This window comes from Phalacrocorax aristotelis, chromosome 2 (assembly GCF_949628215.1).
Source record: "Phalacrocorax aristotelis chromosome 2, bGulAri2.1, whole genome shotgun sequence".
NCBI lineage: Eukaryota > Metazoa > Chordata > Aves > Suliformes > Phalacrocoracidae > Phalacrocorax > Phalacrocorax aristotelis.
This window is the reverse complement of record NC_134277.1, coordinates 55,852,947-56,133,276: the sequence shown is the minus strand read 5'-3', so window position 1 is coordinate 56,133,276 and position 280,330 is coordinate 55,852,947. Positions and strand designations below refer to the sequence as shown.

The following is a 280,330-nucleotide window of genomic DNA, read 5'->3' as shown; positions in this document are numbered from 1 at the left end:
TTTTATTATACAACTGCAACATTGGAAAAAAGTAAACAAAAACCCACAAACACAGCTCCTCCTCGCACTCCCCCAAAACTGAAGTGTGCGGCAGCCTTTTGCTGCTGATCACCCTGGGGTGCTCAGGCTGCCCAGGAGCACCACACGCCATCTCAGCACGTGCAGGAGCACAGCCTGCCGGCGCCATCGCCAGTGATGCCTGTGCTCGGTAGCCAGCAGATAAACAAAGAAGCAACACCCACTATCAAAGTGTCAAATATCTATAACCTCTAACACAACATAAAGATTACAGCAAACAAAATAGAAGTCTAAGAGGCAAAGAGCTGTAGGAACGGAGGAGAGAAGTGATTGTGAGCAGAGAGCAGGTGAGAATGCCTTTGCTGACACTGCGAATGGTGCAGAAACGCAGGGCTGACATGTTGTGACTACGAGTTACCAGTAAGAAATGCTTTTTACAAAAACCAGGCTCCTTCCTCTTATGGTACTTTAGAAAACATTATCAGGTTTGCAATCAGCCTAAAAGCAAAGCGTGACTTGTAGGTCAGATCGGAAAACTTGGCAGCATTAAGAACAAGTCTCCCCTGCAAATATTCTGGGGCAATTTGCTGAAATATTTCAGGTGCTCGTTAGGCGTTTGTTTCCAGCATACATGGCAATTATTCCACCTAGCTGAAGATTTCATAAGGTAAAATCTTTTGGATTCTGACACACCAACAAAAGACCAACAACTAAACTACAGACGCAAAGCTGGAGCTTGGTAAAAATGATTCCTGAAATGCAGACTGTTTTCATGCAATATTAGCAGAGGACTTCTTAATTGCTATCTTTATGGGTATTTTTACCCTCTGAACTGCAGCCACTACATGACAACAGGATATACCCTGCATGAGCCAGTTACATTGTGCCTCAGAAGGCATGGGCCTAATTCTGCTTTCCTGATATATCCCGTTTCAAAGTCAGTAATGTCCTGTACTCCACCATTTGGATTTCCCTGCTGGCAAAACTCCCTGCAGCTGATTCGGATGACCACCTCCCTGTGCTGACCGGTCTCCTCTGCTCCCAGGGAAGCTTCCCAGTACTTGGAGTAACTTTCCTAAGTGTTCCCCTGTGCACACACGGGGAGAGACACCCAACGCCCTGAACCAAGAGAGAGTTTGCACAGCGAGGGGGGGCTGCTGCACGCTCGCAGGTTTCTGACAATGAAGAGGTTAAAGTTCTGCAAGTGTTTTCTAGAGTGAGGAGTATTGTCAGCAAAAATAAAAAAAAATTATGTTAGAAGCAGATGGAGCGAATAATTTCCCAACCTTTGCTACATAAGCACAGAGTCTAAAGGCTTCGGGCGACTTTTACCCTGGACTCTGTTTTTGTCAGATCAATGACAAGTCACGTTAACAGCGGTGTTTAATTCTATCAATATGTGACCAATTGTGTTAGATTGTTTGGCCATTGATTTCACTTAGTGCTACAGTTGAGCTCTGAAAGGAACTGCTTTCCCCTGCATTACCACACATGGTGACAAATGCCCAGCGCTGACTTTCAGTCCGGCATGCACAGAAGCTCTACTTTAAAAAAAAGCCAGACTGCTTACATGCTGGGGGAATACAGCATGATAGTCATATCTGTGTTATTCTTTATTTATTTTCCGAATCACCAGGCCATCCCATGCAATTCTATTTAGGTTTGAAAGCGGACGTTCACAGAAACAGCTGAGTAGACAGTAAGACAGGCAACAATCTGGCCACATGAAAATGATAAGGCAGACCTTGGAAGCCGCAAGGTGGAGGAAAACAAAACTGAAAAGGCTAATTCCTTTCATATTTACCATGAATGGGCTGCAACCTGAAGTGCCCACCTCAGTTTCTAGCACCACTTGCTAAGGCAAACTCACCTTGTGCATGGGAGTTTTGACCAACAATGACTTAACGGTGGTGGCCTGTAGTGTATCATATTTGCCATGGAAACCCCTACTCCAAATTCCTAATAAGGATTTATATGGGGCTTGTACGTCTGCCACAATACATAAAGCTCTCAGCCTGAGGCTTAAAGAAGAAATTCAGGGTTTGGCTACCTTTTATCCTGTACAATGAAGTAGTTTTTTATAAAATACTTAGTTTTGAGTTTATTTGCCAAAAAACAGCAAAACCACTGAAAATCTTGTAAATACCATATTTTTAAGAAATACTCTTCCTCCTGGAATTCTCTGAAACTGCAAAGATTTTAAATGTCACAAAAAAGCCCAGAAATCCTTAGGATCTCACTAGCAACAGGGTAAATCACTACACATAAGTGATAAGGCAAATTTTAAGTTAAGCTACTTTTGATAAACCCCTACTCTTTAAAGGAAATTACAGAATAGAAAGATAATATTCCACATGATTAGGGTTTAGGCTTCTTAAAGGGATATTGCACCTTTCAGGAAAAATTATGTTGCCCCCAGGTATACCAGGCTTATAATTTCATAGCAACCTACCAGCATATCTGTAAGAGAGAGCCATGTTACAGAAAGCCTGGATCTTCATAGGACCTTAGTGACGTCTAATTTTTAAATAATTCCATTGCATCTCTCTCCTGAGTCGTCTTAGTGAATAATAAAACTGTCTTGATCTCTTAAAGCATAATGCATACATCTTTATTTAATTGTCTTCTGATAGTTTTTATTTTTCTTGTAGAGATGAAATAACTTAAACAGCTCTTGTAGATTCCATGTGCCCATTCAGCATCTCCGGAGGTACTCCTGGGGCACAAATGATGGGATGTGCCAAGGCCCTGTGGAGACCTCACAGGGCTTTGCAAAGGGAGTTCAGCCAGGTAGCATCTCGGGCTGGGGATCGCTTCCCCCTGTCTAGGTGTGCAGCTGCTACATAACTCCACTGCTAACAATGTCTTGATAGTGTTCTACGTGCCACCAGCTTGGGGCATGCTGGCAAGTGCAAGTACATGATATGCAAATCCATTAACTGTTCTCCCAATTTACAGCTTTGCAGTTTTATGGCACATCAGGGTTGGCACCAAGGCTGTCAAACCAGATGTTCCCAAAAATTAGGCTGGAAGTTTTGAGGAGATAACCAATCATGCAGTTTCTATGGAAATACTAAGTAAGCAATTCTTTTCTTTTTCACATCATTCAGACACTGTTTTCTGGTATTTCTCTCCAGAAATAGAAATATATTTTAATATTCCTTACGAGATTGTTCTGTGAATCTAAGGAATGTTGCTACACAGCAAAAACCAAACCGAAGCAAAACCCAGATAAGATTTGCAATGACGGGACTTTTATTTAACGTCAATTCTTGCCTCTTGCTCTGCCCAAAACTATGCTTCAGAAGATTTCCATGGCATTAACAGGCCACCTTGAGGAAGAAGTATTTGGCTGGATAATAGTAACATTGCACCAGAAAAACAAACACGACAAATTCTCTAGAGCCCTCATCCACACCCTTTATGTGGCCTCAATCAATACCTGACTTTCTGAGTCAGAAAGACATTATAGAAATCAACTAAGATGATGAAATTGAATGAATTTTACCTGTCTTCTTAGAGGAAGGAGGCTTGTTCATTCTCCCTTGATGAATTATCAAGCAAGGATCTGTCAAAGAGCCATGTTGGATGAAGCTAAGTATAAGGCGTCACAGCAATGCTTTGGTGGGACCTGTTATTTGAACAGTCTTGTCTTTTGGCAAATAAGTTATTTTGGTTTACTTTTTACAGGATCCTTACAAGCACATTATAAAACTTTCTTTGATTCACTTATGATAAGATTATTCTTTAAATTATTTAGCTATAAAATATTTACCAATAAAAAAGAACAAAAGAGGAAAATAAGTGTGTACCACTAGCTAATTTAAAACCAAGGAACAAACTGAAAATATTTTTTCCAATACACCCCCACTGCCAAGAAACCCTGCTGAAAGCTACAAATAACTATTTGGTGCAATCCTTCTCCAAATAAGATACATGCCAAACACTCTAAAAGCTGAAGTTGAAGAACGAGTGGATTTATAAACCACAGAAGTCTCATAGGAAGGCCTTCCACTTATCTCAGAAGTCCAGGATCAACTCCAAAGTAAAGGCATGCATTTGAGACAAAGTGCAGCCACCTTAATTGGAAAAAAAATATACAAATACATACATTCCCAAAAGGACTAAACTCTGCTCTCTCATTGACTTGCATGCCATTATTAAAGGTGGGGAAAACAGCTCTTCAACCTGACCTGCATCCAGCTCCACTGAGCTGGCAGGGAAAATCTCCATTGATTTCAACTCTGTCTAACAAGCTTCCGATCTAACAGCGTTTGTTTCTAAATCTAAAAGGGAGGAAAAGTGCACTTATTCACATCCGTTGCACCACTGCCATGAGACAGATATAGCAGAGAGTTTAATTCGAGTGTACTTCCCATCCTCTCCCTCCTCCTGAGCCGTGCTCTGTTTAAGGAGGCTGGAGGACAGCACCCACAGGCCACTCTTAATTAAGATGGTCAGGGGGTGTGCGCATATTAAAACAGCACAGTCAGTGGGCTGTTGTGTGCAGCTTCCTAAAGCCTTTAGCCCTTGTGCGCCTTTACAGCACTCAGCTTATCAATTTACTTGCAAATGGCTCCCTGAAGTATTAACCCAGGTTAATTATTCGTCAAATATGATTATGCAGTGGTAATGTAAAAAATCGGAAATGCGGGATGGAATTTTTCACTCCAGCGGTTTGGCAATTGTGGCAGCTGGTGGAGAAGCTGGAGTAATTACCAGCCCATTCCAGCTGGTGGATCAGCACTCTGGTTCAGGGCGGGTGGGGGGAAGAAAAAGCAATAAAGAACCAGAGGAGCGGGAATATGAGCCGTGCCAATCGACGTGGGGAAAATTTCACAGCTGCTGGTGGTGATAAATGAGAGACGGTGGCCCTACTTCTAATCAATACATGTAAATGCTACTCATTACAGCTTTTATACACACTTCTCAATTAGCCTTTCCTCCCACTGGTAACAAGGAATGTCATGCTTTCTGGACTGTGAAAGTGGTTCGGCAGTAAGTTCACCTGCATCGGTGAGACGCAGGAACAACGCTCACAGCTCAGCCTGGCAGCAGGTGGTAGCAGTGGAAGTCTAAATTCCTCCTGTAATGTGAACTAAATGAAATCCCAAGTGTTGTCATTTAATTAAATGTTTTTTTAAATACCATTTCCTCTTTCTTACAGCTAGAATAACCCAGTTCCAGACACACTCCTTTGTCTCCCCCAAGTCCTTCAAATGGGGAGGGGGCAACCAGATAAGCATTTAGACCTGTAAGACCATCTAAGTTGCCCTGTGAAAAACAAACACATAAAAAGAGACTAAATATTAGTCCTGCACCCTAATAAAGAAAGTATCTTTTTGCAGAGTTAAAAGTTTCCCTGTTTCATTTCCTCCTTGTCAAAAAGGTTATTTGCCCCCATTCCGCACCCCCCCAGCTATTTGAAAGGAGAAAGCAAGTGGGATGACCCCATGGAACAGCACCTCCTTTATTCGCAGAGGGAAAAATCATCACCACCCACTGTTTTCTGGGAGTTCAACCCAGCAGAGGTGCAGGCATTGCGGTGGCTCACCACAGCCATTCCCCTGCAGTTCCTGGTGCCAGGCTAAGTAGCTCCCCAGAGCTCACCTTGCATCTGTAGTGGCTGTCCCTTGACATGGACCAGCAGAGAACTGAACTTGAAATGGAAATACACCATTATGTCCCATCCAGGATACGCCTTTCATCACAAGACTTACACTTTTTGCAGAGCCACAAAGTCTGCTTGCTTCTTTATTAATCCTAAAAGCTATAGCCCCGGTAACAGAAAAGGAATCAACACATCTGCTAATTTTTCACAGGATCCTCAGTCTAGTGCCCACATGTAGCCTTGACAGTCACCTTGCTTCACTGAGACTTACAGTATTTGATGCTTTTCTGAAGGTCCTGTTGTGGGAGTCAAGTGGATTCAGAAGATGAGTTTTCTCTCTTCCTCCTCCCTCCCCTCACCAAAAAAAAACATCTCAGCTTTGCATAGTTTTAGAGAATAGAACTGTGAATACAAGAACCAGAGGGCCTGAAAACTCAAGAAGCAATAAATTACTATTAAAAAAGCCCCCAAGCCTATGATTTTTATATTAATGATTTAGGAGTTGGTGTTCCCGAAGTTATTCTACTGTTAAGACATCCTGCTCATGTGAACCCATACAGGGTCCTTATTTTCCTTAAGGGTACACAGCCACTATATATTTCTGAAAACATGGCCACACATGTTCTCCTTCAACTTAAAGAGTAAAATACCCCAATTTCACTACCTAAGGCCTGATTCATCTATCATCATCAACTGGATTCTTCATGCACATCCAAGAGCAGCATCTGACCCTGCAATTTAACTCACACATGTAACCTTTCCACTTGAAAAACTACCATTGCACTTTGGGGGAACAATGTGCAAAAAAGGCCACAGGACAGGATTGTCAATAGGTCCTTAGTACTTAGCTAATTTTTTCACCTTACAGAGAAGTCAGAGGTGAAAATAAAATTTTCTAAGCACCATTAAGTATTGTTAATTCGTAATTTTAATTAATTTTGAGACATCTGCTTTGTAGACGTCTTCTGAGTATCACAGACAACATAACATGCTGTTTAGAGCTCCAGTACTCAGGCTGCTTATGCATTCAGCCAGAGACGTAAGACGAGTGGCTGGGTGCTTTCTTGCTTTACTTAGAGCACAACATATTGTAGAAACACCAAGCAGTTGTGTAAAACTGAATTTTTCCAACATAACAGAGAAAGAGTATGATTTGAGGTATATCACCAGGCAGAGTGCTTGTCTCCTGCTACTAGAGATGTGCCTGATTGAACCGGCATGTGATGGTTTAGGAGTATGTGATACTAACTGTATTTAAAAGTCTGTCTGCTTACAGATGTAATTCCAACTTCTTCAATCATAACTCACTTAACTGGCTTATTTAAAATTATTTTACATTTTTGTTCTTTGCTGATAGACAAATATGGCCAAATAAGGATGAATAATCACCACACAAAGGGTTAATTTGGCCCCTGCACTAGTTTAGCACAGAGACTTTTCAAAGCTGTGCTAGAAGTGGGACATGCACAATCCCACACGCAGACAAGCCCTGAGGCAGCAGCTCCCTCACAAGAGGTTAGAGCCCACAATAAGGACGCTTCTCAAAGCAGGGAGTCCTGCCAAGCCCTCGGTGTCAGGTTTTTATCCAGAGAAGATGTTGGCTACTCCAGAGCTCCATAAATCAGTTGCCTCAGCTAATGCTGAGCCACTCTCCTACTCGTCTTATTGCTGTTCTCAGAGGATCTTTATGTTTAGTACAATCATTTTTGTAAGCCCAAAATGTTAATTCTTTGTGGCAAAACTTAATCCAAGTCTAGGTACTTGCACTAGCAGCTCAACACCTTTAGGAACACAAGATTTTACTAAGATACAGCCCCTCAAAGTGTTTGGATTAATGAGGATCCACTCTACGTTCTGTCCATCGGAGGCAACAATATTTACTTACTACTTTTGTACCTTAACATATTTCTGATACACACATTTGGCATAATATGTTTTAAAAACTCACTGTTACTGATACTTTAGTTTATATATAGCTAAATCCCGTCTTTTCCGTGTGCATCACGTGAACATATTAATAATTATACATAATCTTGTTTCACTAAGCATATTATCATGGACATATATCTAATTTTGTTTCAGAAATGGAGCTGTGCTTCCATTATTTATGGAATATGTATGTGTGTATTCTTTTTACATGTTAACGTGTTTCATACTGATAGAAAAATGCGTGAGGAACAAGAGGTGTCAAAGGAACACTGCAGATGGAAACAACAGGTTATGAGCTGTAGCAAGGTGTTTTACATAATGTTTTACATCTATTTTAAATGTAGTTTTACTTGTAAAAATACATTGTTGATATTGACAATATATCTGCTCTTTTTATTGGACACTAAAATCTACACTTGCCATCCTGAATAGGTGACTCCCCACACTTCAGTGCTTCTGCAGTGATCCCATTCTGTACCGCCCTAAAACCACGAGATGCTGGGTTTGTGTCTCTGCCTGCTACAAGTCTTGTAGGATATTAGAGAGCATCACTACTTCTTGTTGCTACAAGTCACCTTGCTCTATGCTGCTAACTTGTCAATGGCATTGTTTCAACTCATCTACTTTACAGGCCCATGATTTGCACTTTTCTCATCTTCCTCGTTAAAAGGAGAAAAAAAAAATAAAAACATTCATCAGAATGGAAGCTTCCACCTTAAAATAATTGTGCCACATCTTACAGCTTTTCATTAACTCATGCATGTAGACTGCAAACTCTAAATGTAACTGCATCACAGTTTTTGTCGAGACATTACCCATATCTGATGCTATTTATTTCATGCACTTATCTAAACTTCTCACAGCAATGAGACTCCAATCAGTCTCACAAAGAGTCAGAAACAAGACTAGGTAAACTATTTCAATGACAACAACTTGCAATGTTGTTTACTCAGCAAGGCACACTCCAAGCTTCATCTCTCAGGTTTTGCATCTTTCAGAATGAGGACTTTACACTTAAGGATAACCTGTTTCCCATTGGACTTTCCAAACCTCTCATTATGCAACTCTAAATGCCACCTTCAGCAAATGCCCATGGAATATTTTATACTCTCAGTTCTGAGACTGCCTCTTCATTATAATCATTGAAGATGTTCAATACCTTCAGTTTCACTGAGCTGAAGAAGGGTTGATAAAAACCTGTACCATTAAAACCTACTCAGCAATATCCTCTAAGTCTACTGTAACTGTATACTTTTGTTCCAGACTGAGCTTACTCTGATATGCTCAGACCCAAGATGCTGATATGGAAGCACCACAAATATGTTCCCACAAACTCAACATAGGGCAAATTACAATATCACTTCTGATGCGGGACACCCTTCCAGGGTTCATTAATTATGTTAGGATTACGAGACCACAGCTAGACAGTTCTTGCCCCTCTCAAAGGGTTGAAGGATGAGAAACACCAGGATGCCCTGGACCTATTCTACTCTTCTATTCAACACGAATGGTTCTTCTGGAAATGGAAGATCCAGGCTTTACTTTCCTTGCTTTCAGTGGATTTGTTTTTCTAACAAAAATTATTGTAAAAAAATAAATAAAAGTTGATAAAGTTGCTTTCAGGACTGCTTTCAGGACTGCTAACCCAGCCAATACAATTTTCCCTATATACACACTCCTGTATAAATTAAAGCAAGACCTTTCTACTGGTTTTGAAGATACCAGAGCTGGCTACAATTTCCTAGTGCTTACAAAAATACACAAATACAAACCTGACCTAACACAACAGAAGTTATTCTAGTTTTGTTGCCAGTGCCTGACAGACATAACTATGTCCTGTTATTCTGCGTGCCTTAGAGAATGTGAGAACTTTCCCTTAATTTTTCCAATTATTTTCCTGAATTGTTTCCTTTTTCCTCTTCCCCTGTCAACTACCCTGACACTTCCTAAATTTCCTGGAAAGCTTTCTTTGTTATGTGCTCCCTGCCCTTCAATACATTATCACCGGTCTTTCACCAAGCAAATAAATCTTTGAGTTTTCTCAAGTTATTCTGAAGCGTGGACATGAATTGTTCTGCCCCAAGATAAGTTTAAATATACTGTCTGTTTTCCCAAGGTATCTAAGACACTGCATTTATTATGCCTGCAACTGTGTTATAACTTATCCAAAGGCTGATTTCTAGCTTGCACAAACATGGATCACGGGACTATAGCATACGTGAAGACATGGTGCATGCTGGCTCTTGCAAAAGCTGTTAATGAGCTGTACTGAAATGGTAGCTGTCGCTTTGCATTGGATCAGAGCAATCTGTACAATGTAAGGAAATTAAAAGCTCCCAGTGGCAATGGATCCTGTTTCAGTCATTAGCTGCTAGGTAGTGATAGAGACCATTCAGAGGACTAGCCCCCTGTGAGGTTCTTTGGTCCTCAGGGGATTCACTGCTAATGCTGTTTTATGCCCCACTTCTTTGTGATGCAGAGTGAGCACAAATGAATTGCTATTTAATTTATTTATTTAGGCGCAGCTAACATTGCAGGGGAAACAAAACAAACAAAAAAAAACATTGGGGGAAAAAACCCCACAAAACACAATGTGTTAGTCTAACAGTCAAGATGGCCACACAAGCCATTTGGTGAATGCCTACAAAATACCTATGTGTATGTGTGTGAGGTAGATATATTATAATACAATGAATACCAAATATATACTTCCCAGTCCTTTGCTATTTTCCTTTGAAGTAGGTCCACTGAGACTGAATTAGAAAAGCAAAACCTCCATTAAGTCTTACTTCAGTGTAAGACATATGGGAGAAATACCTATCTATCTATATTTTAACAGAGAGTCTGAGAATATTTGCTTCAATCTTTGTGTTTCAAAAGAGAACGAATCAGGCAGAAGGACAGAAGGTTACAGATTAGTCCTGGTCATTGCTCAAAGAGTGTGGGTTATAAATAATAAAGGAGAAAAGGGTGAAGGACACTAAAATATAACTTGGGGCCCACAATGGAATAATCAAAGCAATGAATCTAATTTCAGCTTAAAAATACCAAGCAACTTTGGATTGCATGTCTCTATGCTGCTCTCTTCTGAAATATAGGAACTGATACACTAACACACATTTTTAACAAGTTCCATAAGGAGAACAAACTGAAATGTCTTGCTTTTTAATGCACTGTAGACAACAGGAGTATTTGTGCGTGTGCATGTGTATCTATGTATATGCACATGCTTATATATATTTATAGTTCATATACATTCTTTAAAGGTTCCACTCTATGCAGGAAACAGTAAATTGTCTGATCTAATGTACAATAGATGACAGTCAGTCTGTACACACCTGGGGTGTGTGTGTGCATGTACCTATGCATATATTACATATACACACCTACACATACATGCACAATTTTTCTGTCATTGTTAGAGAACTGGTTTTAAAGGGCAATAGGTGGGGCTAATCCTGCAAACCTGCTGTATGACAGTTACAGATCTGACATACTTGCAAGATGAGGCATATTAGGTGAAATGCTGCAAGGTGCTGAGAGGCAAATATCTTCAATACACAACCCTTCTCCCTTGTGGTGAGAGGGCTCTGCGCTGCTAAAGAAACGGTCGCCCTCTGGCAGGATCAGCTTCGAAAGGGTCTTTTGCAAGATTGGTTTTTAGCCAGATAACTCAGTGACAAAATGAGGCAAGGAAGAAGAGAATCAGTCAGTGAGCACCTTTAAAATTATGAAAGGGTTTGAAAGATAATTTTCTCCAGCCTCTTGGTTCAGAAGCTTCTCGGCCTGACCCTTGTATCTGTTGCTGTAATGGAAAATCCCACTATTCCAGCAGGAGCAGGATCAGGCCATCTGTTTACCCAAAGTATAAGCTTTCGTAAAGAGGACCACTGACTACAGGAGATGAAATTTACAGATGACCCTGGGGCTAAGGCGATTTTCCTCCTTCATATATCTCATGAAAATATGCTTCATGTTTCATGTGGTCAAGCAAAGTGAAGAGCCACATCCTCACTCAGATCACTAGGTCAAAAGTAAAATGAGATTTTAATCAAGCATGTAAAAACAGAGAAGTACCAATATTAAGTTTATCTGGGCCTTAGGGGTGCCATCTCATAATCCTGAAGTGATCAACAGAGGGATTTTAATGTCCTAACACAAAAAAGCAAACTGAGGCAGTGGAGATGGGATCATGCAGCACAGCCCTGGCTCCAAAAAGGGCCTGCAGTGGGACTGGGACTCCTTGGTTCCACATGCAGGTCAAGTGAGAAGGCATCAGGGATCCTCTGGGCAGACTAGTCACTACCACATGGGTAAGATGATTTTTTCTAGGGGATTTTGAAATCATTTATTCCTCAGAACAGTTTCTGAATTGTAGGAAGAAGTAATTTTCTTCAGTTGCTATTGGCTGGCCTCTTCTGTACCTGATTTCTCTGTTTTTATCTCCCCCAACCTATCCCTCACTAAACTTGCTCCCTAGACAGTGCTTCATGCCAGAGAAGCCACAGAATCACAGACGAGCAATGGCAGAAGTCCTGCTCAGTTTCTGTACACCTGAGATGAATCACACTGGTGGATGCAAGCTAGACTCCTCCAGTAATTTAGCTGTCAGCAACTAACAAGGCTGAGTGTGAAAAAGGTGATATCTCAATAATGATAGAAGAGCCAAATTTGGGCAGATTCTAAAGGAGGCATTGAGAGGACATCACCCTGCCACATTTTGTTCCAGTATATGAGAGATGAACCACAAATAAATTAACTATACTGGGCAATACATATTTCCCTGCTGTTAGTTCAGGAAGTTGCTGAATCATCATTGTTGCAGGCAAAAGCTACCCTCAGGCAACCATCTGACACAGAAAATTTTAGTTTGAAGTTTAAAAACTTAAGGCTGGAGCTTAATAAAGTCATAAATTTCTGAAAACTTGCTCTTATAGTGGAAAATATTAGGCAAGCTTTGCTACATGAGTTTCTTCCAGTTCCTATGACATAAAAAAGTTTCAGAACAACTCATAGCTAAATTTGCTACTCAGATCAAACATGTGTAGCTGTACACTCATTACTACAACAAGAGTGAGTCTTGTACCCTTGCTGCAAGTTCTAATTGCATGCCATAGTAGTTAACAGAAGGCTAATCTCCTACATGCACGCACACACACACAATTTAAAACAAAGTCTGGAAGAGAAAATTGCCTGATTTCTGTCTTTGACAAATGTGAAATTGTACAAATGTCAGTACGTGTAACTGTAAATAAAATAGAGAAGAAAAAAGCTCAAAATAAAGGTCAGTGAAAGCTGAAATTCTCCCTCCTAGACATAATACAGCATATAAAGTTATTACCAGGCCTTCCAGGCCTTGTGCAACTTTGCCCCTTTCTACATCTCATCTCTGGTTCCTCATGACCTCTGCTTTGCCAGTTCAACTTACCTTTCCACTATCTAAGGTGTTTATATAGACCCCATTAGTGCAGTACTGGAAAAAAAATCTCACAATCTTTTAACATTTTTATCACTGGGAAACAGGGACAAGCTATTATCCCTACTTTATACACAGGGAACCTAGGTAAAGCAAGGATGAAGCACATTTTTTAGACTCCTGAATTAAGCTAAAGTGCTTGGAAACTCTTAGGAGAAAGTCCATATAGACACATCAAACTGCCTTAATTTATGTCCTTTCACTTCCTTCTTTTATTTGATCCTCTGCAACTATTTTGAGGGTCCCCCATTCCATAGTCATTTTCAAAAGTGTCTGCCACAGACAGTGCCTAAAACTCAGTGAAAATCAATGGAAGTTAACTTGTTAAAATCTCATGGACCAGATTTTTAAAGCTGTTTGAATACCTAGCTCTCATACTTGAATATTCTGGACCTGTCACTCCAGAAAAAAGAGCTGAGATCTTGCCATGCCTATAAGGGCAATGTTTTAATACCTGTGAAATTCGGGCTGTGCCCACCAGTGTTCGTGTGGGTACAAAGAGTACAAATAGTGTGAAGAAATTGCAACTTGAACCCTGGATTCTTGACTCCTTCAGGAAGACCTTCTTTGAGGCACCATCTTTTCTCTCTGTTACCTGTCACAAATTAATTCTTTCACCAAAGCGACTGCCCAAATATGGGAGTTCACTCATTCATTCCTCTGCCAAAGCCCCTCTTTATATTAACTTCTGGCTAGCCAACTGCTACTGACTCTCTCTGAACTTTGAGTTCAAGAGAAACAATGTAATTTTACACACTAAAAATCAGAGGATGCATGCTAAAATTAGCCTATATCTTGTGTATATAAAGAGCTTCCCATTCAACCTTAGACACAGCTTCCTCCCTGGTTGAGCCTGCCTGTTCCAAGCTCTGTAGCAGGTGTCTGAACTCTGCTATACTCCCAAGGAAGGGCCAGAAATCTTCAGGCAGTTCAGCTCAATTTTAAAAATAGCTGAATGAAATATTAATATAAATGATAAATCTTTTTTCCCCCTCTTCACTTAATTAATTTTAAGCTTCCTCTAAATTTTTAGCAGTGTACTACTGAATTTTTTCCTCTCACATGGATCAGTGCCACAAGTTTTGACAGAGCAACACTGATGTTTTAACTGCACGGCACAAAACATGGGGAACACATTTGGTGAGCAAGAAGGTGGTGATAGAAAACCAAAAATACACTTGCTGCTTCTGTTGAAAGAACCGGTAAGAGAAAAAAAAAAAAAGAGAAGTAATTTCCAGTATCATCATCAAGATTCAAAGATTCATCTCAAAGTAAGCCAATTCCACATCCTCTAGCTGAGGCTAAGCAGATTCACAGACCTCAGGTAGATGTCAGTGCATTCCTTCACACTCTCTTCAGATTAGAGGTTAAGATGTTTCACTTTTTAGTATTTTATAGAAGCTCAGACCTGGTATTCACTATGAGAAAAACACTACTAGAAGGCCAAATCCTCCTAAAGACATGGTAGTTTTACTAGCAAGTGTTAATAGGCAACAACCCCGCCTAAGCTCTTCCTAAGTGCTTACCATAGTATTTTAAAAAGTAAAACCACAGAATTTTACCATGTAGCATTTCCACTAGTTTCTTAACATAGGGAAGAGAAAATACTTTTCTTTCTAATGACAGAGCAAGGAAATGTGATAAGCAAAGGTCGCCTCCCTGTTTATTCTGTCAAGTAAAATCCTCTTCCACTTTCAACTAAATACCATGCTTTTCAGTCCCTGTCCTGAACTACTTTCTAAAATCACGAGCTACTGAGCCCAGTGAGAGCTGCAGATGCAAATCATGCAAAACAAGTGTGCAGCCTACATGACAATTTATAACAATTGTACTGTGCGGTAAAAAAAAATAATTAAGTGTCTGTAAAATATGACTGATGCATTTTCCTAATAAATGCTAAATTAAGATTTCACTTTATGCTTCCACGGCTTGCAAATTTCAAGGTAAACTGTTCTGTACACAAATCATGAATTAATGAAAACTGGGACTAAATGAGGAGGCAAGAGCAAAAGGGATATAGAAATGGTTCCCTTTAAGATGAATGCTCCTAGAACACTGGCTCAAAACAATAATCAAAGTGCCTTCCTGTTAGGCCTGTTATGGATATCTACTTCCCCAAACAGGTTTTAAATGAAATATTTCCGTTAATCTACTCTCTACGAAAGTCCACATGACCCCCAACTTGTGGGGATATTATGTCTGAAACACAGCTTATTAGGCAATATAGCCTCCTACTTGGTTTATTTTTTTGAAAAAGAAACATGAAATACCAGTGCAGTACGTTGTGTGTAAAGAGGCTTTATTAGAATAATCTCTCCCTAAAGATGCTTTAAGACTAACCCATCCACTGACCCATGAAGGGTAAATGCTAAATTCTTACAGTCAAATATTCATTGTAACACTTTGGAAAAGATGGATGAGCTGTGGCTCCTCTACAAATTACTATGAGATGGATAAGTAGGTACTCTCATCTGGAAGGTGATCACCATCACTAGAAGCATCACCTCCCAGCTGTTAAAGATGACTGAATTCTGACAAAGGAGGTTTGTTTACACAGCCATAAACCTGCTATAGTATCTCACTCTCTCCCTCTCACTGTACGTATTTATAACACCGCTCTCATGAGAAGGTAAATTTCAGATGTTGCAAAGGCAGCTAGAGTAGACTTTTATTAAACCATCTGGTTTTTTATAAAGGAACATAAGCTAATAATTAATTTACAAACTGCCAAACCTTTACTCTTAAATCAGGAAAGACTTTATTAAAACAGTAACCATGCATGCTTTGCAGCATGAAGCTTCCCGAAGACCTGTTGAAGGCTAAACACAGTGAGTTCCCTTAAGCTGAGCCAGTGACAACAGTTCTGTAGCATATGGTGCCAGGGCTTGGCCCCAGCAGCACGTGACTGAATCCCTGTAAGTATCAGGGAAGACCACTGGGAATTTTGTTCTCAGGCTCCAGCCCAGTGACTTGAACTCCAGAAACTGAGAACCCTCAAAACACTGGGAGCTTCATTTGAACTTAAAGGAGCTCAGAGCCTAACCCTTAGTATATTGCAACTTTGCCATAGGGGTCATCAGTGTATAGGGAACAGAACCAACCAGAACAGGGAACCACAGGGTCCGGTTCTACTACATTCATGCTGAGTGGAGACCTGGGAGCCAAAGCCACTACCTCTCAGAGGCACAAGATTTTGGGCAAAACTAAGTGTTAGCCTCTGGCTCCCTCTACTATCTGAGCTCTAGACAGAGGCCAGATGCTACCACTGAAATTTGGCTGGAACCAGGAACCACATATCAGCATGGTCTCCACTACTCTGAAAAAATAAAAATACAAAGAAACCTATCACCTCCCCACCACTGCCACTGCCTTATAAGAAGCTGAGAATAGTGTAGAGCTACTTGATGGTTTTTTACTAAGTTTGTGGGTTACAGCTTATGAGCTGTGCTGGTCTGGCCTGCCACTGCATTCAGCTTTTGAGACTGAGAACTGCGGATGCTCCCTGGACCAATGACAGCACTAGGTACAAAGGATCTTCCTCAGACAAGGGAGAAGTATCCTGCACAATGCACATCTAAACAAAACCTACTCTCAGTCCTGAAGCTGGTCTAAGTCTATCATTTCAGTAGGGTTAGTTCTGTGGAGTGTACGATTCATACAACTTTCCCCCGCTTGCTGCCTTGAATACTAGGTGGCTTTCAGAGGCTAACCACCCCAAATTTCTAACTCCTGTTACCAACAGGCTGTCCCGATGCCATTGACCACATTTGCCTAGTGAGGTATTTTGCATACTGGAAAACCTGAAAACAATTTTGCTTTTGATTTGGAAGGGGGTGTGGGGGGTGTTTTTAAATTTTGTTTTGGGTTTGTTTGCTTGGGTTTTTTTTTAAGGTTTTGAGTCAGATTTAAACCATACAACTACAGTACTTAAGCCTCAGAATTACAAGTTGATACCTTATTAGAACTACAGGCCAAGTTGTGTTTCTACTGCAGTACACAAAAAACTATCAACTACATTAATGATAGAAAATTGCCTTTAAATGATGAGTCCATGTGGTCATAAGCATTAGAACCAGAATGAAAACCATGGCTCTTTGATAAACCCATGACTACTCCTAGTATGTATCTCCAAAGCACCAAGTTCATTAACAGCATAAAGAAATAAGTAACCATAATCTACTGAATCAGAGCAGACAACTCCCAGTCACATCACTTCTCAAGTCCTGCCTGCTCTATGGGACGCTTGCAGGGTCATCGAAAGTGGTTTAGCTCTAGTTTAATTAGGAAGTGCCCCTAATACTAGGGGAATTGTTTGTAAGGTATGATACAGATTATAAGAGTAATTAAATCTGATGTTAATTTAACATACACAAGCAACCCGTGAAAACTTTCTCATAATTTTCTTGGTCTTCAAGGCCTATGTGTCTAACTATATAAAGTAAAATGATACTCAATGACGTTCTGAAGCTTTTTTTTTTTAACAAAGCTTCAAAATTTAGAAATAGAATGTGCTATAAATGGGAGGAGGATCACATTATTAAAATCTAAAATACTGGTATAAGTCCACAGTGACTTGGAATGAGTGCAGTACCAAGTAAATGCAAACAAAATTAAAGAAGAATAAATTAACTGTTTTGAAATTGTAAATATTTGTATTTCGTGGCATAACCTCAGCTAATAAGTTTACGGCTGCACTTTCAACCACAAGTCTGTTTTCCCTATTACCATCTTCTGAGTACCTGGATTTGACCTCCAAGCTGTGTAACACCTTTTTTTTTTTTTTAAACATAGGAAACCTAGAGTAGAGTGCTTTACCCTTACCATCTCATTTTGTTCTCTCGTCCATACGACCCTTGGGTGTACAGGTTATAATAACTCTGTTTCAACTCCTATCACAGTTAGTGCAGCTGTGGGAATCTAACAGTCAACATCTATGATATCAATAACTACTGCATTCTTAATCAGGAGGAACAAGCCAAAAGAGTTAAGTAGTTGAGGAGATTAGAAGACTTAACTGCCTCCATCTTAATAAATAAAGGCAACTTTTCTCTCTCATCACAAAGTCTGAAGAGCCATGTAAACACATCCACAATGAAAACAGCGCACTCGTCTTTAGAACATAAGCATTTGAGTTTGAAGCTGGTTTTTGGGCACATCCTCAGAGATCACATTTAACTTCACCCCTGGAAAATGTAATGATTTCCCTTATTCTTCTGTAAATATTGCATGATAGTTACAGTTTAATAAATTTCACTCATCAGTTTATACCACAGACCTTATTGATTCACAATTGATTAAAATGGGAGGTGTTTCACAAGTAGTAAAAGGGAAACAACTCCTAAAGATATATCACTGCTTTAGTTTACATTTCCCACAGCACAGCTCACCAGGTCTATAATGTATTTTTCACTCTCTAGTGTTTGCTCAAAGACTCTCAAACACAATATAAATTCCTCTGTCAAACCACACAATTATTTTTACTAATCCACTGAGAATGGCAGAAGCTGAAGCGTTTGAACTGAGGCAGCCTGGTACAATAGTCTAACAGTTCATTCAAGCAGGTGCAAGAAGTGTTATGTAAATTTCAGCTAACTTCTTTTCTTATGCATGAGCACCTCACATTAGTATTCCTTAGGCACAAAATTCATTCCTTTGACAGTCACCACTAACTCACCATAGCCAGTTATCACCAGAGTGGTGTCAACCAGTACGTGCTACAAAAGGAACATGTTTCCCTACCTACTTTCGTTAAAAGGACAATAGCCGTAAAAGATGACGCGGGTTTAACGCACTGAAGAAATAATCGGAAGTAGCAGCATGGTGTTCTACAGTCACCACCAGCAGAGTTCCTTGGAGAGCTGGTCCTGTATTTGAAAGCTGTATATTGAAAATTTTCTTCTGAGATAAGCTTGAAGGACCTTCCACAAAACCACCAAAAAATGGGAAAACTCAAAGAGTACAAAGATCATCATTAAATTTTGGGAGTTAAAGCTTTTCCTATCCACAGTTCATTCTTATTTTAATTGAAAATAAGCATTAGAAGGTTTTGCCAGGGTAAAAACCTGTTAATTACAGAAGATAAGAAGTCTTCACTTTACACCTGTAAGACCTGTTTGCTATACAAGGTCCTAACAGTAGGCTCATAAGGCTGAGGAAGGAGGACCTGAGAAGGCATCTTTCCGCACTGCTTGAGGTTGTGGGGGAAAAAAATCATTTTCACACATCAAACTCCATAGAACCAACCAGTATGTAGAAGTTCACAGAACATCATCGCTTAAAACTGGGCCACACAGATTGTGAAAGTAGTATCATCCTCTGGCTGGAATAACCTTCCCGTACACTACTGCTGAGCACTACTGGTCTGAATAGAGCAACAAAACCTGCCCCTCTGGTGTCATACCAGCCTGTACTAGTTACGTTTCATTACAGGGGTCATGTGAAGTTGCTTATTGCACAGTTATAAAGACACTTCAAAATTCAGCTCTAGCTGCTGGTGAGAAAACAGTGGTGCTGGGGCCATGAGTGCACAAACAGACCTTAATGTCCCCAGCCAGCATGACCTGGGGCCTCCCCCTACATGCCTGGCCCATGGGCTGGGGACTCCTGAGCATTCAACCCTTGCTTATGTTGCATTTTAGTTCTACCAGCCTCCAGCCCTGTCTCTGGCCCTGGCCTCCTGGATGAGCCTTGGATCTACAACGTAGGTAGCTTGTTTCCTGAGCCAAACTCTCGTACTTATATTATGGCTTGTCTCTACTCCTGTCTTTGGCCCCATTTCCATTTGTTCCTGTCTGAGCTCCCTGGGTATGCCTTGGACTTGGTTTCAGACCCTATTGGAGCCCCCCATCAGTGGGGGTCACCCTCCACTTCTGGCTCACCTTCTCTTAGGGAACAGCCAGCCTCACTGCTCCCTGACAGGAGGATAGTCACTGAGGACAGTCCTGAGAAAGATCTCTAATCCTCCCAAATCATTCTTACTACCCTCTCTGCAGCAAAAAACTCCAGCAGGAAGCCTAAAACTTGTTTTAGTACTGTATTAACAGCTGTACCCCACTGTTGTACTTTAACCCACCTTCATAGCCATCACACGCTATTACTCCTTTACAGATGTTTCCCTTGACCAACATGGCTCTAAGCATGAGACCATTCACCCCTAGTAGAGGTTCTTCTCATCCAACAGAGGCCCAGCAAGTTGGTGGAGAGAACCTTTCGTTGATATCTGCACTGGACTGACCATCACCAGCAGAGTCACACCATTGTCTGGGCTAACAGACCCACAATGCCCACAGAGTCTAACATTTAGGGTCTAAATTGCCACCTTACTCTCCAAAGACAACAAACAAGTAGCATAACTGTGTTTACTGCACTCGGTACTTCACCAAGCAGCCTCCACTAACCTAGACTCCAATGCAGCTCCTAAAGACCAAGCTACTGTCCCAACCTATGCTTTTTACCTCTTAGTTATAGAAAAATGCAATTGGCACTGCCTGAGGCATACAAGTTAAATCCAAGCTCAGAAATGCATGCTTTAAAAGGGAACATTGAAGATGAACAAGAGAAAATGTCCTCTGTTGAGTGAGATGTAACATAAAAGTGTATTTGTGAACAAATATCAGTGTTTGTTTTTAAGACATTTTGAACAATTTTTAATTATCTAAACCATAGTTTTTGTTTCAGCCATGAATGTAGTGTACTGTATTAAACTTAACAGTAGCAAGAGCAAAGGTTTATTAGCTAGTTTACAAAATCTCACAAAACAGGTCAATAAAGAGTAGGGAATGTCAGCTAAAACTGTGACTTACAGCAATACATGATTATAAAAAATAAATGGGTTTATGGGTTTTATATTGCTGTGCTGCATTTGAGATAAAAACATAATCCCAAAGTAGAAAAATCTTTCCTGCATTGCACCATGGGTAGATCTGTGTTAAGTAGGCATAACACATTCCCGTCCTGCCGAGATAGCATTTTACATGCACTGAGTTTGGGTGTAAGAGACCTTAATGAGGTGAGGCAGAAATTAGCTCTTGTGTAATAGGAATACAGGCCAGATACACACGATCTTTATTAAATTAATATAAATAAACATACCTTCTAGCAATAGGAGCTATTTCTATCCTATATAGGAAGATGAGTGAACAGGAAAGAGAAGTATCACCACACAGGTTTTCACTGGAATCCTCCCTAGTCCCAGTCCTCCCCAAGAAGAGAAAGATCACATCCCAAAGAACAGGATGGTTTTAAAGGCTGTAAATACTTCTTCAGCTGTACAGCCATTGTGCTTTACCAGACACACAGTCTCCATATACGTCAAATCCTTGTGTGGATTTCATTCGGCTACCTTGCACCTCTTGCTCTCTCATCCCAGCATCTGAAAGTGCTGCTTGATGTGCAGATCAGGGCCTGGTAGGATGACCACAACACTTCTCCTGGAGTTATTACTTATTGCCCCTGTCCTAGCCAAGCTTCCCTTAACTCCCCTTGACAGTTCTTCATACCCTTGCAGCAAAACTCCTCTCAATCAACTTACAGGCCATGTGTCCCCATCACAGAGCCTGGACTAGGAGTTTCCATGAACTGGAACTAAGCAAACTGAGAGGAGAGTGTTTAAGTATTTCGTGTTATTGAGTTTGATTTTATTGCTTAAGATCCTAATTAAAAATTTTAAGCAATGCAACATGGTATTACTACAACAAGTTGAGATACTTTGGTGGTGGTTTCTGGTCTCTGCTTTGTCTAAAATGCATTAATGTTATTTCAACTAAAATACATTATAGAAAAATAAAGCATAGTAAACAAACACAGTTCATGTAAACCACCATGCTTCTTGCAGCTAAAATATGCAACACTGGCAGCAGCTAATGTGCATCGCAGAAGTCTCCTCTTTGGACAGTAGCAGGCCAGCAAAGTGACCTACAAAAAATCATTCCTAAATGACTATTGATTGTTTCAGAAGCACTACATTTATAAGCTGTATTTTCCAGCAGGAAGACACATTTATATACGTTCTATCTGAATTCACTGTCATTTGTCACCTCTCATTAAACAAGCAGATTTGGCTCTTATCTGCACTTACATGACAATTCTCTCCAAGAAAAGGCAGTTTGGACTGGAGAGATTGGAGAGTTATTTCAGAACCAATATCACAGCACGTGAGTAAGAAAGGCCACTGCGCATGTTCCCAGTGTTTCAACAGATCTCCCCACACGTTCTATGTATTTTATGATATGCTAAGTAGGTAAACCAAACTGTCTTTCTGGAAGACTGGCAAATACCCAGTCTTTGCTGCTTCTGCCTCTATACTCAGTCCTTTGCAATTAAAGGAATAAACCAGCACAGTACTAAAAACCCCTCCTCCCTACAGCTAACTTGAGAAATGGCTACATTCAAAAATGCCACGAATTCCATTATCCCATTATTTTATACCAGTACCTGAGCTTCACTGCAGGTGAGAGACAGCCAGTCTCTAGGCATTCATACGTCTCCCTCAAGTTGAAGCCAAAAAGACCTTCTAATCAAAAAACAGTTAAAGAAATAGTTGTAACTATTGTAACTATATTAAAGAGGCTTTGCTTTTTCTGACCAATTCTAGCTGCGTTCTCTTAAGCCGTTACTTCCCATAGACGGACTTTTTAAAGTTGTACCCAGTGTCACTTGTTTTTACTGAATTTTAACTGGCTTTGTTGTAACATATTCTGAGCAATTGCAGGGGGTGGGTTGGGTGGGTGCTTTCTGAAGTCTCTCCTGGGCTGGATTACACACTTGAAACTTTTGGAGTCTATCCCATCAAACACATGTAATACGGGCTGGCCACCTCCACAAAAACCACCTTTCCCATCTTCTAGAAACTGTGGTATGTCTTCCCACACACAAAAAGGTATAGCAGAAATGTAATATTGCCAAGTAATTCCAGCGTTCACTGAAATTATTCACAACAACCTTCAAAGCCCGCTATTGTACCTGACTAATATCAGCACATGGCTTTTCCTATGTTCAGAGCTGTTAACCTTCCTCAGTAAAACTAAACAGTTCTGTACCTGTGTTTTTCTGGGATGTATGGCTCAAATTCTGGTGCCACAGCCTGGCTTTTAGGCACCAAAGCAGGCAATGGCAGAGGGATTTGCAAAACTAGTTCCTGTTGCTTGTTTACAGTTTGCCTCTGTGTGTTCTTCCTGCCTGTGAGGGAAGAGCTGGTGAAAATCTTTTCAGGGGAGAGAGTGAGATATACTTATGAACGAACTATGGTAATGATTTAAAAAATGCAAAAATTTTATTTCATAGCCACAGGTTTCATTATTTATTTAGTAGCTAGTTCAATAATTTCAATAATTCTACTAGGCCAGAACAACAGCTCCACTTCAAAAGAAAACCCACAAAAGCATTCACAAAACTGGGTAAGTGTGACTTTTTGTGCATGTGCTTGTCAGGGGCTGATATCTTGTGTTATCCAGTGTTTGTTTAGCTGAATCTTATCAATGATTTAATGAGCTGTTTGTTGGGCAAGTATTTTCTAAGAGGAGATGCCACAGTCAGAGACAGTTTAAAAAGAAAAACAGTTGAATGGTAACACAAAAAGGTTGAATTGTATCTTCAGAAACACATTTATGCATGCTTATTCACTTCCACTTACCCATGAAAACAATGCACAGTCAACTCATGTAAACACTAAACTAGAAGCATACAGAATTACTCAAAGTGTCATTGTGCAAGAGCTTAAATAGGCATTTTACATAAGTGCATGCTCCTCCCAGCCTCTTTGCATATTAGTGCAGGCTTTGGGGGAAAGATGCCTTCGTGTACACTAAAAATACACAACTAATGTAAAATTGGTCACTCCAGCTTTTTCAGGTTGATTTTTAAACTAACAAAACTGCTTGGTTTTTAATATTATGCTTTAGAAACACTATACTCGTGCATACCAACAGCAGTCCTCCTTCTCACAACTGTATATGTGAACTTTCTATCACAGGTAATTCTTGCCAGAACAGCTTAGAGAGTGGTTCAGAAAGCAGCTGGGTGCGCAGCACAGAGCAAATCAATATAATTACTTTAGTAAAAGCTACTACCTATCCCTGCTACTTGTAGGAGGATAGGTAGAAAGATAAAGCACATCCATAATGCCTTAAACATAGCGGCTCCTCTATCTTAATTTATGGGAATTCATTTTCATTTCCTGGATCCTGCTGTGAATGCTTCCAATGGACTGCACAATAGCTACAGTTTAAATACTTTTTAAACAGAGAGCTGTAGCTCAGTGTGGGGACACTTGGTTTGTTTGCTGGCACTGAGCATCTGCATTAGCTTCCCTGCATGTATTCCTACAAATTCCACAGTTTGGGGTCTGAGAGCAGATTTACAGATCTTTAACAGTATTTGTTACTAGCACTTGTTTTCTGCACGTTCATGCTTGAGAAGAGGGCTGTGAGGACTACATCCCCAGGCACCGGGGAAGAAGCCTCCTACAGCGCCAAGGAAGGGACTGAGTAAGGAAGATATGCAAGCAAGCTAGAACAGAATCAAGCACAGCTGAACTTATACTGCAGGCCCTGTAACTTTGCAGTCACTCTTCTCTCCCCTCCCCATGCACTTCAGGATCTGATCTTTAGTGAATAAAAATACTGGGGAGCAACTTCACCAAGACCAGAGTTGATATGAGACCATATGCTTCTACTGAAGGAGATGATAATGAAACAGGCCTGGTAAAAACTTAGCAAGTAGATCTTGCCCTGTTAGAAACCAAATTCTGTTCAGAATACAAGCCTGTTAGAGAGACTGCTTGCACTCTCCAGTGGTACTATGGATCTTGCACAACTACATTCATGCTGCCTTTTGGTCATATTTGCCCTCCAATCTTTGCTGCTCCTTGATGTTTTGACAATGAGCATCCTGCAAAGGAAGCATCTCCCTGTCTCCCCACTCAGTCTCAGAGGATGCTGGTTTTCCAGTGGACAGTGTGGAGCAGAGCAGAAGTGGACGTACAGAGAATGACACTGATGTGGAAACGGCCATAAGTTCTTCTCCAGAATAATTTAGCAGAAATCCAAATTTCTGACTATAGATAGGCCTTATGAATAAAGCAGAAAAGCCTTTTGTGCGAGAGCCAAAAATGCTGTTTATTCTGAACATAACAGTCTGGCAGTTTAAACATCTGCAGCTGTTTAAATGCACACTCACTTCTCCTTATAAGTACCCTAGAAATACTGCACACTACATTGATATATTATATACACAAAGGCATTTACATGTGTAGGAGAGCAAATTCCTTTGAGAAGTCACTCTGCACTGCAGCATAAATACCGTACCACTGAGGTGGAAGTTGTTAGCTTATCTTACCAGTCGGTCAGTCAGCGATTCCATCTGTCTTTTTGACAATTTGTTCACAGCTTCCCAATTCCCTTGCAGTTTCTCGTCCGGTGAAAACCCTTGGAATGCACCATGATTGCAGGTTACCTTTTCTTTGGTGTTGTGCAAAGGCAAGCCATAGAGCAGGGTTTTTTTTTGACGAGGCCAAACGCAAGTTCTTTCACAGTTTCTTCGTATCAGAGCTGATAAATTTCTGATTCAAAATTCAGAGCAGCTCCAGCCGAGTCCCTCAGCAGTGGCTCCTTTTTAAGAGGGGTTAAACAGCCTCACATCCCACTGGTTTCAATGGGAGATGAAGAAGCCTGTCCTGCCCCGTGTTACATGGTCCATGTATGGTTTGTATACTGGAGCCTGTTTCAGGCACAAGTTATCAGATATACTGATAGCACAATCCAGTCTTTTTATTTTTGTTGCTTAAATAAAAGAAGTCAGAAATGAGGAAAACAGTTTTTCTCCATCCCACCTTTCTGTGCCTCTCCCTGTCAGCTCCTCATATCCCTTGTTAGCAAAAAGAGCTGTGTAATGCCAAGAGAAGAGGTGGCAAGATCCAGATGACATGAAAATAATATGTACCACAAAATAAATCCTCAGAAAAGTTTCATTCATGACATCGAATAGAGATGCCAAAAAAAGCTTGCTAAAGCAGCAGTCTTATTTTCTTCCCTGAAAAGCTAGGAGCCTGTACAAGCAAAGTGACTGCACATTTTAAACAGATTCAATATCCTTCTCAGGCCCCCACTTTACTTAGGCAGCTGAAATTGCAAAGAGCTAAATTCTGCCCTCACTTATCTTTGGGAGACCCACACCAAATTCAGTAAGACAGAAGATATGAAAATAAATACAGCTTTTGGCCACACATTTCAGTGAGGATTTTGAGCACAGCATGCCTAGATGGACAGGCAGTTTACTTATTTTCACTTCAGTTCTTGGTCCTCTGCAGCAGTGTTCTGCAGTGTGGGGTGTACACACCCCTTGGGGTGTTGAAGACAATCTGTTGAGGTGCAAGAATAATTTTTTTTTTACCCCAGTAAAATTTAAAGATATATTTTAAAATTGTGTTTATTTCATCTTTATCTCATCCTTTTTTAATATCTATTTTTGTGTACACTTTATGATGTACCTATTACTACAGTAGCACATATATATAATTTATAAATAAATACACACATATTGGGTGTGCATGCTCAAAAGCTTGTTATAATAGGAGTTTACAATTAAAAAAGTTTGGTGACCACTGTTTTATGGGTGTTATTATGGTTTACTCGAGAACACCATCACACCAATTATTTTCCTAGGATTAATAAAATTGCTTTTCAAATGCTGTCTCTAGTAATGAATACTTTCATCATTAACCTAAACCCTATGAAAACAACAAACAGACGTGTCTGCAGACACGTCGCCTTCCTTCCTTTATGAATCTCTAAACCACTGAACAAACGCCCCTCAATGAACTGAAAAAGTTATCAGGAATAGTACATAAAATGTCATATTGGAAGTTTGCAGAATGGAAAGGGGAGGAACAAGACTGAAAATATGTCCTCAGGCAGCACACATTATCACAACTCTCGTTTCCAGAAGAATGTGGTCCACAACAGCTGCCCACACAAAATTGAATGGGATACAAATAGGGCACAAAACACCCATGTACCAAATAAAAAATCTTGTGTGATATAATTTAAATATCATCTCTAGGTTAACCCTACTGGTTAACCTACAGTAACCCTACTGGTGTTGTACTATTTCAGTCTGTACTTAGCTATGCCTACACAAGCTGTTAAAATGATTCCCTTTATATTGGTATTATGTAGAATTCAGCCTCCTAAATCCTTACCCAAACAAAACTTCCGAGGATGAAATTACCAGTGAGTAAAATCCTAACAAGTCCTTGTGGGGTCCCAAATCTCCGGATTTCAACCCTGGAGCTCTTGAACATCCCACTCTCAAAGGGGAAAGGGGAGGTGAATGCGTTTGAAGGTTATATTAGAACAACGTCATTTAGAATAGCTCACTGTTCAAAATATTTGCTAAATAATAGACTGTGTGTTGTTTTAAACAAACTTCCCTTTTTTCTTTAAAAAAATTTTTAATTCTTCACCAGTGTATTACTAAATAAACTGACAAAACATCTCAGAACTAACATAAACGTACAATTTTCATGCCTTCTAATCACACAAATCAGCACAAGATTTTTGTACTTGTGCATGACCTTCTTCAAATTATCCCTCCATTTTGGCTGAATTGGAATGAGCGTGGGCTATTTGATAAAAAACACTAAGTGTGTGAAATGAGGGGCCCTCATCGCTTCTGCCAGACTCCTCTTGACAGAATGATGATAGAAGCACCACATCCCTGGGAGAGTAAATGCAAACTGACAAGAGATGAGCCTTTAGATGTTGAATATAATCTTGAATTGTGCTTGAAGTGTCTTATTATCTTGTCTTTTGATGTCTGAAGGGGTGGCTCATTGTTAGAAAAAGGAAAGCCCTTGCACATCTTTGCCATCTTTAAAAATTGTTTGGCCTTTAACAACTGCTTTTCCAACTAATGTCCATTTCTCCTGACAATAAATATGGCAGGTCGTCAGCAAGTGACAAACAATTTACTTTACATGCCAAGCTTTTATGGTTTTTGAGAGCTCATGTGGAAGCATATTTTAAAAAGCAGTAGGAAATTAGTACCATTACAAATGTTAAGATGGCTCCGTGCGCGTAGTTCACTCTGTGGTTATTCATTACTGCTGCGTTTCTGTTTTAAAGTCTTGTCTTTCCTGGATTCAGACTGCTGTTAAAGTTCTTTATTTATCATTGACTAAAAATACTCAATGAAAAATAAATAGCAAGAAGCAATTTTCTTTTGCTTTAAAAAAAGCACTATTATAGATACAGTACATGGGTAATGCATAAAATCATATTTATTAATCATAAAAAAATCAATATCAGTAGTGGTATGGCACAGTTTACCTGTATTGCAGACCCTCACAATCACATCACTGTTTTTTCGACCTTCAACCAGCTTGACTTTTTTTTTTCCCCCAAACTTAAAAGTTTAATGACGAATCAGATCAATATGATTCCTTAGCAACTAAATCACAGGCACACTAGTTTTTCCTGTCACAGCACCAGTTTTGCGAAAGCAGTCAAGTTCTTTTTTCAGGTCTCCGTCACTCTGAGAATCCATAAGAATTCTCAAATGGATCATAAACTGTTACAGGGTTCAGGTTATTGAATCATTATAAAAACGTATTGATACAGTACAGATGACAAGACATGCAGCTCTTGTGCTAGTCTATTACAACCATCTGAATACCATAAGAAATATCAGATATAAACAAAATAAAACAGTCAGCAGTAAGCTGTCTTTTAGGGAACTCATTCTTTTTTTAAAAACTCTTTTAACCTGGTTTGAAATACAGCAGTTATATGAACCCACAGAAAAGAGAATACAAAACCAGAAGAATGGGTTATTAAAAATAAATAACCAAAAACCTGACCAGAGCCTAGAGATTTTTTTAAAAAATTCATTGCACGAAAGGACCTGATTCTGCTCCTTCTGATAAACAGGAATGTTTTGCTCCTGAGTTTTCAGACAGAGTACAAAACAAAACCCTCCCTCCACCCCTCCATCCCCCTTCCAGTACAGCCCCATTCAGCCCCACTGCTGCTGCCAGGAGGATGCACCGTGTGTTGTAACACACCAAAAGCACACCAGCCTTTACACAGGATGGGGGTCTGCCGCCACATGCCGGTTTAAAATATGTAAAGTGCTATTCAAAATACACCAGCCGTCATTTTACACAAATGAGATAATGGCAATGTGAGAAAGGCTCAGCCCCCAGACTCAATCCCTTTGAGTTCCAGGGTCACAAGCCGGAGTCCCGCAAATCCAAAGTTGCTCATTGACTAGGACATCTCATCTTAGTAAACCTTAGTATCATCTGGTCCCTCTTTTATTCATTGCCTCATAAAAGCAAAGAGATGTGGGGGCTGGGGAAGAGTAAGCAGGACCAGCTGATTGAAAGACTTTTTTTTTTTGTCAGCAACTGTTATGAGAAGGTTTGCTGTGCTGTATCCATGCAGTTAAAAATAAGGAGACTCTGAAAGCAATGCATCAAATCCCAGCAACAGAGCCACACAAGAGTTCCCTCACACTCTTCATACCAGGGAAAAAAAACCACAACAACTCAAATGACTTATGCAGATGCTTTTTTTTTTGCTGGATATTATCATTAAATTTACTGTGCTTATGAGAGTAAAGTATATTCAACTAGTAGAGAAAACTATTCAAAAATATTTTCATTTTCTGCGTTCTTCTAGTTGTAAATTTCATATTTCCTTTGGAGAGATTTGTGACTTGCAGTCCCAAGTATTTATGATTTCAGGCAAGGAAGCATAATAAAGGAGGAGAAATATCAAGCCTGTACATTTACAACCACCTTTGAGCTCGTATATATCTGTCCAATTTCCACCTCCCCATCTTAATCACTGCTGATTTTTCTAGTCATGATTTTGTTTCAGTAATAATTCTCATTTATGGACCTTAATTATTTTTGAATGCCTAGTTATGATAATCCACTCTACCTGTCCCATAAACATCCCCTAAAAACTTCTCCAGCTTTGTGGAAGCTTTACATAGGTTCTGACACTGACACAGTGTCTCTGCCCTGCAGCAGGTCAGATGCCATTCCTGCCACAGCTACTGCCTGTTTCCCCACAGCAAAACAGTGGAGGTGGAGTCACAGAGCCTTTGTAATATGTGCACATACCTGCACAGCGTAATAGAAACTCACAGTAACCCTGGGACTGGTTCAATAATTCATCTTTTGTTAAATACGAAGGCAGCATAATTACAGCGCGGTTGCTCCTTCCTGTCAGCATGTTTGCTTAGCTGATTTTAGCTCCAGAACACGGGAAGCTGTAGAGCAGTGACCATGTTACAGAGATGGAGGCCACGGACCGGCATGCAAGCATTGGTAGGACAAATACCCTGTTGAAATCTATGGTCTTCCTGCGTACATAATGGATGGTCACCTGAGACCTGTCAGAACCTGGCCTCATGTTTATTCAAATCACTGAGCAAACACGACATCGCTACACCATGTGAATAAATCCTAATTGTATGCAAAAGAAAATACAAAAACTGCCCCATATTGTATTTGCTCAAAAGATTAGACTGAATTCAAATTATCTTTCTTCCTTTCCAGTTAATACTGTGCTATCTCAAGAAATACTTACACATATTTAATAGTACAATATATTAAAGTATGCCTTAAGGTATATTTACTGAAAAGCAATTCTGGCTTCTCAATTAAACACAGGTTTTAGATCATCCTCTTCAAGGAACAAACCCCTCCAAACACTAAGTTTCAAACAAAGCACAGAAACCTAAAGCAGACCTCGACAGCACGGAGGCAAAATGCACTGGCGTAGACCTGAGCAACAACTGCCCATGCACAGCTGTATATGCTTCCAGCTGTGCACACACACCAACGAGCAGAAGACTAGAGGGGAACAGCTCCAAACCTGGCCATAAGGATGGAGAAGGGCAGGAAGGAAAGGTGGCACTGTTGCTGTTACTGACCCTCTACTTTACAAGCCTTGGCATTTGTGGTGACAATAACAGGCCAGGCTGTGTGTCCAGTGCAGTCTGGGAAAGGTCTTCCTTTATCTTCTGCTGGAAGGCAGTTGACTGCTAATAATTCTTTATTCAACAACTTAAAAGCAAGATTTTAAAAAACAGGACTGTGTTAGATAGGAGACTGAGCTAGAAAATTAAAATGACTTAATAAAATCTCTAATGGTCATCAAACCATACAACCACCATATGAACTGAAAAGCACAAAGATGTTTTTCAAAGATGATATTAATGTGCTTCTACAAACCCCATGCTAGTTTTCAAAGAAGTAATCTAATAATAGATTGCTTTGGTGAATACTGTTCTCTTAATATAGGAAAATCTTTATTTTTTATTTGTGTAACATTCAATGCTCCAGAGTAACACGGAATCGTTTTAGGACTCTGATTTTTTTTTTTAATTGCATTATAATAATTTACATCATATTACAGTCACATTGGCTGATAAGTTTTTTACATATCTATAAACATATATATACTTTGAAATTTTGTAATCACTTCCAAGTAGCACAATTACTCTGTTTTCTGAAACCTAACATTTTCCGTAAGACAACATCAAACTGTTCACGAATTAAAATGATGGTTTACCTTTCTGAAAAGAAAGGACATCTGATAAGAAAAACAAAACTCCCACTCTCCCATCAACCCTTCTTGTATATTCTAAAATAAAAACAGAAATCCAAACTACTTTAAAGAACAGGCAGTAGTTTAGTGTTAAACAAACGTGAGTGGCAGGGGTGTGGACTGTGTGTTGATTTGATAGATGTAGATATCCCTGGAATATCTAAAGAACAAACCCAATTTCAGCCTCTCTGAAAACAGCAGGTTTTATTTAGCCAGATGGAATGAGGTACTATTCTTCTCTAGATGACCTCTGCTTTCAAAGTAAAAGGGCTTAGTCCTGCTTCCGAGAGCATCAAAGCAGTATCACAACATAAAGCAGGACATGTCACAACACAAATATTCCTTTGTTTCATACCAATATTGATTTTGATTTTTACATGGTGGAAAAAGATAAAAATGAGACTTTACACTAATAAATATCAAACCATTTCCATGACAAAATAATATTCCTGTTGAAACCCACAAATTATGACACATTTAATTTCATTCTGCTTTTGCCCCTGTTCAGCATTTATTTTCTCATTTAGTTGTCATTTGAATGTAACTTCTACCACTGAGCTCATCAGAAATTATATTGCAACTAGCAAAATAATGTTATTTTGGTAGTACTAATGGCAGTACTAGTGGTAGTCATATGAAAAGTCAGAAAATAAGCCATTAATGGAAGAAACATTAATATACTGAGTACGCAATTAAATCAAAGCATAAAAAGCCATAAAGCTGGTCTTCCCATCCTCTGGCCTTCTCTCCCCCAAAAAAGGGACCACAGGTGATGGATGCAACAGAAGAAACAGCTTAGCAATGAAAAAAGAATTAAAACAAAGACGAACCCACAAATGTCAGGACGAACAAAACCTAGGAAGACAACACAACAAGAAAAACCAAGCACTACATAGGATATTAAAGAGAAAAATGATGCACAGGAGAATGGCAACTGTTACTATGAGCTTCCTACAGCTACCTCTGCCTTTGGATATTTTTAAAAAATTTATTAACCTGACAGCAGGAAACTTTATACAGATTGCCCCCTGACAGGGTGCCAGCTTGGTATAAGCACTTGCTATCTCTTTGTTTAGCATAAGGAAATCAAGAGAGGTGTTAAGTGGTGCCATGTGCACATTTGGGCAAATCTAACTTAGCCTCCATCTGCCTCACCTTCACATTTCCATGTAGAGCTTGCTTAATCATGTGAAGTCCAATAGAAACATCAATTTTTCCTTCCTTCTCTTTTCTACGTTTGCTTCCTTTTTAATGTGCAAGTGTCTGATCTATTATTAATCTCAAAACACAAACTGGCAAGGATCTCAATCAAAGAAAGTAACAGTTCTTTCACAAATTACCTGTTTACTGTCTAGTAGCCAGCAAGTCCCCTTTGAAACAGCCAGCCATTTATGTTGCTTTTAAACAAGTTTGTTTGTTGTTATTTTTACAACTTCAAAGAGAGGGAGAAGGAAGATTAACTAATTAAAAACAAACTATTTGTCATTCAGTCATACCAATTACACACTAGGACTTCATTCTTTTTTTTCTTCGGTCTCTAATGTTAGTGATTCTGTACATAAATACAGAAAATCAGACTTCAAGCCTCGTTTGAAAAACCCATGACATACACTTAGCTCAAAAAATTTAGCAGAGAATTAATTAGAAATTCATGAGAACAAACAGAATTGCCTTTAAAAAAACCAGAATTAACTTTCTCCATACTCAAAAAATAGCTTCTGGGTTTTGTTTGCTTTTTAAAAATAGGCTGTCTTTGTCAAAATTCAGGCACAGCAATAAGAGACTGATTTATTGGCATACAAGCAAGGGAATTAATAAGTGGGGCTGCAACATTTGCCCTTCATCAGTCCAATATTGCTTTCATCAAAAGTTAAAGGAGTCAGACTCCGGTCTCCTCAGAGTTGTAATATAAGTGCTCAGTACCACCACTGCCCGAGCTATCTGCAATACCTAAGCACAGCAGGAACACTGAGCTAAGGGTGGCTTTTCTATCTTACCATTGCATCATGCTTTGTGTTTTAATAGTCATAATATCTTTCTTTAGGCTTTAATGGGCATTTACTCCCCATTCCCAAGGGCATAACCCACTGACTTCGGGAAGAACTCCGCCAAGGCATCAGACAATAACATTATTCAGAGTAGTTATTCAAGTCCTTAACTGTTTGCGAACACCTATTTTTAAATGCTTACGTCAAATATATCCTTCAGAAATAACAATCACATATCCAGATCTTTAGCTTCTTTGAAAACTTATTCATTAATTGAGCAAGACACCACTGCATTTTACATAATGGATTTACAAGCCTCTGTAATGACCAGGTTCTGTAAACATGTCGCCCATTAACGTTCCTCATTGACACAGTCTTTGTAATGGAATAGTGCTCCTAATCCACAGATTGCTTGCTTTAATAGAAGTACCACACATTCAAGCACTAGCAGGATCAGTCCTACAGCCCTTACGGATCGCATGGATAACTGATAGTATCTCAGAACAAAGCATCCACAATGGGGAAATTACTGAATAAAATTATGTGAAAAGACAGGAATCTTCATATGCAGATCCAACATATTTCAAATGTTTGCTGCATCTAAAAGAAGGCTCTGATTTTAATATTGAGACCATTTGGGCCATGAACTTCCCTATCAGAACAGAAACATTCACTAGGGCTTTAAAATGCAGCAAGAGCAACAAACACACATTGCTTTCTTTCACTGAAATTACCAAACCTTATCAAAGTGTTCCTGATGGGCAGAGACCTTAGAGGCCTTTAAAATTTGAGGATATAACCAAAACACTGAGAATTGTCCTTAAATGCACTGATGAAAGGAAAGCTCTTAGTCTGAAGGCCTTTTTCCCCCCACAGGCTAGATATGCTGTTAATGACGATAATGTGAGCTTTCTCACAGCAACCTGGCAATGACCTCTGCTCTGACCTGCAGAGACCACTGTCTCAAGAGGTAAAAGACAATTTAGTCCTTTATCCTTTGTAACTGAAATGACTCCAGTGCCATAAATTCTAATCAAGGCAACTCCAGTGTTAAAAAAAAAAAAACCAAACCCAACAAACAAAAAAAAATTGGATAATGTATGTTTCCTTAAAGAGCAATACAAAGGATCTACTAGCAAAACACAATCAGCTAGAAACAACTTCTACCCTGTTCCACTGCAGCATATCCATGTAGGCTTATATAGAAAGACGCATGCAGTTCTGCATCATGGGTAATAATACGGGAAAGGAAAACAAAATCCCACAGTCAGTGCAGGGGTTTCAAAATAAACCCTTGTTTATGCAAATGTGTAGACACTCATTTAACTCACATATCCCCGCTCTGTATTTCAAGCATACACAGCATCGTAAAAAAGCAAAAAACTGGTAGTGAACCAAATGAAACCGCAGTCTTTGGATCCAGCACAGGAAACCTAAGATTTAATTTCACTTGAACGAAACCTTGCCAGAAAAAAAAAAAAGTTAGCAGTCAATTTTTTGCTGTCCTGCAATTATTAAATAGGAAACACTTGTGCTCCACAATTATAGGCTTGGTCTTGCGCTCACTAGATACTTACAGCTTTATTTATTTCAATAAGTTTCATGCGTAGAACTACAGGCTCGCTCTCAAAGAGCAACTTCTTGTAATACAGTAAAATTACCTTAACATGCAAGTGCATTCCTGACTTTCTTTTTACTATCATCTAATTATGTCACAAATTACCTTCAGTTAAGTATGAATTAAGGACTGGATCTAACCCCAGGAAATTGAACCTCAGTCCACAGGGGCTTTTGGTGCTTGGACTAGCCACTTCTTTCCTGGGATTTTTACTGTACAGAGAGTTTTATGCATGACAAATCCCTGGTGTCCACACCAACTTTCAGATCTCAACAGTTATAATATTACACAGCTAAACATGAAGGGTCTTGTTTTCATACTAAGATTTTTTCAGACCAATACTTCTTAATTTATTCTAAACTTGTTTAAAGATATTGCATAAAATGGCAACTAGGATTAATTAATTTAGGATCAAATCCCAGTGAGTTTATTCAAGTGAAGCTACTACTTAGCATTAACAAAAGCTTTCTCTAGTAAGAGCCGTGGAACTTGGCCTGGATTACTATTGTGAAGCATATTGCAGAGTAAGACAAATTGATCTGAAAATGACACTGCCAGGAATGCCAACAGCCAGACTCAGTTTCTCTGTTTCTTAATTACATCACATGATTAAAATAGGACATACTACTTCACAAATATTTTAATGAGTAAATAATATACCACAAGATCTCTTGCAAAGCAAATTTGACTTATATTGCTCAGCAAAACTGGGATTTCTGTAAATGAAGCACTGTAGCTGTGCTAACTTCACGCTTCAAAACTGTACTTCCAAGATAATGTGTTTCAGGATAGAGTCCTTTACCAACATTTTGCACTTCAGAAAGTTCATCATGTTTTTTATTCCCTTCTTGTTTCACATGATATCAGTATCAAAAGTCTTTTGCATGCAGGTATGCAGATTCCAAAAAGTCCACTGAGGTAAGCGTACAAGGTGAGGATTACAGAAGCGATCCCCCAGACTACAGGACAGCATTCTCTTTCAAAAAAAAAAGCAAACCCAAAACCAAAAAAACCCCAGCCACCACCACAATCCCTCTAATCACAGCTGCTCCTCTCATCACTCACAGGTAACAACTGCACCGCAGTGACAAAATGCATCTTCCCAGACACCTGTGCACCCGTTTCAGGTGGAAGCAGTTTCAGATGACCAGAAACTTATCCCAGTTCGTGCTGGTATTTCTGAGACTCCCTTAACTGCAGCATTCATCTGCTTTGTCACTGATAGCAAAGCACCCATAACAGAAACAAAAGTTTACTGCAGATCTTCCTAAGTCAAAAATAAGTATAATTTATTGTAGTCCTGCCCCCTCCTCACCTGCAGCAGGGATTATTGTTGAAGAGGTGCTATTGTTAGGATTAATTGTGCTATCTGCTACCAAAACAAAAAATAAACACCTACTGTTTCTATGGTATGCAGTGAAATACCGAAACAGGGAAGTTTAAGAAAAAGGAGGTGGATTTTAGGAAAAGGTACAGGTGAGCACTGCAGATCCCTGCAAAAATAAACCAATCCATCAAAAGAAGCTAAGCAGAATGTGTCTGGTGAGAAAGAAGAAAGGACTTCACATCTAATCGTTCAACTCTGTTCAGCTATATGAAAATAAGACTCGTAAAATATTGCTAACTTCAACAAGACATTCAAATGCTGGTCATTCATTCCAACTAAATCAGTACATGATTTTCATAAATTTTTCAAAAAATGTGAAAGCAGCAGTGTAGAAAAACTTTATTCTCTATGGATCTGTCTCCTCCCCATGACTTTTTAAAGCACTCCTTCCTCTCCTGCTTAACAGATTTTGGGCAAGTTTTCACACTGCATGTATTAAATGTTATATTGTAAAAATAAAACTATTACCTCTGATCACGTGAAAGCTAGAGGAGAAAATTGTCAATCTCTATGCCATCACACGTCAATAAGTCCACAAATAATAGAATTTCAGAGACTGCAAAGAAAGGCCCAAAGTATGCGTTCCTGACATGCTATTCCTAACATTAAACAAAGAGGAACAGCTATAGAATAATGCTCCATATTTATGTATCAAAGCTTGAAACAAAACTACACTTAATTATTTTAAATGTTTACTACAAATCTATCTTAAGGGATGCATCTGTGACCTAAAGGCTAATCACCTTTACTTTAAATTTGCTCAGTTTGATCCTCAAATATATCAAAATAGCCCTATTGTCCTTTCTCTAATGTTCTCAAAGTTACTAAAATTAACTGACATGGGCTGCTGCTGAAAGATCTGTAGCATCTGTCATAATTGTAACAGAACCTCATTAAACGGTACATAAGTTCATACTGAGGCACTTGAACTATTTCACCTACTTTTGTTTACTTGGGTACATCTTTTTAGCAGTATAAGAATCAGGCTAGCAAGCATCTTAGACTTCATCAATAGAAAGAGCACAATATATTAATTTGTAGCTTTTTCATTAGTGCTTTTAGGGACATAAATTATATTTGCAGTTCAGGAGAGAAGATATTGTTGCACATCATTTCTATATCCCACACGGCAACTCTAATGAAAGTGTCTGTATATATTTCACTATCACTGTAGAGCATCCAAATGACAATGGCTCAAAAAATATCCTGCCTTTTATTACAAGACTTGCCTGATCTAAAACCAGGCAAACAGACATTCGCTACCCTCAAATTAAAAGTCCATTTTTTGTTTTGTATCTGCCTTGCTCTATTTAATAGATGCACCCTAAACATCTGAGCAAATAAAATACATAAACACAGCTGAAGATGTTTATACTATTCTAGACAACTAATAGCCCTCTGAATTTTAGACATTACAATTCTTTCCTGGATGAAATGGACTAAAACAATTATTATATGCTTTTTGAACATTCAAACTGCTAATGGAAATTATGCTTGCCATGGAAACAAAGATTACTAAGAGGGTGCTTAAAAATGGATGTGATATTCAGTAATGGTCAGTACTGTAATCCAGAAATTAAATTTTAGGATTTTTAAATTATTATTATTTTCCCTTATCTGTAGTGAAGTTTAGTAAAACATTTTGTGCTGTGTCTTTTAGTAAGGTGTAAAGAACATTTTAAAAGAAAATTGCATGTATTCTTTTGTTTAAAGAAATCTTGCAGCTCTTACTGTAGCTGGAATACTGAAATCTGAACACTGCTACAGATTTCCTTACAGATTATGAAATCAAAACTTGAATCTTAGAAAATAGGCTCTCACCCTCTCTCCCTTAAAGCTGCATTCCCTTTAAACAAGATCTTTTTCTCTTCAACTTCCACCTATAGGATCATGTAAAATAAGGAAATGTTCTGTTTCTGTTAAGGTTTGTCTCAAGTCACAAATGGAAATAATTAAAAGGAACTCCTTCAGGAGGGCAGTCCCTCTAAACCCAAAATGTCACTATGTACCATACAGTGCTGCTCCAGCTCAGACATCTATCAACATCTATCACTCAAGCAGGCGCCTCAACAACTCTGCTCCCTTTTCTGATTAGAGATCAGAGTTGCTTGAGTTGGCTTACAGGGTGTCATCCGTTTGAATGACAGATGTCTGTGTTGGAGTGTCACTCTTGCTGCTTTTGTTTTGATTGTGAAAGGTTACACTTATCTGGCACAATTTAGACTATTTAAAAATAAATAAAAATTCAAAAGGTGCTTTCTCTTTGCACGGGCTTTAGAAGAAATACTTAATTTCTAATTTAAATTCCAAAAATATTAGCTCCATGTGCAGTACCCCTGAAAGCCTTTGTTTACTCAGTACAGAGTGTTTTCTATAGGAATGTTTCAGCTCCCTTCAGCCACCTTTATCTTTATCATATAAAATGGTAACTTTTCAGTTTAATCCAGCCTTAGAAAAAGCTGGTAGCATGTGAGACACATCAGCACCTAACACAATAAATGTTAATAAACTACTCCAAGAAAATTATTCCCCTCTCTTTTTTTTTTTACATTAGAGACCATGAATCAAAAGAAATCATGAAATGTCTGCAACTTGCATAAAATAAGTTCACTGTTGACAAAAGTTTTCAGGACTGACACTGTCATTCTGGTAACCAGTTGCAAAGGGAGCAGAGGGCTGTACGCCAGCACGCTCCAAGCTACTCCTTCGTACTTACGAGAAAATTGAGCGAACAAAAAAAAAAAAGAGAAGAACGGGGGGAGATTGCTCTTCCGGACAACATGGTAGCACTGAAATGAAATACCTAGACAGACTTACCGAAGAGCTTGCTGGGAGTGTCCTCGCTGTCATTTGATTCCACAGGCGCAAGCAGGGGCTCATTCAGCTCGTTGTCTGAAGTAGCTGCCTTGTCCTCACCTCTCAACTCTGCATTCATTTCACTCCGCAGTGACAGCAAGGGCTTACTGACTTGTCCAGCTATCATTGGATCCTAGGATGGGGGGGAAAAAAAGAGTGAGGGGAAAAAAAAAGTGGCAGCTTTGGTGTGCGTATACTCTCTCTTCCACTCCCTCTCTCTCACACACACACACATACATACACTCTCTCTCTCTCTCTCTCTCTCTCTTATCTCTGGCTGCTCCTGCTGTTATTGCTGGCTGCAGTCAAGTGAAGAGCTATTACAGATCCAATGAGTTTTCCATTACTCCCCACCCTATTAAAGCTCAACTAGCATGTGAGAGATTCAGGATGCTTTGGAGAAAAACTTCTATGAAAGCAACATAACCAACACAGCTTTAATTGTGGGATGTGCTTTTTTTTGTGTGTACATTTTTACACCTCACCCTGTCTTTAACGTAGTAAGAAAAGAAATTCCTGTATGCTCCAGCGCCACGGAAGAGGAGCGCCCTGTGAGCGCTCCATAGTGATTTAAAGAGGCATCCTCAGCTGTACCACATTAACAAAATCAAATACACAGTTTTAGCATTCCAGCATTTCTATGAAAAGACACGGCAACAAATAGCCATTTCATTACATACATACAACACAGATACAGATTTCCTCTAACTGTTCCTGTCTTTGGGATACTATGCTCCAAAAGTCCATAAACACACACAAATACACACTTTTCTTTTGAAAATAAAAAACACAGAAACCATTTTTAAAAGATAAAATTAGGGAAGGTACTTACACAAACAGTTTGCAATTATTCTTGTGTTTGCGACATTATATCCCCCGTAAAACATTACACATATATATAAAAATTAAAATTTTTTCTTGATGATTAGGATCTGTTTTATCTTCTGCTCATTGAGGACATTTGGGGGTCAGGCATTATTTCCAAGCACACTCTATTATTCCGATTGCAAACTAATAGGCATAATATCATGACAGCACGGAAACCAGAGTTAAAAAAAAAAAAAAAACTAAAAAAAAGGAAACGAACAAGTGACCTTGTTGCGCTCTCTGGCAGCTATTTATTGCAAAGTTCATGCCTAAATGGTTCTTATGCAGGGAACAGGTGACCAGCGAGCAAGTAGGTTGGTTAGCATGTTCCCTCTGTCCCGTCCTCACATTGGTCGATGTTTGCCTATGGGTTTTTTAATGTATTCATGTCTGAAAAGTGAATTTGATATGACACATGATAATCTATGAAAATGTTAATCAATACAAATAGTTTAAGCTGTCATCAAATGCACTTCTTTAGTCAATACTCATATTGCTGAAAACAATGTCACTGTCACCAGGGCTTAATTTGCACAGCACTTAAATATTGGACTCTGTGCATCAATGCACTCCTCTTCAAATACTGTAGGTAAACACATTTTCTCCCTATTTAAGGCTGAAGCACTCAGCACGCATTTAGCTGAGCCGAATCCTCCCTTTTGAATACCTTGATAGGTCCACTGGAGGGCAAAATTAATACTTAATTGAATCTCACAGTCATCAAAATAATCAATACTTTTTTATTATTTATTCTTTACAGTCTGTTGACTGTTTCAAACCTCTGAGGGAATGGTGGAAAGGATTCATGGCTTTGAAACACTGTCATTTAACAAGGTAATTTTCAGTGGGGCATTAGGGGTTGTGAAACATATAATAAAACAAAAATGGTGGCTTATAATAGGAAGAAAGAAAAGAATTATATTTCTGCCATCTAACAAAACAGGATAAATAAAAAAGCAAGTGCGAGAGGGAGAGGGAGAAAGGAGGGGGGAGAGGGAGAGAAAGACTGGCTTTTGAAGGGTTTTATCATATCAAGAGCAGAGCTGAGCTTTCATAATGCTGACATTTCTCATCCTGACAATCCTAAACAAGTGGAAAGGATGAGATCGCAGATATCATCTTTCATCACATTCCCCAGCTTAAGAACCAACATGACAGCTTCTCTCCCCTTTACACTGTTAATTACTAAATAAAATACTGCTCTCTGTCAGCATTAGATTATTGCAGATAGCAACCACAAACATTACTCCATTGTTTTGTTTTGCCCCCCCCTTTTTTTTTTTAAAAAAACCAGTGATACCTACCTTGAACTCTTCAGAAAATAAATTAGGCTTGTGTCTACATATTGTAAATATATGAAACATAATCAATTTAATCAATGTGGTCAATCCATGTTATTGTCAGGCAAAATTGCCGGTGATTTATTAACATTTCATTTACTGTATTTATTAGCCAGCAACAATCTGAACATTTCTTAGATGTTTCTGGGAGGAAACAGAAGTTAACAGACCTCTTTTGCAGATGCTGTAAAAAAAAACTCTGGATTGTTTTGCCTCATATTCATACTGCATTATGGACAGTCATTTATGGAGGCAAAAATTTTGTTTGTTTGTTTTCATATAGAAAATAATGTATTTTAGCAGATTTTGCAGCTAAAGGTCACTGTGAACACAAACAGCACTGTTTCAAAATCTGGGCTGCTGCCCTCAGTTCCAGCTGTTCGGAACTTACATCAGCAATGGTTCCATAAGAAATGTGAATTAGGACAAAATTTGACCCTTTTCATCGAAGTATTTTGGGGAGGGAACTAATCCTGTCCACAGCACTACACTGCTAATCTGAGGACTAACAGCAATTTAATGGAGGATGCTGAATCAGTAGGATTCTAGATTAAAGTCTCAACTGCCAAATTTTGAAGTTGAATATATGAAAAATGGGAGGAAGAATAATGTAGGAAATGTGACAGCACTGGGAGGAAAATCTCAGCCCTTAGATGTTAGTGAATTCCCAGCAACTTCAACAGGGTCAGGATTTTACCCGTTATGTACATCAATAATTCGGCCTCATCTGGAGTACTTTGTTCATTTCTGGTTATCCCATCTAAGAAAGATACATCAGAAGGAGATGTGCAGTAAGAATGGTAAAGAGATCGAAAGGATTGGGAACATTTACAGAAAAAAGTGAATAAGAACGAGCATGATCAAAGTATACAAAATAATAAATGACAGGGAGAAAGCGTAGATCAGGAACTATTCACCCTACCTCATCTGAGGAGAAAAGAGGCCTCCACTGAAATGGAAAAGTCATAACTCTAATAATACTAAAAGATACTTTTCCAAACAGTAAGTGGTGAAAACCTGTGGAACTCATTGCTGCAAGATACCACTGAGACCTGCGCCACAGTAAGCATCAACATAGTTCATTGCATGGCTGGGCAGGCTCCTAGCAGTGAATTTAAAACAGCTTTGCAAACACAGAGCCAAGGACTATAAAACCTGAAATAACATAAACTGCTGCCCCTTCCCTCAGACAGTACCAGAACCTGTAGTTAACCCCCAGGGTAGCTCTCTCTGTCAGGTGGTGAATGAATGACAACTTTCTCTATAAGCAGACGGATTAGATACTGTCTAAAATTCTAGTCTACATGAAGACTAAATAAATCACTTAAATGATGGGTTGAGGGAAGGTTTGTTTCCTTCAAAAACATATTTTTAAAAAATGGACATTTTTTACCTTCAGGTTGTCCCCAGGCCTTCAATTGCTTTCTGTACTTAAGAATGTGTCTCTTATGCAGTGGACTATACATGATTAAAAACTATTATTTTTACAAAAAGCCTAATAAATTCTAATTCCAGTGTGCAGCAAGTGGCCTAGTCTGCAAAATCCCTTGGGGACCAGAGGGGTTGTTCCTGTATTTCCCAGTGGCCTCTTTAAAAAAAAGAACCTATGTAGCTATGCCAGTTGCAGGCCCGGCAGTCTGCTCCTCCTCCTCTGCTCACCTACAAAGTCCAGCCCAGAGAGGACCTATGGCACTGGGGAGGATGCATCGAGGCAAGTAATTGCACGCGCATCTTTTGCAGATAGTCCTGTCAGAATCTGTTCTCCTCCCTGCCCAGGATGTCTGTGGGCTTGACACTCACCATTTGATTTTCGGGAAGGTGTTAAAGGACAGGTTACACTTTGCAGTGTAACACAGGATCTTCCATTAACCAACAGCCACACAGAAGTTTTAGCTTTTCCTATACAAAATTGAAAAGTCTAAGAATGCGTAAAAAACAGCAAGATGAACTTTGTAAAAAGGGGTTATATGCTTTTAAGTAAGAAGCAAGGATACATAAAAGGGATATAATGCTTCAGAATTTCAGATGGTATTATAACCATAAGAGGAAAGTTCTAGTTGTGTGAGAACTAAGGAATTATAATCCCCTTATTCAAAATAAACCTGTATATACCACACATGTAGTGACAAATTTTACATGCATCTCTTGCAGATACTCATAGAACTTGTCATCTATTTCTTGTCCAACTAGCACTAGTAGAGATTTTGCTGACAGTTTTGTGCAGCGAGTGGTCCTCCCTGCTGTGTGTCTCCCTTAAGGGTGGCTTATAGCTCCTGTAATTCAGCTGCAATACCTGCTACACCGCTGTTCAGCTCTACCACTCCCTGATGACTTAAACAAGCTGTTGGGCTTAATTTAACAGTAAAAATCATGTGGCTTTGCAAATACAAATTACAGATCTGATTACACACCCTCTTTTAAAAGCCAAAACCTTTATCTTCTTCTTAACTGCAGCACTGTACGAAATACAGGAGGATGTTTATTGCTGTGTTAAAAGTTTTGCCTCTGCACTTTAAGGGTAAAGGTGCAGTTTCTAAGTGAAACTATTTAGTAATCAAAGACAGCTTTTAATGGTTTTTGTGTGAAACATGCCCTAGACAGAAGTCTAAAAATGGGAGAACAAACTACTTTTATCCTTAATGTAGGACTTGGGTGGTAATAGGGCTTTATATAGGCTTCATGCACCGTTTTAGCCACTGGTCTAAATTTTGTACTTTCTGCACCATAAACATTGTCGGTCTGAGTTTAATTACTTTAATTAGGAGAAAAAGTAAGATCCTTTGTCTTGCTTTTTATTTCAACCCTTAGTTTGAAATTACTTTGCACAAACTCTTTGTCTCTTAGATGTACTTTAAATGAATTTTCTGATTTTTTTCAGAATATTAAATAAAACATGCCTCCCTTCTAGGATTCTGATCTTGCAGAGACTTCTGTTTGGGACATACACAGTGGATATATTTGAGCAAACACTCCAATTACACTACCAATAAACATAATATTTATGCTGTTCATACATTATTCTAATGATTACACCAGCTTTTAAAAATTTTTAATCAAGACAGAGCACCACCATAACCTTGGATAAAGCTATTCTAAGATGTAACTTAGCTTATGGTTTTTGAGTGAGGAATACATTAGAAAGACTGTCCTAGGGGGAAAGGATTTGATTTATTTTGTGTCAAGTACCAGTGAAATTTAGGATTATGTTCCTCTTAGGAACTAACTAGTCCTTCTTCCTTCATCTTATTGTTTCTAAAGGTATTCTTTTTTTTTTTTTTCCATAAGTAATGACTTCTCATGGACAACCTTCTTTGATTCTTTCATCTTTAAACATTGTTTTATCAGCTGTCACTAATGTGCTGATATTTCCACCCCAATCTATGCGTAGTCTGTTTTATCCAAACTACCTTGAATCAATGTTTGGTCCTCTGCTAGCCTCTGACCATTGATACCTGCTGGCTTTCACTTCCCCAGAAAAAGTTACAGAGAAAAATCTTCTCATTTTCTTCACCGCCACCTGTACCACCATCCTTAAATGGATGTTTCTATAAGCAAAACAAACAAGACTGCTGATATATAATAATTGATCTCCCTTTGCTACTTTGATCTTGTACTTCTATCTACTGCATTACATATTTATTTATATTACCTTTATATTACTCATATTTAACTTACTAAAATCTTCAGTATTGCCTCTCCTTCCTCTTACAGCAAAAAGCTGATATATCCCCAGCTCTTCTCACTCAATATGAATATTATCACCCGAAACAATCTCTACTTTTCTTCAGCTAGAATGGTATTTATTCTCCTCATGAAAATCTCTCTGTAGCAGAAAAGATAGTTCTTTCTTCTCCCTTTTCTCAATACTAGCATGACTTTGGACATTGTGTTTTTTCCAGTGATACTCATCTTCACAACTAATGCCCAGGTTGCAGTTAAAAAGTAGCATTTTCTAGTTAAAAATAAGGTAGCTAACTAACTAACAAGTGCTTAGTTATACTCATGTTATTAATAAACCTGAACTTTAATTAACAGTTTAATTTGGAAAGTTAGAGAGACTGTCACTGCCCAGGGTGCTTTCTTTCATTTAAATTTTGTTCTCAGGTTAGGCAGTAATGCTAGGATGGTCTCCTTCATTTGTTTACTTGATTTTAAGTCCTCTGGAAATGGAAATGGTTAGTGCAGGTTAGTATAACATAGCCTTTGACAGAAGAAAGAGTTTTTCAGAAACTCATGGAGGTTTTAATTGTAGCTTTAGGAATCTTAAAGTTGAATTAAACTTTTTTGGTAAAACTAAGTTTTAGGTGGCAGTGTCAATTAGTGTGTCTTGAGATTGAGATACTATGTGTTTTCAAATCATACAAAAAAAACCTCACTAAACACATCTTTTCCCCATTACTGAAGTATTTTCCCTAATGAAGATGTTTCACATATTTCTTACACTCATTTATAGATTTAGAGCAAGCTGGAAGGTTCACAGGAGAAGTCCTAGTCAATTTGCTAGTCAGGTTGCTCTGCAACATGCTGACTAGAGGCTGCAGGATAGAAATATACACACAGCAGCTGCACAGTAGTAAATAGCTGATCACCATTTATTTTTATAATCAACTTGGATTTATTGCTCTAAATGTACCCCAGTAGTCATGCTGCATGTTTCAAACAGGAAAGAAAGGCAAAGGATGTTGGTTTCACCACAAAAAAAGTGAGGAATAACCATATCATTGTAGGATATGCACCTGTGGTCCAGAAAAGCCATTTATGGAATTGGCTAGGAAAGAAAGACTCACATGACTTTGTGTTTTTTCCTGACCCACGCGACACTGAGGAATCCCTAATGCTAGTGTGCACACAGCATAGAAGCTTTACTCTAAACATTGTTTTCAGCTCTTAGAGTTGACCTTAATGCTTCTGATCCAATTATTTATCTGATTTAAGAAACATTCTGGTCATCTTGTTGCAAACCATTTCATCTTTAGTTGTAAATTTGGCCTTGGCCAGATTATAATTATTACCCATTTAAATGACATTCTGGTTTACTGGAAAGGAGCTTGTTCATCTGTCGACATGTGGTAGAAGTTTGTATGCATACAGAGCTCAAAAGCCAGAGAAACTACTATTCTGGGAAGATATCACTCATGCAATCTCCATGGAAGATTCATGGTAGATAACAGCGCACAGCCATCAGAAGAAATAACAAGTCTTGAGAGCAGTGAAAGAAAGCAGCATTCTTCTAGTTAAAGATTCTTGCAGCCACACAAAAAACCAACACCATTTTTGAGAAATTAGAAGATCAGGGCCTACAGATCATGACAGGACAAAGGCAGAACAGGAAGGAACATTTTTGACCGGGGCCAACATGGCAGAATAGGCCTTTGAGAGATTTTCCCATGCATTTCATAGAACCATTTAGGTTGGAAAAGACCTTTAAGATCATAGAATCAAGATATTTGCTACTTTTCTGCCATCCGGTCTCCCAAAAGAAGATGATGTAGGAGAGCAATTAAATCTGAAATTAGAAGATGGTTCCTATCAGAAGTAAGACTTTGACAGATTTTCTTCATAGGAGTAGTGGATGATTCCCACTGCTCTGTCAGTTTTATTCTGCAGGGAGCCATGTCAAACATAAGAAACCATCCAAAAAATTATAAGCCTGTAAGAATAACTAGGACTTTCTAAAACGTGTATACTGTGGGGCTAACTTCCTAGAAGACTAGAAAAATTTTCCATTATGAAGAGCAAGACATTGTCTTCCATTAAAAAAGAAAACTATAAAGGTATTCATCGCTTTTACGGGTAAAAAAATTACCATTCTACCCTAATGTAATAAACAAATATTTTAGCTGTCTAAAGGATCTTTGCTATCCAAACAAAAACTTCTCATTCACCCTGAAAATGATTTCACATTGGGTTGTTTTATTCTCCAACACTCACCACCTAAGAGAGACATGATTCTGCTTACCAAATCATTGTACTAACGTCACGAGTGCTCTTTCACAAGCCTGCCAGTTCCATAACTTCTATTTTGAAGGGGCCTTAAGCACAAGATTCCTTTCCAGATAATCTTGCAACATATGTTAAAAGATCCTTCTGGAACCTACAGGCATCCGCTCAACATCATAATCCTTCTGCTCTCCATGAGGAAGAACAGGCCATAAATTGCCTTTGTGGAACTAAAATATGCAATGAAATAGTCCATGGGATACTTGAGTTAGTCTTTCCAAGGTGAAAGACTGCTTATCAGGATTTCCACCACAAAGCATTCAACTGATATTAATTTGGCCTGATCAGAATTTAAATATGGTATTATATACAGTTTCTCTATATTTTAGTTTGTCAGGCTTTGTCTTCCATGCACACACCAGAGATTACTTTGGGGGAAGAAATACCAAAGCGAGAATTAAGTTAAGAATGCTTTCTTTTAGAAATCAGCACATCCAGAACCACACCAAAACCAAACTTAAAATAACTTGAATGTCGATCATGTATGAGAGAGAAACTTGACTAGGCAGCATAGAAGGAACTTACAGCAATTGAAAGAGGCTCTCAGTTAAACAAAAACTTGATTTAACTTGTCAGGATTTGCAAGGTGTAAAACAAAAAAAACATTAACTTGAAATTTTTAAAATCAGACCATGGGTTAAACAGTAACCTAGCTCAGAAGTTAATTAAATTACTTGCATTTGATCTAGGAAAACCCAAATCAAGATCTCTCTCTAGCTGGCCATGGACTTGGCCATATCAGAAGAGTCACTTTCTGTTTTGGGATGGGTATTCCCTGTCTCTCACCAGAAATTCCATCAAAGACACACAAAGTAACACCTTCAAAAGAAAATTTGTTGAAATGGGGACATATCAGTTTTACTGCAATAAGCAGTCTTTTCTAGTGAAAACTTTTTTTTGCTGAAGATTTTTAAACGAGTTCTAATCTAATTCCAGTTTCATCCAACTCTTCATTTGAATGCCACTTTAAAAAAATGGTTACAATCTATAATACAATACACAGTCACAAACTAGACCAGTTTGGAAATTGAGTATATAATTTTTGTGAACCTTTCAAAATCCTTTATAAATAAGGTTTCAAAAACCACAGCAGGCAAGTCAGGATTTCAGCAGAATATCACAACCAAAAATTGCTAAAAAATCTTCATTTCAATATCACATTGTACTTTGTCAGCTTGAAGCATGTGAGAAGGTCTGCCTTGAATTCTTCTTCCTAAACAAGACTGAAGGCTTCCAAAATCTGAATCCAAATTTAGGACAGCTTGGCCTTGATTTTATATATTATGTGATTAACAAGGTAGTCAGCTCTCATGGGTGATCTTCATGGTGCTTGTCTTAATACAGCATACTTGAATTCTAGTGACAAGTATGGGGAATTACTTCTCTCATGGTGTTTCTACTAATACCATACCTTCTGGGGTAGACCCTCAGATTTCCTTTTAACTACTCTATACATAGAATAAAATTGCAATAATGCCTATCTATTAAAGAAACTGAAAGCTTCTCCTGAACTGAGCCTCACAGACTAAAATGTTCTTCTCTTTTTTTCAGACACTAGAAGATGCAATGCCATAAAATGTGCGGCACCCAGGTTAAGATTAAGAATCCGAAATAGTTTTCCTATGGTTCTCATATGTTGAGCTCATCTGACAGCAAAACCTACTGCTATAACTGCTAAACATACTTAATAATGCCACAAGTACTGCAGATCAATAATGTTATGCTTTTTATATTTTCCAGCCTTTCCCATTGATAAATGAGCGCAATTTTTTTTTAATCATTACAGAGGATCTTCAGGGTTACTTTTCTTCATACCAGGTCTTCATCAACACCTGGGTACCACATCTTTCTTTTCACATTGTAGATCACAACATATTAACTTCTAATTAAAAGTATTTCAAACTCAGCCTGCCTTTAACTGTCACACAGCTTCACACTTCTAATGCAACTTGCATAAGGACTTGGTTTTCTTTGAGAACTTGAAGCCCAAAGGGAGCTTCGCCTTTTTGTCAATGGCCTTAAGTGTGCTGGAAGCTGCAGGTATACTTAAAAACTCCCAATGTTTCATTCATTATGCTAGGGTAGGATATGTCACACACCACACACAGTAACAGTATCATGTGTTGGACATATAGGAGGATCACTTCTATTCAGAGAAGTGTAACAGCAGCTTTTCTGTTTAGGGCCTTACAATAGGAAAACAGCATAACATTGATAATTTTAGCAGCAATTACAGTAACTGGATTATCAATAAACAATGAATGAAGCATTTTTCAGATCTGCTAGTATTTTTCCTATACGGACAATTCTATTCTTTATTAGATACTGCTTGGTTTGGGTTGTGTTTTGGCTTGGGGTTTCGGGGGGATTTTAATTTGGTTGGATTTTTTTCAACAAAAACAGTTGCTATGCAATGATTTGCTATTGGCTACCTATTGTTTCTTAAGGAAACTCCTGCTAAACTAACAGTATTTTAAGGCAGAAAACCTGGTCAGAGCGAAAAAAAAAAACAAAACAAAACCAAAAAAGCAACTACAGCACCTTGTTGCTTGCACCTGTTATTTGCAAACTGGCCAGCATCACTGGGCTGCTCAGTCTCACCCTTAGAGTAACTACCACTGCTCTAAGAGCACAGCCACAAGTGCTGTTGATTCCCTTCTGAATCAGAAAAATCTTTCCAAAGGTCCTCCTATTGTTTATCACTTACATGTATAATGTAGGTACATATATGTGTGTGTATCTATTGCATATATAAAAAAGTTTTTAGCAGTCCTGTTTCCTTTCCCAATGAAGCCATTTGGATTGCTGCCACCTACTTCAACAGGGACAAACACATACTCAGTTCTCTGCATGAAAAATCACTGAGATCTATGCAAGGGCCCTGATCCTCTTGTCACTGAAATCAATAACAGAACTTCAATAGGTAACCCAGAATGTAGTTTAGTTGTTTCAAAAAAGAGTAGGTCAACATAAACAATCTTATAATATTATTGGTCTCAAATTACTTTTCAGCCTGCTACAAACTTTATGTTATTTTTGGAAAACAATTAATAAATGTAGTTTTTGAACATAAGAGTTTCTTTTAAATGATTAATATTATTTAGAGACATGGCATAATTTCCAGATTTTTTTTTTGCAATATGTAGGATTACAAAAAATATGCATAACCCATGCACAAGTATGCATACCATTACAAAATCAAAAAATAATTATAAAAAATATTAAAATAGCCATTAATAACTTCAGAGTGATAAAAAAATTCACAAAAATAAAGCAAAAAAATGCAGAATATAAGAGTTTTGGTCACAGTTTCATGTTATTTGTTCATTATAAGTTATTTTCATACATCATTCTAAATGGAAATAAATATTGTGTTTGGCATATATATTTGAAAAAAAGCATCTTTGCTTTTTACTTGTAAGAAAAAGTTAACTCCTATGTCCATATTTATGATTAGTTTTCTGAACCTAGAAGCTATGTGTATTTACAGTTTGTATATGTAAAGGCAAAGAGCCACTGGAGTTTCCTGCAGCAAGCTTGCATATACTAGTAGAGCTGTGAGAGCATACCAGTATTCAAACCACCTTCACCCTCCCGGTTAGTCCTCTTTTAATGAAAAAAAGCCTTTTCTTTGTGGGAGAGGAAGTTTGCCACCAGGTGGTTAGAATAGGAGGCCTGGCACCTTGAAGGCTTAGTTTTGCCACTGAACCTCTATGCATTGCTGGCCAAATCAATCTCTAGTCTGTTTAACCAATTTGGAAAAGAGAGAGCAGGGCAAAGGTGTCTACTTTGACTTTTAAGAATTCCTGTGAAAATGTGCAAAGTAATCTACCCTATCCCCACAGAGTCTCTACTGAAGTCTTTCTTGATCTATGTTTTTCTAGGGTTTAATAATCTCTAACATAAAGTTTCATAAAAACCCACTTTCCTCAAATAATACCTACCAAATTTTAATTATATTTACTGATAGAACATGTTCCACTGTATTTAAGTAGCCTGTTCTTAATTTTATCCCATTAATTCCATTTATTCCTTTTGTTAACCTACTCCTTTGATGATTTACCTGGTTCTGATATCCGTAGATATCAATTTTCTCATGTGTTGAGCAAATAATCAAGCTTTGCATACTTAACCAATTTAATCCTTACATCAGGAAAAATCCATCTCTCCCATTTCTTAATGTGGTGACACTTCTGATCCATTTCACAGAGCTGCTGCAGGTCTTGGTTGTGCCTGGGAAACCCAACACTGGAGTAATTTCAAAGGATGTTCTAGGAGCAAAAGATGCTTTTTCCTTGCTCTCTTGCTACTCACTGGTACAGTGCATGCCCTCCGTCTTCCCAGCCTGAAGACTTCAAGAAGAATTAGCAAAGCAGATCTTCATTACAGAGAAGGAAGACACAAAAGTGAAGCCCTGTAAAACAGGAGTAGAGCAGAGCTCTGCTCTGTTGCTATCAGGACCTACCCTTGTTCCTTTTCCTTTTCTTCCATAGCCTGAGCTGGCACTGTTGTTGCCTCATTAATTCCTTTTCCAGGCGGTTATTAATGTGACATTCCAAACAACTCTCCTTAAAACCTGAGTAGATAGTTCTTAGTCCTTAACCTACTGAGATTTTCTTCCGGCACATTTATTCCTGGTTTATTCCTCTCCCATATGATGGGGAGAAAACAGAAGGAAGGAGAGAAGACTTGTGGATCAGTATTAAGACAGCTTCATAGGGGAAGTGTAAGATGCATGTGCAAGCAAAACAAAATAAGGAATTTCTTCCACTACTTCCCATTGGCAGGCAGATGTTCAGCCAATTCCAGGGCAACAGGGCCTTGGTACGCATAGCAGCTACATGTGAAGACAAAGACCACAACCACAAATGTCCCTGTTTCTTCCTTCTTTCCCCAGCTTTTAATGCTGAATATTACATCATATGGTATGGAATATCCCATTGGTCAGTTGGGGTCACCCATCCTGATTGTGTCCTCTCCCAAGTTCTTGCCCACCTCTAGTACAGACACTGTGCAAGCACTGGTCCATGATAGCCAAAACACTGGTGTGTTATCAGTACGGTTTTTGTCACAAATCCAAAACACAGCACCATGCAGGCTGCTATGAAGAAAATTACCTCCAGCCAGCTAGGCCCAGTACGATTCAGATCTACAAATTAGGAAAATAAGTGGAGCAGCCACATGTTTGTGACATTCCTTGAGCTCTCTTTTTGCTCAGCCAGGCAGCTCTGCTCAGCCTGCAGGCCTGACAGTCCCAGCTCATGCGTTTCCCCTGGAGGCAAACACAGGCTCCTTTCTATCACCTGACTCCAACTTAACACACTAGCCTGTAGAGTGCTGAACAGAAATCTTGGTGTAATGAAAGCATAAGCAAAGACACTTAGGCAAATACCAAAGAAATAAAAATGGCTATCTTCGGGGCGAGTAAAATCAGTGACTTAAACCATCCCTTTTTTTTCTTGTTTGCATTTTAGACCAAATTATTATTCATAGATTTAAATTAACTTTATAATGTACTTTTACTCACATTTACTTCATCCACTTATTTCTTGGGCTATTTAAGTATCTCTCAGCAGTACAGTATCTGAATGCTTAATCGCATCCTTTGATCTCTGCGTTTCCATGCAGGCTAGAATATCCTCAGAATTTGTGGGGATATTAAAATGTTCTCTTTGGCCATAAAATCAAGCTGGTGGGCAATTACTTCAATGTGACACCTTATATAAGCTTACCATCATGCCTCCACTTTACACATTGTAAGTCAATGAAATTATATTGTAGCCATTGACAACACATACAATTTTGCCTGTTTGATATCCCATTACTGCAATAGCAGCCACAATGGTTTTGGAAAAAGCTCTTTTTCCATAAGAACGTGCTACCATTTTTGCGCTCACAAGTAGGGCATATTCATAGGGAGCACAATAACACCACTGAAGTGAATATCACAAAGTATTTGCTTGTTTCCAAAAGAATGTGAAGAAGTACACCCACATGCCTATATACAGAATTATTAGTAAAAGATGATACCAGCTCCAACACAGAATCAAATCAGTCACACAACTGATTCACCTGCGCAGTCAAAATAGTAAAAACATTGAATATTCTCAGACTAGACACTTAACTAGAACATGGGATCAGTTGTGTAGCACCAGCATATGCACACAGATCTTCCTTATAAAGTATGCAAAACTCGAGCAGAAAAGAGAAACTGTAACCTCTACATAAGTAATACTATTTGTACAGTCCTACCAGCAGTTCCCAGACTTAACCTCTTCTGCTCATCCTTCAGCTTCAAATCCTAACACACACAAGCAAATTTCTGTTGGGCTTAAAACTACCTCCTCAGGTGGGAAGCCTAGAAACTCACAAGCCTTGAACTCTGAAGGGAATACACTTCAAGGGGGGAAAAGAAAAAGAAAAAAAGAAAAAGAAAAAAAGAAAAAGAAAAAAAGAAAAAGAAAAAAAGAAAAAGAAAAAAAGAAAAAGAAAAAAAGAAAAAGAAAAAAAGAAAAAGAAAAAAAGAAAAAGAAAAAAAGAAAAAGAAAAAAAGAAAAAGAAAAAAAGAAAAAGAAAAAAGAAAAAGAAAAAAAGAAAAAGAAAAAAAGAAAAAGAAAAAAGAAAAAGAAAAAAAGAAAAAGAAAAAAGAAAAAGAAAAAAAGAAAAAGAAAAAAGAAAAAGAAAAAAAGAAAAAGAAAAAAAGAAAAAGAAAAAGAAAAAAGAAAAAGAAAAAAGAAAAAGAAAAAAGAAAAAGAAAAAAAGAAAAAGAAAAAAGAAAAAGAAAAAGAGAAAAAGAAAAAGAGAAAAAGAAAAAGAGAAAAAGAAAAAGAGAAAAAGAAAAAGAGAAAAAGAAAAAGAAAAAAAGAAAAAGAAAAAAAAAGAAAAAGAAAAAAGAGTAATGCTAGATTTAGGAGTCTACGAGGATTAAGCCCAGAATATCACTTGCATTATACTCTAAGGCCAAGCGTTGCATGCAACAGAAGTTAATAAAATAAGGAGAAAATCTAAATCCACAATGATCAAAAAAAGCTGGACTGCTTTTCAGTTTTCTAGGATCATATATTGAATGCAAAGAAACATTGAATTCTGTTCCATGTATCAGTTAAAGTAAAGCTACTGAAGGGATGTGCTATAACCCACTCAGATTAATCAGCAACTCAGCAGGGATCGGGGTGCATTAACATGAATTGCATGCTTAAGTAGCAATTCCCTGGACTTTATCACATCAAAATCTGCCTTATCTAGTAGTTTAAAGCCTTCATGATCTTAGAAGTCTCACATGGCCACATGCAGAATCCTTTACTCTGAGAACTGTTCCCAACTCTACGTGACTCCCCAGCCTCATTCCAGCACAGCAACAGGAGGAGAAGGACAGATAATCCACCAGTACAAACAGTTGATCAAATTACTGAGCTTGTTTTCTGAAGAAGACTTCTAGCTGCAGACTTCCACTATTTTTTATTCTGTTTTTACAGACATTTGGAATGAAGAAAAGTGAATGAATGTGCACTTATGACGAGAAATTGTTAAGTGAAAATTCTTTAATTTCCACCTCTCTCCCTCACAACTAACACAGGTAAGGTAATAGTTTCAAAAGTACCTAGACACCGAGTTACTATGATATCAAAGTGATTTGGAAGACCACAAACAAGGAATATGCATGACACTGAGAAGTGACAATGCAAATGAACACTTACACTGGGCTTTGAACTCCAGTTTTTAGGGGTCTCATCGAGATACCTCCCCTGTGCAGTTACTCCATCTATAGGATTTCTTTCTCCTCCATGACCTAGTGTCTGTACATATCTTTAAGGGTCTTTAACAAAAAGATGACAACATACTGAAAAGCACTACAGGAAGCCCAACCAGGTATGCTAAATTTATTGTGACAGAGGAACTGAACTGCTCTGATGAAAACAAAGCCATGTTTATGCTGTGGTTAAATTATGGCTTTAAGATATGATAGTCATTTATCTATATATGAAAGGTATAAACTGGTTCTCCAAGCATGTAACCCTGAATACTGGAATCAATGGGACCACTTATATGATCAGATTTTGTGAGGCTGGAGTGCAGCAGTGGGGGTAAATTGCTTAAAGCTAACTACAGAGCTAAGTTGGAGGAAAAGGATGAAAACATTGAAATGCGTATAATGGGCATTATGAGTGGGGAAGAAAAAACCAGAAAAGCAAATGCTTAGCCTACAACCTTGTCCTGAAAAGACAAGTAGAAAAAGCTTTTCTGTTTGTGATATTTGAAGTTCTACTGGATGGAGAAATGCATAACACAGGAGTGCACAATTATGCACTGTTATGGTGTCTTCTAAGATAGATCACCAAAGGTCTTTCACATTGAACTTTCTGCGAGTCAAAGAAATACTTTTTGCACTATTATCCATTGAAAACTTTTAAAACACTGCACTGACAATAAAAGTAAAAATGAGAGAACATATGGTTTGGAATGTATTTTCTCTCCAAAAGTCCTTCCCAAGTTCTCTGGGTTTCCCTCTAAATGCTGTCTCCACAGACTCAGCCTAGGATCTCACTATCAGAGTGGGTTCCCTCCTGCCTTGTATATCATATTAACATCATTAATAAGTTATGACCTTGGTAACACCTATTCTAATCCTATTGCCTTCACTAGGGTTCTGCAAGTGTAATTTAGCACTTAATTTAAGGCAATGAAATGGCAAAGACAGTCTAGAAAGTGGAGCATGGTTTATAACATTGCCGATGACAATGCACAGCAGCGTTCCTTTTAGTCTCCCGGTTGGTCGCAGATAAAATGGTAGTAAAATCTGATTTTGCTTAGCATGCCTGCTCTGCATACATGTTTACACTGATATGATACTTTTAACACGGAACTATAATGTGCATAGATGCTATTTAGAAAACAATCTCACTTTAACTATGAGCATGACGATTATATAATTTCATGGCAAAGTCCTATTTTTGGCTCCCTGTACTGCTTCAAATCCCATTGCTTTGATTTGCAACATTTATTTGCAAGAAAAAAAACCACAAGCCAGATAAATTCCAAAGACCAAAGAGAAAAACTCACACTAAACTTGGGGAAAATTTGTTAGATAATTCCTGTTTGCAGCTCATGGGGGCAAGGGAGGGAAAGTATATGCTCTGAAATTTTTCGCTTATGACTAATGTGCCTCCAGTTTCCTCATAGCTCAAGAAAACATATTACCAACACTGCGTATCTTTATATAATGTGAAAATATTTAAAATGTTACAGATTAAGTCTACTGAAAGAAATAAGCTGTGAGTAAATCACATTATAACTGAGTATAGCTAGTCTGTGTGAGAGAAGTTCCTACTTTCTGAACAATTTTTGGAGACCATTCAGATCAGATAGTGTAATAACACCCAATTTAAAAAAAAAAAGTTTCTCAAAATGCTGAGCAGCTGTAACTGACGATTCAGTTGGAGGAACGGATGCAAAACCTTCAAAACAATGCAGCTCAAAAGGAAGTTTTCTGTAGGTCTCCATCTGTGCATGGAGACTCCAGCCTTGAGGCTTCACTTCCTGTGCCAGATATTAAGAGCCCAAAGTAAAGGCAAACCATACCAGGGGTATGAGTGAAGATTAGACAAATTTACCAGACATGTACTTCCTAAGAGAAAGCTGGAGGAGTTCTGACCTGTTCACAGTGACCGTACTGCCATCCAGAGGTATGCTGCAGCTCAAGAGCAAGCACAGTCATCTTGAATTGGCACAGAGCAAAGACCTCCCTTTGGCCCACATGGCAGACTCCGATTTTCAGGAAGCATACAACTGACGGGGCAGTCTATTTCTGCAAGGGCATGAGGTTTATCTACTGTTTGTGCCATTGCCAAGCATGGATCTGTTGCAGAATAGCCTCCAAGCAGGTTTTTCTACTTTAGTACCGGTAGTCTCATTTTTCAGGACAGTAAAATGCATGCACACAAAGCTTTGTGGGTGCAAAGTATTATTTGTCTAAAAAAACAAACAAACAAAAAAAAGCCCCAACAACAATAGCATGGAATTAAGGGGGATGGCTTTTATAAAAATGTTATTTTTGGACAGTAACCTGAAGAGACATGGTGGCCTTACTGAGTCTAACCAAGAGATCTTGTTGATGGAGAACTCCCTAGGAAGTAGTACTGGCATTCATATATTTCCCTTCCAGGCTTCTGTGGTGAACATTTCAGTTTATAGAGGGAAGGCAAAAGGTGGAGGACAGACTCCCTGCCTTTTTACTTCATTCAACAAGTTGAAGGAACTCAGGGATAAAATGTGAGAGATCATTTAGACCATAGGAGGAGGTAGGAACAAGGCAGGATAAGGAAAGTGAGCTGCTTAACAGTTGGTGACTGTGATCCAAAACCTGACCTGTAAAATACATTCTGTGGTTGCACCTAACACCAGTAAGTGAGGGGTGGCTAAGTAGCTTATCTAAATGAATACAAGCTCATTCTTACCTCTTGACCTAGACGGAGAACAAACTGTCATTGCAATAGCATTTAGGGTCGAAATATGCAGTAAAGTATCTTACAGTTTATTATTAACAATCAAAAAATGCAAAGTTATTTAAGTATTTTCCTACCTTTAACACAGAATTTTGCATGCTTGGAATTATTAAAAATGAAACATTGATTTTAGGTTTAATTTAAAAGGTAAAGTGTAAAAGGTAAAAGGGGAAGAAGGTTTTTCTGATGAAACAAACAGCACAAGTCACAAAAGACATTCCCGTACCATGTGATGCATTAAGTTGTAATCATCTTACTCTGTAGAATGGAGCCTTGAAATAAGATATCTATTTTACTGTCAACAGCTTATAGACTTTTAGCATAAGAGGTGTATCAAATTGCTTGAATAAATATAGCAAAGGGCATTGAAATAATTACTTGGAATCTGAACACGATTACACACGTACACAATTACATCCTTTCCTCAGAAAGAAATCTTTTGTCTCCACGCTATCCGCAGCCAATGCCACTGAAGACTCTGGAGAGATGGGGAAAGAACTCACTCTGGATGAGGACAATCAATCAAAATCTTCTCTGGAACTAGAACTGCTGTTATAACAGATCAATAAATGCCACCTGTTGATCTACAACAGTAGAATCATGAAGGCATCTACTCAAAATGATACGTATATGCGTATTAACCACTGTATGTGTTTATTTAAATATTAATTCTAAACAAACTTTAGAGGTTTGTTTTTATTAATGCATACACGTACATAAGCTGACATTGACCAAGAGCTTCTTACTGCTCTATCAGCCTGAAATTCTGCAAGAGGAAGAAACAGAGAAGTCAAATATTAATGGAAAGTAGGATTTTCCTTGCAATAGCCTCAATAAATATGTCGGTCGCAGGAAAAAAATAGGTCAAAAATAGAAAGCTTATATCTCCGATATCAAAGAAAAGAATGTTTGTGTCAAATCTATTGGAGAAATTGCCATGAATGGTTCATCTGTGTGAAAATATGATCCTTGTAATGCTGCTAAGATCAGCGAGACCTAGGATGATATGTTGAATAAGAGCTGCTTGCAGAAGTTAAAAATGTCCACAGGAAGCTTTAATTTGCATGTCTGTTTTTCCCCGGTATTTTAAAATGGGTAGGAGAGGAAAGTTTAAAAAATTTCTTTTCAGGATGGTTCATTAATTAATTAATATAAAAAGGAACGCATATTAAGTGTGAATATTAAGGTGAAGTCCTTATAAACAACATTCAACGTTATCCCAGTGTGCAAAATTTTTCATTTGAACTCATCTGTTTCCTCAGTTTTGGATCATTTGTACTTCTTTTCCCTGTGGCCCATATGCTTCTGCTGTTGTACACGCAGTTCATCTTCCACCCTTTCCTAAAACGCTCAGAAAGATAAAGTACAATGAAATATACATACCTTTAAACCAAAGAATCAGAAAGCCACCTTTTTATTAGCCTCATATGCAAGGTCCGCTCAGGGAAGTGTGCACTAATTTGGCACCGAATTTTGCAGCAATCCTCGCACAGAAACCCAGGTGCCTCTGCTCTGGATTCTGCAAGCAGATATTTCACCATAAATCTCAAAGAAACATCTTCATGAATGGAGGCTTGGGAGCTTCACCCTGTTGGGGTTGGCTGTAACAACAAGCAGATCTCTCTGGGGAGGCCAAAAGAGGCTGCATAAGCTTAACTCAGAGAAAGTACCTTAAAGGGCAGCAGCCATTGCATCTGCAGCAAAACATATAGTTTAACCCTCAGTGAGTCATCAGCGAGAATCATGTTGGGCCTACTGTCCCCAAAAGACAGACACCTCAATATTGGCTAAATAAAAGTTAGTTGTGCTACAAATTGACCACAACTGAATTTGTATGTGCCATAGTTTATCACCTTCCTATGTTTGCAAAGAGAAGGAAGGAGAAATAATGATAACTTTTCCAGACAAGAATGTTACACGTTGCAGTATTTTATCCCCCCCGCCCCTTTTCTGTACCACCTTCTGAGTTATTTTAGGTTTCACAGAGAATCTGGTTGCTTATTGTGCTATTGTTTGAGTTTTATATAATCTACCTGCAATTGCTTACTCTTTCCATTATCTGCCAGAGACCTGTTTTACAATGGAATGTGGCTACTGCAATGGGCTTTTATTGCCAATATCTTCATATACAAAATTCAACTAATACGTTTCCTTCTATGCTTTATCAAAAAGGCTTAGCTGGAGAATGTTTAACACATCCTAAGAATGCAACACGAAAGACCATTAAGAGAGGATGTTGAGGTGGAGTATGTTTTTCTTTTTTCTTTTTAATGAGAATAATATGAACTGAAGTGTTCTTACTCAGGGCATACATGAAAACACAAATAAATCATTTCAGGTGAGCATAAATTCTGCTTGAATTGTAAATGACCCTGCTAACAGAAATTAGATTGAGGCAGGAGCTTAAGTTCTCTTCTGTACACCTACTCTTCTTTGGGGCATTTTTCAGATTCTGGCAAACAAATTTAGACTTGAGCTGTAGAAAATCTATGATTTCAAATGCTCTTCTCACAAATCTTCAATTACTATGTTTTTAAGATGTGTAAATGAAAAAGACTGTTAAGGCCTTGGCTTGTTTCTTTGTTTTGGGACCATTTTGTTTAGGGAATAATTTGATTTTATTTACTGTCATCAAAAATGCCATTTTTAATAATAGATTGGAAAATACAGGGGGCTGGGTTTGCTGCTTTCCCTCTTCCTCCGTCATAGCCTCTGGTGGACATTTACTTAAACAGTGACATAGGATAAACAGTCCTTCAGACTGAATACTCAAATTTGTGAAATGGAAGCTCAAAAAACACAGGATGCAATCTACCAAAAGAGGATTGCTGGGGAGGGAGGGTGTTAGCTGTTTTCTTTTTACTTTTTAAAAACAACCAATCAGATCATTTAAATCCCAGATTTAAGTGGCTTTCTCATTCACAAAGAACAGTCCAATAGCTGACTTGCTTTGAAATTGAAAACAGTGTCAGGACCTATGTCTGTTAGGGCAGTGTAAATCTGGAACAACTCAATCGACTGCAAAGCAGTTAAAATCATATATACCGGTGATTAGAAATTGGCCTATAACATGCTTTAATTTCTTAACCATTTCACAACAGAGGTAAATCTCCTCCATATCAGTCAATTATTTGCTGTTGCCAGTGTTACAGCTATGTCAGGCTCACTGATCACATCCTTCCTGATTCCTTCCCTCATCCTAGAGAGATAACTGTACACAATAAAGGCAAAACAACAGATCTTTCACCTGCCTGAAAACTTTAAGGAGAAAATTATCAAAGCAATTCTGTCCCAAGTATCCACTTGCTACTCAAGAGAATGAAGCTTCTTAACCAGAGGCACGTAAGAGTTTGTTTTAATCCGTGGAAATGTGAATTGTTTCCAAAGAAATTAAGAAATTGGCTATAATGAGTATAGAGGACTAAGAAATTAATAGTAGAAAGTATATTTTATAGAACAGCTAAATCCCACATGATTTTTAACCAAACGATTCAGTAATTCTCTAACCATATTTTATGTGTTATCTAAACGCCAGGCAATTACAACTCTACAGAAACAGAATAAAAACTCAGTGTAATTAACATTCAAAGTAGCTGCTGTTTTGTCCATTTATTTGCAGCTTGTGCAACTTCATAATAGAGTTTGCCAGACTAACCTGTTTAGATATACACCCCTTGTGCCAGAAGAGTTATTAAAACAAACAATACATCTACAGTGCATCTTTCTCTCAATCTGCTAAAGCTGAGCAAAACCACATTTGAAGCTCCGAGACTCGCACCCAGCAGTGTCCACTTTAAATAGAAAAATCTCATTGATTGCATGAAACTCAGGTCTCATTTTTGTCCATCGATTCCCCTGGTGACCTTCTGCAGCATCAAAGCCCAGAGCGAACCCAATCTGACCCCGACTTTATGTGCATTATTATATTGAGAGACAGGAGCTACTTACAGTCCATGCCATTGTCTCCGTAGATATGTAATAAAGTATTCTAGAACTGCTCCGGCAGAGAACACTTCATGCACTCGGCATTTCCTTTTCTCTGTCTGTCGTGCTCTCTCTCCCCTCCAATCTTAAAATTCTTCTTTGCTGTGCCGAATGCTTTTTTCCCCCCTCCTACAGTGGACAGCTCAAATGAGCAACTTCAGACTTTGACTAATACTCACATAACTCTCAGTAAACAACATCCTTCACACAGATCTATAACTAATAATAATGCTCTTTATTAAGCTCTCCTGTGAAACAATATGTCTAATAAAAGCTGCTCTCCATGCCGTTTTAATTATAATAAATCACCTTCATTATGATGCATACTTCAATATAACATGCCTAATGCTTAGCTACCTAGGATACTACAATAATGAGGACAGAGAGTATACGCATCTTGAAGAAAGTTATTTACACACACTGAAAAATTCTACAGTACCCTACTGCTTTGCAACATGAATTTCAACAACTTTTATCTTACCTTACTGTTCATAACATCACAGCTGAGAAGAAAAAACCCCCCTGAAAAATGCTGTTTACACAAATAACAGGACCCTGAATACATCCACTAGCATGGAAAAATAAGTCCTTGCAGTGCAATCATTTCTCTATAAATGTATAAAAGTATTTTACCACCCTGTGCAACAAATCAGTGATGAGACTATAGGCTGTTGTGTGCCGGTACCTAGGGATTTCATGTCAAAGTCAACTTCCTTGGCAATCCCTAGGGAACTGCGCTGTGCACATTCTCATGAAAGGTGTGAAAATCTGATTTTCTAAAATGGATCAGTAATTCTCTATGAAGGGGAAAAGGATCGATAAATCTTTGCTAAGTAGATTGTAAAGGAAAAATTATTCTTTCAGTGACAGTACATTAGGATCCTCCAAACAATCTCAATAAACTAAAGACATAGCATTTCTCCACCAGCTACTTTTGACTTCTGATATATTTTTGTAATCTCAGATCATTCTGCAATGCACATACATTTATATTTGCTAAGCAATGTTCCATGTTGATGTTGATTTATGAGTATATGCCATTATAATGCTTGGCTGTGAGTAGAAAAGGAAAATTATTAGCTGCTTGTAACCTGATAGATGTGATACGAGGAAATGTCATTACACCCATGCGCACATATATGTTTGTTACTATATCACTCTCTCTGTACCTACACAAATATTCTGTACTCTCTCTCTCTCCCCCCACACACAAATATTTATTACACAGTGCGTATCTATATGATTTTTTTTGTACCTGCACATATATAGCTCCATTTCTGGCACTGAGAGTTAATTATAACATACATAGCGACTGTAACTCTACTAGGTGCCTCACAGACCTGAAAGGTGTTCAGCCAGTTACTGAAGTAGCACATGCCATCTGGCATTTACACTTCCAAATCAGATAGCCATGCTGTACTTAAACGTGATTTTTACACACAAGCAAAGGCCTGAAGACAGCATGATAATACGGCCTACAGCAAGCAGTCCAAATGTATTGCCAAGTCAGAAGTGGGCTACGCACACAAGCAGAGGAATTCATTTGTCCTTTTTACACAATCTCTTTCTCCTGCTGCAGTAAGAGGATCCTGCCAGAAACGTCTGTAGTGTTGTTTCTGCGGCGGTGGTAATATGCACAGTGTGGGCACTTAAACGTCCATTCCAATTCTGAATGCCAGCGCCAGTATGAAACTTAACATGCTGGGTTGCATTTCTATTCCTGGCGCTCCCAGCACAGAAGTATTCTGGGTGGTAATCTTTCAGGGGATGCATACTAAGGAAAAAAGGAAAAAGGAAAAAAGAGCTTTGTCCCTCTCCGTAAGACTGAGAAGCCAGAGAGGAGAGAAGGCAGCCTCTGTTGCCCAGAGAAATCTACAGTCTGGAGACCAGGCTCTCTCCTGCGAGTGGGTTTTGGAACAAACACAGAAAAATCAAGTCTAAGGAAGGCCAGAATAACATGAGACACCAAATATGATGGGAAGGCACAGGCAGGAAATGTTTTGAGTTCGGCACTCTGAAACTGCTTCATGTTTGAGCCCCCCCAGAAGAGATGGAGTTTGAACCCTATGGTGCAGTTCTGAATATTTTAAGACGCAGAACCCTAATGGAGCTAGTGACACCCTGAAAACCAAACTGCACCTGAATAAGTTTCTCTGGCATTTTCCAGATGGTGGAAAGATGGTAGAAGCCATCATTGTTTATACTCAGAAGATCCAATGCCTGTGTACTTCCACAGTTCAAGGAACCTGCTTGCACAATTTCCTTAATCCTTTCAGCTTGTCTTTTGCTGGTTTGTGTGGGTTATTTGTTTGTTTTGTTTTTATAAACACAGCAATACTAGCAAAAGTGCTTGAGAACAGATGCTGCCCTATGTCCTAGTTGAGCAGAGGGTGTCAGAATGTACCTGAACAGTCTGAGCCACTGCACTGTTTCATGCTTGAGGGAGCATGTAGGTAAAATTACCTCTTTTCTTCCCCCTATTATTTCTATCATCCCCATGTCCACCAGAACAAATAAGACTGGAATAAGTGGACTTGGGTGGTCAGGCATTGGAACGGGCTGCCCTGAGAGGTAGTGGAGTCACCATACCTGGAGGTATTCAAAAACTGTACAGATGTGGCACTTCAGGGCACGGTTTAGGAAGCATGGTAGTGTTGGGTTGACTGTTGGACTTGATGATCCTAGAGGTCTTTTCCAACCTTAATAATTCTATGGTTCTATGACTTACAGTGGACAAAAATATATACAAGTAAAAATGTGGCATATCAATCCCTGATAAAGTCAATTCATATCATTGTCATGACGGACAAAAGGATAAAATTAAGTTCTCTTGGACTGACAAATCTCATTTTTACCCAAGGACACCACAGAAGGGGATCCTCAGGACCCTACTGCAGGTTCTCCTCAGACCTGTGTATTTTGAACCCTTTCAGTGGAGATTCTCAAAGCACTTCACACATTTTGGACAATGAAGCTTCACAACACCTCCTCAAGGTATGGCATGGAACATATACATGTGCACACACACACTGGGGTACCACAGGGAGGCAGGATCAACATTTTAAAGCTAGATGCTTCATCTACTCTAGTGTGAAATTTTGACCTAGGTGACTAGGTGAAAACCACACAGGAAACCAATGCCAGGCTAGTCCTTCCCTCTTATCCTGAACACATGGAAACACACTTGAAAGCCACAAAGACATAGCCAGTCAGTTGCAGCCCAGGGCCAGTAACCATCAAAGGGGAGCTTTGGCCCATACAGATACAATAATATACACATGCAATAATATACATGCTCTCATTCATCACAGATACCCCAGACAAATTCTGGATATCTCAGAGAAATATGTAATCGCCTTCTTTTACCGTAATTTTTGGAAAAATGATATCTTCATTGAAACCAAACGATGGAAGCATTCAATCTCCTTGCAGCATCACAAATTGGAAACCAAAAATGGAAAGGGCCTAATACTACTTGTGAAGAAGCACAATGGTGCCTCATCTGTTAAAGAAGAGCACCCTTTGCTAAGGTAGGAGTTCATGATCCACCACACCAGCAGAGCATAACAGCTGTATTTTGGGCTCTATGTCATCCTGACTAAATCCCATTTCCTCTTATATCAGTATGTATCTTGCCCTACGCTTCTGAGGAAAGCCCCCCCTTGAAGTCATAGTTCAGACCCATGTCCAGCGTTCCAGCTGCGACCGACTGACCCAGAGTAGCATGAATCACCTGTTTTAGTCTACAAGCATTTATTCAGGCTGTTCTCTAACCCACACAGCCAGCACCTCTAGGTGTTTGGTATCCTCTGACCTTCACAGTAAGGTTGGGGTTTTCTCTTTTGTTCAGTGACATGATTTTCCTGGAATATTATCTGATAGCAGGTAATATCATTTGCTTAGAAAAACAAATAAACCACTGACTTTCTTTCATTCTTTATTTTTTCTAATATCACAGTTTAGGCAAACAGTGAATATAAGATTAAATACTTCTCCTTTATCTGAAACTTGGTAATAGTCTTCTAGTCTCCTCACAGAGGGAACAACACTTACAGCGCCCTGTCTGCCTACTCAAGATGGGACTGTTGTCACTGGACAACAGGTATTTGGGTCGGGAAAATGAGGAACAATTTTTAGTTAGTTAGTTAGTTACTTAGTTCTTCATCTCCTTTAGTTTTCTCATATGCAGACATGATTCAAATTTTTAATTAACTGTTCAGCCCTGTTTTAACACAACTTTTTACATTTACCCATTTTTGCTTTTGATAGCATGCTCTTTCACAAACCATACAACGGAGGTGGATTCAGAATGCCTGTGTGTGATCCTGGAATAATACGCAGTGGAGGCCAATCCCAACTGTAGGACACTGCCTAGCAGGAAGCGTTTGCATGATTACAGCAGAGACAAATCATGGTTGTCTATACTCTCCCCTTTGAGAACACCTATCCTCATCTGCGCTAAGAAAATCAGATACTAAGTATAGATCTCTGTTTAGAGATACTGACTAAAATGCCTGAACACCAAAGGACACATACACCTTCAGAGATCAATGGTTGTAACTTGCGCAAAGGACCAAATCCCACATTCACAAAATAAAAAATTCCCATTGCTTTCAAAGAGGGGAGACTCCATCCAAGAAATCCAGATGGGCATTCAGCCAAGGATGCCCATGGAGACATTGCGTCTGAGGGCCAGGCTCTTTTGATGTCATCAAATGCCCACAACAAATTACACCAGTGGTGCAATACAATAAAATTAACCTTACACTAGGCAATATTTTTGACTCATTGCCCCAAACAAAATATGTTAAAGAGATTAATTTACTGAATTATATTCTCTGAACCCTATATGAATGTTATATAGGATATTGCATATACATGTGAGAAATTCCAGGATATAATTCTATAATAAACTCTTACAAAGTTTCAGAAAGGAGCTCTTCTATATCACAAGCTAAAAATTGCATTTGTATTCAAAGGCATGTTACACTCATGCTAATACAACTAGACAATGTGTATTTTCAAATTAAATTATGGAGCAACCCCATAGTAAAGGCTGAAACTTACTTCCCCTCTTAATGCCATAAAATTTCACCTGATTTCTCAAAGAAACCCAATTCAAAAAGTTGTACACCATAGCTCATCACAGAGTAGAGCTTCTTCTGAGAAGTTTAAAAAACATACTAAAAAGGAGGTTTTGGATTTTGAAAATGACCTATTCTAACTTGTTTTATCTGCCCTGTAGAACAGTTATCCAGAGGGACCTTGACAGGCTGGAGAAATGGGTTGACAGGGAACTCATGAAATTCAACAAGAAGTGTAAAGACCTGCAGCTGGGGAGTAACAACCCTGTGCACCAGTACATGTTGGTGGCCTATCATCTGGAAAGTAGCTTGGCAGAAAAGGACCTAGGGTTCTGATGGACACCAGGTTGAACATAAGCCAGCAATGGGCCCTTGCAGCAAAGACGAATGGTATCCTGGGCTGCATTAGACAAAGTATTGCCAGCAGGTCAAGGGAGGTGATACTTTGTCACTTTCAACACTGGTGAGGCCATACTTGGAGTGCTGTGTCCAGTTCCGGGCTCCGCAGTACAAGACAGAGATGGGCATACAAGGAAGAATCCAACAAAGGATCACTACGATGGATAAGGGACTAGGCATGTGACATATGAGAAAGGGTTGAGACAGCTGCGACTGTGCTGCCTGGAGAAGAGAAAGCTCAGGGGAATCTCATCACTATATATAAATACCTGAAGGGAGGCTGCAAAGAAGACAGAGCTAGGTTCTTGGTGCCCATGACAGGACCAGAGGCAATGTGCACAAACTGAAACACAGGAGGTTCCCTTTGAACATCTTTTTCACTGTGAGAGTGACCAATCAGTGGCACAGGTTTCCCAGGGAGGTTGCGGAGTCTCCTTCCTTGGAGATACTCAAAAGCCATCTGGACATCATCCTAGGCAACCAGCTCTAGGTGGCCCTACCTGAGCAGGAGCTATGGACTAGGTGACCTCCAGAGGTCCCTTCCAACCTCAACCACTCCGATTCTGTGAATTTTTAGCATTTTCCTTCCCCACTAGACACATGCAAGGGAAGGAAAGAACAGTAAAAAGAATCACCTTTAACTATATGAAGACTAATAAAGAAATTTTCCCTTGTTTTGCTGGGCTTCAGGATTTCCTGTGTCTTATCTAACACAAGAGGGAACTAAAAATGCTGCATGGGGAACAAAAAAGCAAGACAGGTGGGGAAAATAAGCCCCACATAGAGAAGCTGAGTGTGGGAGGGCACAGGAGGAACAAGCAGAGGAGAACAGAGGACCTGGAATGACATCCTGACTTGAAGTGAAATAATTTCAGCTGTGAGCACAGTGAAACAGAGTAAGGAATGGAGTAATGTCATTTCCATATTCTTCCATTATACATTTTTCAAATGGACACCTTGGAATCTGCAGGATGTGTACTTTGAATGGCCTGGTAAGCCTTCTACTCCTTCATTCATAATAAAGAAAAAAAATAAAATTACCAGAGGGGTTGAGTTCAAACATATTTTCGGTGCAATGCTACTGTCACCCTGAAACACAGCAGTAATTTCTGTAAATTTTTAAAGAACAAATTTAGGGTGAAGAGTCTGCGAAGGAGACTTAAGTGTTTCCATCAGTTTCTGGCAATTCTGCACTGGTAACTGTTACTATCACTTGTTTATATCATCCACCTTCTGTAGTCACCCTCAGGTTTGGCTAACTAACCACTAACACACTAACCCAGTAAACATACCAAGAAAATGTACTCATTACTGAAGCCTATGTATGTGTTCAGAACTGTATACCCAGGCCAATTTTAAGTGGATGCTCTTGACCCACCTCTCAGTGGCTTACACAAATGATCTGGTTTAGAAATACAAGAAATTTAAAAATTTAAGAAATAGCATAGCAAGCAGGTCCTGTGGAAAACACCTTTAAAAATCCCTGGGGACTACATATTGCAGAGCAGGCCACACCACTGTAAAGCATGTATGCTATTCATGTTAACTTCAGTAGACTTCTGCATGAATGTGCTTAGGTCTGTTGAGAACTGATTAATGCAGATGGTCATCTAAGACCTGATCCAGGTCACTGACATCAGTAGAAGGTTTACTGTACTTTGTGTGTGGATTTGGGCAGCATTCTTAGGATTTTCACAAGAAGTAACATTCTTATTTTAATTAAAATACTGTCAGAACTTCCACAATACTTCACAATGGGCAAACTCCCTAGCCACATTTGTGGCAAGCATAGATGATGGTAAACAAATGCCATATTCATAAGCATTTGAGACTGGAAGTAACCATCTTTATCTTGTTCAGTCGATCATCAAAATTATCTTCAAACTAGGGAAAAAGTCACCTAGGCCCTTCTTTCCCCACCTCCACTCATTTCTTCCCTAACCTTCTAGCATTATAACCAAACTCTTCCAGAAGTGTTTGCAGTTATGTCATCAGCTCTACCCTCCCAGCTGAAAGGCCACCTAAGACCTCCTTCGTGGGCACAAGCTGTCATTCCCAGGTAACTAAGAAGCATTTAAAGAGCTATGACTGAGGAAGAGCAGGAGGTTGTGCAGAGAAAGTCTTTCTGGAAAGATAAAGAAACAAGCTTTGCAGCTGGCTCTCTAAACAGAAACTTCAGCCCTTCTGAGGCCATCCATGACAATTTGGTAGCCCTATAGAGCCGCAGCTGTAGTTCTAACAAAATAAGCAGGGTGTGTATTTGAAATAGGAAAGGGGCTGGTGGTGAACTATTTTTTTTTGTAACATAACTAACTTTCCTTAGCTACCTAGCATACAACCACTCTGTTAGAACAAGGTACAACTTGAGAACAAGCAGAGAATCAAAGTAGGTAAGAGTATGAAAGATTAGGCATTTTTTGTAAACACTGAAAAGCACCTAAAAGCCATTGGAAATTGCTTCTCTGTTAAGCTTTCTCTCTCCTCCTGTTCTTCCATAGAGTAGCGGCATGAACAAACCAGAAAACAAGACTGTTTATATGTGAAACTGAAACAGCTCAAGTCTGTTTTATTGACCAAGTAAAGCAGGCAGATACAAAAAGGGAACAGTATGGTTTTAAACACTTTTAGAAGGGGAAAAAGTTAAGTGATGCTGTTGCTAGCAGCCATGCAGTTCATGCAAGGAGTGTCTTTAAAAGGCTGGGATGTGTAAGGAGAACGACCTTTGCAGAGCAAAGCAGCATCACAACACGCCTCCAGATTACTTCATGCACAAGGTTGACAAGTCTTTTAAATATTAAGGGCAGTGTTCTACTCTAATTCCACACATGGGACTCCCATTAACGTCAGTGGGTGTTTCACACAAAGCACAAGAATAGAAAACAGCCCTTGGCATCTTTTAGTATTAAAGAAAAAAGATTTCAATAAGTTTACTTAATCCATCAAACTGGCAGACTCTAGCATTAGCTCCTGTGATAGTGCTGTCAATGCTTGGTCAAGCCTAAAAAACCTTCAAGCTTAAGCGAGTCTTGACACAGCAGAGAGGCAGAAGCTCAAGATGGCCAACTGTAGGAAGCAAATAAACTTTTAAAAGCAAAGAGAATAAAGGATTAAAGGATAAAGAAAATTATTTTTCCCGTTTATATCAACTTTTTCCAGAGAAGAAAAATACGTTTCTGAAAAAGAAACCCTGAGCCTGGCAGGCTGCATAGAAAAAGAGAAAAAGAGACAAGTTTGGTGGGTTGGGGGAGTGGGAAGTAGAGTGTAGCTGCTAATCCTTCTAAGGGAGTTTTGCGTTGGCTTTAGCTTACTGGGGGTGTACAAACTTTTTGACCATGCACTAGCTAGCTCCCTTGATAGCCTGGAGTAACTAGAGTTAAAGGTCTCAATAGATACCGTAAGTCCATGGGAAGAGTGGATTTATGCCCAAGAATGTATTTTGCTGTCAGATGCACAAGTTAGAGCTTTATCAAATGGGGTCTGCAAGGGGGGCAACCATAAAGCAACTCTGCCTTCCCCCCATTGCTGTCCTACCCTCACACTCCCAATAGGAACAGTCTCTTGACCTCTGGGTCCCTGTTGCATTTTTCATTTTAAGTTTTTGTTTAGATATCACAGAGGCCCCATGCACTTCTCAGCCTAGGTTTTTCTTGGCTTACTGGCTACCATTTTGTGTGGAGCATCCTTGGCTCTGGGTACTAGCCCTCACGATAACTGCACGTGACCTAGTTACTCTGAAAGATGCTAGAGCCAAATCTGAAATATTAGGTCCTATTCTCTTTGCCATATTTAGTATCCATCTGGTTCAATTATCACTCAGGGCTGCACTGTGGGATTTCTGTAGCAGAGAACCTGATACAAGGTATATGGTCTGGCTGATGATTTAGCTAGACAAGCCTGTTGAAATTGTGTAAAACTTATGGGATACGTGGCATTAGTAGTCTGACCTTGGTACATAAAAGATTTGAGGTAGTTTAAACTGTATTACCATCACGCAAGGGAGACAACTCAAAAAAAGCAATAGGGTAGAGACACAGGTAGTTGTTGGACAGTGTTATGCATGCTTTTTCTCTCCCCCTGGATATATTGATATACTTTATTTATAGCAGTAAAAGCATCTGAGCACAAACACCATTTGAAGACAAAGTTAAAAATATTACAGAATGACGAGCCCTACAGCCAACCGTACTAACAAGTCTGTTCTCCCTTTCTTTCTTTCTTCTAATCCAGTGTATGGCTGACTTATTTGCACCCATCAGTTTAGCACATGAGCAGTAACAAAGCATAGCAGTCATCATGTTCTACTCCCTCCTTGTTCAGTTGCTCCTTGGGATGAACTCCCTCTTACTCACCACTGTCTGTCTTCCCTGTGTAGTTACATCAATCTCTTCTTGGATTGCTATTGAGGAAAAGTAATTGTCCAGAAGTGGAAGTTACATGTAGCTCTGAATGGGGCAGCTTCCCAGTGTTCATTATAATCAATGCAGTCTCTTTCATTGACTTCTGTAAGAGATGGATCAAAGCAAGACCCTTTCTTTAAGGTCCTTCTGAACAAATTTCACCTGAAAATGCCAAGATGCTTCCTGCCAGGAAATCTACAGAGAATTCAGGCGGAACCGTGTTTTCAGTTTCACAACAAACTCAGATTAAATGAATTGCCTTCTCTGGTTTTCCAGTGTCAATTCCAATTATGGCTAATGCTGTGTAAACTCTACACTTAAAAAACTACATCAAGAAAAGTAGGGTGAAGGTCAGCATGCATGTGGGAAGCCCCATGATTTTGGTTTAAATCCCTTTTGGGGTAGCGATTTTCAAACCTACTTTGTTTATAATTCATGGAATGTGGAAAGGTTATACTGGAAGTGGTTTGAAAAAGTCTTTGTAAGAGGAAGAGACAGAAACACAGCAGAATATATACAAGCATTCTAATGAGATGCACAGAAAATAAAGTTACCTTTGTCTCCTCAGTAACCTGCCAAAAAGACTAACACAAGCACACGCTAATTCATGTCCTCTGAATCTGGTGGAGGAACTGAGCACTTCAGCATCAGTGGCCTCTGCTTGAACAGGCCTTATATTTGCAGACACTGTTACAGATTCCCAACCAGTTCCAATACTAAGCGAACCACTGCAACTTCAATATATAAATCCACACTAGCAGAAAATAACTCATTTGGACCACTGAGGACTCACTACTTAGCCCTCCTCCCTTCCCTGCCTTGACAGATATAGTCCCTTTGAATCCAATGGGACAATTCCCATGAGAGCCTATTTTTGGAAAGAAAGTTTTCATCATTGCTCAACAGCCATACTACATCATGGCAGAAGAGTTTGATCTAGCTAAATTCCTGCCAGGCATAAGCTTCTTAAACAACATGGCAGTTTCTCCTTCTCTAGACCCTACCCACTGCTCTGGGGGAAAAAAAATTAAAATCAAGTATCTGAGTAAACCATTGTCTGTGGTATATAAATTAAGTATATACATTCTTTATAAACAGGACTCATAATAGTACACTTAGATTATAACTTGCACTTTTGCAGCATCCCCATGGAGTTAATTTTAAAAATGAATGAATGAAATAATGCCACTAAAACTACAGAATGTCTCACACACACCCCTACATTGGCTTATCTAGTTTTAATGTGTAGGACTTACACAGTTGCAAACTACAGCTGCTTAAATGACAACTATTGTTCACTGAATGATATTTGGTGAAATAAATGCTGAATTATGAAATCCATTAGTGCCACATATACCATACACTACATTTGCAAAGGCTTAGTTCGGGGGGGGAAGGAAATTCCTCTCCCCGGATAAATACAGCTTTTAAAGTTTTTTTTATTATTATTATTTTCTTCCAAGAAAATATCTGGTTTTTTGGAACATCTCTATCTGCTGGTATCCTGAAACTCAATGAAATACCTCAAGGCAAGTATTTGTTTGCTATTTCCTGTTGGAACAGTGCAAGAATGTTCTTTGTGTTATTTGAAGCAAGCAGCAAAGATGGCAACAACACATGGGTGACTTCACTTCCTTGGGGGAAGAGAAATTCCAACATATATTTAATATATATTTATATGCTGTATCATTAAAAAGGTAAACCAAAGAGAACAACAGGCACTGATAAGCACTTGTTATTGAAAAGGGCACATGAAACAAGAGGAGTGTGCACCAAAGTGCAGTGGAGCAGAATCAGAGGTGAGGTCCTACCGATCAGCTCCCACGGAGACCACTGAGCAGCCAGCTCCAAACTAGGACACCAGTCCTGTGGGTTTTTTTGCCCAGTTTAGCTTCCTATAGACTCCAGTGGCTGCAGAACATGCACTAAACAAACCAAACAGCAAGAGAAACTATAGCAAATTCTGTTTCTCTGGTCTTTTCCAAGCAGTTTGGAAACCAATTGTGCTACCACCTGCCATCAAAAAATGTTGTCCTGGGTTGCTGCCACTCCTGGAAACTAAGTATATACTAATTTGGATGAGGATAGCTTCCTTTTGCAATGCTTCATTTGCTCTGTGATCCCAAGCTGAGAGAGAATCAGGCCAATTATATTGAGTGCAAACACATTACAAAGCAGCATCACGTGCTTTAAAGAAAATAAAATATTCTTTGTATATTTATGAATGATCTAGCCTGCCTTTGAACGAAAATCCAAATACAGGGAACAAAAGCAGTTTAAGTAAAGCTATACTCTCATTCACACTCAGTAAAACTGTGATTATCTCTTTTTCCCTTCGTGAAATAAACTACTACTCCTCTAAAGTCAATTTGCAAGAGCCTCAGCTTATAAAAAAAACCACAAAACAAACAAAAACCACAACAAAAAACCCCAAATCAACTCTCCTTCCCATAGATACATTCAAAACAAACCTATCTCGACAAAAGGCCCAGTTTCCCTACTGCTTTGTGCTAGGGTGGAAAAAACCAGTTGCCTGCTACATTAGTGAGAAATAACAACTTCAGAGAGTCAGACACATGCTGAAATGTTTCAGTTGAAATCAAACTCTGAGAAATTTTTTAAATGTTTTCAACACATCAGCATGAAGCATCGACCTAGTTGGAATCACTTAGATCTAAAGCAAATGCACTGATTGTTTTCACAGCATGCTTTTCTTCTTCAAGCTGCAACAGGCAGACTGGCAACTGCTGTTCGGAAAGGTTTTCAGCCCCCTGCCTTGGTCTACTGTAGCCTATGACACGATCAATACCAGGGTTAGAAGGCAGAGGAAGCTAAGGAAAGATTATGAAGATGAGGTGAGTGACAGAATTGCCTTACAGGATTTGTTCTCTCTCTCTCTCTCACCTTGAGTCTTTTCTGCTGCAAACAAAGATGAAGAACCATCCCAATTCTTTCTCAGAAAGGGGGTAGAGATGGTGGGGACACCACGTGGTGTGAGCACAGACAGCACTCAGTGCACTTAGTAACATTCTGCTCAACAGATATGACAAGAAAGATCCTGCCAGCAGATGTCTTTTTCTTTTCAGGGTGGGATGGAGATTCTGCTAAAGAAAGCTTTTCTCTCATTAATCAGTATAATTAGCAGGCACAGTGAGAAAAAGTTCACAGTAAAATAAAACTCGAGCATTCTCCTTTAATCATTTCACCTCAACCCAGCCTGTGCTATCTGCAGGCATCTCTGCTCCAGCCCATCCAATAGGGACCATGGTCTTTCAGAGAACCCCCCTCCCTTTGCACTGGTGCATAATGGGAGAGTACTTCAGACACCAGTGCTGCTTAATGCGCCGCTGCACAGGACACTTTTGCTGCCATGTTATAAAGATCTTAACAGCTTTCAGTTGTTCAGGTACCACATTATTAAAGAATTTTTACAGTAACCCTAACAAGTTTAATACAGTGCAGCTCTTGTTAGAGTCTTCATGATTGAAAATGTGATTTTTAAGCCCCTTACTGAAGATACCATGCTGTTCTGCTACTCTATTCTGCCACCAGTTTATGGAGATAGGTGACTTAGCTTGAACTTACTGCAGTAATGTGAGAAGGGGTGGAAAGAAATAGTTCTTCAAGGGTGAATTAGAGAGAGAAGGCCCAGTTTATGCCACTCTGTTATTTTCAGTTAGGCATACAGAAGAAAAGCATATTTGGACACTAACAGTGTGCAGCAGTCAGAATATTGTTGGGATTCAGTCAATCCACATTTATATTTTAATATGATAAAAGATAGGAAATGGAACAGAGAACAGAAAAACCCAGCTTCCCCCCCCCGCCCCACCCTTTAGTGATATGAATTTTATAGAGTTAAAGTGCTCTACAGCATAAGCAAACAATTTATTGTAGATTATGTAGACCCAAGTTCAGTACACTCCAGCCAGGATAGTGCTCCTTAGACCCATCGCATAGGCTTGCGTATGCACCACTCCTTAGCAATAATGGAATTAACCCCACTGCAGACCTTTTGTTTGTAAACGGTTACAGCATCATTATTTGTGCCGTGCCTACAAGTATGGTCTTTGTGCAATTCTTTATGCCCAAAGAAACAGAAAACTTTCCCAGCTGAGACAGAGGTAAACAGGTTAGCAGACAATAAAGGACAAGCCCTCCAATATGCATCAAGTTGTTTTAGTCTGTCACCTTGAACTTGAGATTAGCAGGAGCTATGAATGTTGGACAGCTTGCTCTCCTAGAGAGCAGTGCAGTGGAAGCAAACAGCAGAATAGGTTGGGGAGGGGGTTTATTCTTTTGTTTGAAACCTTTAGTAAAGTGACAGTAGGAAAGATGGCAATGAGGAGCCCACCAGCATAGGGAGGTGGCATCCCCAGGGTGCACACAGTGCGCACCCTGCTGGCACCAGCTTGGATCCGATAGATCCAAGATCTTGGATCCCAATAGATCTGCTTGACAAAACACAATCAAGTGATCCCCTTCTCCCACCTGACCACCATCCCTTGGTCTGCTCCCACTCTCTGGGGCCCCAACTGCCCCATCCCCCAGGGCCAGCTCAGGGGGTCACCCCAGGGCCCTACCACCAGGTGCTATGTAGGTTGCCAGTTCACAGAATTAGTTTGGGGAAAACACACCCAAAGCTTGCTTTGCTTTTTGCCTTGTATTTAGAAAGGCACATCATTGTCTGTAAGAGAGAGGCCTGTTGTCAAGCTGCCATCCATACTTCAAGAGGTTCTTGACAGGAGACTTAAGACAAAAAAAAAAAAAAAAAAAAAAAGTATTCAGCCCTATGAATTTGAGGACTTTTCTTTTGGAGAAGGAGTTCCCTACAGACAAGTCGCTTGACAGTATTGTTCATGATCAGGCAATATGTTTGGCAATTGTGTCATATTGACATCTGAGGTTTCAATTAATCCCATCTCAGAGTAAGAGAGAGGTTTCACACGTCACAGTATTTCCTCTCTTACATTGCACTGAGTTGCTTGGGGTGGATGGGTCTCCCTTAAACCTATAAAAATGAACACAAAACAAAAGATGATTGCTGTAATGTAACAGATCGGTGATAGACTTGAACATAACATCTTGGCTGGATGGATTTTTTCCTAAGGTTTGAAGATTTTTGGGAACCAATACACAGGGTTCATACTGTAAAAAATACCTAAAAGAAATTTATCTAAGAACACGTAATCACTGTCATTTGACAATTAAACATGCGTGTATGTTCAACTTTATCCTGCTGTGTGCCAGACTCAAAACACATCCCCCACTAAAAGCCATGGAATTTAACTCAGTCTCATGAAAAGGACAACCAAAGTCTACATGTGACTGGGGTCTCCCACTTTCCCCCTCAAAGTGACACATACAGGTAGATAATTAATTCAAAGGCTTTTCTGCACAGAAATTAATTTCAACCTCAAAAACCAAACCCACCAATTTTCAGTTACAGTTCAGCTGCTTCCTACCAGATACAAGCCAGACCCCAACTTTCGCTTGCAGCTACACAATCAGCAACAACATGGCAGAGGATCTACAAGAGCCATGCTTGTTTGTTGAAAACTCTCACTATATGCTGACAAGATAGACAGCAGAGACCTACACCAAAAAGTAGCATCAGTGCTAGCAGCATTGGGAGGGGTTGAATGAAGGGAGGAAGAAGATGGCAAAGCTTCTTGGTCTGCACTGCAGAAATACCACCTGGTCCTGTGGGACCTGGGTCAGAGATGTGCTTCCACATGGGGTCACTCACACAGGCACAACCTTGATGTGTGTCTTACTGTGATGGTGGGGCGACTCTCAGAGCCTCACCTGGAGACACCTTGGGTCTCCTAAGAGCTTCCGTCTCTAACTCCTCTGGCGTAGCACCGGCACCATGTTGGTTCCCTTTGAAACTCACAGCTTCTCTAGAAATTTCATCTGTGGCACTGGACAACCAGAGGAGAGCAAGGAGGCTACCTTTAAGTGATCAGGGCTGCCTACAAGCATATCAGCACTTCCAGGCCTTCTTTCCCCCAGTAAATTTTGCCCAGACAATATCTGGAAATGTAAAGAACAACAATTGGAGAACTTAAATTTTTACTGTGAAGAAATTTAGCAAACTATTGCCTACAAAAAGCTGATTGAGATTGTTTATTTTTACCTTACACATTTCTTTTTTACATTTGGTATTTGTTATTACTATATCATTTTATTATTACTACATCACGACACACCCTAGCAAGCCAAGCATCAGAAAAGTCATCACCTTCAATTTCACACTATAACTGTGCTTAAAAGAACAGTAAAACATGTTACAACAGCCGTTGCTGATAGCTGATAAACACTAACCAACAAGCCTACGCCAGATATCACTATACATATGTACTAAAGAACTTCTTCCTGGGAAGAACTACACAACCAGAACTTAAAACAGACCAGTAATTCTCAATTCATGAGAGCCCAGTTCCAGGCTCTACAAAGGGACATGATTTTTGAACATGGTGCACTTGGCAAGTTCTGAAAATAATAATCAAAAGGAGGTTCAGATAAAGGGCCAAACCAGAGGCCTCCATCCACTAATAATTTCTTCACATTGTCCAGCACTAATCACTGTGAAGTGATTATACATTATTACGAAGTAGTACTTGAGGGGAAAAACCTCTTTATAAGAGTGGAACATTTTTGCAAGATGCTTTTCCCTTCCCAACTACTGTTCAACTCATGTAAAAATTACATGGGTGTCAGTACTTGTTCTGTGAAAAATTCTGATTTCATGGTATTTTTAAAAACTTTTTTGGAGGGAAACATAATTCCTTACATACCAGATGATTCAGAAAAAGAAAATCAAGGTAATACTTCATATGAGAAAAAATATCTTTTGACTATTTAATGTAAATTAACTGCACTATGAAACACATCTCTTCCTCCTCTGATGGAGGACATTTGGGGCATTTCCAACCCTCAACTTTGGTACTTAGGACACTGCTTTTATCAAGTCAAAATTGCAAGCTTTGGAAATTCATTTGCAAAAATGAACCTGCCAGCTCAAAATAGATTTTTAAGCAATTATTTGTTTATAACTGCTATATAATGAAAAGCACAGTTCATGTCGCCTAACTTAAGAGTTACTTATAAGAGTTCAGTAAGACTTTCCAGTGTAGCTCCCAGTCCTTGCCTTCCTTTATAGTACTTAGGGAGAAAGCAGGCTTAAGAGTGACTGGCTCAGACTTTGACATATAATTTTTAAGATGCCTAAGTCAGAGCAGATGAATGCCATATGAGAAATTAAGCACCAGAAGACATACAGACACAGATTTTAAAAGTCTAACCATAATTATAGGTTGGAAGAGGAAATTTACTGACAGACAATTACAAGATTCATAAAACATGCAAGTACATCTGGAAATTTGAAAATTCTTTAAAAGTTTCCCTAAATTATGTAGATGGAGGTGTGCCAGGCAATTCTTCCATTAAAATATATAATTGTATGAAGTGCAACATCCCTCTAGTTGCCAGAAACATGCTGCAGTTTTATGTTAGTCTCCAAATCTAAGAATTTAAAAATAAATTAAGTCTCTCATTTAAGAGATACTTGTAAATATTTAAATTTACGAAATACTTGTAATGATTTAAAATCCTTTCAGATAACATTAACTCTACACTAACTCCTAAAAATTGGGATAAGTGCTAATTTCCATTTGTGCAGCAACAATCCTTTTATCAGATGAAAATTACAAATTTCTGAGGGGAAAGAAAAAAATACCAAAATGTGTTTAAATCTGATCTTGAAAAGAAGTAGCTTTCTCTTCAGAGGAGCTGAATCAACTTATTAAGGGACAATTACACTGTACTTAGGCAAGGACTGTAAGCATCGTGAAGTCTATGTGTCTGTCTGGAGGCTTATATACAACCAGCATCTTATATGAATACATGTCTTCCCATTTACACACTTTGTATAACAGAAACAGAAGTAAATCTCTTGGGTGTTTTGTAGAAATGAATGTACCACTCGTGCATACTCCTATACGACATTTCTGTTTGAGCTGATCAGATGGCATCTGGACAACTCAACATTGATCCCAAAGGTATATTCAAGTTGATAAGGGCAATTACATACCTATATACCAGGCAGCAGGAAGAGAAAACCACTGCATGAAGCCTACTGTGGAGATTCCCACACTGACCTGATTTACCCATTCAGAGGTTAGGCTGTACTCCAGCAAAGGACTGCAGCATACCCTGAACTTTAAGGGCATGAGGAGCATCACTGACTTCAGAAGGGCTTCTCCCATACAAGTAGGGCTCAAAAACATTGCGACTAGAACATTATTGAAGCAGGTCCATCTGAGCCATTTGAAGTTTGCTGCCATAGTAAATTTTAAGTATCACAGGGTCCTAATGTACACATTCCAAGAAAATGTGTGTATGAATACTAAAATATGATGTAAAACATTAAAATGCTCTGTTGATATGTCATAAATGGCATATTTAATTAACAGGGATCTTGTGTTGAATGTTCTTGTTGCTCCTGAAGCAGTGAATGGTTAGAGTAAAACAAGTACTGCCACAAAGCAGAAGGGAGGAAAAAAAAAAATTTAATCCTTGGAGTATGGGGTCCCTTCTTTAGGCCAATGAGAATGAACATACCTTCAGGTTTTGGAGCAGTTATTTTTGAACTTCTGTCATGGTACACTGGGTGTTAGTCAACACATAGCTTTTGGAAGGTAGAAATTTCTCCATAATCACAGTTCATCAAGATCCTTCAGAGCAGATTTTGAATTGTTCTGTCCCCAGCACAGACTTTCTGTACCCGTACCTACCAAAAATTCTCCAGACTATATCAATTAATGGATAAATCCCTGTTAACTTCAGTGAAGCCAGGATTTTCACCCTTTTTCCCCAGATTTTTGTAAACAAGCTTAACAGAGTTTGTAGCTTGGCAATACAGAAGAGTTGGAAAAATGCCCTGTGTTTTATTTATACAAGTAAGTTTCCATTATGGCATTCTTTAGGCAGCAAGGTAGTGTTTTTCTGCTGCTGTTCTCTGCAGTCGGTTCATACTTGTTAAGAGCTTACATGTTACTTTTAGCAAGGTAAAAACAGGAGCTTTGAAACATGGGAGGACTCAGGTAAACCAAATTGTCCCTCATTAGCAAGGTAATTTTCTCAACTGCAGAGGCAGAACCCTGCTAAAATAGTGATTAATTCTTTACCTTGGGACATGTCCAAAGTACATTGAATCTTGCCACAAACTTCAATAGATTTTTGGATTAGGCCCTAATTAGTATTTACACTTGGTCTGACTGTGCTCATGATAAAGGTCTGTTTAGCAATATTGATAACGGCATATTTAGCAACAGTATCAGAATCATGTCCATGCATGCAGCCTATGCTTTCAACAAGGTTCTTATATTAAAAAAGTTAACAGGAGTAAATTTGCATGCCATTTTATATTTTAGCTGTTTCCTTTGGTACAGGAATGGAGTGGCCTATTTTATCAGGTTTTGCTAGGAACCAGTAAATACAAAATGAATGAATGACTATTGTGAACTATGGAAAGAAGGGATATGAAGTGAACCCAGCACACCTGTGCTCCATCTACTGATGCTGTTGCCCAGGCAAAGTGGAGCTGCAATACTGGGAAAGCACCTGAAGGAGGACAATGCCCTAGACTGTAAAGACCACCTGGTAGAAACACAGAAGTAAGGAGGAGAATAGGTGATTCAGAAGCCAAACACTACCCCATGTTTCTAAGCACATATTAACCATCTGTGATCTAGTGTCTGAATGAGAAACATGGTTAAAAAGCAGCCTGTGCAAGCACAGAAGCAGAGCTACTTTTTTTTCCTCCCTTTTGGCCTATCAGAGGGCAATGGAAAAATCCCCCCCCCCCCCCCCCCCCGAGCACTGCTGATATCCTGCCCAAGCTCTACGCTGGAATTGGTGCACTCCTTTAAACCCCACTGGTAACACATTCTCTACTTCCATACCCATACTGCCACATAAAATCACTAGGCTCAACTACATGTTTTTCGATTTCATCTTACAGGTAGCTGAAGGGCTCGGAAGCAGGAGAATGTTGCGTTTGTAAAACACTTTGGAATATATAAGTACACTAAAGAGAGATTCTTTAAGAAAGATGCAGACACACTGACATAACATTATCCAAGAATAAATCCCTTTGATGTAGAAGTCCTCTACAAGTAGAGAACAAAAAAGCAGTCACAGTGAATGCTAATTGTTGTAAGCCCAACATACCTTCTGTGGAGAAGAAAGCTTGTTAGCAGTACTGTAACGCAATGCTTGATGCAGCACAGCAAAGGACAGATTCTCAAAATAATTCAGTTCTTGCCTGACTGTGATTCTATTTAGCCTAACAGGAATTTTGCAAGCAGCAGTATGAGAGTTGAGGTAAAAGAAAGCCTTGGCTTTCTCATCTTTGCTGCTTATATGTCAAAACCTTCATCAGGCTGTTGGGGAAAAGCCCAATATAAAAAAACATGAACCCCATACCTGGTAGAATAATTATTTCTTTGTTCCTCCTTTTAAAAACAGCTTTCAAAGCTCACTATTAATGTTCTACTTTTTCATCCTTTTTGAAGAGACTTCTGCCTATCAAAAAAATTGAGTCTTGAAACTGTTGGGGTTTTGTTTCCTCAGCCTTTAAACAATAATCCATGGGAAATTCAGACACTACCAAAACAAAGAAAAATAGACCAAACACTTTTTCCAAACCCGAACTACATGCTAGAGAACAGGCTACAACTTTATCATGGATCTCTGATCTGTATTTCATAACTCTGATTTAGGAAGCAACCCAGAAAGAAACTATAACATTTTAACAGTGGTTGCCCAAATATTTCCTGACCAATGACCTTTTGCAACAGTTTGCTCACAGAGTGCCTACACTCCATACAGTTAGCTTCCCCCAGTGTAACGCAGATGAATTCAACTATCATATTTTCTCCAGCATTTCCCATGCATCTAGTACAGAGTACCTCACCTGCAAAATTAAAACTCAGCAATGTTGTGATCATGTTTAATCTACTTTTACTGCCTTTCAACTTTGAAGAAAACTGCAAAGAATTCCAATCATTTTGCCATACATTCGAGATCAATGAAAGGGTTCATTGCAACCCGCAAACAGATACACTAAACTGAGTACAACACATCATAAAATAACTTCAGAGTTTCACAAAGCTTGGCCAAAGAAGTTTTCTCCTTAACTTCTCATTGTTATTTGTATTTTACTATGACTGTCTTTAGGCAAGCGGATCCCTGCATCTGCCCAAGTCTATTCCTGTACCATTTTAAGACCTGGGCCTTAGCACAGGGGCAGTTATGACAAGAGGGAAGCTCCTGGCTGAAATTCAGCAGCACCCCTTTCATTGTACTTTCCCAGTTTTTAAAGTTACTCCAACACAAGTATTCTGATCAAAATATAGGGCAAACCCTTAACCTATTATAATTCTTTGCTGGTTATTTCATGTGTACCAGGAGACACTCCGCAATCTAGCAATATCAAGGTTACATAAACAGCACCTTTCACCACAACTACAATGATGCTTAGGTGAGTTATGAATCACTGGGAGCAGCAGGAGCCCAGAACACACTCAAGACATAGCATTCAAACTGAGCCTGCATTTGTGTATCTGTAGATCCCATCAGCTGCATGGCCAGCAGCCTCAGCACCTTTTTGGCTGTGCCTGGCATCACCTTGCTGGCCTGGCACCAGCCACACAGCAGTAGTAGGTGGACAAGGAGTGGAAACCATGCTCTGCCCCTCCTAAAAGCACCTACACACAAAGGGCATTTATTCACATCCTTTGCTCCCTCAGCATGCCTTCTTTCACACCATACAAACTTCCTCCCCAGAAAAAAATTCGGTGTTAAATCCAGGCTCAACATGAGTCAAGATTTTTGGTTTTAAAAGGCCCAGAGACACAGCATGGCTCCTTCTTTATAGAACAGGACCATAGCCCGGAGGCCAGCCTGGTATCCCCAGGGAAATACTAAGCCTTACCTGCCCTGAGCAGCTACACCTGAGGCCTCACCCACCCTGCCCTTGGCCCCATTTAGCCCAGCAAGTGGAACAGCTGTGCTGACCTCCAGCTCCCCACAGCCATGCCATGGGTCTCATGTCCTGGCATGGCTTCTTACCTGCCCACTGTCTTGCATGGTGGCCTGGACTTGACCATCCCTGGCTGCCATCCCAGGCCTGCCCCACTCAGGTGCTGTGAACATAAGCTTGTGGCTGCTGAGGCCCAGCCTTGCTCCCCAAACTGTAGGGGCAGTGGATCCCTCACACCTCCCTGTGCAAAGGTGCTGCTTGATTTCTACCACAGCTGATGCAAATAAATGTCCCTGCATAATTAAGATCCATCCGGTGTCCTCTATATCTTTTGTATCTTCTCTGTAAATTTAAAAGCATTATACATGTGACTAAGCTTATGCATGGCCAGGAAGCTGTAGGGGAAATGCTACAGTTAAAACTCTGGACCTAAAATTTTACAGTGTAAGAATTAAATTAGCTGATGTCACTGGACAGACTGGCAAAACTGGAAGTCATGGAAAAAATAACCTTCACTAGAAAATTTGCTGTATATTTCATGGCTTGTTTGCCATGGTATTGCATGATACTATTGCAATTACACATCTTACATATGCCACCCTTGAGCTATAGAACCAAATTTTGAGTCTCCCTACCGGGCATTTGCTGCCTCTGATGCCAATAGTGGCCATCCCTGGGCACTGGGGCACCGATGGGGGACTACAGCAGAAAGTGATTCAGCAATGCAAATACATGCCCTGGATACCAGTGTGAGCTTGCATATGAAGCCCATTCTTATCAGATCATTTGTGAAGAAAAAAAGATATAATAGTGTATTCTTTTAGTAAAACTTCATCAAATAATAGTTCTTCTCCTCTTTCTCTAGCCTGAGGGAGAGACATTTACCAGATGAAAGCATGAAAGGGGGGCTAAAATACATACTTAATCCTCCTAGCCTTACTCGTGCTCAAGAGAGCTGCAGATGCAGTGAGTTTCCAAGGTGGCATTTACCAAGCAGAAGGTGATCCAAAGCAGAAGGATACTGACCAAAAAACAAAGTGTCTTTTAGGAAAGCAATTTCAAAGGAATCATTAAATCACAGAACAGCTCCGGATGTAAGTCACTTCTAAGGACAGCTTCATAGACTTGTTCTTGGTTTTGTAACCTTTATCTGAAACGTAGGCCCCAGTTTGCCACCAGAAAATTCCTATGCCAATCTACCTTCAGTTAGGCATAAAAATGAAATTTAACAGATTAACATTAATGTTGGTAACAGCTAAAATTTTTGCAAAGTATTGATAAAGAACAGGAGGGTGATGAGATTGAGCCCTGGTTTTACACCTGTCTCCGTTGTTACTGTACCACAACCACAAGCACGCTTTGCCGATGCTTGGTAAGATGGGTCCCTGAACTTGCATCTGAGCAGATACTGAATGGATAAAGGTGAAAAGAAAGGATATAACATGGATGTAATTTTATTATCCTCAGTCTTCCTGTACACCACTGTTTCATACAGCTCTCTGCCACAGCCTAATCCTGGCTACTAGTCCTAATCTGTCAATGTCTGTGAGTCCTTATTACCACTAGTTCAATATATAAAACTGTAACCAACCTATTAAAAAATAACAACTCTGAAATTTTCAGCCTTACCAAAACACCTTTCCTCTAGCTCCTGTGCCCTCCTTCTGCCCTGCATCTCCCCCTTTCTTCTAATCCTGCCTTTTTCACACCCCCATGTTCGCAATTACTCCTTTCCCTTTGCACATCACTCTGCCCCCCATAAGTGGTTTATACTAGCTGCTTTTTCCCAGTTCTCCTTCAGTATGATGGCATGCTCTTACTAAATCATACATTAGGTTATAGTTGCAATTGTAAATAGTGCTGAAGAAAAGCTAAATAAGTTTCAGAAAATTATCCCCTCCCATCAGAGATAAAATTGGTGTAGTATAAAAATTAAAGTGACTTCAGGCTGCTGAAAGTAGCAATTATATCTGTTCAAATGATAATCCAATGTTGCTTCTCTGTAGTAACCTGAAGCTTTTACTTTGCAGTAAAGGAACTGTATTAGACACTTTGAAAAAGCACTTGGCTTTGCAATGCTTCAATTTTTAACATTGTAAATAACTAATTGAGGCTGTGGAGAATTAAGAGCCAAGTATCACCTATTATAGGGGTTTCATGTCCCTACTTTGTACAAAGACCAGTGTCTATGTATATCCAAAAATCTAGATGTCAGTCACTGTTCTAGCAAAACTACTGGAGAAGTTGATAGGTTTTGTCTGTTGGAAATAGTAATGTCAAGATCTCTGGGAAATTTTTCATTCAAAATGAAAATTCAGCTACGTTAGAACTTTTAATCCTAGCATTCATATGAAAAAGAGAGAAAAAAAGTCCATAAGTTTCAGTTTGGCATTTTGTAAGTAGAAGAGTTTGAGTGCTTAATTCAAAGTTACCTTCTCTTTAAAAATACTCTTTTCTTAGTCTTTAAAATTATGCAAATCCACACACACCCCCAAGCATTTAAAATCAAATAACATTTTTCTGGAACTTGGCCCAGAATATATACATACACACACATATATATGTGTGTGTGTGTGTGTATGTGTGTGTATATGTATACATACATACATAAACTTTCTGCAATTTCTAGGAAGCCAAAAAAACATTATATACCAAAAATAACATTCAGAAAGTAGTATAACAAAATATTATCTATATTGTCAAGTACTATCATGGAAGCATAAGTGGAGGTTTGGAAGTATAGGAGTCACACTAGAAGAACCCAATCTGTGTGGCATATCTGGTTGTTTACATAATTAAAGGGTCTATCATTATACATATTTACAAGGAAAACAAATTATGACTGTACAAATACTTCATTTGAATTATGTGGCTTAACAATACAAATAATGTTTTTCATACTTTGTGTGTGTAGCTTCATATTCTTAAAAGGAAAACTGAGATACTTTGCCAGCTGGATTTGCCAGCAGAAATTTCTGAGCAGCAAGGGAACCTGCCTCACAGGTTTTCTGTTTCTGTCTTTATCCCTAGCCAGGTCCAGTTCCCTCTCCACTGCTCCTCTCACCTCAGTTTGCCCACAGACAGGGCAAGTCTTCTTCCCTACTGTTCTTCACAGTTCCCAGCCTCTCTTAGAGCCACTCTTCCCTCAAGTGCCTACTTTTCCTCTCCACCCCTCACCACTCTCTTCTCCTGGCTGACTATTTGTGTACTCATTTCAGTCTATACCTATATGTTCCCTGGCTCTTGCCCTGTCTTCATTTGAAGGTTAGCGGTTGGACTCAATGATCTTAAGAGTCTTTTCCAACCTTAACGATTCTATGATTCTATGATTCTATGAATCACGTTTCTTCCTCCTCCATCTACCCCATAGGGTGGTCACTGACTACATAGAAGAGTGAGGGTCCCCAGTCCTACCTCTGCCATTCCCCAAGATGGGCCAAGTTAGAAGCTAGGCTTTCAAGGGAGGGGCAGAAATAATCTGGTATCCCTAAAAGAGGGAAGAAGATTTGGGCTTACTTGGAGCAAGAAGGATTCTTTTTGCTGCAAGGAAAACTTTCTAACAGTGCGTTAAGGCAGGGATAGTTAAACTCAATGAATAGCACAAGGATACTGTGGAATTGGTGCTGCTGGAGTTTTTCAGGAAGCACTTAGACAAATACCTGTCAGACATGACTCTGATAAGCTGATCCTGTCTATGTGCAGATGACTTTCTGAGGTTCCTTTCACACCTTTATTTTCTGTGAATCTTTAGGGGATGTAGCTGTTTAGAGTTGTCAAGTAAACATGTGCTAACTACATTTCTCAAAGGCTTGGAACATAATCAAACATGGGTGGATTGTCACACGATACCAGAAAAGACATCTCAGGCACAATGCTCCTACTCACAAAATTCAAAGTTTTGCTCTTAAAGGTGGGGTGTCTTTAAAATGGGCAAAACCATCCCACACCTCCCTATTCTGCTTGGGAACTGCTGAAGTATTTTAGCTGAAATTGTCTTAAAGAATATTCAGGAAAAGGTAGCCAGCCAGGTGGAAACACTAACAGCAGCAGCAAAGGTCTTAAGATAGGAAATACTGGGCTACTTCAATTATAGAAGGTTCTACAAGCCCTGCCAATGCTTTTCCCTTGGGCTCTCACAAAATGGGGAAGCAAAGAGAGAAATATCTCACAACCTTCACACAATCCCTTAAGCCTCCTATGTGTCTGTTTAAAAGGGATTATTAAATAAAATGGAGTAGGAAGCTTCTCAAAATCTCAAAGAAAACTCTTTGGTCAACCCCAAAATTGTTATTTTAATATTTTTTCCCATGTCTGACTAAATTTAAAGATGTTTCCCATTAGCATAACTGTCATTCTCTGTTTTGCTGCTTGTCTCTTTGTTTGCTGTTTTTATTCACCCTTTGACTTGGAGTTGAAGAATTCATCTGACAATATAAAGTATAGAAAGAGGGAATTTAAGTGACATTAATTCCTATGAATTTCATTTGTTTTCTTTTTCAGTAATCCAGGTGTACTAACTGAATAATGCTCTGGAAACATAGATCTTTGTCAAATGTCGCAGTGAGCAACATTGCAGCCCATGGGGTTAAAAAAAAAAAAAAGAAAGAAAAAGAGATAACTAGATTAAGCCTTTTGTTTTAAGTATACTCATTTTAAAACCATAATGCACTTGATTGATTGAGGAAGCAGCCTTTATCTCATTTTGGTTGTGTTGTTAGGTACTACTATGGTTTGACTGGTGCTCATTTCCCTCCCTTTCATGTTTTCATTACTGCCAGCAAAGGTATAGATGGTGGCTGGTAAAAAAGGATTTGGCCCTATCACCTTGTCTGTTTTTCAATTCTGAATGGATGTTAATGAACACCTATTTGTAGCTAAATAAGGCTTAGTCCTTCCTCTCTTCCTCCAGTCTGATTTGTGCCTATCCCTTTTTCACTTCCATGTGAAAAAATGGAAATTCCACTCCATCTATTTGGGCCTGATTCCCATATACACTATGGTGGTTTTCTACCATTCTGGAAATATAAAAGAGCTTTGAAGTACACATAAATAAATTACTCTTACACCACTTTACAGCTGGTTTGTACTGCCAGATGGTATAAAGAAGTCTCAGTGTAAAGTAGAATCAGGCTATTATCTCCAGGGGCTAAGCTTCTCAAAAAAAGAAAAAAAACCAAACACAAACATTAAAAAGAAATGAAAAAATAATAGCTATTTTTAATAAGATTTCTCTTTTCAGATGCCAATTTCAGTCTTGGTTTCTCCAGAATTAAGGGAAATTACATAAGAATTTTTACAGTTTGCCTTGCAGGACTGATTGGGGGGGAAAAAAGAGAGATGCTTGTGTGGAGTATAATTAATATCAGTCAGGGCATGGAGCACACTGGGCTCAATTTTCGTGTCCTTCTCTTTTGCTTTCATGCCTTGTTGCTGCTTAAGCTTTGGAGTCACATCACACAGGTCATAATTAATCAAGCATTTTGGACTACACTGGTAAATTTGCTCATGTAAAGTCTTCTGAATCTGATGGAACAAGCTTAAAAGCTGCTGGTGATCTCGTTTACCCAAATTTAACTCTGTTTAGCTCCTCAGAGTTACTAGTGATGCACCTTGGTAAACATCAGATCAAAAACAGACCCCAAGAACACATCCTGGACATACTGTTTTTTACATCTGTTTGAGGTTTAGTGTGGTTTTATTTTCTTAGGAAAATATGAGGCTACTTTGCAGTTTTTTTAATTTAGAGAGAAACTGAAATTCACCTACATATCCTAATAAATGCCTGTTTTATCAGAAATGAATGATATCATGATACTAACGAGGATGAAAAATTTCTTAACACACTGGCCAGATTGAAAGCACAGATCCTTGTGCAGTTCTTAATTCAATAAATGCTGTGGTGCTTCATGGTCAGAAGGAAATACTCCTTTGGCAGCATGTGTTTCTACTGTGTCCTTCATGAAAGAGTCAAAGGGTACTTTACAATCCAATCCAGTGCTGGATATAACCTTTTAAATAAATAAACTGTGGTTTAAGGATTTAGAAAGCACCAGATCAAAGAATGTAATCTTTGAGATCTAATAACTACGGTGATGGGTCTAGCATAAGGACATGAGCAGAATGGAACAAAGGTTTGCTGAATATCCACAGTGCCTCTTGGGTTAAAATTAATTACAGAATCCTACAGAATCCGTACTAGGGATACTAAATCCCTAATTAGGGAGCAACCCTCAATTTCTCCTCCTGCTAAGAATCCAGCTTGAACTTAAAAAATAAAGAGAAGCTAATGTATTCAGGGGAAGAAACTCCAGTCTTCAGCCCCTTTTTTTTTGTTGTTTGACTGTTCAAAACCCAGGTCTTACTTTCCAAACACCTGCCCATGAGTCCATTGCTCACCCCTCCAAGATTTCAGATCAGCCAGCAAGTTTTTGCCTACACCACCACCACCTCCGCCCAACAAAAATACAGTTTCCTACTCTCCAGGATTAACTGAGTGGAGTTGGAGAACCGTCTATTTTTTTTTTCAGCTGTACACATCCATAGCCTGTTGAGGCTAGGTAAGATCCAAGCCTTCAGCGTCACATAGTCTAATGCACAATACAGTGCTCATGTGAGCTTTCCCAATAAGTCTTTGGGGATACTCGTGGATATGCTTAAATGGTTTCACGATAACCCTTCAAATAAGCAACAGCACTCAAAGAAAAACAAAAATGGTAAGTGTGTTCAGAGCCATAGCAAACCCTCACATGCTGTTTTAGAGCACTCCTGTTTCTCTTCTGTCAGGCTTTGAAATTGTGAGCTTTGCTCACCAACTCACACACACAGGTTTTCTTGCCAACTTTGGTGAGAAGCTGGAGCAGGTGGTGAATACTGCATCCAAACTTCTGGAAAAATCTTCTTATCTTTCTTTATTTCCCACCATGGATATTACAACACACAGACCATCACTTCTGCCTACTGTTCAACCAGCATCTTGTCAAATCTGGCTGCGAGATTAAGCTTCCCCAATTCTGAATTCAATATTGAAACCCTAAGGATATAAGAACCAAGCTGGAACATTCTGGTTTTTGGGGTTGTTTTTTTTCCTCTTAATGGACAAAATTGTTTCAGCTCCGAGATCACAGTTTGCCCTGACTATAATGATAAATCATCATGAATGACACTAAGTGAAATGAGTTTGATGTTCTCTGCTTTATTCTTCCACATCAGAAGCCACTTTTGTATTTGCCACAACTTTCAACCTTTCCTCCAAAAGACTGAGAGCTTCTTGTTTGCAGATATTATTTCTGCTTTTTATAATCCATTTGAAGAATGTGAAGCACGTTTTGTACACAGAAAGGGATGGGCACAGTGAAGGAAAGGTAAGACTTACTGCCAGGAATCCTGCAATAGCTGTTTGTTTCTTAGAGCTGCATAATTCTCCTTTATTCCGGATTATTTTATTTCACTTTAAACAGAACAATTTTCACAGGGAACCCTTCAATTTTTCCTTCATTAACAATGTCTGAGCAGGAAAAAAAAAAATCCCGTCTTGTGCTTCAGGGTCTAATCCTGCCTTCAGAGAAGACTGGAAACATTTGGGCCTTGCTGGAACAGAGTCCCACCTAACAAAGTCGGTGGGAAGTCCAGGACTCTGGAAGCATTCAGCACTTAGCAGCATTTGGTTCTAGTGCCAGCAGCTATAGCCTTCACAACATTATCTCAGAACTGCCAGACTTAAGGATTATCAGAGTTATTTGCATCTTTAGCACTTTTTTATTTTTAAATCTGGATTTGGTAACAATCAGGCACAGTTCTCTATTGTTATAAATTAAAAAGAGTAATAAACACAGCCTTTAGTGTGTTATACTGTGAATAAACAGGAGCTGATGCTAGTTTGTCACTGATTGGAGACAACTGGATTTTAAGTCATAAGCTTGAGATAAGGATATAAAATGTTTTAGTCATGAATATTGTTGCTTCAGTCTTAGTTTGCTTCAGTCTTAGTCTATGCTGCAAACTTATTATTTTTAAAAAACTTCTTTTTTTACCCCCCGCCTCAAAAGTTGACATCCAGAAATGGGCTAAAACCTCCAGCTTTTAAAAAAATCAGACTTTGTACTCCGGTAAAACTCCTCCATACTTCATGAAACATGAGCAAAGCTCAAGTAAAAGCCAAGTCAGAGCTTCACAAGTTGACTCAGTAAGTGGAAAAGCAGTTAGAGATTTAAACAGTTTAGTGAAAAGGACAACATTCTGATACAGAATTATCACTTGTAATATGTCTTAACAGTAGCTGTTCTGTAATACTATTAACAAGACTTTCACTAATCTGCTCCTAGAAACCTCATGCTTTGTTATTTTCTATTACTTGAAACTTGTTTCCATAGCAGGGGGTGACTAAAAAAACATTTTTTTCTTTTTGGAATTGCCATTACACAGCTGGATTGTGTCTTCTAAGCACACGTGAGTCTCAGATCCTTGAAAATGCTAGAAACTTGTAAAATAAAAATTACTTGATGAAATCAGTGACTGAAGTAGCATGAAGTTCCTTTCTACCATTTCTTTTCTTTTGCCTAAGGACCTGTTCCTCTTTACAATTCCCTTCCCCATCTGTGTGTTCAGAGCCCCATCCTGGAAAGAGTTACCCATGGGAATAGATCATATTTAGCAAGTAGTTTAGGTAGCACTCACTGGAAATATCATGGGATCAAAAATGGCTCTTGCAAGTAAGATTTTGCAGCCCTGCTATTGGATTTCTTTTACAGTAAGGTGGTACAGGAAAGCCTGTCAAGACAAGACCCAACTGTTTGGACAAGAATGTCTACCAGTGTCCTACCCTGTAAATCCTCATTCACATGAGCAAAGGGCATAGGACAGCTGTGCAACTACACCAGAGAGCAAGATCTGTTTCCGAGGCTTTCATCTCTGAAACACATTTCCTCAACTTTAAGTATATGCACCAGTGTTAATGACATCAATTGCTATTACTCGTGCAAGTAAACAAAAGACCATGCATAAAAGTTTGTTGGACCTAGTCTTGCTATGATATAGTACAACATATACAAATTGTAACACGCTTAGAAAAAACAGGCTTATTAATAACTACAAAATGTATTCTAAACAGCTTAAATGTAATTTATATCAGTCACCATGTAAGGATGGCTTGGAATAAAGATTTTTGGTCCCTTCTCCTCCCCCCCCACCCCCCCATTTTTTTAAAAAAACTTTCTTCCACTACTGCTTTTAAAAATGGTTAGAAATTTAGAACAGTCTCTTGATCATCAAAATTTTCTTTTGATCTAACAGTTAGATAAAGCTCTCCTATGGAGCAGCACTACCAGTCAACAGAGAATCAGCAGCAAATATCAACAACTAATCTTTCTCTTTTGAAGAAATAGTCCTACATATCACAGAGGTTTCAAAGTCAACGATAAAACAAAAACCCTGAAGCTATAGTCCATTTACCTGTAGACCTGATATCCTTGAAAAATAAAAGTGTTCAAGAGCCTTGAGTTACTATCTTTAATCCTAATAGTCAGTTCTAATTATAAAAGAGTTTGCATTGCAATTATTTAGCTAGCATTTAAACCAGGCTTTATTATATTTATTAGCAATGACAGTTACTCAATAGGCAAGTTGGACCAGATCCTGCAAAGTGTTATTTACATGAAGAGTCCCACTGAGTTCAGTATTGTACTGTGCACCTGAAGATTTAGCAGCTGCAGACTTCCTATATGGGCCTAAGTGATTTGCTGACCAACTTTTAAGTGCACATTTAAGTCCTGTTAAGTTTAATGAGAGATAAGCATGCATATATTCGGAACTGACTGATCTGAGGTTCTTCCTGCCATTTCTACAATTTCAGAGTAAGAAGCAGCATTACAAGCAAATGCCACTAAGATGTAGATCACAGGCAAAAAGAGTATTTTGCCATGTCCTCATCTAATGTTGAAAATGCTACATACAATTTGTCTTCGATTGTCCTTTTATTTTCTTCCATTTGAGTTGCAGTTCAGATCAGAGAAGAAAAATAAAAGTCTTGTTACAGCTACAGGTCAGTGTAAGATAAGAGGCTCAGCACAGTCACTTCCATGTACTGTACATACAAAAGTGGCCCAGATTGGTATTTAGTTTATCGGTCTAGAATCTAGGAAACACAGCAGAGGTACTCGAATGTAAATGCATTGCCTAAAGATAAAAATCTACATCAGTGTACGAGTGTAGCTTGCCCAGCAATTTAAAGGTCATCTGACATACTTTATTTTTCTCTTACAATTAGAGTAATAGTGAATATACATAGAGTGTAAATCACAGCTTTTTAAAGATTTGACCTCTTAATTGGCCTGACCCATAGACTAACACATGAGACAGCAGAGTAGCACAGAATGGAAAAGAATAAAGAAATTCAACAAGAAAAAATGACTAAAGATATTTTTAGAGGGCTGATTTCAATTAAAACCTGATTTTGTTGTGAAAACAAGAAAAATCTTTTTTAGGCATGAATGAAAATGATAAAAAACATCTTTTCTGCTGTAAAAAGAAAAGTCAACAGGGAAATGCATTCTTTTGCTGGAATTCAGGCCTAGGACCAAAGAATTTACATATATTAAATTAACGATATCCAAACTCCTCTACAACAAATATTTATACTGTAAAATATTACAGCCACATTCCTGCATCTCCTTACAATAATAATTCTTAAGGACACAGTATACTACAGAGCATATAAAACAGTGGGTTTCTGCAGAGATGGAATGCTTCATTATCAGAGTACCAGCTTGTTCATAAATATTAAAAAATACGTTTTTGAAGTTTTTCAAACATGATTCTTATTGTTTACATTGTCTCTCTACTACTGAAAACAACAGTCTCTGTGTACCTGTCCGTAAGTCCCTCTCACAGTCTCGAACTGCAGAAAACAACTGCTGGTGACTGTAAAGGACAACAATGTCTGTGCTGGACATACACTAAGCAGACAAGGGGACAAGTAGTCTGACCTCACTTATGCAAGTAGTCATGCTTACAGTGATGGGTCTAATTCTTGCTAGAGAGAACAGGATTTGTCTCAAACTGTAGACAAAAGGGCACAACTCCTTGCTATATTATAGAAGTAGGTCTTAAATTTATGTGTAAGATGGTTCTTTTATGTATGTATATATTATAGACGCTTCTGTATATTAGATTAGAGGTGGAAATGGGTATTCCAAGAGAAAGAAACCTTCCCTTTCTACTACAAGAAGAATCACTTAAAGATTGCTCAAGACAAACTAACGTTATAGACCTGATCTTCATTTGGTAAAATTGAAACTCCTAGGTATGTATTGATTTGCATTACAAAACAACACAGACAACAGATCAAACTTCTGAAAAGTGACCCATGAGTTACAGAAATGAATGGCTTCTCTGAAACATCTATCCCTCTGCTCTATTGTTGTTAATCATGAGGAAGAAACCAAAGCAAAATAAAAAAAAAGCAACAAGCTAAAACATGGAACAGGAAGACCCACCTTGGCTGCAGCAACGTATCAGTCTCATAAATTGGGCTTCAGAGCAGAATTCTCTATGGGAAAAGAGTGCATGTTTACCCTTGCATAAATAGCTTTTACTAGATGATGAGATCACATGGAGGATAGAAAATAAACACCGTTAACATGTAGGAATAGAACTCAAACATAGCAATAATAACTGCAAACTCCTGCTTATTTGAAGAAGAATGTTACCTAATTTACTTCCTCTCAGTTTACAGAGATCTAATTTAAGCTGCCCCCCCTCCCCTTCCCGTTTTAGTGTATTTGCAAGAACCAGTGAACACAGAAATGTGCAGCCAGCCCAGGCCCTCAGGCCGGTGGATCAAGATGGCAGGCTGGCCTGGGCTCCCCTGGGGACAGCAGAGCCAGAAGGGTGATTGGACACAGTGACCTGTCTGCATGAGATGAGACAAAAACAGGAGGGCTGTAATGCTGATGAACTAACCTGTCACTCACAAGCTCAGGTCTGGAAAAAAAAAAAAAAAAAAAAGAAAACAAAAAAAAGATGGTGGAAAAAGGAAACAAAAAAAGAAACAAAAAAGAAAAGAGAAAGGTATAGTACAGACTTTAGAAAGCATAAAAGGTAGAGGAAATACAGCATAATTGGAATAATTAGATGATGCATTTAATTACCTGTTCATTTAGATGGGCTCAGGATGTATAAGGAATATGGCATAAAAATCCAGCTAATAGTTTCTATAAGAGCAAAACACATTTGAAGAAATAACTGGTATTATGGTTCAGCGTACAAGGAAGGATGCTACAGACTATTGCTGACAGGGATAGGGGTTTCATTCCAAACACTCCAGTTATGAATCAAAATCACAATGAGCAATGAGCTTCTAGATCTTGACATGCTAGGCAAGGAGGTTGTTCTTCAGAGTACTTGGCTGTTTAATTGCTTGCTTGGGGGAGGAAAAATCCAGAGGGAAGGTATGCAAGCAATTCCACACCTTGGAGCCAGTACTCCCAGGTGCTAGGTAATGGTTAGGGTTGTAGCACTCTGCCGACCATTGCCATCACCAGTGAGAGCCACTGTGGACACTGGTGCTTAGAGACAGATGAAATCAAGAATATGAAGAAAAAAAAAAGGTGTAAAATGCATTTAATGATGAACAAGGACTTGGTGTTGAAAATGCCTTTAAATCAGCATGCTCCTGCTATTACTTTCGTGTCATACGCAGACTAGTGTTTGAACTACAAATAACTGCTAGTGTTTCTGATCTCCATTGGAGCAGAGATATACATGTATAGTTTGGATTTTTAATTAGGCAAGTTCACACTCCATTAGCAGCAAACAAGACTGAATTTAAAGCTACATCTGCAGGATTAGTCAAATCAAAATTTACTTCTCACAGCTGGAGAAAAATACAATTCTGAAATAAAAAGGCCAAATGCTAAACATTTATTAAACGTTTTTGCTTTTGGAGGTTTGAAAGTTAACAAAGACTCTTAAGAACTTTTTCTAAAACAATAGTTTCAGGAAATTAATGTCTCTTCTAAAAATATACACATACTGAATATGCAAAGCATTATTTATCGAAACTAAATATAGACTTATAGTGTGGAAAGATTTTATGGCATAGGGTTTGTCTTTTGATAGTTATTTTCTCTTGTCAGCTAAGTAGTAGAGTCCATAGAGAAAGTCTTTTTCTATTTTCAGCAACATATGGTAATTATACTGATTGCTCTGTGCTTCCCAAGTTTTAGGTAACTCTTTTATTATACAACTGAAAAAGACATCATTTCCATCTGAGAAAAAAAAAGGCATTTTATTCTATCTTCACATCTAGCTAATAACAACAAAACTGGACAATTAATCAAAACAAAAATATACTTGAACATATTGTGGATTTATGAACACATTTGGATGTGCACTTACACATATGATATGTAAATACACACACATACAGATCTAAAAAAGCTGTTTAAAACCCCTAACATATTAAGTTGCACAGTAATAAAATCTCTAAATTCTGACATAAAAAACCCCAAAGAAGTTAGTAATGTAAAACAGTGAAATGTATTATTCTTTGAAGTGCATGCCCTTATTACTGATTTTTAGGAAATGAAATACACTAACATAACATACCTACAATAACATAAACATTTTTGCAGCCATTCACTGAACTTTTTTTAAATTGATGAAATATGTAATGTTACATACAGAAAGAAAAAAACCATGTTCCTACCCTTTCCAGCCTCAAAACCACTTTCCAAGAGCTAGCAGGCTTTAAACATAAAATAGCTAACTTACACTTTCTTACATGCCAAAGCAAAAGTTACATTAAAGAGACATTACAAGCTCTGAGATTTATCAAGATTTCAGGATACATTTTCTGTCAAGTGTACTTGCTCAAACCGTGCCATTTTATCTGCCTTAGAATTATTAAATATATTTCTTTAAAACTGAACAAGTTTACACAAAAAGGTAATTAACCCGCTCTAAAATACATATTTTCACACAATGTAATACTGGCAAACATGCCCCACTTTTTTGGTATAAGTCAGCCTAATAGAAAGCTGTTGATGTTTGGGGGATTTTTAATAAAAAATGTATCTTCTATTTTTAAAATATTTAGAGCAATAAAAGTCTGTGGTAAACATGGTATTACATATTTGACATTTTCCGCCCAGAAATGCATTACTGCGTACGATGGTATTAATAAACCATGTGCTTTGAGGGACTTCTGTGCTTTGCCATAATTTAGTTGAAAACAGTGAGTAGGATGCGTATTTTTCCACCATTGTATCAACGTATAGGAAACACAAATACTATGTCATCACCTCAGCAGCATGCGTTCACTACACTGGAAACATATGCAAAAAAGCACAAACTTTTGAGAGTTCAAAAGATACCCTTTGCCAGAGACTGATTTGCAAGTCAGTGGTTAACGAGAAAGTGTTGAGCACTTAAAATTTTGTTAGAAAAAGAAAAACAGACACCCTCATCCGACTCCGGCTGCATTCATTGGAATACAGCCCTGCCTGTACAACAGGACAAAATAATTTAATTTCTTTCCCCACTTCAGGTTATTATTTGAAGCAAATGAAAAGACAATGATTCTTCTCTCTTCTGGCTAAAGCTAGAAACAGCATGGTTAAAACACACACATAAAAACTACAGACTTATCAGAAATCACAAAACAGAAAGAGAAGGACTCACTGACCCATTTGGAAGACAAAGACGACAAAACGGAAAAGCTCTAAAAATCAGCTTGTGAGGCCTTTGAGAGATATTCTTCTGGCATTTCATCACAGCAGCCCCAGACCAGTTCACTTCCCTGGATACAGGGAGGGAGAACTAAATAGAGCTGTTTATTAAAGCTGTTGTGCTGGATTGCATTAGGAAGCACGAGCAGACCACCTGGACCTTTCAGATTGTGGCAGTGTTTAATTTGCAGGCTGCCCCTCTGCAGCAGCAAAGACTACTACATTTACCAAGCTCAATCACACATTATCTGGGTTAGGAGAAAAAGAAGAAAAAAGAAAAAGGAAAAAAAAATCCACAGCCTGTAGTACAGGAATACAGTCAATATAGAAATAATGAACAGCATTAGAAATAGAAAGCAACTCCCCAGCAAACATAACACTTTCACTCCTCAGTTCTCCTACTTCAGCACATTTAAACAAAATACAACAGTAAATTAGTAAATAGATTGATTTGGCAAAGCTCAGACTAAATTATAAACTGGGATTATTAGAAGAAAAGCATGGTGTTTTAGGTTTAACTAGTGATTCCCTGGCCAGATTATTGTGGTTCTTTCGCCTTTCTCACTTTCAGTACTACACTCACTGGTAGCTGAAGATACAGATAGAAAGATGGTACTGTAAATATGAATTATGTGAATCATATGGTTAGACCCTTGTGGAAAAAAAAAATAAAAGGGGAGTTGAGAAATGGCTGACTCCATACCTGACCAATTACAGCTTGCATGGTCCCTGTGTCCTGCTGAGCTGAAAGATCGCAATCCATCATATGTAGTCTTTGAAAAGGAGAATGGGGGTTTCTGGCATGCATCTGTCAATCAACTTCTGCACTCACAACCATCACCAAAAGCAAGGGAAAAAAAGTCAAGCTGCTCCACCAAATAGGATGAAACAGTCATGTGACCTTCAGCACACTCACACACATACATACTTCCATACAACGTATGAATTTTCTGCAGATATGAAATGACATTGACAAATACCCAATACCAAGTAAATAAAGTGAGACAAACAGCTACTCACCAAAGACAAAACACTTGCTGTAATCTTCAGCCCAAAGATTTAATAAACCTAAAAGGTATTTTAAAGCGAGGTTTTTCTTTCAAGCCTAAACTTTTCAGATAAGGTGATATATATGCAGACAGTGGTCAGACCTTTAACCCCTCGCGTCCTCTCGCAGCCTCTGTTTTTTATTCCCTGGTTTATACTTCTACTTTATGGCTGTTTGAGTTCCTGATTTTTTTTTTTCTTTAAGTTTCTTTTGTGTCAAAGTGAAAAGGGTTGCATTGCCTTCTTTGGGCATGCACAAATTATGAGAATTTGATAGAAGAAAATTTCTGACAAAAAAAAAAGGAGCAGGGGCTGAGAAACCTGTGTCTATACTCATAAGCCACAACGTGTCTCACTGCTTTAGTCTGCCAGAAGTCAAACGTTTCTTTATTGGAAATATATATTTAAGTATTAGTTTATGCAAGCTGTGATGAGCACTCAAAATATAAAATATTCAGACTATGTAAATCCTACTTACGGAATCCTTTCCATTTTGAAGGTTAGCAGAGTTTTGGTTCATTCACTGCTCCACTGAACTGACATAAAATGTTGTTACTTATGAAGGCAAACATTACCATTTTTTCTAATGGAAGCAGTTTGTTTCATATATCTTCCCCTCTGAGTTAAGATTTGCAAGAATTTCCAAGACTATTTTTTCGTCTTGTCAAAATATATCAGCCACTTGTCTCCAAAAACTGAGTGTCGTGAACAACACGCTGCAGCATTGATTGCTGATATGTTATTGGCCAGTGATTGCTGAAGGGTGACATTAATGTAACCCGGTAGCACTTTAACCCTTCGAAGATCAATACAGGCCTCTGGCAATATAGTAGAACAACAGCCCATATAATTTTTGCTGTATTACAGCTTCATATAAATATTAATGTATCTTTCTGCGCTCCTAAAATTGCATTTCTGTTACTAGTGCAAAAAACCTGCTTTTCAAAGACTGTCAGAAGCAAAAATGCAGAAAAAAGAAGTCTAGTCTCTAAGCTTAATATAATGCACCCTTTCTGTTTTACGTAAGTTTCTAGCAATATTTTGAAGTTGTTATCTCATTTTTGAAGGTATTGACAATATTGATCTTAGCATGTGATAGCCAAAGAAATGTCAGAATATCAACAATATCCCAACTGTAGGCACAGCACTTGCCAGTCTAGTATTTCCTACAATCTAATTTTAAGATCCAACATCCAGGAGCATTTGGAATGTGATGGACCGCATGTGCATGCATATGTATATTTGTTTGTGTATATGTATGTGTATATGCACGCATGTATAGGAGAGAGAGAATTTATGTAGTGGGGAGTGAGATGGGCAGGGAATATCAAGTTTACTTTGCATTCTTTGAGTTTTTATAATACATTTTTTTAATTGCTAAGAAAAAAGAAAGGAAGTTTTGGTACATATTTCAAAAATCAGAAACAAGAAAAGAATTCACATGTAGATGCACAGGGACCCAGAAGTGCTCCGAGGCCAACAAGATATTTTAGCTTTAAAAGTTTTTCAAATCCAACATTTTTTGAGAGATATACTAACACTGAAATGCTGCCTCTAGGATGAGGAAGGGGTACTTGAAATGGTGCTTCCAACATCTGCTCTGCATTTCACTTATAAATGTAATTAAAATGCACCATTTGTGCTGAAATCTTATCTGCTCCTTACTCATGAAAGAAAATACACTGAACTAATACCTTGGGCTTCCTTTTGGTCAGCTGAGAATTTGCTGTGGTCTCATCCCTCAGGATCATTCTATGGAAAAACCAGGCCATAATCAACATCCATATCATCGCAAGCAATCCAAAATACAACTGGTAAATGGGGCAGTGAGTAGAGGAGATTGCCTCAGCTGTCTCCATGAAAGCAGACACGCTGAAGGCAAATAATGTCTAAGAATTTGAAAGGAAAGTTAAGGATGTTTATGTTATAGTTTCTCTTCAGGAGGGAGCCTTTTTGCAGTGGATATGCACAAACGCCTTTGAAATTCTCTTAACTTATCTAAGCAGCTAAACTTGACAATTACTACTGCAGGGTTTTTATTAGCAAAGACACTGACCTAGACATACGTTGCAGCACACAAATAAGCACAGTGCTGTATGCACACAAATCTGCTGCACCCTTACACACCAACAAACCAACCAGACGCTCACACACACTCAGGAAGAGTTGCAAGAGCTCCTTCCACCCAAAATGAGATATATGCTACCTCTCTTTTTACTATGATTAACCTACTCTTCCAGGCAATGCCAATCTACTCTGTAAAATGTAAAACAGTGTCTGTGCAGCTAATGCCTCAGCATAAGTCACGGCATCACAGTTAACACAAACAGCTGTAAGAACCTCTTCTGCTACTCCTGGAGCTGCCCTTACCTCTGTGAGCTAAAGACCTTTTCCCTTAGACAAATCTACCTGGTCCTGTAGGGGCTGCAGAGCTGGTCCCTGGGCACCATCCCAGCTTCACTGCTAATCCTTTGGGCCTTCCACCGGCCATGCCCCAAGGGATGTCAGTCCAATTCTTCTTTTTACTTACTGTGAGGAATTGTCTCCGTTCCCCCACCAAACACCTCCTTGCTTTGCTGCTAGAAAGGTGATTTAGCTCTCCCGTCAGCATTCAAAAAGGTGAGGGAGCGAGGTAGCTCCTAATCTGCCACTGGGCAGACTCAGGTGGAGAGGAGGGTGCAAAGGGGAACTCAGTAGGCCAGGTTCACTCTAACACTGCCAACCTGAGGAAAATTGTTGAAGGACAGAATGACAAATATTGCTTCCCAACTAGCTGTGCTGTATCCCTCGCAGAGACCTTCTGGTCTGCTTTGAAAATTTTTATCCATGGCTCTGTCTCAGCATACCCAAGAAGAAAATGATTATGGTCCCACAGGAATATACAGCAGCTATGCCTTCCTATATGCCCCTACAGTACATGGTACAAGGGCCAGGTTTGCACTGTTGTACCTAAAAATTATTGAGAGGGGGGCGACGATCAAGGCTTACACATGGAGGAGGCTCCATTTTTACTTCATCTCTGAGAGCGCAAATTCAAAGTGGTACAAAGCCTGTGTTTTGAGCGGCTCACTGGATCTCTGGCATCCAGGAAAAGTGGTAGTCCCCGGTGACACTGAATACTTTCTCCCTTTCAGTCTCTGCTTTTTTCTCTGATCAGTTATCTGCAGTATACTTCCCCTATTTAACTGAAACAACAAAAAATTAAAGTGGTACTTTTGAATAGAATAATGTGCTTAAATTTACTTCTCAACTACAAAGCTAAGAACTTGTGAAAATAGTGTTACTGTATATAATACTTTCTCTTCTTTCTTCCAGGAGAATATATATTTCATGGGTGAATGGGTGAAAAGAGCAAGATTTAGAATTATAGAGCAATGCAAAACCCAATTACTTCATAGTTAAAATGTGTTATAATACACATTTATTTTTTAATGCTTGTTATTTATGACTGTTTATGGTTCCTTGCCTCAAAAACTACAAGCCTTGTGATCACAGAGCCCGGGGTTTAACTACAATACTTTTACGCCAGTGCTCACATGCCATAGCAGAACTTGCATCAGATTTAGTGAATTGAGCGAGAGATCCTCCTGCTTCTTACAGCATTGGTGCACTAGGGGGACTATTTTTCCTCTTTTCTGGAGTGATGGATGCACAGCACTGTCAGAGCAAGCTGTTGTACCTCACGCTACAGGCCCTTTACCCACCAGTGCTGAACAGGTTAAACACACAAGTCTCAGTCTTGCACTCTTCGAAGATAAACAAGCCTAATTCTAAGCTGTCAATGGCTCTTCCTCCCTCTCTCCCTCTCTCTATCCATCTCTGCCAACCAGACACTATATTGTATTTTGCATCTTGATTTTCATGGAGATGTGTGTGGGTTTTCCGTATGAGCAAAATTCTGCTCTCATCTATGCTAATTCCAAAACTATTGTTTTGTATTAAGAGGCACTAATGGATTACAGTCTCTCTCTATGCAAGTCCATTCTGGTCAATCATTTTCGCTTTTCAAAGGGAATTTTGCTACTAAAAAAAACCCTGCTGCTTCTAATTTCTGCTCCTCCATATTTTATTAATGCATAATTTCTGGGTCCCTTCCACTCCCCCAGAGCTCCACTTTTCACAAACTGTACTACTAGGACATACTCACTCACTTCAAGGACTGCAGTTCCTTCCCTTCATAAGTGCTTGGCTAGGTCATGGAAAAGAAATTTGGTTAAAGATGGTTCTGTGCCTAAATTGCTGGAACAAGGTCTACGCATAATCTACATTTTACTCATTCCTTTGCAGCCAGTGGGATGGCTCCCTTTCCCACAGCACTATCCTGCACTGTCTAAATAAAATTTCTGCAAAAGAACTTTCTTTTTGTTATTTTAGAGAAAAGAGGCTTGCTGTCATGCTTTGTATCTTTGGGAAGGTGGGAAAAAATTTCCCCCCTTTTCTGCTAGATGTAACAGGCTGGTTTGGTTGAAAACTTATTTTTGTGTCTCAGGGAGGACAATTGTTCCATAGGTGTCCCAGATTCCTGATTAAACTAGAATTTATAAAAGATTCCCTAAAAAAGAAAATCTAGGAAAAGCACATTCCTCACATCTTATGGTTTCTTCTGCAGAACCTGGCACAACGGGCTTTTTAAGCCTTTTTTATCCTTATTAGATATAGCATGGACAATAATGGAAATTTACATCGTGTGAAGAACAGACTATATTTGGGTGAACTAGCATCATTCAAGCAAGGCAGCCAAGAAATATGAATGAGCAAAACCATGATCCTTACAGTGAAGGGAATTGTCTTTTTCCAAAATTTTTGCAAAATCTTTGGCAGGATTTAGAACATGGCATTGACACGGACAGCAGAAACATAAAAAAATAAGGCATATTTTTTCTGTTCATTGAATAATAGGAATTTATTAATGAGTCACAGCATTAGCTGTATAACTCTTTAGAGCAGTAATGCTCTTACCACACCAACAGGGAAAAGCAGGTAGTTTCACAGTGTGTGTGATGACGATTAACTTCTTATTCAGTGATATCTTTGCTTTCATTTATTTGAGCTGTAAAGGGCTCATCTTGCATAGGCACTACTGCCATTTCAGCACAACACAATGGAGTGACAGTGTCATCAGAGACAAAAAAAAGAGTAGATATGGATGTGGCAGGAGGGGTGGGTAGTGCCAGTGAAACAACACGTTTCCTACACATTACATATCCCTTAGATCCCCAACTCCTAAGCAGATGCCTCTCTCCCATGAAGAAAAAAAAAAGCCCAAGTAAAATGATGTACCCATATACCTGTCCTTCTTTTGCTCCAAGCACTTTAGATGATGTTTGAATATTTCATGTGTCAAACAAAGGTATGGTATATACAGAGAGGTACTTCTTGGCATTACATTAGGACATCTTGCACTGAGAAATGTTTGATCTTCTGACAGTCAGTTCACATCGTTTGGTTACACACTTTATATCCTGCTGTGTATTGCACAGGATCAGGAGTGAAAACGTGATAGATTTGAGCTACCGGAAGAGCTGCCATGTACTAATTGTTCTTGGGTTTGTTTCGTCTATCATTAAACTGTGTTAATTGCTTATGCACACAGGAAAGTCATTAAGCGATGACAATTACGATAAATGCAGTTAAGAGCAAAACTTATATTTGTCTAAAAGTTTCTTGCTTTTAAGATGTTTATGACTCTTTGCCAGCCTTTAATGCTCAGACAGCTGCTGACGATCAGTTTCTATCTACAGTTTGGCCTTACACAAACAAGAAGCTTACAAAGTGAGGCAGGATAGGTTCACGGAAGGCAATCCACTGATGGGATGCTGAATTCTTTGACACCCCCTGGCTTAGGAAGTGCCTGAGCTGCAAAATGTTGGAGGATGAGGCTAAGCAAGGAGGTTGTCAGGGAGCAGCAAGGGCTGGAAGGCAAGCCAGGAGATGCTGGTTACCCTGGCACAGGCCATGCTGTTACCAACAGATACCATCCTGCAGGCTCTGACCCAGATGGGCAGAGCCAGCAGCTGGTAACCCACTCCATCAACAGCCCCCAACACAACAGGGGGATGAGCCGAGCCAAGCCCAGGGTCCAGCTGGGGGCTGACTATGAGTAGCAAGAGATGCAGTTGGAAACAGGCCTGGAGACAGGGCTGCATTATGGGTCCCAGGTACATCCAGGAGGCAGGGCTAGAGAAAAGCTACAACCTAGACCTAAGGGGTCCATCCAGGAGAGCAGCTCTCTACAGTCAGCTGTCAAGATTTTAAGATTCTTCAAATGAACAGACATAGTCTGGCAGCTTTCTGCACTCATTGCACCAGTTTTGTGAATTCATTACCATGTGTGTGATAGAAGAATGTTTTTTGTAGTTTCTTTTGTTAGTTAAAAAAAAAAGTTCCTTTGTATCTGAATGACATCATCAGTAATTTCATCACACGAACATTCTCAGGTGGTTTCAGGTGGGCATATAAAAAGCAAAACCTTCAGTCCTACTTTGTGGCTATCTTCCAGCCATGCAGGGGCACTTAAAGAGAGGCAGTTGCCTTTTAGTGTCGGATGGCCAGTCACCTCCATACCCATTCCAGCATTACCAGCAACAGCCTTCCTCTTCACTAAATGCCTGCAGAATTCATTTAAAACAAAACATCAGCAACCTTTATTCACACTCCTGGAGAGTAAAGCATATCCTCATAGACAGCAGTGCCACTAACTGCATTGCACTGACCCACCAGTTTTTCATCTCCTGTAGGTTTTTCACCATCTGGGCTGATTTAGCACTTTCTCCCATGCAACTTCCAAAACGGAAGCTCAGTTAATGCCATCTGGGGATATTTTCTTGCCTAGGAGGCAGACATCCATTTTGAAAGCGACTGGACTGACACCACCAGCCTCATGCTCAGAGTCCACGCACACAGCCTGTTCGTTGCCCAGCCGGCCAGTGGAGGGCTCGATCTGCTGGTCATGACTGTGTGGAGCTGGACTCCAGCAGGCTGCTGAGGGGTGAAAGCCCCCTAACACATCTCTCAGGCTCCACCCTTCATGCTTTGCTGCCATCAAATGTATGAAACAGTGAGGTTCATGGTCAGGTCTTTTGAAATCAGATTGCAGAAAAACAGCAAGAAAAGTTCAAGAAATGTAGGTTTCCTTGTCCACATCATATTCTGGATTTCATGGCACCCCTGAAGCAGAAAAAGCTCTATCTCATGGCATAGTCCTACGGCCCCATCCTCCCTACCAGCTGAATCTCTGACGGAAGAGACATCCCCTACATCAATAAACCCTGCGTGAAGGACTGCAGGTAGAAATACGTAACACAACATCAGGTGGAGCACCATGAGTTTCTGCTCCAGTTTGGGAACATCGGAGGAGGCAAGTGTTCCTGGAGGCATGAGCAGATGATCACAGGGTGACTGTGAGCCATGAATGAGATACAGGCAAATGCATTCTTGTGTGTCAGGCAAGGAAGGCAAGCATTGTGCAAAGGCCTGGTGAGAACTCACCTGTACCACTATGGCCTTTCTCACTCCTTGGGTTAAAGAAAGACAAATTCCATGTGGGATGAAGGCAAATAAAGACTAAGCGATTGATTGGAGGCATTGAGGGGCTACAGAAGAAGATGATGAGTGGAAGGAGTAAAACAAAGGCTGAGAGGGCTGCCATCACTTTAAAAAAAGGTATCAAGGATGAATGCTGACGAAGGAAAAGCACTATTGAAGTGGAAGGAAAAATATGGTAAAGAACACAAAACAGTTCAAGACTTCTTTCCAAGAAGCAGACCTCACCAGAAACAGCACAGTAGCAAATATCACTTGATGTCCCTTGGTCCATTGGTAAGGAATGGTGAAGAAATCATGCGTGCTTCCTGTGTCTCTGCAGAGTTCATGCTGAGGGAACCAAACTGCTATCTTTCACCTCTGGCATCACCACAACCAAATGAACGTCTATGGTATAAATGCCCTTATTTACATAGTCTGAATGTACAGATTAATTTACAGGAATGCCTGGCAGCTGTGCCCAGTGCATAGCCATTGAGGGCAGGGACAGCCCCCTGGGCCCCCTGGGCTGCCTCAGGGCCAGCACTCCAAAAGCCTTCCTCTGAAGGATGCTGGGCAGAGGGCTGGTGGGTGGGGCTGTGCATGGAGAGCCCCGTCATCCCCGTGTCACAGGGCCACCACCCGGCAACGCAGCAGTCACAATGCCCCGGGACAGGATAAAAGGGAGCAGCATCCCATGGCTGCTGCCAGTGCTGGCTTGGGGGCAGCCTGAAGACATCTGAGAGGAAGACCTTGAAGAGCTGGTGGAATTACTTGGAGGGGGTTGACGGAGGAATACCAGAGGCTGGACGATGACACTGGAGGTTCTCTGCTGCAAGGCCAGCTCCTGGTGGGGCCATGTTCAAAGCCCATCTGCTGGATGGAAATCCTGCTTCAGCCTTCAGGGAGTAGACGCAAGCCCCTTGGGAGATGAGAAGAACCACCAGCCCCTGGAGGTACCCAAGGCTATCAGGCCTTTTCAGCTGGATAGCAGTGGAAGACCAAGGCAATGCTGTCTTGAGGAGCACTGCAGAGCTTGCTGTCCCCATCTTCTGGGGAGCTGGGGGCAGCAGTGGCAAGGAAAGGGATGCAGAGATGTTGCAAGGGGTCCCAGTGCTTTGGAGCACCCACTGCTATCCCACCAGGCATGGGAAGGATTCTCGCCCCCACAGTCAGTCAGGCCAGGACTATGTGGCCACTCTCGGAATCCCCTGAGATGGCTCCAGGCTGAGGGAGAATAGGGCTTGGGCATCTCCTGGGAGGCATGACCAGCTTGTGGGACAAGGAGACAGGTCTTGCTCACATGCTCAGGGAGTAGCCGATCGCCAGTACTGGGGTCAGGAAGGAATTTTCCCCCAGGGCAGATTGGCACTGGTCCCTGGGGGTTTTTTGCCTTCCTCTGCAGCATGGAGCATGACCGCTTGTCAGGGCTCCCCTGGTCCCTTTTAGCTGGGTCACTGCCTGCTGCTCGTGCACCACGAAGATGGCCTCTCGTGCCCTGCAGCTGGGGGGAGGAAGGCTTTTTTTCCCCCATGGTGGGCTAGCGAGCATCCCTGGGGGTTTTTGCCTTCCTCTGCAGCAATGAGCACGGTCCCTTGCCAGGGCCCCTTTAGGCCTTTTTGGTGAGGTGCCTGCTACTCATGCTCCACGAAGGTGGCCCTCGTGCCCCGCATCCGGGGGGAGGAAGCTTTCTTGAATCCCAGGGGGGCCCCAGGGTGGCCCCTGGGGCTGCTTCTTGTCCTCTGTAGCACTGAGCACAGCCCCTTGTCAGGGCTCCTCTGGGCCCTTTTCGCCCGGTTCTCGCCTGCTGCTCTTGCACCTCCAAGGTGCCCCTTGTGCCCTGGCTCCCTCTGGCTCTCTTGCCCATTGCAAGTTTGGAGCAGAAGCCCTTGGCTCCATTTCCCTGGGGATTCTTGCTTGTGCAAAACAGCCTGTGCTTGGAAGAGCTCCAGGCTTGCTGCACCACCAGGAGCTGCCACTTTCCAGCTCTCCCTGCATCAATACGAGCGCAGGGCAGGCACAAGAGCGCTTTTCTTGCATCACTGGCCAAGAGGAACAGCACAACAGGTTTTGGAACGCAAAAAGTGTGCCTGTCATCACTATGTGCCATACTTTGGAAAATTCCCCTTGATGCCACACACCACCTCTTCTTCGTTGTCTTCTTTTATGTGTGGTCAGTCCTGATCCTCATCCTTCACGTTCTGACTCTCCAGGAAACAGGGACTACCTGGCCTGTGTTCCTGTGCTACTTTCCGCAGCTGTGTGACTTGCCTTTGCCAGACTAAAAGGGATGTTTTTTTTAAAATGAACTGAAGAACACATCAGCCTGCTCCTGGCTACACATGTGCGATGTGTTAATGCTTGTGAGCACTGGCTCTGAAACAGATTCAGAAAAATAGAAATAAAACCCTGTTTCCACTTACAACCTTTGTGTTATGTGTCCTTGAAAGTGTTTTTGGAGCTGAAAAACCCCTGGCATTTTAGGCAAATACAGTCTCATCACTACTCTATTCATGCTGAGTGCAGGGAATAGAATAGAATAGAATAGAATAGAATAGAATAGAATAGAATAGAATAGAATAGAATAGAATAGAATAACTATGTATGTTATCTCTAGAGTTATGGATGACAAGCTCTGACCTAGGGCAGAGGGCTCCATCCGGGAGGGCAGGTCTCTGCAGTGCAGGGGCCAGGCCCATCCAGGAGACAGGGGCAGAGACGGGCACACCTACAGCATGGCTCAGGCAGGGACTGGAGGCCCCAGGCTGAGCTGAGACACGTTCCCTGGGCCCTTGGCAGGAGACGCTGGGGCTGGGGGTCCCAAGGGAGGGCGGTCCCAGCCACTGAGGCTTATGAGCACCCCCAGGGACCTGGCACAAGGACACTTGCACTGCTCATATGCTCTCCTTTAGATGTTTGTGCTTGGCCCCTATGAAGACAAGAGTATGGGGCAGAGGGAACTTCTCTCTGACAGAGTACTGTTGTTCTCAGGTTCTTTTGGTTAGCATGTTTTTTTCACAGGAAACGGCTCAGGTTTTTATGAAAATGAGTACAAGTATAAAAAAAAAATCCACAGAGAAATGAACAGGTATTGCTCACCTCAAAAAGATTTGCAACCATTTGGATCAGGACGTCCTGCTTCAGACTGAGGGCTTGATCTTTGAGCCTTGCTAGTGTCAGAGATGTGGGGTTTTGCCACCCTGTGTGAAACCAGCTAAACTGGATGGACACAGAAGGCTTTCAAAAACTGCACTTACACCTGCTTTTGGCCAATTTGTGCAGATGTTCTAGTCACCTTGAGCCGATCCACAGCTCTCACCCCCATCAGAAGGTACGTGCCTCCTTCCCACAAGGTGACAGAGCCAATGCCTACGATGGGGCACAACTGCCCACTGAATGCCTTCTGCTAGTGCTGGGCTGGGGAGAAATGTCATCAGAGATTTCCTTGACATGTACTACTAGGGGAAGTAGGAGGTAGGAATAAGAATACAGCTGGAAGGGACCTACAATGATCATATGGTCCAACTGCCTGACCACTTCAGGGATGACCAAAAGTTAAACCATGGTATGAATGACATTGTCCAAATGCCTCTTAAACACTGACAGGCTTGGGGCATTGACTGCCTTTCCACAAAGCCTGTTCCAGGGTTTGACCACCCTCTCAAGAAAGAAATGTTTCCTCACGTCAAGTCCAAACCTCCCCTGATGGATGCAGCTCTGAGCCATTCCCACATGTCCTGGCAGTGAGTACCAGGGAGAAGAGATCAGCACCTCCCTCTCCACTTCCCCTCCTCAGGAAGCTGTCGAGAGCAGTGAGGTCACCCCTCAGCCTCCTTCTCTCCAAACTAGACAAGCCCCCATGACCTCAGCTGCTCCTCAGAGGACATGCCTTCCAGCCCTTTCACTGGTTTTGGTGCCCTCCTCTGGACTCATTCAAGGACCTTAACCTCCTTTTTTAAATGGTGGGGGCCAGAACCACACACAACACTCAGGGTAAGGCCACACCAGCTCTAAACACAGCGGGATAATCACCTCTCTCAGCCAGCTGGTTATGCTGTGTTTGATGCACCCCAGGATGCGGTTTGTCCTCTTGGCTGCACACTGCTGGCCCATGTTGAGCCTCCTGCCAGCCAGCACCCCCAGACCCCTTTCTGCAGGGCTGCTCTCCAGCCACTCGTCCCTCAGTTTAGACTTGGGTCTGGCATTACTCCATCCCAGGTGCAGAATCCAGCATTTTGACTTGTTCAATTTCATGCCACTGATGATTGCCCAATGCTCCAATCTATACAGATTCCTTCTGCAAGGCCCCTCGTCCCTCGAGAGAGTCAACAGCACCTCCCAGTTTAGTACCATCAGCAAACTTACTAAGGGTGCATTCAGCTCCTGCATCCAGATCGTTGATAAGTATGTTAAACAGGACTGGCTCTAGAATTGGGTCCTGAGGATCACCACTGGTGACTGGTCACCAGCCAGCTGTAGCCCCATTCACTACAACCCTTTGAGCCCTGCCATTCAGCCAGTTCTTCACACAGGCCATGGTGAATCTGCTCATCCCACAGTTGGACAACTTGTCTGGAAGGATGCTGCGAGGGACAGTATCAAAAGCCTTACTAAAATCCAGAAAAACTACATCCACTGCCTTCCCTTCATCCACTAGGTGGGTGACCTTATTGTAGAAGGATATCAAATCAGTACCTTCCCTTTGTGAATCCATGTTGACTGTACCTGATGATTGCCTTGTCTTTAAATGCCTTTCAATAGCACCCAGTATGATCTTCTCCTTATTTTTTCCAGGAGTTGAGGTTAGACTCACAGGTCTGTAGTCTCCTGGGTCTTCCCTCATGCCCTTCCTGTAAATTGGAACAACATTGACTAGCTTCCAGTCAGTGGGGACCTCCCCAGACTCCCAAGACCTTTGCTACATGATTGAGAGGAGTCCTGCTGTAACACCTGCTAGCTCCTTGAGTAGTCTGTAATTATTCCTATTAGGTCCCATGGACTTGACATTAAGAAACATTTCTTTACCAAGAAGGTGGTCAAACCCTGGAACAGGCTTCCTGGAGAGGCGGTCAATGCCCCAAGCCTGTCAGTGTTTAAGAGGCATTTGGACAATGTCATTCATACCATGGTTTAACTTTTGGTCAGCCCTGAAGTGGTCAGCCCGTTGGACTAGATGATCATTGTAGGTCCCTTCCAGCTGAACTATTCTCTTCTGTTTTGTTCTGTTCTATTCTATTCTGAAGATTCTTACAATTTCAGTGTCCAAAAATGGAAAATCATTGTTCCTGTAGTCATGGTCCTCCAACTCAGAAGAATGGGCAGCACAACAGATATAAGAAATGCTCAATAAAAAACCAGGAGTGAGAAAGAGGGTGAAGAGTGAGAACAGTGTTGGTAGCAACTGAAAAGAATAGAGACATGTGCAGGTTCTGGAAAAGCACATGGGAGGAGACTTGGGAGACAGTAGGGCAATAAAGTATTGTTTCTGCTGTAGAGGTCTCCCATGGAGGACTGACCTGGAACTGTCACAAACCTGAAGAGAGAGGCAGGTGAATGACAGAGCCCCTATGGAGGAGAGCCTTTGGGAGTCTTTGTCCCTAGGAAGCTATTCCTAGTTTCAAATTTCTAAAACTGTTATCTGAAATGACAACTATTTTTAATTGATTATGACATGCTCAAAGCATACTTAATAGGATGTGAATAATCAGGACAGCTGCTTTGGTGACACAAAATGCAGAGAAACCATTTTGATCCTATTTCACAGAATGTGTTTTGTGTCACTTCCACAGCATGATCGCAGCTATCCAGGCGGCTTTCTTGGGATATCTTTGGGTTTAATTACCCTGTCAATTAGAGTTAGAGGTATTAATGTGGCAGTGAAACGATACAGATTGCTCATGGGTTCTGTTCTCTACTTGTTGGCATTCATCAGTCTTGAAAGAGGAGGACTTTACACATTGTCTTGACATGGATGCTAATAAGCCTACAATGAGAGATACACTGTATCAAATAAATAGGTGCCAGCAGCCATGAACAGAACAAGCTGAGATAATGGCACAATGTAGCCCAGTAATGAAGAGGTGGAGACTGTAGGCTCCTGGCTAGCGCAGACCTCTGTTATTTTTCAAGGATGAGTGGATTTAGTCGATGAATGGATAAAAGCGTTTAAGAACAGGGGACTGATGACAAAATGAGCCACACCTGCAGACAGCAGAGCAGGAAAAAAGTGCATTGTATCAACATATGCTCTATGAAGCTACAGAAATAATTTAAAACTAAGTATTAAGTAAATGAAAGTAATTTCCAGCTGAATCCTGAACTAGGGTAAATCAGAGAAGCATTCTTGAAGTATATGAAGTTATGTTGACTTACAAGTCCTGAGAATACAAAGACTAAGTCCCATGTTCATGTGCAAAGCATTTTGGATCAACATTTTTAGTTTTAAATGATCTGGATTAGGTTGCACAGAATGCAATGAGAAGTATTATTAATATTGTATGCCACAGGCTATATCAACTTGTATCAAATGTACAGAGCTTTGTGCAGGCTAGTCCTTGCTTAGTGCTTTCATCATCTTTAGTGAAGTAAATGCCTATGGTGTCTCAGGTGTCTAAACTACATTGGCTTTCAAGGTAAAGTAAAACATGCATGAAGTACATACACTTCTAGATTATTTCTTTGTGTGACTTGTAGAAGTCATATCATGCTGTGATTTTAATGAGTTCTATCTTCACATGTCCTTGCTCCTGGTAGACTTTTATGGCCTTTCTCTGTAAACTTATTCCCTCAAGCAGTTTTATACACAAAATAGAACTATTTATGAGAAATGGGGTTCTAAGATCTCAACGGATATATTTTGGGTGGAGACAAAAAAGTGTAAGTAGTTGATGTTCCTAGCCACATCAATAAAAAAATGAGAGAATCCTAAAATTCAGAGTAGCTCTTGTTCTTTTTGCTTTCAGTTTCTAAACTATGATTTTTCAGATTGGACAAAAAACACACTACTCTCTTATTTTCAGTTTCTTGTACCAATTTTAATGCACAATATTTCAGTTCTTGGACTGAAAACACTGAAAGGAGAATAGTAAGAATTCACACCATGGAATTACCGTTACATAAAATCATTAGGTTTTATAATCATTGTAAAAAATACATTCATTCCCTCTCCAAAAGTTTAGAACCTAAACTACCTCTCAGCAGTCCCTTCAAGAACTGCAATTTTCCTAATGGCCCATAATATCGGTACAAGTTCCCTCACAGATCAAGGGCAGCAGATCAGTTTAAGAGCATAGATTCTCTGAGCTAAGGTTAACAGCCCTCTGTGTTTATTTCAGGAAGACCTTCCTGATTGCTAGAGATGCTTCTCTGGGCCATGGTAAAAACATTATAAGCCTTCAGAGGGATGTCCATTTGGGACAGTTGCAGACACCAACTGAATACATATTAAGCTTGTATTTATTGTGGATGTGACAACTTGAGTCTAAGACTAGATCTTACACCCTCGTAGTTAAAATTGTACAAACTGATTTATCAAAATTCCTTGCAGATTGTTTCTTGGATGTCTTTTCCCCATTCTTCTTCCCCTCCTCACATTAGAAATAATTAGCGTAGTGTCTTGGCTTCCCTAGTTTCTGCTGGAGGACTCTTTGGAGAGCTGGAGAAGAGGCCACAAGCTTCATCCTCCAGGAATCTCTGTAGATGGGATAAAGTGTTCTGCTCTCAGGTTTCACAGAGCCATCTCCTGTGCCACACTCCTGCATAGTGATGCTGCCATCTCACTCATCTACAGGGCTGGTCCCTTAGCAGGACCCCATGCTAAAGACCCAGAGCCTTGCTCTCCACCAACACCTGCCCTCCCTTGACTCCTTCCTGTTCAGCTCATATGGCCCAAGCATCATGAAGCCTGGTAGAACAAAAAAAAAAAAGAGGGATTTACCTTGGTACCTTTCCAGTTCCTGCAGTGGACAACAGAAAAGAATAGTCTCCCTGTTCAGAATAAGACCTGGAAAAATCAAGTCCCACTATTAAAGGTATTGTACACTGCTCTTTTATTGATCTGCTAGGCTATTGTTATTCCCTGTTTCGTGCATTGTAGAAGTAAGAAGCAGCTGGAAAGAGTCTAGAAATTCAGGATCCATTAGGATTAATCACTACCAAGCTCTGTACCATCAGTGTGCTAGCCTTTTGCCTACCACATTTTTCTGAATCTAGCCATACCCAACTAGCAATAATCCATATCATTAGCCTGTTTTGCAATAATCAGTAAGAAAATGCAGAGCCACCAGATGTTGTGATGTGCAACAGGTTGATGGAAGCTGGGAGACTTTGATAGGACTTCTCTGTTTTCCCTCAAAGTCTCTTGCCTCCAGCCAATCTCACCTTGTCAGAGGACAAGAACTTTTCCCTTTGAGACAGCAATTCATGAAGGAGCTGCATAACAGGGTGGAATTAAAGGCCTTGATGCTGTCCACCCCACTTGTTTAAGGGTACAGCTCCTTTTAGCCAGTACAGTTGCTCTCTTTCAACTACTTTCCCAAGGCAATCCACTTAGTGAAGGAAACTGCCTCTCCCTACCTTTACTCATGTAAGCTAAAGGACCTCTCTACTCCTCAAAGCTACTCGTTTCTGGGACTCACAGATCTTCTTTGCTCTCGCATACACAGCAACTCTGCTATGCTTGAAGTTTATTTTTTTACCATAAAGGAAAAGATGCAGGTGGTAGCAAGAAGAAAAGGACTGTGGTTTGTTGCTAGGTCCTCTCCTTTCCTCTTGCTAAAATGGAAAACCTTCTGTTAGCATCATCCCTGCTCTAAGGAGGGGAAGGAGGTAGCCTGGACCAAGGCAAAGGCCACAACTCTGACGGGCAGCACAGAAAAGGGCCTGGATGCCGAAGCAAGTGTAGAGCAGGTCTGTTTAATCTAGCATACATTTTGAATCTAGATACTTCCCTGGTATTGGAATATTGCTCTTGTCTAATATTCTGTCTCTTCCAAAAGCCTCACCCACCCATCTGCACATGCCTTTATTTCTCTTTTACCACAGTTCAATAAGCACCTGCTATCAAGATATCTAAGAAAACAACAGCAACTGAATAATGTTAGCATTTGATGTTATAGAAATAAAATAAAATAAAATATCTGAAGCAGAATAAAGCCACAAGATAAATGTCTTCAGAGCCAGAAAAAAGAATGTCATGGCTTTAACCTGTTTACATGAAAGTATTTTCTCTGGTGGGATAATCAAAGTTTCAAAGATCTTGTCCTATATAATATCAAATCCTATTACTATTCAGCAAGGGAAAAGCTATTCCCTTAAAATCAAGGTCCTCTTTAAGAGCTTCCAGCAGGAAAAAGCTTGTATTGTGTGCACAAGCACACACAGAAGGCATCTCAAAGGGAAATGTTAGCCTCAAATTAATTTCTGTCAGATTTGATTGAAAAACTCACACATATCTGTCCATTGGAGGTTTGTGACCTGACTCTGCCTGACTGGGATTTGGTAATCAAATAGAGACTTCTACAATACATTCATCAGTTTTGCTGTAGTCAAGAAATATAGCTGTAAAAAAGTGCATAACAACAATAAAATTAGAACAAGGAGATTTTTTAAATTACCACAGCGCAGCTTAATTTCTTCATTGACTAAAAGAGTGCCCAGAATTAGAAAAAGGCAAAAACCAAATAAAAATACATTTAAAATGTTATGCTAATATTATTGCACCACATCTGAAACAAGTTGTATTGTTATAGTGCAATGCACCTGAATGGGTTTTTCCTACCAAACCAAGGTCAGATCCTTAATTTATTGTGCACTTCTTGTCACTGGCCACTATTGCAGCTACTCTAAAAATAGGCAAGACCTCGATCCTTTCTCATGTGCCAAGTTCTGAAAAACTGTACCATTAATCCTTCACTGAAATTCTCAAACAACTGCTCAACATGCTCTTATTTTCACTCAATTTCTTACTGCTAGAACTTTAACATCTAGAAGAGATATGGTAAAAAAATAAAATTAAGCCCTTGAGAAGAGGTTCTGTTTTTCACTGACATCTAATAAAAATGAGGTACCCGAATGCAAAGGCAACAGTTACAGATGTGTAACTGCATTGCCACATAGCTGCCATTACAGTGGGTCCAGTCAAACCCCTATCTGTGCTGGAAACCCCACGCAGAACCACAGAAGCATAGTTTTCTGACACAATAAATCCATAGTTCTTCTGACAAAACCATACAGACTCCACAGCTGCTGTCAGCCATTCAAAACACGAATCTTGACTTCATGGTCATTTATATCAGGACTGCACACTATTTTGAAGTTTGGCCTCATTATATCACTTACTTCATTATGAGACACAACTTCTGAGACACAACTTCTGATCCAAATTGCTCACTATTTAAAGAAATGGTGGAAAAAAGGAAAGACATTCACTCAAACTGACAGAGGTAGCGGTGAAAATATCCTATTAGTTGGATCTATTTTCAAAAATTTTATTTAGTTTATAACATACCTCATTTAAACTTTTAAAAATGTATCTTTAAACAATGGAGTTTGGGAAGTAAGGCAAGTGGGGAATAGGAAACAGAGGAGGGAGAATAAAAATGAGACAGAAACTTTGGCAGAATGGAGGGTAAGCAGCAAGAAGGCTTCGGGACACAGCCAACGGAATGATTGAGGGAACAGGAGTTGGAAGAAAAGGGGCAACAGTGGTCATTAGCAATAGAAGGTGAAAGATTGGAGGCTGGGAGGGAATATGGAGTCCAAGTTTCAGACCTAAGATTATAATGATCATATCAGGAGGATTCCCTGGTTTCTTCCAGAGCTTCTGAGTAGAGGGAAATGAGTCTGCTTGGTCTTATGTCTGTGTAGCTCCAGCTTGGCAAGAGGATTTGAGAGGAACAAAAAGGCCTGACTCTTGAAAACTGAATGGTAGTGTGGTGGGTTGACCCTGGCTGGAAGCCAGGTGCCACCAAGGTGCTCTGTCACTCCCCTCCACAACTGGACAGGGGAGAGAAAATATAATGAAAGGCTTGTGGGTCAAGATAAGGGCAGGGAAAGATCACTCACCAATTACCCGCATGGGCAAAACAGACTTCACTTGGGGAAATTAATTTAATTTCTTACCAATCAAAAGCAGAGTAGGATAATGAGAAATAAAAACTGAATCTTAAAACACCTTCCCCCCATCCATCCCTTCTTCCCAGGCTTAATTTTACTCCCAATTTTCTCTACCTCCTCCCCGCATTGGCACAGGGGGATGGCATATGGGGCTTGCAGTCAGTTCATCACATGTTGTCTCTGCCACTCCTCCCTCCTTAGGGGGAGGACTTCTCATACTCTTCCTCTACTCCAGCGCGGGGTCCCTCCCATGGAAGACAGTCCTCCATGAACTTCTCCAGCGTGAGTTCTTCCCATGGGCTACAGTTGTTCATTAATTGCTCCAGTGTGGGCCCTTTCCACAGGGTGCAGTCCTTCAGGAACAGACAGCTCCAGTGTGGGTCCCCCACAGGGCCACAACTCCTGCCAGCAAACCTGCTCCAGTGTGGGCTCCTCTCTCCACAAGTCCAAAGGTCCTGGCAGAAGCCTGCTCCAACACAGGCTTCCCTGGGGTCACAGCCTCATTTGGGCAACCACCTGCTTTGGTGTGGGGTCCTCCCTGGGCTGCAAGTGGATATCTGCTCCACCATTAACCTCCATGGGCTGCAGGGGTCAGCCTGCCTCACCATGGTCTTCACCACAGGCTGCAGGGGAATCTCTGCTCCAGCGCCTGGAGCACCTCCTCTCCCTCCTTCTTCACTGATCTTGGTCAGTGAAGGGCTGTTTCTCTCACATATTCTCACTCCTCTCTCCAGTTGCAGGTTGTTGAGCAGGGCTTTTTTTGCCTTCTTAAACATGTTATCCCAGAGGCACTACCACCGTTGCTGAGGGGCTCAGCCTTGGCCAGTGGTGGGTCCATCTTGGAGCCAGCTGGCACTGGCTCTATCGGACATGGGGGAAGCTTCTAGCAGCTACTTACAGAAGCCACCCTTGTAGCCCCCCTGCTACCAAAACCTTGCCACACAAACCCAATACAGGTAGATATTTGGGACAGGAGTGGAGCTAATTTCCCATATATTTGTTCCTCTGAATAATACTCCAAGCTTTTGGGAACTGATGAAGAGAAAACAGGCTTGTTTACACTCTGGTGGCCATGACTAGTACAACAGAAATATCACCTTCCTGCTATCCCTTCCTCCATAATGTAGATGTCCATAAAAATGGCATGTTAAAAACCAGCAGAATTAGCTGCTTCTTTCCTCTATTTTTATATGATTTTCTCAGTTTAACAAAGGAGGTGAATGAGGGGAAGAGCACCATCATAAGTTCACTTGTACACTGAATGAAAACAGAAAAAATTTGCGAGAACTGAGACAGTAGCACTGCAACCAGACATCCAAGTCTCTAGCTGCTCGGGGCTTGCTGAAAATTTTGTGTTTCATTCCCTATTGTCTCAGTTTATGTGTATTCATTTACACCGAGGCATTGTAGAATGTCACCATTTTGATTTGTTGTAACATTTTCCGCTGTACATTCCTCTTTTATCTTCTTTATCTACCAACCAGATAACAGTGTATTTTTAACAGGCATCTCCATTAGGGTATTGACTAAGTGGCTCCCAAGTCCTCTGTCACCAGTCACTGAAACAACGAGATAGGTAAAGTGGTTATTGATGTTTTCTACCGCCTTGGTAGCTGACACTATTCCCAACTATTTTTGGAGGAGGAGGAAAAGAGGGAGTATAAAAATAACAGAACAGGGTCACTACAGAATCTATCTGTGGTCAACTGCAGCCACTTTCCAGTCCCAAAAAATTACTGTGGTGCACAAATGTAGTTTCCTGGCTATCATACCTTCACAACTCATCACGTTCTTTACAAGGGATTGAAGTTGCAGTGCCTGTGCCTTTGGGATGAATGATTTTTGAGGAATTATGGTGGATACAACTGAGTACCAATAAACATTAATGCTTTCAAGGAGTAAGGTACCTTAAGGACCAATCTACAGAGATAAGAGTTAAAGCAGGAGCTAGGCGAGCCAAGACTAAGAGATAGAACAGGAGAAGGGAAAATCAAAACCATGCATAATGGGGACAACTTGAACACAGAGTGGTTGGTCACTGTTGCTTACACTACAAGAGCTCAAGAAAACAAGTGGCATGGTCAAATAACAGTCCAAACACACAGGGCTACTTTAAAAAGGAGCATGTAATTAAATTATGGAAGTCACTACCACAGGATTTGATGAAGACAAAAGTACAAAATAATGGGTATGGAACACGATGGTCTGGTTGCAAACCCTAAGTTCTTCATTGTAGGAGGTCAGGAGGATCACTTTATATATACCTTATTTTTATACTATTATACTATTTTGATAAACACCTAGGAGCAACCACTGTTGAAAACACCCGTGGTGTGAACTAATGTGCCACTTATGTTCTTCATGAAGGCAAGATGGCCCACAGACAAATGTAATTGCTAAGTCTTTCAATCATTGGCTTTCATTAAAATTCCAGTTCCAGGAGTCTTTGTTGCATTGGAATCTCAGATTTCATCTAAAAACTTAAACTTCTAATACTGGTATGTGTAGAGAAAGCTTGAAAATATGACATCACTGTGCTATATGGCCTGAAAAAATAGGAGAAAATAAACATATTTCAGTAATAATAATCATAATAAAAATAAAAAATAAAAATAAAATAAAATATTTATTATATTTTATTCTTATTATATAATAAAATAAAAAATAAAAATTCAATAAAAAATAATCATATTACTGAAATTTCATTTCAGTAAATTAAGTCAGTCTTACAGTCCTGGCTCGTGATTTTGGAACACTATGGGGACTTGCAGTTTTGGTCATCCTTCAGGCTTATCAGTACAGTAAATATTAGGCAGAACATTTTCAGAAAAAAATATGAAACATATTTCCAGCAACTGGTTAGGTAAAACACTGTGGATTTTCTTTCAGAACTTCAAGTAAATGCTGTCAAATTCACTGAGTGCTCACAACTTCTATGGAAGTCTGCTCTAGGATCCCTTCATGAAGAGCCTTGTGTATAGCCATCCTCAGTTCTACTGTGTATCTTGAATACCAACAATCTTCTAACAGGCCAAGAAACACATAGATATTCACGGTTTGAGCAGAAGCACAGAACTGTTCATTTAGAACTTGTAATGGTCTGGTGGACTCACGGGCAGGCTGAGGGGCAGGGAGAGGAACTCAGCCCTTGTTTCCTGAACAGTATCTGTAACCTGTGTTGACAGCACTGCTAATATTAGTCATCTGAAAGATGGGCTGCTAATGACTGATTTTTAAACACTGTAGCTTTGTAAGTCTACTGGAGTAGAAATGAACTCTGCTTGGGTTCAGAAAAAATGCTGAAGGGAGTAAGCTGGGGATTTTGTTTGTGTAATTTAATGCTTTGGAAGACAAAGAAGAAGACAGCGTTAGCGTCACTTAAGCAACAACAGTCTCCCACCTTCTAACTATTTTACAGGTGATTTTAAATATATCCCAACATTTGATATGGTAGTAAATAAAGAAGGAGACTGCACAGATGATCTTTTCTATAATTTCTGTTCCATTACTGTCCTCAACAAAGGGTTAAAAGAAATTGCAGCTATGCAGCCTGGTTACTGTCCAAGACACCTGAACTGAAAGGTGGTATTTGTGATCACAGTCAATGTTGAACCAGTTAAAAGCTTTGAATCTACTCATCCCAGTTTCTTGGGAAAGATTACACTAATACAAAAGCACACTAGAACAAGGACAGTAAAATAATGTCTCCTGACTTTATATAGCTGCCTTGACTGCAGTATTTAAGCATTAGCACAAAGTCAGCTAAAGTAACAATTCAAACCCCAAAAGCACTACTAAAAATAAAATCACGAAACTCTTAGAGTGCAAACATCAGAAGTTTTGTTTCCTAATTCTTACCAGCATGGGTGAAATATATTCACTTTCAGTTGCATGATTATAACTTTACTGAGTGTAAAATCTATTTTGTTAATTTGTTTGTACAATTTAATTTTGCTTTTCAGTGATTTTTTTTTCATTAAATGTGAGTGAACAAGTTTCTGTGCTTATAAGATAATTATTTTTATCAAGGAAAGAGGTAAATGGCAGAAGAAAAATTTAAATACTGTCTTTCTAAAGGTAGGAGAACTGTCTCATATAATTGCTTCTTATCTTTGTAACAGTTTAACAGCAAAATTCGAATTATTTTAGGTTTTTTCACATTCTAGGATTTGGTTAGAGGTTGCAGAAAAAAACATTATTGGCACTGGACCTGTTCTGCATTTAGTACAGAGTACACCAAAGGAAGAGAGGATTATAAAATGGATGTCTGCAGTCAAATTGCAAATGGTTAGAATTCTATTGCCACTTCAGAAGAAGAATCACAATCTTTTCGGTCCTGTGGACAACACCCATTTTTTAGCTCTAGAAGAGTCTTAGTTTTAATGACCACCCAGGCTACTTCTATAACATAATAGTGAATTTCATTTTGTCACTTCTCATTTTCAGAATCAGAATTTTGTCTTTTATGCTTCTGCTCCTGTATTCATTTAGCACATCCACACTACAGTGTCAACAATGACATCCTCCAATAAAGCTGTGTTCACCCATACAGAGGTTTAAGAACTTCTCTTGTTTCAAACATGGCCTTTAATTCTCACAGCAGTGCAAGTCCAGAGATCCTGTACCTGGCACCAGGCTACTAAAGCTAATATTCCATCATTTTTTCAGATTTTGAGCATATCACCATGTAAGCATCTAAACAGATAGAGCCTAAAGCTAAAATCAGTAGTTCAGCATCTCATGGTAGTTCAGATCTATGTGCCCACTTAGCCACCCAACCCACCAGTGTAATTTCTTCACTCACACGTGGTGGTCTCTTCACTCCTATGTTTCACGAAGCTTGTTGAGTAATCATCAGGGAAAGAATATGGGTCCCCTGCTCTTCTGAAAAGAAGATAAAGCATTTCTCTGGCTTATGGGAACAATACTTTCCCCAAAATCCTTCTGCTTCTTGAGCAGTGCGGTAAGGGCTTATGCTCCTGCAAAGCATGCTTCATTCAACATATGATACTACCGTCTCACCTGCTGACAAAAGCCAGCAGGGCTGGCTTGGTGTAGAGCACAACAGATGGAGCACAGACTGCTGCCTACAGTTGCCAGCACTGTGCTCTGGTTTTGTTGTGACTGAAAGACAAAACAGACTCCTCAGTTTAAAAATCTATCTATAAATTGCTGAGATATATGGGTAAGGAGTTCTGTAGAAATGCCTCTAGATTAATAATGGTGTTATTTTTAATTCAGCTGCCATTAGCCACCATCTGTTTTCATAATTCATCTGCACTGCAATATTACTCTAGTGAGACTCTCTGCTAGTCAGTATTGCTGCAGAGCTGTTCCTTTTCTCCAATCTAAAACATCAAAGGGCCAAAGTACTGTTGAACCAGGAAAGTTATTTAAAATAAATTAACAAATGAAGCATGCATTTTAAAGTGTCTTTCTGTAAACTGTAGCACTTGTAAGCACGAAAGCTTAAACTACATTTTACAATGGTGGAAAAAAGAATGCAATTTAAAAAATTAATTCTCAAAATCTACCTCATCCGATTGCACTGGGAATTTTTGAGTGGGACAAGAGCAGAAGGGAGTCACACAAAGATATAAATTCAATGAATAATTTAATTATTTTCAGGGTTTATTTTACTTAAGTTAAAAACTTAATGAGTTAAAACATTAGTCAGAGTGGAACTGGCTAGGAGTTATTTCTATGGATTTCAATGGACTTTAGATCAGACCCAAATAAAAGACCCATCTTGTTAGTCTTACTTGACTAACAAGTAGAAAAAAGAATACTACACCATGATATAGAAGTAGGGCAGAGATTCTGGTCCTTGATCTGCAAAAGCACAAGCCTTCCCAGACTTTCAAGTCTGGCCTTCTCTGTGCTCAGGTATACACATTTGGATTATGTTACTCTGGAACACAGTCCTCCCTACACTTACCAGACCTTGGCTGGAAGCTGGTGGAGGGATGGGGTCCAAAGTGTCAGAAGCAGCTCAGCGCTCATGTGGGAAGGAGGGAGACTGAATGCTCCCTCCAGGAAGAGGGGGAATTTTCTGCCTTCAGTCCTGAGCGAGGCAAAGAGAATTACCTCTGGAAGCTCTACTAACCTGTGGATTTGTCTACATTTTCTGTATATGTTTAAACCAGAACACAAATACTGAAAGACATTTGGCTATAGCACAAAGTTTTTCTTGAGCTAGTGAGCTCCCCTCTCCTCAACTTCCTATGCATACACAATTTTCTTCTGGGAAAAACAGATAGCTTTTTAGAATAGCTATTCCATAACATCTATTTCAGAAAATATCTGAGTTTAGAAAAGCCATAGGGATGTCTTCCTCTGAGGCCCAACTCTGTGAGGTGCCAATGTCCCTTAACTGCTCAGCATGCCGGAAGGAGGCTCTTCATATGCATCTGCATTGCTCAGTCTCTGTTTAATGTACCACCAAGACACAGAAACAGCCTATAATTCCTGAGAAGCTGAAACAACAGAAGCTTCCTGTGGTCCTGTATTAACGCTTCAGAGGGAAAAGCTGCAGGTGGATGTTCACTCATTGCAGATTCTCATTCTCCAGCATGTGCCTGTATCAGTTATCCTATACATCTCTGTCGGCTGGAGATTTCCTCCTATTGAACTTGACCTTGGAAGGTACTTTGTGCATCGTTTTGCTTGGAAGAAAGGTCTTAGAAGAAAACATAGATGCTAATCTCAGTAAGCTTGTATCTTAGGTATTCATTCACTAGCAGATGTGATTTCGTGATTTAGAAGAAAAGTTTCAAAGAATAATAGTGGTATTTATTATGCATTACTGTGATGAGTTTGATACTAGAAGTAGTAATCTTTACATAAGCAGAAATAAAGCAAGCAGGATGCAGCAGGAAAACAGGAAAAAAAGATAACCATTAGATTATCTGTTAATCATTATGGCTATGGCTATAATGGAACCCCTGCCTACCTGCCTAACATAACCATGTGTTTGCAGCAGATGCAATACAAATGGAAGGGTATGTAGCATATAAGAAAAAAACAGGGCTTGGTAGGGTAGTGCTGGACAGTGCCCTGGGAGCCTTCATTTTCATAATGCTAAGGCCCTTCCATTTGCATTTACTAAGCCATTTTTGTTACAAAATCAGAAACTTACTTTGAGCCATTAACCATGTTGTACAGAATTTGTTTTGTCAGTATTGCTGAGAAGTGAATCAGGTCTGTGACACAAAAGGCATGGTAAGAAGGATTCTCGAATTATCAGTTTTCTGTAAATTTTAGGAGCATGAGGTTGACTATAATATCTGTTGATATCTATATGAAATGTTTTCTCATCCATTTACTTGCCTAGGAGGACCTATTCCACTACAGATTTAATTATATATTTAGAAAACAAGATCTGTCATTACCAGTTTTCCTCTGCTTAATCCAATGATGTGTTCAATAAACCATAAACAAGAACAATACTGTACATTTTGCTAATGAAGCTATTCCGCCCCTGACATTAACATTAGAGCTACTTTCTTCCTCCCTGATGATTTATTCAAGCTCTAAAAAACCGAGTAACCTTAAGGACCTGTAGAGTGAAAAATGAATCAACTGAGTATTTTATTATCTTTTGTTTTGGTGCAACATCAGTTGAAATTGATGGGAATGTTTCTAGTACTTTTAACAGCATTGCGTCATGTTCTTAAATGTAAGAAAGTGCCAAAATCTTATATACAAACAATTCCGAAATGAGAATTCGAAGTAGAGAGGGTTGGCCCCTAGTCTGAACAGCCTCATCTTGTAGAAGAGTTTGGATATAAAGTTGTAATGCCACATTTTTCCCTGCAGTGCCAGCAACTTCCCCCTGTACTTCTGTCAGCTCAGATCTCACACACACACAAAAAAAAGTAGCCTTATATCATTTATGTGTATATTTTAAAGCAAGATTGTCCATTTTGGAAAAGTCCCCAGAGTCATGACATTAAAAAAAAATTAAACAGGAGAAAAAAAAAACCCTCATGTTTACACAGCAGATACACTAGGAAAGGATGCCTAGGATCAAGTCCAGTCTCATGATATCACATACTACTATATCATGTATTCCCACTTATATATTCATCTTTATTCTACTGCAATCAGTTTTCTGGACTTAGCTTGATTAGAATTAAAAGTGGGTCCAGTGTAGTTAAGGACGAGACTAATTTAAAAGTGTTTACGAGTAAGGTGAGTGTTGGGCTTCTACCTACGTTTACATGAGTGATGAAGTTTGTGATATAGGCTCAATTAAAATTGTGCACCAAAACTCATGTGGGGTAGAGACTGTAGCTTGTAAGATGGTCGGTGAAGCTGGGGAAGAGTGCACAGAGAGCTTTGATAACAGGGGAGCAGGATGAGAGACAACACTGAAATTTTCAAGCATACTGCAGTTGAGCCCAATAATCAGGCAATAGTTGTCCAAGTTTCTGCAAATAAGATAGGTGACAGACATAGAAAAGAAAGTGATCATGATTTGCCATTTATTTTAAAATCTTGCTTTCAGCTTGGTAATCAAGTACAAAAGATAGCAAGAGATATTTTATTGTAGAGTTTTTCAATAGCATCAGCAGTTTCAAACACAGTGTTCATCATCCTGTTCTGGCCAGAGCTCAAGAAATAATAAAACATCTAAGGCTCTATTTTGATGTATGGTCTACATCTGGTTAGAGGGTATACATTCAAACCCATTGACTACTATTAGATCTGCAAGGAGTGCTCCAGAAGAAATATCATTGGGCTAACTCCAACAGTTCTCAAACAGTCAAAGTCCGGATGGCATTAAAGTGGAGTTTTTCACTCCTGAGAATTTAAGCTGCTTTGCAATGTCAATTAATGACCTGGCAGGAGAAGAGCAAAGGCTTCTAGAGAATGACTAGCTGGCATAATGGTTTTTAGATGTAAATCACTTCTTATACTCTTTGTGTATTTTCTATTCTAAAAGTGAAGAAAAATTATAAAATTGAAGAGATAAATTATTTTTCATCACAGGGAGTTTAATAAAAATAAATGTAAAAGTTTCCATTAATGACCAGGCTTCTGAAGTGGTCAAGAAAGATACAGAAATGTCCCTATGGTATTAATCCCATTTAACAGATACCCGAGCTGAAGCAGAAAGAAGCTAAGTGGCATATAAAACATGCAGGGAATATGTGGCATAGCAAGAACAGACTGTGTATTTCCTGGATCTTGACTTTAACCAGCATGTGGATATTTCTGCTTTGCCAACAGCTAATTCTTTCCGCTACCAATTATATATATACACACACATACATCCCAAGAACGTGATACGTTACAGAAAAATGTGCTGAAGACAAGTAATGCCCTATCACAGTTAATAACCTTTGAAAGCTTTAATGTGAACAATAGCATTTGTCTGTTCTGCAGATTTTTCATTAAAGTACATAGACCAATCTTGAGGAAAAAAATTAAAAAGAGATTTGAGGAAGTAATAACCCAGAGGTTAAAAAAATATTGATTAGGAAAAATATTTTCTTCATAAAGATAATATTTCTCTTTTAGCAAAAAGAAGCCGCTTAGTCTCCAGAAAAAGAAAATAAAGTATGTTCTGAAGGCACCCATTTCATTTGTTGTGAGCTTTGTTGAATAATGAGCAAAACTGTCATTCGTCTTACAACCTTCTCTCACCTTACCTATCACACTGAAAGATTTAAAATTCTTCTGAAAAGTCTGTGCCACTTCATTTATTATATTGAAAAAAATTAAACACCAACTTTTAGATACTTTTAGCAGGTTTTTTGCAACCTAACTACCTGCCCTTAGGTCCCTAATATCTTCTTAGAAGATACGACCTGGTAAATTTAGTATGGATTACCACAGACTGCATTTACTTCTAATGAGACATAGTTTCTCCTGATCTTTTTCATCTATCTTCAGAGAAGAAAGATAAAAAAAAAAAGCTTGTTTCTGTCAGAGTTCGTTCTTTGGTGTCAGGGAAACATGCTGGGTTTTTTCCTTCTCCATCTTCTAAGTTTTCACCTTGATCCTGTAAAATATTACAAATAATCCAAATGCATAAATTGCACTGCTGTTTTGTAAATTCAAACTGCATAGTCAAATAGTCAAAGATAATGATAATGATTACTTGAGAATATATTTTTCCATCTTCGTGAAATGCGTTGGGTGGTACATTTCCAAATTTCAGGAGACTGGTGGGTGACTTGCAGACTAAGGCAAATGCAAATTACGATAGCTGAATCAAGGGCCTTCTGAGGACTTCAAAGGGCTTTGGATCGAGCCTCAAGTTCTTAGGACTTTTCATCTCTAGATATCAAAATACTTCACAACAATCAGTACATTTCATTACTTCTACTTCATTGATGGGGAAACTGAGGTATAGAACTGTGAAACAATTCTCCCCCTGTCATTTAGTGAGTCTGTGGCATATCACAGGATAGCAGTCAGCTCCCATGAGTTTCCCTTTCTGCTACCTCTATCAAGTTTTCTCACAAAAATTGCCTTAGGAAATAATAGTTAGGGTTGTTACTCCAGTAATTTTGCCCCACCTCTGACTAAACTCTGAAGTAACAGATGCTATGTATCACTTGACAGAGGAGATCTGTATACTACTCCCTCAGGACTAGTGCTAGATGTATTAGTAAACCTTCAAAATCCCAGTGTGCAGTGCCTGCCACCACCAGCTCTCATCATGGCAGTTCACTTGCATCTTTTCCTATAACCCTTTGATCCTCCCCATCTCTTACTAATCCCAGCTACTTCAAGGGATTAGACAGAATTCAAATGAGATCCTGTGTTGATTTAGAAGTCTGTTCTTTCAGACAGAAATTAAAAAGTACGTAGCATGTTATCATCACCATCACAATACAAATAGCTAATTATTGCAGGGAGCCTGATGCTCATGAAATAAATAACAAGATCTTTGAATCCCCCTGTCCTGTTTCTTCTAAATCGTATTATCTGTTTTATACATTGGGGCCTGGACTGTCTGCATGATGTTAAATAGCTAACGGGAAAGCCTGGCACTTTGTCATGGAGGAGCATTCTTAATAGCTGCTGTTTAACACATACCATAGAAAAAAAAAGTTGTGAATGCCCATTGGATGAGCAACAGCAGTTAACTAATAAATACTACTCCCAAGTGATTCACAAACAATGAAGTAACCAAAAAGAGCCATGTTTATTTCTATTCTGTTTTCACGCAGGAGAACAAAATCAATATTTGCTTAATGGAAAAAGGCAATACTTGAGGCAGGCCATCAAGGGCAGAAGGGCTGTCCTGTATCCAAAGCATAAGGCTTTGGATATATATATCCAAATATATATAAGGATTTGGAATCAGGAAATGGAGATTTTCCTTTTAAATTGCTAAAAATGAGTTAGTATTGCTCTTTGTCTCACTTTCCCCACTTGAAAAATGGGAAGTTGCGGCTCCTGGATGCTGCATGAAGCAAACAGATGATAACAGTTTTCAAGCACTATGGATATTTTCTGGCCTGGCAGTGAACACTGTGGAAAAGTGGTGCTGGTGACCTGTCACTATCACTGCTGACAGCAATCCAGGCACAGATAAAACTGAGGCTGCTTCTTAGCACCGTACCTAAAATCTACTTATGCACGCTTAGCATGCAATGGGTAGAGTCCTTTAATATCCGACGTAAGAGCTCATAAAAGTGTTATTACCCGCAAAACAGCTTCTTGGTGGCTAAAGAATGAGAGCAATGGAAAGAATGTATTTCAAATTTTAAAAATGGCTTTTTGGGAGGATGTCATCCTATTATTGCCATGTGGCAGCTGTATTTATCCACATCTATTGTTGAGAGCAATCATCTCACTAATATTTTTATAATATAACCACATGCTGTAGGAAAGCCATGTAGGAATGCTATGTATAAAAGCTGGGTGGGCTTTTTTTTCTATGAAATACTCATATCTTTTGAAATCTTTGGAGGTGAATCACTTCCTTAGTAGGGACCATTGACTTGGGCAGGACTGTTAACATCTCACTAGTTTTGTTTCCATGTCAGAAGTTGGTGGATTGCACAGCATTTTTAAAATCTGCAGCCTTTGGATTATGTAACATCAACAGTCGTACATTTGAATTTGCTGAAATCTGCTGATACATTACCAGAGCTACGTATGTTTCCCACATCAAAATAAAACTTACCAAGAATGTATTTGACTGAAAAGGTATTCCACTCCAAGGTGGAGGGAGGTAAGAGGAGGTACTTGAATAGTCTGTATATTACCTCAGGCACCACTCACAGGCACTACCCTGCACCCCAGGGACCTGGATTTTGACTCTGAACTTGCTTCATAATCAAGGTTTGTCCCAGGGAGAACTGTCAGACTTAAGCTACATGGTCAAGGGTCAAATCCTGAGGGGATGTAAGAGGATGGGAAGAAATGGCAAGGAAAGCATAACTGTGCAAAGAAGTGCGTTGATACACATAGCTAAAGGTGTAATGATAGAAAGAACTAGTTTTAAGCGTTATTTTCTAAGTTAGGTTATGATAAGGGCATCAGAAAACAGAACACATAATGAAGACTGTGCTTTCAGTAAACGCAGAGGTCGTCTCATAGGTACAGGAATTTGTGATTAAAAGGCCCAATGGCAATAAACTAATGGCCTGATCCTCAGTTAGACTGAGGCTTTTTTTTTTTTAATTTGGTTTGCTGTGAGTGTAAAAAGGGTATGAAATGTAAATGATTCTTTGTGTGAATGTCATACACAAATGGAAAGAAAGGGGAGGTAATTGAAACAATCAAGGACTTATTCTGCTGGCCAGATTCCATCCTGCACCTCTGCTCAGTGTAGCATCTTGGTATGGTGGTAACACCAGTTAGAGGGGCTGTACAGGCTTTTGACACATTTAATTAAAAGTTTTGGACTCCACAAAAGTTAATTGGACATCTCTCATGACTGAAATTGCAGGATCTGTACCTAAATTAAGAAGGTTCAGTTATGCTGTAATAACTGGGAATGAAGTCAACATTACATCATCAGAAAATACATGGACATTCTTTTTTTCTGTTGTAACCAGCTAGGTGCCTCTAATTTCATGTGTTTGAACCTATTGATGTGTCAATCCTTGGTTTAACAGGGAATATGGGATATTTGGGTGAAGTCTTAACCCCTTTTTGATGAATAGCAAAACCCTTGTTCAATTTAGTGGAACCAGGATTTTATGTCACATCTGCAAATGGAAGTATCAGTAGCTATCTGCTTGGCAGAAGTCTAATCATGGCTTAATTTATTTTATTGCTTCTCCTCCCTTTCCACGTTTTTAGTTCTTTCCTTCCTTCCATTCTCTGGCTCTCAGTTAAGCAGTATTACGAAATAAATACACAAAGATGGCAAAGTTGAAAATTCACTTCAGAATGTTAGTGTAACATGCTCTATGGGTATAAGAAGAATATTATGCATGGAAAACATACAGTATTCCTGAGGTAGGCACTCTGATAACCTCATCAATCATTTCCTGTACGTTATGTACACTATTTAAGTAAGTGGAAACATAAGTATTTTTCCTTGAGGTTAAGTGTATATCAAGAAGAAGAAGAAGTGTTTTTCACTGTAAATACAAAATAGATTTTCCAATGATCTATTTAACATTGACTCCATTAAAAACCTTCAGTAACAAAGCAGATCACAAGTAGTGAGGGAAAATAATTACCAGAAATAACACTTGTATAGGAAAGGAATAGGAGAGAGCTTTACCAGGCTTTGGTGATTGACTCCTGAGAGTCAAAGGCAAGATACAACACAGCTGTAAAGAAAACAGAACTTTCTTTATCTATATGCCAATATTTTAAGTATTTATTTCTTATATATTAATTATTTGAAGAATAATGGTTGATATTTTCAAAAGCATAAAATGTTGGCCTAAACCTTTTCCTACTGAAATCTATAATAAAACTCCTATCAGCTTCACTGGCAGCCAAGATAAGCAGCTGCTTCTGAAAATATACCTTTATAAGAGCTTTTTCTGGTGTGTGGAGGGAGAGGGTTGTTTTGAAAATATATGTAATCTATAGTTTTTTACCTGGAAATCATACCAAATATGACAAGTTCAAAAAGAATATGACTTTTGTTTCAGGTGGAAAAGACTTCCAAAAGAACTCCAAACCTTTAACAGTGAGAAGACGTGGCATAAACTGACTGATTTACTGTGTCTTCACAAAACAGCAAGTGAGGCAGCGCAAGCCAAATATACAGAAGCTTCATATTCCTGTGACAACTCATCTATCAACCATTTATATAAATATACCATACTACATTTTCTTCCATATTATATCTGATGACATAATAGGTAGTAATCATTGTTTTTGCAAAATTCACCTCTAACAAACCTGAACAAATGTTGCTACTGCTGCCCCTTTTAGTGAACACCTCTTAGCAAACAATGGAAGAACCCTCATCAGGCATGAAATTTAAGATTAAAAGAAGAATGGTTGATGTTCTATTGATTTAGTTCTGTTCTATCCTGAAACTTCCTTTTTCTTTAGATTAAAATACAAGTAGGCCAATTATATCCAAGGTATGTCTGTGTACCACTGTAATATAGAAGAATGTCACTGAGTAAGATTTGTAGAAAAGAAATTTTTGTGATGTGTCAGTTTAGGTAAGCCACTTGGAAAGATGCTTTTCAAATAGGTGGTCATCTTTAAAAGGAAACACACACTGCACAGAATTGTTGGGAAACTTACTACTACATCATCTTCTGGTTACCCATGATCAATACCTGGAAGCAGTTGTGGCAAGTATGAATGAAAGCAACAGTATATTACTGAGATTCATGCAGATTTGTAACAGCCTAAGGAAAATAATAGCAAAATACTTGGGTAATATCACCTGTACATAGTAAGACCACAGGAGCACAAAATTATTCTGTGTGTGGGTCCATATGGCCTGCTTGGCTCACTCTTTATCTCCAGTACCCCATTGCCTCGATCACCAGAACTGTGTGCACGGCTGTTCACATCCAGGCTCCCCTCCGTAGCAAGGAAACTAGTGTCCTCTGTGACAGTTTGCTCCAGGGTCTGCTATCGACTGATAATACCATGACGGACCCCATCAAGTGTGGCTCCTTCCTCTTGAGAGAGTTGTCCAGTGCTACCCCAGAAGGCTTTGTGCCTTTGAATGTTCCTTTGTGTCTCCTTTCTGGACATGAAAAATCTCAGCATAATGCAAGACACCCACCTGACAGACAGAAACACTACCCTCAAATAATTTCAGCTACTTAAATTGGAAACTCACATGAAAGCAATGCCCCAAGCCAGTGTGTACCAATCGCCTTGGGAACCAGGACTCTCTTGCTGGTGCAACCTATGACAAGAATATAGACAGAAGTGTCTCAATAATTCAGTAATGACAGGGACTTCATTACACCACTAATGTACTTGATAAACATGATAACAGATATCATAATGGACCTGATAAACAGTTCTGTTAAAGTCACATTGTAAGGCAGAAGATTTGTAAAAGTTATCTTAACCTAGACTGAAGTTTTAAAAATCGGGATCCTGGATTTTCAATTTCAATTCCCAGAAATGTTAGTAAAACTATAAAATCCTAGAGCCAGGATTTGGGGTACTACCTAAATGTGTATTTTCTTTTAAGAATTGGTCTCACTTAAAAGACAGACAGCAGCTCCCGATACATAGGAAGGAATTCAATTGCTAAAAGCTAACAAAACCTAAACATGAACATGGGGATTAAATTTAAGCTTGTTCTTGAGACTCTTGGACCAAACAGTATCTTAAGACTGGTCTAACCATTATGAGTTTACTTTAAATCAGATCAAATTTCTTTGATTAAAATGCTCATTACTCAAATTACATTTATGTTTGACAATGGAATATGGCTTTTACTAGAAACAAACACTGCTTTAAAAAGGTGAAACTAATGAATAAACAGCTAGGACGAACATATAAACAGGAAGTGGGAACTCTTAAAAGAATAGCAAGGACTCTATGACAAGACAACAAAATACAAAATATCCTTGAGGAAGACATGAAAGCATCTACTATAGGTTTGAATCTATAGACTTGCATTTCTATATTTTGTTTCAAAGAGATAAAAATCAGCGGTGGTAACAGTAAATTAAAACCTAGGAACCATAACAATACATATTCTAGGAAATGGAAAAAAAGAAGTCAATGTTAGAAGAATTCAAGCCAAGGAGTGTCCTAATTCTATTAGGAAGGAGAAGGAATCCTAAAACCAGAAGGACAGCTGGAAATGGTAGAGTTATTCACAATAATAAAATAAATGCAAGAGGAGTGAGTATCTTGCATTAGTTTAACATTAATAGTCATGTCCCACCAGGCACAAAATAAGAAATACGGTAACAGTTTGGAGGTATAACAGAAAACAGTCAAAAAAATTATTTGTAGGATGTAAAACATCATCTGTGAAAGAATCAGTAGCATCTTTCTATCTAACTTAACAAATAACTAAGAAGTGATTGCATGTTAGGCTTTGAGTACTCACACAGGGAATGGAAATCTTTTAATACAGAACCTTCAGAAATTGGTGACACATAACGCCATAGTGGACATAATGGAGTGGTTCAAAGCTGAAGTAAGACAAATTTAAATTTGCCATAGGGATAAGGAAAACCCATTACATACCAAGTCCTGCAATATTAGAACTAAGAGGCGCTTATCAAAACTAGTAGGAGAGCCATAGCAGAGCAGTTTAAAACAGGAAAAAATGAAAGAACTTCTTTAAGTGGCGGGCAAAGTGCTTCTCAGCTTCATTGCTTCAGGAGACTGTGGAAGCAGGCAGCATCAGCAGCTCCAACAGAGGCAAATTCATCAACAGTCGGTTCGTTAACAGATACTAGACGGACCCCTGTTCTGACCTGGTAAGACATTTCTTTTGCATTCTTTATTTTTCTAGCAGTGAGTATAACTGCACTTGAAATGGCTTACCAGAAGTGCAGAGTCCTGTGTAATTGGAAATGTTATGTCAAGTTATGTTTTCTTTTAAAAAAATAGTACAAAGGGGAATTAATTCAGGTAAATCTCATGGCCCATGCTGGGGGAAGAGTTCAGATTAAATCACAGTGCTATTCCCATTTGGCTTCATAATCTACAGATCCATGAAATTTTCTCATAGTATAATAAGTTTTCAATTTCAGACTTGCTCCTATTTTACCAGGTCCTTAATATTTTTAACTATAAGTTTTTTAGGAGGGTCCCGTACAACCTCTCCCCTTATATATAGCCCTTGTTTATCTTTAATAAATAGATAACTGTACTGGCTTTATGTTGTTTATTGTTCTTCACATTTTTTCATCTTCTCTGTGTGCTCTACCTAGCAGAAGAAGGTATCTTTCAATAAAGATTGCCTGAGAGTGAAGATGAAGAAAGGGAGCAGAAGAAACACAGACAGGGGAAATGAGGGTTAGAGGAAGAAAAAGGACTAAGGGAAATGTTATTCCTGAAGGACTTGAAAATAATTCACTATCATTTGGAATAGTCTTTAAATGTCAGGGGATCCAGACCAACTATTTTAAAGAACTTTTAATACTCTTTCTGATATCATTACCACTCTTATTTTATAGAAATAGCTGATAAATTAAATTTAATTTAAATACGCTGCAGTGGTGGGACATAGTGGTAATGTGTACTTCCATTTCTTACCTTGCCTTTTTGGTGATATGGCAAATTACACAGGGGTAATCTTTAGCTCCAATTAAAGAAGGCAGTTACTTGATGCTTATATGATATTACTATGTTTAATAAAAAAATATTTATTTAACCTTGTTAATGACTTTGCTATAAAGATTTGCATATGAGCTTAGCTTTAGGAGCATGGTTTATCGAGCTTCAGGTCATTAAAGTGTATCTATTTATAATTGAATTTTTTTTAATAGTCATTGTTCTGTTACTTATTTCAGGAAGAAATGTAATAAATTTTAGAGGTGGATTAAGAAGAAAAAAGTAAACAACTGCAAAATAATATAATGCTAGCAGGGGAAATAGGATCTTTTTTAAAGTACAAAGTTCCTGAAGAAATTAAAGATTATATTTATGGAAGTTATAGTACAAATATAAAGTATCTTCACAGAAATAATTCTTTGATAGCAAGGGAAAAAAAAAAAAGAAAAGCCTTTGCAAGTCTCCTTCTACAAACAAACAAACAGAAAGAGGAAAGCCTTTGAACTTCTTTGTTCTGACAACAATATTAGCCATGTTTTATCCAGCATAGTGTTTTTAAATGCTATTAACTTACAGACAACAGTGCTTTTTTTTTTTTTTTTAACTGAATAAGTGGTGGCGAGAGTGGTGAGAGATAACGCAGCTGAATATTTTGTTGGATGAATCAGTCCTACTTGAAAGCAACTGAGAGCTCTTGGAGACTGAACTACAATAATCTCTACCATGGATACTTGCTACTTGTTATGTTTCACAGTAGTCAGGGAGAAAGTGTGTTAAAGCAAGAGATAAAAATTCTAGCAGTATTTAGAATCTAAATGCTTATCAAGGTCCAAGTTTCAATGATAATTCTGATTTCTGTGGCAAAAGATAAATCAGAAACTCCTGACAGACTTGAATTTTAGAAAGCTGGATGGGGGTTTCAGCAACCTGTTAGAAGTGTCCTGCAGAATTCCTGTCAACTGGAAGCTCTGCATTGAAGTCCTGACTCCACTAGGAACATCAAAAGCTTCATGGTATGGCTAAAACCTTTATTTAAAAAGACTTATGAAGGGTGCTACTTTTGGTGATTCAAGTTAAAACTAAACGATAAGGTAGAGCCAGCCTATCACTTGAGACAGATCTGAGCCAAAACGCCCTACCTAAACTTCAAAGCATTCATAATCTCACCAGGGATCCCAAATCTCTTGTACTTGTACAACTGACTTAACCCAAACTTCAGATCTACATGCTGGCAGACAACGAGACAGAATAGTTTTTAATGTTGGGACAGAGCATTTACTTCCCTTAGGCGATGCTATATTTTCCACTTATGCTGAACTAGGCTTAAACTTTTTATCTCCAAAGGTTGACTGGGATGTTCTCAGGCCCAAGTGTGTAGGATGCTGAGTGTGTTGCGGGAGGTGCTGAAAGACTTTAAAACCCATTGACGTCATTGCTTCTTGATGGCTTTCAGCACTTTTGGAGGGTGGGAGTGGGAGAGGTGGCAGAATCAGATGCCAACATATTAAATTCTCCTGACACAATAAAACCTGTAATCATGGCAGACTGAATTCATACCTTAAGTCTAAACAAGAAAAAAATTAGTTTTGCATGTTTCTGTCAGAAGTAAGTAGCACACTGTAAGTAAATCACATTCATACCACTTACTCTACATGCAATGAAAACAAGAACAGCTGTTCCTTGACTGCTCTGTTTGTAACAAATGTGCCCTGTTAGCTGTTATAATAGCAAAGTTTACAAGATCTGCCATCCTTTCCCTTACACCCTGTTTTTCTTGGCATTTATAAAGTCAGTTATTAATGTTCATTCCCATTTAAAAAGTGCCACAAAGTGTCTCTGTTGAGGGGAAAAAACCCAACAAACCCAAAACAAAAACCAGCCTTGAAACCCAAAACAGCTACACAGGTAGTCGGGCAAAGTTTCCTTTCACTAGATTACAGAGTCTTCAAGTACCAGATAAGACAGCTTGTACATTAAATATTACAGGAGAAATCCTGGTTGCATTGATAGGAACAATATTTTTCTCACTGATTTGAACACGACTAAGTTTCAATGAGTTGGAATGAGTTCTCTGGGTAAGCAACACAGCTGTCAGCAAACTTCTCTTATAGTCTCTTATCTAAGTTATGAAGTCTTATCTTGAAATCAGTTAAATTTCTTGCCAGCAAGGTTCTTCTGAAGATCACACTTGTCTGACACATGGGAATCTACTTCTCATTTCCGGCCTAAATGCACTTAAAATAGCTGATACCTATTTGATCACATACCTTTTATTCTAATAGCTCTTTTTCCTCTTTAGCTCTTTTTTATTTCCAGACTGAAGAAGCCAAGCCATTTTTTCCCCAGCCATCTCCAATAGAACTGACCTTAAACTCTGTGATCCTTGTAGTGGTCTTTTTTCCCCTTCCAGTTTGAATTAATCTTTTTTGCAACAAAGGTGACTGGAAATCTACCGTCATTTCGAGGCGAGGTGTCAACAATATTTTGTACAATGGCAGCCAAACATCATCTCTGTAGGCATCCCTTGGCTTATACGGTCAGGGTAACATTTACACACTCCTTTGCCATGGTACTGACAGTCTACGGACATATGGTAACAGACCAAGAAAGAAGGTTTTATTATATTATGTCATTTGCAAATGAAATGTATTCGTGATAGTTATATTTATACGTTCTTGTGCTAACACTGTTAACTCTGATAGCTATCTCTCACCTCAGTGTCACCCTCTCAGTGTGATTTTAAAGGAGAGTTGTATCTCCTCTCAGTTAAAATTCTGGCTCTTAGTTTCTAATGGTATGCAACAATATACATTATTATCATATCCAAGATAATACCCTCTGCAACTAACTTACATTGTACGGCCTTATGGTGATCCAGCTCCAGTACAGTATTCTAAGATTTCTCTTTTACTGCCAAAGTTGACCTGCACGTTTTTAAATTCTTGTCTTTGATCCCAAGGGTAGCAACTGTAGCTCCACCTTAGATTTGGAATAGCTCCACTGACAAAACCTGAGTGATAAGAAGTACTGCCTACTACTTTTCAGCTTTAATTATATTTTTAACATATGAAAAAATAATTGGGTTCAAGTAAGATGTTCAGGTCATGTTTTAAAGTTTTAAAAGAGAAAGTGCAGCAGCTCCTAGAATTGTAGAAAGATATGTAGGCTTTCTAAAATCCTTCTACTAACACTAAAGCATGTGTGGGCAATTTCAATATTAACAAATTAAGTAAAACGTACAGAGGAGACAGAGGCTGCTACATGCCTCACCAGAGGATCTAATGGAAACCAGAGATGTTCTCGGCCAAGTGCTGCTCAGATGGGCGCCAGTAAATGGGCCTTGTCCTGGAGAACTAGCAGTCCAGCACACAACATGCCAGTAGGCACAGATATGCTGCAAGCAGTTCTTGGCTTCAACTACACCCAAACCCCCACTCACCGGAGACCATCTCATCTTTCACCGTGGTGGCCGCCTTCAGTCTCATCACAGCTGGGTGTGCAGGGGTCTCCCTGAGGGAATCAAAGGAATTCAGCTTTAAAAAGCGTCTTGCTTGCAGCTAAGGAGGGCAGAAGAAACACCAGACTGGGACACATTGTCGATACTGAGCCCAGCCTTGCCCTTGGTGTAGGTTGTAAGGCAGCAGCAGCACCACACCCACAGCTAAACAAAAACCACCCCAACCCCCCAGATAACCAGGCCCAACCGCAACTATAAAGGGGGAGGGGGGGGGGGGGGGAAGGGGGGTGTGTGGTGGAAGCACGCTCTCCTCTGAAACTACATTTCCCAGGGTGCCTCCGCCGGCTTCCTGCACCTCACGTGACGGCTCGCCGGCCGCGCCATGGCGGAAGCCGAGGAGAAGGTAGACGCGGTGAGGGCACTGCCCCGTCCGAGGGGGCGAGGAGGGCGGCGGCGGCGGGAGCGCCGGGCCGGGGCGGCCCTTGGGAACAGAGGGGCGAAGGGACGGGGTGCGTGCAAGGGGGAAAGAGGGCGTCAGCCGGCCCTGCGGGGCGTGTGTGAGGGCTGGTGGCGGGGCGGGAGCGGCGGCCGGAGCCTCACTACGGAGGAGAGGAGGTGGAGGCGGCGAGGCGAGGCCTCCTTTTCCCCGCTGCGCTGCGCCGACGGGGCTGCCCGTCGGGTTGTGTTTAAAAACCTAGAGAAACGGCCGGAGGTGCGGCGCAAGTGGTGGAGGGCTCCGCTTTTTAGGTAGCACCCGGTGCAGGAACCTGGGGGCTGGGCGGGAGGGGAGGGTTTATACGCGCAGCTGGCACCGCTGTAGAGCTGCGGTGAAAGAGCTGAAGGGTTCGTCTGAAACGGTTGAGAAGCTGTGGTTTACCAAGTGGCGCAGAAGACGTAAGTTCATCTCAACAGGGGAGTTTCTTCCTGAGATAAAACTTGAGGAGTTTGGTGGTTCTCTAAAGTGGGCGTTGTCCTAAATCGCCCCCTGCCTGAACCACTCCTTCCTGAAGAAAAGATAAAAGCACGAAGTGAAGTTCCCAGTCCTTTCACATACTTTCTCAATGTTTCTTTACTGAGCCAAGGCTTTGACTGTGTGATATTTGTCCTGAATGCCTCAAGGTGGGAGAGTCTTAAAATTACCTCAAGGGATTTGGCCTTAATTGGAGGCTGACATCTGGTTTCCACCTTCCCAGCTGTCAGGGGTTTGTTGGAAAAGCTGGCCTCTTTGGGAGAGGCTTCATCCCCTGGTTTGGTGGGCTTTTAACTGTGGCAGCATTTGAAAGGGTTCTTAGGATAAAACCAACTCTGCCATGTCTTCTTCTCTAATGATATAAGAGATTAAAACAACCCGTGTTTTGCCCTCTTTGGACTATGATAGGAAAGCTACCTCGTTTGTTTCTGTTTATCTCCTGTGGGGAGCATGCACACACCTACTGAAAGGGGTGTGTATGTTGTGTGTGTAGGTGGGGGGTGGCAGGTTCTTTGAGACCCCAGTTTCATTGTTTTCCCCTCACAGCAGCTTTAAGTTATGGGCCTATAATGGATAGCACCTCTTGCTTGTAAAGGCAGGATAGGGGAAACCCCTATATCCATCATATTGGAAAGCCAGTTTAAGACTTTATTGAGAAAGTATGTTGGATCTGCTAAGGGAGAGATTATAATGGTGAGAGATTACTTCACATTCCTGTGGCTTCCTCATCCATACTCCCTTTCTCTGTTCTAAGGCTGCTTGAGCAACAGCATTTGCCACCTCGCTGAAGTGTACTACTGATTTTCCCCTAGAGTCTGAGACCTACCAATGACAGCTATTCCTACAGGATTTGGGATTCTGATTGTCTACAAATCCCTGTTGAGGGATTTCCTTTTCACAGTTATGAGGCTATTAAAAAGTAGAAGTGGGGGATAATCTTCTCAGTTCATGCGTTTGGAGTAGGGGGAGAGGAACCTAACAAAATCCTAGGGCAGTCATAACAGCAGTTTGCTCTTCCAGTTTCCCTGCGCAAGTGGGAGAACTCAGGCAAAAAGCTTTTCATAGTAAGTTGCTAGCAAGGTGAGTTGGTAGGTAAGTGTCAATTCTAAGCACCTTTAGCTAAGTTCTTGGCAGGGAACAAATACAGTTTCTGCATATGTTTTCTAAGCCAGGACAGAGTCTGAATTTTTGGCGTGTTGTTTTCTGGAGTAAAACATAAAGGCCATGAAGCATTTGCCTGAATTTGCATGCCATTTATGAAATTTAGTAGCTGCAGTTGCAGTGGCTTGTGAATACGGTTGGGATACCAGGGTATAAGTCCCAAATCAAAACAGATCCTCATCTCTAGCTTTCCAGATATTTGTGTTCTCCTGAATAGCCAAGCAATCAGGACCGTGGGGGGAAAAATGTAACTGGTGTAGGTGCACTGGAAAGACTTGTATGTACCAGCAAAAATATAATTTGCTGTAATTGCTGACTTTGGGAGAACAGATTTTTTTTCTAAACAAATCCTCCTGTTGGTAGAAACTGTGAACTTTATAAAAATGCCAAAATAGTAATGCTAATTCCTTTGATTTTATAAAGGAGTTGAATAGGCAACTCCTGGTATTCAGTAGAGAAAGGCAGGTTTTTTTATTGGGAATCTGGTGACATTTTGCACTGGGATTCCTGTGTTGCTCTAGGCTGACAGTGTCACACCACAAAATTTTAGTTGTGTCCTCATTTCATATTGTTAGTTAGAATTTAAGATGCACAAAGATCATATGTAACAAAGTCATTGTTTCCTGAAAGGTAACTGCATCATGTGAGTAGAGCCTGTGAGACTGACAGACAAACTGTTGTGCTTGCAAAGTCAAACCTGAGCTTGAAAGGATGCTAGGATTTTACTCCTTGTTTGTCTTTCCTTGACTCCCATGTTCCTTCTACTTGCCATTTCCTAACTCATGTCATGGGTATAGATGACACAGATAACCCTTCTATCAGGTGCATGTTGGGTGTAGGTGGGCTTGGCTGTAGTAAGTAAAATGGAGGAAACAGATGGCAGCAATCATGGTAACAACTTGCACTGAGTTTTAAGTAGCAAGCAGAAATACTGCTTTTCTTCTCCCCCATCTGTATCTCTGGTCTGTTGTGATGGTCACTAAAGGTGAGCCTCCACTAATGCAAAGGAGGCATTTGCTTTTTGCTAGAGGTCATAAACAGTGCATTTTATAAACACAGAAAATAAATACATTGACAAACTAAAACTGACATTGGTTGTCAGTGCATTAAATTTTCTTCCCTTTCTATTTCTCTTTAAACAGTTGGTAACTATGTCTCTCTTCTTTTTTTCTTCCTTTTTTTTTTTTCTTCTCTGGTGGAATTCTGTACCTATTTATCTTACTGTCCAGATACTACTTCATAAGATTTGAAGTGCTGCCCTCTCTCTTGCTTGTTCTTTGTTTATATCATATTTTGTTGTTAAAATGCTTACATTCACTGTCAGCATATTAGTTGTAACCGTTTATTGCTATTGATAACGATAAATACGTTAAGTAAATCTTCATTTTGCTGACCTCTTTGAGGAGGCATTGCATCAGCAGATTTTCTCAGTGGACAGGTGAGAGATTAGCAGGAGTTGACTTAAAAAATTTTTTTTGTAGGACAGTAAGAATTATTGTCTTTCCAGAAAGAGATGTTTTAAAGGTACAGTTGCTTCAAAGACAAGACGAAGCCATGTGGCTTGTATTGATATGGGATGCGAAGGACAAAGTAATTAAATGCTGAATTTCTATGGAAAGTGGTTTGGAATTATTTAGGTTTAATATCAGCCTATATTAACAGCTGAATAATTGAACACCAAAGTTAGTTTGTGGATAACTTGAGAATGCTATTCTGCCTTGTAAGTCCAGACATGGGCAGCTGCTTTGCAAAACTTGCTACCGCTTCTGGAAGGAGAGGGAAACTTACACAGGGTCAAATTCACAGATGACCCAGTCACACCCTTTTAGGGTAACTGACGATAGTATCACAGTCAACTGGTGCCACTCAGTGTCAGTGTGGCTATAGATTACAAGTGAACATACAAAATAGGGTGTGAATCGAAAGGATGGACACTGTTAACTTTGAGTCGCTTCCACTTTGTCCTCTGTCTCTTAATAAAGCTTAAAGTACTTTAAAAGGGGAAATACTGCTCAGTTATGTATGTGCTTAGCTAATTATCCCTTTGTTCTTTGTGGCATTTTCAGGAAACTAGGTCTAATGAGGAATCAACAGATGAATCTGAGGTAAGCCTGCTTAAAATGCTTCATACTTGAATCTGTGTCATTGCTAGTTCTTTGTCAGTGTGGAGGGAAAAATACTACCTCATTGGTTGTTTTTAGAAGCTTTGCCTGCAATATGTAGCAAGGAATGTTAAGCTGGGCTTAAATTATTAAAAAAGAGCTGTGATTTGCTGTTAGAAGCTTCTTTTTATATATATATATATAAAAACAGAATCACCCCATTATAGTGAAATGAATTAGGTTGAGACAAATTTGAGTGCATGCACTTCTGTTTTGATCAAATGAAAATTTAATTGTCAGTATTATATATGCAGTAATACTACATTCAGGTAATTACTGTGTTATTTTAGTAACTTCATAGTCTAGATTTAATAATGTTCTGTAGAGTCTCTGGTCGTGAGATGACACCTTGTCATAAATTGTCTCATGTTCTGGAGAGGTCTGTCTACCCTGCTGTAGGTGCTGGAAAAGGATGTCCAATGCTGGGGAGAGAAAGGGAGCTGCAGAGGGTTCAAGAATTTGTCCCTGAACAGTTGTGTACTAACTCCGAACCTGCCACTGTTGAACCATAAGAGATCTAGAAGGAGATACTTGATTTTAGTGTGGTCTAGGATAGCTACAGGAAGGAAGACATAAAAGCAGTTGAGCAGCTTCAGTTGTGGTCACCAGCCAGGACAGGTGATACAAAACAGAGTATTACCGTGACAAAGTGTTTTCACCCGTTATGTATTTAAATGAAAGTGACTCCTAGACTTCCAAAACTTTAATGGACTTGCTGTTAGGAAGATTTTCTGTTCTTTACCTAGGGACAAATCTTCATGCTTGGGATCTGGGTTTAAGCACTAAGGCGGCAGAAATCCTAATTTCCAAGACAGTGGCTACTGCAGAGACTGCCGTGGTGGATTTTGAAAAAAAATCTTTTCGCAGAGAATGGTGGCTTTGTTTCTTGTGGGATAATTTTTCCCTCTGCGTTTTCATGAGTGCCTTTCTGCAGTGGCACCATAGGGCATCCCTGCTGAGAAGCAGGGATTTCTTTGGCCCTTTAATGCTGCTGTGTGGAACAGACGCCTGGACCAGATGTTTTTGCCCAGTGTGCAGTGGTTTAATTCTGGATGTTGCTTTGTGATGTGAAGCACGTGTACACAATGACTGGGTGAGGACTCAGTATTTAGTAGAATAGTAATCCTCTCAAGGGTTGACATTCACAGCATGGTGAACACAAATATTTACCTGCCCAGGCATTTTTTTTTTTAAAGCTTATTGCAAGTGAGAGCTTGTTTTAGTGGCCTCTTTAATGGCCTTTCAACATTTCAGCCCATAGTAAATAAGTATTTACAGCAGAATTAATCATAAATAGGTTGCCAGGTTGTCAGGGTTTTGCTTGGTTTTACGTTAAGTAAAAGTAGGCACCATGCAGCTTTCACAAAATTGAAACTCACAAAATTTCAACAAGACCTTTGTTAAAGTTGATGTCTGTTTTTAATGTTAATTTTACATGCATGGAGAAGTAAAAAAGAAACTTTCATGTTGAGAATGTAGATGTTGGACCTAAAGAACAATCCAGTCATCATTCTAATGCCTATGAAAATGCTTTTCATGAGTTGTCTTTGAATAATATGTCCAGTCTGTAGTGTCTTGACACTGCGGAGGTAGCTGATGAAATGAAACTTTGAAACCACGTTTAGAAATTACTCAAAGGAAGGAGTGAACAATTTTCACAATCTTAGTGTTTACTTGTTAGACTATTTCTAATGATCATTCAGATAGAAACCAAAAGTAGTGGTAGAATGACAAAGTCTAAATTTGTCAGTGCTTGCTTATATTGTTTGAAGTATAGTCAAGAGATAAGACTGAACTGATAGCTTCACACTTAAATCTTGTGATCATAAAATTGTACAGTTTCTTTTGGGTGGCTCATAGTTTGAATACACAGGGATAGATTTTATGGTGGCAGTACTAGAATCTGAGACTTTAATCCTTGAAGCCTGTGTCCCATTTTACCTGTTAAGAAAATACAATATTTATGGTGTGGACTTTGTAGACATCATCATGATAATAAAGATTTTTGCATATACATTTTGTCTTGCATTTAATTTAATTTAAATTCTTCCCATAAAATTGAAAATGACTACTATTGGTTTCAGAGGGCACATGGCACATCCAAGTTACACTATAGGAGGCTTTTCTATTATGGAGGAGGGTAATTTTAAAATTCTTTGTTTTGAGTAAATGATGTCCCTGTCTGAACTGGATGTGTAAACAAAATATGGATATTTTCTTCTGTATTTTTTACACTGCTGTGCCATTGTCTTGGTAAAGAATCAAACGTACAGTGATTCCTTTTTATGGAATAACTCTTTCAGTATCATTCCTTTAGTAGCTCCTAGTCATAAGATGCTAATTCTAACTTGCTACCTGCTTGGTTTGTTTAACAAATGCCAGGATGCTTATTTGCACATACTTGGTGGTAGAGCTTTATAATGAGGCCTCAAATGTGGGAGTCTGCAAAAAAATTGACTGTCTTGAATGTAGGTCAGCTAAGAGCCCTTCATTGTAAGTTTGGTTCCAACTCTTGCTTCCCAGGAAGTTGAGTTCCTAAGGCTGCTTAAGCATTTAATGCTTTTTGAGCGGTTTAAATCAGAATGTGTAAAATTCAGAGGTGTTAATTAGCAGAGGTGATGCATATGTTCAGATGTTAAGCAGACACTTCAGTGTGGAGATAGTGGTAGCCGTGTCAGCACTTGTAGAAATGTAATAGATCTTTCCTGGTAACTACAGTACAACTTACACTTTTATTCCATATCCTTATAATACCCTATATCATATACAAGCTTTTTCTGTTCCTATAGACAGAATGATATATTTTATACCATTTTGTGATGAGGAAGCAGTATATTTAACAGTCTTTCAATTCTCAAGAGAAAAGCCTACTTCGTTTGTGAAGTAATTCAACTGAAGTCTTGAAGCACAATTATTTTAATTTTATATTTTCTGGTTTTGTTTGTTTGGTTTGTTTTTTTTAATTGTGCTTGTGAAGCGTATTTGCTTTACTTCTCCCAACCCTATCTAATCATCAAATATGCTGTGTTTGGAGCTGAGCCTGAGCAGGTTTGTTTGGCTGAAAAGTCCTAGTACAGTGTAGTTTCATTGGCTTATTTAATTTTATTTTACAGCACTTGGAGCTACATGTTTAGACTGCACATTTGATGAGATCTTAAAAATAGACAATAAAGTAATCTGACTTTTGGCTGTTTGTAAACTGTAGAGGAAAAAAGTCTGGATAAATTATGTACAGCCTGAATCTGAATTTCTGTTTTCAAATTAATTGTCTTCCTTGCAATGTGTCTGTTTCTGTAAAATCTTACTTTTCTCAGTTGAGCAGTTTTTTGTCAGGCAGATATTTGTATTTTGACAAAGGATTAGCAAAAGGTGACACTAATAAATGTGTAAGCAAATAGTTAAGCTTTCTTCAGTAGCAGTGCAACATGGTGGCAAGGTGAGATGCGCAATGGTATTTTTCATGCATTTAAGTTGATGCTGCTGCTCAGCTTGTAATTTTGTCTTTGAAAGTTTCGCTTTTAATGAGAGAATCCTGTGATATTGCATAATGGACTGTTGTGGAGTGATTTAAATGTCGTCTTATTGTAACAAAACAAGTGCTCTTCAATTTAAAACAAGGAATAATTAGAGTACAGTAGTGCACACAACAGCATGTATTGTGAAATTTCTGGTCTGCATAAATTAGTAACAGTTATTTCAGGTAACTTGCATGTAGCAAAAGAATGTTTGGAACCATGCCTTGGGATCCCAGGACCTACAGCTTCTATCTAAACCTCAGACTTCATGTACAGGTTAATTATGCTTTGCCTCTTTCTTGCCTGCATCCTTCCCCACCCCTTATAAAATGGAGCAATAGTTTCCTACCTCTGAGAAGTAAAGAGAGGATTTCAAACCCCATTGGGGAGTGTGAGGTACTGATAAAATTTTGATCCTGGTGCATCAAAAACCAGAACCTTCCTACTTGATGAGGGAATCAAAGCTAAGTTATCATCATGGAATTTGGTTAGTTATTTGTTAAAGTTCTCTGCTCCTTTCTAATTTACTGCTGGGACTATGAGCAGATTGCCCTGGTCCAGTATGTATCTTCTTTAAAAGGAGCGCTTTTTCAAGAACAAGTGTCACTGCAATCCTAAAATGAGCACTGTGTCCCATGAAATGATCCTGTGATTATGTAAGGAGTTTCACTGGTTTTTGTTTTTTTTTTTTTAAAGGCGCTGCGCTACAGGGTACGTTTTTTGTTTTGTATTGTTGGCATGTCACAAAGGAAGTCACCAATAAAAAAAAGGTGGGGGGTGCAGATGTTAATTTTCTGCAAGAAAGTTATTGAAAATAATATTTTTTTAAAGTTACATTAATTTATGCATTGCTGGTTTTTTTTAAGTAGGTACTTGTGTGTGTTAGTCATCAGTGTTGCATAGGTTTTCATTATAGCACTTCCATTTTTATATCTCCTGGTCTTAATTTTCTTTGGCCTGTTTTCTGATCTTTGATCATTGGTGCCCTGTGAAAGGGATATGTTTGTTCATTTAGTTTACTCTTTTAGTTATTTAAACACTATATTAATAAAGTCTGTGAGAGTTTGTAGAGAGGAAAGTATTGTAGAAATTCTTGGTTAACCCAGTGCTCAGACATTTTATGGTGGTTTAGAAATATCCCTCACTAATACACTTTTACCACTGAAATTGATAATGGTTTGTCCTTTAAGGTTTTGCGAACGGATCAGAGCAGGAACACAGTTAGGAAACATGTAAGCCTTGAAAAGAGGCAACCAAAAAGCCTTGCTATTTTCTTTCCTTTTCAGTGCACTCCAGATCTTAGTCTTGTAGGTTGGGTCTGGATTAGGTCAAAGCAATTAAATCATTTCAAGTAAATAAAGCACCTGGTAAAAAAGGCTCCTTGTCATACTCTGTTTCCGTCAAAATGTTCTCTTAACGTGGAGTGTGGAGCATTGGGCTGGAAGAGGTGAGCTCTTCTGTGGCTAGCAGTTTTTGAAGAGGCATCGCCGTTACAACAAAAAATGGATGGTTTAAAAGTATTTTTGGCTAGCGTACCTCAGTTCAACTTGCCTTGTTTTTTGTCTCCTATATGACCTTTGGTAAAGTATTTATTTTCATCATGCCTTTTTTTCCTTATTATTTAATAGCTCTACACTAGGTTGCCATTTTTCCAGTTGTTTTAAAAACATGAAATTGGAGAAAAATGCTTCAAAAGCATATTCTGTTTCATATACCTGAGCAATCCGAAGAGAGGTTGCTTCCCCCTCCATGGCTCTAAGTGAAATTGGCCTTTTAAATGGGGAGAGTGGAAGGAAGAGATATATAAATTCCAAATAGAAAGTTCTCCTTATTAATGAGAAAATGTATCACGCAAATAATTTATCAATTTGAGTCAGTAGGATGAGCATAGTAAATTATTTATTGAAGTTTAAATGGAATCTTTTCATACATTAATTTGAAAAACAAGTTTGCAGTGACTAGTAACTAACATTATAATATACATTGTTAAAGGACTGACTTGCAGGAAAAATGGGTTATTGCTATATTCTTCTAATATCTTCTGGTTTTGAGTGAAAATTAGATGCTTCATTTAATGAGCTATTAATATTAACCAGAAATGCCTGTTCTATCTGTGTGTTGTAGAATACATAAAGAGTAAAAATGGTTCTGTGCGTGCTACATAAATTAAATGCAGTTGCAAAGCTAGGGTGTTAACAGAGTATGCAGTCCTGTCTTTTCCAAAATACTAAATGTATTTATCTGGGTGGAATAACACTCTGGGCTGGAAAAAGGAACGTAGGGGGGAAATTAATCTATTTACCATCTAGCTCTTCCACTGTGGTGAGCGGGTGAACTTTAAAAACTACTGTTCCCAAAACTGCACTGTAGGGTTTTCATATGCAGTACATCACGAGGTGGCAACTGGGCTGCTTGAGTAGTGTTCATGGGGGAAACAAATGTTTGCCCAAGTTCCTTACTCAGCAAAAGGAAAATATAAGTAGAAATGTGTAGTTTCATTGAGATTTGAACTGCGCTTGGGTTTTTCAGTGTTGGAATTGGATTTGGACATGGAAGATAAAACAGCCTATCCTGTGCTGCCTCGGTATGGTGTACTTGATGTGGGTGGGCTGATTCTGTGCTTTGAGCACTGAAGTGGATTTGAAAGTTTTCAGGTGTTCTTTGCCATGAACAAAACTACCAGTAAAATAAAACAAATTGATGGGAGTTGAAGTGAAACCAAATTGTACTATATGGACTTTTTACTAATTTTTTATTTTTTAAACATGCCATGCTGATGTGCAGTATGTCATCTGTGTGTTACTTCTGCTTCACAATTTGGCTGGTGCCCAGCTCCTTCAAACCTGTAGGAGTGAATCTTCAGTTGGTGTTCTGCAAATATAGCGTGACATTCTGTATACCACAACAGTTTTGCGAAGAAATAAAATGGTCTCTGCTTTGCCTTTCATCTGTGTGTCGTTTCATACTGTGAATGCAGCCCATTTTGATACATATTCACAGGCAGCCATATCATCTTAATTCCTTGCTCCTGGTGTATATCTGCATTTTCCCAAAGAGGCCAAGGTATTAAATAAATCCCTGTGGAAAATGTATGGGGAGAACAGTGAACTGCTGTGTGAAATTTTACCATCCTAATCCATATTTGCCAATTTTACAGCCAGATACTGAGAAAAGTGTTCATGATTTGCCTTATGAGGAATCATAAAGGAACTGGATGGGAGGTTATTCACTTAAATTCCTTCACTGTGCTAACATTAGTGTATTTTCACCATAGAATTAGGGGAAAATATTTTTAGCAGCATAAGTCACAAATGTGTTTTCATGGTTTAGAAATTTCAGTCTTCATGCCTTTTGTTGTCTTGTGTAGCAATAGTTGCATAATAGAAATTAATTCTTGTACAAGTTGGAAACTTGAATAGGTTTTTAGTATTTATTCCAAATTATTGTAACTTTTGTTCCAAACTGTATGTATTCTTACAAAACCTGTGTTTATGTAGGGTGCAAAATACAGCAGCCTGTGTTCTTTTACACTGTCCTGCAAGTGTTCTACAAAACTTGAGTAAATAATCAGGTCTTTTACAAAGATAATGCTATGTCCTCCATGCCTGCCTCAAGAATTTGCATCTTTGTTGAAGTTACTACCCAGGTTGTCTCTTGAGATCAAGAGTTTTATAATATGGCTCTTTTTTTTATAAGAAATTTTTGGGGGATCCCTGCCCCCCCCCCCCCTTGGCTAAGTAGGCTAATAAACAAGACCATGGGTGTTTCTAGCTTTTATTCACTATTGCTCTACCTGATTTTGAACCAGTGACTTCAAGATTTGCTATTCTCATTCTTAAACCAAATAATTTATTTTTTCTCCTTCATTAAAATTTTCTTGTAGGAACAAACCTTTTAATATGAAAGTAACAAAGGAAAAGAGGTTTATGTTTTTTCAGTAAGTTTTAGTCTTAAGAGGGTCTGGTAAAGTATTTGTTGTTTAAATTCAGGACAGTAAATAAAACAACAGCTTGCAGTAATCTTGTGTTCCAATTTGTGCACTACCTAACAAACTGGCCTTCTGAAGGTTAAAGGGCTTAGTCTGAGTTTTTCTTAGCATCCCTTGTGTGTTAGAGATTTGATTGCATTGAGAGAAATTGAGTCAGGATCCTAATCCTGAAAATAGCGTAGGTAGTCCCTTTACCATTGAGACAGGAACACAAGTCTGGAAACCGTATTCTAGGGATGGAGAAACAATAATGATGAAGCTGCACTTTGCAATAGTTATGTATTCTTCTGCTATAGTTCTGCGTGTTTGCTCTGTGTCACTTGTTTCTTCAGCACAAGTGGGTATATGTGCCGAAACTGCAGAGGACAGACCGCTTTCTTCTGGTTATTTTGGATTTATTTTTTCTTTTAAAAGAAGGCAGGGTAAGACCTAGAAATGGGCAGCAGGGAAGGTGTGATATTTGCATGATTTTAGAACACAGAAATCTTTTTAAAGAGGAAATATGGCCAGATCTGCTTGAAGATCTTCAATACATGGCTTCGAGGTGTTTTCTTTTTAAGGGCTGAATGGGCTTTTAAATTGGACTTTATGTGGTTTTGATTTTACAAAGTAACAATCCTCTACTGTTTTTGCAACATTGAAAACATAAATTTTGGCAAATCTTTGTGAATTTCCAGCTATTTTTATCAGAAGTAATGATTCTTTAAATTATTTTTCGAAACCAGTATTTAGGTTCCACTTCTTGTGAGGAGAAACCTGAGCTGGGCTAGGGGATTTTCTGACTCCCATGTCAGAATGGCAGGCAGTAGATTCTCCTGTGGGTGGTTTCCTTCAAAGATGGCAGCATCAGAGGCAAACACTGAAGAAGTCAGATGATACAATGGAAGAAATTTGAGTAAATAACTACGTCTTTTACAAAGATAGTAATATGCCCTCTTTGCCTGCCTCAATAATTTGCATCTTTTGACAAATTTGTCTTCTAAAACTTTCCAAAGGCAAACCTTCCTTCTCCCACCATCTCTGGTCATCATCTTCAAATAAGGTGAGCTTTCCAAATGGTGCTGAGGAAGAGTAAGACACTGCTGGCATGCATGCCTGAGGCAGCATGTGTTAATAGAAGGTCAGGTTACTCAAAGTTGCTGTAAGGAAACAAAAAGCATGTTTGCTTTTGGGGAGAGGGAAGTGGACAAATGTCCAAAAATATTCCTGGATCTCTTCTTATAGCAAATAAATGGTATACTAATTCTAATTTAATAGGGTTAAAAAGTTTTACCTCTCGTCTTTAAAGTACAAGTGATAATCTGATCCTTGCAATCATAAGACAAGAGTAGGATTTATGAAGACTGAGTGGTTTGTGACTATTAAATGGGAGTATAACAATGAAGAGCGGGAGAAGGCCAGTTTACCCCATCACAGGTATAACCAAGGTGTTATCATACCTAAAACTATCATACTTAGAGTTATGAGCATGATGAGGCATTTAGTAGATAAAGAGTAGGAGTTTTTGTTCATTTTTGTGTTCTCAAAAAAACCAAACTGAAACAAAAGAACTATTCCGTGTAATTATCAGACAATACAGGGACTTTAAAACATGATCTGGGATGGAAGGTGAAGGGATCTCCAAACTATGTTGTGACATTATAACGTTACTTCCTTAAATTCATCAACAGACATTAGCAATTTGTTACATGTGTTGCTCCTGGGTGATGTTTTCACTTGTAGCAGACTTTTGCTTAATTTTTTATTTCACTAGCCATATTCCCATGTATTGCAATACATGTGGGCAGTGTGTTCACTTGCGTATGTGAATCCTGAATTAGTAAAATAAAACATTTTCCTTCCATGCATTTGAAGAACATCTATGCTGTTAAGGCATGGGCAGAGGACATGGAAATACAGGACAGTAGTTGTCTGCATCTCTGAATCATCTTGCCCAGTCTTGATCTCTGCCCCTCTGAGTGTCTGTGAGCTGGCATGGGTGCGTTGCTGGGATGGGAGCTGCGCCTTGCTTTTCCTTAGATCCAAAGTTACTGTATTTGCTGAGCTGTTCATGTTGGTTCTGGTGTCTTGTGAAGAGCTGTTTCATGCCAGGCTATAAGTAGTTGTTAAAAGCTCCGTGTAGGAAAGCTGCTCAGCCATGAGGGTTGCCTGGCTGGAAGTGAGCTTCAAGCTGAGGACGTGGTGGCTTTGAAGAGTAAGAAAATCAGTGTCCTGGCAGGCACACTGGCGGTGATGAAATTAGCATGGGATTCCGGGCTGGAAGGGTTTGGTGAAGTGTTTGAGGGGAGTTAGGGTATCATCTGGAGGTTACCAGGGGACAAAAAGCAGAGTGGGTTTGGAAGTGGGAGGCCAGGGCAAGGTTATATTTCCTCTTGCTTGTGAGGGTTCAGGACTTTGCAGTCTTAAAAGTGGAGTTAAGTTTTATACTGGGAGCCAGCACCCTTAACCTGTTGGCTTAGGATAGTTGTATTGTAGGCAGGATTGGCTGGTGCTTTAAAGTCAGGCCACCCCCTTCAACCTCTGTCTGATGTAGTATTGTGGCAAGCAGAGTCACTTGTTTACTTTTCCATTGGCATCCCAAAATCCAGAGTAGCCCAGTGAGCAGAGCCAGCCCTGCAGAGCTGCAGTATAGAATTTCTGTGCCTGCATCTTGCCTTGCCCTTCAGGCCAGGCTGAAGAAACTGCTCATTGTCCTAGCTGAGCAAGGGTGTCTAAACTGAAGCATTATTTCCAGGTTGGAGAAATTATACAGTGTGTCAGGCCTAGTTAGTGCCTTTAGGTGCAAAAAATATGGGAAGTCTCACTGTTTTAGCATACAAATATTAGAAAAAGTAAATATATTTGGTAAAGCAGGAAGTGAGAAATGATACCCATGGGTATTCCTGGTGTGGTATAGGAATATGGAGACTGGTGTCTGGTCATCTGGATTACCAGGTTATCTGGGCTACATTTAGCCTAAATACGATCTGGGTAGAGAGAACTAGAGATGGCAAATTAATGGAACAGTGAACCTGCTTGTCTGAGGGACTCAGTGTTAGGTAAGTATCTTCTCTGAAGAATTTGGGGTTCATTTATAAATTAGTGTATCAGTATCTCTTGACCCTGAATGAAGCAAGGTAGTCAGGTCCTAACAAAGGTCTGGGATCGGAACTGGAGAGGATAAAGACTGAAAATAATTTCTTTTCTGGGCCCATGTGGTACAATTCCCACATATGGTAATGAGGTGAAGATTAAATAAAAAATTTTAGCTGTATCTTTTGTTGGATCCTCATGGAAATCGTGTGAGAGTTATCCTGAAGTTTATAAGGCGCTTGTTGGGACCCCTTGTCCAAACTGAGGTTTGCATGCCCTCCCTGGTGCAGTCCTGCCCTCCCAGGCAATGTTCATGATAGGAGGGGTTAGTGGATGGCCTGGGGGTCAGGCCATGCTGTAAATCCCCACTGATGATGCATCTTTCATAGGAGTGTGGTTAGAAGGCACCCATTCTGCTCCTCAGCAGGGTACCAGCCCCTCAGATAATTGTCATTGGAGCAATGAGTGGCTTAGGGGATTTGTAGAGGAAAGATCCTTCCCAGTCCACCATCCCACAGGTCCTCAAAAACAGAACTGAGACAACCAGTCCAACCCCCTGATTAAGACATAATTTCCATTAAAATACTAACAGTTGGAGAGGGTTATGCTTTGGATCAAGTCAGGATGTCAAGACCAAAAAGGTAATACATGATCTTGGCAGCTGAGTTCTGCTGGGTATTTTGATGCACTTTCGGTACATGTAGAAGAGAATTAAGTTATTCTTCCTTGAGACTGTGTTCTGGGGCCTGAGGTCTTTTTATGGTGGGTTTGTTTGTTTGTGTGGGTGTTTTTTGTATTTGACATTGAATTTCTGTAATAGGTGTAGCTGCCACCAGCAGAGCACTAAGGAGCATTTCTTCACTTTTGCATGACTGAGGATTTTCAGTGAACCTTTATTTTAACTCAAAAATAAATGGACTTGATTTTTTTGGCTCTACTAGAGATTTTCACATAGTTTGTAAACTAATAATTCTGGAGATTTAACTAATTAGTTTATTTTTTTCTTCTGCATGGTAGTGATGACTTTAAATAAAAATGCTGATTTCTTAGTAGGTTTTTACATGGGTTTCCAAAGATCTGGCCTGTATTAAATGTCATGAAAAGCTATTCTCACAAATTGCTAAGTAGCTTCTCACTTTTTAGCAGGAATGTTGGGTTTGCACTTTGGCAGCAGAGTGGTTTTTTTGGTTGTTTTTTTTGTTTTGTTGTTTTTTTAAATGAAATTTTAGAGTGTGTCCTAAACATTAACTATGCAGGTATGCAGAGGCAGAGCACTTTTTATGGCCTCTAAGCTAGGAGGAAATTGAGCTAATTTAACATTTTTCTTATAATCTCTGAAATGAACTTGAAAGCAAACATGAAAAAAATGAAAATGAGCTGTGGGTTTTGTTTGTTTGCTTTGTCTTTTTTCAAGACATGGCCTTTTAGGAACACCTGTGACACCGGGGCCTTGTTGTGATAGAGTGAGAGTGTAGCTCCTTTGAAATTGCTTGAGTGATGGACCTCACATATCTTTCTATTATCTTTGTATTTGAGTTTAAATGCTTTGCAGGGTCAAAACTTGCAGGCGCAAACAAGGCTGGAATGGTGACCTCTAGTAATTGGAATTCTAGCTGGGACTGGACAGAAGATGTGCAGCAAAGAGGAAAGGCACTTGCCTTATAATGTATGCACCATTTATTTCCATAAAGGCTTTGAAAAACTTCGAGGGCAAATCTTGCAGGAAGGATGACACTTTGCTGTCAGTGCCCGTAACGTAATTAGAGTATCCGCAATCAGTAGAGCATGTAGTTCATGTGACAGACTGTCCTGTGGGCAGATCCTCTGCTGCAGGAGCAAATGTGGGCTAATGGAATAACTCCGGGAGCTGCCCACAGGTTCCTTCTGGAAATTTTCTTTGTGAGGACTGATTGAAGATTTATTTTTTTGTACTTGCGATTCCACCGCATTTCTTCCTGTAGGCAAAGCTGGGAGAGGCGGGGCAGAATATCTGAAGAAGGCTGCGAACCTGCATTCAGAAAGGCAGATGAGCATCCCTCGCTGTGGCACTGGCCTTTTGAGAGTTTATTGCATGTTTGCAGTTTTCCTCGGTTTTGTAAGTCTGCTACAGAAGAGTTGGTAGTGAGTTTCAGACCTACTAGCTGTTAGGTGTGGGAAGAGGTGTTTGTTTTCAATTCTGGAGTTCAGCAGTGACAAATGGAAGAGCTCTTAGTAGGAAGGGATTTGTATTAGTCTTACTGGTTAATTTAGAGTATTTCATTCCATTGGAAATGTGCTTTCAGTGGGAAAAGATTATGGATACCTGTTCTTTAAAGTGTACTTTTAACAATTTGACTGCTACCTTCAGCAGTAAAAGGCAAGTAGAAAACTAGATGGAATATGTGTTTCAAATTAGCATTCTTGTGGTTGAAAAATGGTCTTTATTTTAAAACACCACGAAGGTAGCTTCCTCCTGTCAGCTCTGTGGGTCTCTCTGTCCCTTTCAGAATTTAAGTCAGTCACATGTGGAGCACTTTACATGTTTCATGCAATATATATTTCTTTTCCTCTTAACATATTTGACAAGAATTTCATAATTCAGTGTTGTTCAGCTTGTTTTGCTTTGTTTTTTTTTTAAGCAGAAAATTAGAAGTGTTAAGCGATGGTACAAGAAGCAGTGCTATAAAATTTCTTTTCAAATGTCTTCTAGGATGGTTTAAAGGACTTATCTTTAATTAAAGTGCCATACACTTAGTAAAAATCCATGTTAGTTGAGAAATTGATCCCCCTCCCCTTAAAACAGGAAAGCTGTGCGTTTTCCTGTATGGGGTAAATGTCACTGTTTATATCTTAGCTTTGCTGCAAGTCAGGACTTTTACTATTCCTCTAGGTTGTCATAGAAACACAGCTAACTGTCATCTCAACTCAGACTGCTGATGGTTTTATTTGTAGGTTTTAAGGATTATTAAAATTTAACAAAAATTATTGATTTGCTTTTTATTAACACTGGCTTGTGTTTACTTTAGAAGTTCAGACTGCATAAAAGCTTTTCCTGATGGAAAAATACCTTTAAAATTATTAAACTCTGAATAAGAGACCATTAAATGCATTTAATATGAGGCAGAGTCTGAAGCAATAGAGAAATCTTGCAGTTTTGCAAATCTCCTTTTTCATTTCATTTTGTTTACAGCAAGATCTCCCGCCCCATTTCAATTCACCTTTAAATTGACTTCTACTTAACAGAAAAGATACCTGTCAAGAAAGCACGAAATGTGTACAACATCGTGCCTAATATTGGAAGTTTTAATTTTATTTACTTTTTTTGAAGCCTAGCAGGATGCTTCGGTGCACTGACTTTTGAAAATACGTGTTTTTTGTATATGCGTGTGCAGGAAAAATTACTTAATTTTCACTCATATATGAGACAGGCAAAACTTATTTACAGTAACTTTATCTAATGGCCCATGGATGAATGCTTTTATGCAAACTATTTGAGAGACTAGAATTAACTTTTTCACATTGGTGCACACTTAATGTCCAGACTCCAGCAACATATGGGATCTTACAAAAACTAGATGACTGGAGTTCAGTTTTTACTTTTCTGAAATTTTCAGTGATTACCCATGCATTTCGAGTATAATCTTTGTAAGCAATGTATAAAACGCAGTAATGTATTAATTGCTGGAAAATGGACACGTACTTCCTTATGCCCTCCTTCCATCACATGTATGCTTTTTTTCCTTTGACTTTACTCCTCCCTCTACCCCGTAGTCATTTATTAAGGATCTCTAGGCACAAGGAATTTGGCTGATTTATATACAGCCCTGTAATTTGACATTGTCATTCTGTCTAGTAACAACTTTGTTCAGTGTTAGATTTACTGAATAAAATTGTTTCTTTTGGACATTTTGGACGTTTTGACACCTCACTTCAGACTGCTACGTCATGGACCGCTGACATCCCTATATTAATCTCTTTTGTATGCTGTCATATAACTCTCAAATAACATTTTAAAAGGGCCTCTCTTTGCAGCATATTTATGTAAGCATGGGGCGAAATTTGAATGTTTCCACAGGTCTGTATGGCGCTCATCTGTTTTGTATGAGGGTATGCACATATTACAGTGATGGTAGCATGCATGGGAAATGGACATAACATTTAACTTTAGAGAGACTGGCTTTAGTACTCCAAAGGCAGTTTAAACAAAATATATTTTATTACATGTCTCTTTTCTAAATGTATTTTTTCACATCATCACCTACGAGAAAATGTTGCACAAATACTGTTGTTCTGCCATAGGCTGACATTGTGCATTTTATTTTTCTAGTCTAGGGATTGGAAAGCGGTGGTTGATGGGAAGTAAAGGTGCTCCTTTACTAGAGCACTGCACTGGTATATTCTGGTTGCTTAGGAATGAAAGACATGTTTTATGTGGGAAACACACTCAACGTTGATGTGTTCATTAGAACTAATAGTGAGCATAGGAGACTATTATTGCAGGCATACTGTTTCCCAGTGAGGACCAAGGGATATGTATGGATTTGAGTATGTCTATGCATGTATAGTATTAACTGAGGCTTACTGAAGCTTATGGAATCTCTCTCTGGCATTGTATTTCAGTAGACCATCTGTTACAGGTAGATACCTATTATGAGGGAACTATTTTGGGCCTTGGATTTTCTTTTCCTAAGAGATAAATGTGTTGGGTGTTCTTTTATCAATGAATTTGCTGCTTGTGTTTTTAGCTCAGTCTCCTCTCTCTTGACTCTGAGCCAATAGGCGCATTGTCTTTCTTTGCATCTACGTAGTGGTTGGGTGATAATACCTAACATGCTTGAAAAGGAGAGAAAAGCTTTGGTATTTACCAGAAAAAGTTCCTCACATGCAGATGATATAGGAATATGTTGTGTCTGGATCCTTTTCCCAGACAGCTTTACAACAACATATTTATAGTCTATTTTTTTAAACATAAACCTGTTGGTGCATTTTATACAATTAACTTATTCGTAGTGGATTCTTTTTATTTTTGTTCACAGCATTTTGCCTCTATCCTTCGTACAGAGGTGCAGCATCTTGTAAAGGTCTTGAAGTTTCTTGTAACCTGCATGCTTCAGCTTAGAGTTAATTGTGGCTACATTGGCAGACTTTATTTTATCATTATCTGTTCTTCCATATCCATCCCTTTTTAATTTTTCTTCTAAATTAAAATTACTAACTTTATGTAACGAAGTACAGGTGTACATTTTTTTCTTGCTTTTTAGATATCAACTAAGTGCCTCTTACAGCTGAATTGTTATGCTGCTATACAGTCTTTGTTTGCACCCAGAACTTTGGAGTAAAAAGAGAAATTAATAACAGAAAAGCACAACCCAAGTCCCCTCCAGTGATAAATATGTGAAAGATTGGCTTTTGATTGTAATGGCTGTTTTTAAGAGATAATAACGACCCATCTTCGCTTGTTGCTGTGTGATAGTTTTGGGGTATCTTTTAATTTGTTTTAATTTAAAATAAACTTCTAAATGTTGTGTTTTTTCTTGTTCCCTTTTCCTTACACTCTTAAAAATTTAGGAAGATGAGAGTGAAGAAGAACCTAAGCTGAAGTATGAACGGCTTTCTAATGGAGTGACCGAAATTCTCCAGAAGGATGCAGCCAGCTGCATGACGGTGCATGAAAAGGTATTATGTGACTTTGTGGCAGAGATATAACTTCTTCTTGGTTTTATGTATTTATCTGTGCTTATAATGCATCAATATATTTCTGTGTAGAACTGCTGCCAAATCTAGAGGAGCAGTGCAAGCCAACAACAATATAAACAAAATTCATGGTAAACTTGTGTTGAACAGTGCACACTTTCTCAGTGAGAAAATGAGGTAAGAATTCAAGGTGCAGTGAATTGAACATTGAAGGATGTTTTCATAAGCTACTGGGAAAATGACTACTCAATTTTAATTATGGACAGTATTATGAACTAGAATTAGGATACAGTCCCAATTTTTCTTTATTCAGAAAGGAAATTGGTGTATAGTGTGCTTATTTGTACAGCCTGAATCACTGAAGTCAGACTTGGTCATGCTAGGGGCCATCTTAGCATATATTCAGCTGTGGAAGACAGCCCAGTTTGTTAATACAGTGTAGAAGAAAGTAATTACAATATTTGTTTTTAATTTGGTTGGGGTTTTTTGGGGAGTGTCATACTAACACTTCCCTGTTCCCCTTCCCTGATTCAATATGTTAAAAACAAGGAGAGGGAATGTGCATGCTCTGATACTGGTAAGGTTTGAGACCTACAAAAGTAGAGGGAGAAAATGAGGGACACTGCAAAGCAAAGAAAATTTACAAAGAATCATGCATTTGTTCTTACAAGGAAGAAACTTTATATGTTTCTTTAGTGACTTAAACAATTACTTTCTAATTTTCTGAGTTTTCTCCTCTTTTATAAATACTGAACAATATTTTAAAATATCGAGGAATGCTGAAGAGCATCTGAAAGTATGAGTTAATGATTTGTCAAGTAACTATTAGTATGTAAAACAGAAAAGCGGTTTTCTGAATGTATAATTTTTCACAACCAGTAACAGCTCCTTAACAGTTACTGTTGAGGGTTCTATCTCTATTATTTGGCTATATTTTCAGATTGACTTGTGCTGTGTTTCATTTGCTCAAAGGACTGTTGCCATGGCTCAAGAGGCTCTTAAGATGAAGCCTGTATTTTAACTGTGCAAATGAAAACAATAAGTCTTTTAAAAATGTTTTTTGACAACTTAGAATTACACAGATATTTGGAAAATTGTCAAGCATTTTCTCCTGGTCAGTGGCTTGTTTGTGTTACCTTTTTTCCTGAAGCTCAGGTAAATTTTGAAAGCCAAGAGATGAACAGGATTTTTCTATAAGGATGTGTGCGGATACAGCTTTTAATGTCACAAAGAGTGACAATACAGGAAAGCTGTTTAAGCATCCCAGCACTTTTAGTTTTCCAGCAAACTAGATACACTATTTATGAGAAGGATCAACGTTGTTAGAAGCCAGCTACTGGAGTCTTTTAGGAATAGGTCTCTTAGAACAGAGAGCTTAAAAATGGAGCTGGGCTATAGGTTTTGCAAGGGTGTTTTCTGTTTTCTTCTGGGTTTGGTTTGATATTCTCCCCCGCGCAAGAGCAGGGGAAACTCAGCTAAAGAGTCATCAGTAGCAAAATTATACAGTACTATGTAAACTATGCCTCTGATTAAAGCAGTTTAACTTTGCTGGGAATCCTGAAAATCTGGCTTCTGTATTCAGACTAATTTCCCCCCAGATTTTTTTTTTCTTTTCACTGCTAAAGCATCATATTTTCACCAGGCTTGCTGTCTGCACTGGATGACTAATCGTCATGGCACCTGGTGCATTCAAGCAGGCCTGTGCAGTGGAATAGTCATACCTAGTTATGTCTGCACACCTGATGTTTTATTAACCAGTATTGATTTTTTTACCCGGGGGACTTTTTTCTTCCTGAAAAAAGGCAACCTTGCAGGAGTGAAAGGCATTGCAGGGGATGAATTTCTAATGAACCCCTTCTTTCCCTTTTTTGACTCCTTTTAATGTAGCTTCATATTTTAAGTGCCTGAACTGAAATTTCATTTTAAGCAATTCCATTTTGATAAATCCTTTTAAACCTTGACTTTCTGTAAGGTTATTTTTTAAAGATTGTGCTGCCTGACTGACACGCTTAGCAGTGCCTGTAAATTTGAGCATTTCATTATAGGTTGCAATGAAGCATGCTCACATGCAGTGAAATACAGAGAATTGAGGAACCTAGACTATTTGAGTAATGCTGAAAGGAGGGAGGGAATAAAAGAAACCACTGTCATAAATCAGGTAGTACCGAAGTTCTTCCTTTTCTGTTTAGGTGTTGTTCACATGGCTCAATTAACAGCAGATTGCTCAGAATCAATTCCCTTCTTGTTTGTATCAAAATAAGTTTGCGATAGCAGGCATTTGTGTGGAGATTTCTTTATTTTGCTACTATTTTTTAAAAGAATACTCCTGAGATTTCCAAGGAAAACTGTATTTGCCTTGAGAGTGTTCAAAGTAAGAGTGTTACTGTGTGAAGGAAAACAAACAACAGTGGTTATCTGTGTGCTTTAAATGCATCAGAGACCTTCCATAATTCAGCAGTATTTTACCAGTGGCTTCCTGGTGGCCTTTTGCTATGTTTGAATGTCTTGGTTTTACGTTAACAGTGAAGGGCAACTGAAAGTAAAGCCTAAAGGAAACCATTATGATTGAAACAAAGATGCAGAAAGGATCTAGGAACTATTTCAGGTCTGTGTTGGTCCTTGCTTTCACGCTGCATTTTTAATTTGCTGCCACAGTCGATCAGGCAGTGTGTACGGACTGCAGACACACCATTAGTTGTCAGTGGATGAGGGTCCTCATGACTCATTCTGACAGCTAACTTGCACTATCACAGTCATATGGGCTTGAAGCCCTGTTTTTTTCTTTAGGTGCAGTTAAATTAACGTTTGTTTCTAGAAGTTGGTGGGTTTTTTCCCTGGTGCTGCTAATCATTAATCTGCTAAACATCCCTGAGTTCATTTAGCATTTCTGTAGTTGGTTGCAGTGTCTTTCTGTTTATGTAATCAGCCTGTCTCTTTTACAGTTTTTGGCACTGGGAACACATTATGGCAAAGTTTATTTACTTGATGTCCAGGGGAACATCACACAGAAGTTTGATGTTGTAAGTATGACGTTATTCAGAACACATCTACTGGGATGGAAAAATGCTGCAATGTACTAAGTAATAAATAAGTTAATGCTTTTGCTACACCTGAAATTTTACTAATGCATTTCTTGAACTCCCTCCCCATAACATAACAGGCAGCGTATGTAACTTCTTGCAAAAAGAAGTTACAACTGGATGGTTTTGTGACGAGCACATCTCAGTATACATAGAATAAACATTGTTTTTGAAGACAGAAGAGGAAATAGCCACTTAGAATCATCAATATGTATTATTAATTATGTAACCCAGAGGCTCATGACTTCCATAACACATGGGCCTGCTCATTAGGTGGCTATTGTCAGTCGTTAGTGTGCGCTATCATCTTATCTAGTTGCCACAAGTAATTGAAAATTGATTGATTGCCTTGCTGGTTCAGTTTATCTACTGCAAATATATAGTGCTAATATTTTATGTGAATGTTTTGAAGTGCGACTATTAAGGGATTGTATTGATTGAAGGAGAAGCAGCAGACTTTTTCTGCATTGTGGTTCCTGATATTGGAGGGTGAATGAAATGCTAAAGTTAAAGCTTTGTTCTAGAGTATTAAATGTTCCTTTCAGTTGTGGATATTTGTTGGATAATTTTTGTTTTGATTTTTAATATCTCATTTTCAAATTCCCTGCCTTCCATGGGAGGTGGGAGGAAGAGAACTAGTATTTTTTTTTTTCTCCTGGCATTGTCATAAAATCTAGTAGCCAAGCATTGGTTTTTCATAGCAGTGTCAGCATTTGTCAGAGTATTCATCACAAGATGTTGGCATGTTTGCAAAGAGAATGTATGTTCCAAAGCTGACACAGCTAGCTGCATGGGAGGGGTGAAAGGTTTTGTTTATATTTTTGAAAAATCTAATTATGCAATTGTGCTAGGTTGTGGGGGGCGGGGTGGGTGAGTCACAGCCAAAACCTAGACTCCTAGGCACAACCTTTGGAGGAAATTTTATGTATAGCATTGGTGAGATTGACAGTGACCTTACTGGGTATTAATGAAAGTCAAGCTAATTATGATCTTCTACTTATTTTAACTTTGTATGCTCATCATCCCCATAGAGGAGATGCTGACTGCATTTCAAAAAAGGGAAAGCTTTTGGTGTCTCCCTTACAGTTTTTTTTATTTTACATGGATGCTACTTGCTAAAGATACAGTTTCTTTCTCTCCACAGTAATCCATTTGGGGCAGGCTGGATTAAAGTATACCTGAATTCTTCCATCTCTGCAGTAAAAGACTGACTCAAAGACTCACTCAAATGAAGTGGAGGTTTTCTATTGAGTCACTCATTAAATGTATTACATTTGTATTCACTCCACTCTGTGTCAGGTACTTGGAAGAGTTCATTTGGAGAACTGCCTTTTTTTTTTTTCCTGGGTGCATCACCAACGGCCTTTTCTCCCACGATGGTTCTGAAAGGTGAAATCCTCCGCTTTCTGTAAAGACTTAAGGCACTGCCTAGGTTTAGAGCAAGGAACAAGGGGACCTCTTGTCTACTAAAGTCTATAAAACAAAATCCCGACATCCTCTTTATACCCACCCACCCAAACCTGCTATTCTTTTCATTGCTTTTCCTTAATGAAAATTCCTACCAGTGCCTGCTGGGAGGGTGATTTCTTATGATGAAGTTAAGGTTGGGCTATATAAAGCACTTTCTGCTCTGCAGTGCTTACTTGGTTATCCATTTTCCAAACTTGACCTGCTTCAGGATGAAGATTTTTGTGCCATGTCGTCTTATAGACATGGCAATGATTTCTTTTTAAGATGTTGCTTGACTATGAACTGCTTTTTGAGATGGAGAATAGGAAAAAAAGTGTTTCTTGGGTTCTATTCTTATGTTTCTGTCTCTTTTTGTAACGTACATGTCTCCAGTGCAACAGATAAATTATATCATGGATCAGGTGGAAAGGGTGCTTCTTTTGTTTTATGGATTGAAGAAAAATGATTTTTATCTAGGACCAGTTGTCTTTAAAAGAAAAGTTTTCCAAGGAACTACTAAGTGTTGTAGAACAGAATGGGCTGCCTACATGAGAAACAAAGCAGCTCTGTGACATCCTTGGCTGCTTTAACAGAGAAGTTTTCTGAATGAATGTTGTTGGCTGTTGAACCCATAGACAGTTTGTTCTGCAGTGGCTGCTGTATGTCAGAATATTTTCCTTCTAATCTGAAATTTCAAGATCTTGGACTGCAGACCAGAGACATCGCTATCAAAATACTAGGTGGGGTCTTCCTTCTGTTTTCCCCTACCAGCATCTTTTTACTGTCTCTCATCCTGGGGGATTTGCATTTGAGCATTGCCATGTCATAAATCCCAAATAAAACCTAACGCTTTCTTGAGACGAAAGTGAGTCACTTCCTGAAGTCCTATAGATGCAAAGCATTCCTTGTAAATGTGCTGGGGCAAAGAGTATTTTCTCTAATGGTATTTTCTTGGGTTCTTTGTTGGGTCCAAAATGAGCAAATTACTTCTGAGAAGCATTTCCAGTGGTGGAATGGCAGATACGGCTTTACCTTGAAGTTGTAAATAGGAGAAGTATCAGTTGTTACTACTTTCTGGAAATTAGTAGTGTATAAAAATTGTTCTGAGTAAATAAAATAATCTCTCATTAAAGAGCAAGCAATATTACTACTGAAATCTTGGCACTGTTTGAAGTAAACAGCGTACCTTGGGAGAGACTTTTACATATTTTTCTGTTTGAAAGAATCTTTTCAGCAGATGTTTTCTGTCTTATGAGATGGCAGAAATTAATAGTAACGATAGCAGCATGAAGCCCTTTGTCCAAAAGGAATCAGTTATGTAATTCAAGGAATTGTTCTGCATTTGAATCTTTATCTGTATTTTTCAGGGTGGTTTTTGTTTTGTTTTTTTTTTTAAAGCCATGTTGGGGAATAAATTAATTGCTTTTCTATACATCTAAGTCTGTTAAATGTGTAAATAGAAAAAACAAACCATACACAGGAAACTTTAAAAGTCACTAGATCTGAAATACTATTAGTATGTGAAATAAACCAGAATGGGGCGTGAGGGTTTATTTTAACCTTTTTTAAAGTTTATTTTAGTTGCAAGTTCATATTAAGTCTATGTAGAAAATACCATTACTGTTACTGTAGTCCTCTTGATTTCCATATTTCTTTCCTAATCTTATGTAACTATGTTCAATAATATAAATGGGCTTGGAAATTGAAGAAATAAGAATTTTGTTTTTATAATAAATCATTTACTTACATTGACTTCGTGTGGATTTGAGCCTAATTGTAAAACAGAAATAGACACTGGTCTCAGAGGTTTAGCAGCATAATTACTTTATCATGTCTCCAGCTCCTGTGAACCTTGAGAAAACTCACAGGTACGTTGCATAATCTCAAAAATGGCCAATTTTTGAATGATGGCCTTCCTGTTGAAGACTGAATGCATTTAACATTTTAAATTGCTAAAAACAGATTTCAGAAACATCAAAATGTACAGCCTGGCATCCCTAGAATTTCTGCTATTGTAACATACTTTTTTGTTTGTTGTTTAAAAAAACCTTAAGACTTCAATCTGTAATATCCATAGGAGCAAAACAATGTGTGTATCCCGAATTGCAAATACTGGCCCTAGTGCTGCAAAGACTTGATCATGTGCTCTACTTTGACCTGTAAATATTCACAGAGGCTTCTGTGAAACTAACATAGACAACTGAAAAGTGTTTTTAGAAGAGTCTTGCTCTCATCCTGCTCTTAAAATATCTGATGCTGGATCCTGTGCCGGGTGGATGACTAGTCTTTTCAGGTTTGCAACTCCTCTTGTCAACAGCAGTGGAAATGTGTGCTTTGAAACTTGTGTGTGAGACTTTTTGGTTTGGGGAGAGCTGAGAGACAGGAATTTGGGGGCTTTGGCCTTGGGGGCTTTGGCCTTGGATGGTGCTGGTATCTCAGCAGCCACACTTGTGCTGTTGCATGATCCCCCTTTCCTCCCTGCCTAGCGTGTTTTAGCCCTTGCCAGTGTGGCTGTCTTTGACAATGTCAGCCACCTAAGATTAACTGATATGCATCCTCAAATAACATATGTTTGACAAACTGGTGTTCTCTTGTATTAGGGTTCAGTGCATTGAGTGAGATGAAATGTGTCAAATGCACTGAAAATTATTACTAAAAGGCAACAAGAAGTTGGGGGGAGAAAAGCCTGCTAATGCCACTGACAAAGGATGATGCAGGACTGATTCACAGCATGTTAATTCCAAGTGCCTCTCCATCTTTCTTTTCTTCTTAGACTGTCTACAATTTATTAATACAATTATTGCCTCAACTGACATCTTGTGGATTAAGGACTTGTAGATATTAAGAAAGCTGTACAAACATGTTTAGTTAAGTAACAAATCAGAAACATTTCAAAGGGCAAGAAAACCTGTCCCCATTCTGGTCTTCTAATAAACATCAAGCTTAAAGCAAAAATGGTAAGAACTCTTGGCTCGTGCCAGTGATATTCTGTGAGAAGGGGAAACGTCACCTATTTTTACAAGTAGGGTGGATATAAATGTTTAATGCATAAGAGGTGTTTCAGAGGTGATGCATGAGCCTAGAAAACAATGTAAATAGTGTTTTAAAGCTTCTATTAGTGCATAGAAGTTGAAGTCCTTTTAGTATGCAACATTTGTGAGCTATTCAAGACTGCTGGAATTTCAGAAAGAATTAAACTAAGTAGAGGCCCCTCCTCACAGCATTTCCTTTTACCATGTATTTCTTTCCTGGCCTCGCAATTTTTTTCTAATTGTCTCACATTGCGTAGCATAAAAAACCATAAAGAAACATTTAAATCAGTGGCAGAAATCCGAAATCACTAGGTCATCTGTGCTACCTTGAAAAATTAAAAGGGGAGTTCTTCTGTGGTGGTATTGTTGCCCCTGGGTGTATTAAAGTTAGAGCACTCACCAGCCTCTGGAGCAAGCAACTCACTTGCTCAAAGGTCAGTCAGTGGCCTGTTGGTTTTGTTGATAACTCAGCAGGCTGCAACAATGTCAGAGGTTTCTGTTGACTTGACGTGCTTTTGAAAGGGTTTAATTGCTAACAAGAAAAATATTTCTAATGAAGAAGCAGCTGTTGTTAAGCACTAAATGCTGTTGCTGGAAATGATGCAGAGCCCAGTAACGGCTGAGAGAGATAATGCAGCATCTTTCAATGGGGAAGGTAACTTTTATCATTTGATTGTATAATGAAGAAGTTACTTTGAATGGAACTTTACATGAGAGTTTAAGACTAAGATGATATAAATGTCACTTATTTTGACAGGCTACTTAAAATTCCCTGTTTATTACTTTAACTACATCATTTTAGTTGTCACTGTCAGACTATGAAAGAAGACTTATTTGGGAAATGAAATGAAGCAACGGAATTTAGAGTAAAGATCTGGGTAGCTGTGCGTTAGTATTTGCAGGGTGTCACTGCACCTGTTAAATCTGAAGCTGAAATCCTGTGTTTCGTACAAAACGAACTGGGCTGCTGTAAATGTAGACTCCAAAATCCAAAGTAAAAATTAACATTTTGGTAGGAGTGAGCGTCTATGCAGGGGACAGGTTTCCTTCCCCTCCATGGGACCTCCCATCCAAATGGGTGGTGCAGTCCTATGGCTTAAATGCTGAAAGTTAACCCCTAGCTCTGCCCGATGGAAAAACTGGAGAGAAGTGCCATCATTTGGGATTTTGCTCTAAGACTTGGATGTCTACCCCCTGTTTAATAGCCCTTCTTCCGCTTCTCTCTACCTGTCTTTCCATTTTAACTGCAGATAATTTGGAAATCCAGAGGTTTTTACAGTAGCTGTGGGAGTAACTGAGATGGCCTTTTGAGTCTGGCTTTTTGGATGTTACAAAGGCTTGAAAAGTATGTCTTATGTTGTTTCTTCTGGTACTGTGCTTATTGGGTTGTTTGTGACTGGGAGTGTTTCCAGTGGGAACTGTGGAGCTATGGAAGATGAGGCCCCTTCCTTGGCAGGAATCATGGTGTACCTTTGTGTTTCTGTCACTGGATGAGAAGTGAGGTAGCTTGCCTAGACCAGCAAAAATTGTGGTGTCAGGGCTGTTATTCCATAGGTCTAGAAAAGTTTCTTGTCTGACATGACTGAAACCAAAAAAACCTCTCGTGGATGTTTTGCACATCACCTTTGTATCCACTGTATATAACTTTGCTTTGAAGGGAGCATTGCTTAAATTTTTAGAGAGATCAGATGGGTGTGGAAGGCGTTCATTACTACAAGAAATGTTGCTTGGAGTATGGATGAAATATGGAAGTTTTAAACAATTGTAGTATCGCACATGATTAATTTTTATAAGCTCAAAGCTGAGGAAAGCATGACCATTTTATTCAGTTATTCTTTCAAGCTTGTAGCTTACAGTAACTCTGTAGCTTAGTGCAGAATAACCTAAAAAGTTTAGTTGGGAGTATGGGTTCAGCTACAGAAGGTCTTGTATGGTCCAGTCATTTACTCCTTGAATGCCATTAGCTCATACAAATCAAACACATGCTTGTGCAGTCACAAACAGTAACATGCATGCTGTCAATTACATTAATTTCATTTAAAGTATGAAGCCTTAAGTACTCTGTCAGCTGTTTCTGGGACTCCAGTTGTTTCTTCTTTCTCTTTTGAACTTTCCAGTAGCAGCTCTGTTGTCCATGTACCTTCTTTTGAGAAGAATGTCAGCCCCATCCTTAGACTGCGTGATCTTTCTACAACTTCATTACTCTACAAATGCACATTGTTTTTCCTCATGTGTTTTTTTCAACATAGAAGCATAGGGAGAACTTTCCTTTTTGTTCTCCAATACCAATCACTTTGCTACAGAGTGAGTATCCTGTTGTCTGTCAGTTGAATTTCATGACCAATTCTTAAGGTAATACGTTTAAAGTACCTTAGTAGCCCTCTTTAATGTCACTGATTTTTTTTTTGTAAGAAATTGTTAATGTCACCTCTTAATGATGTAAAGGGCTGTGACTGAATACTGTTTTGTCACAATCATCTAGACATAGTAAATAGTTCAGTTTCTTTTGACTTAGTAGGATCCTATCGTACTCTGTGTTTTCTAAAAAAAAATTGAAATCTGGAAAATTCTAGGGGGTAAAATATCTCATTATGGGAGAATGCTAAACATGAAGGACATTACTACTACAGTATTTAATACAGCATTGTTGGTCAATGAAAGGGCAAAGTTTCCAATGTGTATATATATATATTTTTTTTTTCATCAGACCTTGTAGGAACTCTGAGTCTATTTTTGTGAAAGATCAAGTAGAGGACCTTATTGTAATTCTGCTAAGTGAATTTACATGTGGCATTTTCAAATGTTTTGAATAAAATTATTTGTGACATTGTGCAGAAACATCAAAATCATCAAAACAATTTTTTGCTTTTCTTTTCTTCTCTTCTGACTCTTTCAGCATCCAGGGTTGATAATATTTGCTATTTGAATGCATGCTACATCTTGTGATTATTTAGAAAATTTAAATAGTGTTTGCAACTGTTACGGATTTTTTCTTCTCTAAAAAACTGCCTTATGCACCGTAATTTGACAACCATATTAGGCAACAAAGTTTATTTGCTTTTAAGAAAAAACACAGAAACATAGTTTCTAATGTCAAAAGCATATTAAAAAACCCATCCACAATAATATTTTTTGTCTCTCATTTAAGCAAAAGATTACTTTTCTAGAGTGTAATTGGCTCTCAGAAGAAAGCCTCAAAAGACTCCCAACAAATTTCAAACAACTTTAAAGTAAGGAACATACTTTTCTCTGCCTTCCAGAGGCTTAGTCCCTGACAAGAAAGACTAGGTGTGCTAGGTTGTTCTGTCTTCTACTGTTTGTTGGTATTCGAAGAACCACAGATTCTCACCATCAGGGATGTCCCTGCCCTACTGGGAACTTTCTCGATTGATGAGGTGATGTTGACGGGCACAAGACACATGCTTAGTGACTCACTGCTTCCTTTTTCATAGAATCATAGAATCGTTAAGGTTGGAGAAGACCCTTAGATCATCGAGTCCAACTGCTAACCTATCACTGCCAAGTCCACCACAAAACCATATCCTCAAGCACCACATCTACCCTTCTTTTAAATACCTCCAGGGATGGAGACTCAACCACCTCTCTAGTCAGCCTGTTCCAGTGCCTGACCACTCTTTCAGTAAAGACATTTTTCCTAATATTCAACCTAAACTTCCCCTGGCGCAGCTTGAGGCCATTTCCTCTCGCCGATCGCTTGTTACTAGGGAGAGGAGACTGACCCCCACCTTGCTACAACCTCCTTTCAGGTAGTTCTAGAGAGCAATAATGTCTCCCCTCAGCCTCCACTTCTCCAGACTAAACAACCCCAATTGCCTCAGCTGCTCCTCAGAAGCCTTGTTCTCCAGACCCTTCACTAGCGTTGTTGCCCTTCTCTGGACAAGCTCCAGCACCTCGATGTCCTCCTTGTAGTGAGGGGCCCAAAACAACACAGGATTAGAGGTGCGACCTCACCAGTGCCAAGTACAGGGGCACGATCACTTCCCTGCTCCTGCTGGCGACACTATTCCTGTTACAAGCCAGGATGCTGTTGGCCTTCTTGGCTGCCTGGGCACACTGCCGGCTCATGTTCAGGTGGCTGTCAGCCAACACCCTCAGGTCCTTCTCCTCCAGGCAGCTCTCCAGCCACTCCTCCCCAAGCCTGTAGCATTTCATGGGGTTGTTGTGATCCAAGTGCAGGACCCGGCACTTGGCCTTGTTGAATCTCATACCGTTGGCTCCGATCCATTGATGCAGCCTGTCCAGGTCCCTCTATAGGACCTTCCTGGCCTCCAGCAGATCGACACTTCCACCCAGCTTGGTGTCATCTGCAAACTTACTGAGGGTGCACTCAGTCCCCTCATCCAGATCATCAATGAATCTATTGAATAGGACCGGCCCCAGCACTGAGTCCTGGGGAACACCCAGTCATCTTGGAAGCGTATTGTGCCACATCTGTCACGTACCCTCCCTAAATGCTTTTTGCTGGACCACTGGGCCAAGTTGCTCTGGAGCTTTTATTGGCAGCAGTGAAGCAGCTAGTTTCAGGTAGCGCTGATGAAGTCTTTTCATAAAAGACTGATAACACAGACCTGTGTTTTCTAAACCCTAACAACCTTTAGAAGCATAGGGAGGATTTGGAAAGGTTTGATTCCTAAGAAGCCGGTGTACTGCTGATTCCTAGAGTTGTTTTCCTTTCAAATGGCATACTATACCTGGATGGCATTTTCCTCTGTATGGAAGGCAGGCGCTTGCGTGCACATATACAAAATAATAGCAGTTTGCTTGTCAGAATTATTCAGAGTTCTGGCATTAATAAAATATTATTTACATTAGAAAATGTTTTCTTAGTTAGAAAGTCCAAAGCAACTGAGTTCTGGAGGACAATGTTTTATACAAGTTGACATTAATGATAGAGCTACAGCCCTTTGTTTCCATTAACAATAAAAATGCAGCAGTATTAAAAACACAGAATGATATAACAGGGGCGTAATATGATGAACGAAACACGAAGGCAAACCTAAGTATTTTTTCTGATAGGGGTTAAGATGCTATTGATAATGAACTTTGTAAATCTAATAAAGATTCCTTTCTGAAGGATGAGACTTATTTGTTCTAAAAGACATGACAGTGTGTATAGCAGTTGTTTATTGCACTTATGATAGAATGCTAAATGTGGAAAGTCCAGTTTTGACCAGCCTTGGGTGTTAATACCCTCAGAGTGGCTGCTGATGAAAGTAGCCACGTTCAGGCTGGCCATCCCCACTGTGATGCTGCTGAAGAAACTAGTTTCACTCAGTGTCCTGTGACACCGAGAAATAAACGTATAAGAAATTTCAGAAATCAGTATTTTGGTGTTGGAAGGTTCTGCAACCCTAAACTGGCTGCTAGTTGAAGTCTGTAGTTGCTGCAGGTCTCAGCAGTTTTGAAGACAAAAGCTATGAAATGTGAGCAGTGTAAAGATAGAGGAATGAATTAATCTGCTTTTTGATCTACTTTAAATAAAGCTTGTTATAAGCAATCATGTCTACTCCTCGCTGGTATTGAAATAGAGCCTCTTTGTATGTAAATGCATTGAGGAAGTTGCACAGTATCTATTCATCTTCATGTTTAGCTTTCCTTATCTTACTGTCACAGTGAGGATATGGCATGCAATATGCTGTTTACAGTAAGTTACAGTGCACTTCATGATCCATAGTTTCTACTTGTGTGAGTAGTCTCCTCCCTCTCCCCCCATCTTTTTGATTTACAGGTGTTTTTAGGATCCTGTCAAGAAATAGACACCCAATGTTGATCATTGTTGAGTGCCTCTGATGGATTTGTGAGACTTTCCCAGATGATATAATTGCAAATAAAGGAAGTTTCAGAGTTAGTGTCCGTCCTTGTTTTGGCTGGGGTAGAATTCATTTTCTTTATAGTAGCTAGCATGGGGCTACGTTTTTGGATTTGTATCAACAGCACAGGGATGTTTTAGTTACTGCTGAGCAGTACTTACACAGCATCAAGGCCTTTTCTGCTCCTCACCCCATCCCACTAGCGAGGAGGCTGGGGATGCACAAGAAGCTGGGAGGGGACACAACCAGGACAGCTGACCACAACTGACCAAAGGGATGTTCCATACTATATGATGTCATGCGCAGAGTGTAAAGCTGGGGGAAGGGGAAGGAAGTGGGGGACGTTCAGAATTAAGGTGTTCGTCTTCCCATGTAATGATTATGTGTGAAGGAGCCCTGCTTTCCTGGAGATGGCTGAACACCGGCCTGTCCATGGGAAGTAGTGAATGAATTCATTGTTTTGCTTTGCTTATTTTTATGGCTTTTGCTTTACCCATTAAACTGTCTTTATCTCAACTTACACATTTTCTCACTTTTACTGTTCTGATTCTCTTCCCCCATCCCACTGAGGGGGAGTGAGTGAGCAGCTGTGTGGTTCTTAGTTGCCAGCTGGGGTTAACCCACAACAGTATCCAAAATTGAATACAATGCTTTCAGTAAGCAGGCAATGCATTTATTATTGCATATAGCTCTGACTTATGCCAGTCTACCAGTGTTGATAACTGAATGTTTACATGGAAAGTGGCCCTTCAGCTGTAGTTATTGGTTGAACTTCAGCACTGATCACCTAGTGTAATATTTAACTATGCCAGGAATATGACTAGTTACATCGTTTTCAGCCAGGAAATGGAATTCCTTCCGTTACGATATTCCTGCTTCTGTCTGATTCAGTGAGAGCTCTTTTCACTGATTTCAGTAGCCATTGGATTAGGATCATTGTAGTGGAATGGTTGACAGGCTAAAATAACTGGAAAGAATACTTAGTGCAGTTTTTCATTTCAGGAGCTGATATAAAGAAGAAAACTATGTAGTTGTGGAGAAAATAATGGTTACATAATGGAATGTATGGAGAAGCAGGGATGCTAGGCTCCATGTGGCCATGTCCTCTCTCCTGTAGTAGGTCAGGGAGAGGGATGAACATCATGGCTGTTGTGAAAACCTTCCTGGAAATTATGCTGGCACAACAACGGATGACCCCTGAGAAGAATAGTCAAGAGCCTTTTTGCTTCTTTAAAAGTTGTTTGGTCAAAGCACCAATGAAATAATCTCTCAAAAGAAAACCTGTCCTGACAAGAACTTGGACTGTATGACCTTTCATCAGTCATGGGTCTGAAATGTGGCTTATCAAGAAATGGAGGAAAAAATATCATATTTCCTATTTCAGGGCATAGAATTCTACAAAATCCTGTTAAATACATTAATGATAGTGGTGGTCGTATTCTGTTGGAAACAAGCTGTGAAAGCGCGCCAGTAAGTTTCAACCTCAGAGGTTTAGATATGTTTTTTTGGATTGTTCTTCAAAGCCCAATTTATAATTCAGTAATGTGTGGAAAGTATTCAAAGTAATTCAGTGATGAATTCTCCAAGTTCATTGTGCTTGGGGAGCTGTTCTGAAAAGAAAGCAGTTAGAGAAATTAGGGAGGTGAACCTCCAGATTGCCTGGTATAGTCTTCTCCCATGCTGGGCTGGGTCTTCCGAGGAAGGTGTAGGTAGACATTGCCTGCAGCCCTTCCTCAGCCCCCCGTTTGTACTTCAGCCCTCCTCATGGGTGTGGGATGGGGAATATTGCTTCATATTCTTTCATGACTGTAATACACAGATAGCAACAAAGAACTAGAGCCAGGCTTAAGACACACCGTAGTTGAAGCCCTACAGTTATACAGCGGATGGTGAAGGGGACCTGGGGAGAGGCAAAAACAGGAGTAATTTGTTTACTTTGGTACAGAGCTCCTGGGAGGGTATCTCCTTACACACCAGTGTTTTAATGGAAGAGATATTCTACTTTGAATCCAACAGGATTAGCTAATGGTTAAGCTCTGCTAGGAAACATTGTAGGCTTTCACTATAGATTTGTTTTCAGTAATAGTTCCATCATTCCTAGACAAGCATTCTGATTATCCAGCAAGTACTACAAGTTTAGGGAGATCCCTTGCTGATTTTTTTTTCCTTTGGGTTTTTTTTTTCTTTTTTTTTTCCCTCAGTCCCTGTAGTTGACAAACAAGATTAAGGGATTCACTGATGTGGAAAATATTGAAATCACTCTAGGCTTTTTGGTCTTTCTCACTTTCTCAGATTATATATGAGAGATTCCTTGTCCTCGTATTCCCTTAGTTTTAGACAAGCTCTTGAGATCTTTCTTTTTTGTAGGCAAGGTCTGCTTTCCTGCAGACAAAGTAAAAGTTAATGTTGTTATTGTTCTGTGTCCCAGACCTCGTCACTCGCCTGAGCTTTCCCCTCGCCCTTTTCTTCTAACCAATATAATCTCCCATTTTTCATTTGGAGAATGACAGATTCAGGAGTGTTATAGGAAAAGCACTGGAGCAGGACTTATCACTCATGAGAATTTTGCTGCTAGTATTGTTGAACAAAACCTCTTTGGTGTGGATATTAGTAAATTTTCATTAGATGAAAATTTAAATGTTGTAAATTCAAAGTATGCTGCTTCTACTGCAGGAAGTGGTGAACAGCTTATTCGGTAACTTTGAAAGCTGCCTGTTGAATTTAAACCTTTGCGTTACTACATTATGTTTCTCAGTTGTGTATAAACACATAGGTATGTGTGTACTTTTATTTTATTATAGATAAACCATGATACAGCAACAGAATTTGCTTTTCTGAGTTGCTTTTCCCTCTATTGTATCAGTAAAACTCTACATATATACGAAATATGCGTAAGTCAGTGCAACACTTCAGCATCTGGGGCAAGAAAAGTGCACAAGTTCCATTTCTTCCTTTTAAAGGTAATTCCTCAGTACAGGAGATCTCTGGGCATCAGTGCTCTGAAGTCAAAACAGATGGGACAAACAACATGTAATACGCTTGTGCTTAGCTGTTGCATTTCTTTTTTCTTTTTTCTTTTTCTTTTTTCTTTTCCTTCGTTTTTCTTTTTCTTTTAAAACTCTTTCACTATGTGGTTTATTTGCTGTCACCTCCTATCACTTCCCAAAATGAAAAGGCCCTGAAAAGTAGAACTGCTTTTTTGACAAGTTAAGTAAATTAGGCTTTCTTCTAGGTGGGCTGAGTTTATCATTTCAGATTGGAAAGGCACCCTTGGAGAAAGAATATTTAGTACTTGCCTAGGTTTGGGGTTTGGATTTTTATTTATTTTTTTCAATAGTCTTAAAGGCGTTGCCTGTTTCTCATAATCCATTGGTGTTGATATATATAGAACATCTAATTTACAGATGTAAAAGCTGAAGAGCTGGGGCACTATACAGAGCAAGTTCCTCATCCTACCTAGAGCAAGGCTTGTATTTTTAGAGGATCTTAGCATAGTCATGACAATAACTGAGGCAATTTCTGTTTCCAAATCAGTATTTTGCACTTGGATACCTCTACCATGGTGGAAATAATACAAGCATAAAAGTGGTAGTCCTTATTTCAGTGGGCTGACGTTTTAAGCAGTGGGTTGGTTGGTCATATTGCTGTACATTGGAGTTCTACATTCTTGTTTATGTGAAAGCAATGCAGATGGGAACACATGAATAAATAAAAAATAGGCACTTGTAGGAGATTATTTTTTAAATTCTTTTTATTACAATATAAACTCTGTATACGTACAATTTCCCTTAGTATAGAGAACAGCTACAGAGTGGTTATGTAGATCCAGATTGATATTAATGTAGCAGAAAAGACCACTGAGTGTTTTTCTTCTATGCATATGTATATATAAGTGTATGTATAGATAGATAAATAAAAATGTTTGGGTTAATTTAGGAAAAGTTTCTGAAAATTCTTCATATAGAATTGATGAAAATGCTGCTGAAATGGGTTGTATTAGCAATGGGAACCTCTTGAAATAAAATGAGCTTTGCTGTAAGTATGATTGAACACTGCTTTGCTTTTCACACTCCTAATGTGTGTGTTGCTTGCCTGCTAACCGTGGCTAAAAGGCATGAAGTCACAGGCAACTATTAAAACGTTTAGATTCCTAGCTTGTAAATATTGCATTTCTCACAGAATTGGAGTGAAATCCAGTCTTATGTTTCTTGTTCATCCACTTCATACCCATTGGGATGCAGCATTTGTGAAAGAATCAATTATCCATTTGTTAGTCAGAGAAGCTTTACAAATTATACATTAGCAGATTGATTTCTCAGGTTCACCATTGGGTGACTGATAGTATAAGGTGGGTTGATGATGAGTGTCAGGGGAGAAGGAGTTGCCACAAAGAACACAATTAAAAGAAGCTTTCTGAGTGGCCGTGAATTTACTCCTAACTGAAGAACTGACATAATCCATATTAAGTGTGTTTATTTCAAGCATTTTACATTAGGTAATTGATTATCATGAGGTATATTTTTGGTTTTCCTTTGCTGTAAAATCAGGATTTTGCAAAAGCCTGCATTTAGATCTTTATGTGCAAGGTGCCTGCTAGCTTTTTCTCCCTCTCCCTAAACTTTTCTTTCTTCCATTAAGGTAACATTTTTTTGTTCTGTAGCGTCAGCTTGACATTATTGATTTTGAACAGTCAAACTTACTTATGTTGTCCAGAATTCCAAACATGTCTCCATCAGAAAGAAAACTGCAGCTAATGGAAATTCAGCTGAAGGCGTTTCTTCCTTCTTTGCCAGAACTTCCACACTTTATGAAATTCTGAAGCTGTTCCCAGGTTAATCATTTCAGAGTATTCCCTTCATAACTAACAGGATCCTCCTTTTTGCCAGATTTGAATTATGTTGCTTTAGAAGTACTATGTGTGTTACTATTATTTATACAGTACTGGAAGTACCATTGTGACCACAAAGAAGTTGTATGTTTTTACTTGTTTTGCCTAAAGCTAGGGGCCCTGACTAGGTTAAAAAAAGATTACCCAGTGTAGTGATAATTAAATAATTATTAGTCATTTCCTCAACATGCAGCTGCCTGTGGTTTAATGGCACAGGGTTTAAGATTAGATCATCTCTTAATTGACTAATATTTATGTGGATGATATGTTCCTAATTTTTAGATTGACATTTTGACCTCAGTGTTGTAATTCTTAATTTATTTTTTTTTTTTAAATATGACGCCTGTAAATTTGGGCAGGTTTTTTCCCTATCCATTTAAAATACCTTTAAAATACCTTTAAAACAGTCAACTGACCATACCCCAGAGCATACCTTAGTTCTGACTGTATCAAATGATCACTCCATCAGATTGTGATGAGTGACTACCTGTGTCCTCTCTAACCTTGAGTGATTCTTCATATTTTGATGACCTGTAAAGGTGGGTGTTGCAGGAAGGGCATTTATTCTCTGTACTGTAAAAACCAAAACCTATTTTCTTTTGCCAGGCAAATTAACCTCTTCAGTGGGTTAGCTAGAATAAGGTCTAAAACAGCCACAAGGGAGAGAGAGTTGTAACTCCATGGCTGAGTTGATAACGTTTTTTAAAAAAAAAAGAAAAGCAGTGTGAGGGAGGGTAATGCACAAAATTGTCTGTGCTTCTCTTTTCTGAGTTAAAATACAAAAATTATCCACAGGGTCTTGGCAGGGTATAAATACATCAAAATTTGAAATGGTAACTTAACTTTGCTGACTGGCTTAGCAGTACATTTATAAAAGTAATTTATATGAAAAGATGAATTGAAGCTGATTCTAGAAGAAACAATTTGTTTTAGATAACACATGTACCAATTTTATCTGTGGTCTTTTATTTCTGATTTCCTGGATAGTTTTAGATACAGATCTTAAACAGCTTTTCAGTGGAATGTAGTTCTTGGAAATCTTACTCAGCTCTGAACAGGAAGGTCCTGGCATTAGCTATTCTTGCTGTAACTTTATTTTAAAATGCATTCAATATTCAGCCTTGACTGTTTTTAAGTTCATGGTCTCTCATCACTTTCTGAGCTCCACAGAAAGTTCTGACTGGTAGAGTCAGTGAACAGGCTAGTAGCCAGCAGTGCCAAATCAACATGAGTGCTGAAAAAAAATTAGTCCGTGTTAGAACTTAGCTGGAGGTTTGTGTAAGTGAGCAGGTCTGCTTTTAGTTGAATTTATTTGTCTTCCCTGGTTGTCATCTGTGTATAGTGTAGACAACAGGGAAAAAAAAGAATTGGAGAAAAGTTAAATGCAACTGATAGAGGTGTTGGGCATGCAGAAGGCTTGTAACAAGTTTTCAGTTATATCCAGTGTTACAAAATACTGTATCATGAAATTTCTCCTTAACAAAGAGAAGTATTGTGTGCAATTTTGAATGTGGGAAAACTGCAAATACTGTGGAATCACCTTTTGCCCCAACAACAACATTCTGTGTGCATATAGGGAGAGGTTTAGCCTTGCTAGGCACTGCTTGGTTACCTGAGTGCAATCACACATTTAATCTCCAAAGTATGCCACGTTGCTTTCAAAACGCAGCACAACAGATAAATTCCATCCTCCTCCTCCTTGTCTTCAACTTTTATGTGAAGATAACTTACACAGTCTACCTTGCCTACTTCCCGCACTTCATTTTTTCAGTGTCAAACTTTATCAAAGCCATTTGGCAGCAAAATGGGAACAATGTGGACTATAGGATTGAGCTGTCGACTCTTTTGGTGTGTCCTGTTTTGTTTCTTTTTGTCTTGGGCTTTGTTGCAGTAGAGTGTCTCCAAGAAGGCCCATTACACAGGAGTGCTGCTAGGTCTGCTGTAGCTGTCATGTCAGCCCTGATGGCAGATGTAGGGGCTGATGAGAACATCATGGCCAATTTAACACCGAAACTTAGCATATGATCCTGTGTCAAGGTGGGGCTAATCAAGATGGATTTTTTGCCTTTCCAATTGCAGAGTAATAAAAGAAGAGAACCACCTTTGCGAGAAAGTTGTGGTAATGGTAACTTAGATGCAGCCTAGAAGAAAAAACCATGCCACTTCCATGATTAACTCAGTTGAACTTTCTGTTCTTGTCCTTTCAGAGGGCCAGAGGTGTTTCTCATTGTAGAGGGAATGGTGGAGATGTGCTGGCATTTCTTTTTTTTTTTCCCCTCTCAACAGAGACAAAATATTCTCTTGAACCTTGATGAGCAAAACAGAAGTTTAGAAAGGCATTTTCAAGGTAAGGCAGGAATAAAAGTGCGTGCTAGCATTTTTATGAAACTTCTAGAAAGTGAGACTGAGACTGACAACTGACATTTCTTGCCTTACTCAACATCCTCCAGCCCTGGAATTAGCCAACTGTGTGTGTAGCATCTGAGAATCAGAGCTTTCACAAGGATGTTGACCACACCAGCAGGCTGATGTGCTTGAGCTGTGCTCCTCAGCTGCCACCTACCAAATGTGTCGGGAGGAATGCACCCAGGGAATGTGCACCGTCTGCCTGCACTGCCAGTGATGAGCTTGCTTCTGATTTTGAAACACATCAAGTCAGCATAATTGCTCTGCGGTGAATGAAAATACTGCTGAATCCCATAAGCCAAGGAAAGTTAGTTTGACTTCTTCCTTGGCAGTGCACTTTTTGGCAAACAACGCACAGCGGAAAGACCACTTTGTGATAAGCAGTAATTGCGGTATTTCTGTGTAGCATTTTGCAGTGACACAAAGTGAGACCAAGAGTGGTGTCTCCTGCATGCAAGGAAATGAGGCAGCAAAAGGGCTGCCAGCATCCCTCTCCCAGCTCATCAGACAATTGTTGCAGTGCAGGGCTCAGTTGTTCAACCTTGATTAGAAAAAAGCTTTTAGAAAATGAAATGTGGTTTTGGCATATATTATTTTCAAAGTAGCAGAGGGGAAAACTTCATTTCCCCGAGTTGGAATTTTTTTTGTGCGTGAAAGATTATGGGGAAAAGCTTTCCAAAGGCTGAGAGAAGTCTTCAGTTTATCTCCTGTAGATAGTCCATCTGGACAGTGTTTTTATATAACTTTTTATGATGTACTTTTTATGTAATTCTGACTGCCGCAGCATATATAAGGTCATGTGATATTTTAGTCACAGTTGTGTAACATCTAATGTGACCCCACAACTCCAGCACTGTTCCAGTGAGGCTTTCTTTTCACACAAACATATGATGGATTTCTCTCTTATCATGCTCAGAACCCCAGAAGTGATCTGTTTTGTGGTTCAATCCATTCAAAATTTTATGAGAGTAAGAAAAGTTGTTCTTAAATATGTAACAGAGACTTACTTGGGTGAAGATCCTTCAGTGATGCTTGAGATGATGAGATATTTGTTACAGAGGGTGAAATCAGGGTCATGGTACACGAGAAGGTTCTTGGTACTTGAATATAATTGGATGGGGTTTTGTACGCGAGGGGATAGGCGTTGTGTTACCCAAATGATGTTATAAGTTAATCCTTGGTACTTAAGGTAAGGATAATTGTTTAAGCTAAAGAAAACAGTAACAGATGCCATATAACCCTGTAGATTAGAACCAAAAGTATATCTGGATAGGGAAAGCAAAATTTATTAGATTGGGGCAGTCTTCGCGCTTTTCTCAGTATTTGTCTAAGAATGAGTACACCTATGTTGCACTTCAATACCTTCTAATACTTGCTTCTGGAAACACTATTAGAGGCAAAAATGAAAGCAAGAAGCGATTTGAAGGAAGAAATAATTGCTAGTAATAGCCATCAGACCAAACCAAAAGAATTTTCAGTTGCCTTGATGCCTGTGCGGTCAGCATGTTTTATGCTGAGTTTTGATTGCGGGAGAAGTTCTTAATGAACAGCTGTGGTGCGCAGGCGCAGATGCTTAATGTCTGTAAGCCTGGTGCTTCATGAGAGCTCCAGAGCCCTGAGGCACGTACCTGCAAAAAAATGTCAAATTTCTGGGTTAGGCAAAAGGCTGGAAAGAAGGCTGTCTTTTGACACTCTCACAGAAATACCTATTCTGTGGGGTTTTTTTTATTCATGCACCTAAACATTACAGAACTGTTAACACATAAATCTCAGGAAGCGTGGGGGGTGTTAAAAGTATGTGATTGGTGATTTAATTTTAAAGTCAACTTTAAAAGTATTTTTTCTTTCTTTTCTTATCCTTTCTTTTCTTTCTCTAGAGCCCGGTGAAGATAAATCAGATCAGCCTGGATGAAAGTGGAGAACACATGGGTGTTTGCTCAGAAGATGGCAAGGTACAAGCAGCCCATTTTTATATTTAATGAGGCAGTTGGTAGCCCTCAGTATTACACTTGAGATAATTGTGATATCTGTGGAGTTAATTCCCACATTTAGCACCACCGCTTTGACCATCCATTTTGAGAACTGAACTCACCTTTGAATACTCAAAATTAAAGTCAAATATATTTTGCACGAAAGTGCCGTAGAAAAAGTAATTACAAGAATGTCAATAATGTAACTGATATTAAGCTGATTAACAGCTGTGGCAGGAGGACATGTCACCTTAATCATTACTGCTGTGCCAGTTATACTTCAGCGACTACTCTGCAGTTCCTGCAAGACAGTGGTTTAATGCCTTTCTGCTATAAATCCACAAAATTGGATTTTGTGGGCATGATTTCTGTGGGCTGGTGGTTTTCATTTTCACACACGTTATGAATGTTTCTCTTGAATTATAGAATCTTTTGATAAGCAATCATAGTTTATCAGAAGAATAAAGTGTCTTACAACAGCCACATTAAATAAATGTAAAATCAATATATGTACAGTTTCCTAAAAAACTGGCACCCACTTCCTTGACTGAGGACATACATCATTTGTGCAGTGTATAACTAACAATTATCAGTGCTTCTCTGGAATGTTGAGCTGTGACATTTAGTGGTTTTGGTGATTGATTTTCCACTTATAAGAATGTCTTTTTTGTTTTTAAGTCGATGGCAGTCTTCTCTAATGTTGGTTTGCAATGATGAAATTCTAATGCACAGGGTGTATTTAAGCTTCTTTTTTAATATAATGCTCATATACAAATGCAGTGCATTAAAAATCATTTAAATAATTTCTCAATATCTGTCTGACTTCAGGAGAACATTTCTACAGAGTAGACTTGGGGGAAAGAGGAATGTCCGTGATCCTAGTAGATGTATCCCATTCAGTAGAAGTTCTATCAATTAAAAACAAAATTGGATTTTGCAGTAGGCAAAAAGGGGGAACAGCCCCTTTAGACTGTATGCACTTGGTTTTTTTCCTTCCAAATAGTGGGTTTTTTCCTCAACAGTCAGGCAGCCAGTTTAGGTATCCAAGCCTTTTGTTTCTCAGAGATATCTTGATGTCAGTATCTTGACACAGTAATTGGGATACTAGTGCCTATCAAAGTGGGTTGTAGAATTTTACAGCCTGTGAGAAACACAGCAAGAGTATCCTAATTGTCTAAGCAAGATAAGGAAAGGGTCAGTAATTGTGCAAGGTAATAAAAATGTTGAGCTAGCATTGTTGGTTTGGGTGTTTTGAATGGTGGGAGGAAGCAAGCACTTGCTCTAAGGGCTCCTCAGATGTGACTGCAGATTACTGACTTGAAATATGTATGTTGCAGTAAGACTACAAGCCACGCACATTTTTCATATATGAAATTAATATTAAAAATATGTATTTCATTTCAGAACTATTAAAAAATCCATAATCCCTACTCTGGTGTGTCTGTATTTGAAAAGACTCCAATACTTTAAATGGTGAATCTTTCTTGATTTAGTGAAATAGCTATTGTGGATTCAGTAGGTGACATTACATGCTATACAAGGCAGTCTAAACTATGGTCCCCAAGCCAGGGCTAATTCTGGTAATATTTTTGACACAGGGCTGGAGTATCACAAGTACACTATTTATCATATTTGTGTTCATATAGTCCAGGGACATTGATGCTTCACCATATTCTAGACTGAAAATCTTATCTGGAGATTTGAAATGTCTGGATGTTTTAGAAGCTACATTCCACCTGACCCAGAAAGGTGTGTCTCTGTGAAAGAATCCACCCCTAAAATGAGTGAAAACAATACCTAATGTTGTGCTACTGTATAAGGAAAATGGCAGAAATTCCTGGCCAGGTAATGTAGCACTTCTAGATTCTGAGTCATAACAAAAGTGTAACTTTACACTCCTTATAGCTCTTTCCTTACTACAGTGGGAGTGTTCATATTGTAAGAAGGTAAACACTTGTACAAGAGTTTGCTAAGTCATCATTAACTCAGTTCAAGAAGTAAAAAAAGTTAAATCATTTGTTTAAAAAAGAAAAAAAAGTTAAACAGCTTAGTTTTCTTAAATCAGTTTTAAACAAAAAAGAGGTGTAGTAAAAAGACCTGTGAATTCTGAGCCAGCTGGGTAGATGCAAGTATTTTCTACCAATTAATAAGGGCACGTCCTCTAGACCACTGCAGAAGATTTTTGCAATAGGCAGGGAGTGCATTTTCCCATATCAAAGTGGATCCAATATGAGGGAGATGGAAACCATTTGTCTTCTTGAAGGAAGTCCTTATGATGAGAACCCCCTCCTCTTATCTGTTCTGCTGTCTGATGCATTTTATTTTACTACTTGTTTCTTTGTTTTCCTACTCTCCAACTAGATTTAGACAAGCTACATTGGCTGGGAGGGTAGCATAGCAGCACAGTGCAATTCTCTAACCCTCTTCTTATTGGGCAGCATCCAGACCTAATGTCAAAACTTGGCACCAGTATGTCATCTGTGGCCGACGGGTGCTTTGGGAGCCGCTTGCAGCTTTTCTATACTGCACGTTTAGTTCTTTGAAAATCTTCCTTGCCAATGGTCTCAGCTGCATCTGGTCACCAGTGGCATGGAAAGGAACAGAAATCGAAACCACCACCGCCACCACCACCACTCTAGTTTGGCCACTGGCTGGGGAAAATGGCTGGGTGTTGAAACATTAGGGTATAAGAGGAGAATTTTGATGCTTGAATAAGTAGAAGGGGAAGCAGCAGCCTTGCAGCTTCAGAATTGTGGAATTTTGGGGGGTTAGTTTTTTGCCTACTTGAATGCTGTCTTGAAAAACCTGGATCTGACTCCCAATTTTGCTAAAGCTCTCATATGTCATTATGTAACAGCAATGTAATTTACACCCTTATTGGCTTGTAACGTTTTTTACACGAAGAAATATAAATGATACTGTGCTTACATACTTTAGTGTCATGTTGAATCTCTGTAACAGCATTTATGTTAAGAATGTCTGTGAAGTATTACATTGATCATTTTTCACTAAATGTGGCTTGTAGGTACGATGTGTTTGTTTTCCTGCCTTTTGGCCACTGAAGGTTGGCTGCTTCTTCCATATGTGGAAGTAAAGAAACAGCTACGTCCGGATGCACTGGAGTGGTGGGGTTCTGGATATTTAAAATTGGACAAGACTGGCAAAATGTAGTGGACTTTCATAATGAAATCCTTTTTCCAGCTACCCAAAAACATCATGAGCTGAGCAGGGATAGAAAGCAGAAATAGATAAATCCAATATAGGTTTGTAATATCAAAAGAATCACTTTCTCTCTGAAGAATAAAAGACATTAAGAAGCAATAAACTGTTATACGGTGTCCCTAGAGTAAACACGATAACATGTATTTTATGCTGAGTTGTTTTTTCCTCTTTAGTTAACTGGCTCCATTTTGTTTTCATACTCTTAAAGGAATATCATATTGCCATGTTCAATGCAGTATTATGAAAATGTTGAAGGCACTGTTGCTAATGTTGATTTTGATTAATTAGTTTTAATTTGAGAGGGGTCTTTTGTTATTTTTGAGGATTCTGCTTCTGTGGAATTTGCAGTGTGGTGTTTTAACCACATCTATTCTTTTTCTCCCTCCTTTCTTCTCTCTGTCTTATTTTCTCTTTCCTCTGTTCCTTATTTTGTTTAGTCTGTTGCATTGGATATGCTGTGCCAGCTGCTGAAAACAAAACCCCAGAAAACAAAATCCTCTAGACATCAGCCCGAAGGTTTTCTAGGCTTACAGCCAGGCCCAACTCAAATACAACCCTTTGGTTGGCTTACATAATCACAGCTTTGCGATACATCTCACTGTCTCCAAATATTGATTTTCCAATCCTTTGGAGCAGTAGCTCAGCCCTACACAGTGCATGCAGCAGTATTTTTAAAGCGTGTTGTTAGAGGCAGTATATTCACTAATGAGTAATGGCCAGAGCTGATAATGCTGCTTAGGAGATGTATCCAGGAGACAAGCTTGAAAGGGAGATGAGGTGGTCTGAGACGTTTTTAACTTCACTGAGACTGCTGAACTTTGAGCCACCCTGAGGAAGGCTTAGTTCCTTGCTGATGGCTTAGTTTCTCTTGTAGTTTGCCTGAAGTCTAATTTTTTTGCTCTGTCTTCTTGACTCTCTGCAGGAATTTTGGGGGTTCTTGTTCTCTGAACTGATCTTTTTAGAGCCATTAAGCCTCACTTTTTGTGGCCTATTACTGGTATTTACTGGCTTTGTTCTGCAGATCTTTGTCTAGTGGGTTTTTTGTTTTTTGTTACCATTTTTTTTCCCCCAGAAGAAATCACGATGGGGATGGGGATACAGACAGAGAAGGAAATAAGGTTAAAAAATCTCTTAGATCTTTGAGTCCAACTTGTTGAACATGCAAAGCAGAGTTACCAAAAGGATCACCTTTTTCCAGAAAATTCAGATGAATGACCAAACCTGCCTGAGAACCTTCTAAAGCACATTTGCTGTCAGATACAGTTTTCCACTGATTGCTCCATGGGGTGCTCTTTTCTCTCCATTCTCCCACCAGCAGTGTCCGTCCCTGCTGGGTGATTTTGTTCCAACAGCCTTTGGCAGTGGGGGGAAACCTCTTAAAATCATAATGAAACAGCAAACCAGTTATTATTCTTTGTGGAAATCATAATTAGTAAATCAGTTAACTAATACCTGGCGATAAGTCTTCAACCCAATTTTACTCCTGATTTCTGCAGAAACTGAGTTGTCAACTGTCTCATCTGATAATTGGGGAAGGGAATGTTGCGTGCTGGATGAAGAGACATAAGCCCAAAAAAGGGTTGTACTTAGAAAAAGCTTGAGAAACCCTATTCTATAGTCATAGCATCTAAGTCTAATGATATTTCTTAACACTTGATAAACCTCTGTACCAGTTCTGTAAGTAAAGAGAAGAAAATATTTTAAAATCTGTTAATTCACTTGACAGTAGAAACATACTTTTTGGTTTTGGGTTGTTTTGTTTGGGTTTTCTTTGGTTTGGGGTTTTTTTTAAATTTTTTTAATAACAATGTTGAGCCTTCTTCAGATTAACTGTAATAGGTATTCTGATGGCCTATGGTTACAACATCAGTGCTGACTATTAAATGTACTGAGACATCAACATAGATGAGAAGGGAGGAATCTTCAGAGGAAGACATTTCCAGTGGTCATGGAATGAAACAAAATAGCACTGAATGCACTTGGGAGGAGGAGAGGATGGCAAGAAGCATATGGGACTTGGTTTTCAGGCTGGTTTTGCTTTATTGTCACAAATTTCTTTTTTCTTATGTAAACCCTGTATTGCTTGGAGGGAAAAAAATCCTACAGTTATTTCTCAGAAAGGAAAAGTTTTTAATTTATTTTCCCCTGAATGTTATTATGTTGCTCTTACCTTAGATCAGTATCTGTTAAACAGATTTGATCAGCCTAAAGCAAAAGGAACTTGTAGGTGTTGCAGTGTTTGTAACAAAAAAAAAAAACCCACCCCCAAAAAAACCCCCAAAACTAAAACAAAACCAAAATTTAAAAAAAAATTCAAATAAGTACTTCTGCACTGCTGCAAATATTTAGAGATATGCCATAATAGAAGCCCAATTTGTCTCAATTAACTCTGAATTGTTAAATATGACTTTTTTTCTTCTTTAGGAAAAAAGATGTAACAGTTAACATTCAGATTGATCTTTTAGTTGCTAGTGATTTACATTCACTTTTAGTTGTCAGGTGGTTATTAGGTAAATATTTTTGGGTTTTTTTCTGTACTTCTTTAGGTGCAGGTATTTGGATTATATTCAGCAGAAGAGTTTCATGAAACATTTGACTGTCCTATTAAAGTAAGTGCTTGTTTTAATCTTTAGTAATTGTGTTGTTGTGTCGTCTTTAATAACAGAAAGGTCACATTGAATCTAAATGAGAGAGAGGAATACCACTTCCTTGTAATGTTATTCGAGTCACTAGAAAATAGTTATCTATCTCAATATAAAAGCTTTTGATCTGTTTAGGCAGGAAGAAAGCTGATCTTGGTTTTGTAAGAAGTATTATTGAGTTTTTCAAATACAAAAGGCAAAGTGAAAGAGAAATTGTCCTGTTGCAGCTGTTACCTGTCTCAACATATTTTTTTCCTTGTAGATCTGTGATACAAATTCTGAGGGTTCTGCTAACTGTGAGGTCAATATTTTGCAACCAATTCATATACATTAAACCTACCTCGGGATACAGCAATGGGTGGTGATGCTGATGTACCCTGTCTGAAGGGAAAACTTCAGTTATACTCTGCATGAGAGACCTGGGGCTGCCTGGCTGTTGAAAAAGCACCTCCAGTAGGCATATGGGAAGATCTAGCTTTTTCTAAAAGAAATGTCTTTTGCAGGAGGAGAGGTGGTTTGCAATTTGCTGCTTGGGGTCTTCCATGTTGCAGCTGCTCTTGGGTTGGGGGGAAAGGAATGAGGTCATTAAGTCTTCACAAACATCAGATGCAACTCACTTGCCTCCTAGGGCCCTGCTGCTCTTACGGCTTGATCTTCCACACTTGACACATAATGTGTAAGGCAAAGAGGTTGTTTAAGGTGCATTGATGCTACGTGAGGTTGTCCTGCGATAGGGCTGAGGTGTCTGCCCTCTAGGCAGGTCCCAGACAAGACTTAATTGGGGTAACCCTTGCTCGTGGCAGCCCTGTACTGCACGGTCCTAATTCTGCTGCGTGCTGTGCAAAAGAAGTATTCGTTTGGCGTAACATGGCCCTCAGTGTCAGGCGTGTGACTTGTCACATGCCATGTAATATGGAGAATTTTCTTCTTTTCTAGGAAAAACAAATAGAGATGTCTGAAGCAACTACTTCAGGGGAAGAACTCAGCTGTAACACTTGATACTTGGCAAAGGGTTATCTAGTTTAAAAAGTGATGTGGTGCTCCCTGTAAACTCTTATTTAAGACAAAATAATCTCTTTTTTTTTCTCCACACACTCCATCCCTCCCCCGAGATTGTTGCTGTTCATCCTCATTTTGTAAGATCCCACTTCAAGCAATTTGTAACAGGAGGGAAAAAGGTAAGCAGTCATAGAATAATGAACTTAGGCTATCTTTAAACAGCTTTTAAAAATAGCTCAGGATATGTATGTGTTTTTTAATACCTAGAGTAAAGAATTCTGCTTCTTCCTTCTCTTTATACATTGTATTTCAAAACATTCTTACTTAATTAAGACTAATTTCAGGGGGAGGGGAAGTGCACTTTTTATGTTAAAACCACATTGCAACAAGTTGAGCTTCAGAGTAGAAATACTTCTGTCTACATAGTCTGAAAAAACATTATTTGCATTTCCTAGGCCAGATTGTCTCCATTCATTTTAATTTGTTGAAGTGGGAGTAGAAGTTAGACCTGAATACTGATCTTTCACAATGCACGTTGGTCTTGATATTTGGGATTTTTCTTTTGCTTTACCTGTGGGTGATTTTTTTTTGTGTGTGGTTTTTAAAAGTAATTCAGAGGAGTTCTTGGTAGAGTAGAGCTCCGACTTTTTAAAATACTTGTATCTGTGTAGTTAAAGTGTTCTACTTGGGGCAGTTGTTACTTTAAATGTGCATTAAGTGTCTTATTGGTGCAGTGCGCAATTCTGACTTCCAGATTACAGCTGCTTCCAGGTCCTACAAGTATCTTGTATAATATTGCATATTTTCAGTCAAAATACGAAATGTTTTATTTGGAACATTTTCTTGAATTCATGGACTTTTCCTGTTGCCTTCTCTTACAAATTAAAGAAGAATAGTCCTCACTTATAGATGCATCAAACTGAATGCCATGGCTTTCCGTTGCTGGCATGTAATAAATATAGACTTAAAGTGCTGAATATAACTTAATTTTCATTAACAGTTCAATATGTTTCGAAGCATAGCTGTGTTTTATTTTGCTTTTTAAGTGGCGTGTATGCTTGACAGCTTTTGCTGGCTGGTCAGAGTTGGTGTTGTCCTTAAAATAATGCACAGTCAGTGTATGTCTGTCAGCCACCAGTTTGTGAAGATTTTTAGTGCTGATAAAAGGGGTATGGAAAGAGGGAAGCAGGGAATTAATAGAACAGGGCTCCGTCAGGTGGTAAAAGAGCTTGCATTCACCTGATGCCGAACAGAAAAAAACATCAGGGAGTTAACACATTCTCTTTGGTTATCTTTGATTACTTGACAGCTTGTTTTATATTCTGTCCTCTGGGGAATGGTATATTCATTCTTAATGCATTCATTTTTTGCTGAGGAACTTTACTCTTCAGGAAAACTTTAATTGACATCTTAACATAAGGTATTTAGCATTGAAATAAATGTCCCTTGACACCTGTAATTTGATTTTATTGGTACATAAACCCAACAAATAAAACCTCTTAACCTTGTGGTAGAAACCCTTCCCCTTTTCTCCTTTCCCCCAAAAGGAGCATATGTGCTTGTATAAAGGCAACAACAGAATGCTTTGTGAAAATTCAGAAAGTTAAATTCCACCTACTTATTTATCAAAGACTTTTTTCATCTTTTTCTGAAAAGAAAAAGGCCTTGAAAAACATCCCTGCTTTTTATTTACACCTCACCTTGAGTGTAAAGCCAAAGAGCTCTCTGGGGGCACCAGTCAATGGGAAGTTGGTCCACAAGAGTGAGGAGAAGCAGGCTGAAGCATACCATCTCAGGCTGCGGACCTCGCATCTCTCTCCCTGTGCTCTCAAGCTGCGCCAGGGGAAGTTTAGGTTGAATATTAGGAAAAATGTCTTTACTGAAAGAGTGGTCAGGCACTGGAACATGCTGACCAGGGAGGTGGTTGAGTCTCCATCCCTGGAGGTATTTAAAAGAAGGGTAGATGTGGTGCTTGAGGATATGGTTTTGTGGTGGACTTGGCAGTGATAGGTTAGCAGTTAGACTCAATGATCTTAAGGGTCTTTTCCAACCTTAATGATTCTATGATTTTATAATTCTGTAAGTGTGTAGCGTGAAGTGTGTGAACTCTTTGTCCAAAGGGTTGTGGGCTCTATCTTTGTTTTCTGTTGTTCTGGGAGATGGTGACATAATGTCTATTAGCGTTTTAAATGTTGGTGGTTTTTTTTATATTGTCTGCTAAGATAATCTGAGCAGATAAAGGACCCAGAAAGAAATTTGGTCACTTCCTCAAACCCTTCTAGTTGCATTACGAACATTGTTGTCTCAGAATATGAGAAGGATGCTCTTGATTTCCTACTTGAATTTCATGCTGATTTTGATTTACAGTGAAACAAAACGAAGAAGCCAAACCACACATGCACACAACAGGCAAGAACTTGCCCCCCGAACTTAACACTCTGTTTTGTCTCATCTCAAAAAAACACTTTAAGATCTGCTTAAATTTATTCATTTTATAGCCAAGCATCTGTCTCAGTAAGATCCTTAAAGAATGGGGTGGGGGAGACTGTAACTTTGAATTACCACCTCATTTTTTGAGAAATATACAGTTCTTCATAACAATACAAAGTGTATTAAAAATACACTTTTCAGTTCAAAGACCCAGTGCAGAGCATTCATGCAGACGTTCAAGGTGAGCAACAATGTCTGTAAAGAAAAAAAAATGTAGAGAGAGGGGAAAAAAGCGAAGTGACATGCTTCAGGGATGCACGGTGCAGGTCCTCAGTTCCCAACACAGGTGGATGTTTAGAACTCAGGTAAATTGTGTGATGCTGAGATTTGCCATGTCTTAGAAGCTCAGCCTGACCTAAAGCTGACTTAAGAGCAGTGCTCCCTGGGGTAACTGTTTAAGTCATTGCAGACTGTTGAAGCTTAACTCTACCATGCATATGTTTATACAGTTGCTTAACTAGGCATGTACTAGAGTCTTTTTAAGAGTGTTTTTTCTCTAAATTGTATTAGGAACTAATTAGCCAATTTAAATTGTTGGCATACTAAACAACTTTCATTAAGCTTGGGATAATATCATTGCCTTCTGTTTTGGGCTGGAAAAGTTTTTTTCACCCCTTTTTTTTTTAAATGAATGAATGTTATCTTTGCCTAGAAACAAGGCAGGTACTGTGGAAACGTTGACACGATCACAGTGAGAAGCAATAGGTACCATACTAAATAAAGGTGCTTCACTGCTCCCCTCCTCCTTATCTCTGCAATTAACTACAGCACCATTGTGATGACTTGGCAGATGATGGTAACCCTGAAATAATAATACTGTATATTGTAAATAATAGGGCATTCCTGTCTAGAGGAGACAGTAGAGCTTCAAAGCAAGAGAAAAGACAAATACTATGCTATTGAAGGCCATAACCTTCTACCTTTTAAAAAAGGGTCTGATCTTAAAAAATAACAGGGTAAAAGCCAACTAAATGAGGGTGGTAAAGCTGAAAACAAGGTGTTCTTTATTTAACTGTTAGAGTGCTGATCTTTCCCAACACATCAGCTAAATGAACGTTATTGCAAAGTTTGAGTATACATTATATCCAGAGGGTTAAAGAGGCAGAACTAACAGAGAAGACTGAAGGATATTTCAGTTCCAAAGTCAAAGTATGAGCTACTGCATCTTATGTAAAGATAACTTAGGAGAGCAGAACAACGTGAGGTTTGTTTCTTGGCAGAGGCATTGATGAGACTTCCTATTTCATGTTTCGACTAACATCAGTAACCAGACACAAAGGTTTTTATAGTAAAAATCCTAGGAGAGTGAATCCTCTGGAGTGATTGAGTCACTCTGCTGTATATGTAGTAATTAAGGTTTTTTTGGGGGTTCTCTACCCAGCATGGTAGTGGGGACCCAGAACAATTAAGCGAATGAATTCTGAAGCCAATATGGAGTAGGATATTCAGTATCTTAAAGGATTGGGCTCTGCATTTGCCTAGGACATGCATTTTATATAGTAAGTGTTGATTTGAGTATCCAGTCTGAAACATTTTAAGGGCTAGGGAACCAAGATAAAGCTGAAAATTTACCCTGTGACTGTCAGCAGTCATATCTTTATCTGTGTCTATATCTACATAGTGTATTTATTATATATATATGGAGGAAATAGATATAAAAATGCATTTTTAATGGGGTCTGTATTTAATTTGCTTGAGAAAATACACTATAAAAACTGGTTTTCAAATGTAGATGTGTCTGAACATGTTCGTCCCATTTATTCTCCCAGAATTAGCAGCTGAGCATATCAATGCCCATGCTTAAACATTAGACTCTCTTTTCTTTGTCTGTTATAAAAGCAGAGAGAACTTAGTGTTACCTGGGGCAATTTTCTCATTATTAAAAAAAAAAATCTAAAATAAAATTTCAATGTTAGAATCCTGGGCTGGACCCATGGTGTATCCTGCCTGAGATGTGAAACAAGATGATCTAAATTCCTTTCCGCTCCAGGTGGAGCAACATCATATACAGAGAAAGGATAGCAATTGTGAACAATGCACAAGCCGGAAGAGAAATAGCATTCTTGGGTATCTGCAACTGCTGTTATGGGTAGTGGGATTTGTATGTTAAAATCAAGTCTGCCAGGGAATGCCTCAGATTTTTTTTTTAATTGTCTGCTTTTTAGTGTCAGCAGATGCACTTTGCTTTCTGAGTAAGTAGATGACCTTTACCTCTGAACCCTATGATATGTACTTCATAATAACTGGTTGGACTACTTTGACAAATTATTAAATTGTCAGGATGCTGTTTGCAGCACAGTCCATTTTTAGAAAGCAGATAGTCAGCTGTTTGGCATTACGTTGGGTAGAAGAGTACCAGACAAGAAAGGCAGATTGCTTTGTAAGCTCTAAAATGTCAGTCAGTAAATACTCAAAGGTCCGGTTTAAGTGAAGAAAGAGTAAATACTATGGCAATTTCTGTCCATGCATTGGATAATTTACCATAAGTAGGAAACAAACTGTAGGAGCAAGCAAGCACAATAATAATGCATGTCTGCCATTTGCTTGCTGCGATGTATAATGCTTGGATGTATCCCATATTATTGAGCAGAAGAGACTTTGATATGTAGTGATGTGCTGTTTGCTTAATAAGCAGATTATTTAGCTTACATTTCTTCTTTATTATTATTTGGATGTGTATCGCAAAAACCAAAACATTCTCCTTGTGCTGTAACAAACAAATGTGGTTTGTGTAAGGAGAGGGTGGATTGCAGTCCTGTGTGCGTGTAATCTCTAATTGTGTGTTTTGCAAATGTCTGCATGGAAAACTTTTATAATTGCCTGAGGTGGCAAGCAAAGAGGATCTAAACATATGACGTGTGAGAGGTTGTGTCTCTTCCTGCAAGGCTGCAGGACTTGCTTTCCAACGTGTTAATTCTATAGCTCTTTGTGAATAGGTGACAGCTGGAATCTAGCAGTTGAGTTGTTAAAAGTAGAGCCTAATAAAGGTCCAATGGCATTTGTTTGTATTGAACATCTCAAAATCTCTAACTTCTCTGTCCATGAACGACAGCAGCAGCTCCTGTTTCGTATCTCACTGTTGCCATCACTTACCTCCCAATGCTGCTGTTGTCTGCCACTGCCTCCTTGCTTGATTTCCCTTGACTGCACCTCGTGCCCTCCCCTCCATCCTCACCCCAGCTCCTTAGACAACAGTGTTTTGTGACCATGCTTTGGAAACTCATCTGCAGTTGAAAACTTGAGGCTTACATTATTCTCTGCCTCGCTTGAGCTCATCCAGTCCATCACTGTTCTAAACAGAAGTGATAATTTTTTATTGTTGCTATATATTTTCCTAGGGATGCATGATTAAACAGTAAGTCTTCATGTGGCATGCTGTTCTGCGTTACTGTTGGATATCTGTTAGTCTTGGCTGTGCCTGTAAATGTTGTTTTTAGGCTGAAAACAATAAATATCTGTAGTGATCGCTTGTAACCATGGCAGTAGCATTTTAGGTTTTTGTGGTGATGCCTGGCTGAGGGGAGAGTTGGTGACACAGGTGCCAAAAATCAGAACAAATGCCACAGGTAGGCGCATCTTCACGCTTAGGCAAACAAAGAACAGGGCAAGGGAAATACAGGGGGATTCTTCCTGATTTTTATTCTGTGAAATAAAAACTAATCCAACACTGCTGTAATAGGGAAACGAAGGATGGCTCTTCAGTTACAAATTGAAGTCTCAGCCTTTTTCTTCTGTAAAACTCCAGATCTTTACTGAGAAGGTGCTATATTGAAACAAAGCAATGACGCTGTGCATGGCGCATCAGCGAAAGTGTGTTTCTTTTGAAACTTTTCACTGTGTGAGAATAGATAGCTTTTATTTCGGTGTTTTGAAGGTGGTATTTGGTAGTGGGAAGAAACTGAATTGAATTACTTCACCATATTGATGATCCCAAAGCTGCAGTCATTGCTCTCTCTGTTCAGAGGATTGAGAATTCCTGTACGTAGTTTAAAGACTGGGATTACATGTAATTAGTGTTAATGCTAATTGCATGATAGGCTCCATTAAATCCAAGCACTAGTCTCTTCTCTTCAGCGGATGCACTCTAAAATAGTTTTGAGCTCTTTTTGGAGGAGGTTAATCTCCTGGTAGTGAAAGATACAGAGAGATGTATTCACTAATCCAAGAGAATTATATCAACTTATTTTTAAAACTGAAAAGTGTCCTGCACCGTCTTCTAGTCTCATGATTTCAGTGTGTCTTTTTTTCTTAATGATCCAATGGACAAGCATAAGCAGTTAAGAAGACTCCCAAAATAATAAGTAGTAAACTGTCAGAAGATTGCAGTGTACTCTGAAGGACTGTGGGTGGGGACCCTTGAAGTAAAAGTTTATTTTATTTTAGCGATATTATCATTTCACGATACATGCAAGAGATGCTGGAATTGCATTCTAAGCACTACTATATTGTAACAAAGGACCAGAAAGATTTACCAGAGCAAATAAAAAAGGGGAAAATATAAACTGTATTGCAGAGAATGCAAGAAAGTTATTTTTGTGGCTGCTGTTGAAATATAAGTACTGTGAATGCTGACTGCCAAAATATAGGATTTATGGGAAATAAAGCCCTAAAATATTTTTCCCCTACCAAAAAGAAAGGAGGGTGGTAGGAGGAACCCCTCCAGAAATGGTGGATTTTGTTATGTGTCTGGTTTCTCTTGAAGTTTTAAATGGCTTTCTGGTGCAATAAACATTATGAAAACAGAAAGGAAGACTAAGAAATAAATTAGGCTGCTTTTTTTGAGAGCAATGCATTCAGTGGATAGCAGTTCCAAACTGTATAGCAAAATTCTGGGTTCAGTAACTCAGTTTCCAGGTGTCATTGCTGTCAGAAGTAATAAATAAATCACATCATAGATCAGTAAAATGCAGATAATTACATTGCAGATAAATTAGTAAAGCATGTTTTGAGATGTTTTTCTTACTTTTTTTGAAGCCACAATGTTGTGTGTCCTTTGGTTTCAGTGTTGGACCTATTGCACTTGATGATATGAAAAGGGAAATTCTGGGTGCTGCAGAGATTCAGATTCACTTCTCATCTTTATTACAGGCAATATCAGACTGTTGTCTTCTACTGCCTTGGTCTGAGAGTTTAATTAAGCATGTGTGTAGAGTTGAGCAGAATTTTTTTTTCTTTTCTCCTCACCAGTGCTTTCTCAGGTCACTTATTCTCTTCGCAGCCTCTTACTCGGGTAGCGAAAAAGCATGATGTTCACGAACCATGAAGAGTAACAAAATATCTGCAAAGCATCATTCCAGGCTCACTCTGGACCTTGTGTGTAGTAATAAATAAACTTAAATCACAATTCAGTCACAAGCAGAAAAGATTCAAAGTTCAGTTAATATAATTGACATCAGCAATTTTAACCTTTCACATCATCCACATCAGTTTTCACAGCCTTGTCCAGTAAGTTCAGATGAAAATTATATGTATTTGCTGCTGCCTTTACTGGACTGTATTGAAAGAGGCATCTGAGTGAGTTCTTTTTCCATTGAGCCTCTCTGTAGGAGTTTGTGAACTAGGAAAAAAGTAATTTTCAAGTCTGGATTAGCACAGCGCTTAGTTTTTTATGACATCCCCAGCTTCTGGGTGGAGCTAATTAGTTCGGGCTGAGGGCTGCTCCTGTGTTTCACATCCACCTACCAGCCTGCTAAGGCACATTCCTCTCTGTGGCATGGCCTTATGAGCAGATGTTACCCCTGCTTTCAGTGTCATGCCTTGGTTGCTGTGAAATAGCATATTCCATGAGAGTTTTATTGAGTAGCCTTTTTGTAGGTAGAAAAAAAATCCCTAGACTGTCTAAAAGGTGGGCTTTCATGCAAGCTATGTGAAGGACACAGAGGTATATTGGGTGGGGTTAAAGTGACAAGATACATGAGTGAGAAGTTTGATGTCTGCAGTACACTTCACGCAAAAGTTTCTTGATAGAGTATCCTAGCTAGTGACTGCTTTAAACGTTTGGAGAAAATACTTGTCTTTTGGTGCCATCTTGTGGCTTTAGGAGAGAGAGGCAGTCAGTTTAATTGCTGTCAAAAATCCCTTATTTTGTTAAAAGATGTTATTGTAAACAACTAATGTCTTATCACTTGACATATTTATGGCAAATACGGGCAGGGGGAAACCACGTATAAAAAAGCATGTACAGCTGGATCTTAAATAGAAAATAGTAGCAACATAGGTACTCGATTTAGGTATTAGAATGATAAAAGTCCTTACAGGTAGCAATTTTACACCTCTTAATGGTCATTGTGCACTTACATGAGCTCGGGTTCAGGTTGTGCATGTGTCTGTATGTGGGCGTACTCATGCAGAAGTTGGCAGGACTGGTACCTTAAGAGTATGAACTTCAGAGATACTTCAGCTTCTTACTTAGGTATCCCTCCAAGCACTGAACTTTGCATCATTCAGTGATTCCATGTTATAATCCTATTAAAGAACTTCCTAAAACCATACAGGAACTGGTAAAAGAGCTGAAATGTCATGCAGATTGTCTACATGTAGCTGGGTTTTCCTTTGCTGCTGCAAAGCATTTTGTAACATCTCCTATGCACTTAGATATTCTAACATACCTTCCCTATTTGCAGAACCTGGGATTCCCAGTCACACAAGTTTTACAATCAGCAGCACTTGTGGTACAGTGCAGTTTGCACATGTGGGACTAACACACAGTATCTCCAGAGCCCTGTGGAAGGCCATGTAGTTTCACGTGGGTCCAAGCAAAAGGCCAAAGTCTTGGGGGTCTTTGATAGTTTTGACTACACCAGGCATACGGGACGCTTTTCCTATCTCCTGTTTTTTGGAGGGAAGAAGGAGCCTATCACCAGATCAGTGGATAGGTGTGAGACGGTCTGGTTTCTTTACCAGCTTTCTGAAGTGTTGTCACTAGTGCTGTAGGCTTAGGTTCTCAAATGTCTTCATTTCCTTATCCTTAAAATGGAAATAATTATACTTACCATTCTTTAGAGAAACTTGACGGAAGGCCTGCTTATTAATATTATTATTGAAGTAACGAATTCTGTAGGATACAAGATTTTAAATTCATATGTACTATATGAAAATGTTTGATTGTATTTGTTTTTGTTTTGTGATAGGTGTGTATTTTTCATTGCCCTTGAAAATGAGGCAAAAATACCTCCCATGTTTACATACAGCAGTGTGTCACAGAATATATGTCTTATTGCACTCCTTCGTAGTTGCTGTTGTATGAGAGAGGCTGGATGAATAGATGGAAGCCTTCGGTTTTACATGAAGGGGAAGGAAATATAAGAAATGTAAAATGGAGAGGACACTTAATTGCTTGGGCCAATAATATGGTAAGTATTTTTCACCTCTTTTAAATGAACAAAAATACCACTGCCATTACACTATTTGAAATGTTTCAATGTTAATTGCCAAAATATTCTGTTGAAAAATGGTACATTTGAAGAATCGCGTATAAAAGGCATTGAAGGATCGTGTTTTAGATCCTATTTCTTTGTAGACATTTCTTCCGGCATTTCCTGCTGGCTAGGCAGCATTCTCCATACGATTGCCACTTCTGAAGAAATTAAGAAAAGTAGCTCTACATACCACTGTTGGGGGTGGTTGCTGCTATACAGTATTGCCTAGCAGAGTTTTGACCAGTGCAATGTACTGAAGCAAACTGTTTGAGGAAGGAATGCCAATGTAAATCTATTAAAAAAAAAAAAAACCACCACCAACAACAAAAAAACATCATCACCCCCACTATTCATCCTGTAAAAAACCCCAAACCTGTCTGGATTTTGTAATTTGTACTGAAGTGGCATTATCATATGTGCTTCTAATGTTGTAGATTACAAAAAAATGATAGTTACAATTTCTCATTTTGGTAGGCCACTAGAAAAGGCTAGACTTAGGAGAAAATAGGTCCTTTTTCCTCTAAGGGTAATTCATATTTTAAAGGGAGCCATTGCTTTCATGCTGAGTGTTGCATTTCACCTATCACTGTATATCTAATTGATGGGTCAAGGTCTGTGTTTTAAAGCTCAGCAGTGAGGGATATGTTTTTATGTGTGTATCACGTCTAAATTCCAAAGTCTTATTTTAAAATGTGGAAAAAGTATTTCTGAAACACTAGATTTTTTTCCTTCTGTTGTTTTTCCCTCCTGAAGGGAAGCATTTATTAAAATATTTTAAAGCCATTGTTCTTTTATTCCTTTCAAAACCAGTTTGATATGAAATTGTTAGAGGTAAACTTTTGTTTATTTACTCCCCTTTAATAACTGTATTAGAATTGAAACTTCAATGAGTGCTTCATTGTCATTACATTAGCTCTTCTGAAGGTTTTGTTCTTTTCAGAGCCATACAATTAAAATATATATTCTAGGTGAATCTGCTGGGAATAGATAGGGCAGTTGAGGAGAGCTATCCCTAGAGATGATGTGCCACATCAGAACACAGAATACTAATAAAATGTTGAGAGCCATCTGTCAGAGACAAAAAGTCATGGTCAGGGCCTATCTTTCAATGAAAAATGAAATGACACTTGCCCTCCAAAAGATTAATATATTTGGTTAGTGGCCTTTCCCTTCCCCCTTTACCTTTTAAAAATTTCTCCATCCTCTAGCGAGGTTTTGTGTTCCATTTTTTTCTTTCAAAGTCAGAGAAAATCTTTTATAGCCTTGCTTCTTACTCTCTGTATGTTGCTACCTAGTTTTTATTTTCTTATGCCTTTTTATTTTTTGGCACACTATATGTGAGCTTGTTTGACATTGGGTATTCTGAGATGGGCTGCAGATTATTTAGGCAAGGTCTAATTCTGCTTGTCAGATGCTCAGGTAACCCATGTTTGCTGCTTCACCCTCTTCTTCCTCCATGGCCAAGAGTGTAAGTTTTACAAACTGAGACACCTGAGGACCAAATCCTTAGCGGCGTTAGGCTGCCCAACTCCCAGTTGAACAGGTTTTAGGCTCTTTCATGGTCAGATGTTGGCTCTGGTAGTCCTTTTGGTTTATGATGCCAATGGCATACTTTTGACTATAGAGGATCCCACACTATTGGTTTGAAAGGCACTTAAAACGTAAGCTAGTCTATCCCATTGAGGATTTGCTGACTTGTAGAAAAACAGAAGGTGTGATATGGGTCACTTTTATGTGAAAATCATCCTTGAAGTCAAAGTGGTAAGATTAATTAAAAAAAAAAACTTCACTAAAATGCAGTTCAAGCAAGATTGCAAATTTTATCAGATGAGCTTAGAAAAAACAAAACAAGCTCCTTTTTTATGTTACCCAGAGATCTGGGCTCTGTATGTTGAAGATGCTGTGTATAAGTTTTTGCTTCTGAAACCTTGATGACTGTTAACCTCAGAGTCACCAATAGGAGTGTGTTCCACGCTCACAGTTCTTCAGTGACAAAGATCACAGGGAAAAAAAAAAACAAAAACCTGGCCCACCCCCATAACACTTACTGTTCCTTGTGATTTAAAAAAAAGAAAACAAAAACAAAAACAAAAAAAAAAGAAAAACAGAAAAGGCAAAACCTGGCTTAGACCATGACGCCCATGTTTAGACTCTCTGACTTACAAACGGTTGAATCTGTACAGCTGGGGACATAGAAACTCGCAGTGGGGGGAAACCTGTTCCTCTGATGCATCAGCCACCCCAGTGACACCGGGGCCATCACCCCCGCCAGGACTCCCCCTATTTTATTCACCCCCAAGAAGGGCACTAAACAAGGGAATCTGCTCCAACCTGCAGCTCATTACTTTAATAGTGCCATTTACAAAGGTACACACACACACACCCCACGCCCCAGAAAAAGGGGAGCTCTGCTAAAAACTAAAAAGTGGGGCAGCCCCCCAAACAGCTGCAGCCCGCCCAGCCCCTGTCTGCAGGCTGGCGGCCGCCCCACAGCAGAGCAGGAGCGTGCCAGAGGACGGTGTCACGTCTCTCTCGGGCTCTGCTCGGCCATGCTCCCGCTCTGTTCCCACGCTGGGACAGGCTCCCCAGGGCAACAAACAGCCCCGGTCCCTGGGGGCCCTACTCTTCCCACCAGGCAGCCCTCTCGGCCGCACCTGCGAGGCACCTGCTGGAGACAGAGCCAGGAGCCTACAGGCAGAGGGATGGCCCCTTACCTTCACCACGCTTAACGACCGGCAGGCAAACCTGGGCCGGGGGGCATCTCTTGAACATCACGAGACACTTAGAAGACATCTGAACAACAGAAATCCCAAACTATATTTCAGCATCCTGGACGCTGACCTTTCAAGGTCCCTTCCATCCCCTTTCCCATGGTCATGAGAGTTGTTTTTTCTACTCACTGAGCTTTAAGGAAATATTTACTAAAATATTTTAGTTTATTTTGGGGACTTTTGTTTTTAAATCACTAAGAACAAGTTATTACTTAACACGAAATTAGTCTCATTTTACTATTGGAAAGGTTATAGCTCACCTTTTCTAAATGGCATGTTAAAATCTGATTAATGGCTCTTCCCTGTGCCGCCACCCCCCCCCCCTCCCCCAGTGACTTTAATCTTCCTTTCTTTAAACTTTTTGTTCTGTTAGTTTAGGAGATTTCCTGAGGAGGCATTGAAAAATCTCAGGATACAAAACAAGGCATCATTTAAATACGCTTGCTTTCCTGTTTTAATGTAAGAGTAGAAAGGCGTTTTTGGAGAAGTACAGATTGGCCTAATTTATCTTAATGAGCTGTTGCTTTGCATCATTTCTTTTTCCAAGGTGGAAATTTCTGCTTCTCTACAGGGGATGTTGTGGAAGAGCTGGGATTTTTTAATTTCTCCAGTAGTAGCAACAGGCCAAGAAGCTGAACTGGCTCCTGACTGGAGTTGCTAGTCTATCACTCATTCACTTATTGTGTCTTTTCCATTTACTTACTATATCTTTTCATTTGGCATGTGAATTTAAAATATCTAACTTACCCTAATCCCTTCATTCCTTCTGTCACCTCCTGGGTTAGATGGGTCTTTGTATCAAGAGCTTTTTCTGTTGGCGCACTCAGCCCTACCCTGAAACTTACGCCATGAACTGCTATGGCTGCCTTAGTGTACAAAATAATATGGGATGTGTTGAGTAGGAGTTTGTCATACTTAATAAAGTTCTCTTGTATTTAAACTTTCAGGGCGTGAAGATACTTGACATGATCTCCAAGCAAAGAATTACCAATGTGCCTCGAGATGACATAAGCCTTCGCCCAGATATGTATCCCTGCAGCCTTTGCTGGAAGGATAATTTAACGCTGATTATTGGCTGGGGAAATTCAGTAAAGGTGCAATTACCTGTCTTTGTAATAAATGCTTGCTGTTATCACAGACAAACAGAGGATTATTTCTGAAAAGCAAAGACAATCGAAAAAAATAGAATTTGGTTTGACTAGAGTGTGCAGAACTCCTGCTGCCATAGAAATGTCATTGAACTGACCCTCATGAGGGGGAGGAGTGATAGACACCCAGCGGTCAGACAGATCTCTGTGTGTGAGCACGCAGCGAATGTAATCCTCGGGGACACTTCTCTCCTCTGTGCCTTGGAGAGATTTCCTCTTCTGAAAGCTTTTAGTGGGCTGCTGAATTCATGTCTTTTGATTAGCATTAAGAAAGAACAACTTTCCATGAGGTATTTTTGGAGAGGACTGTTCTGTGGGCTGAGGAGGTTGTGACTGCAGAAACAACCACATCATTTTGGTCAACTGTGGGGTGGGGAGGGGAAAAAGGGATGGGGTGGGGGACAGGCTGCTTGGGGTTTTGTTCCGCTTTCAACAGGAAACTGGCATTTCAAACTTGTGCACTGCAGACTGACTATGATTTGCTCAGGCCAGCACCTGACATGAGTTTGTTACAAGCCTGTTAGCTGTTTTCTAATAACAGGCTGCTACATCACTGCACAGTGGGAAATTAAAAGTGCTTGGTAGGAGTAGATGGAAAAGGAGGGTAAAGTGAGGTAGGTGAAGTATAAAAACCTTTTGGAGCATTAAACATAGACTTTTAAAAATGAGGAGGTTTGTCCTAAGTTTGGCATCTGTCTTCCCCCTTGTATTGTGTGTGCTTCATGACATTTGGGTATTTGCATTTCTTTATAGGTACATACTCTCCTCCTGTTATTTGAAATTGCAGTAGCATATTTTTACTGAAATGGTAAGGTAATGAGATGCAAAGTGTGAGCAGATACCAAAACCAAACACATATATGCTATTATGAAGAAATCATAGTGAGCAGATGTTTTCAGATTTCTCTCGTGTGGTCCATCTTCCTTCTCCTCTCCCAGCATACTTATAAGGCAGTGGACTACAGCTACAACTTTTCTGTCTGGTTTTCTTCAGCGATGCATCGTCACTGTTTTTTAGCCTGTGTTTTTCAAATACAGAAATGCATGTCCGAGAATGCCTCAGTAAGAAAAAGAATTTCTGGGAAAAGTTGGATCCATTTTAGGAATTACAGTTTGTTTGTTCATCATAATGATCCAAATTTCTGTTTCCTAGATCTGCTCAGTAAAAGAACGGCATGCCAGCGAAATGCGTGACCTTCCAAACCGCTATGTGGAAATAGGTATGATTGTATGAATGCACTCTTTTTCAAAATGATATGAGCTGTAAAGGTCTGTTTTCACATTCTAGCCTGAAAAAGCTGTTACAGTTCAGAGGCAACATGTAGTCGTAGCATAAATGTCTCCTCACTTTTAGTTGATGAGGTTGTCATAATGGCCTCCTGCATAGTCTTTTTTTTTCTTTTTTTTTATTAATAGACAGTCTTAAATTCTGTGATCATCTAAAATCAGAGATCCTTGTGTGAAAAGTGGATGTCTTAACTTTCTCTTCACGCAGATTCCTACAGAGAACTTGGTTTTTCATCTTGGTTGATGATCGGTGTAGTAGTAAGGAGAAAATAGACACTACTTTATTTGATTATGTATTGCTTGACTATACTGCTTATAATTTTTTTCTCTTTTTTTTTTAATATCTCTTTCATATAGTACTAGAAAATGGATTTGAATTTCATTTGTTGCCTTTTTTGGTTCTGCATTCTATGTTCTCCTTTGCTTTCTTACTTGTCTGGTTTAGGTGATGTGAATAAATTTCATTATTGCTGATTAATGGAAGAGGTCTTGACAAAACTGTATGTTAAGGAAAGTGTAAAGCTGAATTCAGGGGAAATTTGGAGGGGAAGAGGGGATGTAAACAAAAGGTCACAACTGTCCCCAGAAGCTTATTCTGGAGAAAGGAAATATCTATGAAGAGGTAGTGCTGGGAAGATAAACAGCCCCTCTGGGACTATGCAGGCTGGAGCGGACAACAGTTTGTAAACTTTGACATGAGATTGTAGACAAGAGTGTTCAAGGAAGATCCTGACTCATGTCAGATTAGAATGGTGCATGACATAGGTGTATATTCTGCTTTCTGATTTCAGGAAAGAAACATTTTAAAATAGCTTCTGAAAATCAACTAGGGGACTTGTTACACTCTGTAGGAACTCTGGATACTGAGAGGCGATGACATGCCTGACAATTAACTGAGACCTGAAAGCTATTTGTTGTTTAAGATTACATAGTCTCAACAGAATTGTTGACTGTGGAATTCTGGGATATTTGAGATAATTTTGTCAAGGAGAAGTTTAGTCTTGAGTTTTAGTCTCCAATCTTTTATATAATATTTTCTGTACCCATAAGTAGCTTTTAGAAAATAATTACATGGGGGGTTTTACATAGTGAACAGAGGCAACTTCTACTTCAGCTATAGTGTGTCTGTGTGGAGGGAGCTAGTCTTATGTGACTGACTATTGGAATTTCATTTAAAATAAAATAGCTGCCATCAGATTATTTAGGTGCAGACCTGAAGGTTAGAGATTTTTGTGGAAGTAACTTTTTCATCTTAGAATTTTTAGCCTAAAATCTTCTCTGTATTCTTGAGGACAGGTGTTTTATCTAACTTAACCTGTTAACAATGTGCTTGAGATTTTTCTTTCTGGTTTCAGGTCAAAGCACTGAAACAGCTCTGCCAAATGCTGTCAGCAGCACTCATTGGAACGTGGATATTAGATTGGGAGGGAAAAGAGGGAGACATTATTTGTTCAAGCCTCGATATAAATTACAATAGCTTTTGATGTAATCATATAGAAGGTCTTCTTGAGAGCTGTGTGTCATGCCATAGCATCTATTTCAACTTTATTTCAACTTTACTTTTCAAAGGCGTAGCTGGAACGTCTGATATTATTAATCGGCAGAGCAGTAGCCAGTATAGTTTTTTTGCAAGACCATTAATATCCTAAGTGGGTGCATAAGCTGATAAACACTTTCATAATGTTAAGAATTTACACAAGGCAATGATACCCTTCAGTGGCAGGATAGCTGAATATCCTTTAGATGTTTTGGCTTATAATATCTTGGCATCATGAAACCCATAACAGTATAACTTTTGCCACATTTAGTGTTTTTGTTTGTTTTCTTTCTTCCTGCCTTTACAATTTTTTGCAAAACCAGAGGTAAAGTAGGAGACTTCATACTCTGTTCATCAGGGTAATACCTATGGAGCCTATGACAATATAGTGTTTTCTCATATCTCAGTGGTTTCAGATTTATACTCTCTCAGAGCCATTCTGAGGGCCCCAAAGTTCCACAATAATATGATAGTAAACCATGATCGTATCAGTAGATCATAAATGTTTCTTCAGTGTTTTGCAGCCCATTGAATAAGGAAACAGAGCATTTCCTGCATTGCAGGTTAGGTACATAGGATCCTATGTAACAAGGCCCTCCTCATCTTTGATTCTGTTTTGACACATAGCCATATGTACTCTGAGGCAGGAAATAAATATGGTATCTACTGTGATGCTAAACCAAATGGCCCATAATGTGGAAAAGTAACACCACTAAACTATTCTAGCTGTTTTATTTTAAAGAAGATAATGCCACGATTACATGTAAAATAAATTAGATGAATTATACAGGTCTCATGCACTGAGACCCGTGTAGCATTGCTAATTTTATTTACATCTTTCGGTATATTAATGGCACTTTTCTTCAGTAATCTTTTCCATTGTCTCTGGTTATATGTTACAGTTCATTGCCTACATGGGTCATCATTCAGTGTTGACGATAAACTCCAGTGAAATGTTTCTATTTAGGTTTAAATGTATGTTAGATGAGCAGATCCTATCAGTTTAGCTCTGTCAGCTACCGCTGTGAAGTAGTGTATTGATTAGAAAGTATTGGTATTGAATTACAGGCTTAACGTGGACTAAATGCCATTGTGATCCTTCTTAAAGAGTACTTGACCTCTGTGCTTGCTCCTGATGTGTGTACAAGAGCTGTAATGCTGGACAACTACTGGTCTGAACAGAGAACCTTTCCTCGACGGGAGCCTGCAAGAAGGGTGGTTGCTGAAGAACCAATTAGCACTTTGCAGTTAATATGATGCCTTTTCAAAGTGAAAAAGGGCATGTAGTCTTTGATGGCCTGGTCAAGTAACTCGAGATTTTATATACTTTTATAAAGAAGTGCTTTATCTCTGCCTCAGTTACCGAGGTTGTTAATGATAGTGGAAAATAGATATTAACACTGGAAGTCAGTAGAGGACTTGTCAGTTAGAGACTTCCTATTCAATTTATTTTAGCCCAAATTTTATCTGGGGAATCTCAGCTTAATTTCAGGTGCTAACCACCCAGCAACGCCTCTTGAGCACTTGTCCCCCCTCTGCATTCCTCCAAATTCCCCACAATGTAGAATTCTGGTTTAAAAATTACATTTTGTGGATATGCTTGTAATAACACATTCATATGTTTTGTGAGGGAATAGCTGTATAACTGCACGGCAAGTTACCACCAAGCATTGACACAGCACATTTTATCTGAAAAGAAAACATGGGAGTATTTAGTTTTTGGTTTGTAAAGTGAGATACTGGCATCTACCATACCAGCATTTTTCTCTTCATATAGAGGGAACTTAAAGCTCAGGTGATGAATGTGATGAGCAGAAAATTAACTGTGACTAAATGTCATCAACTTTATATGCTGATTTATGTAGACATTTCTTTGGAACAAGCGTGCTACACTCTAAGAAGCAAATTGCCAAAAAGAAAAAAAAATCTCAACCCATTTATATAGCTGATTCAATTTAGACTTTTGCTTATCCTGTTTTGCCACAAACCAAACCGATCGTTTATAAATTTCTTGATAAAATTAGTCAAAGCTATCAGACTCCTGAATATTTTCCCTGTTGGTTAACAACGTTTTGTCAGTTCAACGTGTAACGGAAAAAAAGAGTTTTTCAGAAAATCAACTTTGAAGCTTTGAAACTTAAGCTCCTGACTTTCCAGTTGTCATCAGGGATTCCACGGGATTTCTTTAACAGTTCTGTGTGTCTGTAGCTGGAGAGTTGTACAGGCAATTGCCGTATTTCTAAAGATGATTTTTATTGCTGTGTGAGGTGGAACAGGGGTAAGATGATTTCAGCACCATGGTAGCACTTCTATTTCTCACAACCTGACTGCAGGTAAAACAGCAAATTGTAACACTGCTTACAGTAGACAAAACATTTTTCTGATTTAATTGAAAGAGTAGACCTCACCAGATGGATGATTACTGGCATGAGGAAGGAATGGGCTTTTTTCCTGATGTTTCTGATTAGTGTGATATTGTAATTGAGATAAATTGTTTTGTTTTAGTATCGAAATTCTTGTTCGTTTCCATTTTGTGCTGCTAGCAAGTAATAAAGCAACAGCTTTCAGTGACAGAGCTTTTACAGGGTTTTGATTTTAAACCCAGGTGGCTTTTTTTGTTCGGTGGTCATATTCAATTAACGGTATCATTTTCATTGCCCTGCTTAGCTTTAATGAAAATGCTCCTCCTCTTTGCCATGTGGCATTTGAAGTTGTATACAGAATGATTGATTAATGCTTGCTAAATTTTCTCCAAAGCTTTTCTGGACCTTCAACATTTGAACAAAAATAAAATTGAATATGATTTTTTCCAACCATTTCTATTGTAAATGAATAGCAGATGGTGTGAATTCCAAGTTTGGAAGCAACAGTTTTTGCTAGTCATTGATGCATAGGACCCACAATCGATTTTAGTCTTACCCTACTGCCTTTCCTACTAAAATTCAAGGAAAAGATTAGTCCATTAAAATGCCAAAACATGTATATGTTTAGGTAAATAGTTGCTTTATTTCACATATAGTAGTGTGGGTGGAAAATCTGCAGGGAGTTGGGAGTTCTAAGGATATTCAAGCCCAAATAAAGGACCTTCATATGGGTTACTGCACTGCTCCTCCCCAGAAGTTCACAGTTTCTTTTGAGTTGTGGTTGACATGTCTTTAACTGGGCACATCCTGAGCTTTCTGCTCAGGCTTCTAGTCAGAGGTAGGTCTGCCCTGAAAAATTGAATGTATTAAGACTGTTGCAGAGTCTTTTGGCAGATAGAAACAATTTGTAGGGAAATACTTAAATGGTGGGGCAGGTGTTTGTATATGAAGGTTTTTCAGAGAAAAATATGAATGTTAAAAAAATAGGAGATTTTTATTTTCTTCAAGGATTATGTTATATAGTACACCTAAAAGTAAGAATATTCTTCTATTTCAACAAAATATACAGTGTATATATGTGTATGCTTTGTGATTTGCTTCTATTCATCTGAAGACAGCTTAAGTGATACTTATATGGGACCTTTTCTGGTCGTCTAGCTAGAATTGAATGCACATACTGTGGAAAAAAGAAGAAAAAAGTCTTTTTATATTTTATATCAGATGCAACTGCGTGAACATGATCATATTTGTATCATAGCCATTTTGTATACTATTTTGTTTTGCATAAATAACCTAGCTTGGTAAAAACACTGGTGTTGGAGATACCATCTTGAAAACACTTAAGGGTATGCTGTACTGTGGCCCACAGCAATGACTGAAAATTTTGCAGATGTGCCTGAAGTAGCCGGTTAAAAGGTGATTTGGGAATGCATAATGGCATGACCCCATCATCTAACAGTGCACCAGAGTTCTAGGTAAGCTGGGCCAGTTCATGGTGCTTTGTGGCTCTGCAGCTGTTGATACATGAGTGGACTACCTAGAAATTAGCTTGTGTGTTGGCTTTTCCATTTCTTTCATATGTCATATGGAATTAAAAAAAATTAAAAATCCATCTTTTTCTCCACACATTAAATTTCATGTTAATTCTCTGCATGCTAGTTCAGCTTCCTGCTTACTTTCCCAAAAGACAATGTTGAAACCTTGGACCCATTGAAATCAATGTAACCAGAGTTTCACTCTATAAATCTGCACTGGAAAAGCAGGGGCTGGTTTTGAGATTTGATTAAATGAAATAGAATTCTTTTAGTTTCAGTCCACCACATGTGTGTGGATCTTTAAATTCCCAAGAAAGTTGCGTTATAGACTTTAGGTAAATAATGTAGCATCTATTGTTTTACTTCTGTAGTGTGGTGTATTTCATACATTTCGTTTAATGAACAACAAAACAGATTTGCCGGTTTCTTCTTTTTGCTTGCTGGTAATTTGTTTGACAGCTGTACATAGATGCTGAACATAGAGTAGATCCACTGTCAGCATTATCTTCCATCTTCTCTTATGACAGGCATAAACATGTATGACACATGGCCAAACCTTGGTCATTCCCATTTACTTCAGTACTATGTTTCTTTTAATTGTTTTGGATCCTTTTCAAGTTAACAGCATCTCTGCAATACCTGTGTGTTGGATTTTTCCCCCCCTTTCATCACAACAAAGTGTCCAGAGAGTAAGTCCAATTAACCTATTAGTGTTCTGTGCAGCTATTACTTATATAATATTTTTCAGTAAAACTTTTTTGATTAGCTGCATCAAAGGTTTTTTTATCAGGTCAAGATGCACTGTCTATGCCAGCTATTCTTTGTTCAAGGCTGTAGCAGCAGAGATGGAGCATTGTGTTTCAACAAGGCCTCTTGAGGAGGATGAACTGAGAGAAAGCTGAAAGTGAAACCAAGAAAATTAAACTCTCTTTAAAAACCAAACTTAAAGTGATGATTTTTGTTTATTTCTTCTGTCTTGTGGAACAGTACCACTGCTTGATCCTAAATACACCATTATGTGGACGTTACATACTTTTTCACTGGCAAAGGAACTAAAGTTCCAGTGAAAGTCAAAGAAGCACACATGGTTTTTTTTAAAACTGTCCCCATAATCTTTATAAAGGTACCATTCACCATGCTGTTTTCCTCTCCAAATTCAAACCACAATATTTTATATGCCTTTGATAGCCTTCCCTTGACACTTTTTAACGCTGAAATCAAAGTTTCTTTGCTTGTCCTTCTAGCCAGCATTATGGATTTCACTTGGTTTTTTCTTTTCCATGTTTTATCTCCTGCCTTCTGTGTTCTTTTAAAATGCCAAATACTAAATTGTAAACTGGGAGTAAGATATATTATGTAGGTGTTTCTGACATGGTTTGTTTAAAATCATCACTCAGAGCAACATGTGACACAGTCAAAGTAATATCAGTCTTGCAGGCTAGAACAAAATAATTATGTACAGGATTACAAATGTGAACCTACCCTCTCCCAGAATAGACTGAGTGCTCTACCCTTGTGCTGTGCTTTGGTCCCCCAGTGATGTCGAAGTGTCAACAGTCATTAAGAGAAAAACAGTATTTGCTTATTCATTGAGAGACAGGTGTCAAATCTGTACTTTACTTGACAGTATTTTTTTCTCCTTTAGCAGGAGGATGATTATTTCTCCTGTTCCTTCTTATTACCTTAGCTAAAGAAAATTAGCTTTTTTTTGTGTCATGCTGCATTTTCTCTTTGCTTTACTAAAATAATCAGTAACTATTTTAGTAAGCAGTAGATATTAGTAATGTAGCATGCTAAGCAGTAAACAAGGAAACTTTTTTCCTACTTATACTTAGATTTTCCTAAAACCATGTTTTGAGAGAAAATGATGATGCATCTAATATTTTTGTAAGAGCTTATAGGTATAAGTTTATCTAAAATAAGCACTTCGGTGATGCCTGTTTTGGGCCCCATGAGAGAGGGCTTCCCAGATGTTGAATGCCTGCACTGTAAATCCAGCAGAATAAAACTAACTAGCTATTTCTGTGGCAGAGGTCTGCTTTTATGAGGCTTTTAATAAATGCAGTTCAGCTTTCTTTTTTGTTTCTCAAAATAGTCGTGACGTAACTGTCTCCGTTTTGGGAAATTACATTTTCAGTTTTATGAACAAGGAAAGGGACTATTTAACTGTATGTTTTCTTTGTAGTGAGGGTATCTGTAAATCTTCCTGTGACGTTTAGCGTGGTGATAGTTAAATAAATAATGATCTTTGTATTTTCATTTATCATACCAGTAGGTGTAGTACATGTGATTCTTTTATGGTCACGTGAACTAGCTGCGAATATGCAAACCAGTGAAGATGTTCTATTTATTGCCTGTATTCTTGAGTTTAGTTTTGGTTTTGCTTCCATTTTTTCAGCGTGATCACTGAAAATCAGGCTGACCATTCATTTAAAATGTTTCATCTCTAGCATGTCCTGGAGCACAAACATTTCTTCTTGCAAGCTTTAATGGAATTTAATCTGTTAAATGTAATTTTTCATCTTGCTGATCCAACTGGGAAAAGTCTGTAGGTTTGTTATATGTATCGAGTCTTCATTTCTCTGAAGTGCTACTGCATGGTGTTGGTCGCCAGTGAAAATCAGTTGAATGTTTTTCTTAGGGAGTAGTTCATACACATCAATTTGTTTAACAATCTGTCATCTTTCCTGTATTTCAGTTTTCCAGTTCGACACCGAATTCTATATCAGTGGACTTGCGCCTCTCTGTGACCAGCTTGTTATACTTTCCTATGTAAAGGAGATTTCTGAAAAAACGGTAATTGTTTTTATGTTACAGTTTCTTCACAACACTAAACTGCTCTGTGAGTTGGTGCTTATACTAGTCTCATAGATCTGTTGATCTGTGAAAGAATTTGTAGTCCGCTGGTAGCGAACAGAAACTTCTCTGACCTATAAAATAAGGTCAGTGGAGGTGATACTGATGACTGATGTACTTACCTTTCAGAAGTCCTATCTGGGTTCCTTTGTTTCTTGCAAGAGGCAGAGAAGGGCTCTAGATATAGATGGTCTTTCTCTCTTCTTTTTAATGCCTTCTCCCCTCCCCACCCCCCTTCACTCCTTTTCTTTTTCTGCTGTTTCTGCATCAGATGAAATAAAGGATCTTTTTTAGCTATAAGAGGAGCTTGCTGACACTGCATCTTAGAAGAAATGAGAGTAGTGAAGTTGATCAACTCAAGCAATAGGAGTCACTGCGGCAGTGGTGGGATGCATTATTGCAAGCAAGTGGCATCATTGTCTCCCTTGCTTCCAGGACCTTTAGTTGTGTGCACCAAGATACATCTGTAGATAGGTAGAAATTAGAATTCATGTCAGCCGTTTTTACTGCGCACAGGCGAGTGCTGTGTCTGTCTCCGGCATTTATTTCATGTTGCCAAATAAAAGGCGAGGCAGTGGAGGAAATCCTTGAAGATGCGGTGTGAGAATGGCAGATGCTCTTGATCATCTCTTTGATAGTACGTCTGCATTAGACAACCATCACCATAGTAACCTTAAGCAACTGGGTGCACAAGTTGCTAGGCAATGAAATGCTGTAGGTTCAAACAAATGCTCGAGCCTGCTGAAATCAATAGGGTTAGCTTCTAGCTCTGCTGCAGGATGTCAGATTATAATTTCTTTATTTGTATTAAGGAGAAAAATAATGTCACAGCAGTGTTTCCCAAGAGAGCCGGTACAGTAGTCCTCTAGTGCAGAAGAGTCAGTGAAAGAAGAGGAGGCAAACAAATCAGATAAGGAAGGGGGAGGAAAAGGTGGGTTGAAATGCTAGGGAGCAAGAAAATTGGGAAGCTGCTCTTAATGAAGTAGCAGCATGTGAAAGGAGGTAGTATAAAGGAGGTAGTGACTGATAAAGGTTAAAGTCTAACTGCTTCAGGAAAGAAAGATGAGAATTTCAGGTGATATAATGGTAATAGAACATAGGAAAGAGTTTTTTTTCATGTATTGGCTTTTAATTAGCCATTTAAACAAACTCTGAATGCTGGACTTTGATAACTTCTCCGTCCTCCGGGTAACTCTAGCAAAGAAACAAAACTCCTCTCCTCCCTGACACTGAGTCTGTGTCATGGTGTGGTGGGAACGCCATCTTGGCTCCGTGGAGCCCAAGCTGCCTGACCTTCCAGGAGAAGTACTGCTCGCCAAAAATGCTGTTGGGTTGTGAGTTCTTCCTATGCTTGATTTCACAGCTTTGAAGCAACAGCTTCCTACTTGTACAAATTGAATCAGAACTGAACTCATGGCTTGCTTTGAGTTCCCTGCCTCTCTGCTCACCCCCCACTTGCACTGGAACAATTAAATTGAGAAAAGACCCACGTGATGATGCTGCCAAATGGGTAGGCTAGAGCTGTGTAAATCCACTTTATATGTCTCCTCACTCTTTCATTCTGCATTTTGTATAACTCACAGCCAGAAGCAGAAAATAAGGGATTGTCTTGGACCTTAATTAAAAATACAGCTAGTTGAAGGCAGTGGGTTCCCTAGAACAGAAGATGAAAATCTATGACATTGTCTTACCATAACCACCTACATTGCACTTGGAAGTTCATGATATTCTAAGATTATCAGCACAGCAAGGGTTTTACATTATTCTCAGATTAATTTCTTCCCAGCTGCTGCTGGACGCTTAAAAGTGCAAACTTAAACACCAGCTTTGAAAAAAAACAAGTTCATCTTGGTACCAGAATATCATTGATTCATAGAGCTCTGTCCTTCGGGGCCTGAGCCCAGCTGAGTACATGTCTTAAATGGCTCTGTTGCTTGTTGAATGCAATGGTTGACGACCATCTGTGATAACCCTGAAAAGTTCTGTGACCAAGAGCAGAAAATAGTGAGCAAACTCAGGGGAAGAGTTAGACCTGTGTCTTGTCTAAACCTCCTTCTCTGCACTGATCTGTTCAAGGGAGGCAAGCTGCAAGTAGGAATAATTTCCCTTTGTGTTTCAGATGCAATTACAGCTACTCTGTAGAGTACAACTATGCAACTTTTATGGTGCGCAACTGAGTATCCAGTGCAAAGTACTGGACCTTTGGGAATGTTTGCAGCTGTTGAATTTCAGCCTTGTTTGTAGATGACCATCAGCTGACATTGCTAAGGTAAATTGTGTAGGATGCAGCTAAGATGTTTGTGTTTTTCTAGGAAGTGGAGTGTTGTGCAAGGCCTAGACTGGATATTGTACAACCCCTACCTGAGTCATGTGAAGAGATCTCTTCTGATGCACTAACAGTAAGAGGATTTCAGGAAAACGAATGTAGAGATTATCATTTAGGTAGGTGTTCTTAATATTTTTTATTTTCATAACTTGTTTAAAAAAGACTTGATGTAGGAGGACTCGGCCTCCTTTTTCATTTTTATGTCATCTTCTTGAATAACTGTCTATAACTGCCTACGACACTGAAGTATAAAGTGGAAATCCACACGAACCAGTCACCTGAAAGAAAACAGATCTGGATATTTAAACATCAGGATTTGTAGTGCCATCTATCAAGTCAGACATAATGGGGAAGGCAGAAATATAGAACTCATGTAATGTCCAGTATCACGGAAGGCAGTATCTTTAATGGATATGTATTCAACATGTGATCTGTAGGAGCTCTGTGTCTCTTCAGGCACAAGGGCCTTCAGGAATAGTGAAATGAGAGATACAATGTCCAGAAAAGCTGTTTCATAGACAAAGATTAAATAAATGTCATTTCAACAATAAGATGCACCTGGATCAACATAAAAGGAGCACACTGATGTTTAGCTTTCCCGTACTGACAAAGCTGTTGGGGTATAACAGACCCCAGAATGGTAAAATGTAATGAATAGGACCTGGAGTTTGGCAAGTTCAGCCTAGAAGATAGGTTTAATTATGTAACAGGCAGGGAGATTAAGCTCTGGCACAATATATACCAGCCTTTTAAATAAGATGGGGTGGTTTTCTGATATATGTGTTGTAGTTCAGAAAGACATATGGCAAAGCTGATGCAGAAATCCTTCCTTGGTGAAGATTTTATAGCCTGTGTTATTCAGAAACATTCCTTCTGGCTTTTAAAATCCATGAATCTGATTTTTAAGCATCTTCTCTGCCAGCATCCTTCAAATCATAGGCTTGGCAGGCCTCTTTGTGTACATCAGTGCCCTTAAGCCACTAGAAATATAGTATATCTCCTCCTGATCTCCAGAACATCTCTGCTGCTATCAGTAGAACTGGGATTTCTTTGTACCTGTCCCTAAGCAGAACATTGATGCCCACAGTTGTACTTTTATGCTTAATGAATATTCTAGTTGACCTGACAAGCCTAAATTTTTTTGATAGCTTTAAAAGAAACATTATTTTGTGAGTTGCTTATCAGTTCAGGGGTGTATTTGTATGCATGTATAGATACAGATAAAGGATGGGGGATGGATTTCTTTCCTGTACCTACAAAATATTGATGGTATTTCTTCATGGGTTCTGTGGAACTAATAACTATTCTGAACAGTCATCTTCTCTGTTTGATTTTACATTTAAGTACATTTTTACTTTGAGCTTACTCAAAAATAGAGGCTTATGGTATAAGCAAATGCATTATACACATAACCTTAACTTATAGCATTGCAAATGCATTGCTGTAATGATGTGCTGTGTCCCCAGGGGTTATGGCATCTATCATGTATGCTTTTGATGGCCTTGACCTTGATGGGGAGGATAAGTTTATTGCAGGCTATGTAGTGTAATAGTCCTCTAAAAGTATAATAATGTGTTCTAAACCATCATAAAGTTTACACATAGTGGATGAATCAGAATTTGCAATAAGCTGTAGTGGTTTGTTTTTTTTCTGAAAGCTATTTTGCCATTTAAACCAGTTTTAATTTATTGGAAAATACAGCTTCCCAAACAAGCATGTTCTGCAGGAGTAGCCTTGCCATCTTCCTTGTATCTCCTCTTTTTAAATTCCCCTCAAGGGTGTACTAAAAAGCAGGGCTTTACTTAAGGAAAATATAATAATAATAAAACTGTGTATGCATTTGCAGAGTATTCGGAAGGTGAATCACTTTTTTATATCATCAGCCCAAGAGATGTGGTTGTGGCTAAAGAGCGGGACCAAGATGACCACATTGACTGGCTTCTTGAAAAGAAGAAATACGAAGTAATTTTTATAACATTCTTTCCTTCAGGCTTTCCTGGTTTGGGTTGGGATGATGAACTTTGCTAGGTCGTTTGGATTGGATAGTTTCTGTTCCTACAGTCGTTGACTAAATGCTTGTAAAGGGTAGGAGTTGACTACGCATCTTTCTGTCTCTCTGGAGCGTTAGTCTTACTACTGAAACAACTCATCTGAATTGCACCCGAGTGAGGTGGCTGAACTAGATGCTGTGAATACTGCTCTCAATATAAGATATGAAATGTATTATCTGGCACTGGAAATTATTAAAGCTGGTTTTGGTTTTAAAGCGGCAGAACAGTTAACTAACAGTCGTCTAACAGTGGATATTTTTCTAGGTCTACCCGCCTAAAGAGGGACGGGAAATGGACTTGGTGGGCAATACTAGATTTTTCTCATTCTATATCATTGTGTTAGGGTACTGTGCATTGCTCTGTGTTCCTTACCTGCAGCACTGAAGCTTTTAAAAGTAAAATAATATGGGCTCGAACTGTAGGTATTAGTGCTGAAAGTACTGTTACTCACAAAAAAGCAGAGCCAATATTAAAAAACAAAGGTATACAGCTCCCTTGGATAAAGAGCAGCTCAATATTTGGTTGCATAAATATTGGTGTGTTTAAGAATGTATATCTAAACACCTAAAACAATAATAATAAATTCTTACAGACAGTATCAACATGCACCCTGTGTTCTGGATTCTGAGGTCCTGCAGTTAATGACTTGGAACACTTGTTACGATGCATAAAGTAACTTGCAGATTCTTATTTACGTGTTATTTGTTGGACACCCATTGTAAGGAAAAAAAAATGTGAGAAAGCCATTCAGCACGCATTCCTTTTGTTAATGCAATCATGATATTCCTCGTGCATATTTGTTTAAATCCTTGTGGATGCTTTTGCATCTGAATGGCAAACTCATATGATGACTGCAGTTTTGCAGTTTATGTAAATCACAGCATTTGGTCCCCAAAGACTCCAGTAATTTGCAAGTGACAGCTGTGCGTGTGCCTTTGAGAAAGCCATTCAGGGTAGTAGATAGCTTGTGTGTTATGATGTATGTTAAAGGTTTCATTTTGTTTGTAAAAGTGCCAGCTTTGTTTCTGTATGTCTGAAAGAAGTAGAAGAATGGTAAATGACAAATATAAATCAGGCTGACTGGATAAGACTTTTGGGCTGGGGAAGTGGAAGGTAGTCTTCCCCCACCCCCTTTCCTGATGATTTTTTTCACAGGTTTTGGTAGTGAAGGGTTCTCATTTGAAAATGATCCAATGCGATTGCATTGTCTGTTTCATCGTAATCTTGCGATTTGATCCTAATATAGTAATGTGAAGTGAACCCAGATGGAAACAAAAGTAGTTTTCTCTTTGGTTGACTGCTTTTGTTTGAGTATGAATTCAAAGCTGTTCATCCATCCATGGCATTAAAAATTCTAGCGCTTCAAACACCCTGCTCTGAAAAATAGTTGATTTATGCAGTTCTAGAGCTTTCTGTACTGAAAGTTTTTGTATTTGGCTAGTATCTCTGTTTTCTACTTTTTGATTTTAGGAGGCTTTGATGGCAGCTGAGATAAGTCAGAAAACCATAAAAAAGCACAAGATTTTGGTAAGTCTCAAAACTTCTTTTCAAAACAAAGTATCTGATTTCTTTTAGAATGCTCTGAGATGCTACAAATGCATTCCAGTATATGTCTGTATAGCACCAGACAGTAGCTGTTGGGCATACTCCAACTAGCATTCGATTTGCTGGTTTTGGCTGCAGAACAGGAATGTTAGTGTGTAAAACACAAAAGGATCTGGATTTTGTGAAGGTGCTGTTGGCATTAAAAAGAAGAGAATTGCACTCCTCTGATTGCTGATGGGTTGGGGTTTTGGTTTTTTTTTTTTTGCTTTTACTTTTGTATTAAAATTGATGTTGCTTCAAGTAACACACAGTATTACAATATTAGAGATTGGGGGCGGGGGGTGACACATTTTTCTTTAACTTTTACCTTGTACATGTGACAGGGTTTCAGCAGGAGTTTAAAAGGTGTGATTGGAAGACCTTTTAAATGCTATTGAAATTCAGTTGCAGTTTCACATCTAAGTCTCTCATGTCGCTTTGCAATTCTCATTTTTTTACATAGTTAAACTCCTTTTCTCCTGTATAGTTATTTCCCTTGTTTATAGTCCCTTCAAAGAGCAGCAAAGGGTATCACTGTTTGAGACAAAAGACAAATGTAATAGCTACAAAAGCATTGCTAATTTCAGTGGGTTTTGTTTGTTTAAATTGACCTCAGTGTGAATGCATTGGTATTTCATTAATACTGCTGCTTCTTTAAGTGGAAGTTTGTATTTAAGTACAAAGTGTTAGAAGATGTGTTTAATTTTTAGCCAGATTACTGCTTAATATGCACACTGTATATCAGTATGTTTTAAAAATTAATTTCTTCTTGTGTTGTCCAGAAGTTGAATCAAGACCTAATGGCATGCTATCACCTATCACAGAGTTTGTATGATTTAGCTGCTCTGTGACCCATGCAAAAGATGTAAAGAATTCTTAAAGGAGGTCCTGGCAATATGGGGAGGGGGCAGCGGGGAACCTTTTCTCTTGGTTTGCAAAAATTAGCTCTGGTAGGATGAAACTCAGTGTGGGTATATACAAGCAGAGCTATTGAGTGTTTGGTCTTTAATGCAAAACCCATAGAATGTGTTGAGGGAAAGAATGTTGACACCAAGCTCTAAATGAAGGATTAGTGGTACAGGGATTTAAAACAACTCATGCTCTCACTGCCCAACAGCAATTAGACCAACGAACCACATTCACACCACCTGACAAGTCTGGTGGTCTTGGCAATTTTTTAAGTTGCAGTAGTGGTCACTGCCCCTCTGCCCCTCGTGAGCAGAATGCAAGGGTCCTAAGCAACCACAGATGTACAGCTCCTTTCCTTATACTGTCTTCCCTACTCACTGCAGAGCTGACCCACAGGAGAAGGAGACTGCCCCAAATCTTCATTCTTGAGAATGGTGAAGTTGAAAGTGCAGTGGTGGTTTCTACAGTGGAATGAAATCCTAAAATCTGGTGTTTGTGCTTTTTTTTTTTTAACTTTGTAGTAGGTTGAACAATTGAAGTTGTTAGGTACCTCAGTTCATATTCTGCTCCACTCAGTACTGTCCTTGAGTTGATTAAAAATTTTATGTTGCACCTCAGAAGACCCAAATGAGGATTTTTGTAAGAAGCAATGACTTTTCTTTTAATTGTACAACCCTCTTTTTTTCTGGAAACAACGTGCTTTTAGTGATATGATTCTTAAATTATGCAGTGGGGACACTGGGTTTCATTGACCTTGACACCAGTGTTGGGATTACAGCAGAAGGCATGATTGTTTCACCAAAATTTTAATATATTAAATGCCTACCAAAATAATTTTAGAGCTAACCTTTGTGATAAACTCTTGAGAGGGGAATTTATTATGTAATAATATGTAATAATCTTGCTAAATTCTTAGTAATTCCTTTACCTTATGGAGCAACACTAGGATTTATATTCTCAATCAGTGTTTTTCCCTCTGCAAACTTTGTGTTGACAAAGAAGGTGTCTCATACAATGGCTGGTGGCTTTATTTCTGAGATAACTAATGCAAGCACTGACTGATCAGCTATGTGTTTTGAACAATCCTTAATGTGTAGAGGTGGCACAGTCTTCCCAGTGTCAATGTCATTATGAGAAGAGCATCTAAATTGGAACCTGTGAGTGGTCTAGGCAAGTATTTTGTATCGACTGGTCTGTGGGCCCTGTATTTAAAGGAGAACTGGGAGTATCCACTTAGGGCCTGGTACTTGACATAACAACGGTGCATACAGCTGGAATTATGGTTATTGTGGCAGTCAAGTATTTGACTTCCAAACTTTTATAACTAATTCCTTATTTTTATTCCCTTTAGGACATTGGCTTAGCCTATATAAATCACCTAGTGGAGAAAGGAGAGTATGACCTGGCTGCCAGGTAACATATTAAAGATTTTCTTTGCTGGCTAAAATGTATCTGTGTGAGGAAAAAGCAAAAGCAAATTATTGATTCTGAAGTATTTTGTGATGTTGATTTTTCTGTGTATTCTGGAGTTTCTGAGGATTCAAAACTTACAATGTTTTACTGCACCTTCTATTTTCTTGCCTTTAGTGACCCAAAATTTACTGTAATCTTTCTAAAGTTTAATTAGAATTGAGACATACATATTTTTGAAAGTAAGCCCTGATTTTTTTCAGTCACACTAGATTTTCAAAATTGGCATTTTCTTCGGATGTTGATAATCTTAAATTTCCTAGCATGTGAGACCGTCAGAAAATAATTTGGAGTTACATGGGTGTAAACAAAAATGTCAGATTTGGGTATCTAAAGTAAGGATCAGAAATTACCGAAGGTTTGTGTTTTCATGTATACGTATCTTTTTAAGTGCTCAATTTTACTCAGCAGAGATTTTAAAATTTCACTCATAAGCTAATATGGCCCTAATCAGTAAGGGTGAATGCACAGTAAGCAGTCAAGTCCCATTAGATGCAAATAAATTGTAAGATCTGAATGGAGGAGTACCTGGCATACTCTGCTTGAAGCAATGGTTGCCAAAATGAGTGACCTTTGAAAGCATCTTGATAGGGAGAAGAAAGGAGAAAAGAATCATTGCAGCAATGCTGTCACATTTGTATTATTCTGTGTACCTATTTTTGTTTTCTCCCCTTTCATCTTCCTTCTAGAAAGTGCCAGAAAATTCTTGGCAAAAACACAGAACTCTGGGAATTTGAAGTGTACAAGTTTAAAGAACTAGGTCAGCTTAAGGTAAATTAATTTCTATCTCTGAACTCAAGTAATTGGCATGCTATATTTCCTGCATGTTTTGACCAAATATCTAAAGGATCACATTTAATGGTACTAGTGTGGTAGCAGGATATAACACTGCCCTCGAAATTCCTACTCCAGATCTCTAGTTGTGTAGTTGTCATTCAGATTGATGTGTATATGTTAACAAGTCTCAGAACAGGGTTGGAGGCAAAGCACATCCAGGTACTTGGCTACCTATTTTTAACTTGTTGACAGCCTGCAAGTAAAAGACCCACCCCCAAGGCCTTTACTTTCAAAGATGCTCACAGTTAAATGTGTCTTTCCCATTTGCTTTTCATTCCCTTCCAGTATGTCCTGAAAAATCGTACCCCAACTCTTAAGGAAGACGGCCTCTGTGGGTGCCAGCCTTTCCTGAAAATCCAAGTCTCTTGCAAGAGAGACACAGCTTTAAGTGTCAAAGAATAGTTAAATTGCAAAGCAACAGGGAAAACCTATATTGTGTGCTAGAAATGGTGGCAAGAAAGAGGAGCAGTCTGCCCTGTCTTGTGTTTTGCCTGGTCGCAAGCCAACTACCATAACGGTAGATGTTTAACGTGAGATTCTCAGTTAGTAAATTGCCCGGGACATAAGGCTATAGTGCTGTCACTGCCAAACCAGTAGAAAACATTATGCACACTCCCTTTGGTAACGCGTGTACGTTTATTTCTGAATTTTATGTCTTCCTATTCAAACTCAATGAGCCAAAAAGGACATATTATTAAGGTCTCACAGCATGCAGTCCCTTGCTGGTTTTGAGCTGTTTAATTCTGTTCGAAGAGCGGAAGTGTTCCTGCATTACAGTTTTCAGAAATGTCTGGCTTTTGTTTTAGAGCCACACCAGTGTGAGAACAGCCTTGCCTTTTGTATGAGTTCTTACTGTTTTCAGTGCACTCTTTGCCACCTTGGAAGATGAAATCTCATGTTTCTGTCTCTCTATTTCAATCCAATAAAGGACCTAAGTGCAGGTACAGGTGAAATTTAGATGCACTGCATCTTAGTCCTTTTGGATTCATTTTGTTTTTTGGATGCAAGTGTCTGGAATGGATGTTTTTCTTGTCTCCACTTATGTCATCCAGCAGACTGTAAAATATAAAAATATTTGCAGGTTTGCTGCAAAAACATCTCTGCTAAATTACTGCCTTTCTAAACATTTGGTTGTTTTCAGCCCCTTGAAAACAGACTTAGAAAAACATAAGATGCAATCCGTTACATTATTCAGCTTCAAGCTGCAGTTCTAGAAGACTCCTTTCTTATTTTACTATTTCAATCACATATAACTTTTCCCAAGTTCCTAAAGATACCTGAATATCATAAAGGATGACCAAAGTTAAGCCAGATCTAAATGAAGCGGGTTTTGAAATGGTTGGGATCACTTGTATGCTATTTTTACCTATTTATCCAACCAGCAAGTGTTAAACATGATAGTGTAACTGGGCTATAATGGCTTTAAGCCCTGATGAGGTGACTCTATTTCAGATTTGGAGACAGTGTATTTTGAAAGGGAATTTTCTTAAAGAATTTGCACTGCATATAAGCAGTTGCATGAAATCTGACGTTTCCAATATAATGCGATTTGCCAATAACTAAGGTGGCAGTAAAACTAAAGCTTTAAACTTCCCTTCCTGCAGAGGGACTAATTAGTGATACCCCGATGTCAAAGCCTGTGGGATGCATGTTGTTTGTTTGCTTCTGGGTTTAGGGTTTTTTTTGAGTATTCTGTTCTAAAAGGTCCTATTTGGCTACCAGAGGCTGCATTTCAGTATCTTGATGTCTCTCCTCTCTTCGGTGAATGTCCTCTAGCAATACTTGTTATGGCAGTTTCAAGATTTTAGAGCTTTGCAACGATCTGCTCCTCTCCTCTCCAGCAGCAGTGGCTTGATGGGATTACATGCTTGTGCTTGAGTTACTTCAGTGTAAAATCCAATGTCTCAGTTCAAACAGCTGAGGAAGGTGGATTTGGAGGGAGATGCCAAACCCTGTGAGTGCTGGCCATTGTGGCATGAGGGATATGCTCCATTCTGTTGACTCTGCTGTGACAGCAGTGACTTTCAGCAGGGGTGCAGGATGATCAGCTAGCAGCAGCAATGCTTTAATGACTAAATGTTGGCTAGAGGACACATGAAAGACTTCACCTGACTCTGGTGGGCGTAGTGTAGAGCAGCATTATCCAGAAAGCCTCTTTCATCTCATAGGTATCCTCTGAGGAATAAATAATTGTCGTTTGGGCTTATTGGTGAGATGTTTTAGGCTATCTCATGTCAACTTTTATATGGACTTTTGTGTGTATACCCCGCCCTTACACCTATTGATCAAAAGTCTGAAAGCAGGTCTTACAAAGAAACAAAGGAAGAAAATATTTCTGTGTATAATATCCTCTTTTTATTTAAAGTCACTTTCACCATGTGGTTCAGGAATTGGTACAAAGGCGTCCTGATTCTTGAGCTTTTTGTCTGACCTCATTCCTTAACTACTGCTTAAAAATAAAATAGGAAGAGTTTGCAACCTCCAGGACAGGTCTTAGTCCACCTTTGTGCCTAGTTAAAAATAACTCAGATGCTTCTCAGTCTTTGCTGAGCACGGGGGCCAAACTGCAGGAGGTGGTTGCGCTTTTCCTTCAAAGAAGGGGGATTTGGGGCAGGAGAGATTTCCTTCCTGAGGCAGCCTGGCCCCCACACAACGAGGCAGCTGTGCTGCTCCGCGTGTTGCTGTGAGGCCGAACCGCAGCCAAGAGTTGAGGCAAAGCCTGTCAGGCAAGGCTGTTCATTTAGGAGGTGGCAGGAAGGTAGAAAGTGGGTACAAAGACAGTCATTGGAGAATGTCCTCTGCCTTCAAGCCTCCAGCTGATGTCCGGCTTGCTTGCTTTATGGTCAGAAGATGCTTTTTTGAGGTGGTCAGGAATAGATTCCCCAGGGCAGCTAGCAAGACCATGCCCTGAGTTAGCTATTAAATTCTATAACAGAAGGTGGGAGCTGATGTTGGCAGTGCACTACATTTCACAAACTGGCCAAGCTCAAACAGCATGGAGAGAGAAGAGATCTCCTGTGAGCAATGAACTTTTAATTTTTGCACAGTCATTAAGAATGCTTTTTGTATTGATCATTTGTTTTTATGTTCTTTTTCACCTACAGTTGGAAGACTTTAATGAAATAAGTAACTTAGGCAATTGTTTTGATTTAAATACTTGGAGAATTTGTTGTGAATAATCATTGCTGTCTGTAAAACTGCAAAAAAAATTGTGGTAGCGAGATGTTATTTCTCCTTCTTTGTTCATGCAACTTCAGTAACAAAATGCTGCTGCACCATGTGCCATTAGTGGGCAACAGGCAAAATCTCTGAGTGTTTGGAGGAATTTCATAAGTGTAAGGTCTTTAGCTATAAACCCCAAAATCCCAACACAGCTGGCAGTGGTAGGGTTTATTTTGGCAGGCGGTAATAACCTTGGCCTCTAGTTGCATGGAATAATAGTGCTAATAAGATGCTGTGCTGAAATTCCAGGGTATGAGCTGATTCATTCTGGCAGGTTCTCGTCTCCTGCCTGCCAGAATGCAGTTCCTTAACACCTCCTATAGAGCAAAAGATCACACGCCTTCACCCTTTCCATGGAGAGATGTGTTCTCAAATTAATTTTCATTTGGGTATGTAAAAATAGCTGGCAAACAGAACTTTTTATAAAATGTACTGACCTCACAGTAAGTCATAAATCAAAAGTACACATTTTTCAGCTAATGAATGCTTGTATCTTTTTATGAGATGTAAGACCAAAGCTGGAGAAAATGGAATTTGAAAACTTTCTGCTTCTGAGGGGTCTTCTGTGGGTTTTATTTTCTAAATGACTAACAGTAAATATTCAGACTTCTCTAAGTGCAATGCCTGATACTCCCATTTTAGCTAGTATCCTACCACTCTCTTTCTAATTCAAATTCTTTCAGATAGGTAATACAATTCCAATGTGTACAATCCTAAAGTAAATAACTACTTACAAATATGAATATACAACACTTCCAGTGTTTACCAAGAGCCATGTTTTGCACTTAGCTTTGGGGTTTTTTTGGTTTTTGTTTTTGGTCTTTTGGGATTTTTTTTTTTGTTGGGTTTTTTTTGTTTGCTTGCTTGCTTGGTTGTTTTTTTGTTGTTTCACAACAATTCCTTTTTCTATCATCAGTGTACCAGGATGTTACATGTCATTCCCCTTCTGACGCTTTGTTCTCTTTGTTCCTATAGGCAATTAGTCGTTACTTGCCCAGACGGGATCCAGTTTTGAAACCTCTGATCTATGAAATGGTCCTGCATGAGTTTTTGGAGAGTGACTATGAGGTACTGCAGCCTGATGTGGCAACATGTAATATCCATTGCCAGAAAAACACCCTCAGCCATGTGGAATTCTGATAGCAAATTATTTTTTGTATTCAAACAGATTTTCAATGGACAATGTAACAATAATGAAAAGATTAAAAAGATTTGGTTTACATTTTAAAAGAATAGGTAGAATATTCTTCAGAGCATGCAAATACTGTGCGATTGGTTACTTATTATAAATACTATTATTTTAGGTTTTTTAATGTAGCACAAGTGGTCAAGGTGCTGTGCAAAGCATACAGCACCTGAAAGAGATCCAGCTTCATGAATGTTAATAACATTGCCCTAAGAAGGAAAATCTGTGTTCTGCACTACGCACGTCTGTGGGCACATAAAAGTGGCTCAGAGGTGAAGCACAGCAGGTATCATCTCAGAGGCTTAGCCGAAGCTTTGATGTTTTGAAATGTTCCTTAGGCAGTTCTTTCTATTTCTGTTACAATCTCTTATACTTTTAGGGGTTTGCAACCCTGATAAAAGAGTGGCCTGGAGATCTCTACAACAACACAATCATAGTTCAAGCTGTAGTGGATCACCTGAAGAAAGATCCACAGAACAGGACTTTGCTACAAACACTTGCAGAATTGTGAGTACGATCTTGAACTCCTGTTACAAAAAGTAAGCTTGAAGTAGTGTACTATAGTTTATAAATATTTGCCTAACTCTCTTAACAGAAATACCTGCTTTGCAGCAGTCTACAGAGTATTTGGCTTTCTCTGCTCTCCACTCTGCTGATTGCACAGCTTCACAATTCTCTTCCCTTCCTTATAAAGTGTATGCTGAGTATGAAAGCAAAGAGTTTGGTATAAAATTGGATCTGCTACTCCTTTCTTTGCTACTAAATTTGCTACTAAATTTAGTAGCAACTACTTTGCTACTAAAATTGGATTTGCTACTACTTTCCAAAGCAAGTAGCTAGCATTCCTCTTTATGCTGTCAGAGGAAGGCTCTTTTGTAAAGCATTTCAGAATTACCCACAGGAAAATAAAAGTGTTTTTCCCCACTATTTCAAAAGTAGTATATTTAATTTTACCGTGTGGCTGGAAATATGTGACTGAAGAATGTGCCAAAACTGACCTGGTTCTTGGCTACGTTGTACAGGGATAAAGCTCTTAGTTTTTCTCAGCCTAATTCTTACATTAAGTTCTTTGCGTACTGCTTCTTTGAAGAAAGCAGAGCTACTGTCTGTTGCTATTGTCTGTTGCTGTGTTACAGTCTGTCCCAAAGTTTTAAAAGAACAATGTTTTTCAGTTCTGAACAGAGTTCCAATTAGATTCCAAAAATAGAAAAGCTAGTGTTTTGTGTGGCTTCCCCAGGGGTTTGAAAGTGGGAAAATGAAAATATAGAGAAGCACAGATCAGAACACAAATGTGGTGGCTGATATAAGCAGAGTTTAAATTGATGTTGTCCGGTGTTGTATTTCCTTTTAACAATAATGAGTCACAGCAACTATTTATATATTAATCAAACCAAGTAGCATCCTAACAAGCTTTACATCTTAAAGTATATTTATATTTTCCCTCATAGGTAATTTTCGTACACTTAGATATGTAAGATCACATGTATTATAACGTTGTTTTTTATCAGGTATACTTATGACCAGCGCTATGGCAGAGCCCTAGAAATTTACCTAACACTGAGGCATAAGGATGTCTTCCAGTTGATCCACAAACACAATCTTTTCAGTTCTATCAGAGACAAAATTGTTCTGCTGATGGATTTTGATTCAGAGGTATGGAGATCTTAATGTTTTTTTCATTCACTTTCCACTAGAGATATTTTAACAGATTAAAAATAAATGAGCTAAAAATAGTGTTGAGGCAGAGTGTGTGTTTGTTGTGTCTGGATACATTCTGAGGTAAGGAGGAAGTTGTTTGCCTAGACTGCAAAATAATTGACCCAAGGATGATTTTTTTCCTTTTTATTTCTATTTGACTCTCACTCACAGTGGGAAGAGTGCCAGATTTGAGATCAGTGTTGTGATTTTCAAGGAGACTTTCACCATTATATTCTTTCTAGATTTCTAATCAAATAATGCTATTAATAAGCCAAAGAAAGGAGGCAGTGAACTTACTGTGAGACATATGTTAAATGTATTTGCCACTTTTCTTTCAATGCAGTCAATTAATGGAGTTGAATACACTAATTTAGTTGAAGGGACCTACAGTGATCATCTAGTCCAGCTGCCTGACCACTTCAGGGATGACCAAAAGTTAAACCATGGTATGAATGACATTGTCCAAATGCCTCTTAAACACTGACAGGCTTGGAGCATTGACTGCCTTTCCACAAAGCCTGTTCCAGGGTTTGACCACCCTCTCAAGAAAGAAATGTTTCCTCATGTCAAGTCCAAACCTCCCCTGATGGATGCAGCTCTGAGCCATTCCCACATGTCCTGGCAGTGAGTACCAGGGAGAAGAGATCAGCACCTCCCTCTCCACTTCCCCTCCTCAGGAAGCTGTCGAGAGCAGTGAGGTCACCCCTCAGCCTTCTTCTCTCCAAACTAGACAAGCCCCATGACCTCAGCTGCTCCTCAGAGGACATGCCTTCCAGCCCCTTCACCAGCTTTGGTGCCCTCCTCTGGACTCATTCAAGGACCTTAACCTCCTTTTTTAAATGGTGGGGGCCAGAACCACACCCAATACTCAGGGTAAGGCCACACCAGATCTAAATATCGCTGGATAATCACCTCTCTCAGCCAGCTGGTTATGCTGTGTTTGATGCACCCCAGGATGCGGTTTGTCCTCTTGGCTGCACACTGCTGGCCCATGTTGAGCCTCCTGCCAGCCAGCACCCCCAGACCCCTTTCTGCAGGGCTGCTCTCCAGCCACTCGTCCCTCAGTTTAGACTTGGGTCTGGCATTACTCCATCCCAGGTGCAGAATCCAGCATTTTGACTTGTTCAGTTTCATGCCACTGATGATTGCCCAGTGCTCCAATCTATACAGATTCCTTCTGCAAGGCCCCTCGTCCCTCGAGAGAGTCAACAGCACCTCCCAGTTTAGTACCATCAGCAAACCTACTAAGGGTGCATTCAACTCCTGCATCCAGATCATTGCTAAACTGGCTCTAGAATTGGGTCCTGAGGATCACCACTGGTGACTGGTCACCAGCCAGCTGTAGCCCCATTCACTACAACCCTTTGAGCCCTGCCATTCAGCCAGTTCTTCACACAGGCCATGGTGAATCTGTTCATCCCACAGTTGGACAACTTGTCTGGAAGGACGCTGGGAGGGACAGTATCAAAAGCCTTACTAAAATCCAGAAAAACTACATCCACTGCCTTCCCTTCATCCACTAGGTGGGTGACCTTATTGTAGAAGGATATCAAATCAGTACCTTCCCTTTGTGAATCCATGTTGACTGTACCTGATGATTGCCTTGTCTTTAAATGCCTTTCAATAGCACCCAGTATGATCTTCTCCTTATTTTTTCCAGGAGTTGAGGTTAGACTCACAGGTCTGTAGTCTCCCGGGTCTTCCCTCATGCCCTACTTGTAAATTGGAATAATGTTGACTAGCTTCCAGTCAGCAGGACCTTCCCCAGACTCCCAAGACATTTTCTAGATGATTGAGAGGGGTCCTGCTGTAACATCTGCTAGTCCCTTCAGTAATCTGAAATGAATCATGTCAGGCGCCATGGGCTTGTGAACATTCAGCTGATGCAGCTGGTCCCTTACAGTTTCAGTGTCCGCAAATGGAAAGTTCTTGTTTCCACACTTGTGGTCCTCCAGCTCAGAGGACCGGGCAGCCCAAGGTGTTGCACCTGTCCTGGAGCCAGGTGTTGATATCCTGGGCAGCCTGTTTCTTCCAAAATCTCCCCCCATTACGGGGAGGATTGAGGAAAATGCTACCTGTACTGACAATTTTTTTTCCTTCTGAAAGTTCGCAAAGTTGTTAACCTAAATTCGAAAAATAATGTGTTTTGTGCTGATTTCAATCTTCTTTCTTCCCAGCTGGCTATAAAACCAGTTTTGGTATGATCCTTATGGGGAAACCAAATAGATCTGCTCTTTCAGTGCAGTGGTTGTTCAAGCACTAGAGCTAAAATATGGAGCCATCTGTATCAAACATTATAATCTTTGGCATGCCAATTCTAAACTACATGGGGAAAAGAAGAGTATAATTCTTTTTTATTAAACAGAGGGAATCATATCAGGAGTCTGTAGTTTTTTATTTTTTTGAGCGTGAAGCAAAGTTTGCTCTTCTAAGAGGAAGCAGAACCAGAATCCTGGTGGCCACTCTGCTTACATGAGCCTGTCTGCTTGCATTATGGTATCAGTGTGCAGATAGTTTGGAGGAATCCAGTTGTAAGGCGAGTTGAGTCATGGGTTCTTATTCAGCCATCACCCTGCAGTTCTCTTTTGCAATGGGACAAATTTCTACATCATTTGACAGTGGCCTTCTGTGACCCATGATTCGATGGGCATACTTCACCTGCAATATAAGTGCACAGTATTGATTGCTATTAGTGTGGAAACTTAGGAAAAGTATTCTAGAAGAATACATGATGTGTTCTCCTGTAATGCCGTGCTGTCAGGGAGTGCTGACGTTATGCAAACTGCTCCCTGAATTACTGTTGCTGAGAAGAGTAGGTCTGCAATATCCATCTGATACCCATCAGTAGACAAGCGTAATATTATATAGAATGTGAGAAAATATGAGGACCTGTTTCTTAACTGGATTCTCTCTCTTTACTTTAGAAAGCTGTAGACATGCTTTTGGATAACGAAGATAAAATTTCCGTGAGTATTACAAGGTCATGGCCTGGTAGTCCAATGCTTGCTTGTATTACCCATCCTTCTTTCAGTCCTGTAAATGTGATGTTCATCACAGATTTGCTAATCTGTTGGGTTTTATTTGTTTTCTTTCAGATTGACAGAGTCGTTGAAGAATTAGAAAACAGGCCTGAGCTACAGCATGTGGTAAATATTTGTATATTCCATTGGTTTCAAGTTGAGCTGAATAAACTCTTTGCTGGGCACATCTTTTACAAATGTGATTATCCTGGCAAAGTGTACGTGACACTAATATGTCATATATGATCAGAGCCAAAGCGGCTACTTTGCTAATCCATTTTTTTAACATGGTCACAGCATTATTACAATAGTAAAATAATTTTAAAATGTGTACCTGTGAGAACTTAGTAACATACTGCTTACTTGTTAATGTACCATGAGGTATTCCTTATGGCATTGCAGACACTTGTCTTCCCTGGTCAATTACTTCTTGCTTGTATCCCTCCTCTCTCCCTACACAAAAATGGGATGGGATGTTGGGTGCAACTCTGAAACACATTTTGCTGATCCACAGAGACAGTGAACTGCTTGTCTTTCTAGAGCTGTAGCTTTCATACACTGCAGGATTGCTCTTGTTTGTGCAGAACTACAATATCACTATAAGGCTGTGGCTCCACATTGCTATTCCAAAAGCACCTCTTTGGTTTGAATGTGCTGTCAGTGGAATACATAACATGTAACCATGGGCTTGGGCTGTATTAGGGAGGGAAGTTTAACTTGCAGCTGCGTACAGTTGGGGCTCAGGGCATCGATCTGGTGGAGAGCAGGTTTGTGTGTTAGAGATCTGATTATAGAAAGCAGCTCTATGAAGTGTGCAGCCTGCAGCCCAGGAGCTTTGCGAAGACCACTGACTGACTGTCAGTTTATGGAAGGAAGCATCAGTTTCAAAGTGTGAAACTTGCTTCCCTTTGCGTAAAAGCAACTCTCCACGTGATTCTCAAGGCTTTTCTGTGCTCATCTACAGAGAAGGAGCTTTGCCCCAGTATCTATAGTTTGAGGTACTTCGGTTAAAACATTTCATGTGGTAAAAATTTGATCTATAGTTATCAGTAATGGTCAAGTATATCTAGATAACCAAAATGCTTCATTTGACATACCTGTGCAAAGTTTTCTGTAAAATTCGAAATCTAGTAGTTTCACTAAAGGTTAAAGGACAGTTTCTTAACTTGCTGAAAACCTCCTTTAAAGAGCTGGTTTTAGAGATTGCTGTGATGAGGGCTCTTCAGAAAAATGTAAAATTAGTCTTTTGAATCAGGAATTAACCTCTGTGCCTTTTAGTAAGTGTTAGCATATTCCTGAGGAGATTAGGAGTTTTTTATTAGCAGAGAACAATTAATATTGCCTAAGTGATTCTGAGTTCTGATTCTCTTTTGATTCCTAGTATTTGCACAAGCTTTTCAAGAGAGACCACCATAAAGGCCAGCGATATCATGAGAAACAGATCAGCCTTTATGCTGAATATGATCGTCCAAATTTACTACCATTTCTCAGAGACAGCACGCACTGTCCACTAGAGAAGGTAAGGCCCCAAAACTAAACACAGGTCCTCGATTTTGAGGTCTGTAGCTTGTAGTGTTGTAAATGTATAACTGTGTCTGGTACTGCCCTCTACCGCCAAAAGGAGGAGATCCTCTGAATTTGTGACCATCACCCTTAGAAGTCTGGTTTGCAGAGCTGCCTGACAGCTGAGACCTTCCTCTCTCAGCTCACAGGGCAGGAATCGGTGGGGATTTTTAGTGCAGAAGTTTTGAATTCACACTAGGTGCGTACCTACAGCATATCTGTGCATCAGTGCCTGGCCTGACTGGACAGCAGGTTGTGGCTGCAAGAAATCAACAATCGTTTTGCCAAATCTAGGACAAATCAGTGTTAGATTTTGAAAAATGAGTAGCTGTAACTGGAGTTTTTATAGGTTTGTATTCTAAGGTCCTAAGTTGTTTTCATATAATATATGCAGTGTAACAGTCACTGAACTCACTGAACTAGCAGAGCTAAAAGTATTTTGTCTTTGTATTTCCACTAGTAGACTTGGGGTTTTACAGAGTACCATGTATCCACCTTCTTTAACCTTTTTACATTTTCCTTCCTTGCTCTTTCCTGTCAAATCAAAAAATAAATTAGGTTAAGGGCAGTCTTGTGTTTCCCCTCCTGCTTGAATTAAGGTGAATCGAATGGAAATTTAAGTTTTCCTCTTTAGTTGGGTCAGTATTTTATTATTTGTATTTGTTGTAATGGCCAAGCAGAGCAGACTTTGTGAAAGGATGCATAGTTGTATGCAGCTATAATGATGACATCAGTGGAGGACTTTTAAATGTAATATTGAATATTGCATTTTACATGGTTGACATTCTAAAGAGTACTAGTACTGTTCCTGGCACCTCTCTTGTTTTCCGTGCTTTTGTCCACTTCGCCATGCAAGAGCAGCAAACACTGGGAAATACTTCATTAGGGTTGCAGGTTTGGTCCTTGTTGAAACTGCCACATGAAACTAGGTTGTCTCAGTGGTCTTTTTAGGCAATGAGCCTAAGAGGTTTCCAGCCAAAGACTTTTGTCTACAACGTTGGCTTATTTGTTTTCAACTCTCTGATTCTCTCTTCGTTTTTGCCTTATGTATTATTTGTGTGGTCATGGTTTTATGTATAAAACCTTACCTGCAATTCTTTTTTTCTTTTGGTGCAAATTAGTTTTAGTTATTGCAGATCTAGCCACCTGTCTTCAATGATGGGTGGTGCAGGCAAGTGCTGTGTGTAAGTGATGCAAACACATTGCTGGCACTAGTTTGCTGAAGTTATGGGCTGTGAGCAAGAGTATGTCAGAGCCCCATGAACCTTCGGAAGGTGTGGTACAAGAATCACCAAAGGATGTTAGAAAAAGTGTCATTCTAACCTTACGTTAAAATGTTACTATGTTTCAGTAAGAAGCTAAGGAAGAGAGGAAAGACACCAACAGCTAATTCTGTAATTATACTTCTTAACATACATATCATATAGTAACACTTTTTGCCACATACCAATCTTTGTTCTAAGGAAATAGAAAGGGGACCAAGAATTTCCCAGTTACCAATATTTTCAGTTGCTGTTAAGCAGATTCCAGTGCAGTGTATAAATTGCAAAAACCCATTATATTTGAACAAATTCACACTTCTTATTGCTTTTCAGAAATTACAAAACCGGCAGGAAGAAATAATTGTTTGTTCTTTAAAAGTAAGCCACTTTTATTCAAGTGCAGTTTAGCAAATGTTTTATAAAATGAACTGGAAGAGAGTTATGAATGTTCCCTGTATTCCTCTAGAGGGAGCATGACAGTCAATAAATGTGCAGCATCCAGAAATACTGAATACCTGGTACTTTGTAGTTTAACTTCTAAGTGGAGAGAAAAAAGGCTGTCAGCTGTGTTTATAACTTATTAGCATTATTCACACCTTCATTCCTCTGAAGTATCTGGTTGGAAATTCACTTACCTCTACCCTGAAATTCATTGTCCGTATCTCTAATCTTCATAGTAACCCACCTGTAATAATTTGACAATGGAAGGAAAAGTTAATTCCTACCTACATCTTTAGCTGTAGCTGTATCTTATGTATTTATAGTTTTGATTTCCAAGTATGAAAATCTTTATTGGTGAACAGTTGTCTTCACAGGAATGCTGTGAATCTTGAGTTTGCTTTCTACTCCCAAATTGGAAACAGACAGGGCATCATTTATGGAATACCAGCCCTGCCAATTTTTTACTACTAAAAACTTGTTGGTAATCAGTTTGGTAATTTTGGTAATTATGCTCAGTGTTTGTCACCTGCATATAGATTCAGTAACTGCTGATGGTATTTAGCCCTCAGGTCTTTAAACCAAATTTACAAGAAATGCTTCCTCCTTATTCTTTTATACCTGGGTTGGATTATATTTATATTGTCTTCTTGGAGGGCACTCTACCTCCCAGAACCATTCTGGTTACCCTGAGGAGATCTACAGGCTTGTATTATGAATGAATGTCAAGTAGACCTCCATCTCTAGAGACTTCATAAGTCCACCCACAGGAAGCAAGTCTTGACAGCAGATAACCTTAATGCTTTGGACTAACCAACTTTTGGAAGCAGAAGAAAGGAGTTGCCAGTAGATTTAAAGGTAGAGATTGGCATAATCCAGACTAAAATACCTGTCCTGTCCCCAGATTTAACTAATCTTTCAGAAAAATCAAAAAAATGCCATGGAGTTTCTCCTCTTAATTAATGCCAGAGGACCTGACAGCGCATATTAAGGGAGCTTTATTCCTGTCAAAATGAATAATGCAACTTCATGGACAAGTATCTTTAAGCCTCTTGCAGCATTTGTGATCAATAAAATATCATGTTACATGGTTCCCTGTATTCTCTTTCCCTCCTCCCTTCCCTTAAATTCAAGGCTCTTGAGATCTGCCAACAGAGGAACTTTGTAGAAGAGACAGTCTATCTTCTGAGTAAGTAACACTCAGTGTGATAAATTATAACATGCTTTTAATCTTGTCAAAGTTTATGCTGCAAAAATGTACAGTATGTCTAATAATGTTTAACACACTTTCCCAGAAACAAAGTTGGTATAGAGTTAGTAGGACCAAATAACATGATTTAGAAAATAAAACAAAGCACTGGAGTATTCTTATGATGTCTTAACTCCAGATATTGTGATTTTTTTCTGGGGTTTTGGAGGTGTTGGGACACTATGGGGAACAGATTGGGATGGGGGCTTATTTTTGAGACAATCTTGAAGAGCAGAGTAATACTCTCGGTTTGGAGAGAGGGAGAAATAAAACAAATATTTTATTCTGAATACATCTCAGAAGCTTAAGGTAATATTTTGCTGAGGTGGAAGATTTGCTTATGTTGCCTCTTTGTTTTGGGTTTTTGATTTTTTTTAAATAAAATTAATCGTAAATTAACTCCCCCAGCAAGGAATTTACCTCTGAATGGGAGGCATTGTAAGACTAAGATTTTTATGTATGTTTATCTATTAGTCATGAACAAAATGGAAAGCATTTTTTAATCAGTCTTTGTTTTAGTAAGAAAAATGTTTGTGGACCATTTGAGAGCAGAGTAGGATTTACTCATAGGTTTGCTTAAAGAATAGTTCAGTGCTTCTACTATTTCTAATTTTTCATGGGTGTAAACTGCACTATACTTACTGCAAATTAAGGGTGTCCATGCAGGCTCTTAAAGGGGGTATTTCATGTCATAGTTTACATGTATGCACATACACACACTTCCCTTCATGTTAGATGTTGCTGCAGTGCAGAATCCCTAATATGATCCAACACATCCTTAAGAAAGGCTCCAGGTCCCAGTCCAGCAAAGTGCTCCAAGCAGTTGCTCGGTTTATACTAATTGCTCTGGGATTTACATTCCTACGTCAGATTAGATTAGATGTGGTCTTGGCTGTATTAGTCTGAGGCAACTTTACGCTAATTCACATTAAAAGAGCTCCTTAAAGCACTGAGCATTGATAAGCGTTTAGGGGTTATAATCTCTTTATTTTTCTTTTTAGGCAGAATGGGTAATAGCCGCAGCGCCTTGAAGATGATAATGGAAGAATTGCAAGATGTAGATAAAGCTATTGAATTTGCCAAAGAACAAGATGACGGAGAACTTTGGGAAGACCTCATTTTATATTCTATCGACAAACCACGTAAGCAGGATAGTTTCTCAGAAGCCTTGCATGTTTTTTTTTTTTGTGGAATGCTGTTGCAATTAAAAGATTGAATTATCCCCATGCATGTTAGACGAAGTGTTTGTGGATCGCCAGGGGGGTGTTCTGGTTTGTGGAGCACAACATAGCTGTCCTATCGTGCCTTACTTCTAGTAAGGCAGCATGCAGGCATGCTGCAGAATGAGTACTTAGGGATTTAACATTTGACTAAGCTCTGCATAGTTATGTCCTTATGACAAATTAAGGGGAGGACAGTGCTTTTAATTTGGCAGAATGAGGCTTTATTTTCAGGCAGCCTCAAAACACAGTCTGCAAGCTTGGTGAGGATGTTGCATAGTGTGTTAATTGCAGCTGCTTCCCTTTGAACCTACACCTTTCTGCCCCTCGGTAGAATAACCATTTTGTTTTGTTTCTGTGGCACAAAAGTAAGATCTGTAATAATGAGTGCATTTTGCCTTTCATCCATTATATGAATAACTACTCAAGTTTAAAGTTTAGATGGAATCAGAAACTGTCAAAATCTCATAAGCAATATCAGTTTTGTTCAGGAGGAAGGTTCAAAGGAGTTCATATGACTGAGAAGATAGAGAATTATTTTAACTATCTGCTCCATTAGTTTTGCAACCTCTTCTGGGGCTTTTAATCAAGGCTTTAAAGCCTCTCTTGGGATCTCCAAAGGATTGAATGTCTTGTAGAATTAGTGTCAGAATACCTGTCTTTTCATCTCTTGGCCACTAATTCTGACAGGAAAAGGCAACCAAAAATCTGTTACTCCTTTAGAAGAATGGCATTCTCAGGTTACCCATACTTAGATGCAGTTCATCACTAAAGTAATGTTACGATCAGTGACATCTTTAGAGCAAAAGGGATTCAAAGCATATAGAATTCTCTCAGTTCCATCCACCCATATGCAGAGCAACTCCAGTGATATTCCTCAGTTTTGGAGGTTGAAGAAAAACCACAGCCTTGAGTTTCATCCTTCTAGTGTTTCATTTAGCCAAGTGCAATTCAAAAAGCAAAAGATTTCTTTTCTGTGACTCTCACCAATGTTTAGAAACATGTTTGAGTTAAGTGCTTGAAAATTTGTTTTTAAATCCTGGAACTGGGAATGGAATAGTCACATAATGTAATTAATTTTCTAGCTCTGTTATCTTGAGTGCCCTTTCTATTGAAGTGCTTTATTTACTTGTGGCTTGTGCTGGATACTCTGTTACCCCTTTTCTGCCTACCCTAGAAGATTCTGTGAACTGCCAAACTGTATCTTCCTCTCTTACCTAAAGGCCTGTGTTGGAGTAAATAAGCTGCAAGAAACGTGAAGGCTATATAAAAGAGGCTTAGAGTCATCTCTTAGTAGGGAACTGTTATAGAATCAGCTGAAGCCTTAGCTTGTCACCAAAGCATCCTTTAATCAGGTATTTTGCTGGATTTTTTTTCTTAATTTCTTTGCCTCTTGGTTTTCACAGCTTTTATTACTGGTTTGCTGAACAATATTGGAACCCATGTGGATCCCATTCTTTTGATCCACCGCATTAAGGAAGGCATGGAGATTCCTAATCTGAGGGACTCACTAGTGAAAATTCTTCAGGACTACAACTTGCAGGTAAGTGTTGTATTCTTCCTGTGATACTCATTTTCAGAGAGACAGCAAAACTGCTTTGCTCCCGAACAGCACGAGAAATGGCTGTCATGAAGGTTTGTTCATTTTGTTCATTTTGTTCAGACATCTGTGATTGACGCTGTGGGTTGGTGCAAAACTATGACAAAAAGGGTAGAAATTTGCCAAGATGAATAGTCTCGTCTCTTGATGGCTTCTAGCACTTCCAAATCGCTCCCATGCTGTCATAAGCATGGTGGGTAAGTAGAACTGGAAGGATCTTGGGTGATTCAGACTATGTTATACTGCCTGATTGTCCAATATTGGAAAGTCTCATGACCCATACTTTTCATTGAGGCAGAACACAACATGCACTTACTGAAAGATTCACTAGGTATTGTGCCCGGTGTGAAGTGTCATACTAACTAAAGGAAGATGAACTTTTAAAATCAAATTAAGTCTGTTGTGCAGAATGTGTTGATGTCCATGCATTAAAAAAAAAAAAAAGGACTGCTCATTGGATTATGAGTGTTCTTATCCCAGCATAACTGTACAGATAGATGCAGTTCCCTACATCACTGGTTTCTGAGCATGTTTGTAAGAACTTTCAAGAAGCGTACCCTTCAATGTTCCTGAAAGTAACAACAGAGAGAGTTGCACTGCATCCTTTAAATCTCCCTGCTACCAAAGGAGGCCCCAACTTGAGTTCTCTGTGATGCTGCTCTGCACCTTTCTATTGAGAGACGTAAGGATCTAGAACAGCTTGAATGCCTCTGGTGTGACTATGCTGAGTCCAAGAAAACATAGCCCAGTAAGCAGCTGAAACTCCAGTTTTCTGAACCTCATTTCTCTTCTGAACAAACTTTTTTTTCCCATCTGCTATTATTCTTTGGGCATCTCTAGCAAATAGGTGGGCTTGACAGTTTTAAGTAAGGTCATGGTTGGTCTCTAACCAGGCCAGATAAAGCCCGTATCTGTTAGAGCCTTCAGTGATGTCAGAAGGCCTTTTTAAAAGGCAGGGTTTAAGGCTTTCCAAGGTTTTTCCATTATTGTATTATCATATGGGCTTTAGATAATGACTTGCAGTATTTCAAAGAAGCATTTTAGATGTCTTGTTCCCCTGACAGTCATTATGTGCAAGGAGCTACCCCAGATAAACAGATACCAGTTTGCATATAATGCATGTTGTAACATTACTTACAGTTTTTAATTGACTTCTTGAGATACTAATATCCTTGCAAAATTATACTAGCTAAGTAGCATGCTGCATTAAAACAGTTGTATGTTAATCTTGCTGCTGTCAGTACCCAGCTGTTTGCACTGCTGATCCTCCTGTTCTTGCATTCTGCTGAAATCAAAATGTAATTTTTGGTGTGTCTGCAGGCAGAGAGAGAGTGCTGTGTGCATAGCTGGAGCTTTACACATATGCAAAGTGTATTGCATGGCTTCAGACAAAGCTGATGACATCGTTTGGTCATGCTTTGAGGAGAGAAGAATCATTTTGTCTTCAAATACCTTTTAACAAAATTAGTTTGGGATTAAAAGGATGTATTTAACCTTCAGAGTGATATCTAAAATTATTTGCTGCTAGCATTGAAATGCTTCATGGATTTCAAATTAATTCATTTTGAAGTAGATTTGGATAGCTCTAGGGCTAAAATTGAGATCTCATAGAAAAATAGAAATTAGGGAAGCTTAATGTAATTTTCACTTGGCTTGCTGGTACAATGGCAAAACAATATAGACAGAAAAAGGGGGGACTCTCGTTTCTTTAGAGAAATGAAAGCTATAGCTTAAAATGAGGCTGTTCCTGAAGTGTTACAGGCAATGTAAAGTGCATTGTTTATGAACAGATGGTGTGTCTACTGTGAAATTTAGAGATGTGATCACAGCTCTTGCACACTCACCTAAGTGCCTTAGATTGGCAAGCTCAGTTTTTTGGAGCAGGACTGTTTCTGCATTCAGTGTGTGCTTCAGGACATGTCTGGGACTTCAAGTAAATGTCTAACCGGCCTCTCATTGCTGAGGACTATTCTGCCCTGGCTTCATCATTACTACTGCCTCATTAGCTGTCTTAAAGCTAGCTTTGGTGTGTTTGTATGATGCCTGGTTACACCATCACATCATGTTATGTAGGTTCATGGTGAGAAGTCTATGTCCTCTCTTCTGGCCTGGCACAACTCTTTGGATTTTGGTAAAAACTTCATGATTTGGATCACCTAACACATGAGACATTTTGAACGCATACAGAAATCCAAATTTCATTGGCTAGGACTGTCTGTAATTTCATGTCTTCGGATCTCGAGCTCTCGAGCACTTAAGTTTTATTGTTCCCATTTTCAAAGGCAAAAAAGGAAATCTTGTGCCAAGATCCACCAAGGAGGTACGCAGGTGAAGTTAGAACCTGTTGCTTGGCTCTCAAGTCACTGCCTACAATAAAAACTGTGCTGATCTTTTCATAACATTGGCTCTCCAAAAGGTATTACAGCTGTGCCATTATATTATTTAATTGTAGCCTCCTTTTGCAAGCCCTGATAAGATTGTTTTATACTTATGTAAGTATGCAGATGCAAATTTCCTATTATGCTCCTAAATTCCCTTAGCAGTAAACTTTACATTAGATGTGATTTGAAATACGGGTAGGAGCTAAAAGCAGTGCATTTGACAGACACTGTCTTTTTGAAAAGAATTCTTTACATCGCAGCAAACCCAAGTGAATCAAATTGAGTGGCTGCCAAAGCATACCATATGTGGCTTACAGTATGCGTTAGAGAATCCAACAAGGAAGTCTACTGATGCAAGAAATTTGTTGTAGTTTTTTTTTAATCTGGGATCTTCCCTGAATAATATATGTTTGTATTAATGTTGGCATATTTTGCAGACTGATTGCTTCACTTTAACAAATTACTACCTATTAGATGCACCACCGCAACTGTTCTATGTTCTACTCTAAGCTCACCTCAGCTTCGAAGTAATGTGGTTAGCTTATACCCGTTTTTATTTTCCAACCAGGAAATGCAATTCTTCCATGAATTTAAAGCTACACACACCCTTAAGTATTTTCCTAAACAGGAAAATGTTCAAGTACTTGTTTCAGTGGTTTTCTGAATTGGGATTAAAACTCCAAGTGATTAATTTTGTTTGTTTGTTTTTTCCCTCCTGAGGATCATTTATTATAATGTTTTCCCTTTGTCATCATCTGAGTTAAGGTGTTAAAACCATAGAACATAGTTGAGTGACACTGATTTATGGTAGTGATGAAAGTTTATTTACTGTTGAAATAATACTCATTTTAGTGTTTATATACAGTTACATTCATAGGCAACAAAGTTATGAAGACATAGACAACAAAGATGAAGTTACAGTTGTCTGAATTTTAACAGGAGTGTTTATCAGTAAAGTGTAGTCTTAAACTTTAAAATTATATTTTATACCTAACTCCTGAAATCTGGTTCTTTGGTACCATAAATATATAGATAAAATATACCACAGACTACTTCCTTTGAATTTATAAACTTGTGAAGATGTGTTGTCTTAAGGAGAAACGTGTTTATTTATTAGACATGACACATTCCTAGCACATTTTTTATTTAATGGCAAATAAAGCACCATTCTTCCGTCAACATTTTCAACATAACTAAATACCATTCAAATCTATGGCAGGCTAACCAAATTGGGTCAAGTCATATTGTTACCCTGACAAAAGTTTAATAATTTTCATCTTCACTGCTTGGATTTAAAAGTGTTTTCGAAGACACAGAATCAAAACTCAGTTTTATTTCCATACAATCAAAAAGTTGTTGTCAGTCACTTTAATTTGGTTTCCACACATAGATGTTGCTTCTCTGAGACTCATACAGAACCTCGGTTCCCATTAGGAATTTAGCAGCGCAATTATATTTAAAACCTGCCTTAGTCAACACAATTAGGGCAGTAATGCTTTTATTTGAAAATTGTAGCAAAATCAGTGTTTATTAGTGTTGTTCTGCAAAACAGAAATTCAAAGTATTTCTTTTTTTCAGGGAAACCAGTGCTGCTGATGTTGTTTTTACACAACTTATTTGGGCTGGAACTCATCAGTCGTACAACAGTTTGATCTTAACAAAGACTTTCTTTCTCTAACGTACCCTTGAACTATGTGTTTGCCTTCCATATTCAGTTCCCTGGAAATAAAATTGAAAAAGATTATGAAATGATTCACACATGTTTAAGACTCTGGTATCCGATTACACAGTCGTGTTAACTTATGAATGGGAAATACAGGAGCCTGCCTTAAAATAAGTCATGTAATCATGCTCCAGGTTTCTGAAGCACTGTATCACACTCAAATCTCTCAGAGAAGGCTGGTATAAAAATCCCTATTTGCGCACTTGTGAGTTCATTATGAGCCTGTTATATTTTCCAGATGTATAAAGTATGTGTCTTTTCAGCTTTAGTCCATACCTGAGTGAAATTTCGGAAATGCTTGTGTAGTTGGAAAAGATTTAAATACCCTACCTCGTTTCAAAGAGAAATGCGTGATTTCTCACCCTTTGTATGACAATTGTTAGAATAAGACTTCAGAAGATGATGTTATTCTAAAATTTGTTTTCCCTAGTTTTAAAATATAAAAGCAACTTCTTTAGATACACTACATCTAGGTTTTGTGGATTAGCCATATACTCAAAAGTTGAATTACTAGTTTCATCTTTGATTGAACCTGCAGCAATTCTGCTGGGTAACAGACATTCATCCATTCATAGCATTCATGTCCATGCATTCACAACAGAGGTTATAAACTAACAGACCCCAGTGATAACCTGAAGAATGCTGCTTGAAACAGCATCTGGAAAAATTGTTGGGTTTTGCTCCTGAACATGAATAAGCTGCTGTTCAGACACATTGGAAGCACTAGGGGGCAGGTGGCAGCTTGCACAGAGGGACATCTGCCTTTCCATTGTAAAGACTAAAAATACTGTGCTTTTAACTGTGGTGGTGACACAGTTTAGAAGCATTTGGTTAACCGGCCTTGAGAAACTTGGACTTGTTTGAGTGCTAAGCTGAATCCAGGCCTGAATTTATTCCCAGTGCTTTGAGTATACCCTTCAAATTAACTGCATACTGCAGCGTTTTCCCTTAAAGATGATGTTAGGCATTTGTAAATCAGGATTTTTTTAATTAAATAGAAGTTTTCATGGCTTCTGATTTTAATTACACAGTAGCATCTTCCCTAAACAAACAGAAAATTAACTAGAATTCTTTTTTGCAATAAATATTTTGGTTTCAGCAGTTTTCATTAATTTAGTAAAAAGCGTTATCTTTTAAAGGGTAAAAAAATGTTCTTCAGTTTCATTCTCTCTGAATCCTATTTTTCTCCTTGGAAGGTGGTTTCATTGCAGATTTATGTCCAATGGCAGTTTTAACTAGGTAAGCCTAATCTTAGGGTGCACAGTTATATACTTCTCCTTCCTTTCAACATAAAGAAGTTAATTCAAACATTCTTTCTTGCTGTATCTCACCTCCAGATTCCCTCTCCTGCTTCTCTTTCTATAACTCTTAAATTGTCATCTCATCTTTGAGCTCTTCAAATCTGTTTCTGCAGAAGTGTTAGATTTATTACCTTGAGGTTTGACATTTGACATTCTTCATTGTGACTTTTCCTTTTATATAACAACAGCTGGCTACTGTATTCCATTTCTAGCAAAATAAGGTCAGACAAACAGTCACTGAATGTGGTATGGAAAAATCTTTGTGGAATTTTAAAAATGGGGGAAAGATAGAGCATGTATCTTACAAGATATGTCATAAGATATCTCTGTTGTTTCTGTTTTTAAGGCATCAAACAGTATTGAGGTTTTCCATTGACCTAATGATGTCTACTATTTCCCTCTTAATTTTTCTTTTTTTTTAAATTAAGTTTTTTCTATTGGCACACTGCATTTTAAGTAAATACGAATAGTAAATCATGCTCCTTTCTTCCCATTGTATCTCTGTTCCACCCCTCTCATTTAACATGCTTGCTTTGCTCCTTTTATTTAAACATGGAATTTTTCATCTGCTTATGCTGAGTGCAGCTAGCAAAGACTCCAGTATAGAGCCAAGACCTCATCCACTGTAAGTTATGTACCTGTCTTTGGGATATAATTTGCTGATTGAGAATATTTTGAATTGGGCAAACAGTCATTCCAAAACGTAGTCTCATTCAGTTGTCCATGCAAAAAGTTTCTAGTATTTTTTCAAACCTAGTGACATTTTTCTATATTTAAAGCAGAATTTACCATTCCCTGTTGCCCTTGGATAAAGTAGGAAGGGGAAAGACATACTCGGATAGTTCCTGAGATTATCACAGATAAAACTGATTCATTTTCTAAGTGTATGTCTTGTAGAGCTGCATTCAGTTTCTGGTGCTCTGAAAACCTTTATAGCTCAAGGTGTCTAATACTGGAGAATGTCATTTACCTACTGACATGTCCAGTTTGAAATGCTTAAAGTCTTACTCAACTTCAATTTTTTTAATGTATTTCAGATTTGCAGTCTTAACGGCATATCAGTCTTGGCAGCGTACCCTTATTACTTCAAAATGTGTATGTGAGAAGACAGGGCTTTGGACAGTGTTCACCTGGCTGTAAAATCCATTATTATACTTCTTTTTAGGTATTTGCATTAGCGGTATCTTGGACTATTTCAGGATGCTTAATGCCTCCTGTAATGCAAATAATCAGGAGAAAGGAATGGGTGTTGCCTTTTTATACCACCTTTTTGGTAGGTTTATTCAGCATCAAATTCACTGTGGGACTCTTCTGAAAGCATTTTTCGGAGGAATTATTATGTTGGAAAACAACTTTCCAAACATCACCTCCAGAGGAGGAAGAAAAATTCCGTAAGACTTATTTGGGTTTGTCATATTTTTATGCTTGCTTCGTTAAGTATTGTGAAATAAGGCTCTGTATAATTTTGATGCCTTTGGTTCCTTTTTCTGTTTCACAACATTGTCAGGCAATGACACATCAATCTCATAAAAAAGATGAAATAAGTAGAAAGGGGGCTGAGACATTTGCTAAGGAGGAACGAACGCTGGACCTTTGGTTAGTTGAATGGCCATTTAATACTGCTTACTAAATGACACCTCAACAGGGAATGTGTTTTAACAAAATAAATTTTGAATTGCTGTGTTTACGAAGGTTTTATGATTATCAAATGCCTTTCCTAAAGAAGACAGGAAAGGTATGGGTAGAAGAAGTTTTGAAATGGCTTGGAAACCGATTGTGAGAGGCACTCTCCATTGTTTTTTGTTAAGGCAAGCTTATAGGAGGGAGATCCTAATTTATGACAGTAGCATATTTGTAAAGTATTTTACTTTTTTGAGTTGGTTTGGTTTTTGGGTTTTTAATAATCTGGGTTTTTCATTTAGGTAGAGGTGATGGTGACAGGAGTTCCTCTTTTCCCTCCTTTATAATAGCTTGAAAGGTCTTAAACATACCTTGTGCTCTCTGTGGCAGCAGAAACCCAGTGGAGACTTGCCAAGATAGTTGATTAGCCCATCTATTCAACAAGCGCTGTATTTTGTGTTCTTTGCACAACAGATCTTGCTGCGGGAAGGTTGCAAGAAGATACTTGTTGCCGATTCTCTTTCTTTATTGAAGAAAATGCATCGAACTCAGATGAAGGGTGTTCTAGTAGATGGTGGGTACTGAGGAAATGTGGTAATTTTCAGGGTTTTGAAGTCTTTTACTTGGTTTATAGACCCAAGCCACGTGACGGTCCGCTTTGGAAGCTGCCCAAAAGCCTGAATATAGTACCTTATTTGTAGAGTGTAGTGGGATACTAGGTGCTTTCCCCTTTGAAAAGGAACTACTTGTATCTCAAAAACTACAAGACCCAGCATGCAGCGTTTTCTCTGGATCAGTCTCTGCATAGCCAGTAATGTATTGTGCCCTGCAGTTTGTAAACTGTAAAGGTCAAAAATGCTGTTCAGTGCCAGCACGGATAGTCAGACAATAATAATCTGCAACCAAAGCAAAAGCTGCAAGACAGTTTTCAGAAACAGTTGAAAATATTTTGCAGGGTGCTAATGATGCACGTGAGCAGCACTGTATTTCACACCAGCTGAGTGTTAATAGCAAGAGGCAAAAGCTGAAGGAAGGACAGAGGGTCAGAGCTTCTGTTACAAAATGCTGCAGAGAAATCAGGCACCCATCCCGTGCTCCTTTTTTTTCAGTTTGCCTTGTGCCTATACAACACTGATCCTAGACAGGCTCACTCCTGCAGTTCTGCCACCATCATAATCAGAAGATGTAAACAATTCTCGTGCTGTTAGTAGAAATGCTGCTTCAGTATTGCTCTTCAATTTTTAATAGACTCCATTAGGCATCTTAAGTAAATACTTTAAGACCAAGCTCCGTTTCTGTAATAGCAGTATGTTCACGCCTGCTTTATAAAAAAGTAAAATGGGGTTTGTTAACAAAGCTGTTACAAGTTTCGTTTGTTTTGTTTTTCCAGAGGAGAATATCTGTGAATCATGTCTGTCGCCAATACTTCCTTCAGGTAGGATGCTTTTCTAGAAGAGAAAGAAGCGGTCTATTTTTTTTATTTTTAGAGGAGCTACTGTATGCTTTTATTCATAGAAATGTATAGTAGTCTCCCGTGGTCATCACTGTATAGATTTCAGTCTCCTGTGCAAAGCTTGCTTATGAATTCTGAGGTGAGAGTGGAGTCTAATTTGAACTTTTTTTGTTGCAGTAAACACAGATTTTCCTTCTTATTCTTTCTTATCTTTGCCTTTCTTATTTTCTGTTTTGAATTACATGGAATGGAAGGCAACTTTTAATTCCATCAACCTACATGTTCTCAAAGATTATTAGAATCACAAAACTAGGCTGTTGTCACCAAATCTTGTCCAACTCTGTTGGACGATTTAGACTGAATTTGTAGATCATAGTTTTATGGAATATACTTTTTGTCTGAGTGGTGGAAAACTCTTGGCTTCAGTCACTGCTGTCATATCTGAAACAACTTTAACATACTGTAGTTTTAAAACACCTTCTAAAGTTAGTCTGGAAACTAGAAATTCAGGGTATTATTTTGAAGATGTACATTCTCCAAGGCAACTATATTTCAGAAATACCAATATAGTTGTTGGGCATCTTAAGAAGAAATAGTTTTACCAGGAGAATATCTGTCGTGGCATCTTCAAACAAGAATACATAATACAAAGTATATTAATGGTCCTTTTTTTTTTTTGTTTACTGAATGTGCATAGCCCAGTAGAATAACTTACAGTTTTTTAATCTGGTTTCTACCATTTTTCACTTAAATAAGTAGATAAATGCAAACAACTATACTATGATCACATGCACCAGTGTACAGACCAGAGCAGTCACATGGTGATAGAAAACCTGGCAGAGCTGAATGTGCTAGTGCCTTGAAGTACATGTGTAGAGGGAATGGGAGCCAAGGAATCGAATGTGGATGATGCTGATGAGTGAGGTGGTAATTCTTTGAATATGTGGATGTTGTATGTAGGCTTCTAATTGGGCAAAATATTCGTGTGGGAATCAAAAGGCACATCGTGCACTTAGTCAGCTTCTTGCCAAATCTCAGGATTGTGGCGGGCAGTGTAGGTGCTAGAGCTGCTTAATGTTCTGGTTCTCCCTGCACTAGCACAAGGATTTTTTTGCTAACTTTTCTTCAAAATGGCTGAATTATTTGAGGGTAGTTTACTCTTCTCTTCCCCCAAATTTAGCATGTAGCACATGTTGGACATGAAAAATTTCTGGTGAAAAAGTATACAGCATTTAAGCCACAGAATAAAATTGTCTTGTAATTCCATCACTGGGACACATTACCTGAAACCATCACTCTGCATGATATCTATAAATGAGGCAGAATAATTTCGAAATTAATTTGATAGATGTTACTTGATATTTCTGTGTGTATAATAGAACGCAGGCATATACTGCTGTAACCACTGAATCATTTGTTTCGTTGCCCTGTTGTAATGAATTTACTTCTCTCTTTCCCAGATGCATCCAAGTCCTTCAATGTGGTAGTGTTCCACTGCAGGCATATGTTTCACAAAGAGTGCCTCCCGGTGTCCAACACAGTAAGAACTAGCTTAATCTCTCTGACACCTTTGCCAAAGATGAAAGCACAAATTATTTCCTTTTGTTAACTGTGGAGAAGGGCATGGGTCTATCAGGAATTATAATACGATTACGGTAATTATTTGTGATGATACCCCATAGCAATATGTGACTAGGGAAAGGGTTTTTAGGGCAATCGCAACTAAAGTATATCCAATTTAGAAAGAAATTGCTGCTGTTTGAGAAGTATTTTATCTCTTCCTGCAGTCTGAATGTGCAATGCAGCTTTGAGACATACAGAGAATACGACCTGTTTGATTTTTTTTAAATTCTTCCCTGTTGCAGCTCTCACTTTAAGTAAGTTTAATTAAAGACAAGAATAAAGATATTTTCTCAAGTGAACCATATTAAATGATTCTCACCTGGAAGAAAAAAATCTCACTCATTTCAGAGTGAATATTTAAATATCTTTGTAATCATCTTTATGCTCAGAATATGTTTTTCTTCATCAGGGAAACTTTTTATTCCCCTCCAATGAAAACAAACTAGAAAAGTAACTTCTGGATATAATCAGTTTTGAATTTGGGAATGAAAGCATCAGAATGGTAACAAAATTGCAAAATTGTATCTGTCTCTGAAAATGCACATCTAGTGAAAAAATAACTTTAGTGAATCACTTGATCAGCAAGTAACCAAGCAAAGTGCTCATAGCCATATGGTACAGCATGTATACTTATGTATACTTATAATTTTCATAACATAATGAAAATCTTAATGAATTAGATCATTTGCAAAAGAAAGCCCAACAACTAGTAAAGTGGCAGGACAGGGTAACGTGTCAGATGGGATTTTTATACGTGGCATGGATATTACGTCACATATGTCCTATAGCATGTATGAATACACAGGTATCTGCATATTTCTGAGCCAGATTCTTCACTGCTATAGTACTTCTTGGCCTTAGGTAATCAGTTGTGTTACTGGTGACATACTGAAAGGAAAGCAGTGCATGCATAAAGTGTCACACAGAACTAAACACAGGAGAAACAATAAACACATATTTGATATCAGATGGACAGAATTCAGGACGTATTCTCAGCTGTTGGAAATCTGTAGAACAATATCCAAAGACAGAACTGTAAGAAAGACATCCAGTGGTCAGTAGAGCTGACCAAGTGACTTACTGTCTTTTTTATCTATGAAGATAATCAGTGACATTTTTTACTCTCTGATTTTCATTTTTGTTTGGAGGAAATTTGGCCTTACTGTCCTGGAGGGTGGTGGTAATACACTTGGAGTGAGTGGTGAGGTGTATTGCGCTCTGACTCCAGAATAGCCTGTTTTATTGTGTTCTACTATATCACCTTCCCGCACCTAGCCATGAATGTGTCTGTCCTGGTTTTGGCTGTGATAGAGTTAGTTTTCATCCTAGTAGCTGCTGTAGTGCGGTGTTTTGGATCTAGGATCAGAATACAGTTGATACACTGATGTTTTAGTTGTTGCTGAGAAGTGATTACAAGGACTTAACAGCTTCTCATACTGCCCTGCCAGCAAGGAGACTGGAGGCGCACAAGAAGCTGGGAGGGGGCACAGCTGTGGCAGCTGACCCAAATTGGCCAAAGGGATATTCCATACCATATGATGTCATGCTGACCAAAAAACTGGGGGGAGTTGGCCAGCGGGGTGCATCCCTGCTTAGGAGCTGGCTGGGCATCAGTCAGTGGGTGGTGAGCAATTGCACTGTGCATCACTTGTTTTGTGTATTCTTTTACCGTTATTACTATTTTCACTTCCTTTTCTGTCCTATTAAATTGTCTTTATCTCAACCCACAAGTTTTACCTTTCTTCCAATTTCCTCTCCCATCCCACTGGGTGCAGGGGAGTGAGCGGACGGCTGGGTGGTATTTAGCTGCCTGCCAGGTTAAACCACGAGAGTGTCTATAAGGAGCAGCCTGACTGTGAATCGTAACATTGAGAAAGGCATTTTTCATTCATCTTGCCCCATTCTAATGTGGCTGCATCTCTCTAAGAGATTCTTGTTTTCTTTTTGATTTCTAGGTATCTCCTGTCCAGTTCTGCAACATATGCAGTGCCAAACACCGAGGGCCGGGAAGCACAATCCTGGAGATGAAGAAATAGCAGTCTCCTAGTTTACCATGCCAGTCTGTGACACCAGCTCTGTTAGGACCATGCAGAGCCACTGCAGTTTCTGTTAGTCTTTGTTTCTGTATATAATTCTGATAGTGATTTAAAACTGTTTCCTGTAAGTTATCCAGCTTATTGAACAGTTTTGGGAAAGAGAAAATATGAAAATCTTTCCCTAGTAAGTCTTTGTTATGCAATCCATATGTCACTGTTCCTTTGCTCAGCTTGTTACTTAACTCTGGAACTGAAAAGAGAAATAAAACGGAAAGGAAAAAAAAAAAACGGTTTGAAGATCTGTGCTTGCTATCGGTCAGTGTGCTTTACAGTTTGGAGCCATATCAGGCTCATGGTTAGATGTTGCAAAGAAAGATGAATTGCTGTGAATTCAGCTCACCAAACTGCTTCAGTCCTGATTTAGTCTATTAGTGAACTGTTTAGCTTGAGACCCATAGGAGTCCGACTGCTTTCAGTGGAACTGCTTCAGGACTTGAAGCTGGCTGTGTGCTGACTCATACATTAAATTAACAAACTCGTTAACTGTTAATTCCACACATTGGCAATTTACCTTGGTTGTATGGTTACACATTCATACTTTGTTATAAACTGGTTATTTTCTCAATTGATCTTCACACTGCAGTAGTTTAAGGTGTGATTTTCTCATGTTAAACGCATCCAGAAACTTTTTTTAAAATGTGAGCAGTAGGTCTTTACACTTATTTTATAAGTATGGTTGTAGTGTATGATTTCATTTAAGTACAGGGAGAAAAAAAACCCCAAAACATCTGACCTTTCAAATATAAGATCCCTAGGAGTTTCTTTTGGCCTTAGCAACTTAATAGCTAAGTTAAATAAATATATTTGAATGTTAAAAAAAAATATTTATTTTTAATTTCAACAGTTTTGTTTTGTTGATCCAAAGGACGTGAGCTTTCAGAATGTCTTCACAGTAATGTAATCTCTTTATAGTGTTATCTGATTAAATGTAAGCATCTTTTCCCTAAGAAAAGTAATTTTTCAGGACTCCCAAGATATTTTTCTTCTTTTTAATAACTGGAGTTTGAAAGTAAAAATACATTGTTTTACCATCAAATTGTGAGGTTTAAACAAGCAGTTAACGTCCTAAGTTCTGAAACGACGGTATAGTGATACTGCAGTGTGTCTGTACAACGGGAAAATGTAACACCTTTAAGTTCTTCTGTGCCTTACTCCCATGTAGGTACACTGCAAAATGACTTATATTGTAGAAACCTGGATTTCTAGTTTATGTATATCCAATATACTCTTTGATATCCTCCAGGCTCAGCTGGTCTAGCAGTCTGAAGAGTGATTTTTGTTGTCCACTGTGTAGATCTGTATAATACTGGAATAAAATTTTAAGTGTATTAGAAATGCTAGGATTTACTCTGCATGGTTACAGAGACAAAATTATCATTAAAGGGATAGACCTCTCAAAAACATAGCAATCATATTCTATTGTGATAATACAGACAGCTGAGGAAAAAATAAAAGAAGGTGCAGATTATTTATGGACATGCAGTAGATGAAAAAACAGAAGGATAGGAGCTTTGTAGTGCAGAGCATAGTCTGTACGTGTCAGGCTTCACCCATAAGAGTTACTGTCTGGCTCTGTAGCAGTTAATTTTCAGTGGCTAGTACATATTCTCAGGTATATTGTTCATTTATCCATTCTTTACTACACTGATCAGGAAAGCTGCTTTGATTCCTAGTAAACGAAGTGCTCCAGTGAGCTCAGGCAGGGGCTGTTTCACCATGATACTTGAGCTATTGCAGGCCTGTAGGTAAGTTGAGAAACTTTTAAAAGATCCTCTTTCTCAGTAGCATTAAGCAGCTTTTCTGTATTATACCCTAAGAATGAACTATGCAATGCCATAAACTGTCAGCTTGCAGGAGGAAAAAGTCAAATTACTCCTATACAGTTATTCCACAAAGTGTTCTGTAGCTCAGAGTTATATGATAATTTAAAGCAGGTATATTATTTATTCCAGCTTGGCCTTAAAGTCTCTAAAGCATTTGAGTGTTCAGTGACTCAGTTTGCTAGCCTGCCATCGCCGGCAATCATATTGCGTTATGGCATATTCTTTGCATTATGCGAGTAATTTAAAATCGCTGTATGTAGATCTAATCAAAATCTCTAAATCCAAAGCTTCTTTCATTTTGGCTTCAGGGACTACCCTTTTCATGTTCCTGCATTCCAAATTTGGTCATTAATATTCAGCAAGAAATGTACAAAGTCCTGACTGATTCACTTTTCTTCCTAAGAAACCTTCACATCATAGAAGATGTCTGAGTTTAGAGTCTAAAATATTCAGCTATCCAAGAGCTTTTCTTCTGGAGAAAGTTCTGCCTGAGAAGTAGCCTTAAAGTTACATAACCCTTCAGAGAAGTACAGAATAGCACTTACCCAGTTTCACCAGAGCTTACTTCAGATGTCAGTCCATTTGTCAAAGTGCTTCTGCTTCTAACTAAGGCAAATTTAAGGTAAATTTAACAAGGGAAATATTAGTTTTTCCACTGACACATCCAGTTCTGTGTTATTTCTTCAATAGGGACCAATAAAGCTAACTGAAAGGGTATGTGATGGATCAAGGAAGAATGTATTGGTCTGCCATATCAAAGAGACAAAAGTATTTTGTCTGAGTCTATGAGTCTTTGGATCATTTTTCTCATCTGTCTTTGTTTTATGATTTTGAGACCCCCAATGCTGTGTGAGAGGCTTGGTGGCAATATTGGGCTACACTGAAGGTTTTGGTGGGCCCCGCAGAGCGAGAAGCTAGTGCTTGGTGAGCATGAGGCTGGCTAGTCCTGCTGAGAGCTCACTTAAAAGTGACACATCAGGATAGAGGTTGACTTCTACAAAAGGAGGAGTTAATCTGTTCCTACCAGACTTGTGAGGACTGGGAGAGACCTGCCAGGAGTAAAGCTTTAGCGAGCAATTTGTGGGATTAGTAAGAGGTGCCTGTTTCTCATGTAATAAATTAATAATTTATTGGGTGATCTTTTTATGGATGATAGCCAGTGTCTGAAAGGGACTTGGACAGGCTCTGCAGATCTTTTGGGTCTCATGAAAGTTGAGAGGTGCATGGCTGGCTTTTGCCATCTCCTGCTACAGCTGAATCTCATGTGTTCACTGGCTAGCAGCTGTGTCTCGGTGGGCTTGAGGGAGCTCCTCTGTCAGATCAGTGATGTATTGAATCAGCTGTGTTTGGTGCTTGGGCAAGTTTGGTGGTCGCAAATGCCCAGCATTACATGAGTCAGTGGGTCAGTTAATACTTCAAGGAGTCATTCTATATATAAGGTATGTCCTCTAGCTGTAGCTGCATCTGACAGCTGCTCACCTGTGAGAAACCTTGAACATAGGGGGTTTTGTGTATTGGAACAGGAGTAAGTTGTTCAGTGTCTGAGACTGTTCTTGTGTTACAGAGCCAGAGCAAAGACAAAATGAGTTGTTTGCTCATTTTTAGATCCACATCATATTCCTATTTGAAATAAGTGCTTTCATGGACAGTTGCTGCCAGGGACTTGACTGCAGATTTGTCAAGGACTACTGTAAGGCAAAGAACAAGAAATATCCAGTTGTCTGCTATGTTTTGTAATGTATTTTTAATAGGAGACTGCTGCAACATCTTTTTCTAAATTTTGGCTGACAACTGGATAGAGGCTGTCAATATTCTGTATAGACAGCAGGTTGGCTTATCAAGTTTTCATCTTAAGAAATTTAATCAATTTCTACCTTAGAGTTGATGGTTATTCAGCTAGAGTCTTTTAAGCAGGCACTGTTTTACTCTTTGCTGTTGTGTACACTATCACAGTGGTTTTCTGCTTGGTGAGTAGAGCTCCTGACTGCAATTTGAGGGAACTGGAATTGAAAATAACCTCTTAAATGAAAAGCGCATGTTAGATTTCCTGTTTCTGAAAGGTTGTGATTTAACATTCAAGTGTGGTATGTTTGAGTCACCTTGGAAAATACAGTGTCATCTCTGCAAGTTGGTTGGCCTGGTCCCTCCCTGTGTCATTTGATAGCAGTTTGAAAAAAATACTTGCAGGAAAATTCTTACCTGTTGCTGAACAAGGACCATTACCTGAATGAGAAAATCTCTCTGAGAAGCCTGTTTTCCCTCTCTCCTGTTCTGTTGTACACTTCTGACTTCATATCTATGCAGCATAACTTTCACCTGTGTTTACAAATGCTAGACACAGCATCAGGGTGCCTTCCTCTTTAGAAGAGCTTCCCCCTCGAGCAGATCTTTGCCAAATACTAGCTCTAAATCAATTCTGTACTCTCAAAACAATTCAAACAAGACTTGTAAGAAACAGAGTACCACATTTAGACAATGACTCTTTAATTCTGTACTTTTGGGACTCTCTTCTTATTCCACTGTGCCATGAAAGATTAATTTTCTCTTGGCATTAGAGAAATCCCTAGGTTATGCTTTTTCTGTTTTTCAAGACAATGTGTGCTTTCTTTTACCAGAATCAAATATTAAATTATGCAGAAAACAGGACATCTGAAGAAGTGTCTGAGGCATCAAACGCACAAGAGAATAGCATGTGTGAGAAGTTCTAAGAGAAGTCAATGAGTCATAGTGGGAATGACCTAAATTTAGTCTTAAAAGACTTCAGTAAATGGCAATCATAATAAGCTTTTGCAATAGAGCGGGTCTTAGATGCTCTGATGTGTTTAGGCTATGACATTCCCCCAGGAGTCTGCAATCTGAATGGATAAGGCTGCCAGTGACGACTGCTGCTGGGCTGAGCTTCTGACCAGTTGTGGTGCTGCAGCAGCAGGAGTCAGAAATCTGCTGAGTGGAGGTTTGTACCCCTCCAGCCTGGAGGAACTGCCGGAGTTGGAGGTGTCATAGAGTAATTAAGGGCTAGAAAGTGGCAGGAGCTGCAGAGGGCAGTGGAATTGTTGGTTGGGTTTTTTTTCCCCTTACTTTTAGTCTGATCCCAGTGGGATTTAAGTCCAATTACATTGACAAGGTAATGGTATCTTGGTGGCTGATGGCTGTAAAATAGCATTTAGCAAGATGTCAGCTGGATGATGTGTTCCAAATAGTGTTCACATAGGATGCCGGTTTGTCTGTCTCTGGTAGCAGTGAGGGACAAGAGCCACAATAAATAGTTGTGGATTTTTTTTTTTAAATCAGATTAAGCAAAATACTTTTTAAAATGAGCAACTGTCTCACATATTACCATGTCTTGCCATGGAAGGCGCAGGTGGCAATAGTGTTTTTACTCTGTAGGACCCATTCAGTAGCAGCTGTTTTTGCACATGCTGGCACAAGAGTCACTGAAGCACTTTTTAGTGTGCCCAATGCCAGCTATTAAGAGTCTTCATCTGGAATTTCTGCAAAGTAGTGGAGATCTTTAGTTAAACAAAACCAAATTTGGGAAGCATTTTCTCTGTGCAATATGTAAAGCTGAGCCAAGAATGTATTTCTGGCATAACTCAGTTGTATGCTGTGCAGACTTTCTTTCTCTCTGCAGTATCTGAAAACTTTCTTGTGATGCTCTAAGGGGACTATGTTCTGTTTACATTATCCCATCTTCATTCTCTCTTTCTCCTTCTCCCCTCTTCCCTCCAGCCCCGCCAAAGTACATGCATTGGAGTGAGTGCCTTGTTTTGAATTGAGTGGTGATTTTCCATCAGTATCTGCAAACACAGACACGGTGCTGTGTATGTGTTAAAGCAGCCAAGATCAAAAGTGTATGCTTTGTATGTCATGTGGAAGGTAGCCAGATTTTTTCTCATCCTTAGTTCCTGGGGGAATTAATTCCCTAGTGTCAAGTCAAGGAAAACATTTTCCTTCAGTGGTAAACTTTCCAGAATAACAGTAATTTTCAGTGGTGCCAAAAGAATCATTGAGGTAGGAAGAAACCTCTCAAGATCATCTAGTCGAGTCCCCCTGCTCCAGCACTGGTTGCTCTGTCACCTTCCCAGGGACTGAGATGAGGCTGATGAGCCTGTGGTTCCCCAGATCCTACTTCTTGCCCTTCTTAAAGATGATGATATCCCAGAGGATCAGTTAAAACAAGGACTATAGCCATGAGGAGTGACACTTGCTTTCTTCTGGTCTTCAGGAAGCTCTTCTGGTTGACATGGCCTTTCAAAGATAATCCAGAAATTTTTTGTCATGCTGAAGGCTTTGTGCATGGGTATTTTATAATGCTGCAGCTTAGTCCAGAGATGAAGCTAATATAGATTACAATAGGGTTAGATCATGGTCCCCAACAAAAGGGCAGATGTTCTTAAGGACCTGGCTTGGCAGAAGCCTTATTCAGTATTTACAGTCGTCATTCACAGAAACAACACAGATTTCCTTAGCAGTGGTAAAAATGCAGTTGCGTTTAAGCACGTTTCTGGCATGCAAATTTTCCTTTGCTGCCTCTTTCTGTCACAGGTAACTGCTGCTTGTCTTGCTCACTTGCATAACCAACAACTGCACCAAGAGCCATGGCAGGCCACTTTGAAGCTGTTAATCTTACATCAGCTCAACAAGCAGATGTAACACCTTGTCGTTACTGATGAATGAAGGATGAAGCTGGACACTTACTTGTCTCTAAGTACCAAGGAGGAATGAATGAAAATACATTGCCGGTGGTAGGAAGAGGAAAAAATGGCAGGCCCTTTTTTGGGGAAGGGTGAGATAAATTTAATTTTTTTAAGCAGAATCACTATAGAGGATTAGGTACTGATTTTATTTTTTGAAACAACCAGATTTTTTTGTCAACTATATGTAAAGCAGGCTGTAATGCCTCTGCTAGATGGCAGAGATCAGAGATGATGGACTCTTTTACAGGGAGTCCCATGGAGAGGACAAGGGGGAATGGATATAAGTTGCTCTTGGGAAGATTCCAATTGGACAGGAGAGGGAAATTTTTCACACTGAGGACAGTCGACCATTGGAATAATCTCCCCAGGGAAGTGGTTGACTCGGCCACGTTGGACACCTTCAAGAGTCGTCTGGACAGGGGGCTGGGCCATCTTGTTTAGACTCTGCTCTTCCTAGAAAGGTTGGACTAGATGATCCCTGAGGTCCCTTCCAACCTGTGATTCTGTGACTCAAGCCAAGCATCAGCATATAAAAAATCCTCTGCAACTATTTTAGAGCTTAATGGAAGTTCTGCTTTCATAGGGTGCATTGTATTCACTGCTGTTCCCTCTGGTTTACTTTTCATGATAGGAATCACTCACCTTTAGCAGTCTGAAAAGTGAGTAGTCTGGATGTGCATCTCTTCCATGCTCAACAGCCTCACTTCATCTATAGATCAAGGCAGCTCAGCATTCACAGGCCCCAAGGCTGCAAACTGATGTGAGAAGGACCTTTGCTGAAGTATGTGTTGGAGCTTTGGAAACATGAGACAGGTTTTGTTCCGGCTGAAACTGATGACAAATTTGCCTCAACTTAAATGAGGACAGCATCTGACCCTCCTTAGATAGTAGTTTGCATGATGAGTAAATACTATTCAATCAATTAGGTCAGGAACTTTTCCTTTTGAGCTGGCTGCGATAGTCTGTAACTGCCTAGATGCATGTAGTACAAAATAATTTTAATAGTGGAGCTTGGTGGTCATCCATAGGATTCACCACCAGAGAGGTTTATAGCTCTGATTTATCATTCTAGGAAGCAGTGAAAACCATTTTAATTAATAATGTGTACTTCCAAAACTGTATTAAAACAAAATGATGAGGTCATTTAAAGAGATAATACCTTGTTCCTGTGTTCCTGTGAAATATGAGTGTGTTGATAGTTGTAGTTGTTTTTGAATGCTTCTTCCCATACGCTGCATTGCAGTGTTATACTGGAAAGGCTCATGCTGTCGGATCTGAAGAATGAAAATCTAGTTCTGTTGCACAATGAGATTGGGTAAAGAAATAAAATTATCAGGCTTTCTTAAACAGATTTTTCTCGATATCAAATCCTTCCTCTCTCCTCTTCTTCCTCACCCCAACCTGTTCTTTTGTGACTGCAGCCACTGAATAGAATCAAGCTGTGTTACTGAATTAATTTACTATTCATTCAGTTACCATTTTACAATTCATGCAGTGGGAGGTGATGAGATGATTTTGTATATTTTGTTGGGAATTAATCCCAGCAAATGACATCTAAAACTGTCACTGATTTCTGGTGTCATGTCATGCTTATCATTTGATTCTGGTCTACTGCAAATTTCTGTCTATCTTTTTGGGAAAAAGAAAGCCAACCAACCAAAGAAAAAGCCCTTCTTACTTCCCTTTTTGTCCATTGTGATGGTGGCTTTATTGTCTCAAAGAGTATTCATAGTAGCTGTGGCCAGCACATGATCATGTACGAGAAATAACCTAAAATGGGTTCAGAATATAAAACGCTTAAATCTATTAAAATCCTTATGGTAACACTTCTCAAACATTCCCTGTAGCTGAAACATGAAAACTAGAAAGGCAGTGTCCCAAAATATACTCGAGAAAATAGTGTGGTGAAATGGGGTTTAAGATTATAAGGAAGTGGGTTCCACCTAAGCTGGTACGCAATTAAGTTTCTGGCACTGAAGTAAGTTAGAAATGTTTTAAACCAAAGACTAACAAGGAATTTTTTAGTCTTCACCCAGAAGACTCTAAGGGTGAAACTACAAAAACTCTGTAAAGCAAAAAGACAGATTTTAATATATTTCAGGTAGGGAACAGTAAAAAAAGAATCTTGTAAAAAGAAACCCTAAAAACTGTAACTGGATAACATAAAATTCAGAGCAAGATGTAATGTTTATCATAGAAGTGCTGGTAGGAAGGGATCTCTGGAGGTTGTCTAGTCCAGGCTTCAGGTTTTGCTGAGAAGAAGGTATCACTATGGTGCCATGATACCAACATTCAAATTATGTAGAGGTATCGGAGAAAACCTTGTGGGTGAAAGGCAGGCACTGTACATTTAGGAAAATTAGAATCAAAAGAGGTAAATCAATTAATACTATCAACAGGTAATAGAGAATGAGAAATTACCTGAAATATTACGCCTGCGTATAAAGCAGAATAACAGTAGGGATATATTGTCAGCCACCCGACCAATATGGTAGCATGGAATGCAAGGAGTCAAGGACAGAAAGAGCAATAACAGCGGCAGACTTCAACCATGCCTGTGTAAGTCATGGTGAGGCATCATGAGAAAACTACATTTTGAGTACTACAAATGACTACCCCTTGAAGCACCTCATCAGAGAGCACAAAAGGAGAAGCATCCTTGATTTTTACCCTGGGAACTGCACAGAACCTGAACGCTACAACTGAAAGGCACTTACTACGTGAGGCCTGTGATCAAATTCAATGTCCTTGTATGATGTAGAAGCAAGAAAGTAATCTGTCACAGTAAAGCTTAACTGTTCAAAAAAAACAAAACCAAAAAAAAGAACTATACAAAAATGCGGGAGCAAATTAAAAGCTGTTAAGTGTTTACAAGTGGTATGAAAAATGCTAAATTCACAATAGTGGACTTCTTTTAAAAGCATCTCCCCTTTCCAAAGCAAGCCACGATAGACAGCAAAGTAAAGGGAGTACTTAGAAGCAAACAGATCTGCTTCCAAAAATACCCATTGTGTCTAGAGAAGGAAAACAGAAAAGAACATTGTATTCTGGCAAGTTAATGTTAAGCCACAATAAAGTAGGCCAAGAGACTCAGTGAGGAGCAGTATGCTAAAACTGGGAAAGCTAACAATAAAAACCCCACCAGCAAGCTGTATATAAGGCCACCTGTAGACAATGGAAGCAAAAAAGGGTTTCAACAAAGAGAGACCCCAGCAGGATTCTTTGAAGTAAGTATTGAATAAGTATTTATTATGAAAGCGTTCAGGGAAAACCTAGACTGGAGCCTTTTTTTAACATGGGAACTTCTGAAATTAAACTATTTGTAGAAAATGTGGGGAAAAAATCACTAAGTAGTATCAAACCACATGCATCAGTAGGTATTCACTTAAACCTCTGGTGGATCTCAAAACGGGATATTGCTGTATGATTAACTGTGATGTGTTAAATGTCTTTAAGTCCTAATACTAGAAGAACAGAAAGTAGTAAATATGGCACTAATATTTTCTGAAAGGCTTCATGAAAAAATCCGTAGAAGTACAGATCAGTAATTCTCACTTCTTTGCTGGATAAATCAATAGAAGTGCTATTTACAAAAAAAGGCACTTGGATATATCTATTTTATATCTTACATTGGGGAGAAGTGAACATGGACTATGGAGATGGATGTTATGCTTCCCATTTATCTGAGTTTCTAGGACTTGATGAACCTGTCAATAACTGATTCAGATGGTATAATAGTTTTACACTTGAAAAAAACCCAAAAGCTCATCTTAAAATCCTTCAATGGGATTTAAAAAATGGTCTTGAAACAAGAAGTAAAGGGTTTCTAATAGATTTAATTCTCTTTAAAATGAGACTTGATGTATGATCAGCTTTCATACGGAAGGAGTGATTGCTGGTAAAGTTCCACAGGGATAAGTGTTGGGCTCAGGGTGTTCAGCATAATCACCAATCATCTGGAAAAGGGCTGGATAGCAAAAAGAAAAACACTTGTTAACATTACAAAAGTAGCCAGCGTTAAAAATGAAAGCTCACTGAGAACATGTCTTTTACCAATGATGTGGATGCAGGAGTGAATGCACCCTCAGTAAGTTTGCTGATGACACTAAACTGGGAGGTGCTGTTGACTCTCTCGAGGGACGAGGGGCCTTGCAGAGGGATCTGTATAGATTGGAGCATTGGGCAATCATCAGTGGCATGAAATTGAACAAGTCAAAATGCTGGATTCTGCACCTGGGATGGAATAATGCCAGACCCAAGTCTAAATTGAGGGACGAGTGGCTGGAGAGCAGCCCTGCAGAAAGGGGTCTGGGGGTGCTGGCTGGCAGGAGGCTCAACATGGGCCAGCAGTGTGCCCTGGCAGCCAAGAGGACAAACCACATCCAACACAGCATAACCAGCCAAAGAGGTGATTATCTCACGTTATTTAGCATTGGCGCAGCCCCACCCTGAGTATTGTGTGTAGTTCTGGGCACAGCCCTCTCAGCTCTGGTCTTGCTCCTTCCAGTTGTTGTCATCTTCTGTATGCCCTCCATGCCCCTAATCAGCCGCTTAGTCTTTATTTGCCTTCATCGCAGGTGGAATTTGTCTTTCTTTAACCCAAGGAGTGAGAAAAGGCCATAGTGGTACAGGTGAGTTCTCACCAGGCCTTTGCACAATGCTTGCCTTCCTTGCCTGACACACAAGAATGCATTTGCCTGTATCGCATTCATGGCTCGCAGTCACCCTGTGATCATCTGCTCATGCCTCCAGGAACACTTGCCTCCTCCGATGTTCCCAAACTGGAGCAGAAACTCATGGTGCTCTGCCTGACATTGTGTTACCTATTCCTACCTGCAGTCCTTCACGCAGGGTTTATTGATGTAGGGGATGTCTCTTCCGTCAGAGCTTCAGCTGGTAGGGAGGATGGGGCCATAGGACTATGCCATGAGATAGAGCTTTTTCTGCTTCAGGGGTGCCATGAAATCCAGAATATGATGTGGACAAGGAAACCTACATTTCTTGAACTTTTCTTGCTGTTTTTCTGCAATCTGATTTCAAAAGACCTGACCATGAACCTCACTGTTTCATACATTTGATGGCAGCAAAGCATGAAGGGTGGAGCCTGAGAGATGTGTTAAGGGGGCTTTCACCCCTCAGCAGCCTGCTGGAGTCCAGCTCCACACAGTCATTTTCCTGTGGATTGCTTTTTACTCCTTGTACACATTTTTAGAAATGCCTGAGCTGTTTCCTGTGGAAAGACATTTTTGTGCTACACCAGAAGAACCTGAGAACAACAATACTCCGTCAGAGCAAAGGTTCACCTGGCCCAATATTCTGTCTCCAAAGTGGCCAAGCATAAACAGTGGCCTCAGTGGCTGAGTCAAGCCTCCCCTGGCACCCCCAGCCCCAGCGTCCCCTGCCAAGGGCCCAGGGGACGTGTCTCAGCTCAGCCTGGGGCCTTCAGTCCCTGCCTGAGCCATGCTGTAGGTGTGCCCGTCTCTGCCCCTGCCTCCTGGATGGGCCTGGCCCCTGCACTGCAGAGACCTGCCCTCCCGGATGGAGCCCTCTGCCCTAGGTCAGAGCTTGTCATGCAGAACTCGAGGCATAACACAGCATCGCTTCTCTCTCTCCCTTTCATGCTTTCTCTCTGTCTGTCTCCAAGTCTTTTTCCCTTTCTCCCTTCTCTCTCCTCCCTGCACTCACCATAAGTTGAATAACAATAACACTTTTATTGGCCTAAAATGCCACTTTCAAGGACACATAACACAAAGGCTACAAGTGGAAACAGGATGTTATTTTTATTTGTATTTTTCTGAATCTGTTTCAGAGCCAGTGCTCACAAGCATTAACACATCGCACATGTGTAACTAGGAGCAGGCTGATGTGTTCTTCAGTTCAGCTTAAAAACAACATCCCTTGCAGTCTGTCAAAGGCAAGTCACACAGCTGCAGAAAGTAGCACAGGAACACAGGCCAGGTAGTCCCTGTTTCCTGAAGAGTGAGAACGTGAAGGATGAGGATCAGGACTGACCACACACAAAAAGAAAAAAAGGAAGATGATGTGTGGCACCGTGGAGAATCTTCCAAAGTATGGCACGTGGCGATGACAAGCACAATTTTGCCTTCCAAAACCTGTTGTGCTGTTCCTCTTGGCCAGTGAAGCAAGAAAAGCGCTCTCGTGCCTGCCCTGCGCTCGTATTGCACGAAGGGAGAGCTGGAAAGTGGCAGCTCCTGATGGTGCAGCAAGCCTGGAGCCCTTCCAAGCACAGGCTGTTTTGCACAAGCAAGAATCCCCAGGGAAATGGAGCCAAGGGAAGAGCAGAGCTCGCTTCTGCTCCAAACTTGCAATGGGCGAGAGAGCCAGAGAGAGCCAGGGCACAAGGGGCACCTTGGAGGTGCAAGAGCAGCAGGCGAGAACCGGGCGAAAAGGGCCCAGAGGAGCCCTGACAAGGGGCGGTGCTCAGTGCTACAGAGGACAAGAAGCAGCCCCGGGGGCCACCCTGGGGCCCGCCATGGGAGTCGAGAAAGCTTCCTCCCCCCGGATGCGGGGCACGAGGGCCACCTTCGTGGAGCAGCAGGCACCTCGCCAAAATGGCCCAAAGGAGCCCTGGCAAGGGACCGTGCTCATTGCTGCAGAGGAAGGCAAAAACCCCCAGGGATGCTCGCTAGCCCACCATGGGGGAAAAAAAGCCTTCCTCCCCCCAGCTGCAGGGCACGAGAGGCCATCTTCGTGGTGCACGAGCAGCAGGCAGTGACCCAGCTGAAAGGGACCAGGGGAGCCCTGACAAGTGGTCATGCTCCATGCTGCAGAGGAAGGCGAAAAACCCCCAGGGACCAGTGCCAATCTGCCCTGGGGGAAAATTCCTTCCTGACCCCAGCACTGGCGATCAGCTGTTCCCTGAGCATGTGAGCAAGACCTGTCTCCTTGTCCCACAAGCTGGTCACGCCTCCCAGGAGATGCCCAAGCCCTATTCTCCCTCAGAAGCCCCTGAGATGGCTCCAGGCTGAGATTGGCCACACAGTCCTGGCCTGACTGACTGTGGGCATGAGAATCCTTCCTGCGCCTGCTGGGACACCAGTGGGTACTCCGAAGCACTGGGACCCCTTGCAACATCTCTGCATCCCTTTCCTTGCTGCTGCTGCCGCTGGTTCACAGGGTATGAGGACAGTGAGCTCTGCAGTGCTCCTCAAGAAGGCCTTGCCTTGGTCTTCCACTGCTATCCAGCCGAAAAGGCCTGATAGCCTTGGGTACCTCCAGGGGTTGGTGGTTCTTCTCATCTCCTGAGGGGCTTGTGCCTATTCCCTGAAGGCTGAAGGAGGATTTCCATCCAGCAGATGGGCTTTGAACGTGGCCCCACTGGGAGCTACCCTTGCAGCAGAGAACCTCGTCCAGCCTCTGGTCTTCCTTCTTCAGCCCCCTCCAAGTAATTCTACCCGCTCTTCAAGGTTTTTCTCTCGGATGCCTTCAGGCTGCCCCCAGGCCAGCACTGGCAGCGGCCATGGGATGCTGCTCCCTTTTATCCTGTCCCGGGGCATTGTGACTGCTGCGTTGCCGGGTGGTGGCCCTGTGACACGGGGATGACGGGGCCCTCCATGCACAGCCCCACCCGCCAGCCCTCTGCCCAGCATCCTTCGGAGGAAGGCTTTTAGGGTGCTGGCCCTGAGGCAGTCCCTGTGCCCAGGAGGCCCAGGGGGCTGTCCCTGCCCTCAATGGCTATGCACTGGGCACAGCTGCCAGGCATTCCTGTAAATTCATCTGTACATTCAGACTATGTAAATAAGGGCATTTATACCATAAACGTTCATTTGGTTGTGGTGATGCCAGAGGTGAAATATAGCGGTTTGGTTCCCTCAGCATCAACCCTGCAGAGACATAGGGATGATTTCTTCACTGTTCCTTACCAATGCACCAAGGGACATCAAATGATGTTTGCTACTATGCTGTTTCTGGCGAGGTTATCCTCTTGGAAAGAAGTCCTGAACTATTTTGTTTTTAAGAGGCATTTGGACAACATCCTTCATACCATGTTTTAACTTTCGGTCAGCCCTGAAGGAAGGGCAGTTGGACTAGATGATCATTGTAAGACCCATGCAACTGAATTATAATCTCTTCTCTTCTCTTCAACGTATCATAAAGGATCTTTTCCTCTGACTGGGAAATATTTTATTGAATTTTCACCTGATTTCAGTTATAAAAGAGGAAGAAAATAAAAATTAAACCATTAGCTTAAAGACAATGATAGGTTTCAAATTAGATATTTGAGCATGGAGACCTGGGAGTCACTATATGCAGTTCTAAAAAAGTCTCCGTGACAGCCAAAGAGCATGCCAATCAGAGAAATTATTAGGAAGAGCAGAGTGCATACACCACAGAATATTGCTCTACTGCACATTTCCTTGGTGTCTGCACTTGTAAATTTCCATATGAAATCTCAGTTTCCATCTCCTCCATCTCAAAAGGCCATAGCAAATTCTAACAAGGATTCATGGACCTGCTCTGGTGTGGTAAGTCTTGGTGTCTTGTATTGAAGTGTGTATTAGGAAAGAAATGGAATCAAAAGACACGGTTTTGAGGAAATAAAAACCAGTAATTGAAGTGTAGATTATAATATGGACAATACCTTTGGGAAAGTAGATAATAACTTCCATACTCTAGGGGAAGTCTTTGCTATTTTTAATACCATTTTGTCAGATGTGAGAAGAATCTTTCAAGAATACTTTGTCTGTGGCCAAAATGTTTCCCTACCAAAAGATATAGTAACCCAGAGATGAAGAAACATTAAGCTGCTTAATCCTCCCTCCTGTCACTTAAGAGTTGTCCCTGCAGGACTAGCACGTTGTCTGGAGGTACAGAATCTGCTTTTAGATATTTCAACGCAATACTAGATCCTACAGGTCCCTTGAAGGTCTACATGTAGGGTCTAATAGATCTTACCATTTAAAACTTATACTGAACATCTGAATTTCTTTTACCACCTTTTGCTTCTCACCTGATACAAAGACAGTTGTTCCAGAAAAGGTTGAGCTGTGCAGATGAAATTGCTGTGGACATGAAATAAGCTACAGCATTTATTTCCTCTTTTTTGTGCTAGTGCTCCTCTCCACTGCTTCTTCACACAAAAAGCCTTCATCTATCTTTAATACAAGTTTCACAAACAAAAGAGAAATTATGTTGGGACTATAATGGCTCCATGCAAAGGTTCATTCAGTCCCCACTGAATTTCCTCTTCTGATGTGCATTCATCAGGTACACAGCCAGTTTTCCCATGATCCCTGCAACGACAGAAAGAGGTTTCTGGGTTAATGAACCAGAGTAAAAATTTTTCAATTCAGTTCTGTTCTAAGGTAGCAAACCTGTTTTGAAGCTGATTTAAAGTCAGTTAAAACATTTTGAGGAAACAGGAAGGAGCTTTGAAAAAAACATTTTGTGGAACCTCAGTGATTTCTGGCATGGAGGTGAGTGTCCTCTGTCCAGCATGGAGCCCACAGGGTACCGTCTGTGGCAGCAACCGGTGGCACATCGGTGTGTCAGCAGAAAACCTGTGTTTGTGCATGTCTCTGGCAGGTTCAGCATGAGCACGCTGCAACAGGCTTCTCTTCCCTCCCCCTGATGTCAGATGCTGCCCCACCTACCATGGTGGCAGCTCACGTAAGAGAGATGTGCCAGTCTTTGCTGTGCACGAGGTCCCCTACCCTAGGCCATTTGAACTGCTTCATGTGGCACAAGCTGCACCAAGATCTTACGCTCTCCCTGGTGATGGAGCCAGTAAAAGCAATTTAGGGTTCCTACTCTGAGCATGAAGGAGAAGTGAACCAGGATCCCTCATTTTATTTGCTCAACGTAGAAAATTTTGTTCTTTCTTTCTCTTAAACCATGACTTGTCCCAGGGTTTGTCTCTTCTTCCCTTCTACTGCATCTCAATGTAGCAGGCTTCTGGCTGGCTGCTGCTTGGTGTTTGGCGTGGGGAATGGAGGTGATGTACTAGAAGGGAGCATTACAGTCCTTTTGAGGTGGCCGTCATTGCTCTGCTGTTATTAATTTTTCTTAAAAGGGTCACTGGCACCAAAGCAAATAGAATCAATGATTTCACTCAGCCAAAATTTGTCATTGAGAATGTCACGCTGCAGCTCCTGTCAGCTCCTCAGGCTACTGGTTGGTTCAACAGAAGCCCGTACCCAAGGTAGCAGCAATCCTGAGAATGCAACAGTTCAATTCCTGTTTCACTTCAAATAGCCAATAAATCTCACTGAATGACAGATGGTTAGGTTTCAGAAGGACAATGAAGGAGAAAATTCATAGCTGGTGCTATTCTGAGAACCCTGGGCACCACAATGACTTGATACATGCATAAAGGTCAAGACAACCTTGTAAATTAGAATGAGATAGCTCGCTATTTGGGTTAAAATAAACAAATACACGTAAAGGTGCACAGGGTCCAGCCAGTGCATAGGCTTCCTCTATGTCCTTTTCATGTGGTTCTCATAAAGAAATTAATATAACTCTTTGCAACTTTTTTTAATGTGTTGTGAATCTTTCTATCATGTGATTGAACTGTAAAAATAGAACCAGAATAAACTCAAAACCAAACTAACAAAAAAAAAACAACAAACAAACAAAAAAAAACCGCCAAGAGAAAATATAAGACAGGCAAAAGTACCCAGCACAAAACCTTCCTGTGATGAAAGCAAAATCTCTGTCTCACACTCTGACCTTGGTGCAAGCTTACCTGAGTGAGGTGGCACAAATCCATATTCTGGAGTGATTTCTTGGTGCTGAAAAACAGAGAAAAGCAATCTCTGGCTATGTTGGCATCAGCAAGCAGTGTAATGTGAGAGGAGTTGGTCCATGGAGCAAAGCAGCTGAGGATTTGGTGTCTGCGTTACAGATGCTTTACCTGCCTTGCTTCAGAACCAGTCTAGTTTGGTCTTGTGGGCTGTGCACCCAGAAGCAACTTTAACAAGATCAACTCTGGTAGCACATTTTCTGGTTTAGTTTCATCCAAAAGGAGCATGGTTTGCATGTTGTGACTGCTCTGGGGCGTGAATCAAAGCACTGCAAGTGGGGATGGTTCGAGGATGGCCTGAACCACAAGGCCAACATGGATGAGTGACAGTCTGTGGTTGTGATCTCCACCTATGAGAACAGGATAACAAAACTCAGCCAGAATGGCATAGAAACTTGGTTTGGCAGATTTTTAGTGGTGCTTATCAACAAAAAGGTAACGGTAGATTTCTATTTTATGTGATAACACAGTCCATTTGGTTTTTACGGACACTATACCTCAGATATATTCAGTTTTATGTCTGCAATTCTTTGTTATTCTGGACTCCATTTGGATCAACTGTGTAAAACAAGACTTATGAAAGCAGAACCTCAGCACACTGATAGTTAAAATCACTGCAGTAATTTTAATTAGACTCAAGAATTCATCCTTCTTTTCAATACAACATTTAAGCCTAATTTAACTATGAAAAGGAACAGAAAAATCATAGAATCATTAAGGTTGGAAAAGACCTCTAGGATCATCAAGTCCAACCGTCAACCCAACACTACCATGTCTCCTAAATGGTGCTATCTTATTCAATATATATTCTGGTTGTTTGTTCTCAGTTGTGTATTTTAAGAAGCAAGAGGGTGGTGTGTAACCAGCTACAGAACCTCCTCGTAATGTTGCATTAATCTGTTTATAGGATTGCTTCTTTGTGTCTGCAATAGACTTACACCTCAAGCTGCTGGTAGGTATTCTGCCAGAGTGCAGAAATATCCCTGCTTTGCAAACTCAATCGGTTTCACTTGAATATTTTAGAGAGCACCTTGGAGAGAAAAGAAAAGGGGGGGAGTAAAAATGTTCTGGTTAGGCATCTTTCATATGCTACATTTTGATTTGCACATAAATATGTTTTTCATTTAATCACTTTTTAACTTGATAATAGAGCAGAAATGGGTGGGAAAAAATTTATACTACAGGCATGATCTTTGCTTCTAGAGTTTTAATTTTATTTTATATTTCTCAGTGCTCAGTAAAATTCAGGTTGAAACCAAATGTTCAAACTTGGAGATCCTCCCCGAAATGATACTTCAAACTTCTGTAGTTTTAGCTACTAGCACTAATGAATTTATAATATGCTTTTTTTAGAGCAAATAGTTTCCTCCAGGTGGACCTGTTTTCTCTAGCTTATCCTGTCATTAGCTGTCCCTCCTCTGTTATCTGCTGATGAGTGCTACAACGCACTAAATATATTCCCATCACTAGCTCTTATCAGCACATGCCCTGTGTCATCATCTGCACATTACTCAAAAACTCACTGAATTATAGACTTTGACACACAGCTCATACAAGACAGTTGAGAGAGTCTCATTTCCTTCAATAAACATCAGATCAAATTCACACAGGTCTGGCTAACTGATATAACCTTTCTGATCATCCAACTTTTCAATTTCTCCATAGGCAGATGATTTAGCAAAGAATGGTAAGAAGATTTTCCTAATGAAGTTAATTATGCACTTTAGAAAGATCTCTGTAGGTGTAGGAAGAAACCAGTTGTGTTCTGCATGCTGCCATTTGTTGTCTATTTTGAAATTATGTCAGCTCTCGGGCAGCTGCCTTTCCTTGTCCAGTGGTGAGTTGTGCACAGCACCTCTTAGAGTTCATAAATGGCTGTTCCTAATATGTTCCTCTCATGACAAATGTTCCAGTACAGTCATAAAGTGCATGACCTGATTTATTAAGATATTACAGTAAAATATGGGGACTGCTTCTATGGATACTTCACAAGAGATGTATACCTGGAATTCATAAATGCAGTGGTGTGACTGTCATGTACACAATGGATCACCAGTGTAAATATCATAGCATTAAAATGAAGTTGTGATCCTGGGACAGTGAAAAATATTTTTTAAATTTAAAACTTCCGAACTTATGGTTTTGAGCAATGTTTCTACGGTTTCACGTTGACACCAGCATTACTTCCACTTCCATTACGATTCACCTGCCACATCTCTTTAAACATTCATTATGGCCACCTGCCTGAACCACGCTGGCTGAACTAGATACCACAGCATTATTTGATATGCATCCCAACCTCTTCTCCGTCTCCCCTTTCCAGCCTCTGGCCTTCCAGGCACTAAGCAGCATCTACCTGGCTAGACTTTTACTTCAGTCTTCTTTGTGGCTCTTCTTGGTGATGACTTTGATTCATCAGTCCAAATTTTTCCATTTAAAAATGTTAGCTTTAAAGTTCACAGCGTGGGGGCTGTAGGCAATTGCTGTCATTTGCCTTAGGAAAGGAGTACTTCCATCCCTTTGTCTACACAGAGCCTAATTTCTATTCAGAGGTCTAACCTGTAGAGGGCTGCAGGGAGGGAAGATGAAACTCACGCTAAACAATTACCGTAAAGGCTTACAAAGGAATTTGATTTCCTCAACCATCTTAAACGCTGGCCTCGTGCTTTAATTTTGTTCCCTCTAGAATGCAACGCAATTAGAGGGATTAGGCTTGGAGTTTTTCCATTTCAAAAGGAGCATGTTTTCACTTTCACCTAATGACACTGACTCACTAAGAAAAATGTGTGCCTTGAAATTCACATTAAAAACAAATTAAATGTAACAGCTGCACTGAAAATTCAGAGCAAAACTGTTCATTCATTGTCTTTGCATAGGCAACTGCACATTAAGGTTGGGTAGTACCAAAGCCTATGTTGCAATTAAAGTTGGTTTGTGTTGCACAGAGACAAAACACGTGGGTAGATGCATCCTCTGCCTCAGAGTATGAAATCCTAAGCCAAAGCTTATTAAACTCAAGCAGAACTTTTTATTGACTTTGATAGTAGCTGGGACAGGCCTCGAAGCCCCAGAACTTCAAAGGAGCTTTGTAGTTTTCTATGACTGTAATTAAAAATCCATTAAAAATGTAAGTAATTCCACCTGGTCTCTACCAAGGGCTGGTTCTTGATCTCATCAGATTACAAGGGAGACCAACATTAATTGACTATTGATCTATTTGTGGGAACCAGGCAATAAGTTTGGCACTGTTGCACTGTGTGGTCCTTTACCTATCACTCCCCACACAGACTGAAAGCTTTTGTCCAAGTTATTTTCCTCTCTTCTTGCATACTTCTAAAACCATTTTCATAGTGTACCTAAGTTAAATGTGTTCTATCTTAGTTATAAAGATGAAAGCAATATGGAAAGCAGATTCTGTTCATTTGCATCGTGAGATGCTTCAATACGAGCCTTTTACCTCTCTCTTGCCGAGTTCTGTTTACCTTTTCCAAACTCTTTATATAAGGGAGTTTTTCAAAGTAATAAATGTTGCAAAAGATTATGTCAACAGAGGGATCTTGTTGGTTCGTGCTGTTGAATGATCCCATCTTACTTCCCTTCTGACATCTGTGGGCTAATTTTGGAGCTCAGTATTTGGCGGCACTGCTCTTTTGGATCAAGGTTTTGAGTTATATCTCAAAGCATGTGGAAATGTGTCATGTAAACTCTACATGTTAAGCAATACTTTGATGAGTCATGTAACATAAAGCATGGCTTAAAATATCTTTTCACATCTAGACTATAACAACCTGGTTCAGTCTGGTTTTGCTCATCTTTATCACATCCTATTGCTCCCAGCTCACCCCTACGTTTCCATATGTCACCGTCGCCTTTCATCTCCTACCTAGGTCGTTAGGCCCAGATGCAAATAAAAAGCTCAGCAGCTTAGATCTGCAGAGCCCACATTACATTGCAAAGTTGGGTCTAGAGGGGCTAAGACAGCTTCCAAAGTTTCCTGAGCTCTGAGGAGTGGGAGGGGGAGAAAAGACTCATTAACTGTGCAACCCAGACTCCCTCAGTCACTTTGTTCAGGCAACTTTTACTATGAGCAGATGGAAACTAATAGCAGGGTTTACACAGTATATCCCACACACACAGGACTTAAAATTGCAAAGCAGTTTGCTGTTGTCTAATAGCTAAGGTTGGCGAGGTGCTAAGCTAATATGCCACCAGCCCAGCAAAGCGCAGGATGAGTCTTGGCAGGCCAAGGGCTGGACTCCATCCCTCCTTGCAATGGGCTGAACCTTCACGTTGCTTTTCCAAGCCCTTGTTTTTCTCTTATATTTGAATACCTTTTCAGGTCACAGTTTTCCCTGTGAAATTTCCTCAATTTGCTGTCTATCTCAGTCTCAACAAATTTGTCTCTGCCTGCTGTTTTATCTTCCACGCTTTGCACATCTTTAGCCAACGTGCTTTCTCACAGTGTCTCCTCACATCTCAGCTGTTATCTCAGGAGCCTGAGCCTGAGCCTGAGTTGTGCAGCTGGGCTGTATCAAAACCAGCCCTCGGCTCACGTGTGGCTGCAACCTGAGGAGGAGGATTGCAAATGGGCTCCTTCGAGCGACTCTGACTGCGAGCATACCTCTGCCAATTGCTATGAAATGCTGAAGACAGGGATGTTTTTCTCACGTGAACGTGAGGGTAGCTAGGCGTATTTGTGAAAATGGAACTGACTGCCTGACGCCTTAAATAATGATTTTTCTTCACTGGGTGGGAAGAGTAGGAGGTGAGATTATTACCACCCACTTGTCTAGTAATAGTCTGGCATTTGGAGCATCTGTTCTGCAAAGGGAGACATGGGTTTTGGACCTCACTTAAAGCCTCGTCTCTCAGATCCCATGAGAGTGCTATGACCACTGGGCTAGAGGGCAGTTAGTCAGCAGTCAGCGGCAGCAGCCATTCCTGGCTTTGCGGTGGGCGCCTGCCCACAAAGGGCTGCCCCAGCAGAGGTTGGGAATGGCTTTGCAGCAACCCACATGCCAGCATGGCTCTCTGCAGGGCTATGAGGGAGTCTTCTGGGGTTAGGTGGACCTTACTTCCCTGCAGTCCCAGTGAAAACCTGTAAAGAGACCAAAAATGTGCAGCCAGGCTGGAATCTCTCGAGTAGTACAGTTTGCCTCAGAAATCCAGGTCTGTTGGCACCCCAGTCTTTTTGTCAAGGGATGGAGGGACCATGTGGGGGAAAACTTGGTATGAATGGTTAATAGGTCTGGTCCTCATGAAACAAACTAGTATCACTAGTGTCCCCATGAATTCTTGAGACATCACATCATCTCCTCTCAGTTTTTCATCTCATTCCTGCCCCAGGGATTAAACTGAAGGGGCAGAAGTTGCATGCCTGCTCATGCGGTGGGTCTGCCCACAGAAGCACCTTCAACATAGGTGTCATGGCAGGGACAGGCACAGAGCTGGACTTCAGTCTGCCAGGTAGAGCCCCAGGCACCTCACCTCAGCTCTCTCTGAGGCCAGCAGGAGGAGTGAGACAAAGTCAACCTCACCCCAAGTCTAAGGTGGTGTAAAGAGAAAAAAAAGACTTTCCAGAAAGACTCCTCTTCTTCCTTTCCAAAAATGCCCATATCTTTTAATATTGCTTTTGGATTTTAGAAGCATTTTATCAGATACTGGTTAACAGGAAAAATGGGATTTTGGCAGACATTAAGAGAACGATCAGAAGAAACTTGTTTCATGCTTGACGTACAGAAGCAGTGGAAGCTTCGAAGATTTGTTCACGGGTGATACCAGCTACACTGAAATAATCAGCTTTCTGTGTATTACTGCTCTGATCCATGCCTCCACACCCTTCCTCAGCAGCCCCCTTGAGCTCCTTCTTAAGGTGCACATCAGCTGGTGCACATCAGCTCTGGCATAGTGAAACTATTGACATCTGCACTTATGTTACTAACACTCTTAAATTTATTTAATGCTCATCTACTATTCTATCAACCTTGAACAGAGATTCTTCCCTTGATGTTGAAGGGGAGATCACTGGATCGTCTGCTTTAAAAGAAAAGTAGGAGGGTACCTGAAAATACTGGTTTTGAACAATGAGATACTGAGGTGAAGAGAAATCAGTGCACAGTGAAAAATATTCACCACCAGGTTCTAGTCATGTCTTTTCTGCAAATCTCTGCCCCATCCACTGAAAATCTTTATTATAGTACAGCACCAAGGGGCCTGAGCCTTCAGTCTGCTCTCTGACCCTGTTCCTCATTTTCCTTAGTATGACAAATTCTATTTTATCTCCCTGTTTTACAGGTGTTCAGGGAATACAGAGAAGTCTATGAAGTCCATGACCTCTCTCCACAGAGCAATGCATTCATTATTGATTATACAAGTTGTATTCATTTAAAGGCTTTTGCAGGTTTTTTCAAAATTTAATTGATATGTAATTGATATGTAATTGTCATTAATCTATTGGTGATTAAAATTTACTAAAGCTTTACCTCCTCAAAGCACTGTTTATAAGAGACGTACAGTTAGAAGATATCATTACTGCGTAGTGAGCTCTCTCGTCTTGCTGTGTGCCGTTTCTGAGATACAACAGGGAGAAGAGTAGCATGTGTGAACATTTCTCAATACTGTTTTGAAGAGGGGAAAGGGAAGGGAGAAGGTGTTAGAATTTAATTTGGATGATGTATAACTTTAAATTTTACCAAGGCTGCCTCTGATAAAAGATGAAAAAAGGTGCAAAAAGCTGCTTCTAAAATAAGACTAGCATAACATTATTAGCTAAAGACTTTTTTTCCTCCACAGTGTGAGAAAAATCACTGTCTCACATGCCAAGGATGAGGAAGCCTGCAACAGTTAGAGATTGGTTCCTATAGTGACTGTTACAGCAACTGTTAGCATCCAAAGTGCCATTTCATCTAATGATTGAAGCAGTTCAGAAAAATCTGCTTCCAGAGACAGATGCTGAATGAGTGGAGTATTTATTATCATGCATGCATCTATAATAAGGATCAGAAATGGAGTCTGGGGAAGAACCGAAGAAAGTTTTGCTGAGACCTGGATGCAAAGACTATCTTGCCTTCAGTCCCTGCTGTTTGTTTATAGGTCTTATAAATGCTGCAGAGCTAGGTTTCTGGAAAAAAAAATAAACAAACCTGGAACGCAACTTTTCAAATATGCTGAAGAATATACCCACCACAGCTAAATAACAATCTCTTAAGCCAGTCAGGCCATTTAGAGGTAGGACTGTTTTAATTGATTCAAGGGACTTCTTCCCCCTGCATCTATCAGGGATACCTTTAGGATGAATAATAACATAACTGGAGCTGTTGTGAATAAAAGACTTTCTTCCTGCAAGTAGAAATGTACGCTGCAACTTTTCGGTGTCCCGCTCTTACTACTTTTGGTGAGAGAAGTGCTGGCATTCCCAAAGCTCTGATGCAGAGCACAGGCATTAAATTCAGTTTGGGATTCCTTGGAACAATTTATGGATTATGGTGAGAGGAGTCAGGACCAGTCTAGCTCAATTAAGAACAAACCATCTATTAAGAAAGAAGAGTGGAGAGATTTGAATAAGGATCCTTGATAATGAAAACTAGGGGTATCTTCAGAGAGTCCATAGGTTTAAAACCTGACTTTTGACTCCGTGATTTAAAGCAGAGGCAGATATAAAGGGCAGATAATTCTGGTTCTGGCCTGTGACCTTCTGACTGAGAAGATTAAATGTGTAAAGCACATCTATGCCCAGATTTTTCAAAAGCAATTTTCAATGACCTCTGAGTGCCTGAGGTAGACAAAGGGAGGCTGAATTTCAGCTAAAAGTGGTACTTTTCAGAAAAATTACATGCTTCTGAAGAGTCTTAGTTTGGGAGCCTCTTTTTAATTAATTAATTGTGTTATGGGAGTTTCTCCTATTTATGTGGGAAAGCTCATTTTTTTTCAGCATGATTCTCCAAAATCCATCTTCTGTACCATTCCTTGTGTTTTTAATTTAAAACCTGACACATCAGGATGAGGCTAACCAGAGCATGAGTATCCTATTCAGCATTTATTGCTAATGCTGGAATGGGTCCTGTATACACCATCTATCAAGATACTGTTGCTGCCTAAATGATACAACCTAAAGCCAATTTCTTTGTGCAGCCCCTTTTGCAATGGGTCCAGGTTGGCAGTTACCCTCATGGGGGAAGGGAGCTGTGGATCCCTGTAGCTCTGGACATGAAGAAACTCGTTCTTGAATCTCAGGAAAGCTTGTCCTTCTCATCACCCTAATCTTTTCCTATTTTATTGACACTCCAACTATGTAAAAAGTAAAAATGCCTGGTATTAAGTGATACTTAATCATTCACTGCTACCCCCATCTGCTAACCCTAACAGATTTTGGATCTCTTGTCATGTCTTACCTACTTGTGCAGCCTCAAACCTGGAAAATTAGCCCAAAGAGAGCAGTAATTCCAGGTATTCTCTCTCCAGCATATTTTTTTTTCTCTATTTGAAGCTCATTTCTCTAATTTCTTCTTTTTCAGGGAAGAGGACTTGAAGGAGGGAAGGAACACACCTGCCCCCTGCAGAAGTCCAGCAGAGACATCCATGTCCCATGGGTGCTACCGAGGAACGAATTTCATCCAAAGGCATCACTGGTGCTTGTTCTGTGAGCGAGCTCTGCAGGCTCCTCATTAGTGCTGCTTTCCCACCGAGCCCTTGTTTCAGGGGGTTTCAGAGCCTGGGCTGTCGATCCAGCTGTTTGTTGATTGAAGTCAGTGGCAGGTCAGACCCCCAGGGGAACAAAGTGAGGCCAGTGCCAAGCGCTGCCTACCTGTGTGCAGCTCTGTGAAGCCAGACAGTTTCAAATAATGAAGCTGAAATCGAAGGGCACCTTTCAGATAAAATGATTCTCAGTGATGGAGCTGGTATTCTGTGCCAGAATGTAAGTACAGGTTCAACATATGTCAGCATGATAATGCCTGAGAGAGAGGTGCTAGTCTGAAGTTACGGCAGTGAACAAAAAAAAAAAAAAAAGAATATTTGACTTTAATAATAAGAATTTTAATTAAAAATAAATGCCAAAGTCTTTAAATATAGAACATGTATGTTTTTTAATTTCAGATATTTATTAAAAATTTCATCTGGACTGGATTTTTACAGCGTTGGGCACTACATTTAATTTATGAAAACATTTTCTCTTTTGATGTGTATTTTCCACCGTGTTCCTTACTTTCCTTGTCCTGTCATTCTGACAGGCAGCTCTCTTCTCTGTGACCCACTTCTAAACAGCAGTGAGACCTACAGAAACTGCCCTGAAAATGTAGTGAGTCTTCTACTGCCAATTATATGCGGACCTAAACTGCAAGTATAGTACCAAAGTGTTGTTTGCAAAAGGAGATTTAAAATTCAGGTCCTGTACACCTGAAATCATCTAACTTGTCATGCTGCGTTCCCACGATTGCTAATATGTTTGTCTCAACTGGCATTGATTTTGGGTCCATACATTTTGCCTCCCAAAATCTGCAGTTACAGTGCGATTTCAACTCCCAGGCTGTCCTGCAGCTTCATTTGAATAATCTTCATTTCCCACCCCAATTTGCCACTGTCGTGACTATTAAAGTGGTGTGCTTGTGATGGGGATGTATCTGCCATGTCTGGGGGTGTGCGTTGTGAGCCTCCATATGCTGCTGTTTCTAGAGCTCTGTGAGGTGAAAGTTGCTGTGTTACTCCGAAGCAGTTGATATCTACGTTGCAATTATCGTTGCAGTGAAGGTGGCTGCAAGACACCTGCCAATTTTTTTCTGTTATTGTTATTGTAAGATTGACTCCTATGGACCAGTGTCTTCTAATTTTATTGCTTTACACTTATGAAGAGTGCTCAGAAAAGCAGAAATGTGTGATGAAAAACCATACTGCTGATGAGTCAGAAGAGATGCAGGTTTCTTCTTCTTCTGACTAACATTTTGGGTGAACAGGGTCTATCACCTGGCAAAAGTGGTGACATAGCAGTAGTGGTAATACTTACCTTCTCCCTTCCCCTTAGAGATTTTATGTTCAAAAATCACCACTCCACTGGAGTATTTTTAATGAATAATTGGTCATCCCTGCTATTCAAGAGTGAAACCAAAGTGAAATCTCATTTTAAAATAACTCCAAGTAAACAATAGCAACACAAATATAAGGAGGAAACAAGCAGGGTAAGTTGTAGTAAATGATTCTTCATTTTTAAACATCATCTATGTCAGACTAAGGTATCAGCAACGCAGAGAAAGAAATTTGCTTTAAAATATGTCTTAATGGGGAAGTTTTCTCTTAAGAGATTAACAATAAATGTTATATGCGACAGATAGGTTGTATAGGGAGATCAGCCTGATTGTTTGCTGATAATTACATTCCAAAACCTAGCTGATGGAGAGTAACATGTGCATTGATAAACCGGCCAGTGAAAAAACCATTTCTGGCTGTTTCCCAAGGCTGGTAAATGGTGAAAAGCCAGCGCAGGTTGGCTGACAGGGGAGGAAGGGAGTGGCTGTATGACTGAGTACAGCCTGTGCATCTTTATGCTCCTCATCCACCAGCATGAAAAAGCATTTTCAGGCTTGGCAGTGAGGGATCTACTATTGTTATATCAGACAGCTTGGGTCAAAAAGGCACGGGAGGGTGTCTTCCCTCCCCGTAACGGCCCAAATGCAATAACGTACTCTGCTGGTGATATGCACTACCTTGGTTATCCTTTAGTGACAAAAATGCACCAGTAATCAAAGTTAGCAACAACTCTTTTCATGACTTTTTTTATTATTGAAGTACTGTGATCCTTTTGGAATCAGAAGCCAAATTGGCCAGAAAGTAAAACTCTGAAGAAGATGTGAAAAATTATTTCAAAGAATTCGGGGGCCCTGTGCACACTGGGATTTTGTTTTGATCTTTCACCAGCCTAACAAGAGACTGCCTGTGATCTTTCAAATAAAATAGTTTCCTTGGTTGCTATGATGTGTTTTGTTTGGTTTTCTGCTTTTGTTTTGTATTTTTTCTTCTTTTTAAAAGATGCTGATGTGAGAATTAAGTAAGTGCCTACCTTACTTAATCACAATTTTGTCACAATTTTGTAATAAACATTGTTACTGCTGCAGCAACTAGTTTTAGTCTAGTAGTAACTAGATTTAGTGTGCTAAATCTGCCTCCTAATTTTACATGAAAATGTGACATGCAGGTCTGGGACTGGACAGATGTCAGAAATACAAGGTCTCCAGAAACATATCCGGACTTACGAGGTCTATGAGGCATTTTGTTTTGGCAGGTACAAGACCTTCTGGCTTGTGTTTTGTACTAATCTGAAAAAAATCAATGAAAAGAATTACAAGCACAGAACCGCCCCCTATAGAAGAATACAGGCTCAGGCTCAGAGCCTGGAGTTTCAGTGTTTTGCTTTGTATCGTAGTGTTTTTCTTTGTACTGCTTTGCTGTGTTTGCCGCTTGGTTTCTGCTCTCCAGATCAGGGAACTCTGTGCTTGGCCAAACAGCAGAAATAAATGCCAGAAGTTTATCTGGGGCCACGGCATCTAGGAAGAGTGACTTTGCTGACCTTGAGTGACCACTGGTGCTAAGCGATTCTCTATTTGAAATATTTTGGGCTGGTTGAGTGTCAAGGGAGGATGGAGAGTTTTATTGCAACTGCCCTCTAGTTTTGACTGCAAGTTGTAATTTTAGGACAAGATCAAAAATCTGAAACTGTCCTGGAGCCAGTTTATTGCTGTTCACTGCTACACCGAGACAGGAGCGAGCGATGGATAGGAGGAGGATGCCGAGAGCAGTGCGATGGCAAGTCAACACGTATCACCTGGATCCAGCAGCGTGGGCACTGTGAGCTCGACGGGCTGTGCCAGCAAGCCCCGCTTGGGCCCAGCTAGGGGTGCAGGACCCCCAGCCGCAGTGCCCAACTATTTTGCTGGAGGCCTGCGATGATGCATCCCTGAAACCAGAGTGAAAGGTGCCAGAGGAGCTTGGAAACAGGGAGAGACTCTGACCTGGTGGAAATTTCTCGGGAAATAAGCGGGTGCCCGGCGCCCTTCGGCTGTGTGAGGGGGGCTTGTGCCGGTAGTGGACATGGCCGTCAGCCGCTGCAGCGATTGAGGCTTCTGGG

General features: G+C 39.4%; 1 protein-coding gene and 1 long non-coding RNA gene across 5 annotated transcripts; one reads left to right on the top strand and one right to left on the bottom strand.

Annotated features, from left to right (window-relative positions):
• Positions 1-126,998: 126,998 nt before the first annotated feature.
• Positions 126,999-139,971, bottom strand: LOC142052889 (uncharacterized). The gene is made up of 3 exons (XR_012659025.1): positions 139,620-139,971; positions 133,770-133,838; positions 126,999-128,537 (listed from the first exon to the last, which is right to left on the bottom strand). It is a non-coding gene; the product is annotated as an uncharacterized LOC142052889 (long non-coding RNA).
• VPS41 (VPS41 subunit of HOPS complex) lies at positions 139,922-251,161 on the top strand. Of its 4 annotated transcripts, none has more exons than XM_075083678.1 (29): positions 139,922-140,040; positions 143,835-143,873; positions 160,053-160,160; positions 163,121-163,198; positions 182,742-182,816; positions 188,603-188,665; positions 189,811-189,876; positions 199,420-199,539; positions 203,324-203,470; positions 204,677-204,743; positions 212,944-213,041; positions 215,414-215,543; positions 217,274-217,389; positions 218,949-219,005; positions 221,323-221,384; positions 222,131-222,212; positions 226,476-226,568; positions 227,066-227,193; positions 228,195-228,339; positions 231,309-231,350; positions 231,480-231,530; positions 232,786-232,923; positions 235,802-235,856; positions 236,918-237,058; positions 238,543-238,679; positions 246,236-246,335; positions 247,152-247,196; positions 248,675-248,754; positions 250,793-251,161. In XM_075083678.1, exons 1-29 carry the CDS (start codon positions 140,020-140,022, stop codon positions 250,871-250,873), a joined length of 2,565 nt encoding a protein of 854 aa, XP_074939779.1. In that variant the 5' UTR covers positions 139,922-140,019; the 3' UTR covers positions 250,874-251,161. The 4 variants fall into 4 exon arrangements, with proteins under 4 accessions (XP_074939779.1, XP_074939778.1, XP_074939780.1 ...); XM_075083677.1 differs by having other exon boundaries at positions 139,986-140,049; XM_075083679.1 differs by having other exon boundaries at positions 140,015-140,146.
• The last annotated feature ends 29,169 nt before the right edge of the window (positions 251,162-280,330 follow it).

Bases quoted from the DNA above. Each gene is read 5' to 3' on its own strand.
- VPS41 (XM_075083677.1), top strand. From the start codon at position 140,020: ATGGCGGAAGCCGAGGAGAAGGTAGACGCG. The intron at 140,050-143,834 runs GTGAGGGCACTG...TGGCATTTTCAG, and splicing joins CCGAGGAGAAGGTAGACGCG to GAAACTAGGTCTAATGAGGA. The intron at 215,544-217,273 runs GTAGGTGTTCTT...ATGCATTTGCAG, and splicing joins ATGTAGAGATTATCATTTAG to AGTATTCGGAAGGTGAATCA.